Source organism: Carcharhinus amblyrhynchos, chromosome 1, assembly GCF_965287045.1.
Source record: "Carcharhinus amblyrhynchos chromosome 1, sCarAmb.v2.hapA, whole genome shotgun sequence".
Classification (NCBI taxonomy): Eukaryota; Metazoa; Chordata; class Chondrichthyes; order Carcharhiniformes; family Carcharhinidae; genus Carcharhinus; species Carcharhinus amblyrhynchos.
Window position 1 is genome coordinate 180709157 of NC_137324.1, and position 260950 is coordinate 180970106.

A 260950-nucleotide genomic window follows, 5' to 3' on the forward strand; every position below is an offset into this window, starting at 1 on the left:
TGAGAGGGGCAAGGTTTAAGTCAGGTATCAGAGGGATGTATTTTACACAGAAGGTGGTGGGGGCCTGGAATGCACTGTCAAGTAGGGTGGTGGAGGCGGACACGCTGGGATCGTTTAAGACTTATCCGGATAGTCACATGAACAGGCTGGGAATGGAGGGATACAAACGAATGGTCTAGTTGGACCAATGAGCGGCGCAGGCTTGGAGGGCCGAAGGGCCTGTTTCCTGTGCTGTATTGTTCTTTGTTCGTTGATGCAAGGTAGGAATTGACCAATGATAAGTGTGATCTCTATGAATAAGAAATGGGTTTTTAGGTCTCAGAGGTCCCACTTCAGTGATTAACAGTCAGAGTGACTGTTAATGGGGCCAAACACTGACCAATCCAAGCTGCCCAGCTAGTTTGAAAGATAAGTTCTGACTGTAACTATCTCCTGGGCCTGAATAAACAATCTGCCTTCCTGTCCTCAACTAAATTGTCACAATTATCCTCTGGGGCAATGGCAGCAAATTTACTGTTCAGTGGTAATAAATCTACTTCCTGTCAAAATCTTACATTTCTCCACGGCAACTGAACTGGCAGCAGGAATTTGATTGATTGGTCTCTCACAGAGATCAAAATACCAAGAGATGTGGTTACTGCTACCGAGGCCGCCATTTATTGTTCCTTGGTTAGATTCTGCTGGTGTTTGAAGCTTCTCCTCAAACTATTGTTGCTGCACCCTTCCCCCCAACCCCACAATGTAAACTGACCATTTCTCCAGCACACAACTGCACCCCACACCACAACACAGTGTAACTCCCCTGCCCCCACCCAACACACAGCTCCCAACACACACAGACAAATACCAGCAACATTAACTAAGGCCTTTCTCTGAGCCCGGGTTCTTCAGATATATGGTTGGTGGGGGAAAGGGTGTTGTCAGTGTATCAGAACATCTGAATGTTGGATTCAGAGTGTCAGGAGAGTGTAGGTTCGGGTAGGTAGTATCAGTGAGTATAGATTAGTAAACACATCTTGGCTCCTCAATTAGTGGAGATTTTCAGCAAGTGTCCGGGTGGGCAATGTCAGTGTGTTTGAGTGTTGGATTTGGTACAAGTGTCAGGGTGGTTGTGTTGAGTCATAGAGGTTTACAACATGGAAACAGGCCCTTCTGCCCAATTTGTCCATGCCACCTTTTTTTTAAAACCCCTAAGCTAATCCCAATTGCCTGCATTTGGCCAATATTCCTCTGTACCCATTGTACCCATGTAACTGTCAAAATGCCATTTAAGGGACAAAGTTGTACCCGCCTGTACTACTACCTCTGGCAGCTTGTTCCAGACACTCACCCTCTGTGAAAAAATTGCCCCTCTGGACACTTTTGTATCTCTCCCCTCTCACCTTAAACCTCTGCCCTCTAGTTTTAGGCTCCACTGCCTTTGGGAAAAAGATATTGACTATCTAGCTGATCTGTGCCCCTCATTATTTTATAGACCTCTATAAGATCACCCCTCAGTCTCCTACACTCCAGAGAAAAAAGTCCCAGTCTATCCAGCCTCTCCTTATAACTCAATCCATCAAGCCCCAGTAGCATCCTAGTAAATTGTTTCTGCACTCTTTCTAGTTTAACAATATCCTTTCTATAATAGGATGACCAGAATTGCACACAGTATTCCAAGTGTGGCCTTACCAATGTCTTGTACAACTTCAACAAAACATCCCAATTCCTGTATTCAATGTTCTGACCAACGAAACCAAGCATGCCAAATGCCTTGCTCGCCACTCTGTCCACCTGTGACTCCACTTTCAAGGAGCTATGAACATGTACCCTTAGATCTCTTTGTATTTGGGATATCAGGACCATGTTGGGTAAGCAAGTGTCTTGCTGCTGGATTGTGTCTACACCAACATGCTCTGGCTGCCATGTTAATGGAGAATGTCTGGGCCCGTATCCTTCTTATTGGATTAAACAATTGATGGATTGGAATTAGTAACTGTCCATAAAGAGAAACAGCATTGGATGCTGATGCTTGATGCCTTGTAATTGTGAGAGATCGGAAGACTGTTTACCATCCATTGTATAGTGACAGGATTACTAACCTAACCGTGACTAATCGCTAATAACCACAGCAGGCCGTTAACTCAGAACAGCAGCCTCAAAGTCGCAAACTCTGTAGATTTAATTAATCAGCAAGCAGCAACTAACCTCATTTCAGAGGATTCTGAGATTCAAAAGAAAAGTTATATCCTGGAGTAAACATTCCAGATGTTGAAAATGAGGATTGCAAACCAGTGATAATCAGAAAACCTGGGACACACAATCCCTCACTCATCTCATTTACCAACTGAGCTTCAACCATCACAAGGAATTTGGAGACTAAGATTAAGCAGAGTGGGAAATACACAGGGCATGAGGCAACACGGAGTGAGGAGGGGAACAGAGACAGAGTGAGGAGGGGAACAGAGACAGAGTGAGGAGGGGAACAGAGACAGAGTGAGGAGGGGAACAGAGACAGAGTGAGGAGGGGAACAGAGACAGAGTGAGGAGGGGAACAGAGACGGAGTGAGGAGGGGAACAGAGACGGAGTGAGGAGAGGTTTTCATTCAGAACAAACAATGAACTCATTCCCCCCTGATCACAGCCTGCATCATTCCCCCCTCCACCACCTACAGAACCATCACCAGCAGCACCCCCTGCCCCCCCCACAAAACAGCCATCACCAGCAGAGTGCTCCTTCTTCCCTGAAACAGCCATCACTGGCAGCACCCTCCCATCTTCCCCCAAACAGCCATCGGCTGTAGTTCTCCACTCCCAGCCACCGCCACAAATAAATGAATCTGCTCCTCCCCATGGCATTCTCACTGGGGTCTGCCCGTGGCATTTCCTCTTAGCACAGGTTAGCATTGCCGAGTTGGCACCATGCCCATCCCAAACTGACAGTGAAGGGACAATGCTGGGTGCATTACCTGATCATGCCCCTCTCCCCCGAGGACTGTACACACCTTTATGTCCAGCAGGGTGTGGGGGGTGGATTTCCACCACAGGTTCAAGTCTGCGTGAACCCATTGTAAACCGCACCACCATGAGGTCAGATGGATGCAGCTTGGGCATTTGCCAGTGTACAAGGAAGGGCTTTAATTAATTGTAAATGTATCAAAATCAGGTTCACATATTAACACATTTACATTTAATCAATACCCCCTCGCTGTATATTAATATTTTGGCGAATACCCATTGTGAATGTAAACCTGATTATATTACATGTGAAAGCTATCGAAAATTGGAAGTTGCAATTTTATCGGCCAGATCCATGACTCTGGGAGTTTCACAGAATCTTAAGCCCCTGTCGACATTCCCACGGCTCAAGATCACCCGTGTTATAATTGAATTGTAATATAAAATTCTCACCTGCATGACATTATTAATGGATAATAATCTATAAAATAACTGTTGATGTGCTTGTATTGCAATGTGACAAAATGGAAATGTGTATCTGAAAGTATTTCAGATAGAAAGTATAATAGACTATTGCGCTTGTTCATCAGTGTACAGTGAACTATAACCCTGAGGCACAACTCTGGCTGTTAAAACTTTGAACATAAGAACATAAGAAATAGGAGCAGGAGTCGGCCATCTGGCCCTTCGAGCCTGCCCCGCCATTCAATAAGATCATGGCTGATCTGTTGTGGCTCAGTTCCACTTTCCCGCCCTCTCCCCATAACCCTTAATCCCCTCTCTTATCAAAAACCCATCAACCCGCTTCTTAAAAATATTTAGCGAGGCAGCCTCCACCACTTCAACGGGCAGAGAATTCCAGAGATTCACCACCCTTTGAGTGAAGAAGTTCCTCCTCAACTCCGTTCTAAACCGCCTCCCCTTTATCTTGAGGCTGTGCCCCCTAGTCCTACTGTCTTTTTTGAGCGGGAAGAGTCTCTCCACCTCTATCCTATCCATCCCATTCATCATCTTATACGTCTCAATGAGATCTCCCCTCATTCTTCTAAACTCTAACGAGTACAAGCCTAGTTTATTCAGCCTCTCCTCATAGCTCAACCCCCTCAACTCCGGTATCAGCCTAGTGAACCTCCTCTGCACTCCCTCCAAGGCCAAAATATCCTTGCGCAGGTGCGGCGCCCAAAACTGCACACAGTACTCCAGCTGCGGCCTCACCAATGCCCTATACAGCTGCAGCAAGACCTCCCTACTTTTATATTCAATCCCCCTCGCTATGAAGGCCAGCATCCCATTCGCCTTCCTGACCACCTGCTGCACCTGCAAGCTGGGTTTTTGCGATTCATGCACAAGGACCCCGAGGTCCCTCTGCACCGTCGCCTGCTGCAGTTTGATTAATGTATTCCTGCCCATTATTGCAATACAGTTTATTTGTCTCAGTCTCCAGGGATATTGCGCTGGTTCCATTACTAAACACCAATCTCGCTTTCTCCTAGTCTATTATTTAGATCAAATTATTTCAATATCTTTCTGAACAAGAGATAAATCTAGCCCTTTTCAAAAGAAGTTAAGCAACATTAAAACAGCAAGTTCCCACAAACAAAAGAAGTGATAATGACTCAATAACCTGTTTTTGATTGAGGAATAGAGAGAATTCCTCGATCTTCCAATCTTACAGCTATGATGTACCTGCGCAAAGATATTTTGGCCTTGGAGGGAGTGCAGAGGAGGTTTACTAGGCTGATACCGGAGTTGAGGGGGTTGAGCTATGAGGAGAGGCTGAATAAACTGGGCTTGTACTCGTTAGAGTTTAGAAGAATGAGGGGAGATCTCATTGAGACATATAAGATGATGAATGGGATGGATAGGATAGAGGTGGAGAGACTCTTCCCGCTCAAAAAAGACAGTAGGACTAGGGGGCACAGCCTCAAGATAAAAGGGGGGCGGTTTAGAACGGAGTTGAGGAGGAACTTCTTCACTCAAAGGGTGGTGAATCTCTGGAATTCTCTGCCCGTTGAAGTGGTGGAGGCTGCCTCGCTAAATATTTTTAAGACGCGGGTTGATGGGTTTTTGATAAGAGAGGGGATTAAGGGTTATGGGGAGAGGGCGGGAAAGTGGAACTGAGCAGCGACAGATCAGCCATGATCTTATTGAATGGCGGGGCAGGCTCGAAGGGCTAGATGGCCTACTCCTGCTCCTATTTCTTATGTTCTTATGTTCTTATGTAGAGATGCTGACATTGGACTGGGGTGGGCACAGTGAGAAGTCCCACAACACCAGGTTAAAGCCCATCAGGTTTATTTGGAATCACGAGCTTTCAGAGCGCTGCTCCTTCATCAGATGAGTGGAGGGTGGGTTTATAAACAGGGCGTATATAGACAGAGACACAATTCCAAGATAGTGGTTGGAATGTGAATCTTTACAGGTAATCAAGTCTTTCCAGATACAGATAGTCTTACAGTAGAATCTTCTATATCAGTGTAGAGAGTAAATTGGCTCTTAGTTTAATGTTTCATATTCCAGTCTCACAGTTTATTGAAGTGATTCATGGAGAAATACAAATCAGAAAAGCTTTTAAATTTCTGCTTGGTTCTTTAAACTGACCTAATGACCTGTAAATGAGATCAAATGAGATTCTCTTGGTCAATCATCGCCCATGTGCAGGCTATGGTGGAAATCAGGGCATTACAGCTATGGTTCTGTCCTGCCTCCCATCGTTCACCCAAACAACATCTGAAAGTTCAATAGCAAGAAGATATTTTCGTCTCGAAGCGATTTTGACACTCGGTATCACATTGCAATTTTAGTTTCTGTGTTACTTATTGATCAGAATTTCCAATTCCCTCAATTTCCAATTCTGCCAGCTATTGATAAATTTGCTGTAGTTCTGTCTCTGCAGTCAGTATATTCCCTGGCCTGTGATTGAACCGGACTGGGAAATTTAACAGTACAGATTCCCAGTTACACAGAAACCACTGACAACATATTCTGCAATCACAGCACAGCACTTCTGTCACGTAAATATTATACTTGCATCCATTTCAATTTTGTCATTTGACATAATGCAGTGTTATAATGGAATTTAAAGAAAAAATATGCACATAATCACACTGTACAGCAGCGTGGGAGGAATACATCAGTGTGGCGTGTCAGTTGCCTCTCCTTACATTCTTTTCATGTTGTAAATTGTCAGACATGAAATAAATAACTCAGATCTGATTTCAGCAGGAAAGCAAGTTAGAAAGTCTAGAATTACCAGCCTTGGTCCTGCTTTGTTTGGTGAAATTAGGTCAGGCTCAAGGGGCTGAATGGCCTCCTCCTGTTTCTTTGATCCTTGTGAAAGAATGGATTGCAGAGCAGGATTCAGGTGCCAGTTTCTGCTGCTCCACGTTCACCAGCACCATGTAATCCAGGAGTGTTTGGAACTGGATTGTGAATTCCACACTCCATTCTCTAGGTCATATTCTTTAATGGAGCAGGTGAGTGGCATGGACAGCAGCACTGTTAATACCTAAACTCAGAGTCTGCCCTTAGCTCTATTCTCTCTCCACAGATGCTGTCAGGCTTGCTGAGATTTTCCAGCATTTTCTGTTTCTGTACCTTGACTTAAGGAGTTGGGACTAACGGATCTGCCAAATTGGAAAGCCTACAGCATCAGATAATTCTGCATCAGATTTTCCACCAGGTAGACACAGAATTCACCCTATGGTCAATGAAGAAAATGTGTACTGGATAATGACTGGTGCAGATTTTGATTTGATTTAGTTTTGTCATATTTTAGAATGCCGTGAAAAGTATTGTTTTTCGTGCACTATAAGAACTAGGAGCAGGAGCAGGCCATCTGGCCCCTCGAGCCTGCTCCACCATTCAATAAGATCACAGCTGATCTTTTTGTGGACTCAGCTTCACTTACCCGCCTGCTCACCATAACCCTTAATTCTTTTACTGTTCAAAAATTTATCTATCCTTGCCTTAAAAACATTCAATGAGGTATCCTCAACTGCTTCACTGGGCAGGGAATTCCACAGATTCACAACCCTTTGGGTGAACAAGTTCCTCCTCAACTCAGTCCTAAATCTGCTTCCCCTTAATTTGAGACTATGTCCCCTAGTTCTAGTTTCACCCGCCAGTGGAAACAACTCCCTGCCTCTATCTCATCTATTCCCTTCATAATCTTATATGTTTCTATAAGATCTCCCCTCATTCTTCTGAATTCCAATGAGTATAGCCCCAGTTTACTCAGTGTCTCCTCACAAGCCAACCGTCTCAACTCTGGAATCAACCTAGTGAATCTCCTCTGCACCCCCTCCAGTGCCAGTATATCCTTTCTCAAATAAGGAGACCAAAACTGTACACAGTAACTCCAGGTGTGACCTCACCAGCACCTTATACAGCTGCAACACAACCTGGCTGTTTTTAAACTCCATCCCTCTAGCAATGAAGGACAAAATTCCATTTGCCTTCTTAATTACCTGCTGCACCTGCAAACCAACTCCTTGAGATTCCTGCACAAGGACACCCAGGTCCCTCTGTACCGTTTAAATTATAGTTAATTTTGCTGTTATTCCTACCAAAATGGATGACCTCACATTTACCAATATTGTACTCCATCTGCCAGACCCTCACCCACTTAGACTGTCCTTATACCTTTGCAGACTTTCAGCATTCTCTGCACATTTTGGTCTGCCATCCATCTTAGTGTCATCCGCGAATTTTGACACACTACACCTGGTCTATGTAAATTGTAAGCAATTGAGGTTCCAGCACTGATCCCTGAGGCACACCACTAGTCACTGATACAAAGCACACAGAAGATATGGAGATGCTGGCGTTGGACTGGGGTGGGCAGGTGGGCACTGTAAGAAGTCTCACAACACCAAGTTGAAGTCCAACAGGTTTATGTGGAATCACAAGCTTTTCGAGCGCTGCTCCAGTGACCCCACTCACCTGATGAAGGAGCAGGGCACTGAAAGCATGTGATTCCAAATAAACCTGTTGGACTTTAAACTGGTGTTGTGAGACTTCTTATTGCATACATAGAGAAGGAGAGGGTGCAGAATGTAGTGTTACAGTCATAGTTAGGGTGTAGAGAAAGATCCAGTTAATGCGAGGTAGGTCCATTCAGTTTCTCAGTATTTTCTTGGAAAGACTCTTCAACATGACAATGCAAGTCACAATGATCAAACAAACCATGTGACCAGCTTAGACAGATAATTTAAAAAATTCATTGATGAAGCAATTCTTCAACACAAGCCCAGGCATGAAGGCCTCAGTATTCTTTGGTTACTTGCCTCAAGTTAACTTGTTTACAAGATGCAAAGCTATTTATTACACTAGATATCCCACTCTATTCCATTGGCAAAGAAATCCCAAAGCTGAGAATCAGCGCCAGCCTTCAAAAGCCCAATTGGCCACTGAGCCTCCATCAGGGCCAGCCTAGGATGGACATAAATATTGCTAAAATCTGTAAACAAGCAGCCTATTTCCACTTTCCAACATTTGGTCTATAGTTCTGCAGGTTACGACACCTGGTGCAAATCCAGAAACATTTTCAATGAGTTGAGGGTTGTTACCTCTAATGTCTATTCAGACAATGGGTTCCAGATCCCCATAACCATCTGGAATTTTTCAGCTCCCCTGTAATCTTGCTCGTAGTCACTTTAAATCTCTTCTCTCCAGTCAGCGACCTCTCTGCTCTGGTAAATAGGCCCTACTTATCCACTCTCTCCAGTCCTCTCACAATTGTGTATATCTCAATCTAATCTCCCCTCAGCTGCCTCTATTCCAAGGAAAACTACCATAGTCTATCCAATCTTTCCTCAGAGCTCCAATTCCAGTGCAGGCAACATCCTTACACCCTCTCTAATGCAATGAGACCCTTTCCGTAATGAGGAAACCAGAACTGCGCACACAACACAAGTTGTTCTAGTTTTAATATTTCACATAGCTCCAGCATAACCTCCCTGCTCAGATATTCTATAACTCAGTTAATAAATGAAAGGATTCTATCTGCCTTCTTAACCATCTTTATGGACCTGTCCTGCTACCTTCAGGGATCTGTGGACATTCACGCTATAATTCCTCTACACTTCTCGATATCTTCCCGCTGGGTTTCCAGTACATTACTAGCCTCTAGCAATCCTTCTTACAATCTGTCATGCAGAAATTTTTGTGTCATCTGCACATTTATTGATCATTCATTCAACATTAATGTTCAAATCATTAAATCACAGTAATCAGGGGGCTAAGTACTGAGCCCTGCAGAACCTCAATGGAAATAGCCTTCCAGTCACAAAAACATCCATCAGCTTTTACCCTTTGTTTCCTATCACTGAGCCAGTTTGTATCCAGCTTGCTACATTCCCCTGGATCCAATGGACTTTTATTTGTCAGCCCTCCTCGTTACTTCTCCTTAACAAATCAATGCTAATTGTCCTTGATTAATCTATGCCTTTTTAAGTGATTGTTGATCCTGTCTCTCAGAATCGATTCCAATAATTTGCCCATTTACTGGTCTGTAATTATTTGGTCCATCCCTCAATCCCTTCTTAAACAAGGCAGAACTCCAATCCTCTGACATGTCACCTGCATCCAGTAAGGATTGGAAAATGATGGTCAAACCCTCCAAAATTTCCTCCTGGCCTTCTTTAACAGCCTGAGGTGCATTTCATCCGGTTTTGATGATTTTGAAGGATATTAATCCCTTTAAAAAAAATCCCTTTCATGCTTCCCCTCTTGCTATGTTTTTCATATTGTTTATATTGTTTCATAATATTAATACTTCTCCTCAATTATGATATCTGCAATACTGCCTCTTCTTTGAAGACAGACACAAAATATTAACTAAAAACCTGAGGTGGGCATGGTGGCACAGTGGTTAGCACTGCTGTCTCACAGTGCCAGGGAACCAGGTTCAATTCCAGCCTTGGGTCACTGTCTGTGTGGCATTTGCCCATTCTTCCTGTGTCTGTATGGGTTTCCTCCAGGTGCTCAGTTTCCTCCACAGTCTGAAAGACATGCCAGTTAGGTGCATTGGTCATGCTAAGTTCTCCCTCAATGTACCCGAACAGGCCCAGAGCGTGGCAACTAGGGGATTTTCACAGTAACTACATTGCCTACTGGTGACATGAATAAATAAACTTCAAACTGATCCACATCTGCTACACTACCCATAGGCTATCTTTTTGGTCTTTTATAGCCCCTACTCTTTCCTTAGTTATCCTCTTACTCTTAACATATCGATAAAACATTTTTTGGATCTCATTGATTCTGCTTGCCAATATTCTTTCTTGCCCTCTCTTTGCTTTCCTAATTTCCTTTTTGATTTCAGTCATCTCAGCTTTTTATAGTTTTAAGTTCTCAGAGTCTGACATAAGCTTTCTTTTTCTGCTTTATCTTACTCTGACCTTGGGGGGGGGGGTGGGGTCTAGAATTGGGTGTCTCAGCCTTTTACTTTGTGGGAACATGTTCTGAACCCTTTGATTCTCCCTGTGGTAGATGCCCCTAGAAGGGGCAAGGTAACGACTTACTTGGCCAATCAGGTCAGAGAGTGCAAATCCTCGAGTCAAATGTGGATTTTCCTTGCTAGTTAGGAGGCTGCAGTCATGGAGTACGGAAGCTTATCATTTTCAGATTATATAGTTACTTAATAAACTGTTCATTCACTAATCTACTTAGTGGTCGCCCATCTTTGAAAGATACTCCATTCCCTTTGAATGTCTCCAACTGATCTGACACTGATTTACCTTTAAATAACTGTTTCTAGTCCAGTTTTGCTTAATCACTCCTTAGTTTAGTAAAATTGGCCTTGCCTCAGTATACAATTTTAATGCCTGTTGGTCCTGTTCCATTATTATGTTAAAACTAAATCATGATCGCTACCACCAAAATGCTCCCCAAGGTCATTTCTTCCAACAGCCAGCTTCACTTCTTGTTGGTCCCTTGAAGGTGAGAAGCAGAACAGCTCATGGGCTGGGTATTGGCCCAAAGGAGAGTTTCTCCTTGCTCATTCCCACAGCCACTGAACCTTGTGGAATTCTCTTGACTCCTGATGTAATGTGCAGATTACTGGAAGGAAGTTGGCATCTGAATTTGGATGATAAGTGAGCAGAAGTCAGGCATTTGTAGCACTCAAGGGAGCAGGAAGCCTCAGCGGGAAGGAGGAATATTGGGCTGGAAAGTTAAAGCCTTCAATTTATCGGCTCCTCTGAGACGTGTAAGAAATAAATATTGTTAGCGTGTCTTTTCTGAGAGCAACTTTCATAATGATTCCACTCTTTCTCCACCTCCATGCCATCCGCCTACATCTACTTGACTGTGACAAACAAATACATTTCCAGTGAGATCATCCTTTCATAGATTCCCAGCGTAACTCAAATTATGCAATTTACAGGAACCAAAATTAAATACATTTATGAAACCAGTTCATATTTTATCTAATAATAGGTTTAATTCATGCTTTCATGCACAGATAGATGTAATTTTTTATAAGGGGAGGGTTTCTTCAAACAATCTTTACTCTAGTGCAAAAGAGATGCCCCACAGAAATTAATTGTGTTATTTATTAACCTTCCAATTCATTTCAAATTAAAAATTGTGCTATGTAACAAACAGGTGATCAAGAACCACATTCTATGTTACTTGGGGGAATACTGGAGATATGTACTGCATTAGCTGGAGTGTCAATTCTACTTTTGGGAAGTGATTGCAGAGCAGCAGTGATCACACAGCATTGAAGATTGGTAATTACAGAACAGAAACAAGCCTAACTGCTCCGTGCTGGTGTTTCTGCTCTCTACCAGCCTCCTCCCACCTCTCTTCATCTCACCCTGTCAGCATATCCTTCTTTTCCTTTTTCCTCATGTGTTTATCCAATTTTTCCTGAAATACATCTATACAATTTACCTCAACGACTTCCCTGATGCTATCAGACCTGCTGAGATTTTCCAAAATTTTTTTTAAATTTCAGATTTCCAGCATCTTCAGTGTTTTGTTTCGATTTTAGTGTTTAATCGTGGCCACTTCTCTTCCAGGAATGCCAATCTTGAAGAAATCCTGTTCCTCTCTCCAAAGGGATTTCTGTTTGTCTCTTTTACCATGTTCAGCTTCATTGCTTTCCATTTCAGCCTTGGTGTTTGACAAGGTGCTTACCAAAACTCATTTTCACTCTCATATTTCCTTCCTCAGTATCTGTCTCTGTCTCACCCCACACAGATTCCAACTCAAGTTCCATCCCTCAATCCAGCTCAGATGACAACTACCTACAATGTTCCTTGGACTCCTGTTCTCGCCACATTCTGAGATCCACACTTGGTGCCACGGTCTGCCATATGCATACCCTCGATATCTCTCTCTAGCAGCACTGACTCACTCTTTCTCAAAGCTGTCCATGTCCCAAGTCCCATTTTATCTTTCATCTCATCTGTCACCTCAACAATAGGTATGTCCCTGTCAGGCAGGGAGGAAATGGCCGAGTGAGGGAACCATGGTTCACAAAGAGGTTGAGTGTCTTGTCAAGGTGAAAAAGGAAGCGTATGTAGGGATGAAAAAACAAGGTTCAGTTGGGTCGCTTGAGGGTTACAAGGTAGCAAAGAATGAGTTAAAGAAAGGGCTTAGGAGAGGTAGGAGAGGGCATGAGAAGTCCTTGGTGGGTCAGATAAAAGAAAACCCCAAGGCTTTTTACTGTTATGTGAGAAATAAAAGAATGACCAGGATGAAGTTAGGGCCAGTCAAGGATAGTAGTGGGAACTTGTGCATGGAGTCAGAAGAGATAGGTGAGGCGTTAAATGAATACTTTTCTTCTGACATCCCTCACTAAGGAGAGGGGCCATGTTTTTGAGGATGTGTGAGAGATACAGGCTGATAAGATGAAGGAGGTAGATGTTCTGAGGGAAGATGTATTAGTAATTTTGAAAAACCTGAGGATGGATAAGTCCCCTGGGCCAGATGGGATACATCCTAGGATACTTTGGGAGGCAAGGGATGAGATTGCGGAGCCTTTAGCTTTGATCTCTGGGTCCTCACTGTCCACAGGGATAGTGCCAGAGGGCTGGAGAGTGGCAAATGTTGTTCCTCGCTTCAAGAAAGGAAATAGGAAAGACCCTGGTAATTATAGGCCTGTTAGTCTTACTTCGGTAGTCAGTAAATTAATGGAAAAGGTCCTGATAGATAGGATTTACGACCATTTGGAAAGATGCAGCTTAATCCAAGATAGTCAGCATGGTTTCATGAGGGGTAAGTCCTGCCTCACAAATTTGATTGAATTCTTTGAGGAGGTAACTAAGTGTGTAGACGAAGGTAGAGCAGTTGATGTCATATACATGGATTTTAGTAAGGCGTTTGATAAGGTTCCCCATGGTCGGCTCATGAAGAAGATAAGGATGTGTGGGATAGAAGGAAATTTGGCCAATTGGATAAGTAACTGGCTGTATCATAGAAGGTAGAGAGAGGGTGGTGGTGGAGGGAAAATTTTCAGATTGGAGGTCAGTTATCAGCGGTGTAGCACATGGATCAGTGCTGGGTCCTCTGTTATTTGTGATTTTTATCAATGACTTGGGAGAGGGGGCTGAAGGGTGGGTTAGTAAATTTGCTGATGACACCAAGATTGGTGGAGAAGTGGGTGAGGTGGAGGGCTATTGCAGGCTGCAAAGAGACATTGATAGGATGCAGAGCTGGGCCAAAAAATGACAGATGGAGTTTAACCCTGATAAGTGCGAGGTGATTCATTTTGGTAGGACAAACCTGAATGCAGATTACAGGGTCAACGGCAGGGTTCTGAGGAATGTGGAGGAACAGAGAGATCTTGGGGTTCATATCCACAGATCTCTGAAGGTTGCCATTCAAGTGGATAGGGCTGTGAAGAAGGCTTATAGTGCGTTAGTGTTTATTAACAGGGGGTTTGAGTTTAAAAGCCATGTGGTTATGCTACAACTATACCAGACGTTGGTGAGGCCACATTTGGAATATTGTGTTCAGTTCTGGTCACCTCACTATAAGAAGGATGCATTATAAGAAGCATTGGAGAGAGTGCAGAGGAGATTTAGAACATAGAACATAGAACATAGAACATTACAGCGCAGAACAGGCCCTTCGGCCCACGATGTTGCGCCGACCAGTTACAAAAACAATGACCCACTAGCCTATACCAATCCCTTTTCGTCCATAAACCTATCCAGAGATCTCTTAAACGCCCCCAAACTAGACGCATTTACAACCGCAGCAGGCAGGGCATTCCAATCCCTCACCACCCGCTGGGTAAAGAACCTACCCCTGACATCCGTCCTGTAGCTACCCCCCCTTAATTTAAAGCCATGCCCCCTCGTGCTAGCTTTCTCCATCCGAGGAAAAAGGCTATCACTATCCACCCTATCTAAACCTCTAATCATCTTATATGTTTCAATAAGATCCCCTCTTAGCCGCCTTCTTTCCAACGAAAACAACCCTAAATCCCTCAGTCTCTCCTCATAGGACCTCCCCACCATACCAGGCAACATCCTAGTAAACCTCCTCTGCACCCTCTCCAACGCCTCCACATCCTTCTTGTAATGCGGGGACCAGAACTGCACACAGTACTCCAAGTGCGGCCGCACTAGAGTAGTGTACAGTTGCAACATTACACTGCGACTCCTAAATTCAATCCCCCTACCAATAAACGCCAAGACACCGTACGCCTTCTTAACAACCTTATCTACTTGATTCCCAACTTTCAGGGATCTATGTACACACACACCTAGATCCCTCTGTTCATCCACACTATTCAAAGTCCTCCCGTTAGCCCTATACTCGACACATCTGTTGCTCCTACCAAAGTGAATTACCTCACACTTCTCCGCATTAAATTCCATCCGCCACCTCTCGGCCCAGCTCTGCAACCTATCTAAGTCTCCCTGCAGACTATGACACCCTTCCTCACAATCTACCACACCTCCAATTTTGGTGTCATCAGCAAATTTACTAATCCACCCAACTATACCCTCATCCAGATCATTAATAAAAATTACAAACAACAGTGGCCCCAAAACAGATCCCTGAGGCACACCACTCGTAACTGTACTCCATGATGAATATTTACCATCCACCACCACCCTCTGTCTCCTATCTGATAGCCAATTCCTGATCCAACTTCCTAGATTACCCACAATCCCATACATCTGCATTTTCTGCAGAAGCCTACCATGGTGAACCTTATCGAACGCCTTACTAAAATCCATGTATACCACGTCAACTGCCTTGCCCCCATCCACCTCCTTGGTCACCTTCTCAAAAAACTCAATAAGGTTAGTAAGGCACGACCTACCCGCTACAAAACCATGCTGACTATTTCTAATCAATTCATTACACTCCAAATAACTATAAATCCTATCCCTAATAATTTTTTCTAAAACCTTGCCCACAACAGAAGTAAGACTCACCGGTCTATAATTCCCGGCAAAGTCTCTGTTCCCCTTCTTAAACAATGGGACAACATTCGCTATCCTCCAATCCTCCGGGACTACACCAGAGACCAAGGACGACCTGAAGATCTGAGCCAGAGGCTCTGCAATCACCTCTCTAGCCTCCCAGAGAATCCTAGGGTAGATCCCATCCGGACCAGGGGACTTATCTATTTTCAGCCCCTCAAGAATTTCCAGCACATCCCCTTTATCAACCGTAATACTGTCTATTTTACACCCCTGCAACCCAATGTCCTCCTCAGCTATATTCATGTCCCCCTGCGTGAACACCGAAGAGAAATATTGGTTCAATACTTCTCTAATCTCCTCCGGTTCCACACACAACTTCCCCCTGCTGTCTGTAACTGGCCCTAATCTTGCCCTGACCAACCTTCTGTTCTTGACATACCTATAGAACGCCTTAGGATTCTCCTTAATCCTATCAGCCAAAGTCTTCTCATGTCCTCTTTTAGCCCTTCTCAACTCACTCTTCAACTCCCTCCTAGCCAATCTAAAGCTTTCTAGTGCACTATCTGAGCCCTCCAATCTCATCCGAACATAAGCCTCCTTTTTCTTTTTAACCATCGACTCAACTCTTTTAGTGCACCACGGTTCCCTAGATCTACCAAATCCACCATGCCTGACAGGGACATACCTATCAAGGACTCGCAGTAGCTGCTCCTTGAAAAAACTCCACATTTCAGACGTTCCCAGTCCCTGTAATCCCCTAATCCAATCCATGCTTCCTAATTCACTCCTGATAGCCTCATAATCGCCCTTACCCCAGCTAAAATTGCTGACCCGAGGTTCATGCCTATCTCTACCCATCACTAAGGTGAACGTAACCGAATTGTGGTCACTATCACCAAAATGCACACCAACTTCCAAGTCTAGCACCTGGTCTGGCTCATTTCCCAGCACCAAATCCAATATAGCCTCACCTCTAGTTGGCCTGTCTACATACTGAGACAAAAAACCTTCCTGCACGCTTTGTACAAACACTGACCCCTCTAGCGAGCTAGAACTATAGCAACTCCAATCAATATTCGTAAAGTTAAAGTCCCCCATAACAATTACCCTATTACTTTCACTCCTAACCAGGATTGTCTCCGCAATCCTTTCCTCAACCTCTCTAGAACTTTTAGGAGGTCTATAAAAGACTCCCAACAGGGTGACCTCTCCTCTCCTATTTCTAATCTCCGCCCATACTACCTCAACTGACAAGTCCTCATCAAACTTTCTCTCCGACACTGTGATACAGTCCTTGACTAGCAATGCTACCCCACCCCCCCTTCTACCTTCTTCTCTACTCCGACTAAAGCATTTGTACCCCGGAACCTGCAACATCCATTCCTGACCCTGCTCTATCCATGTCTCAGAAATGGCCACAACATCAAAGTCCCAGGTACTGATCCACGCTGCAAGTTCATCCACTTTATTGCGAATACTCCTCGCATTAAAGTACACGCATTTCAAACCCTGCTCCGCCCCACCCCCACTATGCCGTGCCTTGCATTCCCCAACTATGCCCCCCTCACTTTCACCCCTTTTCCTCACTATCCCTCCCCCCCTCCGAATCAGTTTAAACCTTCCTGCATCGCTTTTGCAAATTTACCCCCCAGGATATTGATTCCCCTCTGGTTCAGGTGTAGACCATCCCTCTTATAGAGGTCCCACCTTCCCCAGAATGAGCCCCAATTGCTCAAGTACCTGAACCCCAGGATGCTGCCTGGTTTGGAGGGTAGGGGTTATGAGGAAAGGTTGAGGGAGCTGGGTTTTTTCTCTTTAGAGCAGAGGAGGATGAGAGGCAACTTAATAGAAGTTTATAAGATGATGAGAGGGATTGATAGAGTGGACATTGATAGAGAGACTATTTCCTCGGGTGGATGTAGCTGTTACTAGGGGGCATAACTGTAAGGTTCATGGTGGGAGATATAGGGGGGATGTCCCAGGTAGATTCTTTACTCAGAGAGTGGTTGGGATGTGGAATGGACTGCCTGCTGTGATAGTGGAGTCGGACACTTTAGGAACTTCCAAGCGGTTATTGGATAGGCACATGGAGCACACCAGAATTATAGGGAGGGGAATAACTTGATCTTGAGATTGGACATAGCTCGGCACAACATTGAGGGCCGAAGGGCCTGTACTGTGCTGTAATGTTTTATGTTCCTATGTTTAACAATAAATATTTTCTCTTCCTTATGTATTTACAAACGCAATTTCCAATAATTTACTGATACTAACAGCCATCCATGACCCGCCACACCTTCCTGTCCCTCTGACACCATTCCTCCTTCCAATCCCAGCCATGCCCTCTGACCTTCCCCTCTCTGATGCTTGTTGAAGTGGTGGAGGCTACCTCGCTGAATATATTTAAGACACGGGTAGATAGGTTTCTGATAGACAGGGGGAGAGAGTGGGAAAGTGGAACTGATCCACTTCAGATCAGCCATGATCTTATTGCATGTCGGGGCAGGCTCGAAGGGCTAACTCCTGCTCCTATTTCTTATGTTCTTAGATATCAGCTCGTTCCTGCCCCATAGAAGTCATTTCTACCCAATCTCGACTCCATTCTCATTCCCCTTGTCCAGTTGCTTCCCAGTTACATTTGTGATTCTTTAGGTGCCCATGTTACATCAACTATTTTAGGTTTTCTAGCCTTAATTGCCTCCTTTTCACACTGGATGTCCAATCCCTCTACATGGACGGCACAGTGGTTAGCGTTGCTGCATTGGCGCCAGGGCTCCGGGTTCAATTCCAATCTTGGGTCACCGTCTGTGTGGGTTTCGCACGTTCTCTCTGGGTTTCCTCTGGGTGCTACAGTTTCCTCCACACAGTCCAAAGATGTACGGGTTAGGTGGATTGGCCATGTTAAATTGCCCCTTAGCGTCAGGGGGACTGGCTAGAGTAAATATGTGGAGCCACAAGGATAAGGGCTGGGTAGGATTATGGTCGGTACAGATTCAGTGGGCCAAATGGCCTCCTTCTGCACTGCAGGGATTCTCTGATTCTATGTCCATCCCCCACCAGGATGGTCTGTGGGCTCGCCACTTCTTCCTCAAGCTGCAGTTTGAACTATCCCTGTCCATCCCCACTCCTCCACCTGGTTGACACATTCTCACTCAAATTCTCCTTTAATTTTTCTCACTTCCTTCAAATAAACAGTGTGGCTATGGTATGGGCTTGGGCCTGTATGCCTGTCTTTCTGTGGTTATGTAGAATACACTTGTTTCAGGGCTACTCAGATCATCTCCTACAGTTCTTCACCGTGACGTTGCTAGCTGGATTGGTGCAGCTTTGTGCTCTTGTCTGGACCTGGAAAAATTTATTAATATTGCTTCCAATTTCCATCCCTCTTTCCCCTTCACATGGTCCATCGCCGACACTGTCCTTCCCTTACTAGTCTAACTCCATTTCCAGTGATAGACTGATCACCAATGTTCATTACAAACTCACCAACTCCCAAAACTACCTCGACTACAGCTCCTCACACCCAGCTCCCTGTGAGGATCTGTCCGCTCCTCACACCCAGCTCCCTGTGAGGATCCGTCCGCTCCTCACACCCAGCTCCCTGTGAGGATCCGTCCGCTCCTCACACCCAGCTCCCTGTGAGGATCCGTCCGCTCCTCACACCCAGCTCCCTGTGAGGATCCGTCCGCTCCTCACACCCAGCTCCCTGTGAGGATCCATCTCATTCTCCCCATTTCTGCATCTCTGATGATGCCACCTTCAGTAAAGGATTCGCTCAGCCCACAGGCATGACCCCAATTTTTCACCTTGCTCCCATGCCCACATGTCCATCCTCAGCAAACTGCATTGCTCCAGTGAAGGCCAATGCAAACTAGAAGAACAACATCTTATTTTCTGATTAAGCACACTGCAGCTCAAGGATTCAACACTGAGTTCAACAACTTTAGACTATGACCTTTCTGCTCCGTCTCGACACTTTATTTTATCCAAAATTTTTTTTGCCAAAGTTGCGAGACTATCATAGAAACCCTACAGTGCAGAAGGAGGCCATTCAGCCCACTGAGTCTGCATTGATAACAATCCCACCCAGGCCCTATCCCCACAACCCCATGCATTTACCCTACCTAATTGCCCTGACATGAAGGGGCAATTTAGCTTGGTTAATCCACCTAACCTGCACATCTTTGGATTGTGGGAGCAAACCGGAGCACCCAGAGGAAACTCACACAGACACAGGGAGAATGTGCAGACTCCACACGGACAGTGACCCAAGCCAGGAATTGAACCCAGGTCCCTGGCGCTGAGAGACAGCAGTGCTAACCACTATGCCACTCTATCACAGACTAGTCAAGCAACAGCCTGACATAGTCATACTCAAGGAATCATACTTTGCAGATACAACCATCATCATTCTTGGGTATGTCCAATCCCATTAACAGGACACATCCACCAGAGGTGGTGGCACAGTGGCATACAGTTGGATAGGTGTTGCCCTGGGAGTTCTCCACATCAACTCTGATGTCTCACAGCATCAGATTAAACATAGGCAAGGCAAACCCCTGAAAGTAACATTTGTACCACACAAATGCCAGGCAGTGACACTCCCTAACAAATGAGGATCCTACCATCTCCCCATGGTATTTAACAGTAATATCATCACTGAATCTTCCATGATCAACATCCTTAGGGGGGTTATCATTGACTAGAAATGGAACTGGACCAGCCATATAAACACTGTGGCTACGAGAGCAGGTCAGAGGCTCTGAATTCTGCGACAAGTAACTCACCTTCTGATTTCCCAAAGCCTGTCTACCATCTTCAAGGCACAAGTCATAGAATACTCCTCACTTGCCTGAATAAAAGTAACTCCTACAAAATTCAGGAAGCTCAACACCATCCAGGTCAAAGGAGACCAGATGATTCAGACCTCATCCAGCCCCTGCCACAGTCACTCCCTCCAGTGCTATTACACAGTGGCAGCCATGTCTGCCATCCACAAGATACACTGCAGCAACTCACCAAGAGTCCTCAACAGCACCTTCCAAACCCATGACCACTGTCAGTTAGAAGGACATGGACAACACCTACACCAATGGAAAACAACATCAACTCATTCTGGCAATAACATCACTTTGTGATTCTCAATGTATCTTGTGCCAAATGCTTTGCAAAGGTAGTGATTGTAATGTAAATTCGGCAGGAAATATGCACAAAGCAAGCTCTAGACTACAGCAACGACCAGATAATTTTGTTTATTTACTGATGTTAGTTCAAAGCTAAATGTTAGCTCAGAAACCACAGAAAACTACACTTATTCAAAAATTGCTGTGGTATCTTTTGTGCCTCTTGGGTCATAGTTAGAGTCATAGAAGAACAGGCAGAGGTCATTTGGCCCTTTGAGCCTGCTCCTCCATTCATACGATCATCCAACACAATAGCCTAATCCTGCTTTCTCCCCATAACCTTTGAACCCATTCGCCCCTAGTGCTATATCCAGCTGCCTCTTGAATACATTCTATGTTTTGGCATCAACTACTTCCTGTGGTAATGAATTCCACAGGCTCACCACTCTTTGGGTGAAGAAATGTCTCCTCATCTCTGTCCTGAATGGTCTACCCTGAATCCTCAGACTGTGACCCCTGGTTCTGGTCTCTCCCACTATCGGAAACATCCTCCATGCATCTCCCCTGTCTAGTCCTGTTAGAATTTTATAAGTCTCTATGAGATCCCCCCTCATTTGTCTGAACTTCAGCGAAAATAATCTTAACCTAGTCAATCTCTCCTCATACATCAGTCCCGCTATCCCCGGAATCAGCCTGGTAAACCTTCACTGCACTCCCTCCAGAGCAAGAACATCCTTCCTCAGAAAAGGAGACCAAACTGCACACAGTACTCTAGGTGTGGCTTCACCAAGGCCCTGTGTAATTGCAACAAGAGAATACTCATGTTTCATCAAAACAGCAGAAACTCTAACATTGTTATATGCCCTCAGTACTGACCCTCTGACAGTGCGGCACTCCCTCAGCACTGACCCTCTGACAGTGCGGCACTCCCTCAGCACTGACCCTCTGACAGTGTGGCACTCCCTCAGCACTGACCCTCTGACAGTGCGGCGCTCCCTCAGCACTGACCCTCTGACAGTGCGGGGCTCCCTCAGCACTGACCCTCTGACAGTGTGGCACTCCCTCAGCACTGACCCTCTGACAGTGCAGCACTCCCTCAGCACTGACCCTCTGACAGTGCGGCACTCCCTCAGCACTGACCCTCTGACAGTGCGGCACTCCCTCAGCACTGACCCTCTGACAGTGCGGCACTCCCTCAGCACTGACCCTCTGACAGTGCGGCACTCCCTCAGCACTGACCCTCTGACAGTGCGGCACTCCCTCAGCACTGACCCTCTGACAGTGCGGCACTCCCTCAGCACTGACCCTCTGACAGTGCGGCACTCCCTCAGCACTGACCCTCTGACAGTGCGGCACTCCCTCAGCACTGACCCTCTGACAGTGCGGCACTCCCTCAGCACTGACCCTCTGACAGTGCGGCACTCCCTCAGCACTGACCCTCTGACAGTGCGGCACTCCCTCAGCACTGACCCTCTGACAGTGCGGCACTCCCTCAGCACTGACCCTCTGACAGTGCGGCGCTCCCTCAGCACTGACCCTCTGACAGTGCGGCGCTCCCTCAGCACTGACCCTCTGACAGTGCGGCGCTCCCTCGGCACTGACCCTCTGACAGTGCGGCACTCCCTCGGCACTGACCCTCTGACAGTGCGACACTCCCTCGGCACTGACCCTCTGACAGTGCGGCACTCCCTCGGCACTGACCCTCTGACAGTGCGGCACTCCCTCGGCACTGACCCTCTGACAGTGCGGCGCTCCCTCGGCACTGACCCTCTGACAGTGCGGCGCTCCCTCGGCACTGACCCTCTGACAGTGCGGCGCTCCCTCGGCACTGACCCTCTGACAGTACGGCACTCCCTCAGCGCTTACCCTCTGACAGTGCGGCGCTCCCTCAGCGCTTACCCTCTGACAGTGCGGCGCTCCCTCGGCACTGACCCTCTGACGGTGCGGCGCTCCCTCGGCACTGACCCTCTGACGGTGCGGCGCTCCCTCGGCACTGACCCTCTGACGGTGCGGCGCTCCCTCGGCACTGACCCTCTGACGGTGCGGCGCTCCCTCGGCACTGACCCTCTGACGGTGCGGCGCTCCCTCGGCACTGACCCTCTGACGGTGCGGCGCTCCCTCGGCACTGACCCTCTGACGGTGCGGCGCTCCCTCGGCACTGACCCTCTGACGGTGCGGCACTCACCATAGAACCATAGAAACCATAGAACAGTACAGCACAGAAACAGGCCTTTTGGCCCTTCTTGTCTGTGCCAAACCATTTTTCTGCCCAGTCCCACTGACCTGCACCTGGACCATATCCCTCCACACCCTCTCATCCATGAACCTGTCCAAGTTTTTCTTAAATTTTAAAAGTGAACCTGCATTCATCACTTTATCCGGCAGCTCATTCCACACTCTCACCACTCTCTGTGTGAAGAAGCCTCCCCCCTAATATTCCCTTTAAACTTTTCCCCTTCACCCTTAATCCAAGTCCTCTGTTTTTTTTCTCCCCTAGCCTCAGTGGAAAAAGCCTGCTTGCATTCTCTCTATCTATACCCATCATAATTTTATACACCTCTATCAAATCTCCCCTCATTCTTCTACGCTCCAGGGAATAAAGTCCTAACCTATTCAATCTCTCTCTGTAACTCAGCTTCTCAAGTCCCGGCAACATCCTTGTGAGCCTTCTCTGCACTCTTTCAACCTTATTTATATCCTTCCTGTAATTAGGTGACCAAAACCTGGTCACCTAACCTGGTTAGGGTGCATGGAGTTGGGGGTAAGGTGTTAGCGTGGATAGAGAATTGGCTAATAGGAAGCAGAGAGTTGGTATCAATGGGTGCTATTCTGGTTGGCGACTAGTGGAGTGCCACAGGGATCGGTGCTGGGTCCTCAACTATTTACCGTTTATATAGATGATCTGGAGGAGGGGACTGAGTGTAGGGTGACGAAATTTGCCGATGACACGAAGATGAGTGGAAAAGCAAATTGCACGGAGGGTGTGGAAAGTCTGCAGAGAGATCTGGATAGGCTGAGCGAGTGGGCGAGGACCTGGCAGATGGAGAATAATGTTAGCAAATGTGAGGTTATCCACTTTGGCAGAAATAATAGTAGGAGGGATTATTATTTAAAAGGCGAAAAGCTGCAGCATGCTACGGTGCAGAGGGACCTGGGGGTCCTTGTGCACAAGTGGCAAAAACCCAGTCTGCAGGTGCAGCAGGTGATCAAGAAGGCGAATGGAATGTTGGCCTTTGTAGCGAGGGGGATAGAATATAAAAGCAGGGAGGTCTTGCTGCAACTGTACAGGATACTGGTGAGGCCGCAGCTGGAGTACTGTGTGCAGTTTTGATCGCCGCACTTGCGGAAGGATATATTGGCCTTGGAGGGAGTGCAGAGGAGGTTCACTAGGCTGATACCGGAGATGAGGGGGTTGGACTATGAAGAGAGACTAAATAGACTGGGTCTGTACTTGTTGGAGTTTAGAAGGATGAGGGGGGATGTTATAGAGATGTATAAGATAATGAAGGGGATGGATAGGGTAGAGGTAGAGAGATTCTTCCCGCTTAGAAAGGATAGCAGGACTAGACGGCACAGCCTCAAGATAAGGGGGGGTGCAGTTTAGATCAGAGTTGAGGAGGAACTTCTACACTCAAAGGGCGGTGAATCTCTGGAATTCTCTGCCCGTTGAAGTGGTGGAGGCTGCCTCGCTGAATATATTTAAGTCACGGGTAGATAGGTTTTTGATAGACAAGGGAATTAAGGGTTATGGGGAGAGAGTGGGAAAGTGGAACTGATCCACTTCAGATCAGCCATGATCTTTATGAATGGCGGGGCAGGCGCGAGGGGCTAGATGGCCTACTCCTGCTCCCACTTCTTATGTTCTTATAAAACTGTACACAATACTCTAAATTCAGCCTCACCAATGTCTTATACAACCTCACCATAACACTCCAATTCTTATACTCAATACTTTGATTTATAAAGGCCAATGTTCCAAAAGCCTATCTACCTGTGATGCCACTTTTAGAGAATTATGTATCTGTATTCCCAAATCCCTCTGTTCTACTGCACTCTTCAAAGTCCTACCATTTACCCTGTATGTTCTACTTTGGTTTGTCCTTCCAAAGTGCAATACCTCACACTTGTCTGCATTAAGTTCCATCTGCCATTTCTCAGCCCATTTTTCTAGCTGGTCCAAATCCCTCTGCAAGCTTTGAAAACCTTCCTCACTATCCACTACACCTCCAATCTTTGTATCATCAGCAAATTTGCTGATCCAATTTACCACATTATCATCCAGATCATTGATACAGATGACAAACAACAATGGACCCAGCACTGATCCCTGTGGCACACCACTAGTCACAGGCCTCCACTCAGAGAAGCAATCCTCCATTACCACTCACTGGCTTCTTCCATTCAGCCAATGTCTAATCCAATTTACTACTTCTCCATGTATACCTAGTGACTGAACCTTCCTAACTAACCTCCCATGAGGGACCTTATCAAAGGCCTTACTGAAGTCCATGTAGACAACATCCACTGCCTTCCCTTCATCTACTTTCTTGGTAACCTCCTCAAAAAAGTCTAATAGATTAGTTAAACATGACCTACCATGCACAAAGCCATGTTGACTCTCCTTGTCCATCCAAGTATTTGTAGATCTTATTTCTTAGTACTCCTTCCAATAATTCACCTACTACAATGTCAAGCTCACCAGCCTATAATTTCCCAGATTACTTTTTGAGCCTTTTTTAAACAACGAAACAACATGAGCTATCTTCCAATCATCCGGCACCTCACCCATGGATACCGATATTTTAAATATATCTGCCAGGGCCCCTGCAATTTCAACATTAGTCTCCTTCAAGGTCCGAGGGAATACCCTGTCCGGTCCTGGGGATTTATCTACTCTGATTTGCCTCGAGACAGCAAGCACCTCCTCACTTTTAATCTGTATAGGTTCCATGACCTCCCTACTTGTTCGCCTTATTTCCATAGACTCCATTCCAGTTTCCTTAGTAAATACGATGCAAAAAATCCATTTAATGTCCCCCCCATTTCTTTTGGTTCCATACAAAGCTGACCTTCAAGAGGACCAAATTTATCCCTTACTATCCTTTTGCTCTTAGTATACCTGTAGAAGCTCTTAGGATTATCCTTCACCTTGACTGCCAAAGCAACCTCATGTCTTCTTTTAGCCCTCCTGATTTCCTTCTTAAGTAGTTTCTTGCACTTTTTATACTCCTCAAGCATCTTATTTGTTCCCTGTTGCCTATACATGTCATACATCTCTCTCTTCTTTATCAGAGTTCCAATATCCCTTGAGAACCAAGGTTCCTTATTCTTATTCACTGTGTCTTTAATCCTGACAGGAGCATACAAACTCTGCACTCTCAAAATTTCTCCTTTGAAGGCCTCCCACTTACTAATCACATCTTTGCCAGAGAACAGCCTGTCCCAATCCACACTTTTTAGATCCTTTCTCATTTCTTCAAATTTAGCCTTTTTCCATTTTAGAAACTCAACCCGAGGACTGGATCTATCTTTATCCATGATCAAGTTGAAACTAATGGCATTATGAGACACGACAGATCTGCCATGATCTTATTGAATGGCGGGGCAGGCTCGACGGGCTAGATGGTCTACTCCTGCTCCTATTTCTTATGTTCTTATGATCACTGGAACCAAAGCGTTCCCCTATACACACTTCCATCACTTGTCCTAACTCATTTCCTAATAGGAGATCTAATATTGCATCCTCTCTAGTTGGTGCCTCTATATATTGATTCAGAAAATTTTCCTAAACAAACTCCACCCTGTCTAGACCTTTAACAGCATGGGAACCCTAATCCTATTCACAGATCATGCACCCAGAATGATTTTGAGTATATCATCGTACAGCCTCAAGGAACTGAAACATAAAACCCTGTTTCTCTGTTCCTGACAAATGTCCTGATAAACTCTTGTCCATACTTTAGTTTACTGAAATGGAACACAATTGGTGGGTCGGTGCCGAGGGAGCGCCGCACTGTCAGAGGGTCGGTGCCGAGGGAGCGCCGCACTGTCAGAGGGTCGGTGCTGAGGGAGTGCCGCACTGTCAGAGGGTTTGTTTGTCATCTATATCAATGATCTGGATGATAATGGATAATGGAGGGATATAGCCCAGGTGCAGGTCAGTGGGACTAGGCAGAAAATTGGTTCGGCACAGCCAAGAAGGGCCAAAAGGCCTGTTTCTGTGCTGTAGTGTTCTATGGTTCTATGGAATAGTTAGTAATGTTAAAACCAGTGCAAAACCCAAAATGAGAAAGGTCCAAACCCTGCTCTGTGCCTCTTTGGAGGCTTTTATTATTTTGATTGTTTCTCCACTTGGTTGGTACAGAATTGTATATTGTGAAGCTGTTATTGGGACAGAGCTGGGCAGTGAGACTGATTCTACTGTGAATGTTTCAAAATTACAACAATTTATTCAGATTTTGTCCTTTTAAATTTACACTTAAAAATGTAATTTCTACTGAATCATATATTCATTTGGTTTAACTTACTTATTTGCTTTATTCAGATGTGATATGATTTATTGTGGGTTGCTGTGTTTTAAAATTGTTGTTTAACAGAATTTAGCTGGGACACTGGATGAGGGAGTTCAATGTTAATGTACGTGTGGGACAACTGCAGTCCCATATCACAGCGATTGGTCAACTGCAAGAAATAGACAACACACCACAGCAATTCGCTGACTCATTCCAAACATATTCTGCGACAAAGCAGTCATTTTATATCCACCCATTCTGACAAGAACATATTGAATTGACATTGTATTGTGTCATATACTCACTCAATAAACTCAGCAAAGACAGAATTCCATATATTAAACCATAAACAGGACATGTTAGCCCAGGACTCTCTGTGATGTTTACATCTTCAAGGCTACAACAGTGTGCATAATACAACTGGGAAAAAACTGATTTGGAGCAAGAGCTAAGTTGTAACTAGTTTTCCACATGTCCCATTTTCTTCACAATTCAATTGGCTGTTCATTTTTTGGACTTGGATTTTTTCCAAAAAACTGGTGTGACCTGACAATTTTTCCAGCATATTAATCTGATGCAGTTGGAGATTAATGGGTGGCACGGTGGCACAATGGTTAGCACTGCTGCCTCACAGCCTCAGGTCACTCTGTGGAGTCTGCACATTCTCCCTATGTCTGTGTGGGTTTTCTCTGGGTGCTCCGGTTTCCCCCCACACTCCAAAAATGTGCAGATTAGGTTGGATTGGCCATGCTAATTTGCCCCTTAGTGTCAGCGAGACTAGCAGGGTAAATATGTGAACTTCTTCAATGAACTTCTTCACTCAAAGGGTGGTGAATCTCTGGAATTCTCTGCCCGTTGAAGTGGTGGAGGCTACCTCACTGAATATATTTAAGTCACGGGTAGATAGGTTTCTGATAGACAAGGGAATTAAGGGTCACGGGGAGAAAGCGGGAAAGTGGAACCAATCCACTTCAGATCAGCCATGATCTTATTGAATGGCATGGCAGGCTCGAAGGGCTAGATGGCCGACTCCTGCTCCTATTTCTTATGTTCTTATGTGGGGTTATGGGGGTAGTACGAGGGTGGGATTGTTGTCAGTGCAGGTTTGATGGGCCTGTAGCCAAACGGGCCATCAAAAATGGCATTTTGTAAAGCTCTCTGGGACAATTGGGCAAGGAACTAAACCGACAGGCTGCAGTTTAAAGACAGAGACAAACAGGCTGCAACCCTGACGAGTGAATAAACAGGATATGGGTCATCTCCAGGATGAAAGGAACTTTATAGTCACACTGGGTTGTGTACCAGACATAAGGGCATGCACCATGACCCCTTATTTAGGAGGGAGGTATGTGATCTATGTGCCTCCAACACCTACAGACATGGCCGCTGGGGACACACCCAGAGATCGGTGTGGTAGAACCTGATTGGACTCTCATCAATCAGGGGGATCAAGTCCTGATCAATTGATTGGCAATGGCCAAAAGGGGAGTGAAACCCAACAGGGTATAAAGGGTGCTGCACGATCAGGAATCTCTCTCTCTCTCTCTCTCTCTGACCCCACGAACGAGCTACAACAATGGTGACCATCGCCAGTGACAACCAGCACGAGGAGACACACCACACCCGAGAAGGAAGGAAGGAAGACCAGGGCCAGAGAGCCAGACCAGACCAAAAGACCAGACTACACAGATGAATACCAAGACCAGCGCACAGATAAAGGTCAATATCTGCTTGGGTACCTGCCAGTCACACAATTACGTCAAGGCCTTGTATTGGACTTGAACTTTAGTATTTTCTGTAAGATAAGTTATTGTTGGTTGGGTGGGTGATTATTGATTGTGTGGGTTTAAATAAATATTGGTTATACCAATAAGACGTCTACTCGTAGTTATTTGACCACCATATAAGGGTTAAAACAGACTGTGTGGCAGGCAACAGGCCAAATGGCCTCTTTCTGCACTGTAGGGATTCTATGATTCTATGAGAGTGTAGGGTCAGAAAAATACCATACTTGGCTCAAAAATATGACTAGCCTCAATACATTGAGATAAATCATAACTCTCAACAAGGATATATTCCATTGAGAGATTAAGACTCTATGTGAAGGCTCTTCCATGGCTCATGAGGGAAGGTAGGATAGGATCAGGAATAGGATAGGAAAGACTTATAATGCTGCAAAGATTAATGGCAGCCCAGAAGATGAGGAAAATGCAGAAACCAGCAAAAGATGACTAAAAATGTAACAGAGGGAGAAATTGGAGAATGAGAGAAAATCAGCTAGAAATATAAAAACAGACAATAAAAATTTATACAGGGATATAAAAAGGAAGAGATGAGCTGAAGTGAGCACTGGTCCTTTAGAGGGTGAGACTGGAAATTTTAAAATGTAATTTATGGGACGTGGGCAGTACTGGTTGGCCAACACGAATTGCCCTTAAGAAGGTAGCTTTGATGGGAAACAAGGAAATGGCAGAGAATTTGAACAAATATTTTCTACTTGTCACCACAGTAGAAGACACAAGAAGGGTCCCAAGCATAGGAGAAAAGCAGAGGGTAAAAGGGGGAGATGAACTTAAAACAATTGCCATATTAAAGATAGAAGGATGGTAGGAGTTGAGGGCCTGAATGCGATTACTGTCACTAGAGAGGTAGTGCTCGATAGACTAACGGGACTGACGGTGGACAAGTCCCCAGGACCGGATGGAATGCATCCCAGGGTTCTGAAGGAAATGGCAGAGGTGATAGTGGATGCCTTAGTGATTATTTACCAAAATTCACTGGATTCCGGGGAAGTGCCGGAAGATTGGAAAATGACTAATGTTTAAATGACCACTGTTTAAAAAAGGTAGCAGACAAAAGGCAGGGAATTATAGATCGGTTAGTTTAACGTCTGTAGTTGGAAAAATGCTAGGAGCCGTCATCAAAGAAGAAATAGCGAGGCACCTGGAAAGGAACGGTTTGATAGCGCAGACTTAGCATGGATTCGTTAAGGGGAAGTCGTGTTTGACGAATTTATTGGATTTCTATGAGGATATGATTAGTGCAGTAGACAGAGGGGAACCGGTGGATATGGTGTTTCTAGATTTTCAGAAGGCGTTTGATAAGGTGCCTCACAAATGGTTGCTTCAGAAAGTTAGGGTGCATGGAGTTGGGGGTAAGGTGTTAGCGTGGATAGAGGATTGGCTGTCTAATAGGAAGCAGAGAGTTGGAATCAATGGGTGCTATTCTGGTTGGTGGTTGGTGACTAGTGGAGTGTCCCAGGGATCGGTGCTGGGGCCTCAACTGTTTACCATTTATATAGATGATCTGGAGGAGGGGACTGAGTGTAGGGTAATGAAATTTGCTGATGACACGAAGGTGAGTGGAAAAGCAAATTGCGTGGAGGGTGTGGAAAGTCTGCAGAGAGATCTGGATAGGCTGAGTGAGTGGGCGAGGACCTGGCAGATGGAGTACAATGTTAGCAAGTGTGAGGTTATCCACTTTGGTAGAAATAATAGTAGGAGGGATTATTATTTAAAGGGCGAAAAGCTGCAGCATGCTACGGTGCAGAGGGACCTGGGGGTCCTTGTGCACGAGTCGCAAAAACCCAGTCTGCAGGTGCAGCAGGTGATCAAGAAGGCGAATGGAATGTTGGCCTTTATAGCGAGGGGGATAGAATATAAAAGCAGGGAGGTCTTGCTGCAACTGTACAGGGCACTGGTGAGGCCGCAGCTGGAGTACTGTGTGTAGTTTTGGTCGCCGCACTTGTGAAAGGATATTGTGGCCTTGGAGGGAGTGCAGAGGAAGTTCACTAGGCTGATACTGGAGATGAGGGGGTTGGACTATGAAGAGAGACTAAATAGACTGGATCTGTACTCGTTGGAGTTTAGAAGGATGAGGAGGGATCTTATAGAGACGTATAAGATAATGAAAGGGGTGGATAGGGTAGAGGTAGAGCGATTCTTCCCGCTTAGAAAGGATAGCAGGACTAGAGGGCACAGCCTCAAGATAAGGGGGGGGGGGGGGCAGTTTAGATCGGAGTTGAGGAGGAACTTCTTCACTCAAAGGGTGGTGAATCTCTGGAATTCTCTGCCCGTTGAAGTGGTGGAGGCTGCCTCGCTGAGTATATTTAAGTCACGGGTAGATAGGTTTCTGATAGACAGGGGAATTAAGGGTTATGGGGAGAAAGTGGGAAAGTGGAGCTGATCCACTTCAGATCAGCCATGATCTTATTGAATGGCGGGGCAGGCTCGAAGGGCTAGATGGCCTACTCCTGCTCCTATTTCTTATGTTCTTATGCCATCACTGGGGAAAATGTACTAGGAAACGGAATGAGCCTAAAGGCTGACAATTCCCCTGGACCCGACATCCCAGGATCATAAAAGAAGTGACAGCAAGGATAATGGGTTGATTGTAATCTTCCATAATTCCCAAGATTCTGGAAGGGTCTCAGTAGATTGGAAAACCACAAATGTAAACAGCTCTATTCATTCAAGGAGGAGATAGAATACAGGGAACGAGATGCCAGTGAATCTCAGTTATCACTGGGAAAATTTTGATTTGATTTATTATTGTCACATGTATGATCACACAATGAAAAGTATTGTTTCTTGCACGCTATACAGACAAAACATACCATTCAGAGAGAAGGAAATGAAAGAGTGCAGAATGTAGTTTTACAGTCATAGCTAGGGTATAGAGAAAGATCAACTTAATGCAAGGCAGGTCCATTCAAAAGTCTAACAGTAGCAGGGAAGAAGCTGTTCTTGAGTGAGCTGGAACGTCACCTCAGACTTTTGTATCTTTTTCCCAAAGGAAGAACATAGAACATAGAACATTACAGCGCAGAACAGGCCCTTCGGCCCACAATGTTGCGCCGACCAGTTAAAAAACAATGACCCACTAACCTAAACCAATCCCTTTTCATCCATAAACCTATCCACGGACCTCTTAAACGCCCCCAAACTAGGCGCATTTACAACTGCAGCAGGCAGGGCATTCCAATCCCTCACCACCCTCTGGGTAAAGAACCTACCCCTGACATCTGTCCTATAACTACCCCCCCTTAATTTAAAGCCATGCCCCCTCGTGCTAGCTTTCTCCATCCGAGGAAAAAGGCTATCACTATCCACCCTATCTAAACCTCTAATCATCTTATATGTTTCAATAAGATCCCCTCTTAGCCGCCTTCTTTCCAGCGAAAACAACCCCAAATCCCTCAGTCTCTCCTCATAGGACCTCCCCTCCATACCAGGCAACATCCTGGTAAACCTCCTCTGCACCCTCTCCAAAGCCTCCACATCCTTCCTGTAATGTGGGGACCAGAACTGCACACAGTACTCCAAGTGCGGCCGCACCAGAGTTGTGTACAGTTGCAACATGACGCTGCGACTCCTAAATTCAATCCCCCTACCAATAAACGCCAAGACACCGTATGCCTTCTTAACAACCTTATCTACTTGATTCCCAACTTTCAGGGATCTATGTACACATACACCTAGATCCCTCTGTTCATCCACACTATTCAAAGTCCTCCCGTTAGCCCTATACCCGACACATCTGTTATTCCTACCAAAGTGAATTACCTCACACTTCTCCGCATTAAACTCCATCCGCCACCTCTCGGCCCAGCTCTGCAACCTATCTAAGTCACCCTGCAAACTATGACACCCTTCCTCACAATCTACCACACCTCCGACTTTGGTGTCATCAGCAAATTTACTAATCCACCTAACTATACCCTCATCCAGATCATTAATAAAAATTACAAACAGCAGTGGCCCCAAAACAGATCCCTGAGGCACACCACTCGTAACCAAACTCCATGACGAATATTTACCATCAACCACCACCCTCTGTCTCCTATCTGCTAGCCAATTCCTGATCCAATTCCCTAGATTACCCTCAATCCCATACATCTGCATTTTCTGCAGAAGCCTACCATGGTGAACCTTATCAAACGCCTTACTAAAATCCATATATACCACGTCAACTGCCTTACCCCTATCCACCTCTTTGGTCACTTTCTCAAAAAACTCAATAAGGTTAGTAAGGCACGACCTACCCTCCACAAAACCATGCTGACTATCTCCAATCAATTCATTACTCTCCAAATAACTATAAATCCTATCCCTAATAATTTTTTCTAAAACCTTGCCCACAACAGAAGTAAGACTGACCGGTCTATAATTCCCAGGGAAGTCTCTGTTCCCCTTCTTAAACAATGGGACAACATTCGCTATCCTCCAATCTTCCGGTACTATACTATAAGAAGGCGGAAGAGAGAATGTTTGGGGTGCGTAGGATCCTTAATTATGCTGGCTGCTTTGCTGAGGCAGCAGGAAGTATAGACAGAGTCAATGGATGGGAGGCTGGTTTGCGTACTGGATTGGGCTACATTCACAACCTTTTGTAGTTCCTTGCAGTCTTGGGCAGAGCAGGACCCATACCAAGCTGTGATACAACCTGAAAGAATGCTTTCTATAGTGCATCTGTAAAAGTTGGTGAGATGCTAGAATCTATTATTAAGGACGTAGAAGCAGAATATTTCAAAAAGTATAATACAATCAGGTAGAGTCAACACAATGAAAAGGAAATATATGTTCTTATAAGGGTTATGGGGAGAAAGCGGGAAAGTGGAACTGAGCAGCGACAGATCAGCCATGATCTTATTGAATGGCGGGGCAGGCTCGAAGGGCTAGATGGCCTACTCCTGCTCCTATTTCTGATGTTCTTATGTTCTTATGAATGTAACAAGCAGGGTGGATAAAAGGGGAAAGGGAGAGATTACGATGTTAGGGGTATACTATAGGCCACCCAACAGCCCGAGGTCAGTGGAGGAAGGCATTTGCAGGGGCATTTTGGATAGGTGCGGGAAGAATAGGGTGGTTGTAGTGGGTGACTTTAATCTTCCTGGAGTGGATTGGAAGGGGCCTAGAGCTGGGGGTACAGAGGGTGAGGAGTTTGTAAAATGTGTTTTGGAAGGGTCCCTAGAGCAGTACGTAACTAGCCCGACTAGGGAAGGGGCTATACTGGATTTAGTGTTGGGCAATGAGCTGGGGCAGGTGGTTGAGGTTGAGGTAGGCGAACATGTGGCGAACAGTGACCACAAGTCCGTCTACTTTAGGATAAAAATGGAAAGGGATGAGAGCCGGCCAAACGGGAGGGTGCTGAACTGGGGTAAGGCAAGCTATAGCCGGATTAGGAGGGAGCTGAAGGACACTGATTGGGAGGGACTGTTAGCTGGCAAGTCCACGGTTGGCAAGTGGGAGGCTTTTAAGGGCAAACTGAAAATGTTGCAGGAGAGGCATGTTCCGGTTAAGCGGAAGGATGGGAAAGGTAGGATTAGAGAGCCGTGGATTACAGGGAGTATCGAAGACTTGGTGAGGAAGAAGAGGGATGCGTATGTTAGGTCGAAACAACTGGGTACGGAGAGTGCGCTGGAGGAATATAGAGAGAGTAGGAGGGAGCTAAAAAGGGGAGTTAGAAGGGCGAAGAGAGGGCATGAAATGGCTTTGGCTGATAGGATTAAGGAAAATCCAAAGGCATTTTATTCCTATATTAGGAGCAAGAGAGTAGTTAGAGGGAAAATTGGTCCTCTTAGGGACAAAAGTGGGGAGTTATGTATTGAGTCGGAGGGAATGGGGGAGATCCTGAATGAATACTTTGCGTCGATATTCACGAAGGAGAGGGGTTCAGTGTCGTGCGGTGTCTTGGAGCGAGCTGTGGATCAGTGGCAGGAAATATCTATTACGAGGGAGGAAGTGCTAGGGCTTTTAGGTAGCGTAAGGACAGATAAAGCTCCGGGGCCTGATCGTATTTATCCCAGGCTGCTTAGGGAGGTGAAAGATGAAATTGCTGGGCCTCTGGCGCAAATCTTTGTCTCTTCTTTGGACACAGGTGAGGTCCCAGAAGACTGGAGGGTAGCAAATGTGGTATCGCTGTTTAAAAAAGGTAGTAGGGATAACCCTGGAAATTATAGACCGGTGAGTTTGACATCGGTGGTAGGGAAATTAATGGAAAAATACTTTGGGGTAGGATGTATGAGCATTTGGAGCATTGCGATCTGATTAGGGATATGCAACATGGCTTTGTTAGAGGGAGGTCTTGCCTTACGAATCTGGTGGAATTCTTTGAGGAGGTGACAAAAATGGTTGACGATGGGAGAGCCGTTGATGTCATCTATATGGATTTCAGTAAGGCGTTTGACAAAGTCCCTCATGGTAGGCTGGTAGAAAAGGTTAAGGCACATGGGATACGAGGTCAGGTAGCTAGGTGGATTGAGAACTGGCTGGGCAATAGGAGACAGAGGGTAGTTGTTGAGGGGACCTTTTCGGGCTGGAGGCCAGTGACCAGTGGTGTGCCGCAGGGCTCAGTGCTGGGACCTCTCCTCTTTGTAGTATACATAAACGATTTAGAAGAGAGCGTACGTGGTGTGATCAGCAAGTTTGCGGATGACACCAAGATGGCAGGGTTGGCAGATACTGAGGTGGAATGTCAGGTGATACAGCAGGATATAGATAGGTTGGTACATTGGGCAGATAGGTGGCAGATGGAATTTAATCCTGACAAATGCGAGGTGATGCATTTTGGAAGGAATAATGCAGAGAGGAGCTATGTGATAAAAGGTAGACCGATTAGGAGTATAGAAATACAGAGGGACCTGGGAGTGCAGGTTCACAAGTCTATGAAGGTTGCGTCACAAGTGGAGAAGGTTGTGAGGAAAGCTTATGGAATGCTAGTCTTTATAGGAAGGGGTATAGAGTATAGGAGCTGCCGTCTAATGCTTCAGTTGTACAGAACGTTGGTAAGACCGCATTTGGAGTACTGCGTCCAGTTCTGGTCACCTTACTACCGGAAGGACATGGAGACTCTGGAGAGGGTGCAGAGGAGGTTTACCAGGATGTTGCCTGGCATGGAAGGACTGAGTTACGAGGAAAGGTTGGAGAAACTGGGACTTTTCTCCTTGGAAAGACGGAGATTGAGGGGAGACATGATAGAGGTATATAAGATACTGAAGGGAATAGATAGAGTCAACAGTGAGAGGCTGCTCCCTAGACTGGGTACAATTATGAGAGGTCATGATCTAAGGGTGAGGGGGGAGAAGTATAATTTGGATATGAGAGGAAGGTTCTTCACGCAGAGGGTCGTGGGGGTATGGAACGCGCTACCGAGTAGGGTGGTGGAGGCAGGAACGTTGGACTCATTTAAGGTTTACTTAGATAGACACATGAGCGAAACAAGGATGGAGGGTTATAGTAGGGGATATTAAATAGGGTCAGAGCCTCAGGAGACACCGGAAATGCAGACTTATATGTTAACGTTTTTGTCTTTTTATTCCGCAGGTGGAGGTCCACCTTGTTGTCAAACGAGGGGCATGCACACAGTGGGTCATGTGTGGGCTGCTCTTGGAGGTTCCGGGAGTGGCCTAGTACTTCGTGTAGGTGAGTGTGCTTGATCCTGGACTGGTAGACGGGCGCCGCAACAGCTCAGTGACTAGCACTGCTGGCTGTGCAGATACATGGATTTGGGCCTGTGTCTGTGGGAGTTTGTGCATTCTCCCTGTGGTTGCGTGGGTTTCCTCCGGGTGCTCCGGTTTCCTCCCACACCCCAAAGATGTGCTCTTAGGCTGACTGGTTTACCAAATTGACACTATTCTCCCCTGAATCTGGCTAAGTTAGGGGTTCCACTCGCAGACACGCAGGGCAGATTAGGTGTAGGGTGATGCGGCGGTGCGGCCTCGTTGGGCCGAAGGGCCTGTTTCCTGTGCTGGGTTGTTCTTTGTTCTTGACTAGATGTAGTTTACTTGAATTTCCAAAAGGTATTTAACAAGGTACCACATTCTATGTTAGTGCATAAGAGCTCATGTTATTGAGGGTGATGTATTAGCACAGATGAAGGACTGGCTAACAGGAAACAGAGTCAGGATAAATGGGTTATTTCAGGAGAGCAAATTAAAACTAATGGAGTGCCTCAGGGATCAATATTTAACATAAGAACTAGGAGCAGGAGGAGGCAATTCAGCTCCTCAAACCTGCTCCACCATTCCATACAATCATGGCTGATCTTATCTCAGCCTCAACTCTACCTTCCTGCTCGTTCTCCGTAACCCTTCAATCCATTACATTAAAAATCTGTCTATCTCCTCCTTAAATTTACTCAATGTCCTGGCATCCACCTCACTCTGGGATAGTGAATTATACAGATTCACCACCCTTTAAAAGAAATAATGTCTCCACATCTCTGTTTTAAATCTGCTACCCTCTCTCCTAAAACTCTGACCTCTCATTCTAGATTGCCCCACAAGAGGAAACATCCATATTGGGATCTCAACTACTTATAATCTACATCAGTGACTTGGATGAAAGAGATGAACATATTGTAGTTAAATTTGCTGATGCTACAAGGATAGGTAGGAAAGCAAGCAAGGTGAGGAGGATATGAAGGGGTGATCTTATCATTGCACCCTATGATGATTCTGTGATGATGAAGGGAATAGTGAACACAAAGATTGGATGGGTGGTTAACATTGAGGTATAAACAGAATGGTCAAATGGGCAGATAAGTGGCAGATGGCATTTAACCCTGAAAAGTGAGAGATGTTACACTTTGGAAGGTATAATTTAACAGGGAAGCACTCAATGAATGGTAGGACACTAGGAAGTTCTGTGGAACAAAGGGACCTTGGCGTGCTTGTCCAAAGATCTCTGAAAACAGAAGGGCATGTTAGTAGAACATAGAACATTACAGCGCAGAACAGGCCCTTCGGCCCACTATGTTGCGCCGACCAATTAAGAAAAAAGCAATGACCCTCTAACCTAAACCAATCCCTTTCCATCCATAAACCTATCCACGGACCTCTTAAACGCCCCCAAACTAGGCACATCTACAACTGCAGCAGGCAGGGCATTCCAATCCCTCACCACCCTCTGGGTAAAGAACCTACCTCTGACATCCGTCCTATAACTACCACCCCTTAATTTAAAGCTATGCCCCCTCGTGCTAGCTTTCTCCATCCGAGGAAAAAGGCTATCACTGTCCACCCTATCTAAACCTCTAATCATCTTGTATGTCTCAATAAGGTCTCCTCTTAGCCGCCTTCTTTCTAACGAAAACAACCCCAAATCCCTCAGTCTCTCCTCATAGGACCTTCCCTCCATACCAGGCAACATCCTGGTAAACCTCCTCTGCACCCTCTCCAATGCCTCCACATCCTTCCTATAATGTGGGGACCAGAACTGTACACAATATTCCAAGTGCGGCCGCACCAGAGTTTTGTACAGTTGCAACATGACATCGCGGCTCCTAAATTCAATCCCCCTACCACTAAACGCCAAGACACCGTATGCCTTCCTAACAACCTTATCTACTTGATTTCCAATCAAGGGTGATGAAAAAGGCATATGGGACACTTGCCTTTATCAATTGAGGCATAGATTACAAAAGCAGGGAAGTCATGTTGGAACTTTGGTGAGGCCACAGCTGGAGTACTGTGTGCAGTTCTGGTCACCACATTATAGGAAGGATGTGATTGCATTGGAGGGGGTGCAGAGGAGATTCACCAGGATGCTGCCTGGGATGGAACATTTAAGTTATGAAGAGAGGTTGCGTAGACTTGGGTTGTTTTCGTTATGATGTGGATTCTTGGGTTCATGTCGCACTATCTGTAACCCCCGTGACTTGCCTGGGTTTGCAAACCTCACTTACTGTGCTGTCTGGAGACAATACACATCTCTTTAACCAGTGATCAGTGCTCCTTCCACTCACATTGTCGGCCACTTTAGGACTTGAACAGCAAGTTAGGTGTAAAGATTCGCATTCTAATCAGTAATCTCTAAACTGTCTGTGCTTTATATGCTCTGTCTGAGGCCAGAACTCTCCATTCACCTGACAAAGAGGGAATCCCCTCTAAAGAATTGTGAGTTTACTATCAAATAAACCAGTTGGACTAAAACCTGGTGTTGTCAGACTTTTTACTTGTTTTCATTGGAGCGGAGAAGACTGAAGGGTGACCTGATTGAGCTGTACAAGATTGAGGGACATGACAGAGTTGATAAGGAGCAGCTGTTCTCCCTAGTTGAAGGGGCATAGGTTCAGGGTTGGGGCCAGGAGGTTTATGGGGGATGTGAGAAAAAAACGTTTTACCCAGAGGGTGGAGACAGTCTGGAATGTGCAGCCTGGGAGGGTGGTGAAGGTGGGTAGCCTCACATCCTTTAAAAAGTACCTGGATGAGCACATGGTATATCATAACATTCAGGGCTACGGGCCAAGTGCTGGCAGGTGGGGTTAGGTGGGAGTTCAGGTGTTTCTGATATGTCAATGTGGACTTGATGGGCCAAAGGGCCTTTTCTGCGCTGTATGATTTTATGAACAGCTGTGGGGCCCTGCGGTAGCATGGGAGTTTGGGGGGTGGGGGTTTGGGCCATGGAGGCTTGCTGTAGCTGCAGAGGCACTGGCAGGTCTCTCTTGCTGTCAAAGTAGAGACCTGGACATGCGTAATAGCGCATGGTGCTGCTATCAGCTGGTTTTTCTGGTGATTTAGGCCCTGCCCACTCCCCCTACAGGTGGGAATCAGATTGATGGCCTTTTCTTTGGCAAAGAATGCATAAGATTCTGCTTTTGTTTGTTGATTTGTTTGCTAAGGGCGAGTGGCTGCTCTGTGTTCCTATCTCTTTGAAAAATCAATAAAAAGAATCTAAAAAAAGAAAAGCAGTTAATTATGTAAACTGAAAGAGACTGCAGAATACTGCATTGCAGAGGGATCTGGGCATGAACCACAAATAGTTAATGCGCAGGTGCAGCAAGTAATTAGAAAGGCAAATGGAATGTTGCCTTTATAGCAATGGAGATGAAGCATAAAAGTAGGGAAATCTCACACAGCATTGGTGAGACAACACCTAGAGTTTTGCATATTGCTTTGGACTCCTTACTTAAGAAGGAGTTTACTTGCTTTAGACGCAGTTCATATAGGGTTCATTAGTCAATTCCTAGAATGAAGGCATTGTCTTATAGGAAAGGTAGAGCAGGTTAGGCCTGTATTCTGGAGGTGATCTTACTGAAACCTATATGATTCTGAAGGGCTGGGCAGGGTAAATTCTGAGAGGAATGTAGAACCAGGGGGCAAAGTTTAAATGTACTAGAGTCAGAGTTATCAAGGTCTACAGCATGGAAAACAGCCCTTCGGCCCATCGCGTCTGCACTGGTCAAAGACAAACCACCTAAATATTCTACTACCATTTTCCAACACTTGGCCACTAGCCTTGATGTCTTGGCATCACAAGTACAAATCTAAATACTTCTTAATGTTTTGAGGGTCTCTGCCTCCACCACCCTTTCAGGCACTGGGTTCCAGATTCCCACCACTCTTTGGTTGAAAAAGCTTTCCCTCACATCCCCTTTAAACCTCCTGCCCCTTACCTTACATCTGTGCCCCTTAGTCACTGATCCCTCCACCAAGGGGAAAAGTTCTTTCCTGTCTACTCTATCTATGCCCCTCATCATTGTATACATCTCACTTATGTTCCCCCTCAGTCTGCTCTGCTTCAAGAACAACCCCAGTCTATCCAATCTCTCTTCATAACTAAAACTCTCCAGTCCAGGCAACATCCTGGTGAATCTCCTCTGCATCCTTTCCAGTGCTATCACATCCCTCCTTTAGTTTGGATTCCAGAACTACACACAATACTCGAGCTGTGGCCTTGGCAATGTTTTATACAGTCCCAGCAAAACCTCCCTGCTTTTAAACTCTATTCCTCAGCTAATAAAGGCAAGTATACCAATGTGCCTTCTTAATCACTTTATCTACCTATCCTGTTACCTTAAGGGATGCAAGCATGCCAAGGTCTCTCTGATCCTCAGTGCTTCCCAGGGTCCTACTGTTCATTCCTTTGTCTTGTTTGAACTGCCCTAGTGCACCAAATCACACTGATGTGGATTGAATTCCATTTCCCACTGATCAGCCCGTCTATATCCTCTTATAATCTAAGGCTATTTCCTCACTATTTACCACTCTACCAGTGTTTCTATCATCTGTGAACTTATTGATCAAACCTCCTATATTCAAGTCTAAATCATTTATATAAACCACAAACAGTAAGGTCAATTTAATACAATTAAAATGGTCTTTGTGCCTCCCCACTGATTTCTAGTATGGAGCTGACACCATCAGAAACCCGGCACTGGGAAACGCTACTGGGGCCAGAACGCGTGCACGAATCCTGTGAATTGGCCAACATGAGAAATTCCCGTCCCACTGCACTAATATGTTAGCACAGCGGGATGAGAGAATCATCCACACAATCTTTAAAGCATGTAGATCTCTGAATGGAACACGTATGCATTGACTTTGGCCACACATCTTGGTGATGTTCCTCGTTCAGAGTTTGTCATTCCTGCGATTCATGTGAGCTGTTGCCAGCATACCCTCGAACTCTATCTTTTATTCTCAATCTGCTTTTAAAACTGTACTCTATGAACAGTATGCTTTGTCTGTATAGCACGCAAGAAACAATCAATGTACACCAGTGCACATGACAATAAGTTAAATCAAAAAACCTGGTTGCCTTGGTGACTGTTGCTGTTTCATTGGGTTTGCTGGGGACTCATGGACTTCAGAGATTGCCAGTAGCTCTACACGCAGTACAGCTGGTGAGATACAAAGAACAAAGAACAAAATCAGCCCGGGAAACAGGCCCTTCGGCCCAACGAGCCTGTGCCACCATCTCAACACCACCAGTCCCCCTACTCCACCCATGACCCCTGTCTAATGTTTTATGGCCATCCAGATTGAGGGAATCTGATTTAGGGACAATTTGTTCCTGCCAATCAGCCTAACAGCACATCTTTGGGGTGAGGGAGGAAACCGGAGCACCCGGAGAAAACCCACGCAAGCACGGGGAGAATGCGCAAACTCCCACAGACACTGGCCCAAATCCATGTGTCTGCACAGCAATCAGCGATTGTCACTGAGCTGTCGTCTTGCCCAGTATCTGGTCCAGTTTAGGCACACACTAACGACATGAAGCACTAGGCCAATCTTGAACAACCAAGAGCAACCCCAGTACGACCCATCGCGTGTATGCCCCTTGTTGGACACGAGGTGGACCGACTTAAAACCTGTGAATGAAAAAGAGAAAAAACATTATTATCATACTATACCCATTTACATTACCAGGGACGCCCCAATGCTAATGACCCTTATTTAAAACAATCTCCTATATCCATCCATCTCCAACCCAGTCATGCACCTGTCTAAGTTACTCTTAAATGACTCTAGCGTGTTTGCCTCCACCACCTTACTTGGCAGAGCATTCCATACCCCCACTACCCTCTGTGTGAAAAACCTCCCTCTAATATCTGTGTTGTACCTCTCCCCCCTCACCTTAAGTCCATGGCCCCTTGTCCTACGTGTCTCTATTATAGGAAATAGCTTACCTCTGTTTACTCTATCTATATCCTTCATAATCTTATATACCTCTATTAGATCCCCCCTCAGTCGGCGTCTTTCAAGGAAAAAGAGCCCCAATTTCTTCAATCTTTCCTCATACCCCAGTCCTTCCGTACCAGGCAACATCCTGGTAAACCTCCTCTGCACTCTCTCCAGAGTCTCCATGTCCTTCCGGTAGTAAGGCGACCACAACTGGACGCAGTACGCTAAATGTGGCCTAACCAACGTTCTGTACAACTGCAACATTAGACTCCAGCTCTTACATTCTATACCCCTTCCTATAAAGGCTAACATACCATAGGCTTTCTTCACCACACTCTCCGCTTGCACTGCCACCTTCAAAACATTGTGCACTTGCACCCCCAGGTCTCGCTGCGATTCTATACTCCTTACGGGCTTACCCTTTACCATATAACTCCCCCCTACATTATTCCGGCCAAAATGCATCACCTCACATTTATCCGGATTGAACTCCATTTGCCATGTATCTGCCCAATCAACCAGCCTATCAATATCCCGCTGTATTGCCAGACACTGCTCCTCACTGCCCACCAATCCAGCCATCTTGGTGTCATCAGTAAACTTGCTGATCACACCACCTACTCCCTCTTCCAAATCATTTATATACACTACAAAAAGAGGTCCCAGTACCGAGCCCTGCGGCACACCACTTGTGACAGACCTCCAGCTAGAAAAAGACCCCTCCACTACTACTCTCTGACTCCTCTTTGCAAGCCAGTTCTCTACCCATCTAGATACCTGACCACATATCCCATGAGCTTTAATCTTCTGTACCAACCTACCACGAGGGACTTTGTCAAATACCTTACTGAAATCCATACAGACGACATCAACGGCTCGTCCTTCATCGACCGTTTTTGTCACCTCCTCAAAGAATTCTACCAGATTCGTAAGGCAAGACTTCCCCTTGACAAAGCCATGCTGCGTATCCTTAATCAGACCGCAACGCTCTAAGTGCGCATACATCCTATCCCTAAGAATCCTCTCCATCAACTTACCTACCACTGACGTTAAGCTCACCAGCCCATAGTTGCCTGGGCTATCCCTCCTACCCTTTTTAAACAACGGTACCATGTTCGTTATCCTCCAGTCCGCTGGGACCTCACCTGTGTCCAAAGAAGAGACAAAGATTCGCGTCAGAGGCCCAGCAATCTCATCCCTCACCTCTCTAAGCAGCCTAGGTTAAATGCAATCAGGCCCCGGAGATTTATCGGTTTTAATGCCAGCTAAAAGCCCTAACACTTCTTTCCTCGTAATCGATAGATCTTTCAATTGGTCTACCGCTCCCTCAATGACTGTACCAGACATCAAGCCCCTCTCCTTCGTGAATACCGACGCAAAGTATTCATTCAGGACCTCCCCCATTCCCTCTGCCTCCCGTCTCCTTGACTGGTTAATTGTGATGAAGCTTGGTTAGTTGAGTGTATATGCCTGTGATTGCACCTATATATCTGGCTGAGCTCATTAAATCCATTTTAACCCATTTTGATGGAGAATCCATCAGAGAAAGTTGTGCAATGTTGGTCTGAGGAATGGGATGATCTCCTACGGGGCTGCTTGGAGTCAGTGGAGTGGTCAGTATTTAAAAACTGTGCGATCAGCCTGAACGAATACGCCACTATAAAAACTGACTTCGTTAGTAAGTGTGTATGGAAGACTATGTGCCAAAGAAGCGGATCTGTGTGTTCCCCAATTGGAAACCGCGGATAAACAGGAATATACATCCTGCACTCTCTCATTTCCTTCTCTATGAACTGTACGTTTTGTCTGTACAGCATGCAAGAACCAATACTTTTCACTGTATGCTAATATACGTGACAGTAATAAATCAACTAAAATCAAAGAGTTTTTCCAAATCCTGCTTTGAGTTGCACGCTGTGGAATTGTTTCCTTCTCGGTACCTTTGTGTTTTCGCTGAAATTTGTTTGTTTGGATCTTTTAAAGTTTGGTTTATTAAAGACTGAAGTATATTGTGTGTTCCAAAGATATAGATGTTCTAAAGATATAGACTCAGCTGGAATCTGGCCTTGCAAATCTTTCAGTCACCTCTGATGTGAATGTTTTCCTGTATAACTGCTTCACTCACCTCTGGCTCATACATTCCAATGCACTGAAATGGTCGGCAACTTTCCTGCAATTTAGTTGAATATTGTCTCCCTCTCTCTGGAGTCTTTTGATTCTCGTTCTCTGGGGTTTTTATTGTCCTGTCTCTGTTGACACATCAAGCTCATCATGTATAGTCCTTCATCAGACTCATTGGCTGATAAATCTCCAGTGGCTGTCTGTATAGGCTTGATTTGTTCTTGCCTGACCAAACACTCGTGTGAAAAATGATTCTGTTTCTTGCAGTTAAAACACTGCTGTCTCCTTGCTGGACAATTACTTCCTTATGCGTGCAGTGCTCCTTAATATTTGCCTCCTGCTCTTTGTGACTGTTCTGCTCTTTCAGCTTGGATTATCTCTCAACATCAAATACCTCCAGGTCCACTCTGCCATGAATGCTCTCGCTCACATTACACAACTTCTGCATTTTGACACACGTCTATCACTTTCTTTAGAGTCAGTTTCATCTTTCTGCAGACTTGCTCTCACCAAATGATCTCTCATGCCCAAGACTAATCTACCTTTAATCAGATCATTGTTCAGTTTTGCAAATTGAGGCGGTTCTGTCTGTTACATTGCTGCAGTGATGCACCATTCAGTGCTTCTGTTTTCACTCTAAACTCTATAGTGTTGAATAGATATTGTTCATATGCAGCATTCATTCGGGGTTCAAAATGTGCATCCAAGCTTTCAAAATCTTTGTCATTTTTGTTTATTTGTTAGATGTAAGGTGGTATACACTTTGTAGCAGTCTCTCCCCTGCAATGTTAACAACATGGCTATTCTAGTTTCAGTAAAAAGTCTGACAACACCAGGTTTTAGTCCAACCTATTTATTTGATAATATTCTCACAAGCTTTCGAGGGGACAGCCTCTTCGTCAGGTGAATGGAGAGTTCTGGCCTCAGACAGAGCATATAAAGCACAGACAGTTTAGAGATTACTGATTAAAATGCGAATCCTTACACCTAACCTGCTGTTCAAGACCTGAAGTGGCTGACAATGTGAGTGGTAGGAGCACTGATCACAGTTTAAAGAGATGTGTATTGTCTCCAGACAGTACAGTAAGTGAGGTTTTGCAAACCCAGGCAAGTCACGGGGGTTACAGATAGTGCGACATGAACCCAAGACTTTTTACTGTGTTTACGCCAGTCCAACGCCGGCATACCCACATCATATTCTAGTTTCACCATGCATCATTTTTCAATTGGATAGGAGATGGAATCAGAAAATTTACTGCAGCTATTTTTTTTTATTCTTCTTTTTATTAATTTATGGGACACAGACGTTGCTGTCCACCTAGCATTTATTACCTATTTGCCTGAGGGCAGTTGAGAGTCAACTACATTGCAGTGGCTCTGGAATCACAGGTAGGCCAGACCAGGTAAGGACAACAGATTTCCTTCCCTAAATATGAGTGAACCAGATGGGTTTTTCCAACAATGGATAATGGTTCCACAGTGATCTGTAGATTTCTAATTCCAGATTTTTTAAAATTGAATTCAAATACTACCATCTGCCATGGCGGGATTTGAACCCGGGTCCCCAGAATATTAACTGAGTTTCTGAATTAATAGTTTAGCGATAATAACAAGAGGCCATCTCCTCTCCTCGGTAATTTACTTGCAGCCTCTCTCTGTGCTTCCTTTGTCCTTTTATCTGCAGCCAGGAATTTCACTTCCAGCCTGGGTCCCCTTTTCTGAGCTGTCTCACTTCCAGCCCTTTGCTGATTTCCTTTGTTTTATTCAGCAGCTTTTTTGTAGATTGGGTTCTCAGTATTTCTCTGTTCCTTTCACAGGTTCAATAATATATTTTTTTCACTTCTGTCCACCAAGTTTCAAGTATAAAGACAGAACAGTTTTCATCAGAGTCTGTTTCTGTGAGAGGTTTTATTGAACTGATTTTAAGATGTCTACCTCTAGAGGTAGCCTCAATCAGACTGGATACATGTCAAAACCCAAACAAGCCTGTAGCACTGAAGGTAACTATCGTGCTCAACTTCTTTGTGACAGGCTCATTCCAGGCAGCCTGCGGAGACGTCAGTGGTATAACACAGCCTGCTGCACAGCACTGTGCCAAGGCCTTCACTGATACCATGTTTCAAAGGGTGGGGAATTATACCACCTTTACTCTGGACCAAGAGTCAACTGCATATAGCCATTGTGGCGATTCCAGCTTTCCCAAGGTGCAGGGAGTCATCAATTATACTCATGTCACCATAAAGACCCCTGCTGACAGCCCTTCACACTATTGTGCACTCCAGTTACTAGTGGTGTACCGCAGGGATCTGTTTTGGGGCCACTGCTGTTTCTCATTTTATAAATGGCCTGGATGAGGGTGTAGAAGGATGGATTAGTAAATTTGCGGATGACACTAAAGTCGGTGGAGTTGTGGACAGTGCGGAAGGATGTTGCAGGTTACAGAGGGACATAGATAAGCTGCAGAGCTGGGCTGAGAGGTGCAAATGGAGTTTAATGCGGAAAAGTGAGAGGTGATTCACTTTGGAAGCAGTAACAGGAATAGAGAGTACTGGGCGAATGGTAAGTTAGTTGGTAGTATGGATGAGCAGAGAGATCTCAGTGTCCATGTGCACAGATCCTTGAAAGTTGGCACCCAGGTTGATAGGGTTGTTAAGAAGGCGTACAGTGTGTTAGCTTACTTGGTAGAGGGATTGAGTTTAGGAGCTATGAAGTCATGTTGCAGCCACACTTGGAGTATTGCATACAGTTCTGGTCACCGCATTATAAGAAAGATGTGGAAGCATTGGAAAGGGTGCAGAGGAGATTTACCAGGATGTTGCCTGGTATGGTGGGAAGGTCTTATCAGGAAAGGCTGAGGGACTTGAGGCTGTTTTTGTTAGAGAGAGGGTCAAGAGGTGACTTATAGAGGTAATAAGATGATCAGAGGATTAGATAGGGTGGACAGTGAGAGCCTTTTTCCTCAGATGGAGATGGCTCTGTATTCCTGTTACTCCTTCCAAAATGAATCACTTCACACTTTTCCACGAAGAGGGGACATAGCTTTAAATTGAGGGGTGGTAGATATAGGACAGATGTCAGAAGTACATTCTTACTCAGTGAGTAGTAAGGGCGTGGAATGCCCTGTCTGTAACAGTGGATTCACCAACATTAAGGGCATTTAAATGGTCATTGGATAAACATATGGATGATATTGGAATAGTGTAGCTTAGATGGGCTTTAGATTGGTTTCACAGGTTGGCGCAACATCGAGGGCCGAAGGGCCTGTCCTGCGCTGTAATGTTCTATGTTCTATGAGTGTCACACACAAAACCTTTCCAAACATAAACATGGCCAATGAGCTTGGACATTCCATCTGCCAGCACTGATTGGGCAGGATGAAGGCCTCAAACCCATCTTGTCATTTCAAGTGCCCCAATCAGGGCTTTTGAAGACAGGTCTGGCACTCTGAAAGCCAGCTTCCGAGTGTGGAACCTGCCCCTCAAGCCACAGCGTCAGTCCAGTATCTCTGAATCAAACTGGCGCAGACAGAAAATTAACAATGCTCTCATTTATAGTGAGTATCTTCAATACTGCTCCTGCAATGATCTGGAGAGGGAATGGGATGATCTTGTAGTAAACAGTCTCTTTAAAATATCTGTGGGAAAACAGAACTCTAGATTGAATCTACATAATGTCTCTTGATTAAATCCTGGTTATTACTGCACTGAATGCAGAGAGTTCTGCATCAGTTGATAATTTGAATGTTGCAAAAATCAAAGCCAGTCACTTACAGCAGAACAGTCTCCAGGAGTAACGGATAGCCACATTACCAAATCATCTTGTTACTGGCCAGGACCCCTTGTGACTATCTGCAACCTTTAGTTTTACAACAAAAGGAGGCAAAACAGTAAAGATTGAATACAGTATATATGATAATAATATTATATATAAGACATAATTGTTCCATTAATCATCTTCTATTAATTTCCATCACAGACAATTTTTCTTAATTAAATTTAACTACAAATTTAACACCATAACAAAGGTAAATTGAAATATCTTTTATAACAAGGCTATAACTACAACTAGGCAGGGTACAGTGGAGGTTCACCAGGATGTTGGCTGGGATGTAGCAATTGAGCTCAAAGGAGAGATTGGTTGCACTTGGATTATTTTCTTTAGAACAGAGAAGGCTGTTGTTTCATCTTGTTTTGGAGGCACTGTGGGTTTATTTTCCAATTAACGTGCGTCATTTAGACAGGCATAAAGGAGTGTGAACAAAAAAAAGGCTTCACACAACTGTCCTCAGAACTAACCTTGCTAACGTTCTCCTTTTCTGTTCAGTGACACCTTGTAGATTCCAAAATCTATAGAATCCCAGCGGTGCCTATGTTTTCTCTTGGGATGTCCTCCAAGGTTGGAAACAGCAGATTTTTCACCTCTGGCTTTGTTCAGACTGCTTTCTGGGAGTTTCGAGGAACTATTCCTGCTCTCTGCTGGGAGGTCTAAACAGCTACCCCCACATAGGTTTCAGTATCCTCTTAAATATGTTATTTCCCTTTGATTTCTCGACTGTCACATCCAGTCTCTTTAGAAATGTTCTCCCCAGGATTGACAAAATTCATTTCTTTATTTTATGCTCTTAGGATTTAAAAGAAAACTAAACTTAACCTATCTTCACTTTACATCATTACACCTTTTTTTAAATAAGCTATATTCTTCTTTAAACCAAAACAACCCATTCACATCTATTCTTGTTATTGCCTTTTATAATTATCTGTTTGAAGTCCCTCTAGGTTCTCAACCGTATCAAAACCACATTTTATTATTAGCTTTGATTCTCAGTCACCCTATCTCTTACTCCAATTGGCGGCTGCAGGTCATATTTGCATAAGTGCGACTAGAAGGTGGTTTGTGGAGGATCTGCTATGAAGGGACAGTTAAACCCCAAACACTACTTCAGTGCTTCCCTCCTCTAACCAAAACAAAAGTGGCCACTACTTTTTGAGGTTCCACCTGTCCCAAGTGTTGCAAAGGATGGGTCTGGCCACACTGCCGCGGAATGCTCCGAGTAGTTGGACCGTACCGCAGCACCTGTCCTTCGTGGAGAAATTCTTCCACAAACACACCTTTGACCACATGGCGATTAAGCAGTGGTCAGCACGTAACGTCCTTGGGGCCCTGAGAGAAAAGGAGACGGTGGATCCTGTCAGATGGTTCCCTGAGCGGACTGTCAGTGCCATCTGGCAGAATGCCTCATCACCAGAACTGACAAACAAGCACCAAGATCTGGCTTGGCTGGTGGTGAGAAGGGCACTCCCCGTCAGATCCTTTATGCACGCTCGAGGTCTCAACAGCACCGCACGCTGCCCTCGAAGCGGCTGTGGGGCTGACGAGACGGTCGCACACCTCCTTGTGGAATGTGCCTTTGCAAAGAAGGTCTGGAGTGAGATGCAATGGTATTTGTCGAGGTTCGTCCCGAGCAGCTCGGTGATGCAGGACTCTGCGCTCTATGGGCTGTTTCCGGGGGCGCACACCGAGACAAATATCAACTGCTGCTGGAAGGTCATCAACTTGGTGAAGGACGCACCTTGGTCCGCCCGAAACTTGCTGATCTTCCAGCTGAAAGAACTGTCCTCGACCGAGTGTTGCAGACTGGCACATTCCAAGGTCCAGGACTACGTGCTGAGGGACGCGCTGAAGCTTGGGGCAGCCGCCACAAAGGCACAATAGGGAAAGGCCACACTGTAAGGCAGACCAAGGGCCCGGGAACTGCAGAATACCCTCGACCTATGTAACTATGTGCCGATCTGAGCAATAACGGCACACAGTAATTTATTGAGGCATGGATATAGCTTTAAGTATTGAACTGTATTGACTGTAACTTGTATAAAAATGAAAAAACGTTTTGATTCTGCACTGTTTGCAATTCAAAGCCATGTATATTTGCAACAGTTTATCTGAAAATTTTTACGAATAAAGTATATTTTTGGAAAAAAAAAGTTGGCAGGGCGACCAAAAGCAAGGGAGAGGTGAGTTGCAATTCTTCTATCATTTTACCTGCAGGGGCCCTGGTAGATATATCTAAAATGCTGGTATCCACGGGTGAGGTGCCGGATGATTGGAGGATAGCTCATGTTGTTTCATCGTTTAAAAAAGGCTCAAATAGTAATCCGGGAAATTATAGACTGGTAAGTTTGACATCATAGTAGGTAAATTATTGGAAGGAGTACTAAGAGAGGATCTACAAATACTTGGATGGACAAGGAGAGTCAACATGGCTTTGTGCATGGTAGGTCATGTTTAACTAATCTATTAGAGTTTTTTGAGGAGGTTACCAGGAAAGTGGATGAAGGGAAGGCAGTAGATGTTGTCTACAAGGACTTCAGTAAGGCTTTTGACAAGGTCCCTCATGGGAGGTTAGATAGGAAGATTCAATCGCTAGGTATACATGGAGAGGTAGTAAATTGGATTAGACATTGGCTCATTGGAAGAAGCCAGTGAGTGGTAATGGAGGATTGCTTCTCTGAGTGGAGGTCTGTGACTAGTGGTGTGCCACAGGGATCAGTGCTGGGTCCATTGTTATTTGTCATCTATATCAATGATCTGGATGATAATGTGGTAAATTGGATCAGCAAATTTGCTGATGATACAAAGATTGGAGGTGTAGTGGACAGTGAGGAAGGTTTCCAAAGCTTGCAGAGGGATTTGGACCAGCTAGAAAAATGGGCTGAAAAATGGCAGATGGAGTTTAATGTAGACAAGTGTGAGGTATTGGTTTGTCCTTCCAAAGTGCAAAGTAGAAGATACAAGGTAAATGGTAGGACACTGAAGAATGCAGTAGAACAGAGGGATTTGAGAATACAGATACATAATTCTCTAAAACTGGCGTCACAGGTAGACAGGGTCATAAAGATTGCTTTTGGAACATTGGCCTTTATAAATCAAAGTATTGAGTATAACAGTTAGAATGTTATGGTGAGGTTGTATAAGACATTGGTGAGGCCGAATTTAGAGTATTGTGTGCAATTTTGGTCACCTAATTACAGGAAGGATGTAAATAAGGTTGAAAGAGTGCAGAGAAGGTTCACAAGGATGTTGCCGGGACTTGAGAAGCTGAGTTAGAGAGAGAGATTGAATAGGTTAGGACTTTATTCCCTGGAGCGTAGAAGAATGAGGGGAGATTTGATAGAGGTGTATAAAATTATGATGGGTCTAGATTGAGTGAATACAAGCAGGCTTTTTCCACTGAGGCTAGGGGAGGAAAAAAACCAGAGGACATGAGTTATGGGTGAAGGGGGGAAAGTTTAAAGGGAATATTATGGTGGGGGTTCTTCACACAGAGAGTGGTGGGAGTGTGGAATGAGCTGCCAGATGAAGTGGTAAACGCGGGCTCACTTTTAACATTTAAGAAAAACTTGGACAGGTACATGGATGAGAGGGTGTGGAGGGATATGGTCCAGCTGCAGGTCAGTGGGACTAGGCAGGAAAATGATTCGGCACAGACAAGAAGGGCTAAAGGTCCTGTTTCTGTGCTGTAGTGTTTTATAGTTGTATGGTTCTGTATAAGGGCAATGGCATGCTCCTCCTGTCAGATGTGGGAAATTAGGGAGCAATCTAGTCTCCCTGACAACCTCATCTGCAGGATGCATGTCCAATTGCAGCGCCTCACAGGTCGCATTGGTTGGACTGGCAGGTGGATGCACTGTGGACCGTACAGGAGACTGTGATAGACACTAGTTACAGGGAGGTTGTCACACCACAGGTTCACACAGGTAGATGGGTGACTGCCAGGACAGGCAGTGCAGGAATTTCCTGTCCCTATTCCCCTTTCAAACAGGTATATCGTTTTGGATACTGTTGAGGGGGATAGCCTGTCAGGGGAAGATACCAGCAGCAGCCAACCCTGTGACACCACAGCTGGTTAGAACATAGGACATAGAACATAGAAAAACTACAGCACAAACAGGCCCTTCAGCCCACAAGTTGCGCCGATCTTATCTCTACCTACTAGGCTTACCTATAACCCTCAATCCCATTAAGTCCCATGTATTCATCTCTTAAAAGACCCTATCGAATTTGTCTCCAACACCACAACTGACGGCAGCCGATTCCACGCACCCACCACCCTCTGAGTGAAAAACTTACCCCGACATCTCCCCTGTACCCTAAACCTGTGTCCTCTTGTGGCAACCATTTCAGCCCTGGAAAATGCCTCTGAGAATCCACCCAATCGGTACCTCCCAACATCTTATAAACCTCTATCAGGTCACCTCTCATCCTTCATCTCTCCAGGGAGAAAAGACCTAGCTCCCTCAACCTATCCTCATAAGGCATGCCACCCAATCCAGGCAACATCCTTGTAAATCTCCTCTGCACCCTTTCTATGGCTTCCACATCCTTCCTGTAATGAGGTGACCAGAACTGAGCACAGCACTCCAAGTGGAGTCTGACCAGGGTCTTATAAAGCTGCAGCATTATCTCCCGACTCCTAAACTCAATCCCTCGATTGATAAAAACAAGAACACCTTCTTGGCCACATCCTCTACCTGCGAGACCGATTTAAGAGTCTTATGGACCCGGACCACAAGGTCCTTCTGATTCTCTATACTGCTAAGAGTCTTACCCTTGATATTATACTCCTTCATCCCATTTTACCTGCCAAAATAGACCAGTACACATTTATCCGCGTTGAAGTCCATCTGCCACTTCTCCGCCCAGTCTTGCATCCTATCTATGTCACGCTGCAACTTCTGACATCCCTCCAGACTATCCACAACACCACCAACCTTCGTATCATCGGCAAACTTACCAACCCATCCCTCCACTTCCTCATCCAGGTCATTTATGAAAATGACAAACAGCAAGGGTCCCAGAACAGATCCCTGGGGCACTCCACTGGTGACTGACCTCCATTCAGAAAAAGACCCATCTACAACCACTCTCCTGCCTTCTGCAGGCAAGCCAGTTCTGGATCCACAAGGCAACAGCCCCTTGGATCCCATGCCCTCTCACTTTCTCAAGAAGTCTTGCATGGGGGACCTTATCAAACGCCTTGCTGAAGTCCATATAAACCACGTCTACCTCTCTTCCTTCGTCAATGTGTTTAGTCACATTTTCAAAGAACTCAACCAGGCTCGTAAGGCACGACCTGCCCTTGACAAAGCTGTGCTGACTGCTATTGAGCATACTAAACTTCTCTAAATGTTCATAAATCCTGTCCCTCAGGATGTTCTCCATCAACTTACCAACCATTGAGGTTAGACTCACCGGTCGGTAATTTCCTGGGCTATCCCCATTCCCTTTCTTGAATGTAGGAACCACATCTGCAATCCTCTGGAACCTCTCCCGTCTCCATCAACGATGCAAAGATCATTGCCAGAGGCTCTGCAATCTCTTCCCTTGCCTCCCACAGTAACCTGGGGTACATCCCATCTGGTCCCAGCAACTTATCTATCTTGATGCTATTCAAAAGTTCCAACACCTCCTCTTTCTTAATGTCCACATAATCAATCTTTTCAGTCTGCCGCAAACCTGCAGTACAACCACCCAGATCTTTTTCAACCGTGAATACTGAGGTAACGTATTCATTAAGCACCTCTGCTATTTCTACTGGTTCTGTACAAACTTTCCCAACTTCACATTTTGTAGTCCTTATTCCTTCACAGCTCATCCTTTTACCCTTCACATACTTGTAGAATGCCTTAGGGTTCTCCTTAATCTTACCTGCCAAGGCCTTCTCATGACCCCTTCTGGCTCTCCTAATTTCCTTCTTAAGTTCCTTCCTACAAGCCGTATACTTCTCTAGATCCCTAACATCTCCTAGCTCTCTGAACCTATTGTACGCTTTTTTCTTTTCTTTTTGACTAGGTTCATCACAACTTTTGTGCACCACAGTTCCCGTAACCTACCCAAACCTCTCGTTGGAACGTTGTTGTGCAGAACTCCAGACAAACATTCCTTGAAAGTCTGCCACCTTACTTTGGTACTTTTCCCCCAGAATACCTCCTTCCAATTTACTCATCTAATTTCCTGCCCGATGGCTTCATATTTCCCCTTACTCCAGAAACACTTTCCTAACTTGCCTGATCCTGCCTCTTTCCAATGCTAGTGTAAAGGAGGTAGAGTTATGATCACTATCTCCAAGATGCTCTTCCACTGAGAGATCCGACACCTGTCCAGGTTCATTAGCCAGTACCAGATCGAGTACAGCCTCTCCTCTTGTAGGCTTATCCACATACTGTGTCAGGAAACAGTCCTGAACACACCAAACAAACTCCTCCCCATCCAAACCTCTTACCCTAGGGATATTCCAATCGATGTTTGGGAAATTAAAGTCTCCCGTCACAACAACCCTGTTATTACTACATCTCTCTAGGATCTGTTTCTCTATCTGCTCTTCAACATCCCTGTTACTATTGGGTGGCCTATAGAAAACACCCAGTAAAGTTATTGACCCCTCCCTGTTCTGAACTTCCACCCACAGAGACTCCGTAGACAATCCCTCCACGGTGTTCACCTTCTCTACAGCTCTGACACTGTCCCTGATCAACAGTGCCACTCCCCCACCTCTTTTGCCTCCCTCCCTGTCCCTTCTGAAACAGCTGGTTCTGCTGTGGGACAGGGTCGGGCAAAGAGCAAGCGAGCAATAGTGATGGGGACTCGCTAGTTAGAGGCACTGACAGACATTTCCATAGCTGCAATCGAGACTCCAGGGTGGTGTGTTGCCTTCCTGGTACCAGGGTCAAGGACATCTCTGAGCGATTGCAGGACATTCTTAAGGGGGAAGGAGAGCAGTCAGAAGTCGTTGTACAGATTGGTACCAATGACGTAAGTAGGAAAGGGGATGAGGTCCTGAAATGTGAATGTAGAGAGTTAGGCAGGAGGCCTAAAGAGCAGGACCTCGAAGATAGTAATTTCAAGATTACTACCGCTGCCATGTGCTGGTGAGACTATGAATAGGAGGATTAGGGAAATGAATGCCTGGCTTGAGAGCTGGTGCAGGGGGCAGGGATTTAGATTTTTGGATCATTGGGATCTTTTCTGGGGAAGGGCTGACCTAGTCAAGAGAGGTGGGTTACACCTGAACTGCAGGGGGACTAACACCCTGGCAGGGAGATTTGCTAGAGATTGGGAGAGTTTAAACTAGTTTGGCTGGGGAATGGGATCCAAAGCGGTAGGGAGACAGAAGAGAAGTTTGAGGACAGCGCAGAAGTTAAAGAGTACATTAATTAGTAAAGGCAGTGTCAGTAATTCTAGTACCAGACAGATCAGGCAAAAGCAAGACAGAGAGCAAGGGAAGTCCAGATTAAACTGCATTTATTTCAATGCAAGAGGCCTAACAGGCAAGGCAGATGAACTCGGCATTGATGGGTAAGTGGGACTGGGGTATTATAGCAATTACTAAAACATGGCTAAGGGAGGGACAGGACTGGCAGCTCAATGTTCCAGGGTACAGATGCTATAGGAAAGATAGAACAGGAGGTAAGAGAGGAGGGGGAGTTGCACTTTTGATTAGGGAAAGCATCACGGCCGTACTGAGGGGATATATCCGAGGGTTCGGCCACTGAGTCTGTATGGCTAAAACTGAGAAATAAGAAGAGGGAAATCACTTTGATAGGGTTGTACTATAGTCGGCGGGAAACTGAGGAGCAAATATGTAAGGAGATTACAGATAGCCCCCAGAAAAACAGGGTGGTAATAGTTGGAGATTTTAACTTTCCCAACATTGACTGGGACAGGCACAGTATTAGAGGGTTGGATGGAGAGAAATTTGTTGACTGTATTCAGGAGGAATTTCTGATTCAGTATGTGGATGGCCTGACTAGAGAGGGGGCAAGACTTGTCCTCCTCCTGGGAAATAAGGAAGGGCAGGTGACAAAAGTGTTAGTGATCACCTTGGGACCAATTCTATTAGTTTTAAGATGGCTATGGAGAATGATAGGTCTGGCTCAAGAGTTAAAATTCTAAATTGGGGCAAGGCCAATTTTGATGGTATCAGGCAGGAACTTTCAAAACCTAATTGGGGGAGTCTGTGGGAAGGCAAAGGGACATCTGGTAAATGGCATATTTTCAAAAGTGTGTTAACCAGCATTCAGGGTAAACACATTCCCCTTAGAGTGAAGGGCAAGGCTGGCAGAAGTCAGGAACCCTGGATAACTCAGGATATTGAGGCCCTGGTCAAGAAGAAGAAAGAAACACGTGACATGCATACGCAGCTGGGAGCAAGTAAATCCCTTGAAGAGTATAGGAGCTGTAGGAGTAGAGTTGAGAGAGAAATCAGGAGGACAAAAAGGGGACACGAGATTGTTTTGGCAGATAAGGCAAAGGAGAATCTAAAGAGCTCCTACAAAAACATAAAGGGCAAAAGAGTAACACAGGAGAGAGTAGGGCCTCTTAATGATCAACAAGGTCATCTGTGTGCAGATCCATCAGAGATGGGAGAGATCCTAACTGAATATTTCTCATCAGTATTTACTGTTGAGAAAAGCATGGATGTTGGGGAAATAAATAGTGATGTCTTCAGGAGTGTATATATTACAGAGAAAGAGGTGCTGGAAGTCTTAAAGCGCATCAAGGTAGATAAATTCCTGGGACCTGATGAAGTGTATCCCAGGAAACTATGGGAGGCTAGGGAGGAAATTGCGGGTCCCCTAGCTGAGATATTTGAATCATCGATAGTCATGGGTGAGATGCCTGAAGATTGGAGGGTGGCAAATGTTGTGCCTTTGTTTAAAAAGGACTGCAGAGAAAAGCCTGGGAACTACAGGCCAGTTAGCCTCACATCTGTGGTGGGTAAATTTTTGGAAGGTATTTTGAGAGAAAGAGCTGCAGGCATTTAGAGAAGCAAGGACTGATTAGGGACAGTCAGCATGGCTTTGTGAGTGGATAATCATGTCTCTCAAATTTGATTAAGTTTTTTGAAGTCAAGAAGGTAGATAAGGGCAATGCAGTTGATGTTGTCTACATGGACTTTAGCAAGGCCTTTGACAAGGTACCGCATGGTAGACTGTTGCCTAAGGTTAAATCTCATGGGATCCAGGGTGAGGTATCTAAATGGATACAAAATTGGCTTCTTGACAGAATGTGGAGATGCCGGTGTTGGATTGGGGTAAACACAGTAAGAAGTCTCACAACACCAGGTTAAAGTTCAACTGGTTTATTTGGTAGCAAAATCCACTAGCTTTCGGAGTGCTGCTCTTTCATCAGGTAAGTAGGAGTTCTGTTCACAAACTGGGCATATAAAGACCCAAACTCAATTTACAAAATACTGGTTGGAATGTGAATCTTTATGGGTAATCAGGTCTTAAAGGTACAGACAGTGTGAGTGGAGAGAGCGTTAAGCACAGGTTAAAGAGATGTGTAATTATCTCCAGACAGGACAGTTAGTGAGATTTTGCAAGCCTAGGCAAGTTGTGGGGTTACAGATAGTAGACATGAACCCACGATCCCAGTTGAGGCCGTCCTCTTGTTTGGAACTTGGCTATCAGTCTCTGTTCAGCGACTCTGCATTGTGTGTCATGAAGGCCGCCTTGGAGAACGCTTACCCGAAGATCAGAAGCCAAATGCCGGTGACTGCTGAGGTGTTCACCAACAGGAAGAGAACAGTCTTGCCTGGTGATTGTCGAGTGGTATTCATTCATCCATTGTCATAATGTCTGCATGGTCTCCCCAATGTACCATATTTTGGGACGTCCTTTCCTTCAGCATATCAGGTAGACAATGTTGGCCGAGTATGTACCGTGTACCTGGTGGATTGTGTTCTCATGTGAGATGGTGGCATCAATGTCAATGATCCAGCATGTCTTGCAGAGGTTGCTGTGGCAGGGTTGTGTGGTGTCATGGTCACTGTTCTCCTGAAGGCTGGGTAGTTTGCTGCGGACAATAGTCTGTTTGAGGTTGTGCAGTTGTTTGAAGGCAAGAAGTGGAGGTGTGGGGATGGCCTTGGCAAGATGTTCGTCTTCAATGACATGTTGAAGGCTCTGGAGAAGGTGTTGTAGCTTCTCCGCTCCAGGGAAGTACTGGACGACGAAGGGTACTCTGTCCACCGTGTCCTGTGTTTGTCTTCTGAGGAGGTTGGTGCAGTTTTTCGCTGTGGTGCATCAGAACTGTCGATCGATGAGTCCAACGCCATATCCTGTTCTTATGAGGGCATCTATCAACGTCTGGCGGCGTCTGTTGCGATCCTCCTCATCTGAGCAGATCCTGTGTATACGGAGGGCTTGTCTGTAGGGGATGGTTTCATTAACATGTTTAGGGTGGAAGCTGGAGAAGTGGAGCATTGTGAAGTTGTCTGTGGGCTTGTGGTACAGTGAGGTGCTGAGGTGACCGTCCTTAATGGAGATGCGTGTCCAAGAATGCAACCGATTCTGGAGAATAGTCCATGGTGAGTCTGATGGTGGGATGGAACTTGTTGATGTCGTCATATAGTTGTTTCAGTGATTGTTCACCATGAGTCCAAAGAAAGAAAATGTCATCGATGTATCTAGTGTATAGCATTGGTTGAAGGTCCCGTGTGGTGAAGAGGTCTTGTTTGAACCTGTGCATGAAGATATTGGCATATTGAGGTGCGAGTTTGATCCCCATGGCTGTTCCATGTGTCTGGATGAAAAACTGATTGTTGATGGTGAAGACATTGTGGTCCAGGATAAAGTGGATGAGTTGTAAAATTGCATCTGGAAACTGGCAGTTGTCGGCGTTGAGTACTGAGGCAGTCGCAGCAATGCCATCGTTGTGGGGGATGTTGGTGTAGAGCGCCGAGACATCCATTGTGACGAGGAGTGTCCCTGGTTCAACTGCTCCGTGTGTGCTGAGTTTCTGTAGGAAGTCCGTAGTGTCGCGACAAAAGCTGGGGGTTCTTTGTACAATGGGTTTCAGGATGCCCTCGACATAGCTGGAGAGATTCTCACACAGAGTCCCATTGCCCGATACGACTGGGTGGCCGGGTATGTTTACCTTGTGTATCTTTGGGAAGCAGTAGAGATCTCCAACGCGGAGAGTACGTGGAACGAGAGCATGGAGGGTGCTCTGAAGGTCCAGATCAAAGGTCTTGATCAGATTGTTGAGTTGACGAGTCTGTTTTTTGGTCGAATCTGCGAGTAACTGTCTGTAGTGTTCCTCATTGTTTAGTTGTCGGTACACTTCTTTGCAGTAATCCATTTTGTTCAGTATGACGATGGCCCCTCCTTTGTCTGCTGGTTTGATGACAATGTTGTGGTTGGTCTTGAGAGCGTGGATGGTGTTGCGTTGCGCTTGGGTGATGTTTGGGGCTGTCTTGTGAGTGCGGTTGATCAATCTGGTGTTGATGCACCTCCTGATGGTTTGGGCATACAAGAAGCCAGAGGGTGGTTGTAAAGAATCAAACTGGAGACCTGTGACCAGTGATGTGCCTCAGGGATCAGTGCTGGGCCCACTGTTATTTATGATTCATATTAATGATTTGGATAAGAATACAGGAGGCATGGTTAGTAATTTTGCAGATGACACCAAGATTGGTCAGTGAAGAAAGTTATCTCCAATTGCAACGAGATCTTGATCAATTGGGCCAGTGGGCTGATGAATAGCACGTGGAGTTTAATTTAGACAAATGCAAGGTGATGCATTTTGGTAGATTGAACCAGGGCAGGATTTACTCAGTTAATGGTAGGCTGTTGGGGAGAGTTACAGAACAAAGAGATCTAGGGGTACATGTTCATAATTCCTTGAAAGTGGAGTCACAGGTGGACAGAGTGGTGAAGGTGGCATTCGGCATGCTTGGTTTCATCAGTCAGCACATTGAATACAGGAGTTGGAATGTCTTGTTCAAGTTGTACAAGACTTTGTAAGGCCACACTTGGAACACTGTGTGTAATCCATTGCTGTTATTAGGGGGCATAACTATAAGGTTCCTGGTGGGAGATATAGGGGGGATGTCCGAGGTAGGTTCTTTGGAGGGAGTGCAGAGGAGGTTTACGAGGCTGATGCCGGAGTTGAGGGGGTTGAGCTATGAGGAGAGGCTGAATAAACTAGGCTTGTACTCGTTAGAGTTTAGAAGAATGAGGGGAGATCTCATTGAGACGTATAAGATGATGAATGGGATGGATAGGATAGAGGTGGAGAGACTCTTCCCGCTCAAAAAAGACAGTAGGGCTAGGGGGCACAGCCTCAAGATAAAGGGGAGGCGGTTTAGAACGGAGTTGAGGAGGAACTTCTTCACTCAAAGAGTGGTGAATCTCTGGAATTCTCTGCCCGTTGAAGTGGTGGAGGCTGCCTCGCTAAATATTTTTAAGACGCGGGTTGATGGGTTCTTGATAAGAGAGGGGATTAAGGGTTATGGGGAGAGGGCGGGAAAGTGGAACTGAGCAGCGACAGATCAGCCATGATCTTATTGAATGGCGGGGCAGGCTCGAAGGGCTAGTTGGCCTATTCCTGCTCCTATTTCTTATGTTCTTATTTACTCAGAGAGTGGTTGGGGTGTGGAATGGACTGCCTGCTGTGATAGTGGAGTCAGACACTTTAGGTACTTTCAAGTGGTTACTGGATAGGCACATGGAGTACACCAGAATGATAGGGAGTGGGATAGTTTGATCTTGGGTTTGGACATAGCTTGGCACAACATCGAGGGCCGAAGGGCCTGTACTGTGCTGTACTGTTCTATGTTCTATATTGTTAAACTAGAAAAAGTGCAGAAAAGATTTACTAGGATGCTACTGGGACTTGATGGATTGAGTTATAAGGAGATGCTGGGTAGACTGGGACTTTTTTCTGGAGCGTAGGAGGCTGAGGGGTGACCTGATAGAAGTCTATAAAATAATGAGGGGCACAGATCAGCTAGATGGTCAATATCTTTTCCCAAAGGTAGGGGAGTCTAAAACTAGAGGGCATAGGGTTAAGGTGAGAGGGAAGAGATACAAAAGTGTTCAGCGGGGCAATTTTTTCACACAGCTGCCAGAGATAGCAGTAGAGGCAGGTAGAATTTTGTCTTTTAAAAAGCACTTAGATAGTTACATGGGTACAATGGGTATAGAGGTATATGGGCCAAATGTGGGCAATTGGGATTAGCTTAGGTGTTTAAAAAAAAAGCGCAGCATGGACAAGTTGGGCTGAAGGGCCTGTTTCCATGCTGTAAACTTCTATGACTCTATTACTCCCTATAACATTGAGTTGCATCTCATTGTGTACTTTGCTTGATTTGTGGAAGGCACTTGTCTGTCAGATTCACTAGTGGAGTGCCCCAGGGGTCGGTGCTGGGGCCTCAGCTATTTACCATTTATATAGATGATCTGGAGGAGGGAACCGAGTGTAGGGTGTCGAAATTTGCTGATGACACCAAAATTGGTGGAAAGGCAAATTGTGCAGAGGGTGGGGAGAGTCTGCAGAAGGATCTAGATAGGCTGGGCGAATGGGCCAGGAAATGGCAAATGGAATTTAATGTTGGCAAGTGCGAGGTGGTCCACTTTGGTAGGAATAATGGTAGGAAGGACTATTACTTACGTGGAGAAAAATTGCAGCAGGCGACGGTGCAGAGGGACCTCGGGGTCCTTGTGCATGAGTCGCAAAAACCCAGCTTGCAGGTGCAGCAGGTGGTCAGGAAGGCGAATGGGATGCTGGCCTTCATCGCGAGGGGGATTGAATATAAAAGTAGGGAGGTCTTGCTGCGGCTGTATAGGGCATTGGTGAGGCCGCATCTGGAGTACTGTGTGCAGTTTTGGGCGCCGTACTTATGCAAGGATATTTTAGCCTTGGAGGGAGTGCAGAGGAGGTTTACTAGGCTGATGCCGGAGTTGAGGGGGTTGAGCTACGAGGAGAGGCTGAATAGATTAGGCTTGTACTCGTTAGAGTTTAGAAGAATGAGGGGAGATCTCATTGAGATGTATAAGATGATGAATGGGATGGATAGGATACAGGTGGAGAGACTCTTCCCGCTCAGAAAGGATAGTAGGACTAGGGGGCATAGCCTCAAGATAAAGGGGGGCGGTTTAGAACGGAGTTGAGGAGGAACTTCTTCACTCAAAGGGTGGTGAATCTCTGGAATTCTCTGCCCGTTGAAGTGGTGGAGGCTGCCTCGCTAAATATTTTTAAGATGCGGGTTGATGGGTTTTTGATGAGATAGGGGATTAAGGGTTATGGGGAGAGGGCGGGAATGTGGAACTGAGCCATGATCTTATTGAATGGCGGGGCAGGCTCGAAGGGCTAGTTGGCCTACTCCTGCTCCTATTTCTTATGTTCGCCATGGGAATCGGGGTGGATGAGGGCCGATCATGCAAAAGGTCCACTGACCTCAGTGGGGGGGACGGATTTTATCATTTCGGGATGAGCAAGACTGTAAAATCCCACCCAATGTCTCTGCTGGGTTGACAACTTCCAGAGCGCACATGGTGATGGAAACTTTGGAAGTTTCCATGCTCTGTACTAGCATCATCAACTTTCTTCAAAGGGAGTGCAGCTCTCGACACCATGTCAGTGGTGTACATCTGCTTCCCCTGGTGTACTTCACTTCAAAATAATTTCTCTGCAAATGAAGTAACACCCTTTGCAGACACCTTTGAGCAGATAGACTATGGTTTGAGAAAGATGCTTTGAAGTGGCTTGGGGTCAAACTCTACCATCACTTTGTTTCTCCCAAGCAAGTACCGATTAAAACATTCATACGCAAAGACAACTGCCAAGCACCCTTTCTCAATCTGTCCATAGCATTGTTCAATTTGCATTAACACTTTGGATTTTCTTTTATTCATTCATGGGCTGTGAGCACTGCTGGCTGGGCCAACAGTTATTGCTATCCCTAATTGCCCTTGAACTGAGAGTCTTGCTTGGCCATTTCAGAGGCCATACATGAGTCAACTATATTGCTCTGGGGTCTGGAGTCACATGTAGGCTAGACCAGTAAAGGATGGCAGATTTCCTTCCCTAAAGGACATTAGTGAACAGATAGGTTTTTGCAACAAAAGACAATAGTTTCATGGGGTCATCATTCGATTCTTAATTCCAATTCAAATTTCACCATCTGCCATGGTGGGCTTCGAACCTGGTTCCCCAAAGCCTTACCCTGGGTCTCTGGATTACTCATCCAGTGTCAATGCCACTGTGCCACAAGTGGTGGTTTTTGCTGCGTGAGTGTTGCTCCAAGTCTGTCTTGCTAGTATCTCACTGCAGGGTAACACGGTAGTATCTAAATATTGGTGCTGCCATCACTAGCTGTTTGATGCGAGTGAAAGCTGCTTCTTGGTCTGTGGCCCAACAGCATTGAACATCCTTTGTAATGAGCTTGAGGGGATAAAGTAGGCAAGAATAAATCCAACAAATCGTTGTATTATCTTCATATCTGTTGATTGTTCTATCTCTGTTACGACTCGCACCACATCAGCTTCAAAGTGAACTGGGTACATGATCAATGTACTTGAATTCAGTCACCTTCCATTGCAATTTCTTCTTATTTAGCTTCAGGTTAATCTGGCAAGTTCTCTTTTGCAGTCTCACTAGATTCTCTCATTTGGTGGAATTTTCTGGTCCCTTCAGCAGGGGAAATATTGGCACTGGGGGCATTTAACTGGACAGGGGGAAGAAAATAGGCTTTCTGATGGCAAATAAACTATTTGAAGTTTGTTCTCCTGACTTTCAAAGTGGGTTGATGCTGGGTCGAGCTTTCTGACTAAAAATGTCAGGAACGCTATTTGCATGTATTAGCATACTGTGCATGCTGATTAAAAGGCCATCTCACTGAACAAAATAAATAAAGAACAAAGAACAGTACAACATAAGGACAGGGCCTTCAGCCCTCCAAGCCTGCACTGATCACATTGTCCTATCCAGACTAACCGTTGGTATCCCTCGATTTCCCTGTCCGTTCATGTGTCTATCGAGGTAAGTCCTAAATGTCACTAACAGATCTGCCTTAACCACCTCACTTGGCAGTGCCTTCCAGGCCCCCATCAGCCTCTGTGTAAAAAACATCCCCTGCACATCTCTACCGAACCTTTTCCCCTGATCTTGAACATGTGATCCCTTGTAATTGTCATTTCTGCCCTGGGGAAAAGTTTCCAACTGTTCACCCTAGCTATATCCCTAATAATTTAATAAACTTCTATCAGGTTGCCCCTCAGTCTCCATCTTTCAGAGGAGAGCAATCCCAGTTTATTCAAACGCTCCTCATTGCTCAAACCCTCCAAACCAGGCAACATCCTGGTAAACCTTTTCTGCACTCTCTCTCCAAAGCCTCCACATCTTTCTGGTAGTGTGATGACCAGAATTGGACATGGTTTTCCAAATGTGGCCTATGCCCCAGTCGATGAAGGCAAGCATGCTGTATGCTTTTTTCATCACCTTTTCCACCTGTGCTGCCACTTCTAAGGATCTGTGGACCTGTACTCCCAGATCTCTCTCTATATCTATGCTCCTGACGGTTCAGCCATTTATTTTATAACTCCCACCTGAATTGGATCTACCAAAATGCATCACCTCGCATTTGTCTGGATTAAATTACATCTGCCATTTCTCCACCCAATTTTACAGCCTATCTATATCATGCTGTCTTCTCTGACAATGTTCATCACTATCCAATCTTGGTATCATCCGCAAACTTGCTAATCAGATCAGCTACATTTTCTTCCAAGTCATTTATACATATTACAAACAGCAGAGGTCTAGCACTGATCCCTGTGGAACACCACTAGTTACAGACCTCCATTCAGAAAAACATCCTTCCACTACAACCTTCTGCCTTCCGTGGCCAAGCCAGTTTGTTCACCCCTGATCCTGTGTGATTTAATCTTTTGCACCAATCTGCCATAAGGAACCTTGTCAAATGTTTTACTAAAATCCATGAAGACAGCATCCACGGCCTTCCCTCATCAATCACTGTCACCTCCTCAAAAAACTCTTATCAAATTAGTGAGACATGACCTCCCTGGTACAAAACCATGCTGACTGTCGCTAATCAGGCCATTCAGTTCCAAGTATGTATAGAATTAAACTTACATTAAATTTGCCTCCAAATTAAGTTCCTCATCAGCAATAATTTATAAGGCTCATTTTTACAGCTGCATATAAACATCTAGTGATTGTCACTTTCACAACTTTGAGGTCAGTTGATGCAACTTTCACCTTCTCAGGGTTAACAACATCCGTATCAGCATCAGGTGTCAAAATGTGTGCCACTGTCGGCAATGGGAGGCAGCACAGAATGGAGGGAGCAGGAAGGAAGTCCAGAGGAAAGTGGCGGGGGGGGGGGAGGAGGAGGAGGAGGTGGTGGTGGTGGTGGTGGTTGAAGAAAGACGCGGGGGAGGGACACAGAGGGGGACGGAGATCAGGAAGACTGTGGGGGAAGGGAAAGAGTGTCAGAGGAAAATCAATGTCTGTGGAAGGATACTGGGGGAGAGAGAGACAGAGTCCTGGGGAAGAGTGCAGACAGAGAGAGATAGAGTCAGGGGAATGAGCAGAGAGCAGAGGAGAAAGAGAAAGAGTGTGTCAGAGGAGGAGGAAGAGAAGGTGTAGAGAGAGAGTATGTCAAGGGAGGAGCAGAGAGAGAGAGAAAGAGCCCGTGGAAGGGGTAGAGAAAAAGTGTGTGCCTGGGGAAGGATGGAGAAAGTGAGTGGATTAACTCTGATGTATGGTAGTAAATAGTATTAAAAGTTTCTCCCTAAAATTTATCGACTGGGGAGCTTACCCATGTTTTTAAGCATCTCTCTATCCTGTTCACAGCAGCTTCCCTCCAGAACTGAGAGCTTTCCACTCACTCTGCAATCATATTGAATCCAACTAATCCTTCAAATCAATCTGTCCACTTGAGCTGGTAAGTCAGAACTTGAGGGTCATGGAAACCATGTTAAACAGGTAGACAAGAGAAAACGTTTATCCATCACTATTTCTCACCTGTCTATAGAATCCAACAATGTTACAATGAGGCCTTGTGGATCTACTGTTCCCAATCTCATCATCCACGTTGTAAAGTAGAATGGAGTGCTGTATAAAACAATGAACAAGGAATGATTTCTATGACACAATCTCTGACTGTTCTGTGAACTCGCCAAGCCCATTTCCCAGCCCATGTTTAGCCAATGATCTAGAAGCTTGAAGCCTATCAGCAGCTCCCTCTGCTGGATGCATGTCGAATCACAATATTCACTACATGGAAAATTTTACCGTCTACTTTTCTTAATAGACAACTTTGCACACAATGAGTTTGGGCAATAAATCTGATTCCTTGTTTCTGTTCCATTCCAATTAATGAACTAAAAATCACTTGGGTGCAAAACCAGGTAACTTAACCTCCAACCCCCTCAAAACTCTGCACCTGAAGCCATAAACCACATAATTCACTCCTCTCCGTGTTGCAATGTTTCTCCTGGCTGGTGACCTTCAGAATGAAGACACAAAGCAGATGTCAGCTTCACATTCTTTTATGTTAAAGAGTAGGATTTTAAACAGAAAAAGTGTGTCATCACAATTATTATTATAACAAAATAATAACACAGCCAATTCATACAAACTGCTGAAAGCATTGGAAGTACAAGTTAATCATTACAAATTGTTCTGTTTGTATCTAACTGCATTTTCTTCGTAATTTTTACAGATAATGTGAAATTTGCCCCAACAGGATTTTCCTTCCAAGATGATAATTTGTTGCTTCCTTCAATATATAAAAAAAGTGAGACAATCATTAATAGCCAATCTGTACATTTCACTGATCTATGAACACAGATATCTTTGGCCCTCCAGTCTTCCTCACTTTTCACCAGATAAATAGCACTCTGATCTATCTCTTTTGGTCCAATATTGACCTCACATTTACTTACTTTGTAATCCATCTGCCAGTTTTGTCCACTCACAATTGAAAGATAAAGTGTGATTTATGGTTCACATTGTCCAGATATGATTCTGATTCTTGTTACAATTTTGAGGTTTATAACATTTATATATCTTGAGACTGTTTTAAGTTTAAGGCAAAATGAAGGAGTCATGAGACCTGTTCTAAAGGCTGCCTGACAGCAGGTTTGGGTGATTTTACTGTTAGAGATTAAAGGGGCCCAGATTGTTTTACTGGGAAGATGTTTAAGGTTTTTAATCTTGGAGACGATCGCAGGCTGTTTTCTAGCAATGGAGATAGTGAGAGGCTCCACAGTGCCAGAAGTGTTGAGAATGTCAGCATGTAAACAGTCGTGCTTTAAACTGTGTATTTTGATTCAAGATGAGAGAGAGTTGGGCTCTCACAGATGACTAATCAGCATCTCTACCTGGATACAAAGCCTATGTAGTTGACATTGTCATGATGATGGGTTTTTAGATGTGAAGGGTAGAGGAAGCCATTGTGATATTACATAACAGGCTTTCCTACAATATCATAGACAAATTAATCTGCAAGGTTCCAGGAGAGAGAAAGGGAGCAGCCAGAGGCTGGAAGTCTGTATGGCTAACCATGAAAGAACATGGATAGGAACTCACGCCTTCAGATTGAAAGACCAAATTTGTGAGGAGGTTGGAAAATTTGCCTAGATTTAGCAAAAGGGTAAAGTTTCCTGGAAAGTTTCCAGTTCTGGGTTAAAAGTTTCCAGGCTGCGAAAGGAAAAGATCAGAAGTAAACTTCAGGAACTCAGAATCATTCTGCACTAATTCTATGGGAGTTGACTGTCTACATAAAAAACATTGCAAAGTAACATTGTAATTTTTTTATCCAGGTTTGCTCAAAATTCTGTTATATTTTAAAGTACAAGTTGCCTACAAAAGTAGCCAATAGTGGTTTTAGTCAGTTTGTTACAGTAAACATCTTAAAACATGAAATCTTGTCATGCCATCCATTCAGCTATTAACTGGAAGTTTGAATTTCTTTTTTTTGAAGTTATTGGTCTCTACAGGGATTGTCACATTGTAACTTATCTTTCTAGCAGAGTGCAGAAAGACATGCACAATGGAGATCTGCCATCAAGTCAGATTTAAAAATCATTAATCATCTTCAGCACAAAGTTACAAACAATCCTGTCAGCTCCCGAGAGATTTTCCCAAAGCTCATTTTATGAATGTTTTCGAAATGAATCTGTTTGAGCTGGCTGAAGATGGAGCATGTGGCCAATCCCAAATGGTTTGTCCAGTCCCTGATAGCCTTGCTATGTAGCTTTGTTAAAAAATATTAAATTGATCAATTTGCAAGGCTCTGTTTGGAAACTGAAGGCCTGGGTTTCAAGGATTCAATTTCCAAACATAGACACTTTCAGACCCTGATGGTATTGTCATCTTCAGTGTTGTGTCTCTAACTTGCCGTGTTCTCGAACTCAGTGTGATTTTTGCTACAATCGAACGAGAGTAAATATTATCTTGTGAAAGATGGAATAGAGGAGGTTAATAAGGAATTAAAAATGTTTGAAAATTTATGGAACATTTTCAAGATAGAAAGTGAAATCTTCTTCTGATTGGTTAATAAGTATATTGGGAAGATAAACTGCAGCTATCAAAGAAAAGGTAAGTTAGCATCCTCTTAAAACCACAAACGGCCATTTAAGCAGAGACCTAAACATCACTTAACAGTGAATCAACAAGTATTTATTTAAAAAGTATGAAAGATTTTGGTGACAGTTTAGTGAACAGGAGTCAGAGCAGATTTTGAAAATTAATGACACAAACATTAATGCACTCAACCCTGGAACACCTAGATAACAAGGACAGCTATGTCAGACACCTATTTATTGACTATAGCTCAGTCGTCAACACTATTATTCCCATGAAAGTCATCTCCACACTCTGTGGCCTGGGCCTCGGCACCTCCCTCTGTGACTAGATCTTGAACCCCCCAACTCACAGACCACAATCAATAAGGACAGGCAACAACACCTCCTCCACGATCATCCTCAACACTAGTACCCCACAACGCTGTGTTCTCAGCCCCCTACTATACTCCTTATACACGTACGACTGTGCAGCCAAATTCCCTTCCAATTCGATTTTCAAGTTTACTGACGACACCACCATAGTAGGTCAGATCTCAAACAATGACAAGACAGAGTACAGGAATAAGATAGAGAATCTGATGAACTGGTGCGGTGATAATAATCTCTCCCTCAGTGTCAACACAATGAAAGAGATCGTCATCGACTTCAGAAAGCGTAAAGGAGAACATGCCCCTGTCTACAGCAACAGGGACAAAGTAAAAAGGGTTGAGTGCTTTTCATTCACAGGTTTTAGGTCAGTCTGCCTTGTTGTCCAATGAGGGTCATACACGCGATGAGTCGTACTTGGGCTGCTCTTGATTGTTTGAGATTGGCCTAGTGCTTCACATCGTTAGTGTGTACTTAAACTGGACCAGATGCTGGGCAACACGACAGCTCAGTGTCCATCACTGTTTGCTGTGCAGATGCATGGATTTGGGCCGGTGTCTGTGGGAGTTTGCGCATTCTCCCCATGCTTGCATGGGTTTTCTCTGGGTGCTCCGGTTTCCTCCCACACCCCAAAGATGTGCTGTTAGGCTGATTGGCAGTAATAAATTGTCCCTAAATTAGTTTCTCTCAATGTGGATGGCCATAAAACAATAGATAAGGGTCATGGGTGGAGGGGGGTACTGGTAGTGTTAAAATGGCAGCGCGGGCTCGTTGGGCCAAAGGGCCTGTTTACCGGGCTGTTTTTGTTCTTTGTTCTTTGCTTCAAGTTTTTAAGTATCAAGATCACCAACAACCTGTCCTGGTCCTCCCATGCCGACACTATAGTTAAGAAAGCCCACCAATGCCTCTATTTTCTCATAAGACTAAGGAAATTTGACATGTCCATTACGACTCTCACCAAGTTTTACAGATGCACCATAGAAAGCATTCTCACAGCTTGGTATGGGCCCCTGCTCTGCCCAAGACCTCAAGAAACTACAAAAGGTCGTGAACGTAATCCAATCCATCACGCAAACCAGCGTCCCACCTATTGATTCTATCTACACTTCCCACTGCTTTAGAAAAGCAGCCAGCGTAATTAAGGACCCCACACACCCCGGACATTCTCTCTTCCACCTTCTTCCTTCGGGAAAAAGATATAAAAGTCTGAGATCACGTACCAACCGACTCAAGAACAGCTTCTTCCCTGCTGCTGTCAGAATTTTGAATGGACTTACCTCACATTAACTTGATCTTTCTTTACACCCTATGACTGTAACAGTACATTCTGTACTCTCTCATTTCCTTCTCTATGAACAGTATGTTTCGTCTGTATAGCGTGCAAGAAACTATACTTTTCACTATATGTTAATACATGTAACAATAATAAATCAAATCAAAATGCCTCTTCCTGTGTCTCAATTGTATGATTCTGTGATTACTCCCTATAGGACAAGCTACAACATTATAAATTGTCAGCAATATTAATGTTCCTGGTTAAAACAAAAAGAATCAGCAAATAAAAATCTGATATTTTACTTTGCAAATTTTCAAATTGCTTGGAGGCCATGAAACTTATCACTATTGACAAAATCATATCACTGCAGCTTTTTTAATAGGACAATGGTTGCGATAGCCACTATATGAAAACAAATTCAGTTTGAAACTTGGATTTAAGATGCCCACCCAAAACTATGTACATTATAGATAAAGCATAGCTGCACAAATGCTTCTTATTCTGTAATTCAGTTGAGAATTTAATAATCTGTGAAACAAGAATCGGTTTTGAGAGAAATTAGACTTACTTTGAAATTGAAGTGACAACAAATGGTTCGAAATATAAATACTAAAAAACTCAAACAGTAAAGAAGGAGGGCTGAAAGGTCTCACCTTTGGTAAGCAGTAATGTTGTTGCACCAGGATATACATTGTTTTGTAATGTAGATATGTGTTGGCAGCAATCAAATGTCTGGCAGGTGCTGTACTCAAGCGGATGTCTGGGATATGTTAATCATTGGCCACAACTGAAGATGCCACAACCCAGGACTTTCTGTCGCAAACAGAAGGCAGCAAAGCACTGAGCAGTGCAGACATTGTCACAAAAGCAATCAGTTTTCCACTCTCAGTCCACATGTCTCTTTTCCAATGAACTCCCTAATCCACAGCATTATACGTGGGTGGTTTTGGATGGTGCATTCTGTGACCCACAGCATTACATCATGGTGGTTGTGGATGGTACACTGTTACGTAAGGGTCTGTCACCTTGCCTCCTGTTTGTTATGTTCTTGACCTTTCACAATCAGCGCACAGCAACTGTCCTTTATTACTGCAGCAGTCAAACTACTAAAGAAACATGAATCCTGTGATCCACTGCCTTGCAAAGTACAGCAAACCAGACAAAACATACAATATATATAAGCTCTGTGAGCCACAAATTTCTCCCCACTCCCCATACCATTATCACCATCCCTGCTATCAAGAGCAAAGGGCAAGGGCAAAATTGTGGGAAGAGGTACAGAGTTAAGGAACCTCCTGGAAGAGGGACAAGCCATGGGGGAGACACTTCTTGTATTTGGCCAGTGAATGTGGCTGACTTGATTGAACCAAAAACCCATTCCTACAAGGTTAGGTCTGTCTGAACAAGCTGTGCTGAAACATTCGGAAAGGCAGCACAGAGTGATTAAATAACTCCTTCATTGCAGCATTAATTTTTGAAATGACGGCTCTGCTGCCAATCTGGCAACATGTTGTGGTGAAACCTCTCTCTCCTCACCAAGCTTCATGAGTTTCTAGCCCAAGGTCACTGTAAGATCATAAAAGATGAAATCAGGATTCACATGCGGCCAAAATCAGACAGATATCTATCTGAAATAGTTCACTAACTGATTAACAAAATTATAACTCTTAAAATACCTTCCAAGTAAAATAAAATTAAGAAAATATTCTATTAAAAGCTTCACTGGTTATACAATATAACCTAATGGACTGAAGGAATATATTTGTAATAAGCGTGTCAAAGCTCCCTTGCAGAAAATAAAACTGCACTTTGCCATGAATTGTAAGTTCTCACCATTTCTTTGTGTATGATTTAACCCTTTGATTTGTTAAGTAATTAGTCACGTTGCAAATTACACGAAAAATAATTTGGAGTAATTGCTGCAGTTAAAATATCCCTGAGGCAGAAGTGAGAGTCCGTGGACAGTGACTGCTCCAGCAACCATTCCATTCTCTGTGTGTGGAACTGACCGCCACAGTCATCTTGAGATCTCTGTGCAACGAAATGGCACAAAGCAGCAAGCTGAGGCATGGAGCTCACAAAGCTTCTGAGAAAACACCATTCTCGTTTAAATATTTAGTTGATTTAAATTTAATTGGAGTAAGAATTACTGTTGAATGTTGTTGATGTTATAGAATCATAAAGGTACTTACAGCATAGAAGGAGGTTGTTTGGCTCTTTGAGTCTATACTGGCTCTCGATAGAGTTAACCAGTCAGTCTCACTCAGCTACTCGCTCTCTGTAGTGAGTTCATTTCCTTCAATTACCCTTTTGAAATCATTCATTGTCTTTGCTTCCACCATCCTCACGGTCAGCAAGTATTACTCACTCTGTAAAAGCCTTCCTCCTCACATGTTTGCTAGGTTGGTCCCAGGTAGGGAGGGATTTTCTTTTGAGGAGAGGTTGGGCCGGTACTCATTGGAGCTTTGAAGAAAGACAGGTCACCTTATTGACATATCAGACTCTCATGAGGCTTGACAGGATAAAGATTTTATTCTTTGTAGGAGAGTCTAGGACCAGACGGCATAATCTCAGGGTAAGGGGTCCTCCATTTAAGACAAAGCTGAGGAGGAATTTCTTCTCTGAGAGGGGAGGGAATTCATAGAATTCTTTACAATAGAGGGCTGTGGAGGCTGGGTTGTTAAGTATGTTCAAGGCCAAAATAGATTTTTGATCAGTAAGGGAATCCAGGGTAATGGAGACAAGGTGAGAAAGTAGAGCTGAGGATTATCACAACAAATCATAGAACAAAGAACACTACAGCACAGGAACAGGCCCTTGGACCCTAGAAGTCTGCACTGATCATGATGCCCGCTGAAACTAAAACCATATGCACTCACGGAGTCCGTATCCTTCCATTCCCATCCTAGTCGTGTATTTGTTTAGATGCCCCTTAAATGCCGCTATCATACCTGCCCCCACCACCTCCCTGGGCAGCGAGTTCCAGACATTCATCACCCTCTGTGTAAAAAAACCTGCCGTGGTCACTGTTCTCCTGAAGGCTGGGTAGTTTGCTGCGGACAATGGTCTGTTCGAGATTGTGCAGTTGTTTGAAGTCAAGAAGTGGTGGTGTGGGGATGGCCTTGGCAAGACGATCATCTTCATCGATGACATGTTGAAGGCTCTGGAGAAGATGTCGTAGTTTCTCCACTCTGGGGAAGTACTAGACGATAAAAAGTACTCTGTCTGCCATGTCGTCGATGTATCAAGTATATAGCGCCAGTTGAACGTCCTGTGTGAAGAGGTTTTGTTCAAACCTGTGCATAAAGATGTTGGCATATTGAGGTGCGAATTTGGTCCCCATGGCTGTTCTGTGTGTCTGGCTGAAGAACTGGTTGTTGAAGCTGAAGACATTGTGGTCCAGGATGAAGCGGATGAGTTGTGAAATTGCATCTGGAGATTGGCAGCTGTCACCGTTGAGTACTGAGGCAGTTGCAGCAATGCCATTGTTGTGGGGAATGCTGGTGTAGAGCGCCGAGACACCCATTGTGACGAGGAGTGCTCCTGGTTCAACTGCTCCAGGTGTGTTGAGTTTCTGTAGGAAGTCCGTAGTGTCGCAACAGAAACTGGGAGTTCTTTGCAAAATGGGTTTCAGGATGCCCTCGACATAGCCGGAGAGGTTCTCACACAGGGTCCCATTGCCTGATACGATGGGACGGCTGAATGCATTGGCCTTGTGTATCTTCAGGACATGGTAGAGATCTCCAACGGGGGAGTACGTGGGATGACAGCACGGAGGGTGCTCTGAAGCACCTGCCGAGTAACAGCTTAGTTCAGCTCACAACTAGGGAAAGACAGAGACAGTTAGTAACTGTTCTCTGTCAGTGTAACAGCCACATTGGTGTCTTCTCAATCGTAAAGGTTCCAACAAAAGATAGTGAAAACAAAAGAAACCAGCAAAGAACATTCCAGAAGACGACAAACCTGATTGCATTTTGAGTGTGACTAAGATTTAATTTTTTTTGGTTAATAAGTGGGAATTGTATTTATCTAAAGAGCATCCTATTAAAATAGTATTTTATTCAGTTTGCTAATAGCTTAGTTAACCTGTTTACTGTTATTTACATAAATAAATTGTTACTTGTTGCTTTACAGAGGGAGGCTCAGGGAGTTATATTGATTTCACCACTCAAAGCTCTTCAAGGGCAGATAATCCCCTTCTCACACGCACTTTAACAGATTGTAAAGGGAGGCACTTCTCTTTTAGTGGTTGAGTGTTAGTTCTCAGAGAGAAGACCAACCTCCCCTTTGTCACAATATGTATAAAATGCTTTAGGACTTTCCTTAATCCTGTTTGCCAAAGACTTTTCATGACCCTTTTTAGCCTTCCTATTCCTTCCTTAAGTTCCTTCCTGTAATGACTTCAATCGGGCCATTGAGTTTGGCCTATTGGAATATGAACTGCCTGATTAAAGAGTTAATTGATTGGCCAATCAGGGAGTCTCTTCCATGTATTTAACAGGGAGTGTCAGTTCCTCTGGCATTCCCAAAGGTATACTGCTGCCTGATAGCACTCTGTATACTGCTGATAAAGTTGTAAATAAAGGGATTTTGGTGAAGGGACTTCTGCCTCTGAAGACTTATCGCACTTCCTACTTTCTTTATATTATTCAAGGGCTTCACTTGTCCTCAGCCTTTCAAACCTTACAAATGTTTCTTTCTTTTTGACAAGGCTCATAATATCCTTTGTTATCCAGGGCTCCCAATACTTGCCACACATATCCTTCATCCTCACAGGTACATGCCGGTCCTGATTTCTAATCAACTGACATTTGACAGACTCCCAAATGTCAGATGTTGATTTACCCTTAAACAGCCTCCCCTGGACAGTACAGATTATCTGGCTATTCTTGCTATTAGTGGTAGTATGATATACTCAAATTGGCTGCCATGTTTCTTATTGCTACACTTGAAAACACTTAATTGACTATAAAGCACTTCGGGATATCCCAAAGTCACAAAAGGCACTACAGAAATACAAAATAATAATACAATAGTGTTTTCTTTCCTTTGTCTCTGAGATCGTGATACAGAAAGGTGAGAAAATGCTCTGACATGTTGCAGTCATTATGTTATGTACAAAACTAGTGGGAAAAAATATCAAAATCAAGGACAGAGTTCATGGTGAGTTGTTGAACTCAATGTTACTTTCAGAAGACTGTAAAGTGTCTAACAGGAAGATGAGGTGCTATTCCTCCAGTTTGCATTAGGGTTCACTGGAACATCATAGCAGGCTAAGGACCAGAATGTGAGCATGACAGCAAGATGGTGAATTGAAAAGTTAAACGACAAGAACATAGAACATAGAACATTACAGCGCAGAACAGGCCCTTCGGCCCACGATGATGCGCCGACCAGTTACAAAACAATGACCCACTAGCCTATACCAATCCCTTTTCGTCCATAAACCTATCCACGGATCTCTTAAACGCCCCCAAACTAGGCGCATTTACAACTGCAGCAGGCAGGGCATTCCAATCCCTCACCACCCTCTGGGTAAAGAACCTACCCCTGACATCCGTCCTATAACTACCCCCCCTTAATTTAAAGCCATGCCCCCTCGTGCTAGATTTCTCCATCAGGGGAAAAAGGCTATCACTATCCACCCTATCTAAACCTCTAATCATCTTATATGTTTCAATAAGATACCCTCTTAGCCGCCTTCTTTCCAGCGAAAACAACCCCAAATCCCTCAGCCTCTCCTCATAGGACCACCCCTCCATACCCGGCAACATCCTGGTAAACCTCCTCTGCACCCTCTCCAAAGCCTCCACATCCTTCCTGTAATGTGGGGACCAGAACTGCACACAGTACTCCAGGTGCGGCCGTACCAGAGTTGTGTACAGTTGCAACATGACGCTGCGACTCCTAAATTCAATCCCCCTACCAATAAACGCCAAGATACCGTATGCCTTCTTAACAACCTTATCTACTTGATTCCCAACTTTCAGGGATCTATGTACACATACACCTAGATCCCTCTGCTCATCCACACTATTCAAAGTCCTCCCGTTAGCCCTATACTCGACACATCTGTTATTCCTACCAAAGTGAATTACCTCACACTCCTCCACATTAAACTCCATCCGCCACCTCTTGGCCCAGCTCTGCAACCTGTCTAAGTCTTCCTGCAAACTATGACACCCTTCCTCACTATCTACCACACCACCGACTTTGGTGTCATCAGCAAATTTACTAATCCACCCAACTATACCCTCATCCAGATCATTTATAAAAATTACAAACAGCAGTGGCCCCAAAACAGATCCCTGAGGCACACCACTTGTAACCGAACTCCATGATGAATATTTACCATCAACCACCACCCTCTGTCTCCTATCCGCTGGCCAATTCCTGATCCAATTCCCCAGATCACCCCCAATCCCATACATCTGCATTTTCTGCAGAAGCCTACCATGGTGAACCTTATCAAATGCCTTACTAAAATCCATATACACCACGTCCACTGCCTTACCCCCATCCACCTCTTTGGTCACTTTCTCAAAAAACTCAATAAGGTTAGTAAGGCACGACCTACCCGCTACAAAACCATGCTGACTATCTCCAATCAATTCATTACTCTCCAAATAACTATAAATCCTATCCCTAATAATTTTTTCTAAAACCTTGCCCACAACAGAAGTCAGACTCACCGGTCTATAATTCCCGGGGAAGTCTCTGTTCCCCTTCTTAAACAATGGGACAACATTCGCTAACCTCCAATCTTCCGGTACTATACCAGAGGCCAACGACGACCTGAAGATCAGAGCCAGAGGCTCTGCAATCACTTCTCTTGCCTCCCAGAGAATCCTGGGGTAAATCCCATCCGGACCAGGGGACTTATCTATTTTCAGACCCTCCAGAGTATCCAGCACATCCTCCTTATCAACTGCAACACTGTCAATTCTACTCCCCTGCAACCCAGTGTCCTCCTCAGCTATATCCATGTCCCCCTGCGTGAACACCGAAGAGAAATATTGGATCAATGCCTCTCCAATCTCCTCCGGTTCCACACATAACTTCCCTCTGCTGTCTATAACTGGCCCTAATCTTGCCCTAACCAACCTTCTGTTCTTGACATACCTATAGAACGCCTTAGGATTCTCCTTAACCCTATCAGCCAAAGTCTTCTCATGTCCTCTTTTAGCCCTTCTTAGCTCACTCTTCAACTCCCTCCTAGCCAATCTAAAGTTTTCTAGTGCACTACCCGAGCCCTCACGTCTCATCCGAACATAAGCCTCCTTTTTCCTTTTAACCAACGAAAAAACTTTTTTGGTGCACCACGGTTCCCTAGCCCTACCAATTCCTCCTTGCCTGACAGGGACATACCTATCACGGACTCGCAGTAGCTGCTCCTTGAAAAAACTCCACATTTCGGACGTTCCCAGTCCCTGTAATCTCCTAGTCCAACCTATGCTTCCTAATTCTCTCCTAATAGCCTCATAATTACCCTTCCCCCAGCTAAAACCACTGGCCCGAGGTTCATGCCTATCCCTTTCCATCACTAAGGTGAACGTAACCGAATTGTGGTCACTATCACCAAAATGCACACCAACTTCCAAGTCTAGCACCTGGTCTGGCTCATTTCCCAAGGTCACCGTAATGCTGGCGAACCAGATGAAGATGTCTGCAAAGTAGTCACCCAGTTTGCATTTAGGAAAACACATTGTGAGAAATGGATGCAGTGGACCAAACTGAAAGAAATGCAAGTAAATGGCTGTTTTCCCTGGAAGGAACTTGGACAGTGTGGAGCGAAAGGGACAGATGTGACATTTCCTGAGGTTGCATGGGAAAGTGCTATGGGAAGAGGATGAAGTGCAAATTACTACAGATGCTGGAGCAAAAACTGTAAATGCTGGAAAATCTCAGCCAGTCTGACAGCATTTGTGGGGAGAGAGAAAACCAGTAGCTCGAGGCGACTCGATGAGGCTAATAACAAATTAAAAGATTTATTGACTGAGAAGGATTATGTACAACTAAGGGTTTTGGACTGAAAAAGGTTAGAACAGGAGACTTCCTCGATGATATGAAGTGAAGTACAGTGGATGTCTAAAGTAACCTGAGGCTCTGACACATAGATCTTTGAAATGCCACAAATAGGTGCAGAAAATAATCAAAAAGACTAATGGAATGCTTGTCTTTATATCTAGAGGACTGGAACGTAAGGACACAGAGGTTATGTTGCAGCTATACAAAACTTTGGTTAGACCCCACTTTGTGTCACTGTGAGCAGATCTGGGCTCCAAGCCTTAGGAAGGATATATTGGCTTTGGAAGGAATACCGTGTAGGTTTACAAGAATGATATCTGGACTTCAGGGGTTTAATTGTGAGGGGCTGTACAAATTAGGCCCGTTTTCTCTAAAATATAGATGGTGAAGGGGAGATCAGATCAAAGTTTTCAATATATTAACAGGAAAAGACAAGGTAGATAAAGAGAAAGTAGCTCCACTGGTTGAAGATTCTAGAACAATGGGAAAGAGGCTAAGAATTAAGGCCAGACCATTCCAGAGAGACGTTAGGAAGCAACCTCTAGACGCAAAGGATGGTGAAGATTTTCTACAGATTGAAGTGGATGTGAGACCAGTTATTAATTTTAAATCTGAGATGGATTAATTTTTGTGAAGAAAACATAAGTCCACCACCATCACCCCCACCGCTCTGCCCCTTGCCCTATTCCTGAAATCCTGCCCATTTAACATGGCTAATCTACGTAACCTACACACCTTTGGACACTAAGGGGCAATTTATCTGGACTGATACACCTAATCTACATATTTTTAGACTGTGTGACATGGGGAGAACGTGCAAATGGAGTTGGGCCACAGATCAGCCATGATCTCTGTGAAAGGTGGAACAAGCTCAAGGAGCTGAATCTCCTACTCCTGTTCCTATGTTCCTGTATCTTAATAGCACACTATACAGGTCTACTCTTGACAGTACCTGACTCCAACTGAAACCTTCCAGCACTGGGAATGTGCCGCCCTCAATCCCTATTGGCCCAGGTTCCTGTGCTCATGCTCCATTGGTTCTGGCCCAGTCACGTGGCCTGCAAAGGATCACCATACAGCACTCTTTCTTCTCAAACATCCTGGACTACCGACAGTAAATCAAGAAGAAAAACAGTTAACACGTGGGCAGACAAACGACAATATTACCGAAGGGAAACCTGGGAAAAACAGTTCATAACTTCAGCCAGTCGGGAGATTTCTGGACCCTTGGGGAACATCGCAACTCTGTCAGGTCTTCTTCAGCAGCCAATGATACAGGATCCACTGATGGAGTGACTGTGTTAACCACCTCTGAAGCTAGGCCCTTGCTGGCTCCTTCCTCTGCCTCAGCCACTAATGCCAGAGGCTGCTTTAGCTTTACCATGGGCATCAAAATCTCTGGTTCAGAAGCTGGCACATAAAAACAAGATGTGGGATCCATTTGCTTGTCACCTGGAGGTGGCTCTATTTGCCTGCCTCAGTGGTCTACATGCTTCTCTACTCAACAGTCTTGTGCCTCCACCACATATCAAACTGGCTTTGTCTTCTCCACAACTCTCCTTGGCACTCAGGCAGGTCTGCCACCAAAATTCCTTGCCAAAATAAGGTCATCCGCATTAATGATCTGTCTCTTTTTGGAGAGTCATGATGATCTTTCTGAGAGGCTTGCCTGGCCTACTCCATCCCCGACAATTTGGGAACACTAAGTCTAAATAGTATGGAAGCGCGATCCATTAGCAACTCTGCAGGCGTGACCCCAGTGGTGGCAAAGAAAGAGTAAAGTACAGCACAGGAACAGACTCTTCAGCCCTCTGAGCCTGTGCCGATCATGATGCCCTAACTAAACAAAAAATAATCTCCTGCCCTTACTCTGTCCGTATCCCTCTATTCCCTCCCTATTCATGTACCCATCCAGATGTCTCTTAAATGTTGTTAACGTGCCTGCTTCCACCACCACCTCCTGCAGCACATTCCAGGCACTCATCATCTCTGCGTGGAAAACATCCCCTGCACACCTCCCTCAAACTTTCTCCTTTCACCTTGAACCCGTGCCCCCTTGTTTTCACAGAATTCCTGCAGCACAGAAGGAGGCCATTCAGCCCATCAAGCCTGCGCCGACAACATGTAGCCCCTCACCTCATGCCAAGTGGTCCAATCCTTGGCCCAAACATGGAAAAAAGAACTGAACTCAAGTTCTGAGGTGGGAGGGACTGCCCTTGACATCTTGCAGCACGTGTGGCAAAAAACTCAGATCAATGAAAATTCTCCACTGATTGGAGTCATACCTAACACAAAGGAAGATGGTTGCAGTTGTTGGAGGTTATAGGAACATAGGAACAGAAGTAAGCCATTTGGCCCCTTGAGCTTGCTCCACTATTTAACTAGATCTTGGCTGATCATCTCCTTAACCCCATCTTCCCACACTATCCCTGTATCCCTGGATGTCACTTGTAAGCTGACCAAAGCTCAACTGCAGCGAGACTTAAATAAATACAGAAAATATTGAATAAACTCAGCACGTCCAGTAGCATCTGTGGAGAAAAACAGAGTTAACGTTTTGGATCTAAATGACCTTTCTGCAGAACTGAAGGGTCATTTAGATTCAAAATGTTAACTATGCTTCGTTATCTATTTCTCTCATTTCACATTTCTCACATTATAAAGTTTATGTATTTATTAGTCATAAGTAAGGTTTATGTTAACACTGCAATGAAGTTACTGTGAAATTCTTCTACACTCCATTTTCCAGACCTTTGCCCACTCACCTATCTATATCTTTCTGTAGCCTCCTTGTGTCTTCTTCACAACTTATTCTCCTACCTCTAATTTGGCAACCATACTTTCAATCCCTTCATCCAGGTCATTGATGTAAATTGTAAACAGTTGCAGTCCCAGCATTGATCCCTGTGGCACACCATTCATTACATCTTGCCACCTAGAAATATACCCATTTATGCCTGTTCTCTATTAGCCAGCCAGTCTTCTATCCATGCCAATATCTTACGCAATATAACATGAGTTTTTATTTCCCACAATAAACTTTACTATGGCACTTTAAATTTCCAGAAGGCATTTGATAAATTCAATACATCCTTTATCCACTACACATGTCACTTCCTCAAAGGATGCTTAATTTGGGTAAATATGATTTCCCTTTCACAAAACCGTGTTGACTCTGCCTGGTTACCTTGAGCTTATCCAAGTGCCCTGCTGTAACTTTTTTTAATGATAATTTCTACCATTTTCCCTATGACAGATGTTACATTAACTGGCATGTAGTTTCCCACTTTCTGCCTCCTTCCCTTTGAATAACGGAGTTACATGTGCTTTTTCTAATCTAATAGGATCTTCCCCAAACCTAAGATGTTTTAGAAAACTAAAACCAATGCATCACTAGACACTTTTTCACACCCTAGGAGGAAGTCCTTCAGCACCAGGGAACTTGTCAGCCTGCAGCTCCAACAATTTACTCAGTACTACTTCTCTGGTGACTAATTTTCCCCCAAGTTCCCTCCCTTGATTTGTAGCTGCTTCTGGGATGTTACTTGTATTCTCTGTAGTGAAAACTGATGCAAAATACATGTTCAATTCATTGTTTTCCACTATCAATTCTCTGGACTCATTTTCTATAGTACCGAAGCTCACTTTGTGAAATCTTTTCAAAATATTTATAGAAACTATCACAATCTGTTTTATATTTCTGGCCAACTTTCTCTCATATTCTAATTTCTCCCTTCTTATTAATCTTTTAGTCATTCTTTGCTGTTGCTGATATTCTTTCCAATCTTCTGACTTTGCACAATCATATGTCTTCTCTTTAAATTTGATATTATCATTAACCTTTCTAGTTAACTACGAATGGTGGGTCTGTCTCTTGGACATTTTCTTACTTGTTGGAATATATTATTCTGTGTTTTCTGAAATATCCCTTTTAATGTTTGCCACCATATCTCCATTGACCTATCCCTTAACCTCATTTACCAATTCACTTAGCCAGTTCTGCTTTCTTGCCCTCATAAGTACCCTTATTTTTAAGTTTAAAAGCATAGTCTCGTACCCACTCCTCTCTCTCTCTCTCACTAAATGTAAAATACAATCATATTATGATTGCTGCTGTCTCGGAGTGCTTTCACTATGAGGTTATCAGTTAATCCTATCTCATCGCACAGTACCAGGTCTAGAATAGCCTGCTCTCTGGCTGGCTCCAGAATGTGTTGTTGTAAGAAACTATCTTGAAAACATCCCATGATCTTGTCATCTAGACTACTTTTGCCCATCTGATTTTTCCAGCCTACACGCAGTTAAAAATCCCCCATGATTGTAACCGTGCCTGACTGACAAGTTCATACACCATTCCCACTATGACTTATTCAACTTTACCATCTCATCTCTACATCCCGTTTCCTAAGCTTATGTCTCCCCTCTAATACCATCATTTACAGAACCATCCCTCCACCTTTTCCTCGTTGTCTATCCCTCCAAAATGTCCTGTACTGTTTAATATTCAAGTCCCAATCCATGCCCTCCTGTAGCCATGTCTCTGCAATGCCAATCAAACTTATTTATTTCTATGTGTGCTCTCAGTTCATCTGCTTTGTTTCAAATATTTTGTGAATTCAGATATAACCTCTAATCTCATCCATTGATGTTAGATTTGTACACTTGATCCCTTCTTGTCACTGTTTTTCATGTCCCATAATAAAACTTTTCTCTTTTGTCTTGTCTCTACTGTTTCATCTAACACACCTTCCCCAAATTTGATCCCCTGCCCCAACTATTTAGTTTAAAATTCTCTACTTTTTAAATCTGTTTGTGGGACATGGGCATCGCTGGCTGGCTAGCATTCATTGCCCATTCCTGGTTGCCCAAGAGCAGTTGAGAGTCAACCACATTGCTGTGGGTCTGGAGTCACATGTAGGCCAGACCAGGTAAGGAAGGCAGATTTCCTTCCCTAAAGGACACTAGTGAACCTACTTCCCTAGTTATACAAAGAACAAAGAACCAACACATGACACCTTTCTAACATAAAGGCCTTTTGTCACTTCACGGTCCATAACCCTCTATTCTCTGCCTATTCATGTTTCTGTCAAGATATCTCTTAAACGTTGATATTGTAACTGCTTTTACCATCTCCAAAGGCAGTGCATTCCAGGCACTTACCAGTCTCTGTAAAAACCTTGCCTCTCGCATCTCCTTTAAACATTCTTCCTTTTACCTTAAACCTATGTTCTCTAGTAATTGACATTTCTACCCCAAATGACAAGAACACCAGTCCATCCACGGTTTAGGTTTAGACCGTCCCAATGGCACAGATCCACTTTCCCCAGTATTGGTGGCAATGCCCTATGAACTGGAACCCATTCTCCCACACCAATCCATGCATTCATCTCTCTAATCTGATTAGTCCTTTGGTAATTTGCATGTTCCAGGACTTCTAGGATTCCAGGCAGTCCCACCTTGCTAAGGAACAGAGGGGAATGGGGGAGCAGAGCAAGGGTCAGACTCCAAAGACAGGGGGAGGGTAAACAAAGTGGGGAAAATGGCAATTTTGGGGCATCTCTGATGGGTCTAGAGGACCCACAAAGGAGGGATCAACATAATGGAGCAACATAAAACCATTATATAAAAATTACAATAGAAAGGTGGTGATCTGGCCAGACCAGTCTGTTCTCGAGTTTGTTTATTCTCTTCTTCAATGTCGCCAAGACTTCAGATCTCTGATTCATTGATCAATAATTACTTTATCCCAGAGAATAATCCAAAAAGAATACCGAGAGGTAAAATTGATGGATGATTTTGTGCGAATAAATTTCAACCTTTAAGAATTGGCAGAAGGGTTTTATGAATGTGAGTGGCTTGCCAATCAGATCAATGAGACAGCTGATGTTGGGAGTGCAGTGCAATTAGTTTACATTCTATTTGGCTGCAGGAAACTTTAGAAGAGTTTTCTTTTGTCAGGTGAGAAAATAATCCAATTACTGTTAAAATAATCTGAGTGGGAAAACTGTTTGTTTGCACAGATGGTCACGTCACTATAATAAGGAATAGGAATGGTGCTATTGCAACAGTAGCTGTAAAACCACTGGTAATGGTGACACAGTGTATGTTGCATCACCAAGCCTTTCATTAAAAAGGCTAGTACACAAATTGCAGTGTGTTAAATACAGGTGGCTGTGAATTTTGTGAAATCTAAATCTGTGAATTTGCATCTGATTACACAGCTGTGTTCAGGATATGAAAAACTATTTCTCACATTTAAGTATATTGGTTACATCATGTCCTAGAAAAAGTTTGAGCTTTATAAAGACCAGCAGTCTTTTTTTTCTATATAGAATCCTGCACTAGCTGAAAACTTCTATGGACAATGATATTTTGTGTACTTTCTAACAAAGAGTGACAATAATGGAACAATGATATATTTGCAAGTCAGGGTGATATATGACTTGGAGGGGAATTTTCAGCTGGTGGCATTTGCATATGTCTGCTGTCCTTATCTTTCTAGGTGGTAGAGGTTATGGATTTGGAAGGTGCTATCGAAGAATTGGCAAGATTGTTGCAGTACATCTTGCAGATTGTACACCCAATCTTCACTGGTTGTGGAAGGAATGAATTTTAAGTGATAGTTGGGGTGTTGATCAAGAAAACTGCTTTATCTGAAACGTGCTGATCTTCTTTAGTGTTGTTAAAGGTACACTGGTTCTGGTAAATTGACAGCATTCGATCACACCCCTGATTTGTACTTTGCAGATGTTTGACATGCTTTGAACAGTTAGGGGCTGAGATGCTCACCACAAAATTCCAAGCTTTTGATCTGCTCTTGAAGCAGGGTGGTCCAGTTAAATTTCTGATCAGTGGTGATCTTAAGGATGTTGTTGGGGCTTTAGTGTAATTAAAATGCCGTTGAATGTCAAGGGAGGTGGTTAGAATCTTTCATGTTTGAGGCACTTGTGTGACACGAACGTTACTTGCCACTTACAGGCCCAAACCCGAATGTTGTCCAGGTCTTGCTGTATGCGAGTATGGACTATTTGATTTTTTGAGGCAAGTGAATGAAACTGAATATGATACAATCACCAGCGAACATTCCGTCTTCTGACCATAACATGAATGGAAAGGTTATTGATGAAGCACCTGATAATTGAGGAAATTCTGCAGTGATATTCTGGGTTTGAGATGATTATCCCCCATCAGTCACAACCATCTTCCTTTGCACTAGGTATGACTCCAACCAGGGGAGAGTACGCCCACCTCCAATTCCCACTGAATTCCAGCTTTGCTCAGATTTCCTTATGATAGTCAAACACTGTCTGGCCTTAATGTCAACAGCATTCACTCTCACCTCACCTCAGTAATTCAGCTCTTTTGGCCACGTCTGGACTAAGGCTGTAATGGGGTTCAGACTGAGTGATCTTATGGAACCCAAGTTGAACATTAATGAGCAGGTTATTGTTGTGTAATTGCTACTTGATTACATTGATAACATCTTCCATCACTTTACTGATGATTGAGAATAGTCTCATGAGGTGTGTAGAAGGGAATTGTAAATCAGCTAGTGAGATTCACAGACAGATGTAGTCTTTTTAGTGATAGTGAGAAGGGGTTGAATGATTCTTTATAACAAATTAATATAGATAGTTTGCTCATATGTGAATGCAATAACATCAAGCCAATTGAATATGATTTTAAAGTATATATACATCAAGTATTGAATCTATTTTGATAAAATATATTTGTCTCAGTCAAAAAGAACAAATGCTGCAAAGTGTAATAGTAAGTTCAGAAGGTTAGAACAATAAGCTGGGAACCCCATTTATCATTGGAAGTATTAGAAAGTTTCAAGATTTTGGGACAAATGTTGTAACATTATAGCGGCAAACATTGTCCAGACACAAGAGGATGCATTTCTAGGGCCCAAGAATCGCCTATCTTTCTGTCTTGGCAAATTGCCTGTGGGAAAGGTTCATCCAGGGAAAGCGTCCATTGTTACATAGCAACCAGACGTGGGTTTAGCCAAAATGGGAAATATTCGGATAAATGGACCAATGAGATATCACTGTGCTGAGTGGCAGATTGAAATTGACTGAGATACTTGTCAAAAACTGGACTGACATGAGAACACTAAACGAAATTGATTTTAAGCGAATGAAGAGGCGTATTCTAGATAACAAAAGATCTAATCTGTATTTTGGCTGAATGCCTCAAATCTTTGGAGAGCTTTCACAACTCTAAACCTGAGCTGCTTAACTCTTTGGAGATCTCCGAACGGCCGTACGTTGATGTATTGTTTATCCTGTCTAATTTTTGTGTTTTAGGCTTTCAGGAACAGGGTCCTGAGACTGCCTATCAGCGGTGTCAAATTTAAAAGCCGCACACCCATAACACAAATCTAACTGTAGGAGAGAGAGGGCGGAAAGCGATAGTGAAGATGTTAAAAATAATCCCGTGGAGAGGGGAGTTAAGTTTGAGGGAAAGGTGTACTTTTGGTAAGAGCCATGGGTTAAACTTAGGACATTCTCAGAAGAAAGGTATGCAGAATTAGGAAATGAGGGAAAAACACTAGGGAAACCAACAAACTTCTCAGAAGCTTTACTTGTGTGAGAGAGTGAGACACTGAAAAGTCTGTGCAGCACCACTGTCTGGTAAATATCAAGTATGGCAGGAGACGGCAGTTGGTGTACAGTCAGTCCCCGAAAATACTGCTCAGGAAGATTTTAAAAAAGAATCAAAGGGGAAAGCAATATCAGAATCAATGTATCCAACACTCCCCGTTGGAGTCAAGTGAGGAAGATGCAGACAGGGAGAATCAATTGGAAATGGCAAATCAGGGAGGTGCAAATTCCTTTAGTTAAATTATGACAGAAGAGCCCGCTCCAGTCGCACCAATATCAGGATTTTAAATGGACACTCGGACAAGCTTTAGCGGAACCGCAAAGTAAACTTTAAGTAAAACGGGAGGAAAACCCAGGTACAAGCGGACAATAGCCAAGGCCAAGACATGATTTCTGCACAGAAAGAGAACATTGCCAAAGATTGCTACAGCAAGGCAGGAAACAATTTTAAAAGACAGTTCAGTAATTGCGATAAAGTAGGTCACGATACAAACTTTTGTTGGGTGAAAGTAGAGAAGGACAGGGTCCTGGCAGGATAAACGCAGCTGAGAATATTTCCGCCCCTTTTTTGAAACAAGTAGAGTTAACCCATTCAGTCCCAAACAGTTTGAATCTTCGTGTTTTAAAGATTTGCAGCAACTATGAGCCAATATAGTAGAACTTATTAACTAGCAGAAGGAGGGGATCTTTTAGTGATAAATTATACAAAATAGAGGGAGGAGTGTCCCTATGAGATAATTTGTGATAACAGCACTGGTTAATTTAGGGCTATTTAACAATGATAGTGACCTAGCAACATTTTAGTCGGATTGTGAGGGGTGGATTTTTAAAATTAGTGAACTAATCATGAGATGAGAGAAGTTCACAGGGCATATCTAGGTGTAAATACTGAATGTGGGAAGGTTGAAAACTATAACAGATCAAAGCTGAGCACAAAGGGTTAATAATCCAGTGGGATAAACATTGCAGAAAGTCAACAGGGTGATAAAATAGATATTAATAGTCTTTAGAAAGCCCTTATCACTATTTTCTGAGTTTCAGACAATTCTAACATAGGAAAACGTGTTAAAGCAAGTTACTTTAATGCAATGATGCTATTTAAGAAAAAGAATGAGTAATCAAAATAAGTCACTACCTGGAATCAAATTGAAAGGTTTGATTTTTGTTTCAAAGATGTTATTATGTTATAGAATTCCGTAAAGAAATTAATTCCAAAGAACCGGAAGAAGGTTATGCATTACGTACAAATGTCTCTCACCAGAAAAGAGGTAAGACAAGTATTGAAAGCTATTTAACCATTGTAGGAATTTTGTGGAAGATTATGCACTCTTAGATTTCATTAAATGTGGTGCAGCCAGCAGGAAGAGAGAATAGAATGGGGGGAGAAAGAACCAGGCTTTCACAGATTTAAAATTGGTTCAATGGCACACCACACGGGCAGTGATAAATGGTGAAGCAACAGTAATTGCAGGAGAGCAGATTCCAGGAAGCAAGTCAGCACAGATAGCCTTAACTAATGCTTTAGATGGAGTGCAGGAAAACAGGTTAACATTTACACAGAGAGTAGATACGCTTTTGGGGTAATTCATGATTTGATGACAGCCTGGGAAAGAAAAGGTTTTGTTACCTCAAGTAGGGGGCACATAGAGCATGAAAACCTGATTAAAGATCTAATCCAAGCAATCCACATTCCTTTGTCAGCAACATGATCAAAATACAGGCCCACAAGAAGACTACTGGCAAAGCTCAAGAAGGGAACAATAAATTAGATAAGGCAGGTAGAAACTGGTGGAGCAGAATTTGGAAGGAACACAAGTAATAGGTGTGGCAGTGATACAAGCTGGAGAGAGTTCAGATATTATTGTGAGACACGTACAAATGCAGGCTCCAGAGGAGGAGAAACAAGGATGGAAAAGGCTAGGAGGGCAAAAAGTACAGGATAGAGTATGGAGGAGGGAGGAAATTAATAGCACCAGAGGCAATACAGCAAACCTAATTAAAGATATACCATGGATGGTAGAACTAACGACAGACAGGAAAGGGTTTAGCACTGGATGGGAAGGCCTCTTCATGTAGTTGTGAAAGGGCAAACTCCTGCTCCTATTTATGTTTTTATGTTCTTATGTAAACATCTGCTCTAATTGGTGAAAAATATGGTCCCATAGATGGAGCACTAGACACAACTGAAATGATACCCTAGTTGATAAGCTACCAGTATTGAGAATGCTCCACTAAATTAATAATCTTGCAGAACACAGAATCAAATGGTTCCAACAGCCACAGTACTGATGAAAGGGTTAATTGGCTTTACAGACAAAATTGTTAGGTTAGCCAAAATTATGACATTGAAATTAGATTAAGTATTAGACTAAAATATAAATAATTTAGTTATCATGTCACTAATTTTAGGGCCTTAGGGCCACTCTGTTTATTCTTACAGGATACTGGGCATGAAGATAGATTTGACAGTTGAAAAAAAAAGACGAACTACCACCGATCAGCCCCAATGCTGAATGTCAAACATTTGAAGGTAAAGGCAAGAAGATTAGAGCACGGTTCTACAAAGTATATTTATCTTTTTCAATCTTAACAGTCTGGAGACACCAAAATAGACTATTCAAATTAACTTAGGTTGACAAGATGATTATCCTATTTCATTGTATTATTGAATGTGTTATGTTTAACACAATCAGTCCATCAAGAATTGCATACTAATAGTTATCTGTATATGGCATACACATTTGCTAAAACTGCTGACATATCTAAATGTTGGGTGTGCACACATTCCTATTCATGCAGAAGACGGAATACCTTTATGTCCAGTGCCTTTATTATGGGCTGACTTCATTGCTTAGGATCAGCTTATTCAGTCTTTTAGGGATGCATGGGCAATAGGGACAGGTTTGATTAAGGAATGTGATAGACTTTTATAGAAACAGGTGTTGCACGGATGGGCCAGATCACATGAATAAATACGCACCTGTCTTTGACACAGCCTCCAGCCTTATTTTGAAATGGTACAGATTCAAAGAAAGATAGTGTACATCGAGAATAAGAACGGCCACGGAATGGTTTTAGGAACCAGCAAGTATAGGTACTCAGTAGACATAGCCAGTAAAATTTGTCTAGATCCACCCAATGATGGATCGAGTTTGCAATATTTCATATTGTTTCAAAGGAGAGAACATAAGAACATAAGAAATAGGAGCAGGAGTAGGCCATCTAGCCCTTCGAGCCTGCCCCGCCATTCGATAAGATCATGGCTGATCTGTCGTGTCTCAGTTCCACATTCCCGCCCTCTCCCCATAACCCTTAATCCCCTCGCTTATCAAAAACCCATCAACCCGCGTCTTAAAAATATTTAGCGAGGCAGCCTCCACCACTTCAACGGGCAGAGAATTCCAGAGATTCACCACCCTTTGAGTGAAGAAGTTCCTCCTCAACTCCATTCTAAACCGCTCCCCCTTCATCTTGAGAACACCTATCCAACTCTCAGTGGAACTTACTGGATTTGTGGAAATAAAGCATACCTGTGGTTGTCTTCTGGCTGGAAAGGGTCACGTTACCCTGCATATGTGGAATAATATAAATGCCATACTAACCAGCTTCTAAAGGAAAGAAAGCAACATGTCCTGGTGGGATTGGACAATTTCCTGGGGACAATGATGCCACCTTATTCACATGAGACTGTCTATGGAAATTGAAGCCATTACCTCAGTTTTGCAAAAGGTTGCCAATGATACTGCTACAGCCCTTTCAGAGATCAGTGATGAGATGATCGCAATGTGCACAGTTGTGCTACAGAATCACATGGCATTAGAGTTTATCCTGGCAGCTATGGGTGGATCACGTGCCTCGATTGGATCGAAACGTTATACCCACGCACCAGATACCTCGGAGAACATAACTAATCTGGCTAGACATATTTAGAAGGAGATTGAGAAACGTTAACAACTGGGTCAAATCTCTCTAGGGAAATGGACAATTGACTGGATAGGATCACTTGGAATGCGCATAGTGCAGGGGATCATCTTTTCATTTTGATGATCATTGTGATTCTACAGTTGTTCAAATATTGTTATTGCACAGCAACTGAATCAATAGCAAAGGCGGCATCAATCAAGGGGTAGAAGATGACATAGCACCAAGTGCTCCAATATAGAACATCTACTTAAAGACATCTTTCTAATGCCATACATAAAATGACAATATGTTTTGATTTTCAGCGTCAATGGGAATCAAAACTCAGATGCAATCACACACAATCAACAATCTGGACTGAATCAAATTGGCTGAAGACTGGCATCAATGTTGTTGGGTCCTCAGGTGGGGGTCCAGATGGATCAACCACTGGGCAATTCTAGCTGCAGTTAGTTACAAATGCTTCAGCCTCATCCTGTGCTCTGATGTACTGGGCTCACCATCACTGAATTGAGATCTTTGTGGAACTTAGCTCTCCAGTTAGTTTAATCGTCCATCACCATTCACAACTGGATATTAACAGGAGTGCAGAGCTTAGATCTGATCTGTTGGTTGTGGGGTCACTTAACTCTTGTGGAAATTAAGTTGTAATTCCAGCTATGGCCAAATATTTAATTCACTTTGTTAAACAGTGCCTCGTTGAAGGCCAGTGGTTGCGTATTCAGGAAAGAAACTAACTTTATGTCGGTTTCATATATACTGCATTCCCAGCCTTGGTCACAGGATGAAACAAAGACAAGTTACCATGACAAATACAAAAAACAAGTCACGTTGACATATTATGCTAATGAAAAAGATGGTTTGCTATTGGATAAGGGCAAAAAGCTATGTTATGACTGGTGGACTAAGTATGCAAATGAAGGATGAGAAAGTTGCTGGTTTCTCATTTGCTGTAATTAAACATAACTATTATCTGTATGAATCAACAGAACACCATAGTGAAATTCATTGCGTCTGTTCTCCTTGCTAACAAGTAACAAAAGCTTAAAAATATTTGAGTACTCACCGTGCATTGTCTGGTTAATCCTCAACACTCTATAGTATGCTGCTTCCACTGTTTAGCATCATAATCGCTCCTTCAATGTCAGTAGGACGAAGGAGATAATCATCGACTTCAGGAAGCGTAGTGGAGGACTTGCCCCTGTCTACATCAACAGGATGAAGTGGAAATGATCTAGGTGTCCAGATCATCAGAAACTTGTCCTGTCCCTCCATGCCAACGCTATAGTTAAGAAAGCCACCAACGTCTCTATTTTCTTAGGAGGCAAAGGAAATTTGGCATGTTCGCTACAACTCTCACCAACTTTTACAGTTGACCACAGAAAGCATCCTTTCTGGTTGTATCATATCTTGGTATTCCTCCTGTTCCGTCCAAGAACACAAGAAATTACAAAGTGTTGTGGATGCCCCGTCCATCATGCAAAACCAGCCTCCCATCTATTGACTCTGTCTACACTTCCCACTGCCTCAGAAAAGCAGCCAGCGTAATCAAGGACCCCACGCACCCTGGACATTCTTTCTTCCATCTTCTTCCATAGGAAAAGAGACTTTTGAATGGACCTACTTTATATTAAGTTGATCTTTCTCTGCACCCTGGCTATGACTGTAAAGCTACATTTTTCACCCTCTCCTTTCTTCCTCTATGAATGGTATGCTTTGTCTGTATAGTACGTAAGAAATAATCCAGTTTTGTGGCTTTAACAAGTTGGCACCTCATTTTTAGGTTTATACGATGCTGTTTCTGATATGTCCCTCTGCACAAAACAAGGGTTGCATCAGGCTCGATGGAAATGAAAGGTTAGGAATAACAGACTCATGGAATGGCTACAGCACAGAAAGAGGCCATTTGGCCATCACATCCATGCTGACTTCCTTCAAGGGCAAGTTTAACCCAATTCATTCAGATACCTCCTGATTTTGAGCATCAAAACTTCTGTTAATCTTCTCTTTTCATCCATCCTATCCAAGTAAAACTGAAGTTCCTCATCCCTGAAATAATTTGCGTATGTTCTATTTCTGCTCCCATTTCTTACATTCTTGTGAGAATCAGCAACCACAAAGCAATCTAGGGTTCAGTTGGTTGTCCTATGATATTTAAAATTATTTCATGGGATGTGGGAATTTCTGGCTAGGCCAGTATTTATTGCACATCCTTTGAGAAGATCATGGAGAACTGCTTTCTTGAATGGCTGCAGACCACGTGATGTAGGTTCATCCAGAATGCTGTTAGAAAGGGAGTTCCAGGAATTTGACCCAGTGACAGCGAAAGGAACAGCAATATATTTCCAAGACAACATGGGGTGCATGGCTTGCATGGGAACTTATCAGTAACTACTGTCCTTGCCTTTCTTGGAAGATGCTGTCAAAGGAACCTTACTGAATTGTTGCAGTGCATCTTGTAGATGGCACACACTGCTATCACTGTGCATCAGTTCGTGAGGGAGTAAATATTTAAGGTGCTGGATGGGGTGCCAATCAAGTGGGCTGCTTTTTCCGAGATGGTGTTGAGCTTCTTGAGTATTGTCAGAGCTGCACCCACCCAGGCAAGTGGACAGCATTCCATCACACTCCTAACCTGTGCCTTATAGATGGTGGATAGACTTTGGGAAACCAGAAGGTGAGTTACTCTCTGCAGAATTCCCAGCTTCAGACCTGTTCTTACAGTCACAGTATTTATATGGCTGATCTAGTTTAGTTTTTGGGCAATGGTAATGCCCAAAGTTTTGTGAGGCCTCCTTAATGCCACACTCCTTCAGTTCTTTTGTCCATGTTTGGATCAAGGTTAGGTGACTTCAGGAGCTGGTCCTATATCCTGGCAGGATATAGAAGCAGGAGAGGGCCATTTGACCTTTTGTGGGTGTTCCGCCATTCAATAAAATCAAGGTTGATCTGGTTGTGGTCTGAGCTCTACTTTCCTGTCTATCCCCCATAAACTTTCAATCTCTTGTCTAGCAAAAATCTAACTCCACCTTAAATAAATTCAGACACCCAGTGCTCACGACTTCCTGGGGAAGAGAATTCGACACACCAACAACATTTTAGAGTCATACTGTACAGAAGAGGCTTTTTGGCCCATTAAGTCTGCACTGACAAAACTACACTAGCCCCATAGCTTTCATGTTATGGTATTTCAAGTGCTCATCCATGTACTTTTTGTATGTTGTGAGGCTTTCTGGCTCTACCACTCTCCCAGGCAGTGCAGTCCCAACTCCCCCCCCCCCCCCCCCCCCCCGAGTAAAATCTTTCCTCAAATCCTCTCTAAACCTCCTGCTCCTCACCGTAAAATTACGTCCCCTCATTATTGACCCTTCAACTCAGGGGGACAACTGCTTCCTTTCTATGATGTCCATACCCCTCATAATCTTATACACCTCAATCGTTTCCCCCCCTCCCGCCTCAGCCTCTTCTGCTCTAAAGAAGACAACCTGAGTCTATCCAGCCTCTCTTCATAAGTTAAATGCTCAAAGGCAACATCCTGGTCAATCTCCTTCATATTTTCTCTAGTGCAATCACATCCTTCCTATAATGAGGTGACCAGAACTGTCACACAGTACTCCAGCTGTGGCCTAACCAGTGCTCTGTACAACCCCAACATAATTTCCCTGCTTTTATAATCTATGTCATGACTAATAAAGGCAAATGTCTCGTATGCCATCTTAACAATTCTATTAACCACTTTAACTAGCGCCCCCAGATCCCTCTGTGCCTTGGAGCTTCCTAGTATCCTGCCATTCATTGAGTATCCCCCCTGTCTTTGTTTAACATTCTACCAATATCCTCCAGTGCCACAGACAGATTACCCTTTTGGTCTCTGTTTTTTCCCTGAATATACTTATAGAATATCTTGGGATTCTCCTGAATCCTACTAATCACACCACCCCCACAACTTTGCTCCCCTAATTGCTTTAAGATCTCAACTTTCCATCTCCACTTAGGCCTCTGCTGATTTTCTCACTCTGTACCTACTAAAAACCTCTTTTCTTTATCAAGTCCTTAATATTCCTGAATATCCACAGTTCTCTGGACTTATTGCTCCTACACTTTAACCTAATGGGAATATGTTGGGCCTGTACTCTCATTTCTCATCAAACACCTGTCCTGTTTTCTTCCCCAAAAATCAGATCCAGAACTGTGCCAACCCTTTTTCAACTTTCTATATACTGAGATAAAAAACTCTTCTGAATATATTTCAGGAAATCCACCCACTCTAAACTCTTTATACTCTGACTAACCTAATTAATGTTGGAGAGTTGGAATCCCTAATATCATAACCCTGTTATTTTTGCATAGTTGGTGAATTGTCTATATATCTACTCCTCTGTTCGTTCGTTTTTCCATCATCATTGATGAGGACCTCGACACCATTAGTCATTTTGAGGCTGGTTGCAGTGTGTCTGAAGATGATTGATCAGGGCCAATTCGGGCACGGAATGTCCTGGCACACATTGGGCAGACTTGTGTAGACACTGTAGTTGTTGCGCTGGTGGCTGTGGACTTGCGCAGCTTGCGCTTAAGTTGTGCTTCAGCAATACACCTTGCTTTGTGAGCTTGACAGTCTTTGTGGATGAGGCAGCGCCAGGTAGGGCGGAAAAGAATTGTTTGATAGAGCAGACGCAGCACGGATTCGTTAAGGGGAAGTCGTGTTTGACAAATTTATTGGAATTCTATGAGGATGTGACTCGTGCGGTAGACAGAGGGGAACTGGTGGATGTGGTGTTTCTCGATTTTCAAAAGGCGTTTGATAAGGTGCCGCACAAAAGGTTGCTACAGAAGGTTAGGGTGCACGGAGTTGGGGGTAAGGTGTTAGCATGGATAGAGGATTGGTTGTCTAATAGGAGGCAGAGAGTTGGTATCAATGGGTGCTATTCTGATTGGTGGTTGGTGACTAGTGGAGTGCCGCAGGGATCGGTGCTGGGGCCTCAACTATTTACCATTTATATAGATGATCTGGAGGAGGGAACCGAGTGTAGGGTGACGAAATTTGCTGATGACACGAAGATGAGTGGAAAAGCAAATTGTGCTGAGGGTGTGGAAAGTCTGCAGAGGGATCTAGATAGGCTGAGCGAGTGGGCGAGGACCTGGCAGATGGAGTACAATGTTAGCAAGTGTGAGGTTATCCACGTTGGCAGGAATAATAGTAGGAGGGATTACTATTTAAAGGGCGAAAAGCTGCAGCATGCTACGGTGCAGAGGGACCTGGGGGTCCTTGTGCATGAGTCGCAAAATCCCAGTCTGCAGGTGCAGCAGGTGATCAAGAAGGCGAATGGGATGCTGGCCTTTATAGCGAAGGGGATAGAATATAAAAGCAGGGAGGTCTTGCTGCAACTGTACAGGGCACTGGTGAGGCCGCAGCTGGAGTACTGTGTGCAGTTTTGGTCGCCGCACTTGCGCAAGGATATTGTGGCCTTGGAGGGAGTGCAGAGGAGGTTCACTAGGCTGATACCAGAGATGAGGGGGTTGGACTGTGAAGAGAGGCTGAATAGACTGGGTCTGTACTCGTTGGAGTTGGGGGATCTTATAGAGATGTATAAGATAATGAAAAGGATGGATAGGGTAGAGGTAGAGAGATTCTTCCTGCTCAGAAAGGACAGCAGGACTAGAGAGCACAGCCTCAAGATAAGGGGGGGGGGGGGTGCAGTTTAGAACGGAGTTGAGGAGGAACTTCTTCACTCAAAGGGTGGTGAATCTCTGAAATTCTCTGCCCGTTGAAGTGGTGGAGGCTACCTCGCTAAATATATTTAAGACACAGGTAGATAGGTTTTTGACGGACAAGGGAATTAAGGGTTATGGGGAGAAAGCGGAACTTCAGATCAGCCATGATCTTATTGAATGGCGGGGCAGGCTCGAAGGGCTAGATGGTCTACTCCTGCTCCTACTTCTCATGTTCTTATTTTGCGCCAGCGTTTCCCAGGTGGTCGTGTCAATGTCAAGCAACTCCAGGGAGGCTTTGAGTGTGTCTTTGAAATGTTTCTTCTGCCCCCCGTGCAAGCATTTTCCAGCAGAGTTCCCCAAAAAGGAGTTGCTTGGGTATGTGCTCATTTGACACATGGATGACGTGACCTGCCCTCCAGGTCTGCGCTCTCATCAGCAGTGTGTGGACTGATGGTAGACTTGCTCTAGAGAGAACTTCAGTGTCTGGTACTTTGTCTTGCCATCTGATGCTTAATATTCTGTGAAGATAAGTCATGTGGAAATGATTGAGCTGTCTTGCATGCCTTCGATACAGAATCCACGTTTCACAGGCATACAGGAGGGTAAGTGAGTACCACGGCGCTGTAGACTTTCAGTTTTGTTGCTGGGCTGATTCCTTGACATTCCCATACAGTGGATCGCAGTCGACCGGAAGCAGAATTTGCCTTTGCTATTCTGCAGTTAACCTCTGCTTCAATAGTCACTGCTTGAGAGAAGGTGCTGCCAAGCTAAGTGAACTGGTCCACTGCCTGTAGTTTCTGCCCTTTGATTGTGATTATGGGTTCTATGTACGGTGCATGAGGAGCAGGCTGGTGCATGACTTTGGTCTTTTTAATGTTGATGGTGAGTCCAAAGTTGTCACAAGCCGTGGAAAACTTGCATCTCTGGTTCTGACACAGCATAGAGGGCGCAGTCATCAGCAAAGAGGAAATCTCTCAGAACAGTCTCTTTCACTTTGGTATTGGCTTGAAGTCTCCTCAGGTTGAAAAGCTTCCCATCCACTCTGTACTTGAGGCTGATTCCAGCAACACTGTCCTGGAAGGCATCATTCAGCATGGCAGTAAACATCCTGCTGAACAGTGTGGGTGTGAGCACACAGCCCTGTTTGACACCATTGGTGACTGGGAATGCACAGTAAAAAGTCTGAGAACTCTCCATTCACCTGACGAAGAGGGAAACCTCGAACGCTTGTGAGTCTATTATCAAATAAATCGGTTGGACTAAAACCTGGTGTTCTCAGACTTTTTACTGTGTTTACGCCAGTCCAACGCCAGCATACCCACATCATGACTGGGAAAGCCTCAGAGAATTCTCCGCCATCCAGTACTCTGGCCACTTTGGTAGGAATAATAGTAGGAAGGACTACTACTTACAGGGCAAAAAGCTGCAGCATGCTATGGTGCAGAGGGACCTGGGGATCCTTGTGCATGAGTCGCAAAAACCCAGCCTACAGGTGCAGCAGGTGGTCAGGAAGGCTAATGGGATGCTGGCCTTCATAGCGAGGGGGATTGAATATAAAAGCAGGGAGGTCTTGCTGCAACTGTACAGGGTACTGGTGAGGCCGCAGCTGGAGTACTGTGTGCAGTTTTGGTCGCTGCACTTGTGCAAGGATATTTTGGCCTTAGAGGGAGTGCAGAGGAGGTTCACTAGGCTGATACTGGAGTTGAGGGGGTTGAGCTATGAGGAGAGGCTGAATCGACTGGGCTTGTACTCGTTAGAGTTTAGCAGGATGAGGGGGGATCTTATTGAGACATTTAAGATGATGAAAGGGATGGATAAGGTAGAGGTGGAGAGGTTCTTCCCGCTCAGAAAGGACAGCAGGACTAGAGGGCACAGCCTCAAGATTGGGGGGGGGGGGGGGGGGGGTGCAGTTTAGAACAGAGTTGAGGAGGAACGTCTTCACTCAAAGGGTGGTGAATCTCTGGAATTCTCTGCCCATCGAAGTGGTGGAGGCTGCCTTGCTAAATATATTTAAGACGCGAGTAGATAGGTTTTTGGTAGGCAAGGGGATTAAGGGTAAGGGTTATGGGGAGAAAGTGGGAGAGTGGAACTGAGCCACGACAGATCAGCCATGATCTTATTGAATGGCGGGGCAGGCTCGAAGGGCTAGACGGCCTACTCCTGCTCCTATTTCTTATGTTCCATCATGGAACTGGCGTACCATCTGAATGAATTTGAGGGGGCAGCTGAACTTTGACATGATCCTCCACAGGCCTTGTTGGCTTACAGTATTGAAGGCTTTCGCAAGGTCAACAAAGGTTATGTAGAGCTCGCGATTCTGCTCCTGACACTTCTCCTGAAGTTGGTGTGCAGCAAAAATCATGTCAGTAGTCCCACGACCTTTGCGGAAGCCACACTGTGATTCTGGAAGCAGGCCCAGCTCCAGATGAGTGACCAGACGATTTAGCAGGACTCTTGCGAGGGTTTTTCCTGTGATGGAGAGCAACGAGATTCCTCGGTGATTGTCGCATACTTGCTGATTGCCCTTCCTCTTGTAGAGGTGTAGGATGGAAGCATCTTTAAGTTCCTGAGGAATGGATCCTTGCTTCCAAAAAGGACTGGAACAACTCGGTGAGCTTCTCAATAAGTACAGGACCAGCAGCTTTATAGATCTCTGCGGGTATGGCATCTGCCCCTGGGGCTTTGCCACTGGACAGCTGGCTGACAGCTTTCATGACTTCGGCTACTACCGGTGGGTCATCCATGGCGCTGTTGATGTTAACGTGGGGAATCCTGTCTATTGCCTCATCACTAATAGATGACAGTCGGTTGAGGATAGCTTCAAAGTGTTCAGCCCATCTCTGCAGGATCTGAGTCTTCTCTGTAATGAGTTGTACCATCTGTACTCACGAGGGGGGAACTCCCAAGAGATTGAGGTCCATAGAGAGTGTTGAGGGCTTCATAGAACCGTTTCAAGTCGTTTCTGTCAGCGTATCCCTGTATTTCATCTGTCTTGGCTCTCAGCCAAGCATCCTGCATTTTACGGTTTATTCTGGACTGTCCTGCAAGCACTGGTAAAAACATTTTTCTTGGCAGCTGATGATGGGTTGTTCTGACAAGACGGTGCTTTTCAACAAGTAGAGCCTGTATCTCCTCATCGTTCTCATCGAACCAATCATGCTGCTTGCGGGTGGAGGGCCCAATCGTCTTCAGCGCAGATGTATGGATAGCATCCCTGAAGCGTTCCCAATCGTCCTCAGTGCTGTCTGCGAAATGTAGGTCAGCAAGCTTGATTTCTAAGTTTTCAACCAGTGCTGAAGCTATGCTGGGGTTCTTTAGTTTGGCCGCATTGATTCTTTTCAAAACCTTGCTTCCTTGTGGTCGCCTCTTGGGTCTGATGCGGAGCCTCATTTTGGAGGCAATGAGCCTGTGATCTGTCCAGCAGTCAGCACCACACATGGCCTTGGTTACTCTGACATCCTGCCTGTCTTTTCTCCTGACAATGACGTAGTCGATAAGATGCCAATGCTTACAGCAGGGTGCAGCCAGGAGGTCCTGTTATGGGGAGGCAGATGGAAGGTTGTGTTGGTGATGAGGTCAGGTGCTGCACAGATCTTCATTGAGAGTAGGCTGTTACTGTTATACTTGCCCACTCCATGCCTCCCAATGACTTCCTGCCAGATTGCAGAGTCAAACCCTACTCTTGCATTGAAATTGCCAAGATCAGCTTGAGGGTACTGCTCACTGCTGATAGTAGGGTGTCTAGTTCTCTGTAGAACTTGTCTTTCATTTCATCCAGGTCGTGGGGGCATAGGCACTGATCAAGGTGGCTTCACTTCTGTTCTGTAGCAGAAGCTGTAATGTCATAAGCTGGTCGTTCACACCCTTGGGTAGACAATCAAGTTTACGAACAAGATGACTCCTGACGGCGAATCCAACTCCAGCATCACAAAGCTCATCGCTGCCGCGACCACTCCAGAAAAAAGCGTATCCACCTCCAGTTTCAGTCAACTGACCTATGTTGGCAAGACGAGTTTCGCTCGGGGCTGCAATGTCAATGTTGTATCTTGTAAGCTCTCTGGCAACTAAGGCTGTTCTTCTCTCTGGTCTGTCTGCTATAGTGTTGTCCAAAAGGGTGCGCACGTTCCAAGTGCCAGTGTGAGCGGTGTCACCTTGTGTTTTATTTTGTTTGTTTGACCGCAAGTTGGGATCCCTGCCAGCTGCAGTAAACTGGCCAGGGTGTAGTGAAGCAGGCAATGTTTAGGGCACCTTTTCTTGCCCCTTCCTCATTCTACGAGGTGAGCAGTGTGTTCCTGAAGAGGACTGCTCAGTCACCCAGGTAGACGCCGAGTTCCACTGCTGCTTCGGTCAGCAGAAAACGACCATGAGACCTGAGCCGCCTGCATGCAGGTCCGTGACTACAGCTCTCAGTGTATCCACACCTGCTGCTTCGCCGCTCGCCCATCGCCACAGGATTTCAAGGGTTGAACAGGACACTGATGATGATGACGATGATGATGGTGTCAAAACTAGCGCTTGATTTGGATTAAAATGAGGGAGAGTTGTGCAGCATCAGCCTCACTCTCTCTTCCCAATTCCCATCTGGATCCAGTGGCAAGACAAGAGTCAAGATGGCTGGAGGTGGGACTAGGCGCGGTGGATGACCAGGATGTCTTCTGTGTCTTGTCCTGCTCTTCGCGTTCCATGACGCTAGCAGAGACCACCTTCTTGACCATTGGACCTTCCATTGGTCTCATCCGCTCAATCTGCCGGAGTCTGTCTTCACATTCTGGGATAGACATCTCCCTATCTCACCCAGGGTTGAGACCCATCGGCTACCCTCACCTGGTTTAGCCGGCTTGTCGAGGCCGTTGCCCGGGGTGTGGCCGCTGTCGCATGAAAACAGCGACAGGGAGCCACAGGTGAGAGCTGAGTGCCAGGTGGGACAAAGGATGGACAAACCGCCCTGAAAGGACGCGACATGTTCCCCCACCAAAGGTATTACCCCTCCCTGACACCCCATACACGCCAACTCCTCTACTGCCTGCTGACTAGCTGAGGGTCTATAATACACTCCCAATGTGACTGCCCACTTTTTATTCCTAAACTCTACCCACAAAAGCCTCAGTTGAAAACCCTTCCAATATATTGTCCCTTCTTACAGCAGTAAGTGACTCCTTCATTAATAATGTGACACCATCTTTTCTTTTACACCTTCTTTGTATCGTCTGAGGATCCTATATCCAGAATGTTGAGCTGCCATTTCTGCCCCACCTTCAACCATGTCTCTGTGATGGCAACAATTTCACAATTCCATGTGTCAATCCATATCCTTAACTCATCAGTTTTACCTATAATACTTCTAGGCTGTTAAAGTACAAGCTATCGGTCTTGCCTTACTCTCTTGGAACTCAACATTGCTCAACTTCCTCCATCATTGTTCCTTTACTGTAGCGTGCTATGTCCCTATTGTACTAATGCTCCACCGACCTAGTTTAAACTCCTTACAACAGCACTAGTAAACCCATCTCTGCAAGGATGTTAGTCCCGCTCTGGTTCAGGTGCAGACTGTCCCGCTTGTACATGTCCCACCTTCCCCAGTGATCCAGAAATCTAAAACCCTCTCTCCTGCACCAACTCTTGAGCCATGCATTCATCATCCCTATGCTCCTATTTCTGTACTTGTTAGCAAGTGGGAGAAAAGGTTTCTGCTCATTTCTGTTTTAAAAGGTAGACCATTTATTTTTAAACATGTCCCTTTGTTTCTTCTTGTGTGGGAGACCAAAACTATCTGTGGGCATCCACCCTATCAAGCCCCCTCAGGATCGTCTTTGTTTCAATAAAATCAATTCTTCTTCTTCTAAACTATATGCCTAAGCTGTTCAACCTTTCTTCAAAAGGCAACCCCATCATCCCAGCAGAGAACTTTCTCTGAACTGCTCCTGAAACGATTTTTAAATAAAGAGACCAAACTGCACGCAGTACTCCAGACGTGGTCTCACTGCCTTGTGCAACAGCAGTAAAGCTCCTCTATTTTTATATTCTCTTCCTCTTGCAAAAAACACCAACATTCCATTTGCCCTCCTAATCACACTAACTTTGTGATTCATGTACCAGGACACTTAAGTCCCTTTGTATTACTGAGTCCTGCAATCTGTCACAATTTAAATCATAAACTGCTTTACTATCCTTTCTGCCAAAATTAACAAGTTCATATTTACCTATGTTGTACTCTATCTGCCCACAATTTTTAGCACTAAAGTACAGGCTCATATACTTTAACCTATCTATATTCTTTTGCAGACTGTCTACATCCTATTTACAACTTGCTTTCCTACTTATCTTTGCATCAGCAGCAAATTTAGCTGCCGTACATTCACTCCATCCATTCAAGCCATTGATATAAATTATAAATAGTGGAGGACCCGGAACTAATCCATGTGGCAAACCACTGGTTACAGCTCAAAGTGGACTCAAACTGAGGTTATTGCTGAATAAGTGCCGCTTGATAACAGTGTCAATGACACCTTCCATTGAGAGTAGACTGCTGGGACAGTGATTGGCCCAAAAACAAACACAGAATGGGAGGTGATTCCAACACTGACTGTGAAAGATCAAATTAGAGGAGGCAAAAAAAAAGAATTAAACAAGCAAAAGCAGATCAAGGGCATTAGAAGCAGAGGCCTGCAATCAATGGAGCAAACTGAGAAAAGGGAAATGGTTATAAAAAGATAGGCCTCTTCTCTTTATTTTTGCATTTTTCAAAAAACAAGTCTTTTTCCTCAATAATAGGTACAATTTTACACCTTAAAATAAACTAATTCTCCAGCTATAATTGATTACATCCATAACAAGTAGGGTGGCAAATAAAACACACTCACAAATATAATAATTTATTTTAATCAATAGAACAAAAGAAATCCGCACATTCTAAGGGCTAAAAAGTGGTTTAATTTACATGAAGCAATACAAAACATTCTCGTTACAGAAGACATTTTAAGTAGCAGATTAGTACAAAGTTGAAGTTCATCACAACAGTTTATTATAAACTAGGTGGTACCATTTGCTGAAATAAAGTGAGGTATTTGTTCACATGATCTCTGGCTTAAACCTGAGTGGTTTTCTTTACCTTGTAACTAGAGTTCACTTGAGGTGATGTTTTCCCATTTGTTGTACAATAGACTACAAAACTATATCAAAGGTAAGTTAATGCAGAGCTTGATGTTATCACATTTATTGATCTGAATCTCCTAAATAATAGAAAATACTGAGAAACCATGTGACTACAATGCTCACTCTGCTGGTTATTGAATTGGCAGCAGGGACACAACCTCACTTCCTGCAGTAATACTGTGCCTTCAATTATGGCATGGCATTCTCAGAACAGCTCAGTTCTTAGAATTAAAAGCTTTTTCACTCCGATTAGATCAGATATAGCAGTACCGGACCTCTTATCTGAAGGACCCAAAGATTGCCTACATTCAAAGCTGATACTGTGGGTAGCAATTTGAATAAAATTCTTTATTTTGTAAGCTAAAAGTTGCTCGAGATGACAACAGACTGATCTTCCTTTGAGGAGGAAGAACTGACATGATGATCTAACCTGAGAATCATTACACCTCAGGCGTGGAACAAGGTTGAGCAGGCAGAGCCTTCATTAATAACCTTAGCCAGTACAGGAGTTGAACTCTCACTGCTGGTGTCGTTCTGCATCATGAACCAGCTGCCCACCCAACTGAACTAACCAACCCCCTGATTTTGTAAGTACACGCTGTGTCTGGGACCAAAAATCAGTAAAATCTCCAAATCTGACTCACACCCAGTCCCAAGTTACCCAGATACGGGGTCCGGTATCTGTAAGCCATTTTGCTGATAGTTTTATTTTTAGCTGCTGTGTGAGCTGTAACTACAGGGCACCACATGGATTGCTACATCCACAATCAGTTACACAAAAAGTTTCATGTAATCTGTCTCACTCCAAGTTTTATTTTTTCTGCCCAGTCTTTATTTTGTCCAGTCTATGTGACACTCAGGATTTAGAAGTTAAGTGTCAGATATGACATGAATCAGAGTCGTCCCTTTCATTTTTCTTTTAATGTTGAAACATTTCAAAATTGTTCCCAACAAATACTGTTCTCTGCAAAGACAGACAGACTTTGAAAATTAAGTATTGCTCAAATCTGATCATGTTTAGCCACACTGGCAGTTAAGAGTAATATGGCAGCAAACAAAGTTTACTTGCTAGTTAACTTGGTGTTGTAAGGAGATGTATAAAGCAATAATTATCAGGTGTTAAAAGGGGTGACTCTGAGTGCTTGACTGCATTCACCTGGAGGTCTTATTTTGGGACCAATATCAAAAACATAACAGGATTTTTTTCTCAACTTAAGACATTAACTTTAGTTCTTTACTGTTGTCTCAGGAAATCAGCTATTTCCAAGGATAAAATTATTGATACTAATTTTTGTTTTTAGGTTGGTGAAAGGATTGCATCAGCAGAACTGTAAAATATCGTGGGCAATGTGTTCAGGTTATTGAACCCGAGATTGTAGCACAGCACATTACATGTTGTGTTTCAACTAGCCCAACGGTGGATATCCTGGACACACTTGATTAAATAGGTATCTGGGGAAACATCTATGTTGCTTCTGCTTAATATACTGTTGTAAACACCAATTGAAATGATGATTAGCTATTATTGAAATGTTAGCAGTTAGTGTGATGGCAATATTAAAGTCAAATTTGGTTTGCAATTTTATCAGGAAAATTGAGTTATGCTGTGTTATCACAACACAACAGTAAAGTACAATTAAAACTAAAACACACAATGCAATAGCCAGTTAGCACCAAACAACCTGCACTGAATTGCATTAAGATTTTAAGCCAATTTGTTATCAAACTTCAACTTACCTTTGTGGAACATAAAAAGAAAAGCTCGCTAATATGCAGATAAACCTGTGTGCTAAAATTAATATTAGTGATAATATCAATGTGTAGAAAATATTGCTATAACCATTCACTTATTCCAAAAGTTGGGACATTATCAGCAAGCTGGTATAATAGTTATTTCACAGTAATGCTAATTGACTCTTTCTCAGTCAGTGTCAGTATGTCTTGCAGTAAATAGAAATGCTTATAGACTAGCTTAGACAAAGGCTGGAAGCAGAGATAATGTGACAGGTTACAGGTACAATACCCCACATCAGTCTGACTTGAGACTAGGGAATTCCAATAATTATTAAACACTTCTAACTTTCACTTTGAATAAGGGATAGAGACTTGAAAGGACAACTGTGTTGTGGTTTGTCTGAATTTCAAGTGATACACAAACTAATCCAAAACATTTGAAAAGGCTGTTAAAATCTATTGAATTCCCTTTGACCTATTAATATATTCAATGCTCCCCAAAAAAAAACAATTGTTTAGAGAACAATGGTTAAACTCACCAGAATCAGTTCCCTGCACTGCCTGTAAGATCTATTCAGCACTGTTTTGCAATTATGTATCGCACATACATGAAACCATGCTTTACGTACTCTACACAAACATTGCATAAATTTATAACTGTGTTTCATAATTGAACAAGTGCAATAAAACCAGAGTTAGGATAGCGAGCCAGTTACTGCAACAGCCATTAGGGGTGGGATGTGAAGTTGTACCCTCTAGCTGATCACTGATTATCCAAGTATTTTTCTCAGGGAAGATATTTACTCAGATGGTGTAAGCACGATGATGTAAACATGCATTCTGGCTGACTGTTGGATGGAAAGTCAGTTCCTGATGTGGTCTAATGGTTCCACCTTCAGTGAGCTCAAACAGAATAGTTTTGTCCTTCAGGATTATGGGACTGTACTGGTAGCTTTATTCCAAAATTAAATAATATGGTGTAATGGATATAGGTTTATATAGTTTTACTCATTTGGTAGTTTCCTATTTCTGCCGGGCTTTTAAGGGGCAGAGCTGACATACTTTTACTCAGCACCTGCAGTCAGCTATAAAGTGAAGCTCAGAAGATTACTTGCTGTCTTTATGATTGGAATATGTTACATAGAACTTACAGCACATAAACAGGTTATTTAGCTTTTATGTCTTTCTTGGGTCTTTGTACTCAACACAAGCAACTTATACTCTATAATGTGTTCCCTTCCTGTCCATGACCAAAACTGAGATAGACAGGAAATACAAAATTAAATCTCCAAAATATACTCCATATGGAGCACACTGATGAGGTATCTGCAAATGATATCTTACAAGAGGATGGAATAATATGTTCCTATACCTGAATAGACTAAGCCAATTAACAGTCCCAGATTGTATGTCAATCAGGCAACACTAAAGCACCAACACCCAAAGTGGCAACACACAGGAAATCATTTGTTTCAAGCTTCTGTAAAATAAATCAAATATATAAATAACTAATTCGTTCTTGGGCACTCTGCGTGACCAGGCTAATATCGATAAGACTAGCTGGTCTAGTACATTTAAACTTTGAATATCTGATTGAAAGTTCAGTGGAAATGTAACAGTTCCTTTTATGAATGGTATGATTTTTGGAAGCAGGCAGCTAGGATCTCCCAGCTAGACTGGTAGAATCACACAACATTGGAGGAGGCCAGTTAGGCCTATCAATAATCTACATGAAAACCTGCATGGTTTACATTTGAATCTTGAAGTATAGTGAAGAATTCAAATATAGTTTCTGTATTCAACTGTTGTAAAGAATCAATAATGTCACTATATCTGCTAATACAGGAAATGTATTGAAAAAAATAATGTTATTAACAGGTACAAAACCTGTACATAACTAACCATGTTGCAAAGATGCAAGAAATGAAATTCACACAGTTTTTAGAAAGTCTTTGCAACTTGATTCCTCTGCAAACTGCACTGTTACAGTTAATATTGTGCCTAATTACACAGAAATATTTCACTGTACCAGTATGCTAGAAAATGTACCTAATAATTCAGATTAAATTGCTAGCCAATTTACAGCAAGGGTTATGTAATTTTATCTTGCTCTGTGTTATAACAAGGAATTGGGTCATAGCTGCAAAGCTTAATAGAAAATAAAGTTATATATAATAATTCTGTAGGCCTCCCTCATTTAAAAAAAAACTACTTACAATATTGTCTTTGAAGGCTCCATTGCCCATAAACAAGCGCTGATTCAGGTATGAATGAAAGGCTGGATAAATAATACAGTTCTGATACCACACAGAAGCTGAAACCCACACAAACAGGGACATTATTCTACTCGTATCAAAACAATGCAATAGGTAAACATGTAGTCAAGGTGAGCAAACAGTTCAATCTGGTTTGCCTTGAATGCCACATGGTATACAGTATTTTCATTTGGAACTGTGTCAATGAAAATATTGAAGAATTAAAAGTACAGGGTTATCATCCCCAATCCATTAAGATCGATCTGAACTGTTTACTCATTCATAATCATTGATCACACAACATAATCCAAATTCAATACCTACCTTCACAGTATTAAGGACTGTAGTTCTGAACTGCTTCACCAAACAATTCCCCAACTTTTTTATCTTCATTATGCTTTGGCTTTCTTACTTAAAATGGTTTGAAATGATGCATTTTACAAAGGTCAAGATTCAAATGGATAACAGTAGAAGGATCTCACCAAAACTGGCACTGATTTGTTCAAATGCAAAACATATGGCAACATGAAACAATCAGAATTAACCACTGACTGGTTTTCTTGTATTATGTAACAGGATCAATAATTGCAATACCAAAGCCAAAGGTGGACCAAAATTTGTTAAAGGCACTCGTATATTTTACCCATATTGTTCCCTAGGTATGATAACACCATTTAAAGCCAATGCAAGGGTTTACTAAATAAAAAAGTCCCTTTGTAATTTTTCATACTGATATAATCAAGCAATCAAACTTTTTTTTAAAAAAGGGCTAATTCACTGTAATAACAACACAAGAAATTGGAGAATATGTAGGCCATACAGCCCTTTCAATGCACAAATAACAAGGGGCTATAATTCAGCACATTCAGATCCTCCTAATCTCTCAGGTCTGTGATGGACTCAACCTTTTTCTATTCAGTGCAGACCAAGTGGAGAAAGTTCAAATCCATGATGCTCAGAAAATGAACTACACTTTTCAAACAATGTGCTTAGTTGGCCTCTGTTCTAAGCACCGCTTGACACATTGCCATTAGCTTTCAAAGGTCAACATGGACATTAAGATAAATATAGTAATTAGTAAAAACAAATCATCATCATAAATACCTTCAACAAATCAAACTAAGACAATCCGTTTATGTATCTGAAGGAAAGGGATCTTGGGAAAGATTTGTATGATGTTGATAAGGTAGTGTAATGTTCGAGATACTGGACTGATACAAACAGGTGTTCAAATCTCACCACTGCAGTTGTGAAATTGAATTCAATAAATCTGCTGATTTGAGAGTCAGTATCAGGCAGAATGCTGAGTGTTGCCAGACAATCATTACGGGGAGGGTTTCACACCATCAATAACTCATCTTCCCTAAAATAATTATCTGACTGATTCAGTGTTCTCTAAAGTGACAGAAAAGAGTTGGTGTCTGAATAGTGACAGATCTTATGACTGAGATTTCTGGAAAATATTTACATCAGGAAAATGGGCTATATTTTAGCCTAACTTAGTCAAAGCTGTTGTAATTTAGGAATGAGTAATAAGTGCAGGCCTAGCCAGCGATGCCCACATCCCATGAAAGAATATATTTTTTAAAAAAGTGGTCCATATAAAGAGGGAGAATGAGGAAAGAAAAATGCAATTAGTAATCCGACTGGAATACAAGAAAGCATAAGAGGGGTAACGTGAGGTGCAATATTGGAGCTAACATGAGAGATTGGATTGCCAGCTGATTCTCAATTTCACTGATTTTTCACAAGCCAAATATGAAATTACAGAGTAATTGAACCAGACTCCCTATAAAAATATCACAGGCCAGGGATAGACTTGGGAGTAAAATCAAAGCTTGCAAAGAGTAAAGACTATTTACTCTATTGGTGTAACCCCTTCCATTTTGCTGGGTTATTGTGTGTCGGGTGAGGGGGAGGGAAGATTGGTGGTGGAGACTCGATGGGCTGAAAGGCCTCCTTCTGCATTGCAGGGATTCTATTTGTCACCTCTGGTGGATAGTCTGCTCCTTCTGTTTCATTTGTTGATTGAATATTTTGTACGCTTTCCTCAGGAGGCAGCTGAAGTTTTATTTGGAACTAACCATCAGATGGGAAATGGGGGAAATGCTAAAAAAGACTAATCTAACTGAGGATATGAAAATGTAAAGACATTCCATTTATAGTCCTACTTTGCAGGATTTAAACAAAAATAGTGGATTCACTTTTCATGCTGAAATCATGATCCAACCAACTCTCTCAGGGCAGAATTTTCATCAAGAACTTTGGTAAATAAGGAGATTGTGAAAGAGATAGTGAATGGAAATAAAAAAAAATTAATGTCAGAGATTACTAAAAAGAAATAAATTAGTGTAAAAAATGTGACATACAGGAATTACCAGGTAATGGAAAAAGAATGAAGGAAAGTGCACTAAAATTTGCAATGCAATTCTATCCAGTTTTATTCCTACATCAAGAGTCACAGAACTGCCAGTACCAGTTCCAAGCATCCATAAAAGGCATTGAAATGCGTAGTTTCTTCAGCTGTCCTGTTAGTTGAGGAAGAAGAGGATATTTTTACTGCAAACCACATAACTAAATCTTTTGTGCTCCTTATGATAGCCCTCTCACATGCGAAAATTAAACTGGGATACAGCTTTGAAATAATATTTCATTTAATCCATCATAAAAATCATAGAAGTTCCAATTTTGTGAAGAGTCTTTTTGCCTAATCTAAAACATATTTTATCATTGCTGTCAAAAATAGTATTTTGTGAGTCACTGTACAGGAAGTTGCAATGGTTGGACATTCATACCAACAGTTTTGCAGTCAGTTATACACATTAAGATATTTACAAAGACACTGTACAAGCGTAATGCTGCTCTGGTATATTAATGCACAACTCTCTTTAATGCTATTCTGTTTTTCAAAAAGTGGACTACCTAATTTAGAAATCTGCATACATTGTGTAAGAAAATTAAACAAGAAGGAGCAACTAAAAGATATAATATATAACAATAAATACACAGTCCTACAGAAACTGCACTGAACAAGGTGGTGAAAGTGTCAATCTTCAAAAATCCAATTACAAGTCTTCACTCTCTTGCTCTCCCACACCAACAGGTCACATCTTTAACTATTTTAAATGGGGTTTATTACAGTTTGGGTTAGGGATAGTGTTCTTCACAAGTATTGGGAGTTATCAGTTTTCATCTTTTAATACAATTGAATCACTCAAAATGATTGTGATGTCATAATTAAGATTTGTGATTCAACAAACATACATCGATCGTCTCTCTCCTGAGAATATCCTTTTAGTAAACCTGAAAATTGAGAATGTCCCAATGGAGTACTCATGCTTCCTGCTGACACAATAAAAGCAAATCTTACCTAATGCTATTTCACTAAGCAGAAATATAGGTAGAAATTTCATAAAAGACTTTGTGAAAGTGTTTAAAACAATCTCAATAAGGAAGTCAACATTACTTCAGCAATAGTTACAGCTCACTGGACATACAAAGATTAACCAACAATGGAAACTTGCCTGGTTCAGACAATACTACAACCCAAAGCTATAAAATGTTGGTACAGGGCCTGGCCAGACTGCAACAAGGTGTGAGTGTATATTATCAGGCAATATTCATGCCCAATATGTCACAAGCTCTTGGATTCAAGATCAAGAGACATTCCATATGAGTACTGCATTGTACTAATATGATGCTCAGTTCCAGAGAAGTGGAATTTGTTGTCAGGGCCTGGTCCAAGTGCCCTGAGCAGCAGTGTTCAGACTGACAGACTGAATTCAGAACTGAATCCTTGAGAAATTCACTTTGGTGTGCAAACGCTAGTGTAGAAAAGCAAAAAGTTTCTTTTTTTTAAAACAATGATCAACAGTTAAAATTTCACTGTGTATTAGCTTATATAGTTTTTAACTCATGGGCTAATGGTTCTGTTAAAATAGTGAACAGAAGAATTTCACATACAAGTTTTAAAAAAACTCAGAATTTCAACCTCAAGTTGTTGAGTCAAACACATTAAACCGTCCCAAAGGCCCTTTAAATAAGAAAGCCAAAGCGACCCACAGCTCAACAAACTGCTTCATTAAAATGTTTTAAAATCACAAGTAGGTTCACAGAGTTGCTAAAGCAAAAGTCATAATGTAAACTATAAAAGATTTCTTGTGCCCAAACAACAAAGCCTTCTAACACATCAAAGTCATGACACTGCATTTTTCTTTATAAACCAGATATAAAAAGTGTCTTGGTGCAATTTCATTTGATCCTTTCCATAATATAATATCCTGTAACTCACTTAAACATGAGTGATTGTAACACAATGTAGTAGAGAGCACAGGAGCAGGCTTTTGTTGTGTCAGTCCCAGTTGAGCAATATCTCTGATCCGGTGTGTGTGTTTGCTGGTGTGTGCCACATGCTAGATCCAGTGATGCACTGACCGAGTGCTGGGTGATAGTCTCTGCAAAAGTTGCACCTTATGAAGTTCTGCTGGTGAGAAAACTTGATGTCATAGCAGGTCCATTTTTGGCCTGTAATGTAGCAGGAGGGGCGATTTCTTCAAAAAGAGAGAGGGAAATACAGCTTTATAAATAATAGTGCAGGTCACAAATTGGCAAAATATACTTAATAAATAAAAGTAGTTTCAAAATAATGTAATTTCAAAAGTACTGCAAAGCCATCCAATCATTTATTGCAGTGAACCAGACCCAAGTATCAAACTAGAAATGAGCCACCAATGATTCATTTATCTTAGTCAGACAGAACCATGGTCACAGTTCATATCCAACTCTTAATCTACCTCATATATCTTTCAAGCTTTGAATGATTGTCATTGTCACCTCATTTCTCTCTCCACGTTTCTTTCTCCGTTTCTATTATTTCAGATGTCACAGTCTACTCGTATGTCCCACCTTCACCTCCATTTCAGTGTCCCACACTTTTGTGCTGCTCGTTCACTATCCTGTGCATGTTTTTTTTTGTCAGGTCTGTTGTGGGTTTGGAAAGCAGATCCTTAAGCTAACAAAAAGAACACTGAGGGAGCCATTTCTCTGTCTCCTGCAACATGAGCTGACCGTGCAAGATGGTTGCTGATACTGGTCTGCGCATGAGCACTTGGCCCGCATTCATTTGCGGAAGATAAAGTAATAGTTATAAGCTTATTACTGTAAGTTATAGTAATAGTTATAAGTAATAGTTATCACCCAATTTCTGAGCCCGACTGTGAGCAGCCACAAGGGAGGCTTCCAATGGCAGGGCAGGGCAGGGCAGGGCAGGACTGCAATTCCATTTGCAGCTCCATGTTTGGTTTCTCCCTGTACAGCACCTTCCCACATAACTGACATACATAAAACTGTTGATGGATGTAAAAAACCTAGTAGTTTAAAGCACAAGGTGAACATGTGTTGGGTATTGATTAGTTAATCATACACAAATGCATATAAAAAATAGAGTGAACCAGACCCAAGTATCAAACTAGAAATGAGCCACCAATGATTCATTTATCTTAGTCAGACAGAGCCATGGGGGCAGGTGAGCGAGCGTGACCGTGCGTGAGAGAGGGAGAGGGAGAGCGAATGTAGCTATGTGCCAGAGGGTAATTTCTTGGCATTAAAAAAAATGGAGGGCAGTACTGTCTAAGAAACTCAAGAAAGCCTGAAGTACTACCAGGATATATGCTAAAGCAAACAAGACCGACCTACAATAAGGATTGCAATTCATTTGTAGCCAAAATTCACATTGACAACAGTAAAGCTCATGTAAAAAACATGAACTTTCATCACATTACACCTGAATTTAGAAAAACTGTCTTCACTCTTAGACTGCTAACAATCATGTCTATCAAAGACTTGACAACTTGTCATTGTTTTCCTTTCGGAGAATATAATATTTATTAATGATTATTGATGTACCACATTACAATTTAATTTCTTTCCATTTCTTGGCAAAAATGTTATCACTTAATTCTTGTCACTGATCAGTGGAGATTATTCTTCCTCTCAGGTGCCTCTCCTCTAGTTGCTGACAGCACATTTCCTTGGAGTATTGGGTACTCTCTGGCATTTGATAGTCTTCAAGTAGAGCCAACAGAATTAGTGCCAGGAGTCACTCATGGGCAGAGGCATCACAACTAAACCCAACTGTGATGTTAGCGCACCTTTAATTTTTTTTTAAATCATGTTCTCCGCAGGTCTCACAGCCTCAGCTTACTTTATTGTTGCCAAGTTGTCTGTAGGAGTCCCTTTATTGCTCCTTCAGTGGTTTAAATGGGGTTTGTTTATTTTTACTTTGCGATCTTTTACAACCCTGTATTGTTAGGAGGAAAGCTGATTGTAGGTCATGGGTTCTGGACAGTTTTCTTCTTTTTAAAGTTTCAGTTTCTGTTTTGGCTAGCTGCAGTTTTAGTTTAGAAGGGACATCAGACTGAAAAGAAGTGTTTTTCTCTCTTTCTCTCTCTCCCTGATTTCTGGAAATTTTGCTGGTTAGCTGAAAGCAAGGTTTCTTGCCTTCCTGGAGTGGAAAATCTGCTGTTTGTGGCTAGCCTACTTAGAGAGACTCTTTCCCTGTTTTGACTTCAAACTGATCTGGGTGTATCCAGAAGGCTGCAAGAAGTTACAAGGCTGAGAGATCGTGGTTTTAATTCTCCAACCAAAGGATTCAGTTCCAGTATCATGTGAGCATTAGCCTTTGCTGTGTTAAACCTGTGAAAGGGATTTTTAATGGTGAGTTTTTGTTTGATTGGAACATTTTAGACATATTTATTAAGGATTATACATTATCGTGGTTACTTTGTTTTCATTTGTAATTGAAAATAGTTGTTGCTAGTTTTCTTTCCATACATGTTAACAATATTCTTAAATAAACTTTGTTTGATCAAAGCTTCCTAGTGGGTCATTTGAATCATATCTGAGGTGAAACCTATCATATTTATCCCAGCCAAATTCAAAGTGCAAAACTTGTGATCCAGGAAGACTCCATAAAACACTTTGGTGTTTCTGACCTGGATTATAACACAACCTTGAGATTCATGCATCTACTTCCAGTAGGGACAATGGGAAAGCAGTGAAGGCCAACTGACCTCCCACAAGCCAAATCTAGCCAACCTCCTCATCATAGATTTACCCGCCACTGCCACAGCTAAGATTGTTAATCAGAACTGAAGAAGAATGAACCTGAGACTTTATGACTTGTATGTTTCAGCAACTCATTGCTTTAGTTAGCTAAGTGATGAAGGTGCTTACATGCTATTCAAGTTACCTCCAGCTGATGAGTGAAAATGACCACTGAAGACAGAAAATGAAACATACGCTCACCATTAACAAGTGTAGATTGCCTCAAGTCCACATAATTAAATGTCATCTAATTATATTTGGAGAGATGTGTCAATGAATTTGTAAAACGTCTGCAACAAAACCTCAAAAATTTACAATACAGTGTGTTACATGTTACAGAAAGACAACAATATTGATGCTTACCTTGAATCGCCATCGAGTGACGACAACAAACTTCAAAGTGTGATCTTTTCCAAGTATTTCTTCATTGCATAGAATATCCAGCTGCAGAATAAAGAAAGCAAGGAATCACAGCTGGCCAATGTAGTGTTACAAGAGGTTTACTAATTTTAAGATCAAATCCAGCCAAATCTAAAATTTACATGTTTACTTTTTCGATGTGGAATGAGAGTAGTCCCAGCCCAGTTCACAGTCCATACCTACGTGTAGAACTCATCTGTATTCAAAAAGACACTGGCACACACAATGGAAATGTTTAGTGTAGTGAAGGTAACTTCATGGGTTAGAGTGCATTGCCATTTATTCAACCCATGGTATAAATGGCATGGGTGTAATTGGTGATACAGACAAGATTTGTAATACAATAGAAAGGATATTCAATTGGAAGCAAAAAACCATCCTCATCTTAATTCATACAAGAATCACCTGGCCCAAAAATCATAGAATCTGCGGCATGGACACAGGCCCTTTGGCCCATGCTGATCAAAATGCCCATTTGCCTGCGTTTGGCCCATGTCCCTTTAAATGTTTCCCACCCATGTATCTGTCCAAATGCCTTTTAAATGTTGTCAGTGTCCTGCCTCAATCACTTCCTCTGGCACTGATTCCACATACGTACCATCCTCTGCATAAAAAATTTGCTCCTCGGGTTTCCAATAATTCTTTCCCCTCTTAACTTAAACCTATTTCTTCTAGTTCTCGATTCCCCAACCCTAGGAAAAAGACTAAGTGCATTCACTCTATCCATGCCTCTCATGATCTTATACGCCTCTATAAGATCACCCAGCAGTCTCCCATGCTCAAAAAAAAAGTCCTAGCCTGTCCAATCTCTCAGTCCTATAACTCAGTCCCTTGAGTGCTGGCAACATCTTTATAAATCTCTTCTGCATCCTCTCCAGTTTAATAACATCTTTGTTATAGCAAGGCGATCAAAACTGAACACATTACTCCAGGTCCGGCCTCAATGTCCTGTAAAACGGCAAGATAACTTCCCAACTTCTATACTCAATGCCCTGACTGATGAATGCCAGCATGCCAAAAGCCTTCTTCACTGCCCTATCTACCTGTGACTCCACCTTTAGAAAACTGTGTATCTGAACTCCAAGGTCCCTCTGTTTCACAATACTTCCTAAGGTCTTACCATTCACCGAAAAAGTCCTACCTTGACTTTATTCTCCAAAATGCAACACCTCACACTTATCTGTATTGAACTCCGTTTGCCATTTCTTGGCCCACTTCCCCAGCTGATCAAGATCCTGCTGCAATTTTTGATAATCTTCCTCACTGTCTACAATACCACCTATTTTAGCGTCATCTGCAAACTTACTGATCATGCCTTGTACATTCTCATCCAAATCGTTGATATAGATAACAAACAGCAATGGACCTAGCACTTACCCAAGGAATACCACGAGTCACAGTCCTCCAATCCAAAAAGTGTCCTTCCAACATTACCCTCTGCTTTCTACCATCAAGCCAATTATACATCCAATTTGTCAGCTTTCCTTGGATTCCATGTGATCTAATCTTCCAGAGCAACCTACCATGTGGAACTTCATGAAAGGCCTTACTGAAGTCCATTTAGACTACGTCTACCACCCTGCCCTCATCAACCTTTCTGGTACTTGATCAAAGAAGTCTGACAAATTTGTAAGGTATGGTCTCGCATGCACAAAGCCATGCTGATTACTCCTATTCAAACCCTGTATTTCCAAATGCCTGTATATCTTGTCCCTCAGAATTTTCTTCAGTAACTTACCCACCACAGGTGTTAGGCTTACTGGTCTATAATTCCCAGGTTTTTCTTTGCAGCCCTTCTTAAATAAAGTCACAACATTTGTTACCCTCCAGTCGTCTGGTACCTCACTCATGGTTAATGATGTAAATATCTTATCCAGGGCACCGCAATTCCTTCTCTAGCCTCACGCAATGTTCTTAGATACAGCTGTCAGGCCAGGAGATTTATCCACCTTCATACATTTTAATACGTCCATCACCACCTTTATCATGATGTGAACTGTCCCCAATATATCATCACTAACTTTCCAAGGTTCCCAAGTCTTCATGTCTTTCTCCACAGTAAAAACAGATGAGAAATATTCATCGAGAACCTCAACCATCTCCTCTGGTTACACAAGTGTCCACTTTGGTCCTTGAGGGGTCTATTCTCTCTCTGGTTATTCCTTTTCCATTAATATACTTAAAAAATCCCTTTGGATTCACCTTAATCCTCTCAGCTAGAGCTACCTCGTGCCCCCTTTTTGCTCTCTTAATTTCCTTCTTGAGTATAGGGTTGTCGTAGAGGGTTATTGTAAAGGGTTGCTTTTCAAACTGGAGGTCTGTGACCAGCGGTGTGCACAGTAAGAAGTCTGACAACACCAGGTTTAAGTCCAACCGATTTATTTGATAGTAAACTCACAAGCTTTCGGGGTTTGCCCCTTCGTCAGGCGAATGGAGAGTTCTGGCCTCAACAGGGATCTTGGGTTCATGTCGCACTACCTGTAACCCCCATGACTTGCCTGGGTTTGCTAAACCTCACTTACTGTACTGTCTGGAGACAATACACATCTCTTTAACCTGGGCTTAATGCTCCTTCCACTCACATTGTTAGCCACTTTAAGACTTAAATAGCAGGTCAGGTGTAAAGACTTGCATTCTAATCAGTAATCTGTAAACTGTCTGTGCTTTATATGTTCTGTCTGAGGCCAGAACTCTCCATTCACCTGACGAAGGGGCAAACCCCGAAAGCTTGCAAGTTTACCATCAAATAAATCGGCTGGACTTAAACCTGATGTTGTCAGACTTCTTTCTGTGTCTACCCCAGTCCAACGCCGGCATCTCCACATCATGACCAGCGGTGTGCCTCAGGGATCAGTGCTGGGCCCACTGTTATTTGTCATTTATATTAATGATTTGGATGAGAGTATAGGGGGCAAGATTAGTAAGTTTGCAGTTGACACCAAGATTGGTGGCATAGTGGACAGTGAAGAAATTTATCTCCAATTGCAACATGATCTTGATCAATTGGGCCAGTGGGCTGACGAATGGCAGATGGAGTTTAATTTAGACAAATGCGAGGTGATGCATTTTGGCAGATTGAACCAGGGCAGGACTTACTCAGTTAATGGTAGGGCGTTGGGGAGAGTTACAGAACAAAGAGATCTATGGGTACATGTTCATAGCTCCTCAAAAGTGGAGTTATAAGTGGACAGAGTAGTGAAGAAGACATTCGGCATGCTTGGTTTCATTGGTCACAACGCTGAATACAGGAGTTGAAGTTGTACAAGACATCGGTACGGTCATACTTGGAATACTGTGTGCAATTCTGGTCACCCTATTACAGAAAGGATATTATTAAACTAGAAATAATGCAGAAAAGATTTACTAGGATGCTACTGGGACTTGATGGTTTGAGTTATAAGGAGACACTGGATAGACTGGGACTTTTTTCCTCTGGAGCATAGGAGGCAAAGGAGTGACTTATAGAGGTCTATAAAATAATGAGGGGCATAGATAAGGTAGGTAGTCAATATCTTTTCCCAAAGGTAGGGGAGTCTAAAACTAGAGGGCATAGATTTAAGGTGAGAGAGAAGAGATACAAAAGAGTCCAGAGGGGCAATTTTTTCACACAGAGGGTGGCAAGTGTCTGGAACAAGCTGCCAGAGGTGTAGTAGAGGTGGGTACAATTTTGTGTTTAAAAAAGCATTTAGACAGTTACATGGATAAGAGGGGTATCAAGGGATATGGGCCAAATGCGGGCTATTGGGATTAGTTTCGGGGCTTAAAAAAGGGTAGCATGGACAAGTTGGGCCGAAGGGCCTGTTTCCATGCTGTAAACCTCTATGACTCTATGAATACTCCTGTATTCCAGTTGCCTGTACCTGAGCAATGCCCTTTTATCCCTAGCCAAAATCCCAATATGTTTTGTTATCCTAGGTTCCCTTCTCTTGCCAGCCTTACCCTTCACCCTATCAGGAACAGATAGACCCTGAACTCTAGCTAATTCACTTTTAAAGGCTCCCTTTAAAGGTGGGGTTATTCTGCAACTGTACTGGATGCTGGTGAGACCACAGTTCTGGTCACCTCACTATAAGAAGGATGTGGAAGCATTGGAGAGAGTGCAGAGGAGATTTACCAGGATGCTGCCTGGTTTGGAGGGTAGGTCTTATGAGGAAAGATTGAGGGGGCTGGGGCTTTTCTCTTTGGAGCGGACGAGGATGGGAGGCGACTTAATAGAAGTTTATAAGATGATGAGAGGGATTGATAGAGTGGGCGTGCAGAGACTATTTCCTCGGGTGGATGTAGCTGTTACTAGGGGGCATAACTGTAAGGTTCATGGTGGGAGATATAGGAGGGATGTCCGAGGTAGATTCATCACTCAGAGTGGTTGGGGTGTGGAATGGACTGCCTGCTGTGATAATGGAGCCGGACACTTTAGGAACTTTCAAGCGGTTATTAGATGGGCACGTGGAGCACTCCAGAATTATAGGGAGGGGATAGCTTGATCTTGGGATTAGGCATAGCTCGGCACAACATCGAGGGCCGAAGACCCTGTATTGTGCTGTAATGTTCTACGTTCTTAACCTTTTTTCTAGCTCTCCATAATCACTCTTCAGGACCTCAACCCTATTTCCATTTAAGACATTTGTACCAAAAAGCGAGAACATCGAGTAGTTTAATGAAAATGGTGTCCTGAATCAACTGGGGAGAACTCTCCTGCTCTTGTTCTACATTGTGCCACTGGAACTTTCACATCCACCTTAAAAATAGATCATGCAGCACACATCACTACTACGCTAAAGTGTCAGCTGAGATTTTACGCTCGAACAGGACATAAACCCACAATCTTGCAACTTAGAAGAGACAGTGCTGTCAACTGAACCACAATTGATAGCATCCAGTTACTGGTTACAGAAAATATCTCAAAATGCCTGCGTGCCAAGTGGTTGTAGCCACACTTGGAGCACAATGCCTGCACCCACAAGTTAATGGGAAACAAGTGACATCTCTGACTAACGTCAATTAACTCTTCAAAAGTAGGAAGAGAAGAAAGAATTGTCACCCTGATGCACTCTTACACAACAGTTACACTAGCTAAATCTGCCCATCTTCCTGGATTTAGAAGTCAGTGAAGAGAAAGCAGAGAGGAGAAATCTTAAAAACCATAAACTGGTAATGTGTTGAAGTGCATATGTGTTTTGAAAAGTTCCTGAGCATTATGTAATATAGCTAACAAAATGGGAAAATAATTCAAGGATTGATAATTAAAACCATATTGTCAAAAGAAAGCTAAAGCGCACTTTACATTTTGAGTCTCCCAATAAACTGGTCATTTATTAAAATTGGCTTTCCAACCAGAAGTCTTTGGGGAGGAAATGAGCAAAAATAAGTTATCATTCCCTACTGAAAATACGCATCTTGAAACAGATCATTTGGTGACACAGGCCTGGGCTTGTCAATGCGGCCACCGTAATCAATGATTTACTGTCAGGAACGGGGGTTCCGGGGGATATGGTACCAAATGCAGGCAGCTTTGGTATACCATAGAGTTAGGGTAAGGGAAAGAGGAAGGTATTAATATGGGAAATAATAAATAGATTGTGACAGAAAGTGACAGGGAATAAAAATCCAAGAATAAATCATCAGATAAGGCTAGACACAAACATAGGAACACAGAGCAGACTAGGCTGTTCAGCCTCTTGGGTCTGCTCTGCCATTTTATAAGATCACGCTGATCTGATAGGAAGATTTGGGGTTACTATCTCTGATAACTATCACTCACTTGCTTAATAAAAGGACAAAATGCAAGACTCTTTATTTGAATGCATGTAGCATTGGAAACAAAACAGCTGAGCTGATAGTGCAAATAGAGATTAACAAGTAGAATCTAACAGTCATTACTGAGACATGGTCGCAAAATGGCATAGATTTAAGTTGGCATAGATGCCAACTTAAATATTGAAGGTCTATGACTTTTAGGATGAATAGGGAGTTACGAGAAGATGGAGAAGTGATTCTGTTAATTAAAGATAATGTTAGCACAATAGAGAGGGATGACTGAAGTTCAGGAAACCAGGATATAAAAGTAATTTGGGTAGAGAGGAGGAATGATAAAGGCAAAAAGTCTCTTGCAGGTGTGGTGTACAGACCACCTCACAGTAATCACACAGTAGGGTGGCAAAGAAGAAATAGTGGGAGCGTGCCAGAAAGGTATGGTGATTACCACGGGGAAGTTTAATCTACATATACTACAACAATCAGACTTGATTTGATGTATTAGTACAAAGTGAATACTACTATTTCTTGTGCATACCATACATAGAGAAGGAGAGAGTGCAGAATATGGTGCTACAGTCATAGCTAGGGTGTAGTGAAAAATCAACTTAATGCGAGGTAGATCCATTCTGAAGTCTGACAGCAACAGGGAAGAAGTTGTTCTTGATTCACTTGGTGCGTGTCCTCAGACTTTTGTATTTTTTTCCTGACAGAAGGTGGCGCAAGAGAGAATGCCCAAGGCAGGGACATTGGCAAAGGTAGCAAATAATGACAAATTCATAGACTGTTTCTGGGATAAATTCTTAGATCAGCATGTTCTAGAGCCAAACAGGGAGCAGATTATATTTAATCATGTATTGTGCAATGAGATAGAATTAATTAATGACCTCCTAGTGAAGGTGCTCCTAGGTAGCAGTGATTGTAATATGATTGAATTTTACATTCAGTTTGAGGGTAAAAAGACTGGATCTGAGGTAAGTATTTTAAATTTAAATTAAGGCAATTATGACAACATGAAAGTAGAGCTCGCAAAAGTGGATTGGCAATTTAGGTTATGGGACAGGTCAATAGAGATGCAGTAGCAACATTTAAGGGGATATTTCAGAATACAGGACCACCCGGTAGCACAGTGGTTAGCACTGCTGCTTCACAACTCCAGGGACCTGGCTTTGATTCCTGGCTTGGGTCATTGTCTGTGCAGAGTTTGCACATTCTCCCTGCGTATGCGTGGGTTTCCTCTGGGTGCTCCGGTTTCCTCCCACAGTCCAAAGATGTGCGGGTTAGGTGATTGGCTACGTTAGAATTGTCCCTTAGTGTCCTGAGATGCATTGGTTAGAGGGATTAGTGGGTAAATAGGTAGGGATATGGAGGTAGGGCCTGGGTGAGATTATGGTCGGTGCAGATTCGATGGGCTGAAGGTCCTTTTTCTGCACTGTAAGGTTTCTCTGATTCTATGAATACACAAAAGACACATTTCAACAAGAAAGAATATTTTCAAGAGCAGCATCAACCATTTGTGGTTAACGAGTTAAAAAAGGCATATCATTGGCTAATATAAGTGGCAAGTTAGAAAACTGAAGAGAATACAAAACAGCAAAAAACACCTCAAAGATTAATAAGGGGGGAAAAATTAGAGTATGAGAGAAAGTTAAATGGAAATATAGAAACAGATGGTAATAATTTCTATAGATATTTTTAAAAAGAGTTAACAAAGTGAGCATTGGTCCCATAGAAAGTAAATCTCAGGAGTTATTAATGGAAAGTAAAGAGATGGCAGATGAATTGAGCAAATGAGTCCATTATTACACCAACATAGAAGAAGGTCAGCTAGATTGATATTGGCATTTTCTCATCTTGGGATTTATGTTCCTAACTGACAGGTATTGAATCAGCTAATTACATGGAAAAATAAGGATATTGCTGACACACAAGGTAGTATGGTGGCTCCTAAGAATTATAAGCTTGAATTTCATAGCCAGTGATGCAGCAATGTTGGCTCCTGAACTATAAGAAAGTTGCCCACAAGATTAACTGATATCTATGGTATGGATTTTGCATTAATGTTACCAGTTTGATTTTTTTAAGCTTATTTATTAGTGTCACAAGTTGGCTTACATTAATACTCAATGAAGTTACTGTGAAAATCCCCCATTCGCCACACTTTGGCACCTGTTTCAATACACCAAGGGAGAATTTAGCATGGCCTAACCAGCACATCTTTGGGACTGTAGGAGGAAACGAGTGTGCTTGGAGGAAACCCACGCAGACACGGGAAGAACATGCAAACTCCACACAGTGATCCAAACTGGGAATTAAACCTGGGTCCCTGGCACTGTGAGGCAGCAGTGCTAACCAGTGTGCCACCATACCATCCCTAGTAAAGAGGAACTCCAGGTATCCAACAATAATGATGTAATTAAATAGGGTAAGAAGCTACTCATATTGAAATATTCGCAGACAATGAACCAGTAAGTTTAAAATCTCCAAATCATTCACTTTTAATTAAAATAAAAGAAATAAGTAATGGAACGTAACAAATGATTGAGCTATAAATATGGGATTAAGGTAGCTGCAGAAATATAACTTCTTAAAATAACTATTTTAAGTTATTTTAAAACTATTTTAAGAACACGAATTATTACAATTGGAAAGATTGAGATTCCACAACCATGAAATTAGGTTTTCATGGTAAATCACAGTAGTACCCCATTAAAAAGCCAGTTCAACAAGGTGCAACTTTAAGGGTCTTTATTGTCAGGATAATAGCATAAAAGGGCAAGTTCTTGCAAGCTCAGTGATTCCTGCTTGATATCAGATGGGGAGGGGTGGTGGAGATCATAAGACTTTTTAAATATCAGAACAAGTTTCATTTTTTCCAGATTTTTGCAAGAAACTGTTAAAAAATCCAGCTGCTCTTTAAATTACACTTTAACCTATTTAGTAGACACAAGCAGCACAATATTCTACATTTATATTGTTGATGCAGCCAGGCAGCCCAGGTTACAGGTGATGGCCATCAATCCATACAATGATCACCTTTATTTAAAATGAAGAGAGCGGCACTGCAGAATTTACTCTAAATCTTACCTAAGCTCAGTATATTACTTACATATAACTTAGGTTTTACAGCAAGCAGGAACTCAAGACAATGTAACAGAAGATGCAAAAAGAGAAAGAGATATGGACTCAAACTGAGAGAACAAGCTAGATAGATAGAAAGAAAATTGGAGAGAATCTGTTACAATCCCCACAAAACTTTTTAAAAGACATTTGAAATTGCAGTTAATAGCTGAACATATGATGTGGGAAGATTTCACATTTAAGCTGTTTAGAAGATGTTTAGAAGCAGACTAACAGCTTTGTTAACTAAACACTTTATAGGCAACTTGCACTTTAAACCACAGAACAGAATATTTAGCCTAGCTGAAAAATTTCACTCTTAGGAACACATTACACTGCCCTTTAAGTAGATATTCAATTCTCCTGAATCAGTCCAAAATAATTCCTAACTTTTCAGGGTTTAGTTCTAATCTTTCCTTTCTGAGCCTGGAAACTCCAGATTTGATTTGCATTGTGTGAGTTTTCCTGGAAACTTCTTCGACTTGTTAAAGCTAGACAACTCTTCCGGCTTCATTTTAACTCCCCAAGTATTTGATCTTTCCAATCCAAGTGCGAGCATCACCCACATTGCTGCATGGTGAACCAGTGAGACTTTCAGCCTCTAGCTGCTCTCTCTCGAATTCTGGCATACTAACCTGTCTGTGATATTGTGATATTTTAGGAAAGCCTGTAACAAAATACCACAATGGCATCCTGTGTACTCTTTCCACCTCAAAGCCATGGCGGTCATGGTGTAAATGCTGATTAGCTAACTCTAACTCTCTTACCTTGGAAATAAAAGGACAGTTCAAAAAACAACTCTTTACAAGCCAACATTCACAACATTTCAATACTTTGCAGACACGCAGTCTACGCATTGTTAGCGTACAGGCTGCTGCCATTACATCCAAGTGTAAACACCTAGTACCCTTGACCCAGTAACATAATCTGGGCTCCCTTTAATCTCTTAACAATTTAACTACTGTCAGACAGCCTTCAGAACAGGTCACATGATCCCCTTACTTTTACTTAAATTCAAGACAGTACCAAAATATAACAATCTCATAAACCTCATAATTGTAATAAGAGTAATGAAAAGAAAGAACACAAACAGGAAACACGACAGAAAAACAGAGGGAGCGAGCATGTATACAACAAAATACATGAGAGAAAGGTAGTAAGGAAGAACACAACAGAAAGCACACACATCAGGAAAAACAGAGCAAATGCAAGTTAAAAAGGAAAGAGATAGCTCAAAAATAGAAAGCAAGTTCTCACAATCAGAATCGGATATGTCACTAAGCAAATCAGCAACAAACATAGTACAAAAAATATAAGCACTAAATATGCTGGAATTAAAAAGCAGAAACATGGGTAAATAGAAAACCTTTTAAAAGGTTTCAAACTCTTGAGGGAGACAGCTATTTAGCTGATAACTTCACCGGCTAAGCATTTCACAGGGACACATTGCAATTCTAGTTACGGGAAAGGGAAAGAAATGTTAAAACATAAAAAAGCAAAGAGAAAGAAAAGTTTGCTATTCAGCAGCTGCTCCTCCATTTTGCAGCATGATATATTTGCTGTGCATCTGAATAATCTCAAATTAACAAACTAAATTTGCTAACTTGTAGGATCGATATAACTTCACACAAAGCTCTGGATTTGACAAAGGACAAAGATTCGCAATGCTCCAACAAATAAAGATTCAATCTGCACCCAAAGCAAAGTGAACGAACAATAAACACGGTAACAAAATAGTGCAAGTAGAATTCACTAATCCTTGGAATAGTTGACATTATACTGCCCCAATACATCAATTTCATAAGATTATGCTGGGTAAAATAAATATATTAAAGTATATATGCAGTTCCAAAATAGTATACTGGCTGTGATATTCATTTTGAAAATTTACCTCATTAAATGATGCTAGGTTGAGTTTTTTGGCGATAAATTTCTTCAGGTGTAGAACTGTAGCCTGTGCTGAACAGCGAATCCACTTCCTCTTCAACCCACGCAATTTACTACTATTGCACTCCAAACAGATGCTTACCTTAAAGCAAAAGGCAAACATATAATGTAGTATAATTTAATAAATATTCTCTGCATTGTCACTGAATATTCAACAATCCAGCAAAAATGCAAAGAGAACTGAACTATTCCCCAAATCCACACATCTCAAATCTCTCTTATAGTTAAACCATTGTTTAAAAAAGGAGGGGGGGACAGGCTGAGTAATTACAGGCCAGTCAGCCAGAATAAATTAAATGAACAGGATGCTGAGTTATTTGGCCAAATCAGTAAAGGTCAAATCCCCAGATACAATGGAGCTATCCAATGCTCTGGGGTTAAATCACTTGATGCAATTCTAATGGCTACAAGATGCAAGAAGAGGCTCAAAAGAGGGAAAATTGACTGATTCCCAATACTGAAGAGATGACAAACCATAGCTCCTCTGACAGTCTCTGAAAGAAGACAATACAGGGAAACAGAAAACACAAAACAGAATATATTACAGCAGCAGGATACAGGACACAAACATGCTGGTATAAAGAGAAATTTAGGAAAGATGTCAGAACATTTGGAAGCCTGTGACCAGCAGTGTGCCTTAGGGATTGGTGCTGGGTGCACTGTTATTTGTCATGGATATTAATGATTTAGATGAGAATTGAGGCGGCACGGTTAGTAAGTTTGCAGATGACACCAAAGATTGGTGGCATAGTGGACAGTGAACAAAGTTATCTAGGATTGCAACGGAATCTTGATCAATTGGGCCAGCGGGCTGACGAATGGCAGACGGAGTTTAATTTAGATAAATACAAGGTGATTCATTTTGGTAGACTGAACCAGGGCAGGACTTACTCAGTTAATGGTAGGGTGTTGGGGAGAGCTATAGAACGACGAGATCTAGCGGTATAGGTTCGTAGCTCCTTGAAAGTGGAGTCATGGATGGACAGAGTGGTGAAGAAGGTATTCAGCATGCTTGATTTCATTGGTCAGGACATTGAACAGAGGAGTTGGGACGTCTTGTTGAAGTTGTACAAGATATTGGTAAGGTCACAGTTTTTTTTATATTCCTTTGTGGGGCATGGGTGCGCTGGCTGTTCAGCATTTATTGCCCAGCCCTATTGCCCTTGTTTACAGGGCAGTTGAGAGTCAACCATTGTTGTGGGTTTGGAATCACATGTAGGCCAGAACAGGTAAAGACGGCAGATTTCCTTCCCTAAAGGACATTAGTGAACAAGGTGGGTTTTTCCAACAACTGACAATGCTTTCATGGTCATCAGTAGATTCTTAATTCCAGACATTTTTTATGGAATTCAAATTCCACCAACTGTCACGGCAGGATCTGAACCCAGAGCATTAGCTGAGTTTCTGGATTAATAGACGAGCAATAATACCACTAAGCAATCGCTCCCCAGAATACTTGGGATACTGTGTACAGTTCTGGTCAACCTATTATAGAAAGGTTATTATTAAACCAGAAAGAGTTCAGAAAAGATTTACTAGGATGATACCGGGACTTGATAGTCTGAGCTGTAAGGAGAGGCTGGATAGAATGGGGCTTTTTTCTCTGGAGCACAGGAGGCTTAGAGGTGATGTTATAGATGTCTATAAAATAATGGGACATAGATAAGATAGATAGTCGATATCTTTTCCTAAAGGTAGGGGTTTCTAAAACTAGAGGGCATAGGTTTACATTGAGAGGGGATAGATACAAAACGGTCCAGAGAGGCAATTTTTTTTCACAGAGGGCGGTGAGTGTCTGGAATAAGCTACCAGAGGTAGTAGTAGAGGCGGGTACAGTTTTGTCTTTTAAAAAACATTTAGATAGTTCCATGGGTAAGAATGGTATAGAAGGATATAGGTTAATTGCGGGCAATTGGGACTAACTTAATGGTAAAAACTGGACATCATGGACAAGTTGAGCCAAAGAACCTGTTTCCATGCTGTAAACCTTTACGACTCTAACATTCCTCCTGGAGGACTGGATCCAGGCCTCCAAAAACAGCTAAATAATGTAAAGGGAAAACACTGGTATTCTGAAAACACAAGAGTATGTGTAGGGAAAGACTTTTTTTTCATCGAAAGCAAGCTTGTTGAAAATGGATCCAGATACATCCTGATAGGGGATTTGATCATAGAAGTTTGGAATTTCAATGAAAAAAGGTGGAAAGCATATTCTACTGAGACTGGCACTGAGCACACTTTTGGAGCAGAAGAACCTAAATTCAGCACCCAATGGTTCTATGGTTAACCTCCAAGTCTAAAGTTGAGTGTATTCCAATAGTTAGCATTAATTCACCAAAAAAAACTTGTACCATTAAAGTCATTCATTCATCCATCTACTATCTGCTGTTGTAAGAAAGAATAACAGTAAAATTCTTCACATTTCAGGAACAGTTGGTGAGTTCATGACATTTGAAACTAATGACAAGGATACGTCAGAGGATGAGTAAATGATTAAAGAAACATTCAGAATAACGTGGTCGCATTTTCATTAGTTCCTTCTCATGACTGTACATACAATTTTTTTATTCATCACAGGATATAGGTGCTACTAGCAAGGCTAGCATTTATTGCTCATTCTAATTGTGCTAGGAAAGGTGTTGGTGATCTGCATTCTCAAACTGCTGAAGTCCATCTGGTGTAGATGCATTGCAGTGCAGCTCAGTAGCGAGTTCTAGGATTTTGACTCAGTGACTAATTACTTCCTGTCACTCAGATAACTTTGTATCCATGATAAACACTGTCCCTTTTGCTGACAAGCCTGCTATATGGCAAATAATCAAATGAAAGCCCATGTGCACCATATCAAATCTCCCTACAACATCAAAAAAGAATTCTTAAACATTCAAAATCATTGAATGGATGTCAAATTAAATTCCTCAGATTTCTGATGTGCTGCAGCAAGGTAAATTTATCATGCATCTTCAAAAGCAGAAGGCACATGGTAAAGAAGTGTGAACTTTTCTACTTCAAACATCCATAGTCAGCATCCAGTTATATCTGATCAGTTACAGTACAATGGGTGCACATGGTATTCTTCCCAGCAAAGCACACTAGTTCCTGTCAAGAATAGCAGCCCTGCTGTGCTAAGATCTCCTCACTTCTAAATATCAAACATATTATAGCCTCTCTATCACAAAACGCACGTAATTGCTGTCACAGTCCCATGCCCACTTCATCTACCTGGAGCATAAACACTTGCATGGACTATGTTCAAAAACCCTCAACTAAATGAGGTGGTTGCAGCTTCTACTTCTTTCCAGACATGAAGGGATTTACTTTGAAATTAAATTGGCACAATGCTTTTTGTGACAGATCCTAACAAAGGTGTCGTGGTTTGGGGAGCTTCTTTTATTGCCGCAAATTAAGGAAAGGGCAACGTGAGCTGTTAGAATATGAAATCAACATATGTAGATTATTTTATCTTAAATTTGCATAAACTTAATGAATTAGTTCTTAAAATGCATATTTAATTGCAACACAAGTCAGTTGAATGTAAATGATAATGTTTCATAAACTTAGTTGTAGAACCAAAATTTTGCTAAACCATGCAATTGCCTAATTTTTACTTACAAATTGCAAGCAAAGGGAGCTCTTGAATAAATAGGTTTAATTATGTATGTTATTTGTTTTCGGTGTGCACATTTCCATTTAGTCAGCAATTTATGTGCCAGTTAAATTGTTTTTTTCTCATATTTCAAAGTTAAAACACTTGGTTTGATATGGTTTGCAAAAGTCACTAATGGATTTAAAATAGACCCGAGATGATTAACATTATCTACTTTACAGAAATTAGACTTTTAGATATAGATTTCAAATAAAACTATTACTGAGAAATAGTAATGTTCACTAATGTTTAAATAAACGGCCAGCTCAGCCTTAACCTGAAATTCGTAAAACACAGTTGTTAAAATTTCTGTAATTTAACTTGCGCTGTTATTGAACATAAGAAATAAGAGCAGGATTAGGCCATCTACCCCTTCGAGCCTGCCCCGTCATTCAATAAGATCATGGCTGATCTGAAGTGGATCAGTTCCACTTACCCGCCTGCTCCCCATAACCCTTAATTCCCTTATCAATCAGAAATCTATCTACCCGTGATTTAAACATATTCAATGAGGTAGCCTCCACCACTTCAATGGGCAGAGATTCACCACCCTCTGAAAGAAGTTCCTCCTCAACTCTGTTCTAAACTGCACCCCCCTGCTTATTTTGAGGCTGTGCCCTCTAGTTCTGGTTTCCTTTCTAAGCAGAAAGAATCTCTCTACATCTACCCTAACTAGCCCCTTCATTATCTTATATCTCTCTATAAGATCCCCCCTCAGCCTTCTAAACTCCAAGTACAGGCCCAATCTACTCAATCTCTCCTCATAAGCTAACCCCCTCATCTCTGGTATCAACCTGGTGAACCTTCTCTGTACTCCCTCCAAAACCAATATATCCTTTCGCAAATAAGGCGACCAAAATTGCACACAGTACTCCAGTTGCAGCCTCACCAGTGCCCTGCACAGTTGCAGCAAGACCTCCCTGCTTTTATATTCTATCCCCCTCGCTATAAAGGGCAACATTCCATTCGCCTTCTTGATCACCTGCTGCACCTGCAGACTGAGTTTTTGCGATTTGTGCACAAGGACCCCCAGGTCCCTCTGCACAGTAGCATGCTGCAACTTTTCACCATTTAAATAATATTCCATCCTACTATTATTTCTTCCAAAGTGGATAACCTCACATTTGCCAATGTTATACTCCATCTGCCAGGTCCTCGCCCACTCATGCAGCCTATCCAAATCTCTCTGCAGACTTTCCGCGTCCTCCACGCAATTCGTTTTTCCACTCATCTTTGTGTCATCAGCAAACTTTGTTACCCTACACTCAACCCCCTCCTCTAGATCGTCTATGTGTATGGTAAAAAGTTGAGGCCCTAGCACCGAACCCTGTGGCACGCCACTAGTCACCAACTAGTGGGAGCCTGAGTAGCAGGGATGAAAGTGAGGGGGGCATAGATGGGGACTGCAATGTACGGCATTGTGGGGGTGGAGCAGAGCAGGGTTTGACATGCGTATACTTTAATGCGAGGAGTATTCGCAATAAAGTGGATGAACTTGCAGCGTGGATCAGTACCTGGAACTTTGATGTTGTGGCCATTTCAGAGACATGGATAGAGCAGGGACAGGAATGGTTGTTGCAGGTTCCGGGGTTCAAATGCTTCAGTCGGAGTAGAGAAGGAGGTAGAAGTGGGGGAGGGGTAGCTTTATTAGTCAAGGATTGTATCACAGTGTCAGAGAGGAAGTTTGATGAGGACTTGTCTGTTGACGTAGTATGGGCTGAGATTAGAAATAGGAGAGGAGAGGTCACCCTGTTGGGAGTCTTTTATAGACCTCCTAAAAGTTCCAGAGAGGTTGAGGAAAGGATTGCGGAGACGATCCTGGATAGGAGTGTAAGTAATAGGGTAATTGTTATGGGGGACTTTAACTTTACTAATATTGATTGGAATTGCTACAGCTCTAGCTCATTAGAGGGGTCAGTTTTTGCACAAAGCGTACAGGAGGGTTTTTTGACTCAGTATGTAGATAGGCCAACTAGAGGTGAGGCTATATTGGATTTGGTGCTGGGAAATGAGCCAGACCAGGTGTTAGACTTGGAAGCTGGTGTGCATTTTGGTGATAGTGACCACAATTCAGTTACGTTCACCTTAGTGATGGAAAGGGATAGGCACGAACCTCGGGTCAGTAGTTTTAGCTGGGGGAAGGGTAATTATGAGGCTATTAGGAGAGAATTAGGAAGCATAGGTTGGACTAGGAGACTACAGGGTCTGGGAACATCCGAAATGTGGAGTTTTTTCAAGGAGCAGCTACTGCGAGTCCTTGATAGGTACGTCCCTGTCAGGCAAGGAGGAATTGGTAGAGCTAGGGAACCGTGGTGCACTAAAAAAGTTGATTCGCTGGTTAAAAGGAAAAAGAAGGCTTATGTCCGGATGACACTTGAGGGCTCAGGTAGCGCACTGGAAAGCTTTAGATTGGCTAGGAGGGAGTTAAAGAGTGAGTTAAGAAGGGCTAAAAGAGGACATGAGAAGACTTTGGCTGATAGGATTAAGGAGAATCCTAAGGCGTTCTATAGATATGTTAAGAACAGAAGATTGGTTAGGGCAAGATTAGGGCCAGTTAGAGACAGCAGTGGGAAGTTATGTGTGGAACCGGAAGAGATTGGAGAGGCATTGAACCAATATTTCTCTTCGGTATTCACGCAGGGAGACATAAATGTAGCTGTGGAGAACACTGGGTTACAGGGTTGTAAACTAGATAGTATTGCAGTTGATAAGGAGGATGTGCTAGATATTCTTGAGGGTTTGAAAATAGATAAGTCCCCTGGGCCGGACAGGATTTACCCTAGGATTCTCTGGGAGGCAAGAGAGGCGATTGCAGAGCCTCTGGCTCTGATCTTCAGGTCGTCGTTGGTCACAGGTATAGTGCCAGAAGATTGGAGGATAGCGAATGTTGTCCCATTGTTTAAGAAGGGGAACAGAGACTTCCCCGGGAATTACAGACCGGTGAGTCTGACTTCTGTTGTGGGCAAGGTTTTAGAAAAAATTATTAGGGATAGGATTTATAGTAATTTAGAGAGTAATGAATTGATTGGAGATAGTCAGCATGGTTTTGTGGAGGGTAGGTCGTGCCTTACTAACCTTATTGAGTTTTTTGAGAAAGTGACCAAAGAGGTGGATGGGGGTAGGGCAGTTGACGTGGTATATATGGACTTTAGTAAGGCGTTTGATAAGGTTCACCATGGAAGGCTTCTGCAGAAATTGCAGATGTATGGGATTGAGGGTGATTTAGTTAATTGGATCAGGAATTGGCTAGCAGATAGGAGACAGAGGGTGGTGGTTGATGGTAAATATTCGTCATGGAGTTCGGTTACAAGTAGTGTGTCTCAGGGATCTGTTTTGGGGCCACTGCTGTTTGTAATTTTTATTAATGATCTGGATGAGGGTATAGCTGGGTGGATTAGTAAATTTGCTGATGACACCAAAGTCGGCAGTGTGGTAGATAGTGAGGAGGGGTGTCATAGTTTACAGAGAGACTTGGACAAGTTGCAGAGCTGGGCCGAGAGGTGGCAGATGGAGTTTAATGCGGAAAAGTGTGAGGTAATTCACTTTGGCAGGAATAACAGATGTGTAGAGTATAGAGCTAACGGTAGGACTCTGAATAGTGTTGATGAGCAGAGGGATCTAGGTGTATGTGTACATAGATCCCTGAAAGTTGGGAATCAAGTAGATAAGGTTGTTAGGAAGGCATACGGTGTCTTGGCGTTTATTGGTAGGGGGATTGAGTTTAGGAGCCGCAGCGTCATGTTGCAACTGTACAAAACTCTGGTGCGGCCGCACTTGGAGTATTGTGTGCAGTTCTGGTCCCCACATTATAGGAAGGATGTGGAGGCTTTGGAGAGGGTGCAGAGGAGGTTTACCAGGATGTTGCCTGGTATGGAGGGGAGGTCCTATGAGGAGAGACTGAGGGATTTGAGGTTGTTTTCGTTAGAAAGAAGGCGGCTAAGAGGGGACCTTATTGAAACATATAAGATGATTAGAGGTTTAGATAGGGTAGCCTTTTTCCTCGGATGGAGAAAGCTAGCACGAGGGGGCATTGCTTTAAATTAAGGGGTGGTAGTTATAGGACGGATGTCAGAGGTAGGTTCTTTACCCAGAGGGTGGTGAGGGATTGGAATGCCCTGCCTGCTGCAGTTGTAAATGCGCCTAGCTTGGGGGCGTTTAAGAGATCCGTGGATAGGTTTATGGATGGAAAGGGATTGGTTTAGGTTAGAGGGTCATTGCTTTTTAATTGGTCGGCGCAACATCGTGGGCCGAAGGGCCTGTTCTGCGCTGTAATGTTCTATGTTCTAACTGCCAACCAGAAAAGCACCCATTTATTCCAACTCTCAGCTTCCTGTCAGATAGCCAATCCTCAATCCACACTAACACTTTACCCCCAACTCCGTGTACCCTAACCTTCTGCAGCAACCTTTTGTGAGGCACCTTATCGAACACCTTCTGGAAGTCTAAAAACACCACATCCACCGGTTCTCCTCTGTCTACTGCACTTGTCACATCTTCACAAAAATCCAGTAAATTCGTTAAACACAGCTTCCCCTTCATGAATCCATGCTGCGTCTGCTTGATCGAACCATTCTTTTCTAGGTGTCCTGCTATTTCTTCTTTAATGATGGATTCTAGCATTTTCCCAACTACGGACATTAAGCTAACTGGCCTGTAGTTACCCGCCTTTTGTCTGCTCCCTTCTTTAAAAAGTGGCGTAACTGTAGCTGTTTTCCAATCCGCTGGCACTTCCTCAGAGTCCAGCAAATTTTGATAAATAACTACTAACTCATCTGCTATTACTTCTGCCAGTTCTTTCAGTATCCTGGGATGCATTCCATCTGGTCCCGGGGACTTGTCTACCTTCAGTCCCGTTAGTCTACCAAGCACTACCTCTTTAGTAACAGTAATTGTATTAAGGACCTTACTCCAACCAACCCTCTATCTTTAACATTTGGTAAGCTATTTGTGTCCTCCACCGTGAAGACCAACACAAAAAACTTATTTAAAGTCTCAGCCATTTTCTCATTTCCCACCATTAAATCCCTCCTCTCATCCTCCAAGGGTCCAACATTCACTCTAGCCTCTCTCTTCTTCTTTATATATTTGTAAAATCTTTTACTATCATTTTTTATATTTAGAGCTAGTTTAGTTTCATACTCTATCTTTCCTTTCTTTATCGCTTTCTTAGTCATTCTTTGTTGTTTTTTAAATCTTTCCCAATCTTCTAATTCCCCACTATTTTTAGCCGCTCTGTATGCATCGGTTTTTAATTTAATACTCTCCTTTATTTCCTTCAACATCCACGGCTGGTTCTCCCTTTTCTTACAGTCCTCCTTTATCACTGGAATATATTTTTGCTGATGACTGAAAAGAATCTCCTTAAAAATCCTCCACTGTTCCTCAGCTGTCCTACCAACCAGTCTGTGTCCCCAGTCTACATTAGCTAATTCCGCCCTCATCTTATCATACACCCCTCTGTTCAAGCAGAGGACACTGATTTGGGACCCTACTTTCTCACCCTCCATCTGTATCAGAAATTCAACCATATTGTGATCCTTATTGATGGCACAGTGATTAGCACTGCTGCCTCACAGTGCCAAGCACCCGTACTCAATTCCAGCCTCGGGTCACTGTCTGTTTGGAGTTTGCACATTCTCTCCGTGTTTGCGTGGGTAGTCTGGTTTCCTCCCAGAGTCCAAAGATGTGCAGGTTAGATGGATTGGCTATGGTAAATTGCCCCTTGATGTACCAAGATATGTACGTTAGATGGATTAGCCATGGTAAATATGTGGGATTACAGGGATAGGGTGAGGGACAGGACCTGGGCAAAATGCTCTGTCAGAGAATCTGTGAACACACGATGGGCTGAATGGCCTCCTTCTATGAAATGAACCAAGTTAAACAGAAAGCCTCTAGTGGATACAGCAATCACATAAGAGCATAGTTGCAGTTGTCGAAAGCCAAACATTGCAAACCTAGAATATCCTTGGAAGGTTCTGCAGAGCAGCATCTTCAGCATAATCACCGTTAGCTGTCTCATCAATGATAATGCTTCCTTCATGAGGTTGAGTGGGGCTCCTTCCTAGTGATTCTGCAATGTTCAGTTTAGTTCACAACCTCCTATAATGAAATAGCCCTTGTCAACCTGAAGCAGGCAAGATGGCGGCATAGGGGTTTTGTCACTGGTTTAGTAACCCAGAGGCCCAGACTAACCCTTTTGAGACATGGATTTAAATCCCACCATGGGCTGGTGGAATATGAATTCCATTAATAAATCTGGAATTAAAAACTGATCTAATGTGACCATGAAACCTTTACAGAGGAACTCTACTGCATCTACCTAGTCTGGCCTCTAAGTGACTTCATAGCCACAGCAATGTGGTTGACACTTTGAAATGGCAAGCAAGCTTTTCAAGTCAAGGGCAATTAGGAATGGGGAACAAATGCCAGCGACAGCCACATTCCCCACCAAAGAAAAAAAGGTCCTGACAAGCAACATGAATACCAGGCTTTTACCATTTCCAAAAGGAAAAGCCCAACTTTCTCCCAACCTTCAACAGCTCCACTAAACTCCCTGCTTTAATTTCCATAATATTGTTAACCCCACTCCTTAGCTTATCTGTTGCTCAAGCCTTAATTGATTACCTTGTCTTGATTATTTGAATATTTGCCTGGTCAGCTACCCATCTTCAGCTCCCTGTAAACATAAGCTTATCCAAGTCTCTTGCTGCCCATATCCTGAGGGGCATCAAGTCATAAGTCACTTGATGTCACCTAAACTGGCTCCCAATTGAGCAATGCCAGGACTTAAAAACTCTCATCCTTTTCAAATCTCTCAAGGGCCTTGCTCCAACTTAACTCTGTAATCTTCTCTTGCCCTACGTCTCACTAAGGTATCTGAATTCCTCCAATTGTGATCTTTGACACAATCCCAGTTTTAATTGCTACACAATGGGGTCTTGCTGCAGTCAATCTGCACTTGGAAGGTTCAGCTAAAAGCTGGGCAGAATACCATATCTGACTGAATTTTGGACAAGTTGCTAACTTGTGATTTGCTATCCTTGTGTTTTCTCCCTGTGTCTAATACGCCCTTGCTTCTGAAGGAGGCTGCATCATTTTAAAATTTATTTTGGGCAGTGATAAGATTCTTAAGTGAAGCCTTCAAAGTGTCTCTGTAGCTTTCCTTCAACCACCATGACAGCTTAACCCAGAGTTAAGCTTTCCATTGAAGAGTTTTAGTAAGTGACTCTGGCTACACGACCAGCCGAACTGAGTTCTGACTGTCTCAATATGGTGTGAATGCTTGGCATGTCAGCTCAGGAAACCCCTCAGGCTCTAGTATTTTGTCCTGCCATCCATCTTCAGGAGTTTGCAAAAGTAGTTCAATTGAAAATGGTTGAGTTTCTTGGCATGACGCTGGTACACAATCCAGGTCTTGCATATGTAGAGCATTGGGCAAGTTTATTAGAAATGCAAAAACTAGAAGCGGGAGTAGGTGATTCGTCCCTTTGAGCCTGCTCCGCCATTCATTTTGATCATGGCAGATCACTGAATTTAATATCTTCCCTTCTCCCATATCCCTTGATTCCTTTAGCCCCAAGAGCTATATCTAATTTCTTCTTGAAATCAGGCAACGTTTTAGCCTCAACTACATTCTGTGGTAGTGAATTCCAACATTCACCACCCTCTAGGTGAAGAAATTTCTCCTCACCTCAGTTCTCCCTATCCTCAACTATGACCACTAGGTTTTACTCCCCCACCGTTGGGAACATTCTTTCTGAATATACCCTGTCTAACCCTGTTAGAATTTTACATGTTTCAATGAGATCCCCTCTCGTTCTTCTAAACTCCAGCGAATATAATCCTAACTGACTTAGTCTCTCCTGTATGACAGATCTGCCATCCCAGGGATCAGCCTGGTAAACCTTCACTGTACTCTCACTATAGCAAGGACATCCTTCCTCAGGCACGGACACCAAAACTACACATAATACTCCAGGTATGGGCTTACCAATGCCTTATACAATTGCAGCAAAACATCCCTATCCCTGCACTCAAATCCTCTCACTGTGAAGGCCAACATACCATTTGCCTTCTTTACCACCTGCTGCACTTACTCTCAGTGACTGATGCATGAGGACTCCAAGGTCTCATTGAGTATCCACCTCTCTCAATTTACACTCATTCAAGTAATATCTGTCTTCTTATTATTGCTACCAAAGAGGATAACCTCACATTTACTCACATTATACTGCATCTGCCATGCACATACCCACACACACAGCCTAAGCATTTCTACATCCTCCTCACAGCTCACGCTCCCACCAACTTTGTATCAACTGCAAATTTGGAGATAATACATTCTGTTCCCTCTTCCAAATCATTAATATATAATGTGAACAGTTGGGGTCCTAGCACAGATCCCTGTGGAACCCCATTAGTCACTGACTGCCAATCAGGAAGAGACCCATTTAGGCCAATTCTTTGCTTCCTATCTGCTAATCAGCTTTCTATCCATCTCCAGACATTATCTGCAATCCCATGTGCTTTACCTTTACATAGTAATCTGTTATGTGAGAGCTGTGGACTTGCTTCAAACTGATGTTTGAATCGTGTTGAGCTCTACACTTGCTTTGGCAATTCTTTCATGTGGCTTGTTATCAGTATGGACAGTTTGAGAGAGTGTACTGCTGAGATAAATTAACTTATCCACTGCTGGCACATTCTGAAATCTTGGGCTAGGGAATCTCTGGAGCAGGCTGGTAATCACTTCAGTTTTCTTTGTGATGACCATAAGGCTGAAGTAGTTGCTGCACTGGTGAACAATTCCATGCTAAATTGCATGTCCCTGTGAACAGTTCAGAACTGTGTGAAGATGGGTGTTATTTTTTGATACTTTTGGAAATATGATAGTATTATGTAAATAAAGTTGTGAGTCTGCATATCATTTAAATATGATGGGGAAAGTTAATAGAGACAGTTTATCTGGAAGAATTGAGAGATAAAAGGGGAAAGGTGCTGAATGCATGAGTTTAAAGAGAAGCTGTGCTGAAGCGGAACAGCACGGTGGCACAGTGGTTAGTACTGTTGCCTCACAGTGCCAGAGACCCAGGTTCAATTCTGGCCTCAGATCACTGTGTGGAGTTTGTACTTTTTCACCTCCCTATTTACCTATCTTTCCACCTTCAAAGATCTATGGACAACAAGCCAAGATCCCTTTATTCTTTGGAACTTCCCAGTAGCAGATTTTCGTAGTTTACTTTCTTGTCAAATTACTCCTTCTGAAGTGCATCACCTCATACATTTCAGGGTTAAATTCCATCTGTCACTGATCTGTCCATTTGACCATCTCGCCTACATCTTCCTGTAACCCAAGACACTCAACCTCACTGTTAACCACCCAGCCTCCTCCTGTGCTAGAGGGATTCTATGATTCTAAGTGGATTTACAACTAAATAGGTTGGGTTTTAAAGATTTGTATTAGGAGATAGATGGGGATATGGTTTTTCAGCTGTTGAATACAAAAGGGAGTTTACAGAACTTTTACAACTTAAAAGGTTTCATAAGTAACAAGGGAAGGTTATCAAATTTTATTTGACCTGAAAGTGGAGGTAATAGGAAAACATGAAAGTTTTTTTTTTGGAGAAACTGAGTTCAAATGAGGGTAATGGGATTGAGAGATGGAAAGAGAAAAGAATATTTAAGGGAAGATATTGAGCTGCGTTCTGAAAGTGGTGTGTGGGAGACGTCCTGAGACCAGCTGAGAAACAGCCATCTAATCAGACAAGAAAACAACTTGTTTCAGAAAGCAGTTTGTTTTCTGAACTTCCTTGGATTTCCAAAACAAAGTGGGAGTGAATGAGAAGTCACATGGTATAGGTATGCCTTCAAAAAGTGAAGGCAGTTTTTGTCTTGGGTAGGGTACCACTGGATTTTTATAGTTAAAAATTAGGCTGCTGCTGCCAAGTTTACTTGTGCGTTCTGATGGATTCTGGAGAATGTTTCGTAAGACTGTTTTAACTCTATAGCTTTAATCTTGTGTGCTTAAGATTTTTCTTGATAAAAATCCTTTTAACTTTTAAAATTGTAGGTGTGTCAGTAGAGTTCCCCTCCTTATTTTCAAAATACAATAGAAAAGGTTGTGATCAGTAGGACAAGTTTCCCTCTGGAATTTGGCATGCTCAGCAAATAATATCTGCTGTGATCATAACAATGGGCAGAATGCACACGAACAGGATATCACAAAATGTGTCCTTGGAGACGGAGATATTCAGCTGGAGCCTCTTCAGATTGAGCAGCTTCTGTCATTGCAATTTCTGATTTTGATGCTGGGTTCACCTTCATGGAAAGCACTGGAGATCACGGCGGTAAAAAAATGGGTTGAAGAGAGTTCCACCAGCATGCAATCTGTTTAACTCCATTAGTGACTGGTAATGAACCAGATCACTTACCAGCACCCAGAACCTGCATAATTACGTTGGTACAGACTAGCAGTGTTGCACAGCGATCAGTTCTGGGACCTTTGTTGTCCGTGGTATATATAAATGATTTGGAGAAAAATGTAGCTGGTTTAGTAAGTTCTCAGACCACACAAAAATTGGTCGAGTTGCGGATAGCAAAGAGGATTGTCAGAGGATACAGCAAGGTATAGGATGGAAAAATGGCAGGTGGAGTTTAATTCAAACAAGTGTGAAGTAATGCATTTTGGAAGGTCCAATGCATGTAGGAATTATTCAGTAAATGGTAGAACCCTTAGGAGTATTGACAGGCAAACAGATCTGGGTGTACATGTCCACCAATCACTGAAAGCGGCAACAGAGATAGTTAAGGTTATCAAGAAGGCACATGGCATGCTTGCCTTCATCGGTTGAAGCAGCGAGTATAAAAATTGGCAGATTATGCTGCAGCTGTACAGAATCTTAGTGAGGCCTCATTTAGAATATTGTGTACAATTCTGGTAGCCACACTACCAGAAGGATGCTTTGGACAGGGTGCAGAAGCGGTTTACCAGGACCTCCTGGTCTGGAGGATATGAGCTGAGAAGAGGTTGGGTAAACTCCATTTGTTCTCACTGGAACAACGAAGGTTGAGGGGCAAACTGATAGGGGTTTACAAAATTACGAGTGGCAGTGTGGATAATCAGATGCTCTTTCCTAGAGTAGAAAAGTCAAATACTAGGGGATATAGGTTTAAGGTGCATAGGGAAGAGTTTAGAGACGTACGAGGCAAGTTTGTTTTACACAGAGCGTGGTGAGTGTCTGGAACGCACTGCCTGGGGATATGGTGGGAGCAGCTATGATAGCATCATTTAAGGAACATCTAGACAAATACATGACTAGGGTGGGAATGGAAGCATGCAGACTTGAAGTGCATATTGTTTTAGTTTAGGCACGCATCATGATTGGCACAGGCTTGGAGAACTGAAAGGCCTGTTCCTGTGCTGTATTTTTCTTTGTTCTTTAAATGTTTCAAGTTCAGCTTGATTTATATGCCTTATAGGCTTGGCTCCAGTTAAATGGATTTAATACAGATTTACATTCAAAAGAAGGGTCTCACAACTATTGCAAACACACAGGTCTGAAAACAAAGGGAACTGATTGAACCTTATGGCCACTTAACAAGCAGCTACTGTCTCATGATTCTTACCCTGAACAGGTACTTTGCTCATTTTCCAAGAATAACACTCTAGGTTATTCATATAACATACAGGACATCTAAGGCACTTTAGTACATCAAGTTGAATTACTTATTCATCACAGGCCAGGTTTATACCATTTGTGGCAGCCCAGCAAGATTGGAGTTCATCCAAACAAGTTCCTGAAGGGTCTTACATAAAAACAAAATACTGTGCATGCTGAAATCTGAGACAAAAAAGAAAATGCTGGAAAATCTCAGCAGGTCTGACAGCATCTGTGAGGAGGGAATCAAGCCAACATTTTAAGTCTAGATGACTCTTCATCAGGACTAAGAGCAAAGAGAATTAGCAGAGGATGAGGGTGATCATGGTCATACCATGAGGGTGGGGATGGGGGGCACTGGAATAGGACAAAGGAAATGCACATGAGGATACAGAAGGCTGAGAAAGTGCTAAAAGTGTCCATTAAGTGATCAGAATGTGTGAATGGCAGAACAGAGGTACAGATGGTTAAAGGACTGCCTGAGGGAGGCATGCCTAACTGTGACCCATATGGGTGCCCATAGCCACACCTTTCATTTGGAGGAAATGAGATGAAGTAAGGGAGAAATTGTTCAGTGAGAGAACCAGCTCAGCCATATGGAGGAGAGTGGTGGCCAATGGGGATTGTTCAGACCTTGGAGATGATGGTAGCCATGATGTGGAGATGCTGGCGTTGGACTGTGATGGGCACAATAAGAAATCTCATAGCACCAGGTTAAAATCCAACAGGTTTATTTGGAATCCACTCACGTGATGAAAGAGCAGTGCTCCAAAAGCTCATGATTCCCAATAAATCTGTTGGATTTTCATCTGATATTGTGAGATTTCTTACAAAGGAAGACGGAAAGAGCATTGAGGCCATCCTGGTGAGGAATAGAGGTTAGAGAGATGGGGCATCCATGTTGAAGGGGAAATGGTTTGGGTCAGGGAACTAGAAGTCATTGATATGGCTTAGGGTGTTGGAGGAATCATGGATATAGGTGGAAAGGGACTGGACAAGAGGACAGAGAATGAAGTCAAGATAGGAGGAAATGAGTTTGGAGAGGCTGACACGATGGCCTACTGGGACAGTCCTGTTTATAGGTTTTGGGAAGGAGGTAGAAGCAGGCTATACAGGGTTGGGAGACAATGAGGTTGGATGCTGTGGGGAGAAGATCTCCCGAGGGGGTTGGATCACTGACAGTCCTGGAAAAAAATGGCTTATTAATATTCGGTGGTCAGGTCATGGTCAAGGGGAAGGTAGCATCATCGATATACTGATAGAGGAGTTGTGGAAGGGGGCTAGAGTAGGACTGGAACAGAGAATGCCTACCTCCATTTTTCCACTTTCCTCCCCACAACCCCCCAACCCCAGCCCCCCTTTCAGGGCAACTGCTACAATCCACAGGCAGTCTTTTAACCAACTGTATCTCTGTTCTGCCAGTCACATGTTCAGATGACTTAATGGACAGTTTTAGCACCTTCTCAGCCTTCTGTGCCCTCATTCACATTCCCTTTGTCTCAAACATTGGTTCTATTCTCTCTCCACAGATGCTGTCAGACCTGCTGAGATTTTCCAACATTTCCCATTTTGTTCCCGACAGAGTGGATGTAGAGAGGATGTTTGTTCTTGTGGGAAAATCTAAAACTAAGGATTAAAAATAAGGGGGACCGATTTAAAGTCGAGCATCTTCATAAAATCCTTTGTTGAAGAATTCATAAAATCCTTCATGAGTTTTTTTCTCTCAGAGGGTTGAGAGTCTTTGGAACTTTCTTCCTGAAAAGTGGTAGAAGCAAAATCTTTGAATATTTTTAGAGGCAGTGATGGATACATTCTTGGTAAGAAATGCAGTGAAAGGTTATCGGGAGGGGTGGAGGCAGGATTTGAAGTTACTATCATATCAGCCCTGATCATATTGAGTGGCAAAGCAGGCTCGAGGGACTGAATGACCCACTCCTGCTCTTAATTCATAGAAACTACAGTCCTTTAAATCATCATTAAAGCTTGTGCGAGCTGAAAAACGGAGTGCTGAAAAGCTACCTGTTCATCATTTCTGTGATAATCATGTTCTTCCTCCGGTTTATCCTCTGTTTTCTGTTTATTTGAATCATCTTCTGGCTTTGTTTCACCTTATGAACATAAAGCAAATCGACAAGATTAACTCAGCTATTTAAACACAGGGCAATGCACAAGAGTCCCGATTGACAAAGATCCACAGCAACTGCTCAATATAGGCAAAGCTCAACGTTACCATAATGCTACATTGATCCTAATTAATCTGCTGGCCAAGCTTCAACTTCTTTGACTGGAATATACAATTTGAAGTAAAGACACACTGTCCAAAATGTGCGGGTTAGGTTGATTGGCCATGCTAAAATTGCTCCTTAGTGTCCTGAAATGTGTAGGTTAGAGGGATTAGCGGGTAAATGTGTAGGGAAATGGGGGTAGGACCTGGGTAGGATTGCGGTCAGTGCAGACTCAATGGGCCAAATGGCCTCTTTCTGCACTGTAGGGTTTCTATGGTCTATGATCTTTCAGGCTGGCTGATTTAAATGCTGTGCTTTATTCATCTGGGCCTAAAATTTGCCATCTATCTTTTTGCTTCATGGAGTTAGGAATGGCAACTTCACATACTAATTTAATGGATAGTTATTTGCGGGGGTGGGAAGGAGAAGCATCTACATTATTAGTCTAGCCAGAGGAACTATAGAGGCTGATGTAATCTTGATTCTTTTAATTCATTCATTTAATTCATTTTGCCCTCTAACTCCCTGATTGAGTTCTTTTCTACTTTCTCTGCATTCCTCCAGTGCTTCATCTGTTTTTAAGAGGCATACATAAAGGTCCGGGCAGCTAAAAACAGATGAAGCACTGGAGGAATACAGAGAAAGTAGAAAAAACTCAAATAGGGAGTTAGAAGGACAAAAAGGGGTTACAAAATGTCCTTGGCAGACAGGATTAAGGAGAATCCCAAGACATTTTATGCATATGTTAGGAACAAGAGGGTTGTCAGAGAAAGAGTCGGACCTCTCAAGAACAAAGGAGAGGAATTATGCTTAGAACCCAAGGAAGTAGGTGAGATTCTAAATGAATACTTTGCATCAGTATTTACAAAGGAGAGGGACACCTTGATTGGTACTGTCTCAGAGAGATGTGTAGGCCCATTAGAACGAATCGCAATTACAAGGGAGGAAGTGTTAGGCGTTTTAGGAAGCATTAAGGTAGGCAAATCCGCAGGGCCAGATGGCATCAGATCTAGATTACCGAGGGAGACAAGAGATGAAATTGCTGGGCCTCTAACAGAAATCTTTGTTTCTTCATTGGACACAGGTGAGGTCCCAGAGGATTGGAGGATAGCAAATGTGGTCCCGTTATTCAAGAAGGATAGCAAGACTAGCCTGGGTGATTTAGACCAGTGAGCTTGACGTTCGTGGTAGGGAAACTGTTGCAGAAGATTCTTAGAGATAGGATCTATACACATTTAAAACTGAATAGTCTCATTAGCAATAGATATCATGGTTCTGTATGAGGGAGGTCATGCCTCACAAACTTGGTCGAGTTTTTTGAAGAGGTGACAAAAATGATTGCGAGGGAAGGGCTGTGGATGTCATCTACATGGATTTTAGTAAAACATTTGATAAGGTCCCTGGTGCAAAAGATTAAATCTCATGGGATCAAAGGTGAACTAGCTAGATGGGTACAGAACTGGCTTGGCCCATAGAAGACAGGTGGTAGCAGTAGGGGGGTGTTTTTCTGATTGGAGGTCTGTGACTAGTGGCATTCCGCAGGGCTCCATGCTGGGACCTCTGCTGTTTGTGATATATACAAATGATTTATCCACTTTGGTAGAAATAATAGTACGAGGGACTATTATTTAAAACGTGAAAAGCTGCAGCATGCTTTGGTGTAGAGGGACCTGGAGGTCCTTGTGCGTGAAATCGCAAAAATCCAGTCTGCAGGTGCAGCAGGTGATCAAGAAGGCGAATGGAATGTTGGCCTTTATAGCGAGGGGGATAGAATATAAAAGCAGGGAGGTCTTGCTGCAACTGTACAGGGCACTGGTGAGGCCGCAACTGGAGTACTGTGTACAGTTTTGGTCGCCGCACTTGCGGAAGGATATATTGGCCTTGGAGGGAGTGCAGAGGAGGTTCACTAGGCTGATACTGGAGGTGAGGGGGTTAGCCTATGAAGAGAGACTGAATAGACTGGGTCTGTACTCATTGGAGTTTAGAAGGATGAGGGGGGATCTTATAGAGACGTATAAGATAATGAAGGGGATAGATAGGGTAGAGGTAGAGAGATTCTTCCCGCTTAGAAAGGATAGCAGGACTAGAGGGCACAGCCTCAAGATAACGGGGGGTGCAGTTTAGATCGGAGTTGAGGAGGAACTTCTTCGCTCAAAGGATGGTGAATCTCTGGAATTCTCTGCCCATTGAAGTGGTGGAGGCTACCTCGCTAAATATATTTAAGTCACGGGTAGATAGGTTTCTGATAGACAGGGGAATTAAGGGTTATGGGGAGAAAGTGGGAAAGTGGAACTGATCCACTTCAGATCAGCCATGATCTTATTGAATGGCAGGGCAGGCTCGAAGGGCTAGATGGCCTACTCCTGCTCCTATTTCTTATGTTCTTATTTGGAAGAAGATGTAGCTGATCTCACAAGTGAGCTTGTGAATGACACAAAGATTGCTGAAGTTGCAGATAGTGATGAATATTTGTCAGAGAATACAGCAGGATATAGATAGGCTGGAAAATTGGGCGGAGAAATGGCAGATGGAATTTAATCCAGATAAGTGCAAAGTCATGCATTTTGGTAGATCCAACACAGGGTGGAAATTATACAATAAATGGCAGAACCAACAGGAGTATAGACACACACAGGCAACTGGGTGTGCAAGTCCACAGATCCTTAAAGGCGGCAACACAGATGGAAAAGGTAGTGAAGAAGGCATATGGCATGCTTGCATTTATAGGATGGGGCATAGAGTATAGAAGTTGGCATATGATGTTGCAGTTAAATAGAACGTTGGTTAGGCTACATTTGGAATACTGCATCCAGTTCTGGTCGCCGCACTACCAGAAGGATGTGGAAGCTTTGGAGAGAGTGCCGAAAAAGTTTACCAGGATATTCCCTGGTACGGAAGGTATTAGCTACGAGGTGAAATTGAGTACACCAGGGTTGTTCTCCCTGGAAAGACTGAAGTTGAGGGGTAATCTAATAGAAGTTTATAAAATTAAGGGCATAGACAGAGTGAACAGTTGGAAGCATTTTCCCCCCAAGTCGGAAATGGCAAACATAAGGGGTCACAAGTTCAAGGTAAGGGGGGCAAGATTCAATACAGATATGGCGGACGTATTTTACACAGAGGGTGATGGGGGCTTGGAATGCACCACCAAGCAAGGTGGTTGAGGCAGACATGCTGGGATCATTTAAGACTTATCTAGATAGCCGCATGAACAGACTGGGAATAGAGGGATACAAACGGATGGTCTAGTTAGGAACATATGATCGATGCAGGCTTGGAAGGTCGAAGGGCCTCTTCCTGTGTTGTATTGTTCTTTGTTCTTTTATTCATAAGATGTAGGCATCACTAATTGCCCAAACAAGGGTTGGTGAGCCACCTTTTTAAATTGTTGCAGTCTGTTCAGTGAAGACATATCTACAGTGCTGTTAGGCAGGGAGTTGCAGAAGTTTTACCGAGTGATGATGAATTAACAATCTATTTCAAAGTCAGTATGGTGTGTGACTAGAGGGAGTATTAGATGGTGGTGTTCCCATGTGCCTCCTGTCCTTTTACGTGGTAGAGGTTGCGTACTTGGGAGGTACCATCAAAGTATTTGCTTCAGTGCATCTTGCCCATCCTTAACTGCCTTTCAAAAGGCTAGCAGCCTTCTTAACAATTGAGTGGCTTGCCATTTCAGAGCAAAATTAAGACTTAATATATTGCTGCAGGTGTGAAGTTACATACAGGTCAGCAGATTTCCTTCTCTCAAACACATTAACAAACCAGATTTGTTTTTATAACTATGTAGTTTCATAGTCACCATTATTGATATTCGCTTTTATTCCAGATTTATTTAATTAATTGTACTTAAATTTCCTATCAGCCATGATGGGATTTGAACTCATGTCTTTGGATTATTAGTCCAGGTCTCTGGATTACCAACACAATAGCATGAGCATTATGCTACCATTCCCAGTTGAGTCAACTCCACATTATACAAAGTTTCACAAATTCTATAAATTTCAGTCTTGTATAAAACTGTTAGATCATTTTCATGGAATTAAAATATAATTTTGTTGCAAAGGAATTAAGGCAACTCAGCTTTGAAGTAAAATGTGTCAGTTTGTAAGCAATTTCCAAACACATGTTCATAATTTTCTACATTAAAATACTGAATTATTTCAGCTGATTAAGTCATGATGATATTGAAAATTAATATCCTGTATACATCACAATTGATATTAAGAACATAAGAACATAAGAAATAGGAGCAGGAGTAGGCCATCTAGCCCTTCGAGCCTGCCCCGCCATTCAATAAGATCATGGCTGATCTGTTGTGGCTCAGTTCCACTTTCCCGCCCTCTCCCCATAACCCTTAATCCCCTCTCTTATCAAAAACCCATCAACCCGCTTCTTAAAAATATTTAGCGAGGCAGCCTCCACCACTTCAACGGGCAGAGAATTCCAGAGATTCACCACCCTTTGAGTGAAGAAGTTCCTCCTCAACTCCGTTCTAAACCGCCTCCCCTTTATCTTGAGGCTGTGCCCCCTAGTCCTACTGTCCTTTTTTGAGCAGGAAGAGTCTCTCCACCTCTATCCTATCCATCCCATTCATCATCTTATACGTCTCAATGAGATCTCCCCTCATTCTTCTAAACTCTAGCGAGTACAAGCCTAGTTTATTCAGCCTCTCCTCATAGCTCAACCCCCTCAACTCCGGTATCAGCCTAGTAAACCTCCTCTGCACTCCCTCCAGGGCCAAAATATCCTTGCGCAGGTGCGGCGCCCAAAACTGCACACAGTACTCCAGCTGCGGCCTCACCAATGCCCTATACAGCTGCAGCAAGACCTCCCTACTTTTATATTCAATCCCCCTCGCTATGAAGGCCAGCATCCCATTCGCCTTCCTGACCACCTGCTGCACCTGCAAGCTGGGTTTTTGCGACTCATGCACAAGGACCCCGAGGTCCCTCTGCACCGTCGCCTGCTGCAGTTTTTCGCCACGTAAGTAATAGTCCTTCCTACCATTCTTCCTACCAAAGTGGACCACCTCACACTTGCCAACATTAAATTCCATTTGCCATTTTATTTAAAGTTTATTTATTAATGTCACAAGCTGGCTTACATTAACACTGTAATGTAATTACTGTGAAAATCCCCTAGTCACCACACTCCGGCATCTGTTTGGGTACACCGAGGGAAAATTTAACATGGCCAATGCACCAAACCAGCACGTCTTTCAGACTGTGGGAAGAAATCAGAGCAGCCAGAGGAAACCTACAGACACAGGGAGAATGTGCAAACTCCCCACAGACAACGACCGGAGGCCAAAGTTGAACCATGTCCCTGGCACTGAGACAGCAGAGCTAACCACTGTGCCACCCATATATGATTCTGTTACACCAGGTGCTTTTACCATAGGTCTCAAGATTAAATTAATAACTATACAATGGTGAGGTTTTGAAATGGCTTTCACTTTTCAAAAATGTTAACATTTACTCAACTCCAGCTGACAAGCAACAGTACCTTATACATATGCAAGCAAACTCCATGACAGAAGCTTTTTAAAAAATATATTATTCATTCAGACAGAGGAGGAAATTGCAAGGCTGACACAGCTTGTTATAGCTGACAATTATTAGTGCAGAAACAGCCAGCTTAACTTAAATACGCAATGTCCCCAGATTCTGCCCTTTTGATTTTATAATGGTACAACAATCAACTATGAGGGAAAATTCCTGGAAAGAAAAGGTTTGTATTTATATAAAGGCCTTCATGACCTTAGAACATAGCAAAGTCAATGTATTAGACTAATTATCCTGAGGTCAAGTGGCAACCCAATAGAACCTTGTGCAATAAATGCCTGGTACACAATTACTCATTTTTGCTCTGACATTTCAATCAACCACACAGGTAAAGATTATTCTATAAATTAGAGTTTGTTAAGTTACACCTCAAGTGTACAGACAAAATTAAGCTTAAATACAGAATAATGCAGAAAAAGTAAAGCTTTCTCAGTGCTGAAACAGAAAAGTTCAGTTGACAGAAATGACTCATCAGAAAAGTGACTAACCATCATGGAGTGGGTCGAACTGCTGTTTAGCTGTGCACGTCTCACCTTTGACCTCTCCAGGCATTTCAAGGCCCAGTTTCTGATAAAAGTCTTTTTGCTTTTTTAACTCCGCTGTAAATGACAAATTATTCAGACTTAAAACATTGTTCTTAAAAATATGATACAACTTTTTCTTTAAAATGTAAAACCTTCCTTTTAATACAAAATCTGACCAATTGTGTGTTTATAATTTGCACAAAATTTATTTTATGACACACATCACAGGCTATTGAAGCATTTTTGCAATTTTTCACGCAAAATTGAAGAACATTTGATCTCTAAAAGATCTCCAAACACTCAGCAGGTTAACCAAGTGTTATGCACCCCTAATGTGTAGCTGCCCCACTGCCCCCTCATTCACCATGTAGCATCTCACAAAGAGCATTTGTGAAAGATGAATATTACACATGACACTGGAACAATAGGCAGGAGATTAATGAACCACAAATTTTTTTTTCCAATTCTCTGAATATTCACAATGATCATAAGAATATAAGAAATAGGAGCAGGAGTAGGCCATCTAGCCCTTCAAGCCTGCCCCGCCATTCAATAAGATCATGGCTGATCTGTCATGGCTCAGTTCCACATTCCCGCCCTCTCCCCATAACCCTTAATCCCCTTGCCTATCAAAAACCTATCTACCTGCGTCTTAAATATATTTAGCAAGGTAGCCTCCACCACTTCAACGGGCAGAGAATTCCAGAGATTCACCACCCTTTGAGTGAAGAAGTTCCTCCTCAACTCTGTTCTAAACTGTCCCCCCCTTATCTTGAGGCTGTGCCCTCTAGTCCTACTGTCCTTTCTGAGCAGGAAGAACCTCTCCACCTCTATCCTATCCATCCCATTCATCATCTTATATGTCTCAATGAGATCTCCCTTCATTCTTCTAAACTCTAACGAGTGCAAGCCTAGTTTATTCAGCCTCTCCTCATAGTTCAACCCCCTCAACTCCGGTATCAGCCTAGTAAACCTCCTCTGCACTCCCTCCAAGGCCAAAATATCCTTGTGTAAGTGCTGCGACCAAAACTGCACACAGTACTCCAGCTGCGGCCTCACCAGTGCCCTGTACACTTGCAATGAATCAATATAGTCACATTTTGCAAATGACAGTTTAATTTTGGATTGATATTCATTTTTGGAAGTATAAATTCAGTTTCTTTATTAAACCATAAACTGATTTTAAAATATAAAATAATGTCAGTTGTAAAGTGAAAAAAGGGCCCTTCAGCCCGTCGAATCTTCACCAACAATAACTACCATTAAATTCACACTAATCCAATTTTCCAGCACTTGTCCCATAACCTTGAATGTTATGATATTTCAAGTGCTCATCCAAAAACTATTTAAAGGTTGTAAGATTTCCAGTTCCACTATCTGCCCAGGCTGTGCAGTCCAAAAGTATCTTCACACTCTGAGTGAAGTTTGCTGTATTGAAATCAAAGTTGGCTCATTGCTCCAGTAATCCAAAACAAATTGCACTACCTCAGTGCTACCCTCATATTTAGACATCTTCTACTTTTGATGTTTATCTTTTTAAAAAATATACAATACCTTTGGCCAAATATTGCAGATTCTAATAATAATAATTTTTTTTCCCATCCTCACTATTAAATTTATGAATCCTCATCACTAAGTGAACAGAAGGGGGCTCTCTCTCCATGACCCTCCCTTCATATAGTGCTCTTCATTGGCAATGTTAGCCTCAGACATCAGGTCACCTTCCATGTCATTGGCTTCCCTTCATTACTCAGGTTGGTTTTTGCTTGCATGCGTAGACTTATCCTTTGTACATTCTAATCTGGCTGTGGAGCCCAGCTGCAGATCAGTGTGGCTTTCTCCAATGCAGCTAAGGATGAATTGTCTGATTTTATTGACTGAGACTGACCAGTCTTTTGCTCTTTACTGTTGAACAGAGATGAAGCCACTACTCGAGTTTGCACCCAAGGTAGTTCTTTACATGAATTTTTCTCCCAGTCTGCGGTGAACTTGCAGATTTCCTGAGGTTCATCTTCAAGGAGTCCTTGAACCTTAATTTCAGCTTACTTTGCAGGTGATGTCCAAGTTTCAGTTATGAATACACGATTGCTTCATCCGATCTGTGCTCTGATGATGAGTGCTTCAATTGCAGACATTTCTCCTCTCAGCCCAGGTGCTTTGTCTTCCCATTTGATGTCCATGATCTTCCAAATGACTCGTGCAAACTGGCCCCCCAACTGCTCAATCTGCCTGGAGTAGATAGACTGTGCTTCGCAGACATACAGAAGGGTAAATATTATCACAGCTCTGTACACAGCCAGTTTTGTTCTAAAATAAAAGCAAAATACTGTGGATGCTGGAAATTTGAAATCAAACAGAATATTCTGGAAAAACTCAGCAAGTTGGCATCCATTGTGATCTTATAGAGATCTATAGAGGCCCTAGCCCCAAAACAAACACACACCCATACACGCATCACACACTGTCATCAGCCACTTTTGAACAGCAGTCCACGATCCTTTGAAGGTGACACTCATGATGTGACACAACAGGAGTCATCAGCAACAGAAATCAATGATACTTTAGTTGTGGATTTCAGTCATTTCATATTTAAAAAATTGCCACCTGTTCTGAATTGGACGGAAGTTCCAATTCTATCAGCGGAGTACAGTGGCCATGACATATCCTTGCTTCACACCACTTGCTCAGCTATAGCTAAGCAACTCTGGACATCATGCTATTGTGAAACAGGTGTATGAGATTTACAGCTAAGACTTTCCACAAGCTTTTCAACTTACTGTGGCAAAAATCTTCATCAGGTCAATTTTAAAGTTTATTTATTAGTGTCACAAGTAGGCTTATATTAACTCCACAATGAAGTTACTGTGAAAATCCCCTACTTGGGTGCCTGTTTGGGCACTCTGAGGGAGAATTTAGCATGGCCAATGCACCTAACCAGCGCATCTTTTGGACTGAGGGGGGAAACCGGAGTGCCTGGGGGAAACCCACGCAGACACGGGGAGAATGTGCAGAGTCCACATAGACAGTGACTCAAACCAGGAATCAAACCCGGGTCCCTGGTGCTGTGAGGCAGCAGTGCTAACCACTGTGTCACCAACAAAGGCACAGCAGAGTTCTGTCTCTCATTCACAGGATTTCTCTTGTATTTGTCAAAGGGTGAAAATGAATTATGTTCTTATGAAGTTGAGTGCCTCTGCCTTACTGGCATGTTTCCACATAAGATTCCCAATCCTACCACTCCATCACTTCTCAATTTCTTCACAGTCTGAACTGTGACACTGCTCACTTACCAATCAATCTTTGACAAACCACAATGCCCTCCAAATAACACTGGAAAATCTGAAGTTACTGGAAATGCTGAAACCATTTTCTTGGACTCAGCATAAATTCCTCACCCTCACCAACAACTGCTCCCATTCTCTGGTTACTCTTTCATACTGAATTGCTATGTTTATAACTCTAGGTCATGACCCTGTTTAATGCTCAGCCAAGCTCTCAATCTCATGTCCTCTCCATCACTAAGATCATCCCTGTCCACTTCCATAACACTGCAAACCTCCAACCCTGATGAAATATGTCATACATGCTTTATGTCATCTAGAGACTTAATTATTCCAATGATTCCCTGGCCAGCCTACCCATTCTCCACCTTGCATAAACTTCAGGACATCAAAGTTTTCACTGCTTCCATCTGACTACAAGTCCCATTCATCCTTCATTCATCCAACATCGCAAATTTAAAATTCACAATTTGAGCTTAAATCCCTCCATGGTCCCAACTCTATCTTTGTAATCTCCCCCAAAACTAGACTCATGACTCCCTCTGAATGGATCTTATTTTGCATCTCCAATCTCCTCTGATACAGTCTGTCAGTGAGGTAACCTGTGCACAGCAAGGGTGCTTTGGAGGTACATACTCAACGCTCTTGCTTTCATTTAAGTGCAAACCCAGCAGCAAAGTGTACTTGCAAACAGCACGTATGATGTTCAAAATTGCTGTTAATTTTTATCTTGCTGGATGAACAAAATCAATGACTCTGAATTACCCCAGTCAGGTCAGGAAATTAGAATGTGTTCAAAAGTTAATGTTGCCAATTTTATTAGTATCCGTGACTCTTGCTTCAGGGACTAAGGGATATCAGTGCCTTGTGTTGATTAGATTGAAAAGTGTTTAACAGTGTGCACAGGGCACAGCACAGAAGGAAACATTAATTAATTTCAATACTAAGTTCCCCAGTGTTACCTTAAGCTAACCCAGCAATGGTAACTATGGGGGAGTTACATTTATTTGCTTCACTTCTATTTCATACAATAGCATTAATCTGAAATCAAGCCTGTGATTGATCAAAAACAAAACCTGGAAAACAGAATCTTTACTGCACAGAAGGAATCCATTCAGTCCATCAAGCCTCCACTGGCTCTGAGAAAGAGCATTCCACCCAATCCCAATCTCTTGTCTTATCCTTATAATTGCATATTCTTTCTTTTCAGGTAGCAATCCAATTCTGTTTTGTAAACCTCAATCGATGCTGCTTTCACCACCCCTTCAGGAAGTCAATTCCAGACTCCAACCACCCTCTAGGTGAAAAAACATTTCCTCACATCATTTCTGCTCTTTTTGTCCATTATTTTGAATCTGTGTCCTCTTCTGTTTGATGTACCCTTCGGAGAAAATAATTTCTCACCATTTATCCTGTCCATAGCCCTCAGGTGCTTGAATACTTCCATCAATTCTCCTCTCTGTTACCTCATCAAAAAAAACACCAGCAAGTTAGTTAAACATAATTTTCCTCTAATGAATCCATGTTGGCTACTTTTGTCCAAATGACTATTGATTGTGTCCCAAACTAGTTTCCAGAAGTTTCCCTACCCACTTAAGTCAAACTGATAAGTTGTGCTTTCTGGTTTTTTCCTTACGCCTCTTTTTGAACGAAAGATGGGAGATTATCACGAGGTGCCTCTGCAATTTCCACTCTCACTTCCCGCAGTACCCTGGGCATCTCTCATTCGCTCCTGATACCTTATCAATTTTAAGTAAAGGTAGCCTAAGACTTCCACCTTCTCAGTAATCAGTAAGGATAGAGTACAAAACCTCCACCAGTGCCTTATTATATTCTTTACACACCGATGATTGTGTGGCCTAACTCCCCTCCAACTTGATTTTCAAGTTTGCTGATGACTCCACGGTAGTGAGTCAGATCTCAAACAATGATGAGATGGACCACAGGAAAGAGATAGAGAATCTGGTGAACTGGTGCGACGATAATAATCTCTTTCTCAACATCAGCAAAATGAAGGAGATTGATATCGACTGTTCAGGAACTGTAGTGGAGCTATATAATGCAAATACACAGCCCAAAAGAATAAGACTTTTGTTGCTGATGCAATGTGTTCCAAGAGAAATCACATTAAAAACAAAGAATTGCATTTATATTATACATATTGTAGCAACATATGGCACAGCAAAATATGCCAAATGGCCCTTCTGTGCTCTCAAATTATATACAAGAGTACATTCTGGTTGTCAAACTTTGTCTCTACCTTGAACACTAGCTCCATTCTATCATCCTCTTTACTTTTCGATGTTCCTCCTAAGCTCCAAACAGTTTGTCATTCTTGTGTTGAATTCAAGATTTATCACACCAAGTCATTCCTTTCGTCAGTCTCCCCCCCCGCCAACACACACACACACACACAAACACACACATATATCACCACATCACTAATTACCTCTTCTATTTTTTTACATTGGTGCTGGTCCTTTATGGACTTCAGTTCATGATCTAAGTTTCACAATTGAGCAGCAGTGCCTGCAGTCGGAGTATGCAGATATCACTAAGTGGAACTGGATGGCCCAGCAATGCACTGTGCATCTGTAACTCGCTCTCCCTCATCTGTTCCAGCTGACTGATTGGTCATTGAAAGGCAGAAACAGCCAAGCTCACTCACACCAGTGAGAAACCCTTGAAATGCTCTGACTGTGGGAGCGGCTTCAAAAGCTCTCGAGAACTGAAGTCCCGCCAGTACATTCACACTGAGAAGAGACTATTCAACTGCTCTCACTGCACAAAGAAGTTTAAGTTGTCATCAGGGGACATGTTCATGTCTGCATCATAAAAAGTCTCACAACACCAGGTTCAAGTCCAACAGGTTTATTTGGTAGCACAAGCTTTTGGAATGTCGCTCCTTCTTCAGGTGAGTGAAGAGTTGTATTCACAAACAGGCCATACATACACACAGACTCAATTTACAAGATAATGGTTGGAATGTCAGACTTTACAGATAATCAAGTCTTAAAGTACTTACAATGTGAATGGAGAGAGGTTAAGCACAGTTTAAAGAGGTGTAAATTGTCTCCAGCCAGGACAGTTAGTGAGATTTTGCAAGACCAGGCAAGTTGTCGGGGTTACAAATAGTGCGACATGAACCCAAGATCCCGGTGGAGTCCATCTCATGTGTGCGGAACTTGGCTATCAGTCTCTGCTCAGCAACTCTGCGCTGTCGTGCATCATGAAGGCGGCCTTGGAGAACGCTTACCTGAAAATCAGAGGCCGAATGCCTGTGACCGCTGAGATGTTTCCCAACAGGAAAAGAGCAGTCCTGCTTTGTGATTATCGAGCAATGTTCATTCATCCATTGCTGTAGCATCTGCATGGTCTCCCCAATGTACCATGCTTCGGGACATCCTTCCCTGCAGCGTGGCAGGTAGAGTCAGAGATTTACAGCATGGAAACAGGCCCATCGACCCAACTTGTCCATGCCGCCCTTATTTTTTAAAACCCCTAAACTAATCCCAATTGCCCGCATTTGGCCCTCATCTCTCCATACCCATCATTCCCATGTAATGATCCAAATACTTTTTAAAAGATAAAATCGTACCCACCTCCACGACTACCTCTGGCAGCTTGTTCCAGACATTCACAACTCTCTGTGAAAAAACTGCCCCTCTGGATACTTTTGGATCTCTCCCCTCTCACCTATGCCCTCTAGTTTTAGACTCCCCTACCTTTGGGAAAAGATATTGACTATCTACCTTGTCTGTACCACTCATTATTTTATAAACCTCTATAAGGTCGCCCCTCAGCTTCCTATGCTCCAGAGAAAAAAGTCCCAGTCTATTCAGCCTCTCTTTATAACCCAACCATCAAGTCCTGGTAGCATCCTAGTAAATCTTTTCTGCACTCTTTCTACTTTAATAATATCCTCTCTATAATAGGGTGACCAGAATTGCACACAGTATTCCGAGTGAGGCCTTAGCAACGTCTTGTACAACTTCAACAAAACGTCCCAACTCCTGTATTCAATGTTCTGACCGATGAAACCAAGCATGCCGAATGCCTTCTTCACCACTCTGTCCACCTGTGACTCCACTTTCAAGGAGCTATGAACATGTACCCCTAGATCTCTTTGTTCTGTAACTCTCCCCAACGCCCTACCATTAACTGAGTAAGTCCTGCCCTGCCTCAATCTACCAAAATGCATCACCTCGCATTTGTCTAAATTAAAGCCCATCTACAAACTAGGCTTGTACTCGTTGGAGTTTAGAAGAATGAGGGGAGATCTCATTGAGACATATAAGATGATGAATGGGATGGATAGGATAGAGGTGGAGAGACTCTTCCTGCTCAGGAAGGACAGTAGGACTAGGGGGCACAGCCTCAAGATAAAGGGGGGACGGTTTAGAACGGAGTTGAGGAGGAACTTCTTCACTCAAAGGGTGGTGAATCTCTGGAATTCTCTGCCCGTTGAAGTGGTGGAGGCTGCCTCGCTAAATATTTTTAAGACGCGGGTTGATGGGTTTTTGATAAGCGAGGGGATTAAGGGTTATGGGGAGAGGGCGGGAATGTGGAACTGAGCCACGACAGATCAGCCATGATCTTATTGAATGGCGGGGCAGGCTCGAAGGGCTAGATGGCCTACTCCTGCTCCTATTTCTTATGTTCTTATGTTCATTCATCAGCCCACTGGCCCAATTGATCAAGGTCCTGTTGCAATTGAAGATAACTTTCCTCACTGTCCACCATGCCACCAATCTTGGTGTCATCTGCAAACTTACTAACCATGTCCCCTATATTCTCATCCAAATCATTAATATAAATGACAAATAACAGTGGGCCCAGCACCGATCCCTGAGGCACACCACTGGTCACAGGCCTCCAGTCTGAAAAACAACCCTCTACAACCACACTCTGGCTTCTATCAAGATTTTGTATCCATTTAGATACCTCACCATGGATTCTATGAGATGTAACTTTATGCAACAACCTACCATGCGGTACCTTGTCAAAAGCCATGCTAAAATCCATGCAGACAACATCAACTGCACTGCCCTCATTTACGTTCTTGGTTACCCCTTCAAAAAACTCAATTACATTTGTGAGACATGACTTTCTATTCACAAAGCCGTGCTGACTGTCCCTAATCAGTCCTTGCATCTCTAAATGCCTGTAGATCCTGTCTCTCAAAATACCTTCCAACAACTTACCCACCACAGATGTGAGGCTCAGTGGACTGTAGTTCCCAGGCTTTTCCCTGCAGCCCTTTTCAAACAAAGGCACAACATTTGTCAATCTTCAGGCACCTCACCCGAGACTATCGATGATTCAAATAACTCGTTGTGCAGTTGTTTGAAGGCAAGTGGGGGTGTGGGGATGGCCTTCATGAGGACATAGCGCGAAGGCCATCCCCACAAGCCCACTTTGTGCCTTCAAACAACCACACGACCTCAAACAGACCATTGTCCAGAGTAAACTACTCAGCCTTCAAGAGAACAGCGACCACAACATCACACAATCCTGCCACAGAAATCTCTACAAAACATGCCAGATCACCGGACACCATCATCTCACGTGAGAACACCATCCACCAGGTACACAGTACATACTCTTGCAACTTGGCCAACGTTATCTATCTGATACACTGTAGGAAAGGGTGTCCTGAGGTATGGTCTATTGGTGAGACCATGCTGACTCTATGACAACAGATGAGTGAATACCGCTTGACAATCATCAGGCAGGAGTGTACTCTTCCTGTTGGGGAACACTTCAGCAGTCACAGGCATTCAGTCTCTGATCTTCAGGTAAGCATTCTCCAAGGCAGCCTTCACGACACACGACAACGCAGAATTGCTGAGCAAAACCTGATAGCCAAATTCCGCACACGTGAGGACTGCCTCAATCGGGATCTTGGGTTCATGTCACATTATCTGTAACTTGCCTGGGCTTGCAAAATCTCACTAACTTTCCTGGCTGGACGCAATTCACACCTCTTTAATCTGTGCTTAACGCTCTCTCCACTCACACTAGTGTACCTGTAAAGATTTGATTACCTGTAATGACTCGCATTCCAAGTTAAGGAAGTCCACCATCGCCTCTACTTTCTCAGAAGGCTAAGGAAATTTGGCATGTTAGCTACGACTCTCACCAACTTTATTAGGTGCACCATAGAAAGCATTCTTTCTAGTTGTATCACAGCTTGAAGGTGAGGCTCACCTGATGAAGGAGCAATGCTCTGAGAGCTTGTGATACCAAATAAATCTGTTGGACTTTAACCTGGTGTTATGAGATTTCTTACTGTGCCCATCCAAGTCCAATGCTGACATCTCCACATCATGGCCGTCACAGCTTGGTATAGGTCCTACTCTGTTCAAGACCACAATAAACTACAAAGGGTTGTGAACGCAGCCCAGTCCAGCACGCAAACCTGCCCCCCATCCATCAACTCTGTCTACACTTCCCGCAGCCTCAGAAAAGCAGCCAGCACAATAAAAACCCCATACATTGGGTCATTTTCTCTTCCACCTCCTTCCTTTGGTAAAGAGATATAAAAGTCTGAGATTACGTACCAACCGACTCAAGAACAGCTTCTTCCTTCTGCCATCTGACCTTTGAATGGACCTACCTCATATTAAGTTGATCTTTCTCTACACCCTAGCTATGCCTGTAACACTACATTCTGCCCTCTCTCCTTTCTTTCTCTATGAATGGTATACTTTGTCTGTTAAGTACGCAAGAAACAATACTTCTCACTGCATGTGACAATAATAAATCAAATCAAATGTCAATTCTTCTAGTGTGCCAATTACCTCCTCCCTCACCTCAGTCTAGGTAGCAACTTCCTCCAGATGCAAAATACATGTTTAGTAACTTTTCATTCATGTGTGGGACGTGAGTGTTGTTGGCTGGCCAACAGTTATTCCCATCCCTAGTAGCCATTGAACTGAGGGGCTTACTAGGCCACTTCAGAGGGCAGTTGAGAGTCAACCACATTGTTGAGACTCTGGAGTCACATCTAGGCCAGACCAGATAAGATCAGTAGATTTCCTTCCCTAAAGGACATTAGTGAACCAGATGGGTTTTTCCAATAATCAACAGTGGTTTTTAGATTTTTAGATTTAGAATTAGACTTTTAATTCTGGATATTTTTTATTCAATTCAAATCCCACCATCTTCCATGGTGGGATTTGAACCCGGGTCCCCAGAACGTTAGCTGAGTTTCTGGATTAATAGTCTGGCGATAATACCTGTAGGCCATCACCTCCTCTATTTCTCCTGCCTCTGTGCAAGTCCTCTTTTTCAAATCTCTAATCGACCCAACTCTTTGTCATAGCTCCCATTTATTACTTATACGCTCATAAAAGACCTTGGAATTCAGCTTTATGTCAGCTGCCAGTCTTTGTTCACACTCTCGCCCTGTTTCTCCTATTAGTTTTTCACTTAACCTCTAGTCCTCCTATATATTCAGCCTGATTCTCCAATATACTGTCTACTTGGCATCTATCATATGCACATTTCTTCCTTTTCATCTTCACCTCTGTCTCCCTTGTAGATTTATTTGTTCTACCTTTTCTCTTTAAGGGAATATACCCTAACATTGCCTGCAATACTAACCCTTTGAAGGTGGCCCATTGTTCAACCACTGTCTTTTCTGCCAACGTATGACGCCAATGCATTTCACTCAGATGCATTCTTGTCCCATCAAAGTTGGCTTTCCCCCAGTTGATTATCCCTGCTTTGGATTGCTTCTTGTCCCTTTCCATGGCCAACCTAAACCAAAGCCTCAGAAATCTGAAGCCCTCTCTCTTCCTCCATTTCACCAGCCATGTGTTGAACTACTCAATTTTCTTATTCTTATGCTCACTAGCACCTGGCACAGGTAACCCTGAGACCACTACTCTTGAGGCCCCTGCTTTAAATTTATTTTCTAACTCCTTAACATCTGCTTTCAGGATCTCGTCCCTTTACCTACCCATGTCATCGATGCCAATGTGGACCATGACCTTTGGCTGTTTGCCCTCGCCCAATAGAATGTCCTGCAGCTGCTTCATACCAAGTTGTAATAGATTTGAAAATTTAAACGTTGGTCACCATGACAATGGTTCTAAATGTTAGCGATTATATAATTGTGTGTGGTATATATGTACAATAAATGTAAATACAAATATTATATAGAAAATTTAAATTGGTTAACAATAACCTGTAATTGCCCAGAACAACAGTGCTATTTTTGTAGATTTATAAATTTGTAATTCCTGCTTTAAAATTTGTGACTATTTCTAGAACAGACTTGCAGGCATCTTTGTTCCATTTTACCACGAGTTCTAAATGATCCCTGCAATGCAGTACTGGTGTCTGTTTAGCAGTTTGTTACACGGGGGAGTTGAGGCATTTAAAAGAAGAGTCGACATATTGAAAATTGTAAGAGACAGGGACCTCTTCAGGTTTGTGTTTAAGGTTTTAATTTAATGAAGGAATTTTCCACAATGGTCTGACAGATCTGCAAATACATCAGACATCTAAATAAAACCAGAAATTAAATTATCCTGTTACAAATGAAATATACCTCATCCTGAAGAACATGAAAAGTAGGACTTTGAACAATTAACTTGGATAAGCACTAAAAGAAAGCTCAGCAAATGAATCCATTGGGAGAAATCTTAAATCCAATAATTTCAGACTTGCCAGTTAAATTTGATCTGAGAGAAAACTATGCTTTTAATCATGAATGAAGTTAATTCTGATCGGTCCCAGCAGTTAAGCAATCTAGTTCTAATGTTTTGTGTGTGTGATGCAGAATCTACACTAATTATCATGCAGAACAGTATGAAGTGCGTCATAGCTCTATGTTCTGTCTTAGACTAAGCTGAGAAAAACAAATAGACACAGTTTTAGGAAGAGAAACTATAAATGTGATATTGGGAAGCAGGATGTTGTTCAGAATTGGGAGTCAGACAGCTTCCTGACTTTAATGCTGGAAGTTAAGCTAGAAATCTCTAGTTTGTGATTGAAGTGAGCTCCACTGCATCTCATGGAAGGAGTGAAGAAGAATGAACATTTGATTGTAACAACTTAAACAGAGGAGCGGAAGAGGAAACAACAAAGAACAATACAGTAGAGGAACAACCCTTTGGCCCACCAAGTCTGCCATCCCTCGGTCTGCTATGCCTCGGACACAGGGATTTATCCATCCCTGTATCTGAATGTTGCTAAAATGCCTGCTTCCACCAGCTCTACTGGCAGTGCATTGCAGGCACTCACTACCCTCTGTTGAAAAACTTTCCCCACACATCTCCCCAAAACTTACCACCTGTCACTTAAACACGTGCCCTCTTGTAGTTGACCTTTCCACCCTGGGAAAAAGCCTCTGACTATCCACCCTGCCTATGCCTCTCATAATTTTGTAGACCTCTATCAGGTTGCTCCTCAGCCTCCATCTTTCCAGTGAAAACAATCTGAGTTGATGCAACCTCTCCTCATGCCTAAAACCTTTCAGAACAGCCAACATCCTTGTAAAACCTTCTTTACACCCTAGAAAGCATCCACATCCTTCGGAGTGGTGACTAGAATTATGCAATATTCTAAATGTGGTCGAACTAAAATTCTACATCGTTGTAACATAACTTGCCAGCTTTTATACTCTATGCCCTGGCCGATAAAGGTACGCATGCTGTAAACCTTCTTGGCCACCTTATCCACTTGTGTTGCACTTTCAGGACCTATACACCCAGATCCCTGTGTATGTCAATACTCTGAAGGGTTCTTCATTTCCTGTATAATTCACACCTGACTTTGATCTTCCAAAATGCATCACTTTGCATTTGTCTGGATTAAACTCCATCTGTCATTTCTCTGCCCAGGTCAGCAGTCTATATCATTTTACAATCCTCATCACCACCTGCACCTCTGCCAATTTTTGTGTCATCCGCAAACTCAGACCACCTACATTTTAGAATAGTGGGTGAGGTAAGAAGGAGCAAGTGTTGAAAGAGGGTTAGGGGACAGGAAGGAGAGTGACTAAATCATAGAACCATAGAAAATTACAGCTCAGAAACAGGCCTTTTGGCCCTTCTTGTCTGCGCCGAACCATTTTTTGCCTAGTCCCACTGACCTGCACTTGGACCATATCCCTCCGCACCCCTCTCATCCATGAACCTGTCCAAGTTTTTCTTAAATGTTAAAAGTGACCCCGCATTTACCACTTTATCCGGCAGCTCATTCCACACTCTCACCACTCTCTGCATGAAGAAGCCCCCCACTAATATTCCCTCTAAACTTTTCTCCTTTCACCCTCAACCCATGCCCTTTGGTTTTTTTCTCCCCTAGCCTCAGTGGAAAAAGCCTGCTTGCATTCACTCTATCTATACCCATCAAAATCTTATACACCTCTATCAAATCTCCCCTCATTCTTCTACGCTCCAGGGAATAAAGTCCTAACCTATTCAATCTCTCTCTGTAGCTTAGCTTCTTGAGTCCCGGCAACATCCTTGCGAACCTTCTCTGCACTCTTTCAACCTTATTTACATCCTTCCTGTAACTAGGTGACCAAATCAGAATTAAATACATTTTGCAGTCCAAGCAATTAGAAAGTAAATCAGACATAAGAATATTAAATTACCTTCAGACATAAGAATATTACTTACCTTCTTGGAGACCAGGCACCAATTTGTAGACAATATCTTGCATTGTGCGATCATGTCTTGGAAACACAGCATAAAATAGCATAAATATATTAATGCTATTACTTAAACTTGAGTCTATACACAATGCACCGTTCGCATAATTCAGCATCAACACATCAAAATATCCTCAAAGTACAAAGGTGAGTTTCAAAGTTCAAGTGTCAATAATTACAAATTTATTATCATTCTCCTTTACTCTGAGAGATTTGATAGAGGTATTGGACATTATGAAGGATTTTAATAGAATAAATGAGAAACAGCACAATGTGGGAGAGGGTCAGTAACCAGAGGACAAAGATATAAGATAAAGGTCAATAGAATCAGAGATGAAATGAGTAAACTTTACTTTCCACAGGGAGCTCTTGTGATCCTTAAAGATGGTGAAAGCCCATTCAGTGGTATTCTTCAAAGAAAACTGGATATATATATCAAAATATTTGAAAAGGAAACATTTGAATATTTACAGGGATCTGGGGAAAAAGCTGGGTAGCGGGTGGGGGAGGTGAAACTAATTGATTGGCTCTTTCAAAGAGCCAGCCTGGCAGAAAGGGGCAAATGACCTCCTGTAAAAATTCAATGGCTCTAATGGACAAAAAAATGAAAACACGAGGGACATATTGTAAACAAGAAATTAGGTCCACACAGGGCAGAAGGTAAGCTATATTCACAACAACAATGCACTGTGCTATCACCCACTGAATATTCAGGAATTGATGCTTATTTGGTCTGTAAACACATGAACTGTGAAGATGCACTTCAGCAAATGTTCAATAACACTCAACCATTGGAATTCTTGACAGCGCATCAAGACCAAAGCCTCTATTTCTCACTTGCACACATTGCAAATTTTAGATTAACAATACAAAGCAGTGTAAGATAGTTCAGTGAGCTGTTGTCCTGAATATGCAGTGGGAATTTAAAATCAGTAAATCAGGAATTGGAAGCTACTCTCAGTAAGGATGACCATGAAACTATTAATTGTTGTAAAAAACCATCTGGTTCAAAAATGTTCTTTAAGGAAGGAAATCTGCCATGCTTCCCTGGTCTGTCTAGTCAATTCAAAGACAAATGTAGTTGAGAAATAAATGCTGGCTTTGTCAGTGACCCCTCCTGCCCCAAGTCCCCACATCCCATGCAATAATTTTAAAAGCTGTCTGAAAGACTCATGCAGAGCAATCACACAGTTAACTAACACATTAATCTGTGTTAATGATGCTGACCGGAATGAGTAATGGCCAAAACATCAAACCTTCACGAACCTTCCTCCAATAGTATGTGGAATATTTTATATCCCCTGAATGGACAGACAGGGCCTCAGTTTAATATCACATCCAAAAGACAGCACTCTGCAAGTGCAGTGCTCCCTCTGTACTGCACTCAGCCTAGTTCATGTACTAAAATCAGAGATCTTGGCCGATCATACCACATCAATCTCATCCGTTGTCGTTCAGGTTTCAAATTGATGGGAATGAAGGAGGAACCTACATTCCCCAGGCTCAAGTGCCACTAAATAAAATACAACAACCTGAGTGTAGCTCATTTCAAAATAAATGTTGTGAAAAATATTAGTTTTCACAGAGTACTACGTTTGCTAAACATGCAGTTCCAGACAGACCCCTTTCACAGATGCAAACTTTGCGGGATGAAATTCTCACTGCTATCCAGCCTAGTGCACAATGCAAATGATAGGGGGGTCAATGGAGCCACTCAGAATAAGCTATTTTGTCAAAGAAGTATGAGTGAATGTGGAGACATGAAATAGCACAACTCCTAAGCTCCGAACCAAATGGGAAGAAGCATTTTGCATTGAAAGTATCTCCCACAGCTTTTCTATCCTGTATGCAATTCAATTTTGTTTCTAAACTCTTCTGACGCTAATGCCAAGCACGGATTTGATATTTGTTTGCTTCTGCCTTATTTTCAGTGTCCTGAAAGAGGGAGGAAGGAGCACTTTTCATAGCATAGATACTTAAGTTTGCAGTGCTAATAGAGGCCGGAGATTCCAGTCCCCACATACTCAATTAACTGCTTTTTGAAAGCTTGTTTTTGTTGATTTACCTTCCTTATCAAATCAGTAATGTTATTACAGATTATACAGAATTGGCAATTTAACATGCACAAAATCAGCTCACGTATGTTGTGCATATCAAATGGCCAAAAGGCTACTGTAAGAAAATCTGAAAACAAAAATGTCGATAATTAGAATTCTCCAGACGCATTTTGACACTGAAGAGCGGTTACAATCATGTGTTTAATACTCACCCTATGTACTGCAGTGGGTGACTCTGATGAATGACAATCCTGCAGGTAGGGCACGTGTTGTTCTCTTCTAGATATTTCACAAGGCAGCTCCTACAGACTGAAGACAAACCAACAATGCATTTACAGGACATTTACTTTTCTCTGTTCTCTACCTTCAGCAAAAAGGTTAGAACATAGAACATAGAACATTACAGCGCAGAACAGGCCCTTCGGCCCACGATGTTGCGCCGACCAGTTAAAAAAAACAATGCCCACTAACCTAAACCAATCCCTTTTCGTCCATAAACCTATCCACGGATCTCTTAAACGCCCCCAAACTAGGCGCATTTACAACCGCAGCAGGCAGGGCATTCCAATCCCTCACCACCCTCTGGGTAAAGAACCTACCCCTGACATCCGTCCTATAACTACCCCCCCTTAATTTATAGCCATGCTCCCTCGTGCTAGCTTTCTCCATCCGAAGAAAAAGGCTATCACTGTCCACCCTATCTAAACCTCTAATCATCTTATATGTTTCAATAAGATCCCCTCTTAGCCGCCTTCTTTCCAGCGAAAACAACCCCAAATCCCTCAGTCTCTCCTCATAGGACCTCCCCTCCATACCAGGCAACATCCTGGTAAACCTCCTCTGCACCCTCTCCAAAGCCTCCACATCCTTCCTGTAATGTGGGGACCAGAACTGCACACAGTGCTCCAAGTGCGGCCGCACCAGAATTGTGTACAGTTGCAACATGACGCTGCGACTCCTAAATTCAATCCCCCTACCAATAAACGCCAAGACACCGTATGCCTTCTTAACCACCTTATCTACTTGATTCCCAACTTTCAGGGATCTATGTACACATACACCTAGATCCCTCTGTTCATCCACACTATTCAAAGTCCTCCCGTTAGCCCTATACTCAACACATCTGTTATTCCTACCAAAGTGAATTACCTCACACTTCTCCGCATTAAACTCCATCCGCCACCTCGCGGCCCAGCTCTGCAACCTGTCCAAGTCTTCCTGCAAACTATGACACCCTTCCTCACAATCTACCACACTTCCGACTTTGGTGTCATCAGCAAATTTACTAATCCACCCAACTATACCCTCATCCAGGTCATTAATAAAAATTACAAACAGCAGTGGCCCCAAAACAGATCCCTGAGGCACACCACTCGTAACCGAACTCCATGACGAATATTTACCATCAACCACCACCCTCTGTCTCCTATCTGCTAGCCAATTCCTGATCCAATTTCCTAGATTACCCTCAATCCCATACATCTGCATTTTCTGCAGAAGCCTACCATGGTGAACCTTATCAAACGCCTTACTAAAATCCATATATACCACGTCAACTGCCTTACCCCCATCCACCTCTTTGGTCACTTTTTCAAAAAACTCAATAAGGTTAGTAAGACACAACCTACCTGCTACAAAACCATGCTGACTATCTCCAATCAATTCATTACTCTCCAAATAACTATAAATCCTATCCCTAATAATTTTTTCTAAAACCTTGCCCACAACAGAAGTCAGACTCACCGGTCTATAATTCCCGGGGAAGTCTCTGTTCCCCTTCTTAAACAATGGGACAACATTCGCTAACCTCCAATCTTCCGGTACTATACCAGAGGCCAACGACGACCTGAAGATCAGAGCCAGAGGCTCTGCAATCACTTCTCTTGCCTCCCAGAGAATCCTAGGGTAAATCCCATCTGGACCAGGGGACTTATCTATCTTCAATCCCTCAAGAATATCCAGCACATCCTCCCTCGGGGTCCTTGTGCATGAGTCGCAAAAACCCAGCTTGCAGGTGCAGCAGGTGGTCAGGAAGGCGAATGGGATGCTGGCCTTCATAGCGAGGGGGATTGAATATAAAAGTAGGGAGGTCTTGCTGCAGCTGTATAGGGCATTGGTGAGGCCGCAGCTGGAGTACTGTGTGCAGTTTTGGGCGCCGCACCTGTGCAAGGATATTTTGGCCCTGGAGGGAGTGCAGAGGAGGTTTACTAGGCTGATACCGGAGTTGAGGGGGTTGAGCTATGAGGAGAGGCTGAATAAACTAGGCTTGTACTCGCTAGAGTTTAGAAGAATGAGGGGAGATCTCATTGAGACGTATAAGATGATGAATGGGATGGATAGGATAGAGGTGGAGAGACTCTTCCCGCTCAAAAAAGACAGTAGGACTAGGGGGCACAGCCTCAAGATAAAGGGGAGGCGGTTTAGAACGGAGTTGAGGAGGAACTTCTTCACTCAAAGGGTGGTGAATCTCTGGAATTCTCTGCCCGTTGAAGTGGTGGAGGCTGCCTCGCTAAATATTTTTAAGAAGCGGGTTGATGGGTTTTTGATAAGAGAGGGGATTAAGGGTTATGGGGAGAGGGCGGGAAAGTGGAACTGAGCCACAACAGATCAGCCATGATCTTATTGAATGGCGGGGCAGGCTCGAAGGGCTAGATGGCCTACTCCTGCTCCTATTTCTTATGTTCTTATGTTCTTATGTAATACTGTCTATTCTACTCCCCTGCAACCCAGTGTCCTCCTCAGCTATATTCTTGTCCCCCTGCGTGAACACCGAAGAGAAATATTGGTTCAATGCCTCTCCAATCTCTTTCGGTTCCACATATAACTTCCCTCTGCTGTCTATAATTGGCCCTAATCTTGCCCTAACCAACCTTCTGTTCTTGACATACCTATAGAACGCCTTAGGATTCTCCTTAATCCTATCAGCCAAAGTCTTCTCATGTCCTCTTTTAGCCCTTCTTAACTCACTCTTCAACTCCCTCCTAGCCAATCTAAAGTTTTCTAGTGCACTACCCGAGCCCTCAAGTCTCATCTGAACATAAGCCTCCTTTTTCTTTTTTTTTCTTTTTCTTTTTTTTTAACCAACATAAAAAACATAAAAAAGATCTCCCAGTTAAGTGGCTTTGACCCTCTAATTAATAAATATGCCACTTTTTAACAGCCCAAAATGCAGCTAGAGCCTGCAAATTTCAGTTCAAACATCTATAAAAGATTCACCCTCCTAAATCAGAGGCACCTCAAAAAATTAAAGTCACAGACCTACTATTCAATAATAAAAACCGGCCTCCTTCTGCCTGTAATAATTGAGATTCTAAACACTGTGCAAACATTAGTCAACATTCCCACTTCTGACCATATGATTGGAGCAAGGTTGTTGAAGATGACTGGGCCTAGAACACTACCCTGAGGAACTGCTGCAGTGAGGCCCTCAGGAGTTAGGTACGACTCCCACAAGTGGAGAGCTTTCTCCTAGACCTATTGACTTCAGTTTTCCTGGATGCCACGAGGTCAAAAGGTGCCTCGATGTCATGGGCAGTCACTCACTCTCTCCTCATTTATGACTGCAAACCACGATCTTAAATCCATCTCCCATCTCCTCCACCCTCACCCCCAACAAGTGGGGGGAGCACATGTACGTCACAAATATGAGATCATTCAATCAGTTTCCTCCAGCGCCTTCTTCTGTTCTGTGAGTGCAGAGGACCAAATATGTTCTATAGTCACCCTTTCCATACACTGAACTTATCGTTTTCTAGTTTCTCTCCTACTCGATTCATACACTTTCCGACTCATCTCTTCCATGTGATGCACCCCCTGCTCCCTCGACTTTATTCTCTTGAAAACGACCGCCCAACTTGCCTTCCAGGCTCAAAGGTTTAACCGGAATTACAAAATCACCTCGAATGGTTTTTCTTCCTGCCTCTCCAAGGATCTATTTATTGGCCCCAACCTATTGTCATCCACATTCTGGCCTGAGAGACATCATCTAACAACACCTCTATTTCAGCATTAGCTCTTTCACTATCCACAACCCTGAGACTGCTTGTCTGACATCCAGCACGAGTAGAAATTTCTGCCAACTAAATAAATGCTGGGAAGACCAAAGCCACCATCTTTGGCCCTGCCACAAACTCTGCTCCCTGAACAGTGACTCTTCTGCTCTCCCTGGCCGGTTGCCTGAGCCTGAACCAGATGGTTCACAACAATCATTTTATGTTGGATCCCAGGATGAGTTCTGATAACATATCTGTACCATCAAGAATGTCTCCCTCCAGTCTTGTACACAGGCTGACTTTGTCTCTTTCTCAGTTCATCTACTGCTGAATCCTTCACTTATGCATTTGTTATCTCCATACTGAAGAATTTCATCGCACTGGTTTCCTGCATTTTACCCCCTGTACACCCAAGGTTGTGATGTGGACATGCCGGCGTTGGACTGGGGTAAACACAGTAAGAAGTCTCACAACACCAGGTTAAAGTCCAACTGGTTTATTTAATAAGAACATAAAAAATAGGAGCAGGAGTAGGCCATCTAGCCCTTCGAGCCTGCCCCGCCATTCAATAAGATCATGGCTGATCTGTCGTGGCTCAGTTCCACATTCCCGCCCTCTCCCCATAACCCTTAATCCCCTCGCTTATCAAAAACCCATCAACCCGCGTCTTAAAAATATTTAGCGAGGCAGCCTCCACCACTTCAACGGGCAGAGAATTCCAGAGATTCACCACCCTTTGAGTGAAGAAGTTCCTCCTCAACTCCGTTCTAAACCGCCCCCCCTTTATCTTGAGGCTGTGCCCCCTAGTCCTACTGTCCTTTCTGAGCGGGAAGAGTCTCTCCACCTCTAAACTATCCATCCCATTCATCATCTTATATGTCTCAATGAGATCTCCCCTCATTCTTCTAAACTCTAACGAGTACAAGCCTAGTTTATTCAGCCTCTCCTCATAGCGCAACCCCCTCAACTCTGGTATCAGCCTAGTAAACCTCCTCTGCACTCCCTCCAAGGCTAAAATATCCTTGCGCAAGCACGGCAACCAAAACTGCACACAGTACTCCAGCTGCGGCCTCACCAATGCCTTATACAGCTGCAGCAAGACCTCCCTACTTTTATATTCAATCCCCCTCGCTATGAAGGCCAGCATCCCATTAGCCTTCCTGACCACCTGCTGCACCTGCAAGCTGGGTTTTTGCGATTCATGCACAAGGACCCCGAGGTCCCTCTGCACCGTCGCCTGCTGCAGTTTTTCGCCACGTAAGAAATAGTCCTTCCTACCATTATTCCTACCAAAGTGGACCACCTCACACTTGCCAACATTAAATTCCATTTGCCATTTCCTAGCCCATTCGCCCAGCCTATCTAGATCCTTCTGCAGACCCTCCACACCCTCCGCGCAATTTGCCGTTCCCCCAATCTTGGTGTCATCAGCAAATTTCGACACCATACACTCGGTTCCCTCCTCCAGATCACCTATATATAAATGGTAAAAAGCTGAGGGCCCAGCACCGACCCCTGGGGCACTCCACTAGTCACCAACCGCCAATCCGAATAGCACCCATTAACCCCCACTCTCTGCCTCTATTTGGTAGCAAAAACCACTAGATTTCACAGCGCTGCTCCTTCCCACTTAGCTGGTGAAGGTGCAACGCTCCGAAAGCTAGTGGCTTTTGCTATCAAATAAACCGGTTGGTTTATTCCTTGGTAGGAATAATGGTAGGAAGGATTATTACTTACGTGGAGAAAAACTGCAGCAGGCGACAGTGCAGAGGGACCTCGGGGTCCTTGTGCATGAGTCGCAAAAACCCAGCCTGCAGGTGCAGCAGGTGGTCAGGAAGGCGAATGGGATGCTGGTCTTCATAGCGAGGGGGATTGAATATAAAAGTAGGAAGGTCTTGCTGTGGCTGTATAGGGCATTGGTGAGGCCGCAGCTGGAGTAGTGTGCGCAGTTTTGGGTGCCGTACTTACGCAAGGATATTTTGGCCTTGGAGGGAGTGCACAGGAGGTTTACTAGGCTGATACCGGAGTTGAGGGGGTTGAGCTATGAGGAGAGGCTGAATAAACTAGGCTTGTACTCGTTAGAGTTTAGAAGAATGAGGGGAGATCTCATTGAGACGTATAAGGTGATGAATGGGATGGATAGGATAGAGGTGGAGAGACTCTTCCCGCTCAGAAAGGACAGTAGGACTAAGAACATAAGAACATAAGAAATAGTTCTTATGTTCTAGGGGGCACAGCCTCAAGATAAAGGGGGCGCGGTTTAGAACGGAGTTGAGGAAGAACTTCTTCACTCAAAGGGTGGTGAATCTCTGGAATTCTCTGCCCGTTGAAGTGGTGGAGGCTACCTCGCTAAATATTTTTAAGACGCGGGTTGATGGGTTTTTGATAAGAGAGGGGATTAAGGGTTATGGGGAGAGGGCGGGAATGTGGAACTGAGCCACGACAGATCAGCCATGATCTTACTGAATGGCGGGGCAGGCTCGAAGGGCCAGATGGCCTACTCCTGCTCCTATTTCTTATGTTCTTATGTTCTTTAACCTGGTGTTGTGAGACATCGTACTGTGTTTACTCAAGGTCACCCAGAACTGTTTCTGGTGTCCTAATCTGAACTGAATCTTATTCACCTCTCACCCCCTGTGCTGGCTGACTGGCATTAGTTGTGTGTTAAAGAATGTTGTAATTTTAAATTTTACGTTCTTGTTTTCAAATCCCTTTAATTCCTCCCTTTCTGCGTATTCTCACCCAGCCCCTTGCATATGTTTGCTTCTCTAATTCCCATTTCTTGATCAACAAATTTTAATCGCTGTGCCATTGACAGAATCTAGGCAGCTGAAGCTGTGGCCAAGCCCAGGAATTGCCTCCCTAGACTTGGAGCTCTCTTTCTGCTTTAAGATGTTCCTTAAAGCTTACCTCTTTGACCAAACTTTTGGTTATCTGACTTTATTTCTTTTTACTTGATTCAGTGTCAAATTTTGCTTGATTACAATCCTATGAAATGTCTCGAGCTGTTTTACTGTGTTGCCAGACACACACACAAGCTGTTGTTTGGACAGTTTCACCTTTTACCTTTCATTCATCACTTCATTTCTGCAGCTATCAATCTGCTCAGCCAGCCCACAGCTTCACCTCTGATGCCCTAGTATTGATTAACTATAAACTATTACTCTCTCTAATGCACCCAGTACTCACCATCACTCCAAGGGACAGAACAGTGTTAGAAAGCACCAACACAAATAGGATAAAGCAGTCCAACAATGACAGTATCTTTGCAGAAAGTTCTGATTCAGCAGATATCAGCTAAAAGTTGTTGCGATTTTCCTTTGTATAGCACAGCAGCCAATCTGGCAGATCAAAGAGAGTCCAAACTGAAATTCGTGAAGGCTACGCTCTAATATGAACATTTAATAGACACTGAATGGTTCCTGATTGAAATGTTACATTTAAAGTTTCTTTGACAATTGGATTTAAAGAACATTTAGAACATTAATACAGGTCTCTTTTCTGAATTGCTCCGAATTTTTCAATGCCTGAAATTCCATAATTGCTAGAATGTAGTGATACTTTCATTCTTGATCACAGAAATTCTACATATGCTTGGTGAACGGAGTGTGAAATTGAGTATTTCCGGCAAGAAAGATCTCAGATTTCACACCAACTTTGTGCTACAATCATAGAGTCATAGAGGTTTACAGCCTGGAAATAGACCATTCGGTTCAACTTGTCCATGCCGCCCTTTTTCTTATAAAATTCCTAAGCTAATCCCAATTGCCATAATTGTCCCATATCTCTCTGTACCCATTTTACCCATGTAACTGTCTAAATGCTTTTTAAAAGAAAAAATTGTACCCGCCTCTACTACTACCTCTGGCAGCTTGTTCCAAACACTCACCACCATGTATATGAAAAAATTGCCCCGCTGGACACTTTTGTATCTCTCCCCTCTCACCTTAAACCTATGCCCTCTAGTTTTAGACTCCTCTACCTTTGAGAAATGATGTTGACAATCTAGCTGATCTGTGCTCCTCATTATTTTATAGACCGCTGTAGGATCACCCCTCTGCTTTCTATGCTCCAGAGAAAAAAAGTCCCAGTCTATCCAGCCTTTCCTTATAACTCAAACCATCAAGTCCAGCTAACATCCTAGTAAATCTTTTCTGCACTCTTTCTAGTTTGATAATATCCTTTCTATGATATGGTAACCAGAATGCACACAGTATTCCAAGTGTGGCCTTAAACTAGAAAGAGTGCAGAAAAGACTTACTAGGATGCTATCAGGACTTGATGGTTTGAGTTATAAGGCAGCTTTTCGCCCTTTAAATAATAATCCCTCCTACTATTATTTCTACCAAAGTGGATAACCTCACATTTGCAACATCTTTTCCCAAAGGTAGGGAAGTCTAAAACTAGAGGGCAGAGGTTTAAGGGTCCAGAGGAGCAATTTTTACACAGAGGTTGGTGAGTGTCTGGAACAAGCTGCCAGAGGTAGTAGTAGAGGTGGGTACAATAAAAAGCATTTGGATTGTTACATGGATAAAATGTGTATAGAGAGATATGGGTCAAACGTGGGCAATAGCTTAGTGGTTAAAAAAGGGTGGCATGGACAGATTGATAGATTTTTGACCAATAAAGGAAATAAGGGTTATGGGGAACAGGCGGATAAGTGGAACTGAGCCACTATCAGATCAGCCATGATCTGATTGAATGGTGGAGCAGGCTTGAGGGGCTAGATGGCCTACTCCTGCTCCTATTTCTTATGTTCTTATGACAAGTTGGACCAAAGGGCTGTTTCCAGGCTGTAAACTTCTATGACTCGATGCAGACTACATCAACTTTTATAGGCCTCCAAAGAGTTCCAGAGATGTTGAGGAAAGGATTGCAAAGATGATCCTAGATAGGAGTGAAAATAACAGGGTAGTTGTTATGGGGGACTTTATTTACAAATATTGATTGGAAAAGCTATAGTTCAAGTACATTAGAGGGGTCAGTTTTTGTCCAGTGTGTGCAGGAAGGTTTCCTGACACAGTATGTAGATAGACCAACAAGAGGTGAGGCCACATTGGATTTGGTACTGGGTAATGAACCAGACCAGGTGTTAGACTTGGAGGTAGGTGAGCACTTTGGCTATAGTGACCCACAATTCAGTTACGTTTACCTTAGTGATGGAAAGGGATAGACATATACCGAAGGGCAGAAGTTATAGCTGGGGGAAAGGAAATTATGAGGCGATTAGGCGAGATATAGGATACATAGGTTGGAGTAGGAAACTGCAGGGGCTGGGAACTGAAATGTGGAGCTTGTTCAAGGAGCAGCTACTGCGAGTCCTTGATAAATATGTACCTGTCAGGCAGGGAGGAAGTGGTCAAGCCAGGGAACTGTGGTGTACCATGGAAGTTGAATCTCTGGTCAAGATGAAGCAGATATATGTAAAGATGAGACGTGAAGGCTCAGTTAGGGCACTGGAGGGTTACAAATTAGCCAGGAAGGAGCCAAAGAGAGAGTTAAGAAGGGCTAGAAGAGGACACGAGAAGACTTTGGCGGATAGGATCAAGGAGAACCCTAAAGCTTTCTATAGGTATGTCAGAAATAAAAATTATTATTATTAGGGCAAGATTAGGGCCAGTCAGGGACAGTAGTGGGAAGTTGTGCGTGGAGCCTGAAGAGATAGGAGAGGCACTAAATGAATTTTTTCGTCAGTATTCACGTAGGAAAAAGTCAACGTAGTCGAGAATACTGAGAGACAGGCTCTTAGACTAGACGGGATTGAGGTACATAAAGAGGATGTGTTAGCAATTCTTGAGAGTATGAAAATAGATAAGTCCCCTGGGCCGGAGGGGATTTACCCTAGGATTCTCTGGGAGGCTAGGGAGGAGATTGCAGAGCCTTTGGCTTTGATCTTTATGTCGTCATTGGCTACAGGTATAGTGCCGGAAGACCGGAGGATAGCAAATGTTGTCCCCTTGTTCAAGAAGGGGAGTAGAGACCATCCTGGGAATTATAGACAGTGAGCCTTACTTCTGTTGTGGGCAAAGTTTTGGAAAGGATTATAAGAAATAGGATTTATAATCATCTAGAGAGAAATAATTTGATTAGGGATAGTCAACACAGTTTTGTGAAGGGTAGGTCGTGCCAAACAAACCTTATCGAGTTCTTTGAGAAGGTGACCAAAGAGGTGGATAAGGGTAAAGCAGTTGACGTGGTGTATATGGATTTTAGCAAAGCGTTTGATAAGGTTCCTCGTGATAAGCTACTGCAGAAAGTACGGATGCGTGGGATTGAGGGTGATTTAGCAGTTTGGATCACGAATTGGCTAGCTGATAGAAGACAGAGGGTGGTGGTTGATGGGAAATATTCAACCTGGAGTTCAGTTACTAGTGGTGTGTCTCAGGGATCTGTTTTGGGGCCACTGCTGTTTGTCAGTTTTATAAATGACCTAGATGAGAGTATAGAAGGATGAGTTAGTAAATTTGCTGATGACACCAAAATTGGAGGAGTTGTAGACAGTGAGAATGGATGTTACAGTTTGCAGAGGGACATAAGTAAGCTGCAGAGCTGGACTGAGAGGTGGCAAATGGAGTTTAATGTGGAAAAGTGGGAGGTGATTCACTTTGGAAAGAGTAACAGGATTACAGAATATAGGGCTAATGGAAGGACCCTTGGTAGTGTTGACGAGCAGAGAGATCTCAGTGTACATGTGATTAGATCCCTGAAAGTTGGCACCCAGGTTGATAAGGTTGTTAAGAAAGCGTATGGTGTGTTAGCTTTTATTGGTAGAGGGATTAAATTTCAGAGCCGTGAGATCATGTTGCAACTGTACAAAACTCTGGTGCGGCCGCACTTGGAGTACTGCATACAGTTCTGGTCGCTGCATTACAAGAAAGATGTGGAAGCATTGGAAAGGGTGCAGAGGAGGTTTACCAAGATGTTGCCTGGTATGGTGGGAAGGTCTTATGAGGAAAGGCTGAGGGACTGGAGGTTGTTTTCGTTAGAGAAGAAGAAGGTTAAGAGGTGACCTAATTGAGGCATATAAGATGATCAGAGGATCAGACAGGGTGGACAGTGAGAGCCTTTTTCCTCGGATGGTGACGGCTAACACAAGGGGACATAGCTTTAAATTAAGGGGTGGTAATTATAGGATGGATGTCAGAGGTAGGTTCTTTACTCAGAGGGTAGTAAGGGCGTGGAATGCCCTGCCTGCAGCAGTTATGGACTCGCCAACTTTAAGGGCGTTCAAACAGTCATTGGATAGGTGTATGGATAATATTGGAATAGTTTAGGTTAGAGGGTCATTAGATTGGTTCCACTGGTCGGCGCAACATCGAGGGCCGAAGGGCCTGTACTGTGCTGTAATGTTCTATGTTCTAACTGCACTACCCTCATCTACACACTTGGCCACCTCCTCAAAAAATACAATCAAATTTAATAGATATAATCTCTCTCTGCCAAGCCAAACTGACTATCCTTGATTAATCCTCTCCATTCCAAGTGGAGATTAATTCTGTCCTTCAGACCTTTTTCCGATAATTTCCTGACCACCGATTTTAGACTCATTCCTGTAATAAACAGTTTTCCCCTACTTTCCTTCTTGAATAATGGCACCACATTAGCCACCCTCCAGTGCTCTGGCACCTGTGGCCAAAGGCAATTTGCAAGTTAATGTCACAGCCTCTGCAATCTCCTCTCTTGCCTCACACAGCAGCCTAGAGTACATCTTATCTGGGCCTTGGGATTTAGCCACTTTTAAGCCTGTTAAAGGTGCTATCACCTCCTCCCCCTCAATGCTGGTCAGTTCAATTATATCACAGTCCCCCTCCCTGCTTTCTACACCTACAACTTTTCAATTATTGCGTCTGTAAGTTAAACCAATTATTACAATCTTATTAACTATGTAACCACCAAACTTGCCTTTGTGTTAGTGCACTGGATTGAAGATGATTTGAAATATCCATAGAAATTAAGTTTTGAAGGCTGTGCTAAATGATCACATTAATTGTGTTGAATGTTTGGGCACAAAATCCAGCAGCTTTCAGTTTGGCTTGGAGTTTATGATTCCAGACATCTTCATTCTTGTACCAAGAATGTTCTCATTCAAAGAAAATCTATAAATGCACTTTTTGGTATATTGTTACTGGCTGCATTACCCAATCCGAGACGGCCTAATTAACTGCCCAATTTCTTCATGATCAGAGGCAAATTGACAGGAGAATTGATGAAAGTGGCATTCATCATTTATTAATATATCAAAATCATTTAAACTCTGAAATTTTTGATGGAGTAAAGTGTCTTTGGCAGGAATATTTAAGCACAAAGATCCAGCAATGGTTAACTGCATCTTTTGTTTTGACGGCTGAATTTCTTACCATTGAAACAAATACAGTACTGCTGCTGCTGCTCCCCCTGCAGTTGGATACTGTGGCAGGATTCAGCTGCAGAATAAGTTATCAATCTCTCACCCAGTTTCACATTAGTGCACCATCCTGGGACAGCTGTTATAGGCAGATATTGAAACATTAAAGTCTTCAACCTTGTATAGTTACAAAAGATATGCTGCCAAAATCATACTAACTTAGTACTACATGCCACACAACAAAGATACCCTCCAGGGGTATGAAGCCAAGTATGTTGTTCTATTTGTTATTCTAATTCTGTAAAAAGAATGCAATAATTTCCCTACATGCATTACTGGGCTTCATCCTGCACTAAAATTAACCTTTGAAAGGGAGTTATTAAATAGAGTCCCTTTCCTTGATGTACTAGTTGTGAAATACGCCAGGGGGTTCTTTACCCCAGTCTACCACAAGCCTATCTCCATTGGTCAATACACCCATTGGGATCTTACTGTTCCACACAATATAAGACTGGCCTTATTGGCAATCTCGCAAATAAGACCCAAGACATTCTCTCACCACGCAAGCTTAATAGTGAAATTGGGCACATCAAAGACATCTTGCAGGATAATGATTGTCCTGAACAGATCATTTTTCATTTTATATGCTGCCTCACAGTGCCAGGGACCCAGGTTCGATTCCTGGCTTGGATCACTATCTGTGTGGAGTTTGCACATTCTCTTCGTGTCTGCGTAGGTTTCTTCCAGATGCTCCGGTGTCCTCCTACAGTCTGAAAGGCATGCTGGTTAGGTGCATTGACCCAAACAGGCGCCGGAATTTCACAGCGACTTCATTACAATGTTAATGTAAGCCTTACTTGTGACTAATAAATAAACTACACTTTTTTAAACTCATGAATGAGCCCAAGGCCATCACTTATGGCACTGAAAAGTGCCCAGTCAACCTCAGATTATCCTGGCTGGGCACAGTGTCACAGGAATATGAGCAATAGATGAAGCTACCTGTTTCATGCTGCTATTGTGCAGTAGCAAGTGGTATCTGGCACTAACACAATGCCACCACCAAACTAAAAAGACAATCCATCTTTCATACAAATGAGTAACGTGTTGAAAGAATTTCAGGAGCTGAGCAGAGCTGGTCCCAAGATCACAGCTACTCACAGCAGGAAGCTGTGTTCACTTCAAACCATTAGCTTTCTGAATGCTGCTCCTTCATCTGATGAAGAAGCAGCACTTCGAAAGCTAGTGGTTTGTGCTACCAAAAAAACCTGTTGGACTTTAACCTGGTATTGTGAGATTTCTTACTGTGTTTACCCTAGTTCAACGTCAGCATCTCCACATCATCGGTCCAAACAAGATAGTGCCTGGGGAATCCTGTCTGAACCAATCGTTTCTATTCTAAACCAGAAGAAATCCCAAAATAGATATAGGTGCCGTGTATGATAACTACTGCTGGATTTTGCTTATACTTTTAAAACCTATGGAAATGTTGTTTGGGAAGCTTCAGCTCTTCAGATTTAGTTCTCGCTACCCCGAGATCAAACTTTTTGTTTGCCGCATGATTAAAAGTAACCCAGGCATTTCATCTGACGTGATGAAACATCAGCAGAACCGCTTAAACAGAGAAGATGGTAACCCTATAGCCGGCCGTCGGAGGGGATTAAAGACCTATCTTTCGTTTGGTAGTATTGAGGGGAAGGTAGATTGATTCATATTCTTGATACACCAGATACAGGAGGAGTTGGAACTCATCTTGTAACGTAAGCATGTTCCTGGGTCAAAGCGCTGGTCTTCCTTCCTTAGTTAATCTAGAAGTGAGATTTTGAAGTAAGGTTATTCAAAGGGAAGGGTGAGCTCTATTGTTGACTATGAGGCAAAGCTAAAACCTAACTCTTGGAGTAGCAGGGGTGGGGGTGGGGGCACAACATAACTGATTAGTACATTAGCAGTAGCTATACCCCTTCAGTACTTCTCACACCCTTGGGACTAAGCCTAGAGAAATGAGAGGAGCACAAATCAGCAGAGCACTGAAGTTTATGGGATTTGGGGTCGGTGAGTCAGAAATGTCATAATGGGAGAAACAGAGATCAAGGAAAATGTTGAAATTGAGAAAAGTTATTGCAATTATTGTGAAAGGATCGCCTGGCAACCTGAGCATCCCACCCAACCACTCCTATAGCCACGTCTGCCCACCTGTGACAGAGATTAGGTCACACATTGGGCATCTCAGTCATTTGCCACTTTCTGTGCTTTTTTTTGGTTTTATGCTGTCCTTGACTTCCCTTGTCAGCCATGGATGCCTCGTCTTCCCCTTAACATCCTCCATGAGATGAATTTCTGTTGTGCCTTCTGAATAACTCTCAAAAACGCCTGACATTGCTGTTCCACTGTCTTCCCTGCTCGGCTCCCTTTCCAATCAACTCTGGCCAGTTCCTCCCACATGTCTTGGTAGTTACTTTTACTTAATTGTAGTACCATTACATCTCATTCCAGCTTCTTCCTCTTAAACTGCAGGGTAAATTCTATCAAATTGTGGTCACTGCTCCCTAAGGGGTCCTTTCATTTTAAGTTCCTTAATCAAATCTGCCTCATTACACACCAAATCAAGGATTGCCTGTTCCCTAGTAGGCTCTGTCACAAGCTGCTCCAAACAAAAACCATCTCTTACACATTCCACAAATTCTTTTTCTTGGGATCCACTACCAACCTGACTTTCCCAGTCCACGTGCATATTGAAGTCCTCACGATTATTGTAATATTGCCTTTTTTAAATGCCTTTTCTATCTCCTGATTTATTTTCTGCCCCACATCCTGACTACTGCAAGGGGGCCTGTACATAACTCCCACCAGGGATAGGGTTACGGTTAATGCAGAGTTTTTTTACTTTTGCAATTCCTCAACTCTACCTAAGAGATTCTATGCCTTCTAATCCTATATCACTTCTTGCAGTTGATTTAACTTCATTCCTAGGTTGACCACAGATGACAACCAGGTGAGCATGGTGATGGGTTCATGGCCATCACTTGTTCCCCTCAGGTGCTAATGGCAATTGACTAAAAACTCATGCTGTCATTACAGCTTCTTTAGAAAAGCCAGCAGCACATAAGAACCACAAGATATTCCACTCTATAAATGTCCAACAAATCTGCAACTTCTCAGTGAGCTCTCACGATTCAGATATCTTTTGTAACATGTAGTTTCCTCAACTGTTGAAGGCCCCTGCCCAGACTGATGACAGAATTCTCCAATTTGCCCAATCCCCAAATTATGTGTATTTTATGCACTGACTGTGCCCTTCAAATTTTCATATGAATCATGGGGTGGCAGCTCCCGACGCAAAAGCAGAATTGTCGCCCTAATCGGGAATGCACCACAGATTAAATTCCCCCTTTTCACTTTCTCTTAAACCTCTGTGGAGAAAAGTTTTGCAAACACTCTTATTCAATTTAACCAGAGTTCTAGATGACATATCATCATGCTGGATTCCCCAGCACACAGAACTGATGTTTCTTAACCCACTTCTAACTTTGTTTATTTATTTATTGGTGTCACATGTAGGTTTACATTCCCCCAGTTGCCACACTCCACTGCCTGCTCTGGTAACACTGAGGGAGAATTTAGCATGGCCAATGCACCTAACCAGCACATCTTTAGACTGTGGGAGGAAACTGGAGCACCCGGAGGAAACCCATGCAGACACAAAGAGAACATGCAAACTCCACACAGACAGTGACCCAAGCTGGGAATCGAATCTGGGTTCCTGGTGCTGTGAAGCCATGATGTGGAGATGCCAGCTTTGGACTGGGGTAAGCACAGTAAGAAGTCTCATAACACCAGGTTAAAGTCCAACAGGTTTATTGGCAGCACTAGAAGCAGCAGTGCTAACCACTGTTCTACCTCCAAAGAGTGTAATTTGTGTCCAGTGATCAAACTCAACACAGGTGTTTAATCAGCCAATAAAGGCAACTCAAGTATGCAAAGTTAAACGGTAACACTTGCTCCACATTTAGACAGATCACCATGACTGAGAACAAAACAAGGAGCTGCGTTTCCCTAACTCCCAGAGTGATAAGGTAGCTCCATCTAGTGCCTATATTTAGAATTTAAATTAAACATGTTACCATCAATACAATGTCACACCTGAAATACACTAAAAGTCTTTTTCAAGCCAAATAAGCTGGAAATAAACATTAGCACAAAGCAGCAGGTACATCTATATCTAAAGAGAGAAAAACAGTCTTAACAGTTCACAAAAAACAGACCACAGGCAAGAAAGGTCCATTATTTAGTTGGCAAGCCAGCTGCCAACCATTTGAAATGAGTTACTTCGCAAACAGACAAACCGAGATTAGGAAATAAGACAAGTTTTTCTTTTTGGTTTTCATCTGCTCATTTACAAACATGTCAGTGATTACTCCTCCCTCTGATGTAGAAAGTTAACAGTTCAACTTTCACAGAGTTACTAGGTCAGACTGTCACTAGCCTTTTTTTAAGAAATAAGTAAATTCACACCTCTGCATCATTAAGCAATTAGTTAAACCTTGAACAATTTTATTCTGATACATACAAGTATGTAGGCACTCTGTGACTGTGGTGGCATCAATCAAATATCCATTGCAAAGTCGACATGTGATGTGAGCATTAATGTCCCACAGCTTGATCTTCCTAGTCAACATCTTCGAACCCTAAAAACAAATAACATTTTCAAATAAAAATGTTACATTTTTAAATAGAAAACAAATGGCAATTGAGGAAAATCTCAAAGTATAGTACAGAATTGCTTCAGCACACAAGGCCATTCGGCCCATTTAGTCTGCACTGGCTTTCCAAATGAGCATTTCATCCAGTGCCATTCTCCAGGCTTCCCTCAAAACACAATTAATTCCCTACTGAATGCCTCAATTGAAGCTGTTTCCACCAAATTCTCAGGCAGTGCATTCTAGAACCTAACCATTTGCCATGTGAAAAACATTTTCTGCATGTATCTTTTGCTTCGTTTACAAATAACTTTAAATCTGTGCTCTCTCATTCTCAATCCTTTGATGAGTGGAAACAGTTTCTATCTACTCTGCCTGGACCCCTCATGATTTTCAATACCTCTATCAAAATTTTTAAGACGCGGGTTGATGGGTTTTTGATAAGCGAGGGGATTAAGGGTTATGGGGAGAGGGCGGGAATGTGGAACTGAGCCACGACAGATCAGCCATGATCTTATTGAATGGCGGGACAGGCTCGAAGGGCTAGATGGCCTACTCTTGCTCCTATTTCTTATGTTCTTATGTAAATCTCTCAGTTTTCTTTTCTCCAAGGAAAAAAGTCGCAATTTCTCCAAACTGTCATAACTGATGTTCCTCACCCCCAAAACAATTCCTGTAGATTTTTTCAGCACACCCTCTGATGCCTTCACATCATTCCTGATTTGGGACATCCAGAACCAGATGCCTTTATTTAAGAAGGGCTGCAGGGAAAAGCTTGGGAACTACAGGCTATCCATCTGTAGTGCGCGAGTTGTTCAAAGCTATTCTGAGACACGGGATCTACAGGCATTTAGAGAGGCAAGAACTGATTAGGGACAGTCAGCATGACTTTGAGAGTGGAAAATCATGTCTCACAAATTTGATTGCGTTTTTTGAAGGGGTAACCAAGAAGGTAGATGAGGGCAGTGCAGTTAATGTTGTCTACATGAACTTTAGCAAGGCCTTTGACAAGGTACCGCATGGTAGATTGTTGCACACAGTTATACCTCACGGGATCCAGGGTGAGGTAGCCAAATGGATACAAAATTGGTTTGATGACAGAACAGAGGGTGGTTGTAGAGGATTGTTTTTTTAAACTGGAGGCCTATGACCAGAAGTGTGCCTCAGGGATTGGTGCTGGGCCCACTGTTATTTGTCATTTATATTACTGTTTTGGATGAGAATCTACGGGACATGGTTAGTAAGTTTGCAGGTGACATCAAGATTGGTGGCATAGTGGACAGTGAAGATTATCTAGGATTGCAAAGGGATCTTGATCAATTGGGCCAGTGGGCTGACAAATGGCAGATGAAGTTTAATTTAGATAAATGCAAGGTGATGCATTTTGGTCGATCGAACCAGGGCAGGACTTACTCGGTTAGTGGTAGGGTGCTGGGGAGAATTATGGAACAAAGAGATCTAGGGATACAGGTGCATAGCTCCTTGAAAGTGGTGTCACAGGCGGACAGAGTGGTAAAAAAAGGTTTTATTGGTCAGAACATTGAATACAGGAGTTGGGACATCTTGTTGAAGTTGTACAAGACATTGGTAAGGCCACACTTGGAATACTATGTACAGTTCTAGTCACCCTAATATAGAAAGGATATTGTTAAACTAGAAAGAGTACTGAAAAGGTTTACTAAGATGCTACCAGGACTTGATGGTTTGAGTTATGAAGAGAGGCTGGATAGACTGGGACTTCTTTCTTTGGAGCATAGGAGGCTTAGGGGCGATCTTAACATGGTCTGTAAATAATGAGGGGCATAGATCAGCTAGATAGCCAATTTCTTTTCCCAAAGATAGAGGAATCTAAAACTAGAGGGCATAGGCTTAAGGGGAGAAGGGCGGCACGGTAGCACAGTGGTTAGCACTGCTGCTTCACAGCTCCAGGGACCTGGGTTCAATTCTGGCTTGGGTCACTGTCTGTGTGGAGTTTGGACATTCTCCTCGTTTCCTCCAGGTGCTCCGGTTTCCTCCCACTGTCCAAAGATGTGCAGGTTAGGTTGGCCATGCTAAAAATTGTCCCTTAGAGTTCTGAGATGTGTAGGTACGAGGGATTAGCAGGTAAACATGTAGGGATATGGATGTAGGGCCTCGGTGGGATTGTGTTCAGTGCAGACTCAATGGGCCGTATGGCCTCCTTCTGCACTGTAGGGTTTCTATGATTTCTATGAAGGGAGATACACAAAAGGGTTCAGAGAGGCAATTTTTTCACAGAGGCTGGTGAGTGTCTGGAACATATTGCCAGAGATAGTAAAAAAAGGTGGGTACAATTTTGTCTTTTAAAAAGCATTTAGACGGTTACATGGGTGAGATGGGTATAAAGGGATATGCGCCAAATGCAGCAACTGGGACTAGCTTAGGGGTTAAAAAAAGGATGGCGTGGACAAGTTGCACTGAAGGGCCTGTTTCCATGCTGTAAACCTCTATGACTCTATTACAATACTCTAGCTGAGGTCAAATGTGTTTTAAGACCCAGGCCAGAAGCTCCAAGTATTTGTGAAGTTCGCCAGATCCTAAGTTTTACATTTGAATTTCACACAGGTGAGCATATTGTGTTTCACTCCAGGTATGGTTCAATGACCCATTAGGAAGCTTTAATCAAACAAAGTTGTTTAAGACTATAGTTAAAATATAACAAAAAGAACTAACATAACTTTTACCAATTACAAGGCTTAAACATGACTCAGTATAACTCCTAGCAGCTGGCTATCTCTGTTGTTCCAATGTAAAACAACGTCCCATAGACATATCCCTTCTCTAGCATTAGTTAGCACAAAAACATGTACGCTCAAGTGGTGCTGGATTTCCAGCTTTATAACACCTATGGACAAAAATCCAAGCCAGCTGTTTGCAGAGAAGGATATATTCTCTAAACAGCACAACCTCACAGAGATAAACCCAGTCTCTGGCAGTTTCCAACACAGCAACACTTAAATATTGGGGGGGTGATGGCCCAATGATATTATTGTTAGACTATTAATCCAGAAACTCAGCTAATCTTCTAGGGACCCAGGTTTGAATCCCGCCACGACAGATGGTCAACTTGAATTCAACTTTAAAAATCTGGAACTAAGAGTCTACTGATGACCATGAAACTTTTGTCTATTGTCAGAAAAACCCATCTGGCTTACTAATGTCCTTTAGGGAAAGAAATCTGCTATCCTTTACTGGTCTGGCCTACATATGACTCCAGAGCCACAGTAATGTGGTTACCTATCAACTGCCCTCCAAGGGCAAGTAGGGATGGGTTATAAATACTGGGCCCAGCTAGCGACACCTGTATCCCATGAATGAATTAAAAAAAAGCAACTCCAACTCCAGGGAGAGAAAAAAACTACTGCTGCTTCTCTCAGCTTCAAGCTGCTTCTGAAGAGGAAACTAAAAACTGGAATACTGTGAAAAATGGCTGGCCCCAGGCATATCACCTAACCTGTCAATTATCCCAAATCAAGCTCTACGCTGCAATTTTAAGGAAAACATTAAAATTACAGAATATTGCATTTGTTCAGATTAAAATCAACATATCAATTATGCTGCCTCACTAACAATAATGGACACCACAATAGAAAACACAGTGCCAATAAACCATCCTGCAGAGACATTATTTAAAGGCACAGTACCATCACATCTCCCCCTCACAAGAAAAAGGAACCATCAGTATTGAGAGATGGCTTCCTATTTCAAAATCTTTCAGTTCCACTCTACTAGTCCTCTGCATTCGTTATATGTACATTTTATAAAATCAAAACATGCAAACATAACAGTAGAATAGTCCTTCCTCTTTCAACAAATGCGTGACAAAGCATCGACATGTACACTTTCTTTTCCTGCAACATGTATAATTTTCAAATCAAATGGCTGCAATAGTAAACTTCATATAAACAGTCTTGCATTTTCATTCTTAAATTTCTTCAAAACCGTCAATGGATTGTGATCAGTTTACACCATAAGGTCTTAAGACATAGGAACAGAATTAAGCCACTTGGCCCTTCGAGTCTACTCAGTCATTCAATCATGGCTAATATTTTTCTCATCCCCATTCTCCTGCTTTTTCTCCATAACCCATGATCCTCTTATTAATCAAGAACCTATCTATCCCTACACAATCATCTCAAATGAATCACTTGCAAAATAAATGTTAAAATGTTGCAAGATCAGCACCAAACTCAAGGTCTCTTTCTCAATAGTTGAATATTTCTTCTGATGGTCATTTAGCTTTCTGTGAAAATACCCAGTAGGCCATTCAATTCTCTCACTACCTTCTTGTAATAGTGTGGCATCAATATCCACATCATGCACATCAGTGGCCACCTTGAATGGTTTTGCGTAATTTGGTGGTCAACACAGGGACAGGCAGTGGTTAACACAGCTTTCAGGCTGTCAAATGCCTGCTTACACTCCACCATCCACCGAAACTTAGTATATTTCTTCAGCAGGTCAGTCAGTGGAGCAACGACACTGCTAAAATTCAGCACAAAAAAACTCAAGCCCAGAAATCTCTGTTTGTCCCTTGTCGTCAATGGTATTGAGAACTCCCCAATAACCGTTGCCTTCACATCCCATGGGGCCATTTGTCCATGTCCAATTGTATGGCCAAGGAATGTAACTCAGGCTTTTCTAAATTCTGTTAGCCAGGTTTACCACCGAGCCTGCCCCCTGAAGTCAATCAAACTATTCCACTAGGTGCTTTAAATGTTCTTTCCACATATGACTAAAAATCACCAGGTTGTCTATGTACACTACACAATTTGCTAATCCTGAAATGACCTTGTTGATTAATCTTTGAAATGTGGCTGGGGCATTTTTCATTCCAAATGCTGTGATTTTGAACTGGTACAAACTTGAAGTCTCCTTTGCTCTTTCTGATAAAGATACCTGCCAGTGCCTTCGAATAAGTCAAATTTGGAGATAAAAGTTACTTGTCCCACCCTGGTCAATGCAATCATCCAGTTGAGGAATAGGATAGAAATCTGATTTCTGAATCTATTACCTTCCTATAGTCCACACACAATCATTGGACACTATCTGGTTTCAGTACCATCAATATGGGTGAGTTCCACTCACTGCAACTCAGCACATTTCAATCTCCTTTTGAACCTGTGCCAACTTTAGAGGGTTAAGCCTCTCAGGATGTTGTTTAATTGGAACAGCAATTCCCACATCTACATCATGCATAGCGATTTCAGTACTTTCCAGCTTATTCCCACATATCGTTCCATGTGATTTTAACAACGCTTGTAGGTCATTTTGATTTTCCTCCAAAGATCGGATAACTTTCTAATGATCAAATTTAATTTGAGAAATCTCAAATTCAGAATCATCTGGATTTAGTTCTTCACTCCTTCAAATGGCAGCCTGATTGGAACCAGTTGGTTTTAAACTCCCTCCTGCACACCCTGCTCGTTCCCCATTGGGTGAGCTCTACCCGGTTAATAGAGGAGTTTGTATTCTATGAGGCCCATGGGGAGACCTGTTGACAATCCCTCATTGCCACCTAACACTGTTATCGATGGTTTATCTTCATAGCTATCCTGGTGATGACACGGTGAAAAGTTTTTAAATTATGTTTTTTTAAAGCAATATTTTCTTTTAATTTGTTCACTCAATTTTCTTCTATTGCCCATCCCTAATGGACTCTGAAAGGGTGATGTTCTGCTGCTTTCTCAAATGCAATTGACTAATTCTCTAGGCTTTCTGGAAGGCAGGTAAGGTTCAACCTTATTCCAAGAGTGGCAGATTTTCTCCCCAGAAGGATATAAGTGAATCAGATTTTTTTATGACAATCTGGTAATTTTGTGGTCACCATCAGAGACTCCCTTTCTAATTCTAGACTTATTTAACTAACTGAATTTGAATTCCCCCTGCTACTGTGGTGGGATATGCCCAGGTCATTATTCCAGGCCTCTGAATTGTTGGCCTAGTAACAGTCATGCCATTTATGCAAGATTAAAGCAACTCAACTTCACAACACTTTAATACACATACCTAGCTGACCATATACTTAAAAATTAATACAGATAAAGCATGTTATGATCTTGATCGATCCATAAAGTCACAGTCTCTTAGTACAAAAAGTGACCCTTCGGCCCGTTCTGCCTGCATTGACTGTCAAGTATCTATCCGTTCTAAACCCATTTTCCAGCACTTGGTCCATCATCTTCTACACTATGATGTTTCAAGTGTTCATTTAAATGCTTCTTAAATGTTGCGAGGGTTTCCCTCTTTCAGGCAGTGAGCTCCAGATTCCCACTACCCTCTGGGTGAAAAAGGGTTTTCCTCAAAACTCTGAATCTCCTGGCCCTTACCCCAAATCTATACTCCCTGGTTATTGAGCCCTCTACTTCGGGGAGAAGTTTCTTCCTATCTGTCTACAACCTCATAATTTTTTACATCTCGATCATGTCCCCTGCTCAATCTTCTCTACTCTAAGTAAAACAACCCCTGCCTAACCAGCCTCTCTCTCAAGGAGGCCCTATTTTCATGCATTTTCTATTGTGTTACACAAACAATAGTAGGCTAATGTAATCAAACAACCCTCGAGTCATAGACCTACCTAGCCAGCTTCAGCTGTAATACCTCATGTGCATTCTCACTTAATTCATGTTTACCCAGTTAACTTCTTAGAGATTTGGCTATCAAATGTAGATTGTAGAAGTCAATTTATGTGCCAAGACCCAAAAGACAATAACTGAGATTTTTAAAATTATTGATTTGCAAAGTCCCCTGATCAGTAATTCTGAAGCAATCAACATTTGTTTTTTCAGGTCTGTTCAAATTAAGATTACATCAAACCATTATTGTACTTAGCAGTTCGTGCCCTATGGTATTACACGTCACAAAATAAACTGAGATAGATCTGGACAAGAAACTAGCTCATGACAGAAAAATAATTAATTTTGGAGTGCGTTCAGGATAGTTTTGTGCAACAATTCCCACAACAAGAGAGCATGCCATGTAGATTTAGAAAGTCATAATGTGCCAGATTTAGTTAATAGCCTAACAGTGCATGAACATTTATTTATCTGAAACAATTTTAACATGATCCAGTTCTGGCATCTTGAGGGGAACTGCTTGATAGAGCAGACGCAGCACGGTTTCCTTAAAGGGAAGTCGTGTCTGACAAATTTACTGGAGTTCTATGAGGATGTGTCTAGGGCGGTGGATAGAGGAGAGCCAGTGGATGTGGTCTTTCTGGATTTTCAGAAGGCGTTTGACAAGGTACCTCACAAGAGGTTATTACAGAAGGTCAGGGGGCACGGAGTTGGGGGTAGGGTGTTAGCGTGGATAGAGGACTGGTTGTCAAATAGGAGGCAGAGAGTGGGGGTCAATGGGTGCTATTCGGATTGGCGGATGGTGACTAGTGGAGTGCCCCAGGGGTCGGTGCTGGGGCCTCAGCTATTTACCATTTATATAGATGATCTGGAGGAAGGAACCGAGTGTAGGGTGTCGAAATTTGCTGATGACACCAAAATTGGTGGAAAGGCAAATTGTGCGGAGGGTGGGGAGAGTCTACAGAAGGATCTAGATAGGCTGGGCGAATGGGCCAGGAAATGGCAAATGGAATTTAATGTTGGCAAGTGTGAGGTGGTCCACTTTGGTAGGAATAATGGTAGGAAGGATTATTACTTACGTGGAGAAAAACTGCAGCAGGCGACGGTGCAGAGGGACCTCGGGGTCCTTGTGCATGAGTCACAAAAACCCAGCTTGCAGGTGCAGCAGGTGGTCAGGAAGGCGAATGGGATGCTGGCCTTCATTGCAAGGGGGATTGAATATAAAAGTAGGGAGGTCTTGCTGCGGCTGTATAGGGCATTGGTGAGGCTGCAGCTGGAGTACTGTGTGCAGTTTTGGGTGCCGTACTTACGCAAGGATATTTTAGCCTTGGAGGGAGTGCAGAGGTGGTTTACTAGGCTGATGCCAGAGTTGAGGGGGTTGAGCTATGAGGAGAGGCTGAATAGATTAGGCTTGTACTCGTTAGAGTTTAGAAGAATGAGGGGAGATCTCATTGGGACGTATAAGATGATGAATGGGATGGATAGGATAGAGGTGGAGAGACTCTTCCCGCTCAGAAAGGATAGTAGGACTAGGGGGCACAGCCTCAAGATAAAGGGGAGGCGGTTTAGAACGGAGTTGAGGAGGAACTTCTTCACTCAAAGGGTGGTGAATCTCTGGAATTCTCTGCCCGTTGAAGTGGTGGAGGCTGCCTCGCTAAATATCTTTAAGACGCGGGTTGATGGGTTTTTGATGAGAGAGGGGATTAAGGGTTATGGGGAGAGGGCGGGAATGTGGAACTGAGCCACGACAGATCAGCCATGATCTTATTGAATGGCGGGGCAGGCTCGAAGGGCTAGTTGGCCTACTCCTGCTCCTACTTCTTATGTTCTTATGTTCAACGTAGGGTTTGAAAGGAAAAAATGTACAACAGCTACAAAAAAATAGATACAGTTGACTTCGATAAATAAAAGAGACAATCTTCAATAAACTGGGCAAATGAATAAAATGATAGTGAGAGGTGCCAAAAGAATTCATCATACATATTCTGTTTATACTTGTAAGAGGTAGGAGTTCTACTTGCCAAAAAGGAACAAAGAGCGATGTAAAACTGAAAAAGCATACAATAATGTAATGTATCACAAAGAATAGTATGGCACAGGAACAAGCTCTTCAGCCCTCCCAGCCTGTGCCGATCATGATGCCTGCCTAAACTAAAACCATATGCACTTACTAAGTCCATATTCTTCCATTCCCATCCTAGTCATGTATTCGTCCAGACGCCCCTTAAATGCCGCTATCATATCTGCTTCCACCACCTCCCCAGGCAGCACGTTCCAGACAATCACCACCTTCTGTGTAAAAAAGTTGCCTTGCATATCTCTTCTAAACTTATCCCCATGCACCTTAAACCTATGTCCCCTAATAGTTGACTTTTCTACTCTAGGAAAGAGAATCTGACTATCCACTCCGTCCATGCCAAGATAATCTTGTAAACCTCGATCAGGTTGCCCCTCAACCTCCATCATTTCAGCGAGAATGAATTTATCCAACGTCTCCTCATAACTAATATCCTCCAGGCCAGGCAACATCCTGAAAAACCTCTTCTGTACCCTCCACCATTTTCACTACATCCAGCACGATGTCACCACCAAACACATCCTACCCTCCCCATTACTTCCCGCATTTCCAAGGAGCCATTCCCTCTCTGCAATATCTTGGTCCAGTTCTTAATCTCACACAACATCCCCTTCCTTTTCTACAGCACCGTCCCATGCAAGTCTAAGAGACCTGCCTCTTCACCTTCTCTCTTCAATGCTCCAAACACCCCTTTCAAATAAAACTTGTATTTCTTTCATTTTATTTTACTGCTTCCCTGCTCATGACGTAGTTTCCCCAACATCAGAAAGAATAAATGTAGACTGGGTGACCACATTGCAGAACACTGCCAATCAGCCCCCAGGTATAAACTGAGTTTCCAGACACTTGTCCTTTCAATTTCTCCACCTTGCTCCCACTCTGATTTCTGTCCTGGGCCTGCTGCAATAAAAAGTCTGACAACACCAGGTTTTAGTCCAACCTATTTATTTGATAATATACTCACTAGCTTTCGGGGTTACCCCCTTCGTCAGGTGAATGGAGAGTTCTGGCCTCAGACAGAGCATATAAAGCACAGACAGTTTAGAGATTACTGATTAAAATGCGAATGTTCCAGTGAAGCTCAATGTGAGCTTATCTCGTGATTGAAAACCTTACAGCCTTCTGGACTTAACACTGAGTACAACAATAACATCTGCCTCCATTTTGTCTTTTTTGATGGTTTAATTCATTTTCTTGTTTCTTTGTTAATCAAACAGTTGCTGTCCTGTAATTCACAATCTCACCTAGACATTTTTTGTTTCTTATTTTTTGCCCCACTCTTGTCGGTCTTATACCATGAGACCTTATGTTGTTTAATCTCTGCTGCCCTCCACCCTTTCACAGATCTTAAAATTTTTAATTTTCTGATAAAAGGTCACAAACCTAAATGCTCACTGTTTCTCGCTCCAAAAATGCTGCCAAACCTGCTGAGTGTTTCCAGCATGTCCTGTTTTCATTCCTTGCTTTTGTTCCTATATCTCTGTAAACTGTGAGGGGGCTTGGTGGCACAGTGGTTAGCACAGCTGCCTCACAGCACCAAGGACCTGGGTTCGATTCTGGCCTCGGGTCATTGTCTGTGTGGAGCTTGCACATTCTCCCTGTGTCTGCGTGGGATTCCTCCGGGTGCTCCGGTTTCCTCCCACAGTCCAAAGATGTGCGGGTTAGGTTGATTGGCCATGTTAAATTAACCCTTAGTGTCAGGGGGATTAGCAGGGTAAACGTATAGGGTTATGAGATACTGCCTGGGTGAGATTGTAGTCGGTACAGACTTGATGGGTCGAATGGCTTCTTTCTGTACTGTAGGCGTTCTATAAGTCCAAATAACATATTTTTCAATATTTTCCCAATATCATGTGACATACGGGCTTGTGTAAATAATTTAAATAAATCGGGGGCATAGACATCAAGGTTCAGAAGGGAAGTGACATGAAGTTAACTATTGTATTTCAAAAGGAACATGTGCAGTTGGTGTGGCTCATAAGTGGATGAAGGAAAGTAGCAAGTTTAGTTTGCCCTAAAATAACCTGAAAGAACTGTAGAATGTAAAACAATAGTCAAAAACAAGGATATGGGACAAGTGCAGGAAAACAGGATTAGCAAGCCTTTAGTGATAGTTATTGTCAGTGCAGACATAATGGGCTGAAGGGCCTTTTCAGCACAGTATGACTCTATGACAAAAGAGAAGAAATATATTTAAAGAGAGATGGAAAACTGTCTGTGGGCGTGGTTATGAAATCTTAAAGTAGTGTGTACTGGAAACAGACCCATGAAGAAGCAGCTGCCACTACCCTCGGAGAAAAGTGTTTGCACTGCAAAGTTTTGAGACAAGTTTTGGCTTCTCAATATTGAATGAGAGAGTGTGAAGCTTGTGTGAGACTTCCTTAAAACAACAGCAGGTTTGTGGTATTGTTGGAATTTTTACAGACTAAAATTTATGAGACTGTACCTAAAAGAATGTTGACCTTGCAGTTAATTCAGCAGAAATCCTTTGGAAAATGTTTGTAAAAGTACTGTTAACTGCAAAAATGTAATCTTGTGTTCTTATTGTTTTCTTTTTTTAAATAAATGTTTCAAATTATTTCTTTAAATATTCACAAGTGGTTTGAAATTCTTTCTCCTGATTTCAGACGCCTTCCTATGAAATAAAATTGAAAAGCATGTTCAAATTTCAATGGGCAGCTTGGCACTTACCACCTGCCATATCATAACAAAAAGTAAGGATCTGGTATCTCTTTTTAACAACTTAATTATTGTCTTGTAAAGCCTCAAATTGGAATTGTCTTCTGAAGCCTCATTCCTAGCATGTTTCTTTCCATTTGTCTACTTCTTTGTTTATCGCTCTAGATCTTGTGACGATACTGTGTCTTTAAGAAATGTACTTTAATCATGTTTCTTGGCAGGTTTTTCAAGCAGCTCCTGGAATTGGCACCATTTGATCTGTAACTGGTGTCCTCTAACTGTTGCTGAAGCAATATAATGGACCATCACGTATATTTTTAATCTGGAGTAATGTAGTATCCTGGGGGATTTATAATCCAAGATTATAGGATTTTCACAATAACTTCACTGCAGTAAGCCTACGTATGACAATAATATTTAAATTTAATCCTTTTGGGCATGATGTGGAAATGCCGATGTTAGACTGGGATAGGCACACTAAGAAATCTCACAACTCCAAGTTAAAGTCCAACAGGTTCATTTGGAGCCATGAGCTTTCAGAGGGCTGCTCCTTCATCAGGTGAGTGGAGGTAGGCTCACAAACATGGCATATATAGGCAAAGATACAATTGCAAGATAATTATAGATTGGAACGTGAAGAATGGTTGGAATGTAATTTTTTTGTAGGTAATCAAGTCTTTACTGGTACAAACAATGTGAGTGGAGAGAGGAATAATCACAGGTTAAAGAATTGTCTCAAGTGAGGACAGTTAGTAAGATTTTACAAGCCCAGGCCAGATGCTGGTGGTGACATGAACCCAAGATCCCAGCTGAGGTCATCCTCATACATGCGGATCTAGGCTATCAGTTCCTACTCAGCAATTTTGCGTTTTTGTGTGTCTTGAAGGCCACCTAGGAGAATACTTATCCAAAGATCGGAAGCTGACTGCCCTATCTGAAGTGTTCCGAAAGGAGGGGAACACTCCTGCCTGGTGATTGTCATGCAGTTATCTGTGGTAGAGAGAAGTGGGAAAAATGTCCTGGCTTGAGACAATTCATACTTCTTTGACCTTTGATTATCCCTCTCTCTACTCATACTGTCTGTACCTATAAAGACTCGCATTCCAACCATTCTTCACATTCCGATCTGTAATTATTTTGCAACTGTGTCTTTGCCTATATATGTTTGTGAACCTACCACCACTCACCTGATGAAGGAGCAGCGCTCCAAAAGCTCGTGATTTCAAACAAATCTGTTGGACTTTAACCTGGTGTTGTGAGACTTCTTACTTAATCCTTTTGAAATTGCTGCGTGGAGTGAGATTGACAGGTCAGGTGATGCCTGAGGAATTTTTCCACAGAAAAGTCCAAGATTATAGTTTAACTTTTCTCAGAGGACTTGAGGTGGAAAGCAGTGTCTCTCTGGGATTGTAAATTTTGTTGCCTGCAAGTTGCTGTTAAAAACTGGAGAAGGCAGGCAGTGTCTCTCTCTTCAGAGGCTTTCTGGAAAGTTCCAGAACTGGGAAGCCTCAGAGTTTTAATCCATTTTTAATCCAATACGTAGAACACCAAATCACAGCAGGTGTTAAAAAAACTGCAAAATCCACCATCATGTGAGCATACTTCTTTTCTGTGCCGATTCTAGAAAAGGTGTCCATTTGTAGTATGTTGTTTAACTTGGATCATCATATCTGTTAAGATTTATACAGTTCTTGTAATTGGTTAAAGTTATTTTTTAAATTATATTTTAAATATGTTCTTAAATAAACTTTGTTTGATAAAGGCTTCCTGGTGTGTCACTTAAATCATACCTTGCTGCAACTGTACAGTTTAGAGCAGAGTTGAGGAGGAATTTCTTCACTCAAAGGGTGGTGAATCTCTGGAATTCTCTGCCCGTTGAAGTGGTGGAGGCTACCTCGCTAAATATATTTAAGACACAGGTAGATAGGTTTTTGGTAGACAAGGGAATTAAGGGTTATGGGGAGAAAGTGGAAAAGTGGGACTGAGCCACTTCAGATCAGCCATGATCTTATTGAACGGCGGGGCAGGCTCGAAGAGCTAGATGGCCTACTCCTGCTCCTATTTCTTGTGTTCTTATACCTGAAGTGAAACACTTTATGCTCACGTATGCCAAATTCAGATGTAAAAATTTATGGTCTAGCCTATCTTCATAACACACATTGGAGTTTCTGGCCTGGGTCATAATGATCTCATATACTTATTCGTTTAATTTGTCTGTCACTTTTGATTATCATTTTTCTTCTCCATCTGGTGCATCAATTCCAAATGTTCCTTGGTTAAAATTCACCTTGAATAAAGCTAATAGCCAACATATAATAGGTTGAAAATGGATGTTGCGATTCAGTGTCTGTAAAGGGGATTGGTTACAAGGGAAGTATCTGGGGCTAAGACAAGGATGTAGGGAGCTAGGGCAGAAAGACATACCAGGGTTAGAGGTTAGCAGCACTTCAAACAGGAGTTAGCCAATTCTTTGCAAAGTAAACCAACTGCATTTAGTCATCTGCCATTGGATTACCAAAGTCAGAGTGACACAGAGCAAGGGGAACAGAGGAGCATTTGAAGAGATGTTGCCAGTATACTTAGTTCATAGAGAAGGGACGATAACCATATTTCTCAGACTAATTATTCAGCAGTGGACTTTAGAGAGTTAGAGATAGGAATATCAGTATAATGAGTGGTGAGTGGGATTTGTGGATATTCAGAGATTATGGGCCAAAGACAATGCACAACACTAAACGCATGATTGCACTGTGCTACCATCCCCATTTGACTTTTGAACACAGCTTATGATCACAGTAAATCAATCATCTACATGAGGTTAAACCAAACAGAGGCCATTTGGCAACACAAAAATATAGCAACACGAGGTAATGGCCAGATGCAAACAGCAGGCAGAGAAAGCAGAAGGCTGAAACAAGAGGCAACATCACAGTAAACTGGACCAAATAAGTGAAAACATGATTGACAAAGACTATTGAACTGTACACCGAAATATTGATCTACTGCTTATTTGATATTTCTGAAAAATGGTGGGAAAGTCAGTTTAAGAAATGGGTCAAGTCCATTTTGTTGTTCATTGTCTTTCTCAGTAAGCCATCCCGTCTAGTCCCACTCTTCAATTCATCTTCATTTGTATTGAGCATCTTGCATCTGAATACTCTTCCTGGTGGCAATTTAACCCTCTTTAATGTGACTAGTACACTTGACTAAGATTTCCCTTGCGCAATGCTCGACAATCATAAGCATTCAGTCTTTTTCAAGAAGCTCTTTCATTTCTTTGGGAAGAAATTGACTCTGCTTCCATAATGGCTGTGGCAGCAAATTCCCCATTTTGCCCACCCTCAAGGTAGTTACTTTTGCTAACATGCCGTACTGTTATTTAAATGGATTTGCAAAAATGCTGGAGAAAGTCGAGAGAATTGCCACCTGGCTTGTGGCTCTTCAGTAACAGGAAACACACAGGAAACTCAGACTTTTGAAGGGAACAAGCATAGACACAAAAACATACAACTTAAATGTCTGAAATCACATGAAATACTGAAAGGAATGGATTTTATTCAGTTGACAGCTCCTGTTCGAACAGGATAGGTGAGGACTAGGACACATTAGTAGAAAATAAGAAAGCAAAATCAAATTAGGTGCCAAGAAGTATTTCTTTCTGCAGAGACTAAGACAACCTGAGACATAACATTATTAGAGACGATACAGAATTATGATTTGCTACAGCAGTTCAAAGGAGCTTGTGATTGGAGACATCTTACATAATACAAGTAGGTAAGGTTAGCTATGAACTATGGCATTAGCAACAGCAGTCTTTGATATTTGCTTTGTTAACTCCAATGCGGGAGGAATAAGCAAGCCAAGCCCATACTTCAAGACAGGTTTTATTCCCAACACCATAGAGTTTTCCACACCTAAATGAGACTAAAATAGATGGTATTGAAAACAGTGAGGAAGGTTATCAAAAATTGCATCAGGATTTTGATCACCTGGAGAAATGGGCTGAGAAATGGCAAAGGAGTTCAATACAGATAAGTGTGAAGTGTTGCATTTTGGAGAGTCAAATCAAGGTAGGACTTTCACGGTGAATGGTACGAACTCAGGGAGTACTGTTGGACAGAAAGACTTTGAAGTCCAGGTGCCCAGTCCTCTAAAGCTGGAGTAACAGATGGATAGAGCAATGAAGAGGTTTCTGGCATGCTGACCGTCAGTCAGGGCATTGAGTATAGAAGTTGGGAAGTTATGTTGCAGTTCTTCAGGGCATTGGTGAGGCTGCGCCTGGAGTATTGTTCTATATTTTGGTTACCTTGCTATATGAATATTATTAAACTGGAGAGAACGCAGAACAGATTTACAAGGATGTTGCTTGAACTCAAGCGACTGAGTTATAGGGAGAGATTGGACAGGCTAGGGCTTTTTCCTTTGGAGCATGGGAGGCTGAAGGATACCCTTAGAGGAGCGTATAAGATCATGAGAGGGATGGATAGGGTGAATGCATTCAGTGTTTTTCCCAGGGTTGGTGAAATCGAGAATTAGAGGGTATAGGTTTAAGTTAAAGAGGAGAAAGAAATACTGGGAACCTGAGGAGGAACTTTTTTTTTTACACAGAGAGTGGCATGCATGTGGAATGAGCTGCCGGAGGAAGTGGTTGAGGCAGAAACACTGAAAACATTTAAAAGAAATGATTTATACACTCAGGAGTATATTGCTAAAAGAGCTTAAGAAAATTTTCAGGCTCACTTTTCCCGCAGTAGGGGAGTTCATCCTGACATCTTGATTACCAAATCTTCTTCAAAGCCCCGAGCTAGTAGCTTTAGCTTTCTAAGTGCCATTAAGAAGCACCTTTTTGAGTATATTCACCTTTCTGATAAGGCTGGCCATCCCCATCTGGTATTTTAGTGCATACACCAAATTCCTTCTGACTCTTTTTGTTTGGCATCCTTTGTCAACTTGTCTTTCAATTTGTTTGCAGCTATTAGAACTTCTCAATTTGAAGGGCTTTTACCCCTTGTGGCATTTCTAACTTGTTCCATGGTCCTTGTTCTTGTCAAACTACGACCTCCACTCACTCTCCTCTGACTTTCTAGACTATTGTGACACAAACTCTCCTGCATGCAGAGTCCCTTTTGCAAGTCCGTGATCTTCTTCAAGGGACATGGCCACTTTCGGGTCTACTTTCAGAAGGTGTGCTGCATTTTCTGCTCTTCCATATCTTTATCTCATTTTGTCAATCCATTGGTTTTACCTCCTGTCCTTCGTCCAACATATTCAGCTAACGTTTACGTTTTGCAGCGGCTTTCCCTGCTCTCCCTCCACATACTGGCCTTGACTGGAATATGTTTTTTCTCATTCCTACTTTTGGATGAATAGCCTTATCCAATGCTTCAAAGTTAATTTGCCCATATTCAATCATCCCTCTATCTGCCATAATCTGTTCCTTGTAACCATCTAACATTGATGTTTTTTATGCCCTATTCAGAATCTATGCCAATTAGTCTTGAGGAATGTACCTCAACAGTTTGATTACCATGTTTATTTGCATCATTACCCTTAACTTTATCAGGCCCTTTCCATTCTTTCAGCCTTCTCTTTTGTTATATACCATGTCCCTTGATTAAACTGTATTCCCAATGGTCTTATGTAGTGCCATAAGGCTTGCTGAATTTTCTCCAAAGCCTCAGCTTTAATGAAAGTTTTCCTGTTTGTGGGCAAGGCATTCAAATGGCAGAAAAAGCAGAATTAATGGCAGTTCCTTCAAGAGCAGTCGGAGCCTCCAATAGCATCAAAGGCAACTTTGTATTCCTTCCATATGCCAACTAGTATGGACATTTTTGCATGTACTGCCCTTGCCAGTGCCATTTGCAACTCGCACTTTGGTTGTTCGGCTAGTATTTTATGCAACATGTAATCAATTATTTCATTCTCTCACTTAAACCATTGGTGAATGGGCTCGCAGCCACAGTATGCATAACTATGATATTCAAACTTTCATACATATCCCAAAACTCACCATTTGCAAATTCTCCTCCATTATCCGTCAGGAATTTTGTTGGGTATTCCTAATCCAGAGTCTATCCATTTCTTCATGACCTTGTTGACAACAGTCTATTTGCCCTTACTATGTATTACTGTAGATAGTTAATACAATGTAATTCAGCCTATGAAGTGTGGCAAAGAAAATTCCCAATCCTTGTCCCATACTTCTAAATCCATTCACAGTGGCAGACGCACAACAGAACATGGAGGTGGCATTCAATATTTAACACAAGTATCACACTGAACTGTAACTTGCTCAACGTGTCCTCAATCAACCACTCCAGCATCCGATCTCACAGCTTTGAATTATATGACACCAAATGTGCAAATTATCTGTGCAACTTCCAGATAATCTTTTTCTTGTCCACCAAATGTCTCTCCTCAGAAATTAACAACACTGCTTAAACTCTTCAAGAAATACTTGGCTTCCTCAGTGGCAGATAACTTTAGTTCCACAATTTTGCCAAACACAATGGCTTTGTCATTTATCATGCTTAGCTTCATCTGTACTTTTTCATTGAAGATCTGATTTGATTTATTGTTGTCACATGTATTAGTATATAATGAAAAGTATTGTTTCTTGCGTGCTATACAGACAAAGCATACCATTCATAGAGAAGGAAAGGAGAGGGTGCAGAATGCAGAGTTGCAGTCATAGCTAGGGCGTGGAGAAAGATCAACTTAATGTGAGGAAGATCCATTCAAAATCTGATGTCAGCAGGGAAGAAGCTGTTCTTGAGTTGGTTGGTCGGTGACCTCAGACTTTTGTATCTTTTTCTCAACAGAAGGCAGTAGAAGAGAGTATGTCCGGATGCATGGGATCCTTGATTATGCTGGTTGTTTTTCTGAGGCAGTGTAGGCAGAGTCAACAGATGGGAGGCTGGTTTGAGTGATGGACTGGGCTTCATTCATGACCCTTTGTAGTTTCTTGCCATCTTGGACAGAGCAGGAGCCATACCAAGCTGTGATACAACCAGAAAGAATGCTTTCTATGATGCATCTGTAGAATTTGGAGAGAGTTGTAGCAGACATGCCAAATTTCCTTAGTCTTCTCAGAAACTAGAGGCATTGGTGGGCTTTTTTACTATAGTGTCGGCACGGTGGGACCAGGACAAGTTGATGATGATCAGGCCACCTAAAAACTTGAAGCTTCTGGCCATTTCCACTTTGTCCCCACTGATAACAGGGGCGTCCCTTCACTGTGCTTCCTGAAGTCAATGACCATCTCCTTCATTTTGTTGACATTGAGGGAGAAATTATTGTCTTCACAGCAATTCACTAGATTCTCTATCTCTTTCCTGTACTCTGTCTCGTCATGTTTGAGATCTGACCCACAATGGTGGTGTCTTCAGCAAACTTGAAAATCGAGTTGGTGGGGAATTTGCCATACAATCAAAGACGTGTAAGGAGCGTAGTAAGGGGCTGAAGACATAGCCTTGCAGATCATCAGTGTTGAGGATGATCGTGGAGGGGGTGTTGTCACCTATCCTTACTGACTGTGGTCTGTGGATTAGGAAATCTAGGATCCAGCTGCAGAGGGAGGAGCCGAGCCCCAGCCCACGAAGTTTGGAGAGGAGTCTCATAGGAATAATGGTGTTAAAGGCTGAGCTGTAACCTATGAATATGAGTCTGAAGTTGGTGTCTTTGTTAACTAGGTGTTCCGGGGTTGAGTGTACGGCCAGGGAGACTGCATCTGTTGTGGACCTGTTGCAGTGATAGGTGAACTATTGTGGATCCAAGCAATTTGATAGGTAGGGATTGATTTGTGCCATGACTAAGCTTTCGAAACACTTCATAATGATGAATCTCAGAGCCACTGGACGATAGTCATTAAGGCATGCTACCTGGCTTCTCTTTGGTACCAGGATAATGGTCATCTTCTTGAAGCAAGTAAGGGCCTCAGATTGGTATAAAGAGAGGTTGATGATGTCTGTGAATACCACTGCCAGTCTGCGCAGGACCTGAGTGCTCATCCAGGTACCCCATCCGGCCAGCTGCTTTCTGTGGGCTGACTTTTGAGAAGGCTGCTCTGATGTTGACCTCGGTGATCTTGGATACAGATTCGTCCAAGGCTTTCAGGATGGAGGGTGTGCTCTCGCTGACCTCTTGCTCAAAACAGGCGTAGAATATGTAGAGCTCATCAAGGAGGGATTCATTGGAGTGGATGGTTTTACCTGTCTTCATCTTGTCGCCTGTTATACCTTACCATGGTCTGCGGGAGTACGTGTTGCTAGCCTAGGATTCTTGCTTGGTCTAGTACTGTCTTTTGACATCTTTGATGGATCTCCGTAGATCATATCTGGCTTTCATGTGTAGGTTAGGGTCGCCTGACTTGAACGCCTCAAACCTGCATTTCAGCAGGCAGTAGATATCCCTGTTCATCCATGGTTTCTGGTTGGGAAATACATGGATTCGATTCTTTGGCACACAATCTTCTACACACTTTCTAATGAAGTATTCGTTCAGGCTGGTCAAGATCTCACAACAGAGATCTGTCACAAAGAGACCACATTAATACTGATGAAGACTCTGATCCCAGCTGTCCCCAAACCTAAAGCAGGTAGAGCTTCTGTATTTCTTAACCTTCTGCCAATCTGGCTTGCCTGCAGAAGGCAGACAGAGTGGTTGTAGATGGGTCTTTTTCTGCAAGGAGGTTGGTCACCAGTGGAGTGCCCCAGGGATCTGTTCTAGGACCCTTGCTGTTTGTCATTTTCATAAATGATCTAGATGAGGAAGTGGAGGGATGGGTTAGTAAGTTCGCCGACGATACAAAGGTTGGTGGTGTTGTGGATAGTTTGGAGGGATGTCAGAAGTTACAGCGTGACATAGATAGGATGCAAAACTGGGCGGAGAAGTGACAGATGGACTTCAACACGGATAAATGTGTAGTGGTCCATTTTGGCAGGACCAACAGGATGCAGGAGCACAATATCAAGGGTGGGAGTCTTAGCCATGTTGAAGAGCAGAAGGATCTTGGGGTGCGGGTCCACAGAACTCTTAAATCGGCCTCGCAGGTGGAGGATATGGTCAAGAAGGTGTATGGGGTGCTGGCCTTCGTTAATCGAGGGATTGAGTTTAGGAGTTGGAAGGTAATGCTGCAACTTTATAAGACCCTTGTCAGACCCCACTTGGAGTACTGTGCGCAGTTCTGGTTGCCTCACTACAGGAAGGACGTGGAAGCTATTGAGAGGGTGCAGAGGAGATTTACAAGGATGTTGCCTGGATTGGGAGGCATGCCTTATGAAGGTAGGTTGAGGGAACTAGGTCTCTTCTCCTGGAGAGATGAAGGTTGAGAGGCGACCTGATAGAGGTTTATAAAACGTTGAGAGGAATAGATAGGGTGGATTCTCGGAGGCTATTTCCCAGGGCTGAAATGGTCGCTACGAGAGGACACAGGTTTAAGGTGCTGGGAAGCAAGTACAGAGGAGATGTTAGGGGAAAGTTTTTCACTCAGAGGGTGGTGAGTGAGTGGAATTGGCTGCCATCGGTGGTGGTAGAGGCGAGCTCGCTGGGGACTTTTAAAAGACTTCTGGATGAGTATATGGGATCTAATGGCTTTGGAAGTTACAGATAGTTCTATGGCTTGGTAGGTATAAATGTGATCGGTGCAACTTGTGGGCCAAAGGGCCCGTTCGTGCTGTAGTGTTCTATGTTCAATCTGCCTCATCAAAAGACTCCAGGGAGCAATTAAGCCAGTCCAACCCACACACTGTGGAAGTGCAATTGCTACCCAAGAGTGCACAACTGAACAAACCAGTTGCCAAACACTCACCACTCAATTCAGTGGCCCAGTGACCCAGTGACCAACACAATTCCTTCACGGCAGTCACTGTCATGTTTCACTTGCAATTTCAAAAACACAATTCTTCAGCTGCAGGCAATTCATTGTGTAATATTCAGAATCACATAGATAACACCAATTTACTATGTCACGTTCATTTCTCGGATTCAAGTGCCTTTGTCATTGTCCCAGACCCTTTTTTTATTTCAATACTCCAACTGGCTAAAAGTGCAACCATCTTCAAATCACATATCAGTGACCCCATCTTTGTATTGAAATAGCTTGGCAATCTCAAAATTTAGTGGCCATAGAATCCTCTGTGTTTTGCTTCACTGCAGAGTTGCCTGCATTTGCTAGGAAAGTAACTGCAAATGACAGTTTTGCCAGGAACCTTTTGTTTTTAAACAGTGGCAGCCATTTGATCTAGACAGTCTTTTCCATAAAATGGAACACCCATCAAAAGACAAAATAACAAAGAAAATTACAGCACAAGAATAGGTCCTTTGACCCTCCAAGCATGCACTGATCATGCTGCCTACCCTTCCGGGGACCATATCCCTCTATTCCCATTTATGTGTCAAGACACCCCTTAAAAGTCATTATCGTTTCTGCTTCCACTCCTTCCCCTGGCAGCGAGTCCCAGGCCCCCACCACTCTGTGTAAAAAAACTCGCCTCATACATCTTCTTTAAACCTTGCTCTTCGCACCTTAAGCTTATGCCCTCTAGTAATTGACTCTTCCACCCTGGGAAAAAGCTTCTGACTATCCACCCTGCCCATGCCATCATAATCTTGTAGACTGCTACAAGATCATCCCTCAACCTCCATCATTCCAGTGAGAACAAACCAAGTTTCTCCAACCTCTCCTCATAGCTAATGCCCGCCATGCCAGACAACATCCCCAATAAATCTTTCCTGTACTCTCTCCAAGGCCTCCACATCCTTCTGGTAGTGTGACAACCAGAATTAAACACTATATTCCAAGTACGGCCTTACTAAGATTCTATAAAGCTGCAACATAACTTGCCAATTTTTAAAGTCAATGCCCAAACTGATGAAGACAAGCATGCCATATGCCTTTTTGACTACCTTCTCCACCTGTGTTGCCACTTTCAGTGACCTGTGTACCATACACCTAGATCCTTCTGCCTATCAATATATTTACTATATATTTCCTATCTGCATTAGATCTTCCAAAATGATTAGCTCACATTTTTCAGACTCCATCTGCCATCTCTCTGCTCCAGTCTCCAACTGACCGATATCCTGCTGTATCCTCTGATGATCCTCATCGCTATCTGCAAATCCACCAACCTTTGTGTCGTCTGCAAACTTATTAATCAATTCAGTTACATTTTCCTCCAAATCATTTATATATATTACAAACAGCAAAGGTCCCAGCACTGACCCATGAGGAACGCCACTTGTCACAGCCTTCCATTCAGAAACGCACTCTTCCACTGCTACCCTCGGTGTTCTATGACTGAGCCAGTTCACCTCTGTTCCCACGCGATTTCACCTTCTGCATCAGTCTGTCATGAGGGACCTTGTCAAAGGCCGTACTAAAGTCCAAGTAGACAACATCCACTGCTCTACCCTGATCAATCATCTTCGCCACTTCCTCAAAAAACTCGACCAAGTTAGTGAGACACGATCTCCCTTTCACAAAACCATGTTGCCTCTTGCTAATACATCCACTTATTTCCAAGTGGGAGTAAACCCTGTCTCGAAGGAACCTCTCCAATAATTTCCCTACCATTGACCTAAGACTCACTGGCCTGTAATTACCTGAATTATTCTTGCTACCCTTTTTAAACAAAGGGACAACATTGGCTATTCTCCAATCCTCTGGGAGCTCCCTGTAGCCAGTGAAGATACAAAGATTTCTCTCAAAGCCCCAGCAATTTCCTTCCTTGCCCCTCACAGCATTCTGGGTCTATCCCATCAGGCCGGGGGACTTGTCTACCTTAATGTTTCCCAAGACCCCCAATACTTCCTCCTTTCTGATCTCAAAATGACTCAAACTATCTACACACCAAGTCCTTCTCTTTGGTGAATACTGACGCAAAGTACTCATGTAATACCTCGCCTCCTCTGGCTCCACACATAAATTCCCTCCCCTGACTACCCTCTTGCTCTTTATATATGTATAAAAAAGCCTTGGGATTTTCCTTAATCCTGCTGGCCAATGATTTCTTGTGGCCCTTTTTAGCCCTCCTTACTCCTTGTTTTAGCCTTGTTTTTGTAACCCTTTTTAGCCCTCCTTACTCTTTCTACTTTCCATCTATTCCACACTTGCTTCTTGTGTTCCCAGCCTCCTAGCCTTGACAAATGCTCCCTTTTTCTCTTTGACGAGGCTCACAATATCTCTCGTTACCCAAGGTTCCCAAAACTTGTCATATTTATCCTTCATCCTTACAGGAACATGCCGGTCCCGAATCCCTATCAATTTGCACTTGAAAGCCTCCCATATGCCTGATGTCGATTTGCCCTCAAATATCTGTTCCCAACCTACATTCTTCAGTTTCTGTTTAATATTATTGTAATTAGCCTTCCCCCAGTTTTGCACCTTAACTTGAGGACTACACTTATCTTTATCCATCAGTACCTTAAAGTTTACTGAGTTGTGGTCACTGTTCCCAAACTGCTCCCCTACTGAAACATTGACCACCTGGCTGGATTCATTCCCCAATACCAGGTCCAGTATGGCCCCTTCCCTAGTTGGACTGCCTACATACTGTTTTAAGAACCCTTCCTGAATGCTTTTTACAAACTTTGCCCCATCCATGCCCCTAACACTAAGCGAGTCCTAGTCAGTATAGGGCAAGTTAAAATCTCCCATCACAACAACCCTGTTACTTTTACACCTTGCCAAAATCTGCCTACATATCTGTTTCTCTATCTCCCGCTGGCAGTTGGGTGGCCTACAGTAAACTTCCATCATTGTGACTACACCTTCCCTATTCCTGAGCTCTACGCATATTGCCTCACTGTTTGAGCCCTCCGAGGTTACCCCTGCAGCACAGCTGTGATATTCTCCTTAACCAGCAATGCAACTCCTCCACCCCTTTAACATCCCCCTCTATCTCACCCTGAAACATCTGTATCCTGGGACATTAAGCTGCCAATCCTGTCCTCTTAAACAAGTTTCTGTATTAGCAACATCATAGTTCCAAGTACTAATCCAAGCTCTAAGTTCATCTGCCTTACCTGTTACACTTCTCGCATTGAAACAAATGCACTTTAGTCCACCAGACACTATTTGATTAGCAACCACACCCTACTTGCTCTTTCTCTGAGTCTTAATGGCCCTTCCCTCTGGTTCCCCTTCAGTTAATTCGTCTTTACTTTGGTTCCCACCCTGCTGACAAATTAAATTCTCCCATGTGACACTAGCAAATCTCCGGGCCAGAATATTTATGTCCTTCCAGTTTAGATGCAACCCATCCTTCTTGTACAGGTCCCACGTGCCCTGGAAGAGATCCCAATGTTCCAGGTATCTGAAACCCTGCCTCCGACAGCAGCTTTTTATCCACATGTTGAGCTATGTATCTTCCCATTTCTAGCCTCACTGGCAATTGGCACAGGGAGTAATCCTGAGATTACAACTCTAGGAGTCCTGCTTTTTAATTTTCTACCTAACTCCCTAAACTGCTGCTGCAGGACTTCATCACTCTTTCTACCTATGTCATTAGTACCAAGATGTACTACAACCACTGGCTGTTCACCCTCTCCCTTCAGAATGCTTTCTGCCCATTCAGAGACATCCTGGAGGCAACATACCATCTTGGAGCCTCTTTCACGTCCACAGAAGCACCTATCTGCACCCCTAACCATAGAGTCCCCTATAACTATTGCTCTCGTGCTCGTTGTCCCTCCCTGTTTAATAGCACAGCCAGCCATGGTGCCACTGCTCTGGCTGCTGCTGTTATCCCCTGATAATTCAGGCCCCCTAACAATATCCAAAATGGTATACTTGTTAGAAAGGGGGAAGACCACAGGCGATTCCTGCACTTGACTGCATGCTCCTTCGCGCAGTCACCCATCTATTTGCCTGCACCTTGGGTGTGACCACGTCTCTAAAGCTCCTATCTATGACGCTTTTCTCCACCTTCATGCTCCTAAATGCATCCAACTGCTGCTCCAGAGTATTCATGTGGTCTGTAAAGAGCTGCAATTGGGTGCACTTCCTGCAGTTGTAGTTGTCCGAGATGCTGGAAGTGTCACAGATCTTCCGCATCTCGTGCCTTACGAGCCTAGTTGAGTTCTTCGAAAATGTGACTGAGCACATTGACGAAGGAAGTGCAGTGGACGGGGTGTACATGGACTTCAGCAAGGCGTTTGATAAGGTCCCCCATGCAAGACTTCTTGCAAAGGTGAGAGGGCATGGGATCCAAGGGCCTTTGGCCTTGTGGATCCAGAACTGGCTTGCCTGCAGAAGGCAGAGAGTGGTTGTGGATGGGTCTTTTTCTGCATGGAGGTCAGTCACCAGTGGAGTGCCCCAGTGATCTGTTCTAGGACCCTTGCTGTTTGTCATTTTCATAAATGACCTAGATGAGGAAGTGGAGGGATGGGTTAGTAAGTTCGCTGATGACACGAAGGTCAGTGGTGTTGTGGATGGTCTGGAAGGATGTTAGAAGTTGCAGCAGGACATAAATAGGATGCAGGACTGGGCGGAGAAGTGGCAGATGGACTTCAACGCAGATAAATGTGTAGTCATCCATTTTGGCAGAACCAATGGGATGAACGAGTACACTATCAAGGGCAGGAGTCTTAGTAGTGATGAAGAGCAGAAGGATCTTGGGGTCCGGGTCCACAGGACTCTTAAATCGGCCTCGCAGGTGGAGGATGTGGTCAAGAAGGCGTATGGTGTACTGGCCTTCATTAATCGAGGGATTGAGTTTAGGAATCGGGAGGTAATGCTGCAACTTTATAAGACCCTTGTCAGGCCTCATTTGGAGTACTGTGCGCAGTTCTGGTCGCCTCACTATAGGAAGGACGTAGAAGCTATTGAAAGGGTACAGAGGAGATTTACAAGGATGTTGCCTGGACTGGGAGGCATGCCTTATGAAGTTAGGTTGAGGGAGCTGGGACTCTTTTCCCTGGAGAGACGAAGGTTGAGAGGCGACCTGATAGAAGTTTATAAAATGTTGAGAGGAATAGATAGGGTGGATTCTCAGAGGCTATTTCCCCGGGTTGAAATGGTCGCTACGAGAGGACACAGATTTAAGGTGCGGGGAGGCAAGTACAGAAGTGACGTTAAGGGTAAGTTTTTCACTCAGAGGGTGCTGAGTGAATGGAATCGGCTGCCGTCAGTGGTGGTGGAGGCGAACTCGCTGGGGTCTTTTAAAAGACTTCTGGATGAGTATATGGGATTTAATGGGATTGGGGGTTATAGATAGGTCTATGGATTGGTAGGTGTTGATGTGATCGGCGCAACTCGTGGGCCGAAGGGCCTGTTTGTGCTGTAGTTTATGTTCTATCTCACAAGTACAGCACTTAACCCCACTGACCAACATTTCTCGCACCAAGTAAATTACTTAAGAAAATTTATAAAACTCTTACCTTCACTTTTACCTTCTCACAGTGGCCTTTTTTTTTGGTTAGAGGAGGAGGGAGGGAAACACTAACGTTTCCGTCCTTCATCAACACCAAAAGTTTATTTATATGAGAAATGCACGCACAATCCAACAACTCGAACGCCAATACAGACAGTAGGATTTCAAGATTAAACTTTTCAGTCTCTTACGCTACTTATCAAAGTCCATAATGTAACATAATAACAATCCATTCCACGACTGATCATCTGTTTTCTTAAATCTATCAGAGATTGACTATGTCTCGTACACTTCCAACAACTCATCATTTTATAAAAGCTTATCCAAAAATTGAAGGGTTAATCCTTTTTCGGCATCCAAGTCATCCACATCCAGTTCCAAAAATCTGCTGTTGTGTAACGAGGCAGGTAGAATTAGGGATCTTCTTGTGAGGGATCCTCTTGGGACGAGTGATCATAGTATAGTCGAATTTCTGATGCAAATGGAGGACGAGAAAGTAGGGTCCCGAACCTGTGTCCTCTGTTTGAACAGAGGGAAGTACGATAGGATGAGAGCGGAATTGGCAAATGTAGATTGGGGGCACAGATTGGTTGGTGGGACAGCTGAGGAACAGTGGAGGATTTTTAAGGGGATCTTTTTCAGTACTCAGCAGAAATATATTCCGATGGTAAAGAAGGACTGTAGGAGAAGGGGTAACCAGCCGTGGTTTTCGAAGGAAATAAAGGAGAGTATTAAATTAAAAGCTAATGCGTTCAGAGTGGCTAAAAATAGTGGGCGATTAGAAGATTGGAAAAGATTTAAAAATCAACAAAGAATAACTAAGAAGGTGATAAAGAAAGGAAAGATAGAGTATGAAGCTAAACTAGCATTAAATATAAAAAAAGACAGTAAAAGCTTTTACAAATATATAAAGAAGAAGTGGCTGGCTAGAGTGAACATTGGACCCTTGGAGGATGAGACGGGGGATTTAGCGGTGGGCGATGATGAAATGGCTGAGGCTTTAAATAAGTTTTTTGCCTCATCTTCAGTAGAAGATGAGGGCCTAAGTGCGATTACTATCACTGGAGAGGTAGTGCTTGAGAGACTAATGGGACTGAAGGTGGACAAGTCCCGGGACCGGATGGAATGCATCCCAGGGTTCTGAAAGAAATGGCAGAAGTGATAGTGGATGCCTTAGTAGTTATTTATCAAAATTCGCTGGACTCCAGGGAAGTGCCGGAAGATTAGAAAACGGCTAATGTTACGCCGCTGTTTAAAAAGGTAGCAGACAAGAGGCAGGGAATTATAGGCTGGTTAGTTTAACATCTGTAGTTGGAAAAATGCTAGGAGCCGTCATCAAAGAAGAAATAGCGAGGCACCTAGAAAAGAACGGTTTGATCGAGCAGATGTAGCACGGATTCGTTAAGGGGAAGTCGTGTTTGACAAATTTATTGGATTTCTATGAGGATGTGACTAGTGCGGTAGACACAGGGGAACCGGTGGATGTGGTGTTTTTAGATTTCCAAAAGGCATTTGATAAGGTGCCTCACAAAAGGTTGCTACAGAAGGTTAGGGTGCACGGAGTTAGGGGTAAGGTGTTAGCATGGATAGAGGATTGGCTGTCTAATAGGAAGCAAAGAGTTGGTATGAATGGGTGCTATTCTGGTTGGTGGTTGGTGACTAGTGGAGTGCCGCAGGGATCGGTGCTGGGGCCTCAACTGTTTACCATTTATATAGATGATCTGAAGGAGGGGGCTGAGTGTAGGATGATGAAATTTGCTGATGACACGAAGATGAGTGGAAAAGCAAATTGCGTGGAAGGTGTGGAAAGTCTGCAGAGAGATCTGGGTAGGCTGAGTGAGTGGGCGAGGACCTGGCAGATGGAGTACAATGTTAGCAAGTGTGAGGTTATCCACTTTGGCAGAAATAATAGTAGGAGGGATTATTATTTAAAAGGCAAAAAGCTACAGCATGCTACGATGCAGAGGGACCTGGGGGTCCTTGTGCACGAGTTGCAAAAACTCAGTCTGCAGATGCAGCAGGTGATCAAGAAGGCGAATGGAATGTTGGCCTTTATAGCGAGGGGGATTGAATATAAAAGTAGGGAGGTCTTGCTGCAACTGTACAGGGTGCTGGTGAGGCCGCAGCTGGAGTACTGTGTGCAGTTTTGGTCGCCGCACTTGTGGAAGGATATATTGGCCTTGGAGGTTCACTAGGCTGATACCGGAGATGAGGGGGTTGGCCTATGAAGAGAGACTGAGTAGACTGGGTCTGTACTCGTTGAAGTTTAGAAGGATGAGGGGGGATCTTATAGAGACATATAAGATAATGAAGGGGATGGATAGGGTAGATAGGGTAGAGGTACAGAGATTCTTCCTGCTTAGAAAGGATAGCAGGACTAGAGGGCACAGCCTCAAGATGAGGGGGGGGGGAGCAGTTTAGATCAGAGTTGAGGAGGAACTTCTTCACTCAAAGGGTAGTGAATCTCTGGAATTCTCTGCCCATTGAAGTGGTGGAGGCTACCTTGCTAAATATATTTAAGTCACGGGTAGATAGGTTTCTGACAGACAGGGGAATTAAGGGTTATGGGGAGAAAGCGGGAAAGTGGAACTGATCCACTTCAGATTAGCCATGATCTTATTGAATGGCGGGGCAGGCTCGAAGGGCTAGATGGCCTATTCCTGCTCCTATTTCTTATGTTCTTAATGTTTTACTGCTAATTGTGATTTTTTTTCTGGTGATAATAAAATCAAAGCCATATCTTCTTCTGGGAAAATGAAGTAACTTGTGTCCACATTTTCACCTTATTTTTCCATTGCTCACTCTGAAAAAAACCAGAGAATTTACACTGTCCTTCTGCCACCCTGTACCTAAGCTAGCCAAGAGTAGTGTGCTTCCTTTCTTTCGGAGGACAGACACAAGAAACTTCTTCTTTAACAACACCAGAGCTTAATGTTTATCCTCTGCTACCATGTTAAATTCAATAGCCATTTGATGAGCAAAAATGAGTTTGAAACCAAGCCTGTACCTCAAGACAGGTTTATTCTGAAGACTGAAGACTTCCCCACATCTCAGTTTTCCAGCTGTCCCCACGTATACTAACAGAAAAAAAAAATCAATGAATTAAACAGAAGTCAACAAATGAGAAGGGAGGATAGCCTCTGATGAGGCACTGCAACTAAAACCAAAACGTCAAGGAAACTTAACTAAACTATCATTTCCATGGGTGAATCCTCCCCATACTACCTACACTATTTTGGTAACTATCCCCAGTTATATCTTACCAAAAGCCATCACCTGTTTAATAATGCAAGTGCCTTAAAAATGTAATTGCTATTTAACAAGAAGTTGCCATTCAACTTTAGTAATAAGAACATAAGAACATAAGAAATAGGAGCAGGAGTAGGCCATCTAGCCCTTCGAGCCTGCCCCGCCATTCAATAAGATCATGGCTGATCTGTTGTGGCTCAGTTCCACTTTCCCGCCCTCTCCCCATAACCCTTAATCCCCTCTCTTATCAAGAACCCATCAACCCGCTTCTTAAAAATATTTAGCGAGGCAGCCTCCACCACTTCAACGGGCAGAGAATTCCAGAGATTCACCACCCTTTGAGTGAAGAAGTTCCTCCTCAACTCCGTTCTAAACCGCCTCCCCTTTATCTTGAGGCTGTGCCCCCTAGTCCTACTGTCTTTTTTGAGCGGGAAGAGTCTCTCCACCTCTATCCTATCCATCCCATTCATCATCTTATACGTCTCAATGAGATCTCCCCTCATTCTTCTAAACTCTAACGAGTACAAGCCTAGTTTATTCAGCCTCTCCTCATAGCTCAATCCCCTCAACTCCGGTATCAGCCTAGTAAACCTCCTCTGCACTCCCTCCAGGGCCAAAATATCCTTGCGCAGGTGCGGCGCCCAAAACTGCACACAGTACTCCAGCTGCGGCCTCACCAATGCCCTATACAGCTGCAGCAAGACCTCCCTACTTTTATATGTAATTAATAAGACACTGGCATGCTTGAATGCTTCTGGAGTCACAAAGTAAATTCTCAGAGTCCTGCCCTAACTTACCTATGGGTTTTATTTGTCACTTTCTGGAGAATGGATGACTCCAGGGGGTTGGGGTTTCAATGGTAAATCTAGGCTCCACCCTGTCAGAATGCAACAGGCTGGGTTGACCAGTTGGTTTCTTTCTGCCCTTTTTCAACTTTTAATTTTCAAGCAAGGGGAAGTCATTCCTTTGATTTACTGAATGCGTACCGTACAGTAGGAAAAAGGTGTACTTTGATGCAAAATAGCATTTTCGGAGAAGTGAAGCCAGAACAATAAACAGTTATAAAGCAACATTTCACTAAATTAAACTCAGTACTTGATTGAAAGTAGAATTTGGATTTGGTAAAGAATGAGCTGAAATGATGTCTAATCAGCAAGTTACCTGTGTTGCTCTAACACGGAGCACTGCAGTGTAGTCATGTGATGAGGCCGGTACAGATCTGAATGTTTGAGCACTCGCATGAAACACCTAGGCAAAAATGAGAGGCGATGTTCAGTTTGCGTCATTATATTCTGGTTATATCATAACTACTGAAAGATCACAACTCTCTATCTGTATGCTAAGCAAAGATTCTAATGGTGTTGATCTCAGGCAGGCAAATAACTAAACCTCTATTTTCACTAATGATAGAACAGCAGATTGAGAGACAAAATAATAGTCTGATAATCCAACTATATAAACTAACTGATGAATTGGGCAGATTATTTAGTACAGAGAAGAGTGAAGTGAAACATCTTGATAGGAAGAATGAGGAGAGCAATATAAACTAAATGGTACAATTTTAAAATTGGTGCGGTAACCAAAAATACTGGGGTGTTTGAGCACAAACCTTTGGAAGTGGCAAGACAAGTTGAGAATGTTATTAATAAAATATACAGGAGGCTTTAATCCATTAAGACAGGCATAAAAAAAGGAAGGCTGTTATGGTAAATCTTCATAACACTGGCTGGAGTTGCAATGTTCTGGCAAGTTCCACATAGCAGAATTTAGAAATGGATTTCACAGTATTAGAGAGGATGTTTAAGAGATTTAGAACGATACCAAATATGAAAGACCTTCATTATGCAGAGAAACCAGAAAAGTTGGTTTATTCTAATTCCCAATGACACAAGTGTCAGTAACCATAAGACAAAGAACAAAGAAAATTACAGCACAGGAACAGGCCCTTCGGCCCTCCTAGTCTCCACCGACCGTGCTGTCCGACTGAACCAAAACCCCCTAACCTTCCGGGAACCATATTCCTCTATTCCCATCCTATTTATGTATTTGTCCCAATGTACCTTAAAAGTCACTATCATATCTGCTTCGAAAACCTCCCCTGGCAGCGAGTTCCAGGTGCCCTCTGTTAAAAAAAAACTTGCCTCGTACCTCTCTTTTAAACCTTGTCCCTCACATCTTAAACTATCATACCCCTATTGGAATCATTCAACACTCCAATTTAAATCAGAGTCTTTGGATGATTTCAACTCTCTTAGTAGAGTAACTATAGTACTGACCCCCCTCCCCACTACCCTTCAGCTCCAACAAACCCAATTATCTCCCGATCACATCCCCATCCTGTGATTAGCACCCTAACTATCTGAATACCCTCCTAGAAAATCACCAAGTTATACCAACCTGCCATAAAAAAATTATGATATTAAAATCAGACAGATCATTCAGTTTTGACCTTGGTATCAAACCTGGACATGACAAAGGCACACCTGACTCAGTAGACACTACAAAGTCCTCCTCTGAGGAGTTGTACCCGAACTGGGGAGGTGTTCCATAGACAAGTCAAGCAACACCTGAAATGTCATTCAGAATTATCCCTTTCAAAGTCCCAGACTCCTCCATCACTACTCTATCAACAGAACAGATTCAGCAGCGGTGAGGTGTTGGCACAGTGGTATATAGTAGGGACTGAGTAGTCTTGGGGGTCGTCAACATTGACTCCAGACCTCATGAAGTCTCATGACATCAAGTCAAACACAGACAAGGAAACCTCCTGTTTATCACCACTTACCATCTTCCCTCAGCTAATGAACCAATACTCTACCACGTGAAACTTGGAAAAACACTGAGGGTAGCAAGGGAACAGAATATACTGCGTGAAAGATTTGAATATAAATCACTCGTATAATTTGGTATCATCACTACTGTAGTTACTAAAATATCCACTGCTGCCAGAATAGCTCAGTGATTGGTGGTGAGAACACCACCATGAGGGGAAAAAATATTTCACCTCATTCCCATCAATCTATCTTTTGAAAGTGCATGATAACATTGGTAGGAGTTTTTGTGAAGTCTTAACACTGAGGCATACATGCTAAATGAGAACAGATATACCTCGGCATATCTAAAAATGAGGTGTCAACCTGATGATGCTAACAAACAGGACTACTTGCATGCCAAACAGCATAAACTGCAAGTGATAGACAGAGCTAAGTGATCCCACAATCAACGGATCAGATCCAAGCTCTGAAGTGCTGCCACATCCAGTCATGAACGGTGGTGGACAATTAAACAATTCAATGGAGGAGAAGGTTCCACAAATATCCCCATCCTCAATGATGGAGGCAGCACATCAGTGCAAAAGTGGGACCACTTAGCTCTGTCTATCACTTGCAGTTTATGCTGTTTGGCATGCAAGTAGTCCTGTTTGTTAGCATCATCAGGCTGACACCTCATTTTTAGATATGCCGAGGTATATCTGTTCTCATTTAGCATGTATGCCTCAGTGTTAAGACAAGACTTCACAAAAACTCCTACCAATGTTATAATGCACTTTCAAAAGGCTGAAACATTCACAACAATCTTCAGCCAGAAGGGCCAAATGGATGATCTATTTCAACCTCCTTTAGTGGTTCCCAGTATCTCGGATGCCAGTCTCCAGCAAATTTGATTCATTCCATGTGATATCAAGAAACGGTTGGAGACACGAGATGCTGCAAAGGCAATGGGCCCTGATAACGTTCTGGCAATAGTACTGAAGATTTGTGCTCCAGAACATGTTGCTCCCCTAGCCAAGTTATTCCAATACAGTTACAACACTGGCTCCTACCGGACAATGTGGAAAATTGCCCAGGTATGTCCTGTACATAAAAGCAGGACAAATCTGGCCAATTACTTCCCAGCCTATTCGCAATCATCAGTAAACTGATGAAAGGGGTCATCAATAGTACTATCAAGTAACACCTGCTCAGCAATAACCTGCTCAGTGACACTCGGTTTGGGTTTCACCAGGGTCACTCAGCTCTTGACCTCATTATAACCTTGGTTCAAACATGAACGAAAGAGCTGAATTCCAGAGACGAGATTGACAGCCCTTGACATCAAGACTGCATTCGATCCGCATTGGGGCAGCACTGTGGCACAGTGGTTAACACTGATGCCTCACAGCATCAGGGACCCAGGTTCAATTCCGGCCTCGGGCCCCTGTCTGTGTGGAGTTTGCACATCTTTGGAGTGTGGGAGGAAACTGGAACACCTGAAGAAAACCCACACAGACGCAGGGAGAACATGCAAACTTCACACAGTCACCTAAGTCCGGAATTGAACCTGGGTCCCTGGAGCTGTTAGACAACAGTGCAACCACTGTGCCATCGTGCCACCGCAAAGGGTTAGAAAGGGTAGATCCAGCATGTTCCTGATGGTGGGGGAGTTCAGAACTAGAGAGTCATAATTTGAGGATAAGGGGTAAACCTTTTAGGACTGAGGTGAGGAGAAATGTCTTCACCCAGAGGCGGTGGTGAATGTGTGGAATTCACTACCACAGAATGTAGTTGAGGCCAAAACGTTATCTGATTTCAAGAAGCAATTAGGTATAGGTTTTGGGCTAAAGAATGATGGGATATGGGGGAGGGAAGGGATCGGGATATTGAATTTGATTATCAGTTATGATCATAATGAGTGGTGGAGCAAGCTCAAAAGGTCGAATGGCCTGCCCCTGCTTCTAATTTCTGTGTTTCTTCCCTCTAACATAAGGTCAAGAGTGCAAATATTCAATGACGATTGAAAAATATTCAATTTCATTCACAACTCTTCAGAGGCTGAAGCAGTTTGTGTCTGCATGCAAGATCCGGACAACATTCAGGATAGGTTTAGTAAGTGGCAAGGAACACTCACACCATCCAAATGTCAAGCAATGACCAACTCCAATAAGACAAAGTCTAATCTCTCCCCTTCTCCTCACCCATCAAGCTTGCAATCCCAACTGCTCATCCCATGTCCCCACTGGGGTCACGACCCACAGTTTGATGCATAAATACCGTCGCTGCAAGAACGATCAGACGTTGGGCTTTTTGCAATGAGTGAATCAACATATCTGATTCTCCAAAACCTGCCCATTATTTGCAATGTACCAATCAGATTGATGAACAGTTGCCAGGATGAGTGCAGCTCTAACACCACTCAAGAAGCTTGACCATCCGTTACAAACGAAACTGCTTGACCAGCACCTCACACTGTGGTTGCTGTGTGTGCAGTCTGAAAAATGAACTGCAACAACTTGTTAAGTCTGCTTAAGCAGCACCCCACAAATGCACAACCTCTACTACACAGGACAAGGGCAGCATGTGAATGGGAATACAATCATCCCCATTCCACACACCATGCTGACATAGAAATATTTTGCCGTTCTTTCATTAGTACTGAGTCAAAGAACTGGAACACCCTCCCTAACAGTGCTGTGGGAGTGCTTTTACCACACTGACTGAAATGGCTCAAGAAGTTCTAGGATTCTATGATTCTCAGGTGGCTCTTTGCCACCTTTTCCAGCACAATTAGGAATAAGTACCACAAAAGGCAATGACAAACCACTGCAGTACATTGCCAAACATATCCATGGGCCAATCCAATGGAAGCTCACGGTTGCCAATGCCATCTTAGGGCATGGTACCTGAAAGAGGAGAAATAAATTTTTTTTAATATTCCAATTCAATCCAATCAAGTCCAATTCAGAGTCTCAACAAGCTGACAAGACAGGGCTCTCACCTCCTGTCTTGGGCTTGATCTACATGATCCAAGCTGATTGGAGTAGGTGTAGCTCCTCCTCCAAGGCTTGATCTCATATGCATCTTAGCCAAAAGGCCAAGATACCGCTTTAAAAAATTGCTCCAAATGAAGCTGAGATGTAACCTAATGACTTCCACCAAATGCAGCATGTCGATACTACACTTGATCTTAGCCAAAAGCCAAGAAGCGAAGGTCAGGCTTAACTGCTCCTTGACACCGGATCTCCTGCTTCCCACTTCTCAGATCCTGGCCAAAAATGCTGATCTTGCCAGCAATATCCAGCCCAGGAAATGAAGAATTGGATACAAAGGCCTGAACCAATTCCAAAGCATAATACAGTGAGATTCTTTGTGTCAGAAACACTGTTATTATGTCACACATAAATAATTATCACTCAGACAGCTCCTGTGGAACTATGTGCAGTTTCCATATTGACAACAGGAAAGCAAAGGAAAAAATAAGCAATAAAAAAGTCCGAAACAAAAACAAATGCAATCAGCAAATATAATAATGCTGTAAAGAGCAACATTTAAAGTTTTTTTTAAAGTTTATTTATTAATGTCACAAGCAGGCTAACATTAACATTGCAATGAAGTTACTGTGAAAATCTCCTAGTTGCCCCACTCCGGTGCCTGTTTGGGTACACTGAGGGAGAATTTTAGCATAACCAATACTATAAGGGCAATTCAATCAAAACACCAGTAAGTTAGAACCATATCATCTGTACATTGCACAAAGAGGCTATTTGACCCATTGAGTCTGCACTGACCCTCCAAAAATAATCTCACCCTCCCCTCCATCCTATCACATAAACCCATGCATTTTTCATGGCTAATTCACCTAATTTACCCATCTTGGGACACTAAGGTGCAATTTAGCATGGCCAATCCACCCAACCTGCACAGCTTTGGAGTGTAGAAGGAAACCCACGCACCTGGAGGAAATCCATGCAGAGACAGAGACAGTCATCCAAGGTCAGAATCAAACCCACATCCTTCGCGCTGTGAGGCAGCATGCTAACCACTGTTCTACCCTACCTTTTGTTGATAGAGTAATGGAGCATACCCAGATCTAGGCTAGTGGATTTAAGAAATTATCACAAAATTTACTCAGGCTCTGGATTTACTAGCTACGATGATGAGATGCCAGCGTTGGACTGGGGTAAGCACAGTAAGAAGTCTCAGAACACTAGGTTAAAGTCCAACAGGGTTTATTTGATAGCACAAGCCACAAGCTTTCAGAGCGCTGCTCCTTCATCAGAACATAAGAAATAGGAGCAGGAGTAGGCCATCTAGCCCCTCGAGCCTGCCCCGCCATTCAACAAGATCGTGGCTGATCTGTCGTGGCTCAGTTCCACATTCCCGCCCTCTCCCCATAACCCTTAATTCCCTTGCCGATCAAAAACCTATCAACCCGCGTCTTAAAAATATTGAGCGAGGCAGCCTCCACCACTTCAACGGGCAGAGAATTCCAGAGATTCACCACCCTTTGAGTGAAGAAGTTCCTTACCCCAGTCCAACGCTGGCATCTCATCATCGCAGCTAGTAAATCCAGAACCTGAGTAAATTTTGTGATAATTTTGTGATAAACCACCCCCCCTTTATCTTGAGGCTGTGCCCTCTAGTCCTACTGTCCTTTCTGAGCGGGAAGAGCCTCTCCACCTCTATCCTATCCATCCCATTCATCATCTTATATGTCTCAATGAGATCTCCCCTCATTCTTCTAAACTCTAACGAGTACAAGTCTAGTTTATTCAGCCTCTCCTCATAGTTTAACCCCCTCAACTCCGGAATCAGCCTAGTAAACCTCCTCTGCACTCCCTCCAAGGCCAAAATATCCTTGCGTAAGTGCTGCGACCAAAACTGCACACAGTACTCCAGCTGCGGCCTCACCAGTGCCCTATACATCTGCAGCAAGACCTCCCTACTTTTATATTCAATCCCCCTCGCTATGAAGGCCAGCATCCCATTCGCCTTCCTGACCACCTGCTGCACCTGCAGGCTGGGTTTTTGCGACTCATGCACAAGGACCCCAAGGTCCCTCTGCACCATCGCATGCTGCAGTTTTTCGCCACGTAAGTAATAGTCCTTCCTATCAAAGTGGACAACCTCACATTTGCCAACATTAAATTCCATTTGCCAGTTCCTGGCCCATTCACCCAGCCTATCTAGGTCCTTCTGCAGACTCTCCACATCCTCCGCACAATTTGCCATTCCACCAATCTTGGTGTCATCAGCAAATTTCGACACCTCACACTTGGTTCCCTCCTCCAGATCATCTATATAAATGGTAAATAGCTGAGGCCCCAGCACCGACCCCTGGGGCACTCCACTAGTCATCAACCACCAATCCGAATAGCACCCATTGACCCCCACTCTCTGCCTCCTATTTGACAGCCAATCCTCTATCCACGCTAACATCCTACCCCCAACTCCATGCCCCCTGACCTTCTGTAATAACCTCTTGTGAGGCACCTTGTCAAACGCCTTCTGAAAATCAGGTGAGTGGGAGTTCTGTTCACAAAGAGGGCATATAAAAACACAAACTCAATTTACAAAATAATGGTTAGAATGCAAGTCTTTACAAGTAAACAAGTCTTAAAAGTACAGACAATGTGAGTGGAGAGAGGATTAAGCATAAGTTGAAGATCATAGATCATAGAACACTACAGTTCAGAAAGAAGCCCTTCGACCCATCGAGTCTGCACCGACCATAATCCCACCCAGGACCTACCCCATATCCCCATATACTACACCCACTAATCCCTCTAACCTACGCATTTGTAGACACTAAGGGGCAACTTCTTAGCTTGGCCAATCAACCTAACCGCATTGTCTCCAGCCAGGATAGTTAGTGAGATTATGCAAGCCCAGGCAAGTTGTGGGGGTTACAGATACACTATCTGTACTTAACCCTCTCTCTCCAATCACATTGTCTGTACCTTTAAAATTTGATGACCTGTAAAGACTCGCATTCCAACCATTATTTTGTAAATTGAGTGTGTGTCTTTATATGTCCTGTTTGTGAGCAGAACTCCTACTCACCTGATGAAGGAGCAGTGCTCTGAAAGCTTGTGGCTTGTGCTAACAAATAAATCTGTTGGACTTTAACCTGGTGTTCTGAGACTTCTTACTGTGTTTAATAGCTGTTGCAGTGAAAAGTAAAATGTAATTGAATAAAGAGTTTCCACTGTTACACAGCATAATCCTGTTAAATCAGAATCAATTCGTCTGAATTACTGAATAATTCTAATTACACAAAAAAGTTTTCCACACCACTCCATTTTAAAATAATTCCTTAATTAAAATTACTGATTTAATTGATTCCTTTTTGACAAATTAATAATTATCATCTGGTATGTTGTTTAGGTTTTGTGCCCTCAGGATGTCCAAAAGCATTATATGGATTAATTTTTGAAGTTAAATTTCCTTCCTTGCGTAAGAAATTAACAGCTAACTTGCACAAAGCAGAATAACAAATAAGAAGAATAACCAGCTGATTTGTTTTTGGTGATATTGCCTGAGAGATCTACTGGCCAGATGAGATATTTATTGAACATTTTGCATCTATCTTCACCAAGGAAAATGATGCTATCCAGGTCACGGTGAAAAAAGTGGTAATAAATACAGAAGAAGGATTTAAATTTGGCAAGAAGGAGGAATTAGATAGACTGTCTGTAGTTAAACTGATAAACACCAAGACCAAATGAGATGCATCTAAGGACGCTGAGGGAACATTACAGTGCAGAACAGGCCCTTCGGCCCACGATGAGAGTGGAAGTTGCAGAGGCATTGCCCAGAAGTTACCAATCTTCCTTAACAGGGTGCAGAGGCCAGTCAGTTTAGCTTTGGTGGTAGGGAGACTTCTTTGAAACAATAATTCAGTGCAAGATTGTCACTTGAATTGCCACTTGGACAAATTTGGGTTAATTAAGGAAAACCAGCATAAATTTGTTTGGGAAAATCATCTTTAACTAACTTGCTGGAGCTTTTTGAAGAGGTAACAGAGAGGGTTGAAGTGGACATTTGTGTACATGGACTAGGCACTCAACAAGCAAGAGTACAGCTTATGAAAGCAATGAAAAGACCAACACAAAAGGAATTATTTTAAATGCAGTGATGTGTTCTAATTTGGACACTGTCAAATAGCAGCTAATAACTTAATAGGTTGCCCTCTTCTACTAAAAACACTATGAAATTCTCAACCAATAAATAGATAGATAAACTTAAAATTTGTAAGGACAGTGTATTCTATTATGAATGCAATAAACCGCTCAGCTCTGCAATAAAGATCAAGTTTGTCACAGAACACCACAGCACAATCTAAATCAGTATTCTGAGAATGAGAAGCCATCCCAACAAGCACAACTAATATTAATAACCTACAGGATACCGTTACCCTCAAGTAATAAAGGTATCAGCCTTCTCAGTCCATCTTGGTCTATATCAACAAAATCACCTTGAAAATAATTTAGAACACGGAATACTATTTTGCACCATCTCAATAATCAAGTAGTTACATTCAGAGCAAAAACTGGATGTGGTGTAAATCATGAGGAGTGCCTCAAATTCCCTCTTGACACAACGAAAACTACAACAAATTCACAATCTCTTAATACATCTTAACAAATCATTAAAAAACCAACAATGAATAAGCAGAGATCACCAAACAATCTCTAAAAATGTTAGCAATGATGTACAATAACTGCAAGCAGGTGCAATATAAATTAAAGGCATCAATGGTAGGTAAATTATTGGAAGGAGTACTAAGAGATAGGATCTACAAATACTTGCCTAGGCAGGGACTTATTAGGGAGGGTCAACATGACTTTGTGCATGGTAGGTCATGTTTAACCAATCTATTAGACTTTTTTGAGGAGATTACCAGGAAAGTGGATGAAGGGAAGGCAGTGGATGTTGTCTACATGGACTTCAGTAAGGCCTTTAACAAGGTCCTGCACGGGAGGTTAGTTAAGAAGGTTCAGTTGCCAGGTATACATAGAGAGGTAGTAATGTGGATCAGACATTGGCTCAGTGGAAGAAGCCAAAGAGCAGCAGTGGAGGATTGCTTCTCTGAGTGGAGGCCTATGGCTCGTGGTGCGCCACAGGGATCAGTGCGGGTCCATTGTTGTTTGTCATCTTTTTCAATGATCTGGATGATAATGTGGTAAATTGGATCAGCAAATTTGCTGATGATACAAAGATTGGAGGTGTAGTGGATAGCGAGGAAGGTTTTCAAAGTTTGCTGAGGGATTTGGACCAGCTAGAAAAATGGGCTGAAAAATGACAGATGGAGTTTAATGCAGACAAGTGTGAGGTATTGCACTTTGGAAGGACAAACCAAGGTTGAACATATAAGGTAAATGGTAGGACTCTGAAGAGTGCAGTAGAACAGAGGGATCTGGGAATACAGATACACAATTCCCCAAAAGTGGCGTCACAGGTAGATAGGATCGTAAAGAGTGCTTTTGGAACTTCAGCCTTCATAAATCCAAGTATTGAGTATAAGCATTGGAATGCTATGGTGAGGTTGTATAAGACATTGGTGAGACCGAATTTAGAGTATTGTGTGCAATTTTGGTCACCTAATTACAGGAAGGATATTAATACGGTTGAAAGAATGCAGAGAAGGTTTACAAGGATGTTGCCGGGACTTGAGAAACTGAGTTACAGAGAGAGATTGAATAGGTTAGGACTTTATTCCCTGGAGCATAGAAGAACGAGGGAAGATTTGATAGAGGTGTATAAAATTATGATGGGTATAGATAGAGAGAATACAAGCAGGCTTTTTCCACTGAGGCTAGGGGAGAAAAAAACTAGAGGACATGGGTTAAGGGTGAAGGGGGAGAAGTTTAGAGGGAATATTAGGGGGGGCTCCTTCGCTTAGAGAGTGGTGGGAGTGTGGAATGAGCTGCCAGATGAAGTGGTAAATGCGGACTCACTTTTAACATTTAAGAAAAACTTGGACAGGTACATGGATGAGAGGGTGTGGAGGGATATAGCCCAGGTGCAGGTCAGTGGGACTAGGGAGAAAAACGGTTTGGCACAGGCAAGAAGGGCCAAAGGGCCTGTTTCTGTGCTGTAATGTTCTAAAGTTCTAATTTAAAATTACAAATTACACCATGTTAATTAATACCATATGAACTGGCATGTTAGTTTTTCAATGCTGGAAAGGGGAAACTGAGGACACATTATTAAGTAGGTGTCTGCAATGTCCACTGGACGGCCGGTTCATAATGCAGAGTGACACCAACTACGGGGGTTTAATTCATTATCAGCTGAGGTTATTCATGAAGGTCCTGCCTTCTCAGTCTTGCCCCTCACCTGAGGTATGGTGACCCTCAGGTTAAATCAGCACCACTGAGCTCTCCCCCTCAAAGGGGAAAGCAGCCTATGGTCATCTGGGATTGTGGCAACTTTACCTTTACATGACAAGAGCTTTATATCTTTTGAAAGCAATAACAATCTACAGGATACTCAAGCATGGTAACAATTGCAATGCAAATACAACATTAAGTATACACTGGTTCTGGCGAAACCAAAAATATCTGTCTTCTTGAATAGGCCATCAGATTTTGAACTATTCTGATACTTAAGTTCAGTTTTTATCATATAGACATTTGTAAATAAGGCAAGACCAAGTCCAGCCAACATTTACACCAATCAGTTTGGCTATCCAGCTCTCAATCCAGGAAATGAGAAACAGATCAAATATATTGTTTGAACAAAAGAAGTTCAGAGTTGTAGCTTAATGTTCTGACACTGAAGTAGGTTTTTATTTCAATCAACAAAATTTATATTAAGATAGGGCTTGATATAGATGTATTCAAGAGACAGCTGGATATAGCACTTGGGGCGAATGGGATCAAAAGTTATGAGGAGAAAGCAGGATTATACTATCGAGTTGGATGATCAGCCATAATTGTAATAAATCGTGGAGCAGATTTGAAGGGTCAAATGACCTCCTTCTGCTCCTACCTTCCTCGTTTCTATGTTTCCAGATCTCACTAATGGCAAAACGTTTCACGCCAAAAGACAAAACCTCAAATCCAATTTGTTGAGTTCATAAAGGAAAAATCAATATTTTGCTTCAGGAATGCTGACTTTAAATTGAAAAGGGGAATAAAAACGTGGCAAAAAAGTGATCAAATTTTCTTTTGCAGAATGCAATCAAAAATGTTGTCTTAAAATGACTTCCAGGACTAAATCACAATGAACCTTGGCAAACTTGTTCCAGAATGATTGGTGTTTTTCACTCAATCCACTGGAGTAAATATTCACAAAAGCAGAAGCAAAGCAAATTTGGTGGCATGGTGGCACAATGGTTAGTGCTGCTGCCTCACAGCACCAGGGACCCAGGTTCAATTCCAGCTTCCAGTTACTGTCTGTGCTGAGTCTGCACATTCTCCCCGTGTCTGCGTAGGTTTCCTCAGGGTGCTCTGGTTTCCTCCCACAGTCCAAAGGTGTGCAAGCTAGGTTGATTGGCCATGCTAAATTTACCTTAATGTCAGGGGGATTAGCAGGGTAAATATGTGGGGTTGCAGGAATAGGGTCTGAGTGGGATTGTGGTCAGTGCAGAATCGATGGGCCAAATGGCCTCCTTCTACATTGTAGGGATTCTATGGTTCAAATGCTCCCTAAATATTCTCCAGTCTTGGCTTTCCAAATAACTCAAGTGGGTTAGTCCAGTAAAGATTGAGATTTCGGGAGACAGAGGTTAAAACAGTGAGACTTTGGGAGAGACAGGTTAAAACAACAAGACATCAGAGGAGGGAGAGGTTAAAACAAAGAACAGAACAGGCCCTTTGGCCCACCAAGACGATACTGATCACACTGTCCTATCTAGACCAACCGCTTGTATTCCTCTATTCCCCATCTGTTCATGTGTCTATCCAGATAAGTCTCAAATGTCACTAACATGTCCGTCTCAACCACCTCACTTGGCAGTGCATTCCAGGCCACCACCACCATCTGTGTAAAAAAATCTCCCACACACATCTCAACTGAACCTTTCCCCCCTTTCCCTGAACTTGTGCCCCTTGTAATTGTCATTTCTGCCTTGGGAAAAAGCTTCCAACTGTTCATCCTTTCTATGCCCCTCATAATTTTATGAATTTCCATCAGGTTGCCCTTCAGCCTCTGTCTTTTCAGGGGCAGCAATCCCAGTTTATTCAATCTCTCCTCATAGCTAATACCCTCCAAAACATTTCCCGCTGCCTTGGCAAAGCAGCCGGCATAATTAAGGACCCCATTCACCTGGACGTACCCTCTTCCACCTTCTTCTGTCGGGAAAAAAATACAAAAGTTGGAAATCACATACCAACCAACTCAAGAACAATTTCTTCCCTGCTGCCATCAGACCTTTGAATGGACTTATCTCGCATAGCGTTGATGTTTCTCTACACCCTAGCTATGATTGTAACACTACATTCTGCACTCCCTCATTTCCTTCTCTATGAATGGTATGTTTTGTCTGTATAGCGCACAAGAAACAATATTTTTCACTGTATACTAATACATGTGACAATAATAAATCAAACCAAATCATCCTGGTAAACCGTTTCTGTACTCCTCCAAAGCCTGCACATCCTTCTGGGAATGTGGCCACCAGAATTGGACACAGTATTCGGAATGTGGCCGAACTAACATTTTATGTAACTATAACATAATTTGCCAACTTTTATACTCGATGCCCTGCCGATGAAGACAAGCATGCCATACGCTTTCTTTACTATCTTTTCCACCTGTACTGCCTATTTTAAGGATCTGTCAGCCTGAACTCCCAGGTCTCTGTGTGTCTCTGCTCCTGATGGTTCTGCCATTTATTTTACCTGAATTGGATCTACCAAAACACATCATCTTGCTTTATCCAAATAAAACCGCATCTGCCATTTCTCTGCCCAATTTTGCAGACTATCCATATCTTGCTGTATTCTCTTACAATCTCCATCACGATCCGCAACTTCACCAATCTTGGTATCATCTGCAAACTTGCTAATCAGATCAGCTACGTTTTCTTCCAAATCATTTATATGCAGTCCAAACAGCAGAGGTCCCAGCACTGATCCTGTGGAACACTACTAGCAAACTACCCAGCCTTCAAGAGACAATGACCACGACACCACACAACCCTGCCGCAGCAATCTTTGCAAAATGTGCCTGATCATCGACACGGATGCCATCATCTCATGCGAGAACACCATGACTCGGCCAAGTTTGTCTACTTGATACGCTGCAGGAAATGATGTCCCAAGGCATGGTACATTGGGGAGACCATGCAGATGCTATGACAATGGATGAATGAACACTGCTCGACAATCACCAGGCAAGACTGTTCTCTGCCCGTTGGGGAACACTTCAGTGGTCATGGGCATTTGGCCTCTGATCTTCGGGTAAGCGTTCTCCAAGGCGGCCTTTACGACACACAACGCAGAGTCGCTGAGCAGAGACTGATAGCCAAGTTCCACACACAACGACGGCTTCAACTGGGCTCTTGGGTTCACGTCACTCCATCTGTAACCCCACGACTTGCCTGTGCTTGCAAAATCTCATTAACTGCCCTGGCTGGAGACAATACACATCTCTTGAACCTGTGTGCTTAACCCTCTTCCCACTCACGTTGTCTGTAGGACTTAATTACCTGTAAAGATTTGCATTCCAACCATTATTTTGTAGATTGAGTTTGTGTCTATATGTCCTGTTTGTAAACAGAACTCCCACTTACCTGATGAAGGAGCACTGCTCCAAAACCGATAAACCTGTTCGACTTTAACTTGGTGTTATGAGACTTCTTATTGTGAACATCACTAGTTACAGACCTCCATTCACAAAACACCCTTCCACCACTATCCTCTATCTTTTATGGCCAAGCCAGTTCCGAATCCATCCAGCTACTTCACTCTTAATCTCACGTGATTTAATCTTTTGCACCAACCAGCCATAAGGACCTTAACAAATGCTTTACTAAAATCCATGCAGTCACCATCCACGACCCGTCCCTCAATAATCATTGTCATCCCCTCAAAAAACTCAATTAGTGAGACATGACCTCCATCATACGGAACCATGCTGCCCGTCGCTAATCAGACCATTCAGTTCCAAATATACATAGACTCTATCCTTAAGAATCTTCTCCAACAATTTCACAATCACTGAAGCTCACTGGCCTATAATTATCTGCATGATCCTTGTTACCCTTCTTAAATAATGGGGGAACATTAGCTATCCTCCAGTTCTCTGGGGTCTCACCCGAGGAAACAAAGACTTCTGATAGGAGCCCAAAAATTTCCTCTTGTCTCCCTCACTAATCTGGAATAGGTGCCATCTGGTCTTGGGGATTTGTCTATCTTAATGCTTTCAATATAAGAACATAAGAAATAGGAGGAGTAGGCCACCTAGCCTCTCGAGCCTGCCCCGCCATTCAATAAGATCATGGCTGATCTGAAGTGGCTCAGTTCCACTTTCCCGCCCTCTCCCCATAACCCTTAATCCCCTTGCCTACCAAAAACCTATCTACCCGCGTCTTAAATATATTTAGCGAGGTAGCCTCCACCACTTCAACGGGCAGAGAATTCCAGAGATTCACCACCCTTTGAGTGAAGAAGTTCCTCCTCAAGTCTGTTCTAAACTGTTCCCCCCTTATCTTGAGGCTGTGCCCTCTAGTCCTGCTGTCCTTTCTGAGCAGGAAGAACCTCTCCACCTCTACCCTATCCATCCCCTTCATCATCTTATACGTCTCAATAAGATCCCCCCTCATCCTTCTAAACTCCAACGAGTACAAGCCCCGTCTATTCAGCCTCTCTTCATAGCTCAACCCCCTCAACTCCGGTATCAGCCTAGTGAACCTCCTCTGCACTCCCTCTGAGGCCAAAATATCCTTGCACAAGTGCAGCGGCCCAAACTGTACACAGTACTCCAGCTGCGGCCTCACCAGTGCCCTGTACAGTTGCAGCAAGACCTCCCTACTTTTACATTCAATCCCCCTCGCTATGAAGGGGGATTGAATATAAAAGTAGGGAGGTCTAACACTTCCTCCCTCGTAATGATAACTTGCTCGAGAAGGTTTACCACCCCTCTGAGACACCATCAATCGATGCGTCCCTCTCCTTTGTGAATACCAATGCAAAATACTCATGAAGGATCTCACCCACTTCCTTTGGTTCTATGCATAATTTCCCTACCTTGTACTTGAGTGGACCACCTCTTCTCTAGCTATCCTCTTGCTCCTAATATATGTATAAAATGCCTTGGGATTTTCCTTAATCCTGTTTGTCAAGGACATCTTGTGACCCTTTTTGCCCTCCTAACTTCCTGTTTGAGCTGTTTTCTACTTTCCCTGTATTCTTCACGTGCTTCATCTGTTTTTAGTTGCCTAGAACTTACGTATGCATCCTTTTTCTTTTTGACTAGACTTGCAATTTCTCTCATCATCCATGGTTCCCAAATCCTGCCTTACCTGATTTTCCTTTTCACAAGCACATGCCTGTCCTGTGCTCCGATTAACTGCTCCTTAAAAGATTCCCAGATGCCAGATGTGGATTTACCCTCAAAAAGACTCTCCCAAACAGCAGCCTCCAAATCCTGCCTAAACTGGTTGTAGTTAGCCTTCCCCCAATTTAGCACCTTAAGCCTAGCACAACATTCTTCTTTCCCATGAGTATCCAAAAACTTGCGGAATTGTGGTCACTGTTCGCCATATTTTTCCCCACTGCAACTTTGATGACCTGACCAGGCTCATTCCCCAGCACCAGGTCCAGTATAGCCCTTTCTCTTGTTGGACTATCTGCATGTTGTTCCGAAAAGCCCTCCTGGGCACACTTAAATTCCTCATTATCTGGACCTGTTGCCCTAAGGGATTTCCAGTCATTATGAGGAAAATTAAAATCTCTCACTACAACCCTATTTCTACATCTGTCCAGAATCTGCTCACATATCTGTTCAACTTCCCATGGGCTGTTCGGAGGCCTGTAGTACACCCCTATCATAGTGACTGCACCTTTCCTGTTTCTGAGCTCTACCCCCAGTGTCTCATTACATGATTCTTCCAAGGTGTCCTCCCTCTATACAGCTGTAACATTGTTCCCTAACCAACACTGCAACTCCCCCACCTCTTCTGCCTTGCCTAAAAAACCTATATCCTAGAACATTTAGCTGCCAGTCCTGTCCCTCTTTTAACCAAGTCTCTTACTGCAGCCACATCTGAGTTAGAACATAAGAACATAAGAAATAGGAGCAGGAGTAGGCCATCTAGCCCTTCGAGCCTGCCCCACCATTCAATAAGATCATGGCTGATCTGTCGTGGCTCAGTTCCACTTTCCCGCTTTCTCCCCATAACCCTTAATCCCCTCTCTTATCAAAAACCCATCAACCCGCGTCTTAAAAATATTTAGCGAGGTAGCCTCCACCACTTCAACGGGCAGAGAATTCCAGAGATTCACCACCCTTTGAGTGAAGAAGTTCCTCCTCAACTCCGTTCTAAACCGCCCCCCTTTTATCTTGAGGCTGTGCCCCCTAGTCCTACTGTCTTTTTTGAGCGGGAAGAGTCTCTCCACCTTTATCCTATCCATCCCATTCATCATCTTATACGTCTCAATGAAATCTCCCCTCATTCTTCTAAACTCCAACGAGTACAAGCCCAGTTTATTCAGCCTCTCCTCATGGCTCAACCCCCTCAACTCCGGTATCAGCCTAGTAAACCTCCTCTGCACTCCCTCCAAGGCCAAAATATCTTTGCGCAGGTGCGGCGCCCAAAACTGCACACAGTACTCCAGCTGTGGCCTCACCAATGCCCTACACAGCTGCAGCAAGACCTCCCTACTTTTATATTCAATCCCCCTCGCTATGAAGGCCAGCATCCCATTCGCCTTCCTGACCACCTGCTGCACCTGCAAGCTGGGTTTTTGCGACTCATGCACAAGGACCCCGAGGTCCCTCTGCACCGTCGCCTGCTGCAGTTTTTCGCCCCGTAAGTAATAATCCTTCCTACCATTATTCCTACCAAAGTGGACGACCTCACACTTGCCAACATTCAATTCCATTTGCCATTTCCTGGCCCATTCGCCCAGCCTACCTAGATCCTTCTGCAGACTCTCCACACCCTCCACACAATTTGCCGTTCCCCCAATCTTGGTGTCATCAGCAAATTTCGACACCCTACACTCGGTTCCCTCCTCCAGATCATCTATATAAATGGTAAAAAGCTGAGGCCCCAGCACCGACCCCTGGGGCACTCCACTAGTCACCATCCGCCAATCCGAATAGCACCCGTTGACCCCCACTCTCTGCCTCCTATTTGACAACCAATCCTCTATCCAAGCTAACACCCTACCCCCAACTCCATGTCCCTCGACCTTCTGCAATAACCTCTTGTGAGGTACTTTGTCAAACGCCTTCTGAAAATCTAGAAAGACCACATCCACCGGCTCTCCTCTATCCACCGCCCTAGACACATCCTCATAGAATTCCAGTAAATTTGTCAGACACGACTTCCCTTTAATGAAGCCGTGCTGCTCTGTGCATGAATCAAGGCTCTAAGTTCATTTGTCATAACTGTTATATTCCTTGCATTGAAGCAGATGCACTCCAGGCCTCCAGGCCCACTGAGTTCGACCTCCCCCAGCCTGCTCTTCCTCTTAGCTAGCCTGTCCTTGGTCCCATGCTCAGCCCCAGTCTCTACACTTGCTGGCCTACTATCTTGATTCCCAACCCCCTGCCACACAAGTTTAAATTCACCCGAACCACGCTAGCAAACCTCCCAGCCAGGATATTGATCTTCTACCTAACTCCCTAAACTGCCATTGCAGGACCTCGCTACTCTTTCTATCTATGTCATTCATACCAATGTGGACAATGACATCTGTTTGATTTCCCTCCTGTTTTAGGATGTACCCCCTCAGAGACACCCAGGACCCTGCCACCAGGGAGGCAAATTATCATCCTGGAGTTCCTTTCACAGCCACAGAAGCAACGATCTGTGGCCCTGACTTTTGAATCTCCTACCACTATTGCTTTGCTATGCTTTGTAGCTTCCCTTCATGCAGCAGGGCTAACTGTGGTGCCTTCGCTCTGTCCATTACTGTTCTGTCCCCTGATGGACTTTCCTCCACATCAGTATCCAAAACAGTTAGACTTCGGGGCAGAGAGAGGTCAAAACAGGGAGGATGTGGGAGAGAGAGAGGTTAAAACAGGGAGGCTTTGGTAGAGAGACAGGTTAAAACAGGGTGACTTAGGGAGAGAGAGGGGTTAAAACAGGAGGCTTTGGGAGACAAAGGTTAGAACAGCAAGACTTCAGGGGAGAGAGAGGTTGCATTATCCCACTTGTCACAGCCTGCCAACCTGAAAATTACTCCTTTATTCCTGTTCTCTCATCCTAGGGACTAATTTAGTGAACCTTTGCTGTAGCACCTCTAAGGCAAGTGTATCTATATGGAGACCAAATCTGCATATTGTATCCCAGATGTAGACTCATCTGTGCAATTGTAGCAAGGCTTCTTTATTGTTGTAGTTCAATCCACTTGCAATAATAGCTAAAATGCCAATTGGCTTATCAATTGCTTGCTGCACCTGCACACACATTCAAGTCTCTCAACATTAATACTTGCAAGTTTCACACCTTTTAAACAAAAGGTTATGCTTTTGTATTCTATTAAAGTGAACAACTTCACATTTCCTTCCATTGTACTTCACCTGCCAATCATACAGCCAGGCTGAGTGAGTGTGTGACATCTCTTTGCAGCTTCTTTGTGTCCCCCTCACAGCTTGCATTCCTGTCAAGCTTTGTGTTGTCAGCAAACTTTGATATATTATTCTGTCTCTTCATGTAAATCATTCATATAGATTGTAAACAGCTGAGGCCCAGCATTAGAAGTTTAGAAGAATGTTTAGAATGAAGAAGTTTAGAATTAGGAGTTTAGAAGAATGAGGGGAGATCTCATTGAGACGTATAAGATGATGAATGGGATGGATAGGATAGAGGTGGAGAGACTCTTCCTGCTCAAAAAAGACAGTAGGACTAGGGGGCACAGCCTCAAGATAAAGGGGGGGCGGTTTAGAACGGAGTTGAGGAGGAACTTCTTCACTCAAAGGGTGGTGAATCTCTGGAATTCTCTGCCCGTTGAAGTGGTGGAGGCTACCTCGCTAAATATTTTTAAGACGCGGGTTGATGGGTTTTTGATAAGAGAGGGGATTAAGGGTTATGGGGAGAGGGCGGGAATGTGGAACTGAGCCACGACAGATCAGCCATGATCTTATTGAATGGCGGGGCAGGCTCGAAGGGCTAGATGGCCTACTCCTGCTCCTATTTCTTATTAATCCTTGTGGCATTCTAACATTCACTGCCTGGCAAAAAAATGGAAAAGCCCCATTTACGCTTTCTATCCATTAACCAATCCTCTATCCTTGCTAAAAATATTACACCCAACACAATGAGCCCTCATATAGCCTATTAATGTTGCATGTGGCACCTTAGTTTTTTTATTTGTTCACGAGATGTGAGCATCACTTGCTGGGCCAGCATTTATTGCCCATCCCCGAGGGCAGTTAAGAGTCAACCAACATTGCTGTGGACATGTAGGCGACACACGCTCCCACCCGCTCGGCTTTCTCTCTCACGCACGTACTCTCTCTCTCGCACTCCTGAGTATCTATCTTCACGTGCCTGTAGTCCCTGATTGTTTGCGGCTCTTCAAATCACAGCCTGTTTCAATCCCATGTTTCCTGCTGATAGGATCTACGGTGAGCCTATCAGCAGCAAATGAAGAAGAGAAACAGTCTCCTGTAAAATTCTTCAAACTCACTCAGTACCCTCACCAGCATTTTCACCAATCAATCTGGGGCCACACGCAGCTTGAACAATCCAACCTGACATATTCTGTCGCTTTCAATGTGATCACCTCGCATTCTCCAAAATTCTAGAAAACACTGGTCCAGTTTCCCAAAGCTCTCCGAATAGGGCAGTCCTGCCATCCCTGGAGCAAGTCTGTTGAACCTTTGTTGCACTCCCTCTGTGGCAATGATATCCTTTCTAAGGTCAAGGGACTAAAACAGAACTCTTGGTGCAGTCTAACCAAGCTCCTTTACAATTAAAGCAAGACTTTGCTACTCCTGTACTGCATCCTTTGCGACAAATGTTAACAGACTATTTGCCTTCCTAGTTGTTTGCAGTGTCTGCACGTTAGCTTTCAGCGACTTATTTATGAGAGCACCCTTTGTACATCTACACTTTCTAATTTCTTATCATTGAAAAATACACTGCACATTTCTTCCTCCTACTAAAAATCTTTTTCCATATTATACTCACCAGCTTCTGCAAGTTGTTGCTCCTCATCTCAATTTTAAATCTACTGCCTCTACACCTATGACCTCTTGTTTGAGATTGCCCCAAAAGGGAAACAGAGTGCCCCAGGGGTCGGTGCTGGGGCCTCAGCTATTTACCATTTATATAGATGATCTGGAGGAGGGAACTGAGTGTAGGGTGTCGAAATTTGCCGATGACACCAAGATTCGTGGAACGGCAAATTGTGCGGAGGGTGTGGAGAGTTTGCAGAAGGATCTAGGTAGGCTGGGCGAATGGGCCAGGAAATGGCAAATGGAATTTAATGTTGGCAAGTGTGAGGTGGTCCACTTTGGTAGGAATAATGGTAGGAAGGATTATTACTTACGTGGAGAAAAACTGCAGCAGGCGACGGTGCAGAGGGACCTCGGGGTCCTTGTGCATGAGTCGCAAAAACCCAGCTTGCAGGTGCAGCAGGTGGTCAGGAAGGCGAATGGGATGCTGGCCTTCATAGCGAGAGGGATTGACTATAAAAGTAGGGAGGTCTTGCTGCGGCTGTATAAGGCATTGGTGAGGCCGCAGCTGGAGTACTGTGTGTAGTTTTGGGCGCCGTACTTACGCAAGGATATTTTGGCCTTGGAGGGAGCGCAGAGGAGGTTTACTAGGCTGATGCCGGAGTTGAGGGGGTTGAGCTATGAGGAGAGGCTGAATAAATTAGGCTTGTACTCGTTAGAGTTTAGAAGAATGAGGGGAGATCTCATTGAGACGTACAAGATGATGAATGGGATGGATGGGATAGAGGTGGAGAGACTCTTCCCGCTCAGAAAGGATAGTAGGACTAGGGGGCACAGCCTCAAGATAAAGGGGGGGGGGCGGTTTAGAACGGAGTTGAGGAGGAACTTCTTCACTCAAAGGGTGGTGAATCTCTGGAATTCTCTGCCTGTTGAAGTGGTGGAGACTACCTCGCTAAATATTTTTAAGAAGCGGGTTGATGGGTTTTTGATAAGAGAGGGGATTAAGGGTTATGGGGAGAGGGCGGGAAGGTGGAACTGAGCCACGACAGATCAGCCATGATCTTATTGAATGGCGGGGCAGGCTCGAAGGGCTACATGGCCTACTCCTGCTCCTATTTCTTATGTTCTTATTTGGTCACTTTATTTTATCAATCCCTTTTGGTATTTTATATATTTCAAACAGATACCCTCTCATCCTCCTAAACTACGAGTATAAACCCAAACTGTTTAATCTCTCACATGTAAACCTTTTCATCCCCGGAATCATAAGAACATAAGAAATAGGAGCAGGAGTAAGCCATCTAGCCCCTCGAGCCTGCCCCACCATTCAATAAGATCATGGCTGATCTGTCGTGGCTCAGTTCCACATTCCCGCCCTCTCCCCATAACCCTTAATCCCCTCTCTTATCAAAAACCCATCAACCCGCGTCTTAAAAATATTTAGCGAGGTAGCCTCCACCACTTCAACGGGCAGAGAATTCCAGAGATTCACCACCCTTTGAGTGAAGAAGTTCTTCCTCAACTCCGTTCTAAACCGCGCCCCCTTTATCTTGAGGCTGTGCCCCCTAGTCCTACTGTCCTTTCTGAGCGGGAAGAGCCTCTCCACCTCTATCCTATCCATCCCATTCATCATCTTATATGTCTCAATGAGATCTCCCCTCATTCTTCTAAACTCTAACGAGTACAAGCCCAGTTTATTCAGCCTCTCCTCATAGTTCAACCCCCTCAACTCCAGTATCAGCCTAGTAAACCTCCTCTGAGCTCCCTCCAAGGCCAAAATATCCTTGCGTAAGTGCGGCGACCAAAACTGCACACAGTACTCCAGCTGCGGCCTCACCAGTGCCCTATACAGCTGCAGCAAGGCCTCCCTACTTTTATATTCAATCCCCCTCGCTATGAAGGCCAGCATCCCATTTGCCTTCCTGATCACCTGCTGCATCTGCAAGCTGGGTTTTTGCGACTCATGCACAAGGACCCCGAGGTCCCTCTGCACCGTTGCATGCTGCAGTTTTTCGCCACGTAAGAAATAGTCCTTCCTACCATTATTCCTACCAAAGTGGACAGCCTCACATTTGCCAACATTAAATTCTATTTGCCAGTTCCTGGCCCATTCGCCCAGCCTGTCTAGATCCTTCTGCAGACTCTCCACACCCTCCGCACAATTTGCCGTTCCACCAATCTTGGTGTCATCAGCAAATTTCGACATCTCACACTTGGTTCCCTCCTCCAGATCATCTATATAAATGGTAAATAGCTGAGGCCCCACCACCGACTCCTGGGGCACTCCACCAGTCACCAACCGCCAATCTGAATAGCACCCATTGACCCGCACTCTCTGCCTCCTATCTGACAGCCAATCCTCTATCCACGCTAACACCCTACCCCCAACTCCATGCCCCCTGACCTTCTGTAATAACCTCTTGTGAGGCACCTTGTCAAACGCCTTCTGAAAATCAAGAAACACCACATCCACCGGCTCTCCTCTATCTATGTGCCCTAGACACATCCTCATAGGACTCCAACAAATTCGTCAGACACGACTTCCCCTTAATGAAACCATGCTGCGTCTGCTCTATCAAACAATTCTCCTCAAGACGCCTCGCTATTTTCTCCTTGATCACAGATTCTAACATTTTACCTACAACAGACGTTAAACTAACCGGCGTATAATTCCCTGCCTTTTGCCTGCCACCCTTCTTAAACAACGGCGTAACATTAGCTGTTTTTCAATCTTCCGGCACTTCCCTGGAATCCAGCGACGTTTGGAAAATAATCACCAAGGCATCCACTGCCACCTCCGCCATTTCTTTCAGAACCCTTGGATGCATTCCATCCGGTCCTGGGGACTTGTCCACAATCAGTCCCTCCAGTCTGTCGAGCACCACCTCTCTAGTAACAATAACGTTATTCAGGCACTCCACTCCTACCATCGTTAACATCCTATCCATCGTTAACACCCAGCAAATTATTCACGTCCTCCTCCGTGAAGACCGAAACAAAAAAGTTATTCAAGGCCTCAGCCATTTCCCCATCCCCTACCACTAAGCCCCCCTCTCATCCTCTAAGGGTCCAACGTTCACCCTAGCCAGCCTCTTCCTTTTTATATATTGATAAAAAGTCTTCCTATCCTTTTTTATATTAAGCGCTAGCCCAGCATCACAGTTTATCCTACCCTTCTTTATCAACTTCTTTGTCATTCTTTGTTGACATTTAAACCTCTCCCAATCCTCTTCTCGCCCACTACTCTTAGCTACTCTAAACGCATCCGCTTTTAATTTAACACTGATGCATTAACAAGCATCATTAGCACAACACTGCAACATTAACAAGAAGCCATAACACAGCACTGGAATGTTAGTGAGCACCCTTAACAGTACCAGAACCTTAGCGTACATCAGTAAGCACTGGAGCTTAGTATCACTCCAACCACAACATAGGCATCACTAATACAGCACGGGAGATTTAGCAAGCATCATAATTTAACATCATTTTAATTTATCAATCTAGTGAACTTCCTATGAACTGCCCCCAATGCCACCACATCCTTTCTCAAATAAGGAGACCAAAATTGGACACAATACTCAAGATGTGGTCTCACCGACACCCATACAATCGCAACAATACTTCTCACTTTTATATTTCAGTGCTTTTGCAGTAAATGATAACATCCCATTTGCCTTTTTTATTACATGCTGTACCTACATACCGACTTTCTGTGATTCATGAACACAGACACCCAGATCCCTCTGCCTGGACACATTTTGAATCTACTTTGCATTTAGATAATAATTTGCCTTTCTATTTTTTCGGCTAAAATAAATAACCTTACATCTATCCATGTGAAACGCCATTCTCCTAGCCTAAATATATCCATCTTAAAATCTTTATCTCTTCTTCATTGCCTGCTTTCTCACCTATTTTAGTATCATGTTCTTATGTGCAAATTTTGTTATGTTGTACTCAAGCATAACTAACGCTGCACAAAAGCATTAATGAGTGTCATAATCAAATGTCATCAACACTGCACTGGAGCATCAACAAGTATAACTAACATGAGTATTAACATGTGCCATCAACACTACTACAGCAATGGCAAGTATCACCAGGACAACACTAACCATCATTAACACGGCGCTGAAGCATTTGTGAACATCATTAAGACAGCACTGATGCATTAACAAGCATCATTAGCACAACACTGCAACATTAACAAGAAGCCATAACACAGCACTGGAATGTTAGTGAGCACCCTTAACAGTACCAGAACCTTAGCATACATCAGTAAGCACTGGAGCTTAGTATCACTCCAACCACAACATAGGCATCACTAATACAGCACTGGAGATTTAGCAAGCATCATAAATATAGAACAGGAGCATTAGCAAACATCATAAACATAACACTGGCACTTTTTAATAATCATATAAATACAGCACTGGAGCATTAGCAAACACTAGAAACTAACATGGCACTTGAAAGTATCAATGAGGAAATTGTTGGATAAAGTTGTAAAAGATAAGGTATCTTAGTGTACCTTTTACGTATTTTAAAATCAGTCAGAAAGAGAAGCCTAAATTTAGCAAAGCCTGAAGTTCAGAATGATCTTCTTTGCTTGTTAGATCAGAACTACAAGACTGTAAATTGCCTCTATTTCACGAAAATCTTCACTTGATGTATCCCATTAGAAAATCAGAAAACAGTTACACTAAAGTATCCAAAAGTTCTCAAGTTACAACAGACAACTTAAGTGTAAGTGAAAAATTATTAACCTGACAATAAAGAAGATAATTGCGAAACCCTTCAAAACTTTATTAAAAGGAGCAGTTACCAAAATGATCAAAGAGATAATTTCACTTTTTTTAAACATGATGGTGTATGTTTTAGTATCAGAACGCGACTTAGTGCTTGTTGTATTGTTTTGGGAAATTACTTGTTTGGGATAATTTTAGCATGGCCAATGCACCTAACCCGCACATTTTTGGACTTGGGAAGAAACTGGAGCACCCAGTGGAAACTCACAGAGACGTGGGGAGAATGTGTAAATTCCACAGACAGTGATCCAAGCCAGGAATCGAACCCAAGTCCCTGGAGCTGTGAGGCAGCAGTGCTAAGCACTGTGCTGGCCACAACCCCCGCCAAACTATATTTATTAATTCATAATAATACACATAAATCAAATCAGCTGCTTTGTGTTCAATTGATTTGGTGAAATTAGAATGTTCAGTATTTTCTTGAGAGGATAGAAAAACAAAGCAGTATGAGAGAGGTTAGATTATAGATCAATGGTGTTGGCAAGAACATAGTGAGAGAGTGGTTAACAAAGCATATGGGATCTTAGGCTTCTTGAATAGAAGCACTGAGTACAAAAAGCAGGAAAGTTATGCTGAACTTGTATATAGTTCCAGTTGGGTGACAATAAGAGTACTGTGTCTTGTTCTGGTCACCATACTTTAAGATGGATGTGTGAAAGTCCTTGTGAAAGAGCAGCGATCTATCAGAATGGTTCAGAAATGAAGTACACAGTTAGTTTGGAGAAGCTGGGGTTATTTTCCTTGGAGCAAATGAGACTGAAAGGAGAATTGGTTAGGGTGTACAAGATTACGACAAGTTTAGATAAGACAGATGAAGCAAACTAGTAGACAGTACAAGGACTAGGAAATACCAATTTAAGGTTTTCGATGAGGGATGGAAGGAAGAACCTTTTTCCCCCCCACATAGTACTTGGTAATGACCTGGACTCTTGCTGCTTATAAGGGTGGTGGAAGCAAAAAAGATCAATGATTTCAGCAGGAAATTGGATGTGTGTTTGAAGAAAATAAACTTTCAGAAACAGGAACTGAACATGAGAATGGGGCTGACTGGATTGTTCTTGAGAGCCAGCATGGACTCAAAGGGTTGAATGACCTTTCTCAATGCACTAATAACTCTATGCAGTTCACACATCTTCATTATGGATAGGGTTGGATAAGAGAAATTCACAATCATAGGGACATGGGGGTTCGCATATGGGAAAGACCAGCAGCACTGAACCCAAAAACAAATTCAGTGCAGATCCAATATTTGTTAGGCAACTTCCCCTAAGTGTTACACCTGAAAAGTTAAACTCTGTTCTCTTTCGGGACATTGATGGATTTGGTGTTTCCAGCATTTCTTATCTTTCAGCACGTTATTAAGAATTTGCTCATCTAAATACTGGATTCATAATCACGAGGATTCTTATCAAGCTGTGCATGTTACACACTGAATTGACAACTAGGTATTAAACAGCAACAAATGGTAAAGGCTTCCCACTGATGCAAAATTATCACCAATTTGGTCTTTTCTCTTGATATCACTTTAAATATCAGATCTCATGTAAGAGAAACAAAAATGGCATCAAAACTTTGGTAGCAGTTCTTACCACCATACCAACAGTGACAGTAAATATCTTATAGCAGTTATCAAATGTACAAAGATGAACTGGAGGTTTGATTATGGTGTACAAGTTTAGATACGACAGATGAAGCAAACTTCCTATTAGTAGGTAGTACAAGGACAAGGAAATACCAATATAAGGTTTTGGATGAGGGATTTAACTGAAGCCTAAGATCTCATATATGATACAATTTAACTGAACAGGAGTTAAAGATGAGGGGCGCACGGGCGGGCGGCGATGACAGCACAGTGCGCGGGCGGGCGACGATGACAGCACGGCGCGCGACGATGACAGCACGGCGCGCGACGATGACAGCACGGCGCGCGACGACGACAGCACGGCGCGCGACGACGACAGCACGGCGCGCGACGACGACAGCACGGCGTACGGGGGCGGTGATGACAGGACAGGATACTGGGTATCCAGGGGGTGTATTGAGGGATGACAGGATTTGGAGGGTGCTCAGTCTCGATCCCTGGTGGTGAGCCCTGACGCTGAAGCAGAGTGAAACGTGAAGCCTGAGCAGAGAGAGGCTGCCACAAAGGATCAGCATTCTCGCCTATTGGGCCACTCGCACCCCCAGCCCCGCGGCCTGAGCCTCCCCCCCGGGCCCCGGCCTTGGTTCACAGACGCCGCTCTCTCTCCGCCTTTGGGTGTATTTTCGCTCTGAAGCCGGCGGCGGCTAGGATAGGGGCGGTACTCTCCGCGGTACATAGTCCGGGCAGTGCGGGACGGAAGCACGGCCGCGGGCAGGCTACTCGGCCGCTGGCACTCACCTGTCTCCGCGGCGCTGCGAGGCTGAGGGGCGGCGGACTCATTGATGGACAACCGCCGCCGCGCTCCCCGTGACGCCACCAGCCTGCGACAGGCCACATGCGTCATCAACAAGCATCCAAATGGGCCCGCACATGCGCGGTGAGGTGTGAAAACCACGTGCCTTAAAACAAGGGAGGGAAGAAGGGCAATGGCGGACCTGGGTTGGATTCCCGGCTTGGGTCACTGTATCGAGTTTACACATTCTCCCCATGTCTGTGTGGGTTCCCTCCGAGTGCTCTGGTTCCCTCCTACAGTCAAAGATGTCCAGGTTGGTTAATCGACCATGGTAAATTGCCTCTTAGTGTCTGGGGACTAACAGTAAATATGTGGACTTACGGGGATAGGGACTGGATGCGATTGTTGTCAGTGCAGGATCGATGGGCTGAATGGACTCTTTCTGTATTGTTTGCATTCAGCCATTCTATTCCATTTTGAAAAGGTATCTCTGAAGAACTGAGCAAGAAGCTTTAGGGGAAATGTTCAGTACCAGAGAGCCCTATACAATTGCAGCAAACCATCCCAATTCCTATACTCAAATCCTCTTGCTATGAAGGCCAACACACCATTTACATTCTTTAGAATCATTGAGCCAGAGATTTGCAGCATGGAAACAGACCCTGCAGCCCAACTTGTCCATGCTGCCCTTGTTTAACCGCTAAGTTAGTCCAATTGCCCATGTTTGGTCCACATCCCTCTATACCTGTCTTACCCATGTAACTGTCTAAATGTTTTTTAAAAGACAAAGTTGTACCCTCCTCTACTAATGGCTCTGGCAGCTTATTCCAGACAGTCACACCCTGTGAATGAAAAAAATTGCCTCTCTGGACCCTTTTGTATCTCTCCCCTCTCACCTTAAACCTATGCCCTCTAGTTTTAGACTGCTCTATCTTTGGAAAAAGATGTTGACTAGCCAGCTGATCTATGTCCCTTGTTATTTTATAGACTGCTATAAGATCACCCCTAAGTCTCCAACACTCCAGGAAAAATAGTCTCCGTCTATCCAGCTTCTCCTTCTAACTCAAACCATCAAGTCCCAGTAACACCCCAGTAAATTGTTTCTACGCTCTTTCTAATTTAATAATATATTTTCAATAATAGGGTGACCAGAACTGTACACAGTGCTCCAAGTGTGTTCTGTATAACTTCAACAAGATGTCCCAACTCCTGTATTCAATGTTCTGGTCAATGAAACCAAGCTTGCCAAATGCCTTCTTCACCACTCTGTCCACTTGTGACTCCACTTTCAAGGAACTATGAACCTGAACCTGTATCATGAGATCTCTTTCCTCTATAGCTCTCACAAGCATCCAAACTTTCACTGAGTAAGTCCTGCCCTGGTTTGATCTACCAAAATGCATCACCTCGCATTTAACAAAATTAATCTCCATCTACCATATGTCAGTCCACTGGCCCAATTGATCAAGATCCTGTTGCAATCCTAGATAACCTTACTCATTGTCCACAATACTGCCAATCTTGGTGTCATCTACAAACTTACTAACATGCTTATTAAATTCTCATCCAAATCATTAATATAAATGACAAATAACAGTAGACCCAACACCAATCCCTGAGGCACACTTCTGGCCATAGGCCTCCAGTTTGAAAAACAACCTTCTACAACCACCCTCTGTTCTATCGTCAAGCCAATTTTGTATCCATTTGGCTACCTCACCCTGGATCCCATGAGATTTAACCTCATGCAACAACCTACTATGTGAGGCCTTGTCAAAGTCCATGCAGACAACATCAACTGCACTGCCCTCATCTACCTTCTTGGTTACCCCTTTAAAAAATTCAATCAAATTTGTGAGACATGATTTTCCACTCACAATGCCTTGCTGACTGTCCCTAATCAGTCCTTGCCTCTCTCCTGCCTGCTGTATTTGGCACACTTACTTTCAGCAACTGATGCACAAAGATACCAAAGTCTCTCAATTTATATTTATTCAAATTATAACCTGCCTTCTTATTTTTGCTGCTGAAATGGATAACCTCACATTTATCTGCATATATCCACTCACTCAGCCTTTCAAAATCACACTGAAGATACTCTGCATCCTCCTTACAGCTCACCCTCTTAACCAGATTTGGTTCATCTGCAAATTTGGAAATAATGCATTTAATTACCTCATCAAAATCATTAATATATAATGCAAACAGTTGGAGTCCTAGTACAGATCCTTGCAGTAGCCAATGAATCCCATAGGGTCTACAGAGGCCCTATGGGTGGAGCTGAGAAACAGGAAAGGTATGACCACAGTAATGGGGTTGTATTATACACCACCCAATAGTCAGCGAGAATTGGAGGAGCAAATCAGCAGAGGGATAGCTGACAACTGCAAGAAACAGAAAGTTGTGATAATAGGGGATTTTAATTTTCCACATATAGATTGGGACTCGCATACTGTTAAAGGTTTAGTTGGGGTAGAGTTTGTTAAATGTGTCCAGGAGAATTTTCTACATCAGTATATAGAGGTGCCAACTAGAGAGGATGTGATATTGGGTTTCCTATTGGGAAATGAGTTAGGGCAGGTGATGGATGTGAGTGTGAGGGAACACTTTGGATCCAGTGATCATAATGCCATTAGTTTCAACCTGATCATGGATTAGGATAGATCTGGTCCTCGGGTTGAAGTTCTGAACTGCAAAAAGGCCAAATTTGATGAAATGAGAAGGAATCCATGAAGTGTGGATTGGCACAGGCTGTTCTCTGGTAAGGATGTAAATGGAAAGTGGGAGGACTTCAAAGGAGAAATTTTGAGAGGGCAGAGTTTGTATGTTCCTGTCAGGATTAAAGGCAAACTAAATAGGGATAAGGAACCTTGGCTCTCAAGGGAGATTGCAATACTGATTAAGAGGAAAAGAGTTGTATGTCACGAACAGGCAGCAAGGAACAAATCAGTTGCTCAAGCAGTATAATAAATGCGGGAAGCTACTTAAGAGGGAAATTAAAGAAGACATGAGGTTGCTTTGGCAGACAGAGCGAAGGAAAATCCAAAGAGCTTCTATAGGTAAGTAAGGAGCAAAAGGATAGTGAGGGATAAAATTGGTCTTCTTGAAGACCAGAGTGGTAGATTGTGTATGGAACCAAAAGAGATGGGGGGAGATACTAAATGGGTTTTTTGCATCCGTATTTACTGAGGAAATGGACACGGAGTCTACGGAAATAGGGCAAAGAGGTAGGGAGGTCATGGAACCTTTACAGATCACAGGGGAGGAGATGCTGGCTGTCTTGAGGCAAAACAGAGTGGCAAGCTCTGGCCAACAGGCAAAACCCCAGGACCACAGATGGTATTCCCACAGACCTTGAGGGAGGTTAGTGTTGAAGTTGCAGGGGCCCTGGCAGGCATATTTAAAATGTCAGTATTCACGGTGGAGGTGCCAGATGATTGGAGGGTGGCTCATGTTGTTCCGTTGTTTAAAAAAAAGGTTCCAAAAGAAATCTTGGAAATTATAGGCCAGTAAGTTTGACGTCGGTGGTGGGCAAGTTATTGGAAGATGTGATAAGGGGTAGGATCTACAAATATTTGGATAGACAGGGACTTATTAGGGAGAGTCAACATGGCTTTGTGCGTGGTAGGTCATGTTTGACCAATCTATTAGAGTTTTTCAAGGACGTTACCAGGGAAGTGGATGAAGGAAAGGTGGATGTTGTCTGCCTGGATTTCAGCAAGGCCTTTGATAAGGTCCCTCATGGGAGGTTAATTAGAAAGGTTCAGTTCGCTAGGTATACATGGGGAGGTAGTAAATTGGATTAGACACTGGCTCAATGGAAGAAGCCAGAGAGTGGTAGTGGAGGATTGCTTCTGAGTGGAGGCCTGTGACTAGCAGTGTGCTGCAGGGATCGGTGTTGGGTCCATTGTTGTTTGTCATCTATATCAATGATCTGGATGATAATGTGGTAAATTGGATCAACAAATTTGATGATAACAAAAACTGGAGGTGTAGTGGACAGTGAGGAAGATTTTCAAAGCTTGCAGAGGGATTTGGACCAACTAGAAAAATGGGCTGAAAAATGGCAAATGGAATTTAATGCAGACAAGTGTGAGGTATTGCACTTTGGAAGGACAAACCAAAGTAGAACATACAGGATAAATGGTAGGACTCTGAAGAGTGCAGTAGAACAGAGGGATCGGGCAATACAGGTACAGAATTCCCTAAAAGTGGCGTCACAGGCGGATAGGGTTGTAAAGAGTGCTTTTGGTACATTGGCCTTTATAAATCAGAGTATAGAGTATAAAAGTTGGAGTGTTAAGGTAAGGTTGTATAAGACATTGGTGAGGCCGAATTTAGAATACTGTGTCCAGTTTTGGTCACCTAGTTACAGGAAGGATGTAAATAAGGTTGAAAGAGTGCAGAGGAGGTTCACAAGGATGTTGCCAGGACTTGAGAAGCTGAGTTACAGAGAGAGATTGAATAGGCTAGGACTTTATTCCCTGGAACATAGAAGAATGAGAGGAGATTTGATAGAGTGTATAAGATTTTGATGGGTATATAGATAGAGTGAATGCAAGCAGGCTTTTTCCACTGAGGCTAGAGGAGAAAAAAACCAGGGGCTTGGGTTGAGGGTGAAAGAAAAATTTAAAGGGAAAATTAGGGGGGGATTCTTCACGCAGAGAGCGATGGAAGTGTGGAATGAGCTGCCGGATAAAGTGGTAAATGCGGGGTCACTTTTAACATTTAAGAAAAACTTGGACGGGTTCATGGATGAGAGGGGTGTGGAGGGATATGGTTCAAGTGCAGGTCAGTGGGACTAGGCAAAAAATGGTTCGGCACAGACAAGAAGGGCCAAAAGGCCTGTTTCTGAGCTGTAATTTTCTATGGTTCTAAAAGCTCCCTGGTTGGTTAGTTGATTCATACCTGATAGTAAATTCACTAGCTTTTGGGTTAGCCCCTTCTTCAGGTGAATGGAGAGTTCTGGCCTCAGAGCATATAAAGCACAGACAGTTTACAGATTACTGATTAGAATGCGTCTTTACACCTAACCTGCTGTTCAAGTCTTAAAGTGGCTGACAATGTGTGTGGAAGGAGCACTGATCACAGGTTACAGAGATGTGTATTTTCTCCAGACAGTACAGTAAGTGAGGTTTTGCAAACCCAGGCAAGTCATGGGGGTTACAGACAGTGCGACATGAACCCAAGATCCCTGTTGAGACCGTCCTCATGTGTGCGGAACTTGGCTATCAGTCTCTGCTCAGCGACTCTGCGCTGTCATGTGTCGTGAAGGCCGCCTTGGAGAATGCTTACCGAAGGTCAGAGGCTGAATGCCTGTGACCACTGAAGTGTTCGCCAACAGGAAGGGAACAGTCTTGCCTGGTGATTGTCAAGCGATGTGCATTCATCCGTTGTCGTACCGTCTGCATGGTCTCCCCAATGTACCATGCTTCGGGACATCCTTTCTTGCAACGTATCAGGTAGACAATGTTGGCCGAGTTGCAGGAGTATTTACCATGTACCTGGTGGATGGTATTCTCACATGTGATGATGGTATCCATGTCGATGATCCGGCATGTCTTGCAGAGGTTGCTGTGGCAGGGTTGTGTGGTGTTGTGGTCACTGTTTTCCTGAAGACTGGGTAGTTTGCTGCAAACAATGGTCTGTTTGAGGTTGAGTGGTTGTCTGAAGGCAAGAAGTGGGGGTGTGGGGATGGCCCTGGCGAGATGTTCGTCTTCATCCATCACATGTTGAAGACTCCGGAAAAGATGTCGTAGCTTCTCCGCTCCGGGGAAGTACTGGACGACGAAGGGTACTCTGTCCACCGTGTCCCGTGTTTGTCTTCTGAGGAGATCGGTGCAGTTTTTCGCTGTGGCGCATCGGAACTGTCAATCTATGAGTCGAGCGCCATATCCTGTTCTTATGAGGGCATCTTTCAGCGTCTGGAGGTGTCTGTCACGATCCTCCTCATCTGAGCAGATCCTGTGTATACGGAGGGCTTGTCCATAGGGGATGGCTTCTTTAACATGTTTAGGGTGGAAACTGGAGAAGTGGAGCATTGTGAGATTGTCTGTGGGCTTGCGGTACAGTGAGGTGCTGAGGTGACCGTCCTTAATGGAGATGCACATGTCCAAGAATGCAACCGATTCCGGAGAATAATCCATAGTGAGTCTGATGGTGGGATGGAACTTGTTGATATCATCATATAGTTGTTTCAGTGATTGTTCACCATGAGGCCAGAGGAAGAAAATGTCATCGATGTATCTAGTGTATAGCATCGGTTGAAGATTCTGTGCAGTGAAGAAGTCTTGTTCGAACCTGTGCATGAAGATGTTGGCATATTGAGGTACAAATTTGGTCCCCATGGCTGTTCCGTGTGTCTGGATGAAAAACTGGTTGTTGAAGGTGAAGACATTGTGGTCCAGGATAAAGTGGATGAGTTGTAAAATTGCATCTGGAAACTGGCAGTTGTCAGCATTGAGTACTGAGGCAGTCGCAGCAATGCCATCGTTGTGGGGGATGTTGGTGTAGAGTGCCGAGACATCCATTGTGACGAGGAGTGTCCCTGGTTCAACTGCTCCCGGATGTCCCGAAGCATGGTACGTTGGGGAGACCATGCAGACGCTACAACAATGGATGAATGAACATCGCTCGACAATCACCAGGCAAGACTGTTCCCTTCCTGTTGGCGAACACTTCAGTGGTCACGGGCATTCAGCCTCTGACCTTCGGGTAAGCATTCTCCAAGGCAGCTTCACGACACATGACAGCGCAGAGTCGCTGAGCAGAGACTGATAGCCAAGTTCCACACACATGAGGACAGTTTCAACAGGGATCTTGGCTTCATGTCGCACTGTCTGTAACCCCCATGACTTGCCTGGGTTTGCAAAACCTCACTTACTGTACTGTCTGGAGACAATACACATCTCTTTAAACTGTGATCAGTGCTCCTTCCACACACATTGTCAGCCACTTTAGGACTTGAACAGCAGGTTAGGTGTAAAGACGCATTCTAATCAGTAATCTGTAAACTGTCTGTGCTTTATATGCTCTGTCTGAGGCCAGAACTCTCCATTCACCTGACGAAGGGGCTAACCCGAAAGCTAGTGAATTTACTATCAAATAAATTGGTTGGACTTAAACCTGGTGATGCCAGACTTTTTACTAGTGGTGTGCCGCAGGGATCAGTGCTGGGTCCATTGTTGTTTGTCATCTATATCAATGATCTGGATGATAATGTGATAAATTGGATCAGCAAATTTGCTGATGATACAAAGATTGGAGGTGTAGTGGACAGTGGGGAAGATTTTCAAAGCTTGCAGGGGGATTTGGACCAGCTAGAAAAATGGGCTGAAAAATGGCAAATGGGATTTAACGCAGACAAGTGTGAGGTATTGCACTTTGGAAGGGCAAACCAAAGTAGAACGTAAGAGTAAATGGTAGGACTCTGAAGAGTGCAGTAGAACAGAGGGATCTGGGAATACAGATACTGAATTCCCTGAAAGTGACGTCACAGGTAGATAGGATTGTAAAGAGTGCTTTTGATACATTGGCCTTTATAAATCAGAGTATCGAGTATAAAAGTTGGAGTGTTATGGTGAGGTTATATAAGGCATTGGTGAGGCCGAATTTAGAGTATTGTGTGCAGTTTTGGTCACCTAGCTACAGGAAGGATGTAAATAAGGTTGAAAGAGTGCAGAGAAGGTTCACAAGGATGTCGCCGGGACTTGAGAAGCTGAGTTACAGAGAGAGATTGAATAGTTTAGGACTTTATTCCCTGGAACGTAGAAGAATGAGGGGAGATTTGATAGAGGTGTATAAAATTATGATGGGTATAGATAGAGTGAATACAAGCAGGCTTTTTCCACTGAGGCTAGGGGAGAAAAAAACCAAAGGGCATGGGTTAAGGGTGAAAAGAGAAAATATTAGGGGGAGCTTCTTGACGCGGAGAGTGGTGGGAGTGTGGAATGAGCTGCCAGATAAAGTGGTAAATGCGGACTCACTTTTAACATTTAAGAAAAACTTGGACAGGTTCATGGATGAGAGGGGTGTGGAGGGATATGGTCCAAGTGCAGGTCAATGGGACTCGGCAAAAAATGGTTTGGCCTCTTTCTGAGTTGTAATTTTCAATGGTTCTATGGAATCACTGCCTGGCAATAGGAAAAATGATGAGGTAGAGAACAAGAAAGGGATAGAGAATCTGGTGAACTGCTGTAACGACAATAATCACTCTCTCAATGTCAACAAAATGAAAGGGATAGTCATTGACTTCAGGAAGCATAGTGGAGGTCAGCCCCTGTCTATATCAATGGGGTGAAGTAGAAATGGTTAAGAGCCTCAAGTTTTGAGATGTCCAGATCACCAACAACCTGTCCTGGTCTTCCCATGCTGATACTGTAGGACTAAGGAATTTTGGCATGTCTGCTACGACTCCCACCAACTTTTACAGATGTACCATAGAAAGCATTCTTTCTGGTTGTATTACTCTATCCAAGAACGCAAGAAACTACAAAGGGCCGTGAACGAAGCCCAGTCCATCGTGCAAACCAACCTCCCATCCATTTACTCTGTCTACACTTCCCGCTGCCTTGGACAAGCAGCCAGATAATTAAAAACTCCACACACCCCAGACATATTTCTTCCACCTTCTTCCATTGGAAGAGTATACAAAAGCCTGAGGACATGTACCAATTGACTCAAGAACATCTTCTTCTCTGCTGCCAGCATACTTTTGAATGGATCTACCTAGGATTAAATTGATTGTTCTCTACACCCTAGCTATGAATATAACATTACATTCTGCACTCTCTCCTTCTCTATGTATTGTACGCTTTGTCTTATAGCTCGCAAAACACAATATTATTATTGTCACATGCTAATCCATGTGACAATAATAAATCAAAGACCCATTTATTCCAACTCTTTGCTTCCTGTCTGCTAACCAGCTTTCTATCCATCTCAAGGCACTACCTATAATCCAATGTGCTTCAACTTTACATAGTAATCTGCTATGCAAGACCATGTCAAATACCTTCTGAAACACTAAATAGACTATGTCCACCAATTCTCCCTGGTCAAACTCTGCTAATTACATAGAATCATACAGTGCAGAAGAGGCCCTTTGGCCCATCAAGTCTGAACTGAGATGCAAGAAACACCTGAATTTCCACCCAATCTCATCTGCCAGAATTTGGCCCTTAGCCCTGAATGTTATGATGTGCCAAGTGCTCATCCAGATACATTTTAAACAATGTGAGGCAACCCGCCTCTGCCACCCTCCTAGGCAGCACATTCTTGACTGTCACCATGCTCTGGGTAAAAAAGGGTTTTTTCTCACTATCCCCTAAATCTCCTGCCCCTCATTTTGAACATACATCCCCTTGTAACTGACCATTCAACTAAGGGAAACAGCTGCCCCTCAGTCTTGTCTGCTCCAACGAAAACAATCCAAGCCTTTCCAACCTCTCTTCATAACTTAAATGTTCCATCCCAGGCAGCATCCTGGTGAATCTCCTCTGTGCCCCCTCCAGTGCAATCACATCCTTCTGATAATGTAGCAGCCAGAACTGCACACAGTACTCCAGCTGGGGCCTCACCAAAATGCTATACAACTCCAACATGACTTCCTTGCTTTTGTAATTAATGCCTCGATTGATAAAGGCGAGTGTCCTATGTGCCTTTTTCACAGTCCTACAAACATGCCCTTCTGCTTTCAGAGATCTGTGCGTGCCAAGATGCCTTTATTCCAAAGAACTTCCTGGTGCCATGCCATTTATTGAATACATCCTTCCAAAGTGTATCACATCACACTTTTCAAGGTTAAATTCACCTACCACTTATCTGCCCCTTTGACCATTCCACCTATATCCTCTTATAGCCCAAGACACTCCGCCTCACTGTTAACCACCCGGTCAATCTTTGTGTGAACAAAGAACAATACAGCACAGGAACAGGCCCTTCAGCCGTTCAATCATATGTTCCTAACTAGACCATCAGTTCGTATCCCTCTATTCCCAGTCTGTTCATGTGGCTATCTAGATAAGTTTAAATGATCTATGATCTGCAAATTTACTAATCCTGCTACCATATAGTCATCAATGTCACTTATATAAATGACAAATAATAGAGCCCAACACAGATCCCTGTGAAACACCACTTGCTTCCAGTCACTAAAGCAGCCTTCTGTCATCTACAACTGAGCCAATTTTGAATCTGCTTTTTCAAATTACCCTGTATCCCATGTGAATTCACCTTCTTTACAGCTCTCCCATGTGGGACCTTGTCAAACGCTGAAATCCATATAAACGACATCAACTGCCCTACCCTCATCTACACACCTGGTCACCATCTCAAAAAAATTTGATCAAGTTTGCTAGGCATGAGCTCCCTCTGATGAAGCCATACTGACTCTCCCTGATCAAGCTTTGTGTCTCCAAGTGGAAATAGATTCTCTCCTTCTGAGGTTTCACCAATAGTTTCGCTGCCACTGATGTGAAACTCACTGGTCTGTAGTTCCCTGGTTTATCTCTACCACCCTTCTTAAATAGAGGAACCACATTAGCTGTTCTCTAGTCATCTGACACCTTCCCGTAACCAGAGTGCAATTGAAAATTTGGGACAGAGCTTCTGCAGTCTCCTCCCTTGCTCCCACAGCAGCCTGGGATGCAATTCACCTGAACCTGGAGATTTATCCACTTGTGAGGCTGCCAACACCTCCAATACCTTGTCTTTCCCGATGTCAATTTGTTCAAGAACCTCACAGTCTGTCTCCCTGAATTCTACATCAACGTCTTCATTCTCTTGGGTGAAGACAGGATGTGAAATATTCGTTCAACACTCTACCAATGTCCACTGGCTCCAACTACAGGTTGCTCTCTTGGCCCCTAATGGGCCCTACTCTTCCCATTGATATACTGACAGAATATCTTGGGATTTTTCCACTTTTACTAGTCAGAGCTTTCTCATATCCCCTCTTTGCATTCCTAATTGCTTTCTTAAGATACCCCCCTCCACTTTCTATACTTCACTAATGGCTCCACTGATTTGTTCCCTTCATACTTGTTAAAAGCCTCTCTTTTCCTTCTCATTGTATCCTGAATATCTCTGACCGTCCATGGTTCTCTGGGCTTGTTGCTCCTTTATGTCACCTTAGAGGGAAAATGTTGGGCTTGTACCCTACCCATTTCCTCTTTGAATATCCCCTACTGCTTTTCTGTAGATTTTCCCACTAGTAGCTGTTGCCAGTTTACCTTGGCCAGATCCTGTCTTATTTTACTAAAATCCACTCTCCCCCAATTCAAAACTTTTTTTTGGAACTTGTCTATTTCCTTGTCCATAACAAGCTGAAATTGTACTGTGTTGTGATCACTATCACTAAAATGCTCCCCCTCTATCACCTCAACCACCTGTCCAGTTTCATCCCCCAGAATCAGGTCCCGCACAGCTCTCTCCCTTGTTGGACCCTCCACATATCAATCTAAAAGTCCTCCTGTACACATTTCAAGAAATCTGCTTCATCCAAGCCCTTAACACTATGTTTCTACCAATTAATGTTGGGAAAGTTGAATCACCTAATATAATTACCTGATTATTATTTTTACACACCTCAACAAACTGAGCACATACTTGTTCCCCAATATCCCTCTGACTATCTGGGGATCTATAATAAACACCTAACAATGTGGCTGTCCCTTTTTTTATTCCTAAACCCTGCCCACAAAGCTTCATTTGATGTCTCCTCCAAGATATCATCTCTCCTTACTGCAGTAACTGGCTCTTCAATTAATAATGCAATGCCTCCTCCTCTTTTACTCCCTCCACACCACCTCCCATTTTGCCTGAAGATTTTATATCCCAGAGAATTGAGTTGTCAATTTTGCCTCTCCTTCAACCATGTCTTTGTGATAGCTACTATAATCACACTTCCATGTGTCAATCATCATTTTACCTGCAGTACTCCTGGCATTAAATTAGAGGTCATTTATTCTACAAACAGTCTGTGTCCCCTCCCCCTGTCAAATTAGTTTAGATTAATCTTCAAAACATCTTCAAAGAATTCCTATGGATTTGTGAAGCATGATCATCCTTTTGTAAATCCATACTGACTTTGTCTGTTTATATCACTGCTTTCCAATTGCTGTGCTATGGAATCCTTGACTCCAGCAACTTCCTTACTACCAATGTTAGGCTCACAAGTCTTTTGTTTCCTGTTTTTTCTCTACTTGCTCCCCAATATCCCTCTGACTATCTGGGGATCTATAATAAACACCAAACAATGTGGCTGTCCCTTTTTTTATTCCTAAACCCTGCCCACAAAGCTTCATTTGATGTTTCCTCCAAGATATCATCTCTCCTTACTGCAGTAACTAACTCCTTAATTAATAATGCAATACCTCCTCTCCTTTACCCCCCCCAGACCCCCTCACTCCCCCACCCCCTTTCACCTGAAGGTTTTATATTCCATCCAAATATTTTTTGAAAATGACCACAAATGGATATACTATTTCCAGGGCCACTTACGTAGGTATTGTGGGATGAAGGCCCTGGAGATTTATCCACCGCCAAACCAATCAATTTAAAATCATTTCTTTACTAATACTGATTTTCTTCAGCTCCTCAGTAAAACTTGTATTTCTCAGAACTTCCAGTACATTATTCATGTCTTCATTTGTGAAGACAGAAGCAAAGTATGAATTTAGTTCCTCATCCATTTCTTCCATCATGAATTCCCCCTAAATTTGTTTTTGTCAATTTCTTTACAAATCTATAGAAACTTCTACAGTCAGTTTTTTATGTTCCGCTCTAACTTACTTTCATACTCTATTTTCCCCTTCTTAACAACTGTTCCCAATCCTAGGTCTATTTTTCTTCTTCTCAATTTGTATGTTTCTTTTTTGAATCTAATACTATCACTAATATCCCTCAAAAGCCATGGTTTGGGCTCAGTTCCCTTACCACTCTTGCCTAAACAGCAATAAACAACTTTTGGAGTTCACCTATTCGTTCTTTAAATGTTTGCCATTGCCTGTCCACTGTTTTAGTTCCCATTATTGAGATTCAGGACTCTGGTCACAGAATCAAATACATCACTAAGCACCTTGATAAATGAATAAATCTATTATATTACAGTCACTCTGTCCCAAGCATTCTCTCACAACTAGATTGCCACCGAATCCTTTCTCATTGCACATTACCCAGTCCAAGATGGTATGTTCCCTTGTTGGTTCCTCAACATATTGTTCCAGAAAATCATTCTGTATACACTCAAGAAATTCCTCTATTGTACTGTAACTAATTTGAGTCTCCCAATCTATATGCAGAATAAAATCACTCATAATCACTGATGTTCCTTTATCACATGCAACTCTGATCTCTTGTCAATTGCTATTCCTGACATTACCATTACAGATTAGTAATGTGTACCACCCCCACAACTGTTTTTTGCCATTTGGAGTTTTTTAACTTGACCCATACAGATTCCACATCGTCTGCGCTAATATCTTTCCTCAATATTGTATCAGTGTATTCTTTAATCAACAATGCAACTCTCCCACCTTTTCCTTTCCATCTGTTCTTCCTAAACATTGAATAGTCCTCAATGTTTAGTTACCATTCTTGGTTACCTTGGAGCTTATGTCTCTCAACTATAATTATCCCCCTTTACATCTTAATCCCAACTATTTATTCTCTCTCTACATCTATCTGTGCAACTAATTCATACTTTTTATTTTGAATGCTTCAAGTATTCAGGTACAAAATCTTAAAGCTAGTCCTTTTCACATCTCTTGTACAATTCCTACTATTTATTACTGTGTCTTTATCTGATTCTCAGCCTTGATTTCTCCTGATAAATCTTAAAACATAGAGCACTACAGCACAAACAGGGCCTTTGGCCACAAGTTGCTCCGATCATATCCCTACCTACTAGGCCTACCTATAACCCTCAATCCTATGAAATCCCATGTACTCATCTTCTCTGCACTCTTTCCCATGCTTTCTCATCCAGCTGTGTTATAAAGCAAAAGTTGATCCCTCCTCTTAGAACTAACACCAAAACACCCAAGGAGGATTACCTCACTTTATAACCTATCGAAAAGTGTGCGTGAAGTGGTGTGACCTACTTTTCAGCAACTCCTAGTGGTTAAATAAAAATTCCTGACACTTACTCTAAAATCAACACAGAACTATTTATTTATCTAACTAACAATGAGGAGAATTGTTTGGTAGAGCAGACGCAGCACAGTTTCGTTAAGGGGAAGTCGTGTCTGATGAATTTATTGGAGTTCTATGAGGATGTGTCTAGGGCGGTGGATAGAGGAGAGCCGGTGGATGTGGTCTTTCTTGATTTTCAGAAGGCGTTTGACAAGGTGCCTCACAAGAGGTTATTACAGAAGGTCAGGGAGCATGGAGTTGGGGGTAGGGTGTTAGCATGGATAGAGGATTGGTTGTCAAAAAGGAGGCAGAGACTGGGGGTCAATGGGTGCTATTCGGATTGGCGGTTGGTGACTAATGGAGTGCCCCAGGGGTCGGTGCTGGGGCCTCAGCTCTTTACCATTTATATAGATGATCTGGAGGAGGGAACCGAGTGAAGGGTGTCGAAATTTGCTGATGACACCAAGATTGGTGGAACGGCAAATTGTGCAGAGGGTGTGGAAAGTCTGCAGAAGGATCTAGAACTGGGCGAATGGGCCAGGAACTGGCAAATGGAATTTAATGTTGGCAAGTGCGAGTTTGTCCACTTTGGTAGGAATAATGGTAGGAAGGACTATTACTTACATGGCGAAAAACTGCAGCAGGCGACGGTGCAGAGGGACCTCGGGGTCCTTGCGCATGAGTCGCAAAAACCCAGCCCACAGGTGCAGCAGGTGGTCAGGAAGGCGAATGGGATGCTGGCCTTCATAGCGAGGGGGATTGAATATAAAAGTAGGGAGGTCTTGCTGCGGCTGTATAGGGCATTGGTGAGGCCGCAGCTGGAGTACTGTGTGCAGTTTTGGTCACCGCACTTACGCAAGGATATTTTGGCCTTGGAGGGAGCGCAGAGGGGGTTTACTAGGCTGATACCAGAGTTGAGGGGGTTGAACTATGAGGAGAGGCTGGATAAACTAGGCTTGTACTCGTTAGAGTTTAGAAGAATGAGGGGAGATCTCATTGAGACATATAAGATGATGAATGGGATGGATAGGATAGAGGTGGAGAGGCTCTTCCCACTCAGAAAGGACAGTAGGACTAGAGGGCACAGCCTCAAGATAAAGGGGGGGTGGTTTAGAACAGAGTTGAGGAGGAACTTCTTCACTCAAAGGGTGGTGAATCTCTGGAATTCTCTGCCCGTTGAAGTGGTGGAGGCTGCCTCACTAAATATTTTTAAGACGCGGGTTGATAGGTTTTTGATAGGCAAGGGGATTAAGGGTTATGGGGAGAGGGCGGGAAAGTGGAACTGAGCAGTGACAGATCAGCCATGATCTTATTGAATGGCGGGGCAGGCTCGAAGGGCTAGATGGCCTACTCCTGCTCCTATTTCCTATGTTCTTATGAACAACTTTACTAAACTATTAACAAACTGAATAAAACAAGATTCTAATGTGCGCAGTTTCGATAAATACAATTCCCACTTATTAACAAAACAGAATTTAGCCACTCTTTAAGTTGCAACCAGATTTTGTGTCTTCTGGAATATTCTGGGCTTCTCTGTTGATCCTTTTGTCTGAAACTTCTTTCTTCTTTGGTACCATTGCTATTTAGATGGTACTTTGAGCTGAGAGCTGTGAGATGGTCGTTGTTCGCTCCTTTTGTATCATTGCCCCCCCCCTTCTTTTTTTACCTGTGATGACATCAATATTTCCCACAATAGGATTGGCCCTAGATTGTCAAAGTCATCAGATTTAAATTTAATAGTTTCTTGATATCTAAGTGTCCAATTCAAATTGAGTGGCTGAATTTAAAAAAGCTCAAAAGCCCATTGTCTTGGTAACACTACTGCTTGGCCTTTCAATACAAATGTTTCAATTTGGGCTCTCTGTGTACTTGCATTTTTAAAAACATCTCTAAGCACAGGAAAAGCATCACTTTTTAATGGGGCAGTGCAATGCTTCCACCTTTTTCCCCCCTTCTCCCGAGCATTTTATAGTTTTACAAACACCAATCTATAATTACTTTACCCAATTTTGCAACAACTTATAATGTGAACTCCAGGGGTGCACACAATATTCTAGCTGTGGCCTAACCAACATTTTAACATAGAACATAGAAAAACTACAGCACAAACAGGCCCTTCGGCCCACAAGTTGTGCCGATCATATCCCGACCTACTAGGCCTACCTATAATCCTCAATCCTATTAAATCCCATGTACTCATCCAGAAGTCTCTTAAAAGAGTCCAACGAATTCACCTCCACCACCACCAACGGCAACCGATTCCACTCACCCACCACCCTCTGAGTGAGAGACAATTTGATTTGATTTGATTTATTATTGTCACATGCATTGGTATACAGTGAAAAGTATCATTTCTTGAGCACTATATGGACAAAGCATACCATACATGGAGAAAGAAAGGAGAGAGTGGAGAATGTAGTGTTACAATAATAACTAGGGTGTAGAAACATCAACTTGGTGTAGGGTAGGTCCATTCAAAAGTCTGATGGCAGCAGGGAAGAAGCTGTTTTTTGATTTGGTTGGCACGTGTCCTCACATTTTTGTATCTTTTTCCCAATGGAAAAAGTTACAACATGCTGCTGTGCAGAGGGACCTGGGAGTCCTTGTGCATGAATCGCAAAAACTCAGTCTGCAGGTGCAGCAGGTGATCAAGAAGGCGAATGGGATGCTGGCCTTTATAGCGAGGGGGATAGAATATAAAAGCAGGGAGGTCTTGCTGCAACTGTACAGGGCACTGGTGAGGCTGCAATTGGAGTACTGTGTGCAGTTTTGGTCCCCGTATTTGCGAAAGGATATATTGGCCTTGGAGAGAGTGCAGAGAAGGTTCACCAGGTTGCTATCGGAGATGAGGGGATTAGCTTACGAGGAGAGATTGAGTAGATTGGTCCTGTACTCGTTGGAGTTTAGAAAGCTGAGGGGTGATCTTATAGAGACATACAAGATAACAAAGGGGCTAGATACGGTAGAGGCAGAGAGGTTCTTTCCACTTAGAAAGGAAACAAGAACTAGAGGACACAGCCTCAAAATAAGGGGGAGTCAGTTTAGAACAGAGTTGAGGAGGAACTTCTTCCCTCAGAGGGTAGTGAATCTCTGGAACTCTCTGCCCGTTGAAACGGTGGAGGTGATCAGCAAGGAAATTAAGGGTTTTGGGGAGAGGGCGGGAAAGTGGAACTGAGCCACGACAGATCAGCCATGATCTTATTGAATGGCGGGGCAGGCTCGAGGGGCTAGATGGCCTACTCCTGCTCCTATTTCTTATGTTCTTATGGAAGTAGGTGGAAGAGAGAATGTCTGGGGTGCAGGGGACCCTTGATTATGCTAGCTTCATTGCCAAGGCAGCGGGAAATGTAGATACAGTCAGTGGATGGGAGGTTGGTTTCAGTGATAGACTGGGCTTCATTCATGATCCTTTGTAGTTTTTTTGTAGTTTTGGACAGAATAACTTCCCTGCTCTTAAATTTTATGCCCCGTCTAATAAAGGCAAGTATTTAATTTGCCATCTTAACCATTTTATCCACTTGTCCTGCTACCTTAACGGACCAGTGTACATGCACACCAAGGTCCCGCAATCATCCACGCTTCCCAGGGTTCTGTTGTTCATCATGTATTCCCTTTCCTTGTTTGTCCTGCCCAAATGCATCACCTTCACATTTATCTGGATTGAATGGAACGAAAGAATCCCTGTAGTGCAGAAGGAGGCCATTCTGCTCCGACTCTTTGAAAGAGCACCTTAGCCAGGCCTACCTCTGCACCAATTCTCCCTAACCCCATGCATTTATCATGGCAAATACACTTAACTAGCACATCTTTTAGACTATGGGAGGAAACCCACAAGACATGTTGAGAACATACAGATTCTGTGCAGCCACATGTGGCCAGAATTGACCCCGGGTCGCTGGCACTGTGAGGTGACAGTGCTAACCACTGTGCCACCATGCTGCTCTATTTTCATTTCACTGACCAGTCCATTTACATCCTCCTAGTGCAACCCTCCTTACTCTTTACCACTCTACCAATTTTTGAATCCAGGTTTTGTGGATTGTTGGGTTTTGGGGTGAATTCGGATCAGTTTTTGGGGGTCATTCAGTTTTGGGTTCTGGGGTGGATCTGGATCTGGGTTTTGTGGTGGATCTGGATCCAGGTTTTTTGGGGTCATATTGGATCTGGATTTTGGGGTGGATCCGGATCTGGTGTTGGGGTTATTCCAGATCTTGGTTTTGTGGTGAATTTGGATCTAGATTTTTGGGGTCATTCCGGATCTGGGGAGAATCTGGAACGGGTTTTGTGATGGATCCGGGTTTAGTGGTGAATCCGGATCCGGGTTTAGTGGTGAATCCGGATCCGGGTTTAGTGGTGAATCCGGTTCCTGGTTGTGTGGTGATTCCGTATCCGCGTTTTCTCTTGGACCGCTCGTTGGCCATTGGCTGTTTTGGTTGGGTGACGCAGGCAGTGTCGGGACGCATGCGCGGTCGGTGTGAGTGCGCGAACGGGAGTCATGGATCCTGCGCGAGCTGGGAGCTCCGAACCGGCTCGGAACGGTTACCGCACCTACCGCCGCCGCTGGCTGGTGCTGGCCGCCAGCAGCGCCCTCAGCTGCTCCAATGCCATGGTATGGGTGAGGGGGGGGGGGTGAGGGGGGTGAGGGGGAGGGG

At 43.2% G+C, this 260950-nt stretch overlaps 2 protein-coding genes across 4 annotated transcripts in view; one reads left to right on the top strand and one right to left on the bottom strand.

Annotated features, from left to right (window-relative positions):
* Positions 1–103543: 103543 nt before the first annotated feature.
* On the bottom strand, positions 103544–242241 carry pcgf3 (polycomb group ring finger 3). Of its 2 annotated transcripts, XM_080196413.1 has the most exons (11): positions 242171–242200; positions 214083–214169; positions 212680–212749; positions 182820–182937; positions 166129–166225; positions 163828–163883; positions 149874–149984; positions 143616–143704; positions 126235–126372; positions 115413–115493; positions 103544–112495 (listed from the first exon to the last, which is right to left on the bottom strand). In XM_080196413.1, exons 4-11 carry the CDS (start codon positions 182926–182928, stop codon positions 112448–112450), a joined length of 729 nt encoding a protein of 242 aa, XP_080052539.1. In that variant the 5' UTR covers positions 182929–182937; positions 212680–212749; positions 214083–214169; positions 242171–242200; the 3' UTR covers positions 103544–112447. The 2 variants fall into 2 exon arrangements, with proteins under 2 accessions (XP_080052539.1, XP_080052529.1); XM_080196403.1 differs by lacking the exon at positions 212680–212749 and having other exon boundaries at positions 242171–242241.
* An 18543-nt stretch (positions 242242–260784) lies between these two features.
* The window catches only part of slc49a3 (solute carrier family 49 member 3), a 107419-nt gene continuing 107253 nt past the window's right edge, over positions 260785–260950 (top strand). For both annotated transcript variants that reach the window (XR_013887925.1, XM_080196426.1), the window contains exon 1: positions 260785–260907. Coding sequence is in view for 1 of the 2 variants with exons in the window: in XM_080196426.1 (XP_080052552.1) it covers positions 260794–260907 (114 nt within the window). In the remaining variant the exon portion in view is untranslated. The remainder of the gene's footprint in view (positions 260908–260950) is intronic.

Coding starts and splice junctions, on each gene's coding strand:
- pcgf3 (XM_080196403.1), bottom strand. CDS start 242,212: ATGAGTCCGCCGCCCCTCAGCCTCGCAGCGCCGCGGAGACAG. Junction 214,170..242,170: donor TCGCAGCGCCGCGGAGACAG/GTGAGTGCCAGC, acceptor ATTTTTGCCTAG/GTGTTTCATGCGAGTGCTCA. Junction 149,985..163,827: donor GGTGCCTGGTCTCCAAGAAG/GTAAGTAATATT, acceptor TGTCATTTACAG/CGGAGTTAAAAAAGCAAAAA.